At 42.0% G+C, this 281,196-nt stretch overlaps 1 protein-coding gene, 3 long non-coding RNA genes and 10 pseudogenes across 9 annotated transcripts, besides 1 other annotated feature; 9 read left to right on the top strand and 5 right to left on the bottom strand.

Moving 5' to 3' along the window:
- Positions 1-20,840: 20,840 nt before the first annotated feature.
- On the top strand, positions 20,841-52,696 carry POTEG (POTE ankyrin domain family member G). Of its 2 annotated transcripts, NR_027480.2 has the most exons (12): positions 20,841-21,413; positions 26,193-26,307; positions 26,467-26,640; positions 29,470-29,576; positions 30,880-31,017; positions 33,488-33,558; positions 38,824-38,894; positions 40,576-40,620; positions 41,662-41,828; positions 45,801-45,849; positions 50,447-50,565; positions 52,073-52,696. NR_027480.2 is itself a non-coding variant. In NM_001005356.3 (11 exons), exons 1-10 carry the CDS (start codon positions 20,893-20,895, stop codon positions 50,562-50,564), a joined length of 1,527 nt encoding a protein of 508 aa, NP_001005356.1. In that variant the 5' UTR covers positions 20,841-20,892; the 3' UTR covers position 50,565; positions 52,073-52,696. The 2 variants fall into 2 exon arrangements, 1 of the variants encoding a protein (NP_001005356.1); NM_001005356.3 differs by lacking the exon at positions 45,801-45,849.
- LOC101929572 (uncharacterized) lies at positions 30,598-34,156 on the bottom strand. Its single transcript, NR_110504.1, has 2 exons — positions 33,762-34,156; positions 30,598-32,284 (listed from the first exon to the last, which is right to left on the bottom strand). It is a non-coding gene; the product is annotated as an uncharacterized LOC101929572 (long non-coding RNA).
- On the top strand, positions 32,261-32,367 carry RNU6-1268P (RNA, U6 small nuclear 1268, pseudogene; annotated as a pseudogene).
- Positions 52,697-70,893: 18,197 nt separating the features above from the next.
- Positions 70,894-110,853, top strand: LINC01297 (long intergenic non-protein coding RNA 1297). The gene is made up of 4 exons (NR_164166.1): positions 70,894-74,005; positions 79,171-79,440; positions 86,924-86,989; positions 110,548-110,853. It is a non-coding gene; the product is annotated as a long intergenic non-protein coding RNA 1297 (long non-coding RNA).
- On the top strand, positions 70,894-186,379 carry LINC01297-DUXAP10-NBEAP6 (LINC01297-DUXAP10-NBEAP6 readthrough). 3 transcript variants are annotated; one of them, NR_164310.1, is made up of 10 exons: positions 70,894-74,005; positions 79,171-79,440; positions 86,924-86,989; positions 113,742-117,602; positions 121,134-121,248; positions 121,369-121,480; positions 123,210-123,347; positions 123,565-123,700; positions 148,071-148,161; positions 185,802-186,379. It is a non-coding gene; the product is annotated as an LINC01297-DUXAP10-NBEAP6 readthrough (long non-coding RNA). The 3 variants fall into 3 exon arrangements; NR_164309.1 differs by lacking the exons at positions 79,171-79,440; positions 86,924-86,989; positions 113,742-117,602; positions 185,802-186,379 and adding an exon at positions 158,831-160,397 and having other exon boundaries at positions 121,101-121,248; NR_164308.1 differs by lacking the exons at positions 79,171-79,440; positions 86,924-86,989; positions 121,134-121,248; positions 121,369-121,480.
- Positions 81,686-83,365, bottom strand: GRAMD4P3 (GRAM domain containing 4 pseudogene 3; annotated as a pseudogene).
- Positions 110,931-111,131: a silencer, noted in NCBI's record as "peak2108 fragment used in MPRA reporter construct". NCBI's record gives its function as "represses an SCP1 promoter by STARR-seq MPRAs in K562 erythroleukemia cells {active_cell/tissue: K562}" and the evidence as "EXISTENCE:reporter gene assay evidence [ECO:0000049][PMID:32103011]".
- Positions 117,508-160,397, top strand: DUXAP10 (double homeobox A pseudogene 10; annotated as a pseudogene). The gene is made up of 8 exons (NR_110526.1): positions 117,508-117,602; positions 119,720-119,830; positions 121,101-121,248; positions 121,369-121,480; positions 123,210-123,347; positions 123,565-123,700; positions 148,071-148,161; positions 158,831-160,397. The product of NR_110526.1 is annotated as a double homeobox A pseudogene 10 (transcript).
- Positions 138,268-148,492, bottom strand: BMS1P17 (BMS1 pseudogene 17; annotated as a pseudogene). The gene is made up of 3 exons (NR_073460.1): positions 148,170-148,492; positions 145,989-146,076; positions 138,268-138,581 (listed from the first exon to the last, which is right to left on the bottom strand). The product of NR_073460.1 is annotated as a BMS1 pseudogene 17 (transcript).
- NBEAP6 (neurobeachin pseudogene 6) lies at positions 185,801-209,518 on the top strand (annotated as a pseudogene).
- On the bottom strand, positions 186,522-188,134 carry TOMM40P1 (TOMM40 pseudogene 1; annotated as a pseudogene).
- LOC100420097 (uncharacterized) lies at positions 216,141-216,659 on the top strand (annotated as a pseudogene).
- CDRT15P13 (CDRT15 pseudogene 13) lies at positions 225,679-226,457 on the top strand (annotated as a pseudogene).
- LOC100421684 (tetratricopeptide repeat domain 34 pseudogene) lies at positions 254,903-255,419 on the top strand (annotated as a pseudogene).
- Positions 273,911-274,891, bottom strand: OR11H13P (olfactory receptor family 11 subfamily H member 13 pseudogene; annotated as a pseudogene).

Genomic DNA, 281,196 nt, shown 5'->3' with positions numbered 1-281,196 from the left:
AGTGTAGGAATTAACGTAATTTTTCCTACTAAAAGTATTGGATTTGTTTTGAGAGACCACAGTTGAAAATCATTGACATACAAAGTTTAAAAATTGTTAGGTTAAAAAATTTTAAATGCATTTGAAGTGGTTTTATAGAAAAATAATTATCTAACTTGGTTTATATTGACAGGTTGTTTTCTTGGATAAGAACTAGACGAAGAGAAAGGGAGATTAGTGATAAATGTCCAGGTTTTCAAGTTGAAAAGTAACAATCAGTGTATTACAACAGATGGATGTGATGTCAAATTACAAATGCTGAAAATGTTATATGTAATCATGTAGCCAGAGTAATCATACAAGGCAAAGAACGGAAAGGCATCCAAATAGGAAAGAGGCTGGAATGCAGTGGCACCATCTCAGCTCACTGCAACCTCCGCCTCCGGGTTCAAGTGCTGCTCCTGCCTCAGTCTCCCAAGTAGCTGGGACTACAGATGCGTGCCACCACGCCCGGCTAATTTTTGTATTTTTTTAGTAGAGACAGGGTTTCACCATATTGGCCAGGCTAGTCTCAAACTCCCGATCTCGTGATCCACACACTTCGGCCTCCCAAAGTGCCGGGATTACAGGCATGAGCCACCGTGCCCAGCCAATATAGAGATAATCTTAAAGACTCCATAAAAAAGAAAAAAAGTGTTAAAGCTGATAAACGCATTGAAAGTTGAGAGTTACAAAATTAACATACAAATAGTATTCTTGTTTCTATACACCAATGACAAACTGTTAACTGAAAAACAAATGAATAAAGTAATTCATTTGATAATAGCATCATAACATATATAAGTAAATAAAAGACTAAGGAGTAATTTTAATGAAGGATGTGAAATATTTGTATACTGAAAATTTATAGCATTGTTGAAAGAAATTGAAAGTTACATAAGTAGAAAAACATCCCATATTTATGGATTTGAAAAATTAATATCATCAAAATTTCAATGCTACCGAAAGCAATCTACAGATTAATGCAATCACTGTCAAAATCCCATGCCATTCTTCACAGAAATAGAAAAATTAGTCCTAAAATCTGAGTGGAACCACAAAAGACTCTGAAAAACCAAAGCAATCTTGAGCAAAAAGAACAAAGCCAGAGGCATCAGGCTACTTGATTTTAAACAATATTAAAAAGTTATAGTACTTAAAACAGCATAGCACTGGCATAAAAACAGACACCTAGACCAGTGTGAAGGAATGTAGAACCTGTAAATAAATCCATGTGTCTGTGGTCCGTTGATTTTTGATAAAAGGACAAAGAATACACAATGTGGAAAGAAAATTCTCTTCAATAAATAATGTAGAGAAAAACTGACTATTCACATACAGAAGAATAAAATTGGATTGTTATTTCACTCTTTATACCAACATCAAGTAGCAATGCATGAAAGACTTAAATATAAACCTGAAACCATAAAACCGCTACAAGCAAAGACAGGAGAAAACCATATGACAGTGGCCTCAGCTATGATTTTCTACAGATGACCCCAAAAAGTACAGGCAACAAAAGCAAAAATACACGAACGAGATGCCGTAAAACTAAGAAGCTTCTCTGCACAGCAAAAGAAACAGTAATAGATTGAAGAGACAACCCACAAATGGGAAGAGAATGTCTTTAAACCATATCTCAGGTAAGGGGTTCATACCAATAATATGTAAGGAACTCAACCCAGAAATGAGAAAACAAGCTTACTAAAAAATAAGTAAAGGAGTTGAATAGACATTTTCTAAAAACAGACATACAAAAGGCCAGATTTTTATCAAAAATGTTGATAAAAAACATCAACATTCCTAATTATCAGAGAAATAGATGTCAAAACCATGAAGATATTATCTCACAGATGTTACTGAGGTTATTATAAAAAAGATGTGGCGGGGCACGGTGGCTCACACCTGAAATCTCAGCACTTTGGGAGTCCAAGGCAGGTGGATTGCCTGAGGTCAGGAGTTTTAGACCAGCCTGGCCAACATGGTGAATCCCCGTCTCTACTAAAAATACAAAAAATTAGTTGGGCGTGGTGGCATGCACCTGTAATTCCAGCTACTTGGGAGGGTGAGGCAGAAGAATTGCTTGAACCTGGGAGGTAGAGGTTGCAGTGAGCCAAGATTGCGCCACTGCACTCCAGCCTGGGTGACAGAGCAAGACTTCATCTCAGTAAATAAATAAATAAATAATTAAAAAATGATGGAAGATAACTATTGATTAGAATGTGGAGAAAACGGTTGTACACTGTTGGTCGGAATTGAAATTATTACCACCATCTTGGAAAATAGTATGAAGCTTTCTCAAGAAATTATAAATATATTTACATTATGATTCATCAATGCCTCTTCTGGATATACGTCTAAAGAACTTAAAATCAGTATGTCAAAGAGACATCTGCAATTTCATGTTCATTGCAGAGTTATTGATAATAGCTGTGATTTAGAAACAACCTAAGTGTTTATCAACTGAAGAACGGATTAAAAATATGTGAAAATTTGAAACCCTTATACACTGCTGATGAGAGTTTAAAACAGTCTGGCAGTTCTTCAAAAGGATAAGTATAGAATTACCATATGACTCAGTAAATTAACTCCTATGTATACACCAAAAAGAAATGAAAACAAATGTCTACTCAAAAGGTAGCATACAAGTACTTACAGCAACAAAAAGTGGGAAGCAACAGAAATGTCCATGAATTGCAGAGTGGATTAATAAAATGTGGTCTGTCCATGAAATACAATAGTATTTGGCAATAAAAAAGAAAAAGGTATTAATATACATGCTTCAAAAAGGATGAACGTTAAAAACATAAGTGAAAGCAGTGGGTCACACGTAACTATGTATTATTATGATTCCATTTACATGAAATGTCCAGAACAAGCAAATCCTTCCAGAGTAGGCAAATCCTTAGTTAGGAAGTGGGTGGATGGTTGCCTAGGGCTGAGAGGGGTTTCAAGGAAGTGGAGAAAATGGGAAAAGATTGCTAATGAGTGCAAGGTTTCTTTTAAGGAGCATAAAAATGTTCTAAAATTATATTGTGATTGTTTATCCACCCAGTTAATACACTAACAAATTGAAATGTACACTTTAAATGAGTGAATTAAATAATGTATAAATTACATCTCAATGAACTTGTGAAGAAAGTTAAAAAATATGTGATGCATACACAGATACACAAAAACTTATCGTATTTTTTTATTTCCATAGGTTTTTGGGGAACAGGTGGTGTTTGATTATATGAGTAACTCCTTTAGAGGTGATTAGTGAGATTGTGGTGCACCCAACACCTGAGCGGAATACGCTGTATCCAATTTGTAGTCTTTTATTCCTCACCCACCTCCCACCGTTTCCCCCAAGTCCCCAAAGTCCACTGTAGTATTCTAATGCCTTTGCATCCTCATAGCTTCGCTCCCACTTGCGAGTGAGAGCAAACTGTGTTTGGTTTTCCATTCTTAAGTTACTTGACTTAGAATAGTAATCTCCGATCTCATCCAGGTTGCTGTGAATGCCATTATTTTTTTCCTTTTTATGGCTGTGTGTGTGTGTATATATTATATCGATAATATATATATATAATAATTTCTTAATCTACTCATTGATGGGCATCTGGGCTGGTTACATATTTCTGCAGTTGTGAATTGTGCTGCTATAAACATGCGTGTACAAGTATCTTTTTCACATAATGACTTCTTTTCCTCTGGTAGATACCCAGTAATGGAATTGCTGGATTAAATGGTAGTTCTACTTTTAGTTCTTTAAGAAATTTCCACACAGTTTACTGTAGTGGTTGTACTAGTTTACATTCCCACCAGCGGTGTAAAAGTGTTCTTTTTTCACCATATCCCCACCCACATTTATTATTTTTTGATGTTTTGATTATGGCCATTCTTGCCAGGAGTAAGGTGGCATGGCATTGTGGTTTTGATTTGCATTTCCCTGATCATTAGTGATGATGAGCATTTTTTCATGTTTGTTGCCCATTTTTATATTTTCTTTTGAGAATGGTGTATTCAAGTCCTTAGCCCATTATTCGAAGGGATTGGTTTTTTTCCTGCTGAGTTCTTTGTGGATTCTGGATATTAGTCCTTTCTTAGATGTATAGATTGTGAAGATTTTCTCCCATTCTGTGGGTTGTCTGTTTACTCTGCCAATTGTTTCTTTTGCTGTGCAGAAACTTTGTGGATTAATTAAGTCTCACCTGTTTATCTTCATTTTGTTGTCGTGCTTGCTTTTGGGTTCTTGGTCATGAAGTCTTTGCCCAAGCCAATGTGTAGAAGGGTTTTTCCAATGTTATCTTATAGAATTTTTATGGTTTCAGGTCTCAGATTTAAGTTGACTTTTGTATAAGGTAAGAGATGGGGATCCAGTTTCATTTTTTGGCATGTGGTTTGCCAGTTTTCCAAGCACCATATGTTGAATAGGGTGTCCTTTCCCCACTTTGTTTTTGTTTGCTTTGTCAAAGACCAGTTGGCTGTAAGTATTTGGGTTTATTTCTGGGTTCTCTATTCTGTTTCATTGGTCTGTGTCCTTATTTTTATACCAGTATTATGCTGTTTTGCTAACTATGGCCTTGTAGTATAGATTGAAGCCAGGTAATGTAATGCCTCCAGATCTGTTCTTTCTGCTTAGGCTTGCTTTGGCTATGCGGGCTCTTTTTTGGTTCCATATGAATTTTCGAATTATCTTTTCTAGTTCTGTGAAGAATGATGGTGATATTTTGATGGAAATTGCTTTCAAATTGTAAACTGCTTTTGGCGTTATGGTCGTTTTTACAATATTGATTTTACCCATCTATGAGCATGAGAGGTGTTTCCATTTGTTTGTGTCATCTGTGATTTCTTTCAGCAGTGTTTTGTAGTTTTCTTTGTAGAGGTCTTTTATACTTCCTTGTTAGGTATATTCCTAAGTGTTTTGTTTTATTTTTTTGCAGCTATTGTAAAAGGGATTGAATTCTTGATCTGATTCTCAGCTTGCACATCGTTGGTGTATAGCAGATCTATTGATTTGGGTACATTAATTTTGTATCCTGAATTTTTGCTGAAATGATTTATCAGTTTTAGGAGCTTTTTGGAGGAGTCTCTAGGTATATAATCATGTCATCAGCAAACAGTGACAATTTGACTTCCTCTTTACCGATCTGGATGCCCTTTATTTCTTTCTCTCATTTGATTGCTCTGGCTGGGCCTGTCAGTGCTATGTTGAATAGAAGTGGTGAGAGTGGGCATCCTTGTATTTATTGTTCCAGTTCTCAGAGGAAATGCTTCTAACCTTTCCCCATTTAGTATTATGTTGGCTGTGGGTTTGTCACAGATGGTTTTTATTACCTGAAGTTTGTCCCTTCTGTGCATTTTTTGCTGAGGGTTTTAATTATAAATGGATGCTGGATTTTGTCAAATGCCTTTTCTGTGTTTATTGAGATGATTATGTGACTTTGCTTTTAATTCTGTTTATGTGATTATCACACTTATTGACTTGCCTGTGTTAAACCGGAAGAGCCAAGGTGTTCTCAGGAGCCACCGTGTGCCACGGCAGCTTCGGGATAACTTGAGGCTGCATCCTGGGGAAGAAACACCTCCTGTCCGTGGCGCTGACGGCTGAGGACAGAGCTTTGGTGTGGCTTCTCTGCGGCTGGCTTCTTCGGGGAGTTCTTCCATCATGGTGAGTACAGAAGCTTTCGTTTTCTGGAATGTTCTATGTATTCCTGATGGGTCTTCCTTTTTTCTTTCTTTCCATCTTAGTATGAATTTTATAGTAGTACTCAGTCCCTGAGGGCTTTTGAGGTTGGAAAGAGTAGGAGGCTTTAGGGCTGTTTCTGAGGGAGACTCCCCATGTAGATGGAGAGAGAGGAAAGCTCTGGCTGTGGGAGGAAGAGGAAGCCCGGCCTAGGTGGGGTTTTGGGACCAGGCCCCAGTTTGGCTGCCTTGCATCCAAGCCTCAGGTGGAAGGAAAGGATCCCAGCCACCTCCAGGGTTTGCTGATTTTTTAATTGGTTTTATTTTTTTGGAGATAGGGTCTGGCCCTGTTGTGCATCCTGGAGTGCAGTGGCAGATCTCAGCTCACTGCAGCCTCCACTTTCTGGGCTCAAGGGATTCTCCAGCCTCAGTCTCCCCATTAGCTGGGCTTGTGCCACCATGCCCAGCTATTTTTTTTTTTTTTTCATATTTTTGCTGGCCACGGGGTTTCGCCATGTTACCCAGGCTTATCTTGAACTTCTGAACTCAAAGCAATCCTTCCACTTCGGCTTCCCTAAGTGCTGGGATTACAGGTGTGAACTACTGTGCCTGGTCTGCTGAATTTTGTTTTTCTTGTATTTTTGGTAGAGGCAGGGTTTCGCCATGTTGCCCAGGCTGGTCTCAAACTTCTGAGCTCAAAGCAATCCTCTCGCCTCAGCTTCCCAAAGTGCCGGGATTACAGGCATGAACTACTGCAGGTGGTCTACTGAACTTTTACATTTGTTTCCCAGCCGTCGGGACATAGGGGTCACTTTTCTCAACACCCCCCGCCCCCCACAGCATCTGCCTAACTCTGTCCATCTAGTCACGGCCACCTGACTGTGGAGGAAGCGCCCTTCCATGTGGTTTAATGTCTTCTTTGCAGAAATGCCTATTCAGGTTCCCTGCTCAGTTTTGGATGGATCATTTGTTTGTTGTTGCTACTTAGTACTATTAATGTGTTGCATATTTTCCATAACAACCCCCATTAGCCGATATGTGATTTGTTCTCCCAGCCTTCCTCTTTGGGCTCATTGTTTCCTTTTCCTTGCAAAAAGTTTTCACTTTGATGTAGCCATGCATGTTTTTTTATGGCCAGGCATGATGGTTCATGCCTGTAATCCAAGCACTTTGGGAGGCCAAGGTGGGCAGATCACTTGAGCCAAACAATTTGAGACCAGCCTAGGCAACGTGGCAAAACTTCATTTCTACAAAAAAATACAAAAAAATTAGCCAGGCGTGGTGGTGTGTGCCTGTAGTTCCAGCTATTCAGGAGGCAGAGGTGGGAGGATCACTTGTGCCGGAGAGGTCAAGGCTGCAGTGAGCCATGATCATGCCACTGCACTCCAGCCTGAGTGACAGAGTCCCTGTCTCAAAAAAATTTTTTTGATCTTTTTAGTAACATTCATTTCAATAAGAGTGAAATGACATCTGAGTGTGGTTTTGAAGTACTTTTTTTTGATGAACAGTGATGTTGAGGACCTTTTCTCTTACCTGTTAGTTTTATGTCATCTTTGCAGATAACTCTATTCAAGTTTTTTGCTCAATATGAGTTCAGATATGTATTTTTATGCTACTTAGTATTGCTTTTTTCTGTGTACATGTTTGGTAACAACAATTTATCACTTCTATGATTCCCTCAAATTTTCTAACAATTTTTTTTTGACACAGAGTCTCATTCTCTTACCCAGGCTGGAGCACTGCGGCATATCAGGGATTGTGAGTCCTCCAACTTAGTTTCTATTTCTCAGGATTCCTTAGACATTCAGGGCCATTTCCATGTGATCATTAGCATTGCGTATTCACATTTCTTAAATTTCTGTGCGTAATAAAGTATATAATTAGAGAGTATGCTGGGACTGTTTTTCCTCTGGGACATTTTGGTACATGTATATTTTTAGTAATGATCAAATCAGGGTACTTGCTGTATCTGTTCTCATACAGGTATTATTTCTCTGTTGTGATAACACTCAAATTGCTCCCTTCTAGCTTTATTGAAAAATGTACTATTTTGTTAACCAGAGTCACCCAGCTGTGGTATAGAATGCAAGAATGTGTTTGTCCCAACTAACTGCAACTTTGTTTCCATAACCAATCCTTCCATCTCCTCCTTCCCCTGTCTTCGGAAAACCACTACTGTACCTTGTACTTATTGAAGGCAAAGTTTTTTGGATTCCATATAAGTGAGATGAATTTGCTTGTTTTTCTATGCCAGGCTTATTTTATTTAACAATATATTTTCCAGGTTCATCCATATGGCTCCAAATGAAAATTACATTATTTTGTTAAGGATGAAGAGTATTATTGCATTGTGCAGATACACTGCAGTGTCTTCATCTCTTGATGTGTGGTTGGATAGGTAGGTTCATTCCATATCTTCTATATTGTGAATAGCGCTTCATAAAACATGGGAAGGCAGATAATTTTTTATGGTACCAGTTGCCTTTGCTTTAAATGCATACCCAGTATGAGAAGCTCCCAAGTTTTTTTCACAGTATGTTCACCAATTTACATCGACATCAATAGCATATATGAGTTTCCCTTTCTGTAAGCCTACACTGGTTGCTGCCGTCCAAAATTTTTATTGCTGTTTGGGTAATATTCATTCTCAGTGGAGTTTGATGGTATCTGATATCGGAGTGTGATTCTGACTTACATGTTTGGAGTGATTAGTGATGTGGAGAAACTTCTGTTTCACCTGTGAATCAGTTTCATGTCCTTTGCAGAGGTGGTTGTGTATATCCTTTGCATATTTTTAGCTCGTGTATTTTTTTTTTAATCTTTTCCCCACTTAGTAGCTTTAGTGCTTGAATATGTTAGATAACAACCCCTTCCAAAATTATGATTTTCCACAGTTTTCCCCCAATCATCCTTTCCGCCAAGGTAGGATGCTTTCTCTTTGGGGTCATTGTTTTCTCCCACATGCGGAAGCTCTAAAGTGTTGGTCTCACAGGTTTATATTTGCTTTTGTCAGCATGGATTTCTGTGTCTCATGAGAGAGAGAGAGAGAGAGAGAGAAAGTGAGAGAGAAAGAGATGGCAAAGTCATTGTATTTTCTATGGGTATTTTCCCCCTAAGTGAGAACATGTGGTATTTGGTTTTCTGTTCTTTCCTTAGTTTGCTTAGCATAGTGGCCTGCAGGTTCATCCTTCTTGCTGCCGAGAGCATGAATTTGTTTAAGCTGTGTAGGATTTTGCAGTATCTATATACAACACTTTAAAACATCGAATCAACTGTTAAAGGGAACATAGGTCAATTTTATTTTATTTTTTCTTGTGAATAGCACTACCAAGAACATACCCATGTCTGTGTCATTTTGAAAGAAGGGTTTATGATTTAGTTTCCTCTGTCTAGATACCCAGTTATGCGATTGCTCATTTGGATGGTAGTTGTTAAGTTTTTTGAGGAACCTCCAAACCGCTTCTCATAGTGTGAGCACTAGTTTTTATTCCCTCCAGGAGTGTAGCAGTGTTTGCTTTCCTCCGCTGCCTTGTCAGCATGTAAATGTTGGACTTTGGACAAATGGCCATTCTGACCGACGGGAGATGGTATCTCAGTGTGTGTGTGAGTTGCATTTCTCTGATGATGAGTGATGTTGAGGGTTTTTTTTGTCTATTGGTCACTTGTACATCTTATTTTTACAAGAACGTCTTCATGTCTTGTACCCATTGTTTGATTGGGTTATTTGTTTTTCTGCCTCTTGATTTTTTTAAGGTCATGTTAGAGTCTGGCTATTAGGTCTTGGTCAGAAGCATAGTTTGGGAACATTTTCTCCCATCCTGTAGGCTATGTTTTTACTGTGCTGGTGATTTATTTTGCTGTCTGGCAGTGTTTTAGTTTCTTAGGCCCAACTTGTCCATTTTGGTTTTTCTTGCCGTTGCTCTTAGGGACTAAGTTATTTAAATTCTTTACCAAAGCCCGTGTTGAGAAAGGTCTTTCCTAGTTTTTCTTGTAGGACTTGTATAGTTTGTAGTCTTCTGCTGAAATCTTTCATTCACCTTGAGTTAGTTTTTGCATCTTGTGAGAGGTAAGGCTGTAGTGCTGTTCATCTGCAAGTGGCTAGACACTATCCCAGTGCCATTCATTGCACAGTGAGCCCTTTCCACATCTGAATTTTGGTGTTTCAAAGGTCAGATGGTTGTGGGTATGTGGGGTTGCTTCTGGGTTTCCTATTCTGTCTAGGTGGAGGTGGGTCTGTAGCTTTTCTGTGAAATTTGAAATTGGAGAGTGTGGTCCATCTGACATCGTCTGAATCTCCCAGCCTGGCTTTGGAGTTTCAGAGCATTTTGTGGTCCCATGGGAATTTTAGCATTCATTGTTTCTTCACATTGCTTTCAAAAAACAAAATCGACCCCATCCTAAAGGTGTACAGGTAGGGGGTAGAGTGGAATATTTGGATCCATGCATGCATCACATAGTGATGAAATCAGGGTATATAGTGTCGTTTTTTGCCTTGTAGAGTGTTCCTGTCTTTGAGTTGAGGAGAGCCAGAACCCTTCTTTCTGGCTGTCTTGAAAACTATCCTCTGGTAAAGTTTTCTCTAGTCACCCTGCTGAGGAATAGAACAGCAGGTTTCATTTCTCTTATGCAATGTGTCACTTTGTACCTGTTTCCTGTCCCCACCCATGCCCAGCCTTCTGTTCCAACCCTGGCAAGCACTATGGTGCTTTGTAGGTCTATGTGAGATTAAAGGGTCTTAGATTCCCCATGACTGAGGTAATGTGAGGTTTGTCTTTCTCTGCCTAGTGACAGACATTTAACATAATGTCCTCCAGGTTCCACAGTGTTGCCACAGATGACGTGATTTCAGTACCTGTGTATGGCTGAAAAGTGTTTGTTTGTGAATGGATATTGCGGTTTCTGGATCTCATCCTCTGCAGGTGGACAGGTAGGTTGATTCCTTATCTTGGCTATTGCGACTGGTTCCAGAGTCAGCATGGGAAGGCAGATGTGTCTTCTGTGTACTGGTGACATATGATTCCAGTGCACACCCTGCGGTAGCGTGGCTCGGTGAAATGGTCGTTGTATTTTTAGTTTTCAGAGGAGCCTCCAGGTGGCCTCTGTAGTGTGCGTACTAATTTACCTTGCCAACAGTTGTGGATAAGAGAGCTCCCCTCTCTGGAAATTCACAGCAGCATTTGTGGTTTCCCTTCTTTTAATATATATGAAGTTCTTTGTAATACTCTTTCCTTTGAGAGGGACACGATATCTGAGTCTTGTTCTGATTTTCATTTTTCTTATGATTAGTGATACTAACTAGGTGTTAACAAGTACATTTGTTTTCAGTGTTGTGTGTTCTTTGCAGAAAAGACTCTTTGGTTTCTTTGCCCAATTTTGGTTTGCTAATTACCTTCTCTTTTCTGCTGTTTTCTGCTAGTTAGTAGTGTTAGTTACTTACACCTTTTCCAAAAGTCTCCTTAGCTGTGTTTTCCCTGATATCTTTCTTATCATCCTTTGGATGTTTGTTTCTTTTCATTCATTGTTTTCGTTCTTTCTTGCCCCCAAGCCATATAGTCTGATGAGTCTGATGCGTATTCAGGGGTGTGCAGTGTTGTGGTTTTCCACTACGTTGGTTACTGATGAAATAAAGGAAATTCACTAGCATACGAATCTGTTGTGAGTTTTGCTTGTTTGTTGTTTGTATTCTTTTCTTTCCCCCATATTTTTTCGTTTTCGTTTTTGCAAACTGTAAGCATAGATCCAGGTTGACCCAGGTATCTGCACACCATATACTTTCTTCTCAGAGAGTGATAGTTTCAAGTTTTGGGTATAGGTCTTTCATTCATGTTGAATAGATGGTTGTGAATTTCACACAATAAGGACCCTATGTTGTTATTTTGCCTAGGGATATCCAGTTCTCAGAACGCTGTATTGGACAGACTCTCCATTCCTGTGGTGACTTTTGCGGTTCTTTCTAAACATGTGCTTACGCTATATCAATTTGAATTTACTCCTGGGCATCCTCATTGTGTCCGTTGGCCTGTGTTTCTCTGCTAATGCCTATCACAAATCATCTGGGTAACTAAAGTTTTGGGAAGTAGTTTAAAGTGGAAGAGTGTGATGGCTCCACCGACTTTGTGTGTGTAGGAATCTGGGTAACTAAAGCTTTGGGAAGTAGGTTAAAGTGGAAGAGTGTGATGGTCCACTGACTTTGTATGTGTAAGAATCTGGGTAACTAAAGCTTTGGGAAGTAGTTTAAAGTGGAAGAGTGTGATGGCGCTCCACTGACTTTATGTGTGTAGGAATCTGGGTAACTAAAGCTTTGGGAAGTAGTTTAAAGTGGAAGAGTGTGATGGTCCACTGACTTTGTGTGTGTAGGAATCTGGGTAACTAAAGCTTTGGGAAGTAGTTTAAAGTGGAAGAGTGTAATGGCGCTCCACCGACTTTATGTGTGTAGGAGCTGCTTTGGGAGTGCGGGGCACTTCGTTGTCCCACAGGACTTTCAGAAATGTGATGTGATCCTATTTGAAAACAAAAATTTCACATGGTCTATGCTTTTACTTTAAGGGTGCAAGGGACCGTTTGACATATGGATCAGTGCTGTTGTGATCAGATTACAGGAACTCGCGTCTTTGTTTCAGGCTACAGTGAGGATTTCTTGGTGGAGAGCATACCCCGATCACCCCTTCACGCTATATCGAATATCATGCTAGGGTATTGTTAAGCCTAGTCACCCTGCTAAGCCGTAGAACACCAGAATTCTTGCCATTCATCTGAGTGTCACTTTGTAGCTGTTTCCAAGCCTCCCCTCAGCCTCTGGTACGCACTGCTGACATTGCTCCTCTATGAGATTCACTTCGTTAGATTCCACGTGCATGAGATTGTGCTGTGTTTGTGTTTGTCCTCCTGTGCCTGGCTCATTTCCTTTAACTTAATGTCCTTCAGGTTTCTCCACCTTGCTGGAAGTGACCTGATATCCAGAAGTTTGATGGCTGAGGAGTATACCATTGTGCTTGCGTCCTTCATTTCCTGCATTTCTTCCTCCATGGATGGACAGGTAGATTACCTCTATACCCTGGTTATTGTCCAGAGTACTTCATCAAACATGGGAAGGCAAATATCTCCTTAAGTTTCAAGTTTCCTTGGCTTTGCCGGTATACCCAATGTTGGGATGGCTAGAGGAACTGGTAGTTGTATTGTCGTTTCAGAAACCTCCTGCTGTCTCTCCCAGTGGATATACAAATTTGCATTCCTACCAATAGTGTGTGAGAGTTTCTCTGTCTGCAAATCTACACTGCCCTTATCTTCAAAAAGTTTTATTGCTGTTCCTGGTCATACTCGTTCTCTGGGGAGTTTGGCAGTATCTGAGTGTGGTCGGGATTTACATTTAGGGGATGATTACTGATGTGGAGAAACTTCTGTTACCTGCAAGTCTGTTTCAGGTCTTTTCAGAAATGCCTATGCCAGTCCTTTGGGCATTTTTAGTGTATGTATTGTTTTTTATGATTTTTTCCACTTAGGACCATTAGTTTCTTGAATATGTTAGATAAGAAGCCCTTCCAGATCCACAGTTTTCCATAATTTTCTCCCAGTCTGTGGGATGTCTTCTGTTGGGTTCACTGTTTTCTCTCCAGTGTTGAAGCTGTGTGAAGCTCTGAAGTTGTCCTTAGTCTCACGTGGTCACATGAGCTTTTGTTAGCGGTGATTTCTGTGTCCCTTTGAGAAGTAGAGCGAGATGGCAAAGCCATTGTATGGTCTACGGGTAGTTGATTCCTATGTGTTTTCTGTTTGTAGCTTAGGTTCACAGGTTCAAGTTTCCCCACAGTAGACACACACCCTATGTGTTTTCCTTGGAGGTTTTGGTTTCACAATTGCTCTTTGGTGTTCAGTGGATTTTGTGTCATTTTTTGTGTCTTGTGTAAGAGAAGGGTTTATTTCAGTCCTTTGCACATGAACCCCCCAGTTTGTTCAACCATTGTGCCTTTGGTGTGCTTTTGGGGGAAAGCAAGAATCCCATGGGTTCAGTGTTTATAATTGTGGGTTGATTATTTGGCTCCTTTGTTGTGTCCATTCGGTTATCTTTCTGTGTTCATGCCACTAATGGATGGATTGGGCCACTGTAGGCTTTTTCTTTTGTTTTGTGTGTTTTCTTGTATTTTTTTCCTTTTTTTCCATTTCCATTTCCAAAGCTGGGTTTTCTAAAATGATAGCTACTTTTATTGTGATGGAGGGGTGTATGCCTGCAGGTTCATTTCACTACATGGCTATACAGCAGACTTTTGATGCTTGAGGTCCCAACTTACCCGTCACCCAGGCAGTGAACACAGCACCAGTTGGATCATTCTTCCTCCAAGGCTTCCTGTCTCCCTCCTTTTTCTGTCTGGTAGTACCCAACGTCTGTTGATTTCATCTTTATGTTCGTGTGTGTTCAGTGTTGAGTTTCTGCCTGTAAGTGAAAATCTGTGGTGTTTGGTCTTTTGTTCTTGCCTGAGTTCGCTTAGCAGAGTGGCCTGCAGTTCTATCTATGTTGCTGCTGAGGGCATGATTTTGTTTCTGTGTTTGATTTTCCTTGGTGGCTTGTTAGTATTCTGTGGTGTATAGGTATCACATTTAAAAACACCTGATTTTCTGTTGGTGGGCATCTAGGTCAGGTCCACGTCTTTATTCCTGTGAGTAGCACTCCCATGAACATGCAAATGTGTGTGTCTTTTTGATAGACACATGTATTTTTCCCTGGGGTAGATACACAGGGTTGGATTGCTGGGTAGAAGGGTAGCTCTGCTTCCTTTCCCTCTTTGTTGTTGTTGTTGAGGAATCTTGAAACTGCTCTCCGCAGTGTGAGACCTAGTTTGCATTACCCCAAGAGTGTAGCTGTTTTCGCTTTTATGTACTGCTACACAAATATGTTTTGTGTTTGGACAAATGGCCATTCTGACTGGTATGTGATGGCACTGGTACCTCATCTCTGATGATTAGTGATGTTGAGCATTTTCTCGTGTCTGTTGGTCTTTTTTAGGTCTTGTTTTGACTAGTGTGTTTGTATCATTTGCCCATTTTTTACTTGTGTTATTTTTCTGCTTCTTGATTTAGGTAAGGTCCTCTAGATTCTGGCTGTTAGAACTTGGTCAGATGCTTGGTTTGGGAACATTTTCTCCCATCATGTAGTCTATGTGTTTACTGTGTTGGCAATTGCTTTGCTGTGCAGCAGGTCCGTAGTTTCTTAGGCCAGACTTGTACTTTTTGTTTTTTCTTGCATTTCTTTTGGGTACTAAATTGTCTTAAGTGGTTTGCAAAAGCCTATGTTGAGAAAGGTGTTTAATAGGTTGTCTGTTAGGACTTTTATATTTGAAGTCTTCTATTTCAGTCTTTGGTTCATCTTGAGTTAATTTTCCATATGATGACAAGCAGGGCTGCAGTGTTAATTGTCCTGCACATGGCTAGTCATGTATCCCAGCGCCATTCATCGCATAGTGAGCCTTTTCTTTCTTATTTCTGTGGTTTTGTCAAAGGTCAGATGGTTGTACTTCTGCCAGGCTACTTCTGCATTTTCTAACTTGTCTAGGTGAAAGCTAGGTCATTTTTTTTCTGTTACGATCTATTCTGATTTCTTGGGTTCAAGAACAGATAAATAAATTTTAGAAACTGAAGAACCCACTTAGACATTCTCAAGGTTAGAAACCATCACCATCATCCTATTCTGTGATGCTATGGACTTTATTGAGTTACATCTTTGCCCTTTTCCCTCAAGTCTCTCCTCTGGATTTATTTTGTGAAATTAGATTCTGAATCACATTTTGTTGCATAAACTGTGCTTGAGCAAAAAAAAAATTTTTTTTTCTAAAAACATCCTTAGTATACATGGGGTGAAGAACAACAAACGTGTCTCCTCTTTCCACTAGTCACACCATTACACTCCTTTCCAGCCTCTTTGCTGCTGCATATGGCCATTCAAATGAGCCCTAGCTAAGTACATGTCGATAGAAGTTAATGTTTGCTTCTTGCAAGCCTGGCCCGTGATTCTATGTTCTGATTTAGAACATTCTGATTTAGAACATAAAAAGGAAGTGAGACTTGCTGAATGAGACAGAGAAAGCACTCTTGAACGCTTCCTCTGACAAGCTCCGAGGCACACTAGTTGTTTTGCAGTGCTTTGGACAGCTACTCATTTGTTGGACAATAATTTCCCAACATGGGGACAACCCAGAACATTTTCCACGTTCATATTCTGCTTCAGTTGCTCATGGTTTTGGTCAAAGCTAGACAGTGACTAATGCAGGAGACTCAGACCCCAGGCCAGCGTGGAGTCCTGTGGTTGAAGACAGGCTGGACCGTCAGAGGAAGAAAACAGCCATTTTTTCTGGATTTTCACTTTCTCTGTTTTCAGGAAACCTGAAGCCGGTTATGTTATTCAGGCATGACTGAAAAGAGATTATTTTGAGTTGTTTTGGTGGCACCAAGAAATGTGCCAATGTGACGGCCAAAAAAGCAGAAAGACCAAGGCATTGAGTGTGGGAGAGCCACTGATGATGCTGGGTTTGGTAGGCTTTTCGAGATCTCCCAGCCCCAAAACAGCCAAGCAACTTTGTCCTGGGTTGTGAGTGGGCTCAGCCCCTGTGTACACCCATGCTTGGATTCTGGCACACATGGCACCCACAGGAGGCAACGCCCCCTCCAGGAGACCGGTTGGCAGGACCCTGTCTCCACACGTGAAGACAGCAGGCAGAACCCACACGTCCTCTACTTCTCCCAGTGCCAGTCACCCATGGGGGTTCACGATGAGACTCACAGGTCCAACCTGCAGGCAGAGTTACCACCCCAGCCTGAGTCAAAGTGGACCTTTTTCTGCCAGAGGGGTCTGCTTTCCCATTGGCCAAAATGGCCTCAAATGACAGGGACAGAACAAGGCACAAGTGCCCATTAGAGTGTCTGAGCCCACCTGCTGTCTGCTCCCACACATCTCCTGGGAGGTCCCAGCAGGCACCCAGGCCTGGGCCACAGCTTACCCCACATTCAGAAGTGGATAGCACAGCTGCCCTGTGCAGGCCTCAGGGAGGAGAGGGAGAAAGAGAGATGACAAAAGCAAGACAGAAGAAATGCAGCAAAAGCACACACACACACACACACACACACACACACACACACACGCACACTGACACTCATCTGGGGCAGGCCATCCTGTCACCATGACGAGCAGTACAGGCAGCCGAGAGCCGGGCAGGAGGCGGTGCCGCTGTCCCCTGAGTTAGGGTCTGGATCCAGGGAAGAATATAGAGTCCATAGAGTCAAGGGCCACTGACCTCAGGACCTGCAGTTTGCAGGGAGGGGATGCTGTGAGAAGAACTGTTCCACGTCACAGCTAAATATGTCTGACTTCAAGAAAATATTTCAAACCAAAGTACATTTATGGAAGATTCTCGATGATATAAAAAAAAGCACAGTTTAGAAAATGGGAAAGCAATCACTGGACAGATTCATATATTTTCATCTAAATTTAGTTACAGAGTTTTTCTAAAACTGGGATCAGGCCAGGTATGGTGGCTCAGGCCTGTAATCCTAGCACTTTGGGAGCCTGAGGCAGGAGGATCACTTGAGACTGGGAGTGGGAGACCAGCCTGGGCAACATGGTGAGACCCCTTATCTCTACCAAAAATACAGAACTTGGCCAGTCATGGTAGCACGCCCCTGTAGTCCCAGCTACTCAGAAGGCTGAGGTGGGAGGATTGCTTGAACCTGGGAGGTTGAGGCTGCAGTTAGACAAGATTGCACCACTGCATTCCAGCCTGGGTGACAGCCCGTCTCAAAAAATAATAACAATAATTCCTGATTTTAATAACGATTCTGGAGTTGTGTAGGTTCTCACTCACGTGGGAGCTAAAGAAACTTGATCCCATGGACAAAGAGAATACAATGGCAGTACCAGAGGCCGGGAAGACTGGGTATGTGGAAGGGAGAATGAAGAGAAGTTGGCTATTGGGTACAAACCTACATTTAGAAGAAATAGGCTGTAATGTTTGACAGCAGGCTGTGGTGGCTAAGTAATATTATTATGTGTAAATATTCAAAGTAACCAGAATACACATTTTATGCATGTAACAAGTATTTGTATGTACCCTACAAAGAGGTAAAATATTATGTGTCAGTAAGATGGAGAGGTTATGCCCAAGCCTCCAGAGAGGGGCTCCTTGGATCCACACAGCACATCTTGCCCACCTGCATCCATTGCTGCACTATGCTCGTCATATCTGGGCCTTCATGTTCTGGTCCCCAAGGCAGGTGATGCTGAGTCAGGTGGCCACACTGTGGACCTGGGTGTTGGTGGCCCAGAGGGTGGGTGCTAGAGGCTTCCTGCCCTTCTTGTTCCACTGGGACCAGATGGAGCCAGGCAGTGACAGGCTACCACCTTCTTGACCAGATCCTGGAACACAGGAGTGTCTCACCTGGCCCCTCATCATCCCAACTTAGCACCCAAAGTACCTTCGGGCCTGGACCATGGCTGGGCCGGAACTCAGGATGGTTAGGATGCAGCTCAAGCCTTGTGGCATCTCTGGGTTCTCTGTCCACTGAGGGTGCCCTGGGACACAAAGCTGGTGGGAAGAGGTTGGCATTTCCCCAGCCTATCCTTACTCATGCCAAGCACCCCAGACTGTCCTTCCTGGTGCATTGCCCTGGTCACATTCCCCAGGGCAGCTCAGGGCTTTGTTTAGGGATTTCCCATAGTCAGGTGCCTGATAAGTGTTGAGATGTGCAAGGCCACGTGGGCAGATGGGTAGGTACTCTTTGGTGAGCACCCCCAGCAGGGCAGTCCCCCACCCAGGTGTCTACCTGCTCCTGCTTGTGTTTGACTGTTACAGCACCTCATGCCAGGGCCACCAGCTCCCATCCCTCCTGTCAGGAAGGACACAGACAGCAAGCGTCTGGGGGTAAGGCATTTGCCAGGTGACACAGGTGGCGAGTGCCGGAGCTGGGATTTGAACCCGGATCATGGTACTCTGTATGGGGCAATGGAAGGTTTGAGGATGCCCATGTAGGAAGGAAGGGCAACGTGGCCCCACTGAGCCCAGCTGCTCCCTGTGAGCCTGGAGGAAATTGCTCAGCCCCCCAGCTGGGGAGAGAGTCCAGGAGGCCAGGCTTTCTCTTGCTTCCTGGCTCAGGGGATCACAGAGGAACAAGGAAATTTAGTGTGTGTGTCTTCTTTTTGTTTCATTCAAAATTTAATTTAGTATCAAGCAAGAGGAGCTTTAGCTTAACCCTGCATATCAGGCAAGATTTCAGTTACAAAATAGTACCTTTTTTTTTTTTTGCACTTGTGATTGGCTTTTCCTCTACTTCTTTTGGTAAGAGCAGGTTGGTGTCCAGGCTCAGAATCCATTTTTCCTCCCACACCAAAGCACCTGTGGTGTGGGTGAAGCAGACTGGAGCCTGGCTGCATAAAGCTTTGCAGCAGGAGAGTCCTGGCAGGAGCATTGAGGTGCCACTGCCCTGGTCCAGCTCAGAGGCCAGCACCAGGGAGGCTCAGTGTCTTGTTCTCAGGATCTGCACGTGGGGTTGCCTTTCTGCATCTCCCCATCAGTGGTAGGTGCTCCTCCAAGCCCCCTCTTGCTGGCCTGGACACAGCGGCCTGCACCTTGACCCTATTGCATGCCAGTGGAGCAGAGCCCCCCAGGCCAGAAGCCCCACAGATGTTGGCCCTGGCTTGGACAGGCAGGGGGCACCGGGGCAGGAGCTGGCTGCGATCCTGTGGCCCCAAATGCCCCCTCGCTGATGGCCTCGTGTTCTGGGTGTGGAGCAAAGAGGAGCAGGTATCGAAGGCACCTCAGGCAGGTGCTGGGCTCAGTGGGCGTCTTGTGCTCCATGATTTTTTTTTTCAAATTTTATTATTATTATACTTTAAGTTTTAGGGTACATGTGCATAACGTGCAGGTTTGTTACATATGTATACATGTGCCATGTTGGTGTGCTGCACCCATTAACTCGTCATTTAGCATTAGGTATATCTCCTAATGCTATCCCTCCCCCCTCCCCCCACACAACAGTCCCTGGTGTGTGATGTTCCCCTTCCTGTGTCCGTGTGTTCTCGTTCCATTCCCACCTGTGAGTGAGAACATGCTCCGTGATTTTGAGGCCATTTGCAGCCAGCTCCGCCAGCCGGTGCTCTGAGCTGCAGCAGCGGCCATGCACAACAGCACCACCAGGAGTGTCCTGGGGGCTTTCTTCAGAGGAGGCTGTCAGCATCCTCAAGTTCCAGCCCCTTAGCCCCAGTCCTGCTTCAAGAAGCTTTTTCTTTCACCAGAGGCTTCTCAATGGCCTGAAAGCTCGGCTGACTCCCAGGAAGTTTGCCGGGAAACACCAGGCTGTCAGTGACATTCGTGGTTCCAAGGCTTATGCAGGTTGCACGCATCGGCCACTGTCTGTGCCACGTGTACTGACACCACCAGAGATGCGCACGCCGCACGCCGCACGCGCACGCCGCACGCGCACGCCGCACGCGCACGCCGCACGCGCACGCCGCACGCGCACGCCGCACGCGCACGCCGCACGCGCACGCCGCACGCGCACGCCGCACGCGCACGCCGCACGCGCGGCAGTGGCTTGGCTGGCTTGTAACGGCTTGCACGTGCATGCCGTGCGCGCACACCGGACGCGTATAACGGTTTGGCTGGCCTGTAACTGCTTGCACGCGCATGCCGCACGTGCGTAATGGCTTGGCTGGCCTGTAATGGCTTGCACGCGCATGCTGCACGCGCGTTAACGGCTTGGCTGGTCTGTAACAGTCGGCATGCGCACACTGCACGTGCGTGACGGCTTGGCTGGCCTGTAGCGCTTGGCTTGGCTTTGCGTTCTTTGCTTGGCTTGGCGTTTGTCGCTTGGATTGACATTTCTTCCTTGGACTGACGTTTTTTCTGTCACGTTACTTTGCTGGACTTGACCTTTTCTCTTCTGGGTTTGGCATTCCCTTGGGTGGGCCGGGTGTTTTCTTGGGGGGTGGGGTTGGCCCTTCCTGGGGTGGGCGTGGGGTCGCCCAGCGTGGGTGTGGGCTTTCCCCAGGTGGGTGTGGGTTTTCCCTGGGTGGGGTGGGCTGGGCTCCCCTGCTGGGGTTGGCAGGTTTTGGTCGGGACTTTTCTCTTCAAACAGATTAGAAACCCGGAGTTATCTGCTAGTTGGTGAAACTGGTTGGTAGACGCGATCTGCTGGCTACTACCGGCCTCCCCTGGCTGTTAAAAGCAGATGGTGGCTGAGGCTGGTTCAATGCCGGCTGCCTCCTCTGTGAAGAAGCCATTTGGTCTCAGAAGCAAGATGGGCAAGTGGTGCCGCCACTGCTTCCCCTGGTGCAGGGGGAGCGGCAAGAGCAACGTGGGCACTTCTGGAGACCACGACGATTCTGCTATGAAGACACTCAGGAGCAAGATGGGCAAGTGGTGCCGCCACTGCTTCCCCTGGTGCAGGGGGAGCAGCAAGAGCAACGTGGGCACTTCTGGAGACCACGACGACTCTGCTATGAAGACACTCAGGAGCAAGATGGGCAAGTGGTGCTGCCACTGCTTCCCCTGCTGCAGGGGGAGCGGCAAGAGCAAAGTGGGCCCTTGGGGAGACTACGACGACAGCGCTTTCATGGAGCCGAGGTACCACGTCCGTCGAGAAGATCTGGACAAGCTCCACAGAGCTGCCTGGTGGGGTAAAGTCCCCAGAAAGGATCTCATCGTCATGCTCAAGGACACTGACATGAACAAGAAGGACAAGCAAAAGAGGTAACCAGGCCTGGGCTGGGAGGAGGTGGGATGTGGGAGGATGATGGGGACATACCCTCCTGGCGGGGGAGGAGGGGAGCCTGGTTTTCTCGCCTCCGCAGGCCTCACACCACCCTGGATGTGGAAACCTCAGAGAGTTCAGGGCACAGGCCCCTTTATGAGCAGCAACACAAAAACAAAACTTTAGCTGATTTCCAATCAAATTATAATTTCCCTCCTAGAACACTAATAGACTGTTTTGAAGTGATTTAACTCGCAACATTGTCGATGCAGCAGATTATTTTTAATGTACAGATTTTAAAACAATGTTCTGTACGTTAAAAAAGTGTATATTGAGAACTAAGAATGAAGCCCCATAACACATCAACTTCAGGGCTAAATATTCTTCAAATAAAATCCAGTATGGATTTTATATCAATGTACACTATGTAAATATGTTCTTTACTGAGTAATCTTAGAAGATTACTTAGAAGAACTGAAATGGGAAGATGGTTCTTGTGCTTGAATAGGAAGATTGAATTTTCTGAAGATGTGAGCTTTTTGGCTGGGCGTGGTGGCTCACACCTGTAATCCCAGCACTTTGGGAGGCTGAGGAGGGCAGATCATGGGGTCAGGAGATCGAGACCATCCTGGCTAACACGGTGAAACCCCGTCTCTACTAAAAAATATAAAAAAAATTAGCTGGACGCGGTGGCAGGCACCTGTAGTCCCAGCTACTCAGGAGGCTGAGGCAGGAGAATGGCGTGAACCCGGGAGGCGGAGCTTGCAGTGAGCCGAGATCACGCCACTGTACTCCAACCTGGGAGACAGAGCAAGACTCCATCTCAAAAAAAAAAAAAAAGTGAGCTTTTTCTATTTATCACTTTTACTTAAGCCAAATAAAAATAGCAGTTTTAGAGTTTTTAAATTACACATGCTGTCTTTTATTATTGTGCTAAGTTAATTTTTTTGTAGCAGAATGGACAAAGGCTTGCTTTTCCAGATGTCAAAATGTGCATGTTATTTATTTCCACAAATTGTTTACTAACAGCTGAAAAGACATCAATGAATAAAACAGAACAGGAAATTTAGAAATACCGAAATATATGTAGGAATTTAGCGCTTGATAATGGTGACGTTTTGTATTATTTAAAAAAGATGGATTGTTCATAATTCATTTTTGGAGAAAACTAGCTAGATGTTTATATCACAAAAATCAGAGTATAGATTAAAAATTTTAAATATACAAAAAGAGAAACATACCAGAAGAAAACACAAGTGCCTATTTACATATGCAGATATATATACACATGTATATATATGTATATATGTATATATATATGTATATATATATATACGTATATACATATATATACATGTGTGTGTATATATATATATATATATATATATATATATATATATACAAAATTTCTTTTTTTTTTTTGATGGAGTCTCACTCTGTTGCCCAGGCTGGAGTGCAGTGGTGCGATCTCGGCTCACTGCAACCTCTGCCTCATAGGTTCAAGCAATTCTCTGCTTCAGCCTACTGAGTAGCTGGGATTACAGGCGCCTGCCACCACGCCTGGCTAATTGTTTTGTATTTTTAGTAGAGATGGGGTTTCACCATCTTGGCCAGGCTGGTCTTGAACTCCTGTCCTCGTGATCCACCCACCTTGGCCTCCCAAAGTGCTGTGGTTACAGGCGTGAGCCACCATGCCTGGCCTATATATGCAATAAAATAAGCACATTTTAAAATTGGGCAAAGTACTTTTTTGCATATCTACCAGTGACCTATGTGCATAGGAAAAGATAGCATTCCTGGTAGAAGAAGGAATTTAAATTAGAAGAGGAATGAAATACTGTTTTCTATTTAAGTTAGAGGAGGAATGAAAGGCCAGGTGCAGTGGCTTACGCCTGTTACCCCAGCACTTTAGGAGGCTGAGGCAGGTGGATCATGAAGTCAGGAGTTTGAGACCAGCCTGGCCAGTGTGGTGAAATCCTATCTCTACTGAAAATACAAAGAATTAGCTGGGCATGGTAGCATGCACCTGTAATCCCAGCTACTCAGGAGGCTGAAGCAAGAGAATTGCTTGAACCAGGGAGGTGGAGGTTGCAGTGAGCCGAGATCGTGCCACTACATTCCGGCATGGGTGACAGAGTGAGACCCCATCTAAAAAACAAACAAACAAAAGGAATGAAATACTGTTTTCTATCCACAAAGTTTGTGAGGATGAATAACAGTGGTACTTATATAGTTGTTTAAAGTTTAAGTTGCTGCAGCTTTTCAAACAGGCACTTTAGTGGTAAGAACCACATTTTAAAAATGTTATGCTTTTTCCTCATCAGTTCCATTATACTGAAATATCTTCACCAAATAGATGTCTGTTTTTCTTAGTATTGCTTAAAATAGCAGTGTATTTAGAAAAGCCCATATAAAGATTTCATGAACAAATTTCAGTGCATCCATAGGACGGAATAATATGTAACTATTGAGGGTGTCAGTACATAGAGATATGTCGACATGCAAAGATGTACTTTGCTATAGCAAGTGAGAAAAAAATCAGTTTGTTACACATATACACGAACAGAATCTGCTCTTGTGTTAGCTGAAAATATGTAGAAAATATAATCAAACTTGTTTCTGGGGATTTGTAAATGAAGTTTTTCCTTTTATCTGTGATTTCTGCAATGAACATCTGAACTTTTAGTTTAGGTTCATTAGTAATGACATAATCCTTGGGAAGAGAAGGAATATGCTTCTTGCATAGATGCAAATAATTTCTCACATTCTATTATTTATTTTTATTTCTGTGGTTGGCTATCTACTGTGAACTTTTACCCTCTTCAGAAGTAGAGGGATTGTGTTTACCTGTTCCTGTAGATTTTATTGTATATAGATTTTATCACATAATTACCTTTTCATTATATATAGATTAACATGTAAAAAGTATGAATTAATCATTTTAGTTGAGTTATATATTTATGAAAATTAAAATAGCAAATATAAATGATATTACTATTGCAAATGTATTGCCCTACTCTACAGGAGTTTTCTTTAAAAATATTGAACTCCCAAGCTGTGTTCATCCATTGTTTTCAATCCGTTTAGTCATCAGACATAAGCCAGACGCCTATTATGGGGCAGGCATATTCTACTATCTCTCAGGATCCTTCCATCTTTGAAAACATTTATGTTTGCCTGCTGGGCTTGAGCAAGCTGAGAGATTTAAAATTGGGGCATTAGGACTTAATCTCAATTGAAGCTTCTCCTCCCTCCTTTCAAACAGAAGCATTTCTGAAGGTAGAAAATAGTAAAAGACAACCCTTAACTGCCCTTTTGAAAATGTATAAGTCTTGGATAAAGACTGTTTTAGTTGTTTTAAGAACTAAAATGTGGTACATAAACAGCATGGAATACTATGCAGCCATAAAAGAAGGAACGAGAGCCTGTCCTTTGCAGGAACATGGATGGTGTTGAAAGCCATTATCCTTAGCAAACTAACATAGGAAGAGAAAACCAAATACTGTATGTTCTCACTTATAGGTGGGAGCTAAATGATGTCAACACACAGATACCTAGAGGGAAGCAACACACACTGGGGCCTATCAGAGGGTGGAGGGTGGGAGGAGGGAAAGAAGCAGGAAATAGAATGAACGGGTACTGGGCTTAACACCTGGGTAATGAAATAATCTGTACAACCAACCCCGTTGGTGCACGTTTACCTATGTAACAAACCTGCACATCCCGCACATGTACCCCTGAATGTAAAAGTTGAAAAAAGCTCCACAAATAGTTTCATAAATCCATTTTAAAAAGAGAAAATTTATAACAGTCTTAAATCCTAATATGAATGATTGGAAATATCTGATGTACATACATTGTATAAATCTAAGTATTGAAAAAAATGAGCCCATGCTATTCATTTCAATTCCAAGTTTTGTTTGGCTTAAAGTTTATTGAAAACCAAAGTAAGAATTGGTTTATTTTAGAAATTTGTTTTTGTTTTCACTTCAGCTCTCTTATTCCATAGTACTTTTAAGAACTAAAATTTAAATGCTGGTCATCTGACTGGAACCGCCCCAGACCTGTTACATTATAACATATTCTACTTAATGTAAGGCACCAGAGATTGTACGATGCCCCATTATTTTATGTCTCAATAAGAGAATTATTTAAATGCCACCAATTATAGTAAATCATGAATTGTAAGTGGTATTTCAGTGGAGACAACATGGAGACAATGATCATCTCAGAATCACTAAAATACAATGTTAGCTGTAATATTTAAAACACACCTGAAAGTGTAGGTATAATTGTATCATCTCACTTAATTCAAATGTTGTCTTTAGTGGTATTAGTAAAAATCATAATATCTAACAATTATTGAGCTGTTATTTGTGTTAGGAACTATTCTGTATCTTTTGTGCCGAGTCTCATTTAAGCATTACAGTGGTTTCCTGTGAGAAAGCTACTATTTTCATTCCTATTTTATTGATGAGGAAACTGAGACCCCAAAAGGCTAAGCAACAGCCAGAAAGTGACAGAGCTTCAAGTAGGATTCCAGCCCAAGTTGAATGTCATCCAAGGGCTATGCTCTTTGTATTCATATAGGCTGCTCTTTCATTAATACAGCGAGTAATGAGAGATAATAAATCGTGTGCTTTTTTCATGGGAAAGTTAAATGTTTGTTTTGAAGGCACAGTAATAGCAGGCTATTCAGTGTTTGTGATTATGTGTGTCATTGATATGGCTGTAGCTAGTGCACTACAATTTCCTAAAAAGTCTTCTCACCCTCATAGGACTGCTCTACATCTGGCCTCTGCCAATGGAAATTCAGAAGTAGTAAAACTCCTGCTGGACAGACGATGTCAACTTAATATCCTTGACAACAAAAAGAGGACAGCTCTGACAAAGGTATGCAGTAGCCAACTATGTCAGCGTGAAGTGGGTTTGATTTCAATACATAGCATAAAAATGAGTTTTCTCCTTTAAATATAACTAGTTGGTGAAAGCTGTGGAATGTTATTTTGAAATCCTAGGATTTGTAATTTGTTTATGGTGTAATACTGACAGGCCGTACAATGCCGGGAAGATGAATGTGCGTTAATGTTGCTGGAACATGGCACTGATCCGAATATTCCAGATGAGTATGGAAATACCGCTCTACACTATGCTATCTACAATGAAGATAAATTAATGGCCAAAGCACTGCTCTTATACGGTGCTGATATCGAATCAAAAAACAAGGTATAGATCTACCAATTTTATCTTCAAAATACTGAAATGCATTCGTGTTAACATTGACCTGTGTAAGGGCCAGTTTTCCATATTTGGAAGCTCAAGCATAACCTGAATGAAAATATTTTGAAATGACCTAATTATCTAAGATTTTATTTTAAATATTGTTACTTTCAAAGAAGCATTAGAGGGTACAGTTTTTTTTTTTAATGCACTTGCGGTAAATACTTTTTTTTGAAAACACTGAATTTGTAAAAGGTAATACTTACTATTTTTCAGTTTTTCCCTCCTAGGATTCTTTTCCCCTAATGAATGTAAAATGGCAAAATTTGCCCTGAAATAGGTTTTACATGAAAACTCCAAGAAAACTTAAACATGTCTCAGTGAATAGAGATCCTGCTTCTTTGGCAAGTTCCTAAAAAACAGTAATAGATACGAGGTGATGCACCTCTCAGTGGCAAGGCTTAAGATATTTCTGATTGCTCATGAGGCAGAAGTGGAAAGGGAAAAAGAGAGCAGTCAGAAATATCAGGGCCAATTTGGAAATTAGGCAATAGAGGGAAAAGACCATGAAGAGGTTGTGTGTGTGTGGTGTTGTTGTTGTTGTTCATTTATTTATTTCCTTTGTATGGTGAGACAAAGTTCTCTTTGATTTTAGAGAATGACAGTTTTCAGTTTGGGAGAGGGAGTTAGTGGGTTGTAAACTGCCTAGAGATGAATTTTAGGAGGCCTCTGAGGAACCAGATTGGCAGTGAATAGGTGGGTAATGTAAGGGGAAACCCTTGAGCAGGGGGAATATCAAGTAATTAACTGACTTAGTATCCTCTTCTGGTAGAAGTGGCCAATTAGAGCCTCAGCTCTGCTTTCAAATCTAGAGTGTCTGGATGGGAAGGTGGAAGATAAATGAGTAACAAGATCAAGTTGGATTTTGAGTTGACTAGATCCTGTTGTGTTACCGGGAAAAATTATGTGGTGTTTTCAGCAAATGGGTCTCTCTCCTACTCTTTACTCTTTTTGGCCAAATCTTCAAATAAGAAAGGGAATTGGTTATGTGGGTGGTGAGAAATGAGACTGAAGTAATTGTCTATTGTACTAGCTTTCAGCTAGAATTGTGCATCCCAGTAACCTGAGGAAAATTTTTAAATAATCAACAAGTCTAGGCTTATTCCTGAAGATTTTGATACAGTAAGTCTAATAAAGCTTGGATATGTATATTTAAAAATGTTTCCTTGAAGCCAGGCATGTTGGTGCATGGCTGTAGTCCCAACTGTTAGGGAGGCTGAGGTGGGAGGATTGCTTGAGCTCAGGAGTTCGAGTCTAGCCTTGTCAACATAATGAGCCCCTGTCTCTAACAACGACAGCAACAATAACAACAGCAACAATTTTCTCAAAATCTGGATACACTCCTGCTTAAGAACCACTGAATACATAAATGTAATATATAAATTCTTATATCTCAGAAACTTAAGGTATCTCTAGAAGAGTTGGAGTTGGATATGTGCTGATTTCTTTAAATCTTTCCTTTCCAATAACATTAATCTGACTTTTTTTTTTTTTTTTAGATTGAGTCTCACTCTGTTTCCCAGGCTGGAGTGCAGTGGTGTGATCACAGCTCACTGCAACCTCGACCTCCCGAAGCTCAGATGGTCCTCCAACCTCAACCTCAGTTGTTTTTTTCTTTCTTTCTTTTTATTTTTATTTTTATTTTTATTTTTTTTTAGTAGAGATGAGGTTTTTGCCATGTTTCTCAGGCTGGTCTTGAACTCCTGGGCTCAAGCAATTCATCCCCCTCAGCCTCCCAAAGTGCTAGGATTACAGGTGTGAGCCACCATTCCTGGCCTAGTCTGACTTTTATCTCTGTGGTTGAGACATTAAAATGAATATTATTGGTAGTATCTATCAGGTTACAGAATAATATATTTTCCTTTCTACCATCAGTTATTCACTGCCATTCAGAAGGTCTTTAGTAGTTTGCTGTGAGCAGTCTTTCAATAAGTAGAGGATGGCCCTCTCAGGATTTTGTGTCTCTTTGTTCAGTCATTCAAGTGCTTAGGTCAGTAAGTCATTAAGAGCAGAGTTTTCTCAATTGGAATTAAGCAAATTCTAAACTGTTTTTTATCAATTGAAGCTGTATTGTGGACTGTCCAGTGTGTCTCTTTAAGTATGTAGAGCTTTGGCATAATCAGCATGGCAGTTTTACACACTTAAAACCATGGAGTTATTAAGAATACAGATAGAAATTCTGTTAATTTAGTTTCAGTAGTCCTATGAACTGATTATTTAGTAACAATCTGGGAAAATTAAATATAAATAGATTTTAAATAAATAAATGTTGGAAAATTTTTTCAGATGGGCAGTGTGAGTTTTAATAGCAATTTTTGTTGCATGTTGGAGGTTGAACTTTCAGTAAAACATGAAACTAAAGAAATATTTTACATGCAAATTCTTGCTTTATACGCAATTTATCTTAGGGTTGAGGATATAGAAACAAAAGATACAGCCCCTGCCCTCAAGGAGCTCTTTGTTTAGATGGGAAAAATATTACCATCCAATAATACCATATCAAATGCTGGGTTAGAAGCAAAGAGCCTTGGAAGCAGTAAATGTTTAAAGTGAGTTTTTGAGATGAGTAGAGTTACTGTGGTGAGGCAGAGAAGGGGTGTTTCCAAGGGAAGGAGCAGCGTGTGGGAAAGCACAGAAGAGTGAGAAGGAAGCGACTACATTTTATTTACTTTCTATGCATGTAAGTCCATAAGATCTTATATAAAGTTTCCACTTCGGTTGAGGAATATGTACTTTTTTGAATTACATACGTTTTTGCTTTATATTGTTTTACAGCATGGCCTCACACCACTGTTACTTGGTGTACATGAGCAAAAACAGCAAGTGGTGAAATTCTTAATCAAGAAAAAAGCAAATTTAAATGCACTGGATAGATATGGAAGGTATAGTTCTTTCTTTTAATCTGTGTGTTCCAGATGGATAGCAGTCACTCAAGTCATAAATATTAAATAAGATTAATGTATACTTATTGGGATATAGTGATCAGTATGAACACAAATCAGTTCGGTAGAAAAACAATTATTTGGACTGGGCAACATAAAAGTTTTAGTAGGATTCATCTTTTATTATATTGACTGATGTTATTTGCTATGTAATGTTTTTGGTTACATGATCTTATGTTAGCTAAAGGGATTTCATATTTTATGAAGTTTGAACTTTAATTTTAGTTTACTTTATGACTCAGTATTGAACTTCTTAACCCTTTCTAATAGTTTTTAACCTGTGTCTTACATGCTTTTCCACTAAATACGCTGTATTAACCATAAATAGGGGTTGAAAATCCTTTTGTCTTTTCAATGATTCTGCCTTAAGTTGCTTTCTTTGAAGAATATTAATGTTAGCTTATCCCTGCATGACAATTAATTGCTGTTCCCACGTACTGTGGGTTCAACAGCTTTTTTCCTTTTTTATTTCCAGTGTATTTTGATGTTTTTATTTTTAATTGGTATGGAGAGAGGGAGTGAAGATAGTTTTAAGTGGATACACTTTTCCTTTAATGAAGACAAGCCGTAGGTGGGTGATAAAGAGAAAAAAGTTAGGCTTTAGATTCACACAATACTGGGTTTAATTCCTAACTTTCTTACTTGCTAGGTGTGTGACCTTGGGAACGTTATTTACCACCAAATATGTTGTCATATATGAAAATTAGGAGAATACATTCCTTCAAAGTTTGCTGTGCATAAGAAAGATATATGTGGCATTTAATTCAGTGCCTAGCACATGCTTATTGGCATCATTAACTGAAACTCCTGTGACTACTATTCTTACCATTATTATTAATCTTACTTGCTTTCAGCACGCAGAGAGGTCTTATTTATTTTACCCCCTAGCTGATTTTCTATTACAGCATATCAGTCTAGGGAAGCTGTGATGAAATCTTCACTTAAATCTTTGTTCATTTCAGATAAGTGGCCCTAATATTGTTTCTTGTCCATCAAAGGACTTTAAATTAGTAGCTTCTGCTATGCAATACCCCACTGAGATAAGAGGGTTTTTTTTTTGTCCCTTCCTTTTAACCTTGGTGGTATTTTACAAATATGAACACTTGAGCACTGAAGATGCTTATGTCTTTTAGTGCATGTAAATGTTTGATTCTGCACGGACAGGCAAGATGTTAAATTGGTAAAGTATATCAAATTAGCTTTTAAAATAACTTTATTACTGTTCCTATCTCTGTCATTTTAGAACTGCTCTCATACTTGCTGTATGTTGTGGATCGGCAAGTATAGTCAGCCTTCTACTTGAGCAAAACATTGATGTATCTTCTCAAGATCTATCTGGACAGACGGCCAGAGAGTATGCTGTTTCTAGTCATCATAATGTGTAAGTGTTTACATTAAAAGGCTAGTTAATGCTAAATTGAGGTTTAAAATAATTATAACAGTTACATCTTACATATCAGGTGAGATGTCATAGTTCAGTTCAGGTAGTTTTCGCGTGGCAGTGAGTTAGTCCCCTGCATCAGCCAGAAATCAGACAAAAAACAAGACAAGTTAGAAGTACCAGTGGGTGCAGGATTCTTTATCTCAGGACTTTTAAGACCTTTATCCATAGAGATCCCAACATTGTTCATTTGATCCAAGTGTAGCACCTATGCATGGGATAAAAAATAGTATCACATCTTTGATTTTTCTGATTAGTTATTTGGGTCTTGAAATGTCCAGTTTATCAGAAAGTCTTGTACTGTCTTCTGGGGACTATGTCCTAGATACTCCTTGAATTTTTCAGGAACCAAAGGGGTTCACTAAATCCAAGGAAGACGGTCCCTTTTATCAAGTCAGAAGGAGGAGAAAAAAAAGGACATTGCAATCATTCTGTTGTTTCCATTGATTCTGCTGCTGCATTGTTGCCACTCAAACTGGTCCTGCTGCCTTAAGATGAATCGGTAGATTCAGGTCCCTCAAGTCTTCATGGCAATTGATACAGTGACTTTGATGTTTTTTGTTCCCATACCTATGGTTATATGCTCAGCCATTGTTCCCAAAGCAGCAGCCCCCTGCTCTGGCCCCTGGGCATCCTGACTTTATCCACACACAAAATGAGCAAATTGACCCTTCCCCCCATATTCAGAACCTAATGTGGAACCCACATCTTAGCCAAGAATTAGCTGAGACCTTCATGGTAAGAGATCCTTTGAGGCCGTTGTTGGTCTTTTCTCTAGCAGATATTAGGTAGGCTTGTTCTAAAGGGTCAGAGGAGTTCCAAAGGGTCAGAGGGGTGGCAGAAAGAGATCAGTGTTTGTTTCTTCTTCTTTGCTACCAGATCTATACTGTGAGGCACCTTTATATCCTGTATAGAACCTTGGGCAGTAGAAAGTCCCATATGAACCTTCCCCTGAGCAGTGGCTCCCAGCTGTGGTTGGCCCCTTGAGTGACCCGATTTACATGATAATGAAAATCGTCCAAGCTACTTCCATCTCTAGCTCAAGATTTTAAGATATTTTCAAACTCTAGCTCACAGGAAGCCATTGAAGAGAAATCTCAGAATCTCAGGTAGGTTAGTTGGACTCAACAGAGCCAAGCCTTGTCCATGAAGCATCACTAGGCATGTGTAAAAGTAGGGCTTTGTGCTTGCTTCGGCGGCACATATCCTAAAATTAGAACAATACGGAGAAAGTTAGCGTGGCTTCTGCATAAGGAGGCAGCACAGATCTTTGAAGCATTCCATATTTTGTGCAGTCACTGGAAGGTCATTTGACTATTTGCTGACTAGCTCTAAGGAAACAGTGTGAATCAAAGCGAAATGGGTGCCACCCAAATATTGAAATTGTGATTTGCGCTGCAAAAATAGTCATGTAAGATGGTCTATGAGATGACTTAGAGCTGAATAACATGTTTGGTGCAAAATATATTGTTAGTATGTATGTCGAAAATGACAGAATGTCAGCTTGCTACTTCTTCATGGAAACTAAAAAAAATAAAAGTAGACTTTTGGTCTCCCATGTCAGCCGGAATTGAACATCAATATAAAGCATCATTGTAACCAACATCTGCGGGCTCAGAGTTTGAGTCTGTAGAGAAGGCTCATTGGTCCAAACCAGGTCTTAACATCCATTGGTTTTTCTGCCCTTGGTGTGATTGATCAACTCCGTAATAGTGGACAATCACATTATCTACTTTAATGAGATATTTAGGAATACATTTAGTTACAAACTATGACATAGTTGAGATGCCCTGAAATATAAGCCATAAAGAGTAGGACAACTAAGAGGCAAAATTAGGACTTAATAACATTTTCTGAAAACTACAACATTTGCATATTAGAACCTATGAACAAAATACGCATTGGGTTTTATTTGTGATTCCAAGATAATTTTAGTCATAAAGTTTAGGAAGAGATTATTCCATTGCTTTACTATTTCTCTCAGCATTTAAAAAATGTGATCTCATTAAATTTTTATCGGAACCTAGGGAAATAAGGCAGCAAAGTCCTCACTTTGTTGAAGAAGACATTGAGCCTAAGAGAAGCAAGTTGTCCAAGAACAAATAGCTGTTCATTATGGAGCTAGGACTTATGCAGAGTTGGGACACTTTCTATTATGTCAGGTTAATGCAACCTAATTTACTGGGTCACATGCCCTCGATTTATGAGTATTTCACCCTACATTTTTTTCTTCTTTAATTAGAAGCTTAAAGAGAAGTTTGCAGAATGTACTCATAAGTGGATAGGATAATACTGTTAAGTTCTGATATTCTGATATTGTTTGAAATACTGTTAAGAATTTCACATTTGGTAAGTATTTTTTATATCAGTATTAAAATAGTAATTTGGTTTATTACAATTTTATACATAGAATTTGCCAGTTACTTTCTGACTACAAAGAAAAACAGATGCTAAAAGTCTCTTCTGAAAACAGCAATCCAGGTAAGACTTATAACAGTGAATTACTTTAGGTTAGTTTTCCCCAACCTTTTTGGCACCAGGGACCGGTTTTGTGGAAGACAATCTTTCCATGGGCTGGGGAAAGGTGGGGATGGTTTCAGAATTATTCAATCATGTTACATTTATTGTGCTATTTTATATTATTATTACATTGTAATATATAATGAAATAATTATACAACTTACCATAATGTAGAATCAGTGGAAGCTCTGAGCTTATTTTTCTGCAACTAGATGGTCTTATCTGGGGGCAAAGTGAGACAATGATAGATCATCTGGCATTAGATTCTCATACGAAGCACACAACCTAGATCCTTCGGATAGGCAGTTCACAACAGGGTTCGTGCTCCAATGAGTTTCTAATGTTATCACTGATCTGAGTGGAGGCAGAGTTCAGGCTGTAATATGAGCCATGGGGTGTGGCTGTAAGTACAGGTGAAGCTTCCTTGGCTTGCCTAGTGCTCACCTCCTCCTGTGTGGTGTGGTTCATAATAGTCCGTGGACTGGTATGAGTCTGTGGCCTGGGAGTTGAGGACCCCTGCTCTGGGTGGTTCTACCATAGATAAAAAACTAAAAGTAAGGAATTTTTGATCACAAAAGAACACTGAAGCACAGGTCATGTTACATATGCTTGTCCCAATAAGGTCTCACTATTACTGACTTCATTCCTCCTCATTTGAAGTTGGAAAGAGATATATTGACTTTTTTGGAACAAGATGTGTTCTTCTACCTGCTGGTTAATTGTCATGATAACAGTAATTTTGTTAGAACAAGATGCTCTGCTACCATTTGCCAAAAGAGTGTCATAATAAATATGCAAATTGCCCAACTCTAGGCTCAGCAGATTATCATAAAAGTAGAAAAATGTTTCACACTAACAAAAATGCTAGTATGCTACCTGATTGTAGACACCTAATACATTGTATAGTCCAAACTGTATGAGGACACCTTTAATTTAGCCATCTATTTATCAAAGAGCTTCTGTAAGTTAGGTTTTATAAGTTGCAGGAGACAAAAATGGAATAGATGTAGTTTTCATCTTTAAGGTGCTCATAATAGAGCTGTCTCCATTTCATTGCTGTGCTTTTTCAACAGAATTTACAAAGAAAACATTTCTATTTTCACTTGTCCACTTAACAGATAACTATCAAATGTCTTTTAGATACTAGCCATTTTTTCTAATGCTACAGAGCACAAACAATTAAAAGTAGAGACAGGAGCTTGTTATTATCATTGTCATTTTCATTATTTGACTACTTTATTCAGTGCTTACTGTGTGCTAGATGCCCACTGGAAGCTTATAATTATGATTTATTATATATTGATTATGTGCCAGACATATGTGATGAGGAATGAAAATTTTGGAAAAAAGTAGGTATGATTTAAGGTAAGCATGCAGAGAGAGAAGAATTTTTCTAGGTAAAGAAGCAGAAGAATAATGTTTGGCAGAAGGAACATGCAACGAGGTTGTGTGTTTGCCAGAAGGAACATCTAATGAGATTGTCTGTTTGGCAGAAAGAGCAGCAAGTGCAAAAGACAAGATGCTTGAGTGAACTTTGCAGGGATTCTGAGCAATTCACTTTTGCTAATACCAAAAGTGTGAGATACGAGAGGTTGGGAATGAGGTGAATACTCAGCTAAGGCAAGTTCATGATAGACTTTTTAATACTATAGAAATGAGTAGGTTTTACCCCATGGGCCATGGGAAGTTTACCAGGTAGAATGCTTTGGACTGCAAATACTAGATGAGCGGTGGCTAAAACAGTAGGAACCAGAGTTGTTTTGTTTGTTCATTGATATCCTAGGATCCCACTTGTCCCTCTTTCAGCTGTGCTGTTGGCAGTGTTTTATTCACGTAACTGGGAGAAAACTTAGAAGCATGCAAGGGCTTCCTGTAATATTTCATTGGCTAGGTCAGAGTACCTGCTCATTCCCAAACCAGGCACTGGGAAGGAAAATACATGATTAGCTTAGAATAAACATTTCTCTTTCTGAGGCTGAGGAGGGGGATTGGGATAATAAATATCCCAATAGACTTGTGTTTCTTCTGCAAGAAAGAATAAGGAATGGCTATTGATAGGGAGCCAACAATGTGTGCTGCAGGGGCTCATTGGAGAAATTTGAGCAGGGGAGTCACAAGATTAAATTTGAGTATTAAGGCTTCTGGTTATGGTGTAAAATGGGTTAGAAAGCTTTTTCTGTAAAGGACTAGGTGGGAAATATTTTAGACTATGTGGTCTCTGTCATGTCTTCTTAACCCTGCTGTTGTCTGCTGTTGTAGTGTGAAAGCCACCAGAATTATATGTAAGCAAACAGGCATGACTGAGCTCCTATAAAACTTTACTCACAATGCCATAATGCAGATTGGATTTAGTCTGTAGCCTATAGTTTGCTGGGATTGATGGAAGGTTCTTTACTATGTAAAGAAACCAGGAGACAAAGGAAGCTTTTGCAGTAGTCAGCTATGGTTTCCTTGTCATACATCCTTGGAGTAGCATCAATGTATTACAAGGTTTTCACCTGTCCATAGTGAAATAAATAAAGTTAGGAATCTCAATTACTCGTTTTAATATGTTGGCCTTTGTTTTTGTTTTTTTTTTTTTTGGTGTTATGCTTTTTTCATTTGTTTAGCTTAATTTTTTTCCCGTAAGAAATAACATTAATTGTTGGCAGTTTTTTTTTTAATAAAAGCCATTTTGTAAATGTTCATGTTCCCAGTGGCAGTGGGAATACAAAATGGAGGCAGAAGAGAGGTATCGTCAATATGATTTAGTGATAATTGAATGAGAAAGGCTTGGGGGACAGAGAGAAATCTCAGATGATGTACAGGTTTCCAGGTTGTACACTAGTATTTAACCTAGACGTGAGGAAGGAGTAGGAAATTTTCTGGTGAATACAGAAGAGCAAAGAACAGCAGGTCAGCAGGAATGACTAATGTTTTTCTATGCATGTTTAATGGAATATTCGTGTAGGATATTTTGAGTAGGTAATTGGATAATCAGCATTTGTAACTTGCATCCTAGTAGTCTGACTCTCACTAATAAGACTTGTCAAAGTTCCAAGAATCTGAAAGTGGATGATAAATGTCCATGTGTATCACCATCCATGACCGAAAGTCAGCATCCACAGAACACAGAATTGGGACAGATGAACTTAATAGATAAAGATGAATATCGGAGTTGTTCCTCTTAGGGAATGATACTCTCCATGAGCTGTGTGAGTCACGGCTGCCAGAAAAGAAAGAGCAAGGAGCGTATGAAGGCAGCACAGCAAATTCAGTCCTAGAGTGCCCTGCTTGGCTTCGTGTCATAGTTCTGACTTCTAATAAATCATTTTCTGCAAAATATGCTCTGTGTTTTTCCCTCTTGCTGCCTGCAGCCAAACAGAATCCCTTTAGCAGGGCATTTTTGTGTTCTTCCTTTAAACAAGGCAACATATAAATAATGAAAACAAGAGAAAGAGTGGTTTTTGTATGGGATAGTATTTAACGTAAACTTGAGAGTGAGTACCAGGATTATACTTAGAATTTATGGACTGGATGGGAAGACTGGATAGAAATCTAAAGATTGCTGACTCAAACACAATGTAATTTCTTTGCTTTATTGTCACAGCTCTGAATTCACGACTCTTAGTTGTATTCATATGCACTATAACTTTACAAAGCATCTTCCCAAACCAAATCTTTACTGATTTATTATAATTTGTATGACTTTATTATAGAATTGACTTTCCAAGTGTTCATGAGAATTATTGAGAATTCGCTACATAGTATCATTTCAGTTGTGTCCACATGAATTATCAGTCACCTTGTCTTAATGAATAATGGTTCACTACAAATATTGGTTTTGGCATTTAAAGTGATCTATATCTAAATGCAGATAGGACCAGGGACCACTCTTGAACATTAATGTCCAAGCATCTTAAAATTACACATGAGGCTTTCATAATCTGACTTCTGCCCCACTCTCCATCTTTAGCCCTTTTCCCTGTGTGCCCTTTCTCTGGCATTACTGAGCTGCTGGTAGTGCCCTACTCACTCATCCTTCTGTTGTAGGCAAATACTTTCATTCTTTCAGGCCTCGCTCCCGCTCTTGCTGCTGCCGGGCATGCTGTCACCCTTTCCTGCCCTCTACCCCTTTTAATCTGGCCAGCCTCAATATTTAAGTCTCTGCTTGGGCATGTGTTCTAGAAAAGCCATCCCTGAGATGCTTTATTTTCATTCTTTTTAGACCCTAATGCCTAGCATGTATGTAGCAGGACTCAATACAAATTTTCTGAGTAAAACAAAGACTGTTTTTACAAAGATGATGTGCAAGACTCTCCCCTGCAGTTTTGGAGCAGAGGGGACAGACATATGGAGAAATAATGTACAGCTTAGGGGGTAAAGATGCCGTAGAAAAATCAGTAAAATACTAAGGCAGCCTCAAGGAAGGAGATACCTGTTTATTTGGGGAAAGACATGCAGAATCAAGGAAGACTTCACATAGAATTGTTTCAAAAGATGAAAATAAGGCTGGGTGTGGTGGCTCATGCCTGTAATCCCAGCACTTTGGAGGCTGAGGTGGGCGGATAATGAGGTCAGGAGATTGAGACCATCCTGTCCAATGGTGAAACCCCATCTCTACTAAAAATACAAAAATTAGCTGGGTGTGGTGGTGCTTGCCTGTAATCACAGCTACTCAGGAGACTGAGGCAGGAGAATCGCTTGAACCAGGGAGTCAGAGGTTGCAGTGAGCTGATCGCACCACTTCATTCCAGCCTGGTGACAGAGCAAGACCCTGGCTCATTAAAAAAAAAAAAAAAAATTAAAATAAATTTGTCAGAATTATGGAGGGAAACATTTTAGATATTAGGAAAATGTTGTACAGTAATAAAGGTGTCAGCAGTGATTTTGGAAATCATTTATAAGGTACTATTAGGAAGTGGAGAACAATATACTGTGTCACTTTATTGTTTCTACTGTATTTTAAAGCTGTGTTTATGGTGGTTTTGTTCATTTATGTTGGGTGGATGAATTTATGAGGGAATTTTTAACATGTGTGTATGTCTTCAATCTGGTGACATCTGATGTCTCCCCAAGTGGTTTTTTGAAGTTTTTGAGAATTATTTCGTAAATGACAATTTCATGAAAGATTAAACACTCAATTTATGAAATAAAATGAAATGTCTTAAATCTGTTTTTAAAAGGCAATAGTTTTTAACTGTTGTAAGTGGTTGATTTTAACTGAATATATGGATTTTTCAACAGAACAAGACTTAAAGCTGACATCAGAGGAAGAGTCACAAAGGCTTAAAGGAAGTGAAAATAGCCAGCCAGAGGCATGGAAACTCTTAAATTTAAACTTTTGGTTTAACGTTTTTTTTGTTTTTTTTTTTTTGCTTTAATAATATTAGATAGTCCAAATGAAATTACCTTTGAGACTAGGCTTTGAGAATCAATAGATTCTTTTTTTAAGAATCTTTTGGCTGGGGGGGTGGCTCATGCCTGTAATCTCAGCACTTTGAGAGGCTGAGGTGGGCGGATCATGAGGTCAGGAGATCGAGACCATCCTGGCTAAGATGATGAAACCCCGTCTCTACTAAAAATACAAAATCTTAGCCGGGTGTGGTGGTGGGCACCTGTAGTCTCAGCTACTCAGGAGGCTGAGGCAGGAGAATGCCATGAACCTGGGGGGTGGAGCTTGCAGTGAGCCGAGATCTGCCACTACACTCCAGCCTGGGTGACAGAGCAAGACTCTGTGTCAAAAAAAAAAAAAAAAAAAAAAAAAAAAAAAAAATTTTAATAGATTCTTAAAATTTATTGTAATAAATTCAGCAACCTTATTAAAAGAAGAATCAATAGATTCTAATTTAATATTTGATATTTAACTTCAACATAACCCACTATGAAATTTAAAATACTCTTATTTTAAAATATTCTTATCTGCCTTCTTGATTAGCTTATAGCTAATCTTTCCTTTTGGAATAGAGGCAAAAACAAATTTCAGAACTTTGTTCTTTTATTTTTACAACACCCTAACATGATGAAGAATGTAACATCAATTATTGGATTATATTATTAAGCAATAGAATTATGAACAATGTAACACTGATGGTCCCTGAGCTGGATTCATGGTTAAAGAGTAATCATGGCCAGTGATTGAAAATCTGCAGTTTTATATTGTCAGTCACTGATACTAAGGTTGTGGTCTCTCATTGACCTCAGTGTTTCTGTTCAGGGAGGGAACCAGGTCAAAAAAGCAACCCAACTGCCTATTAAAGGAATCATATCTTGCAGAATGGGACCTTTGGTGTTAGTGCACAAACACAATAACATTCTAATTTATTTCAGTTGCAGAAAATCAGGACAGATTAAAATTTTTATCTACTGTCATTAGTACATATTAGAATATATTAGAACTGGACTTAAGCAGATAATCTAGATACATAACACTATCATATTACAGTATATAATTTCAATTAAAATTTAAGAATTTGCATCTCTTTCTGTTTGGTGTTGATTTCGGCTCCTAATAATTTAAAGTGTGCCTACAATCCAGTTAGGAATCTTTTAAAAAAGCACTTCAGTGCACTGTGGGGGCTCACTAGTTAGGGTTTCATGAGGTAAACTCTTTTCAAGTGAGGAAGGTTTTGCAACACTACAAATGATCTGCTGATTCATTTTTGGTAGATTTAACACATAACAAGTTAAGTTTAGTCCGAACAAATAGTGACCAAGTTAAGTTTGCTGGTTCATGTTTTTCTTCTCCCTTTGGCTAAGGTGAATTATTTTTCACATGTTAGAAGCCAGTGATGTGGCAGTAGCTAAACATAGATTAAAAAGTTAATCTTAATTTTAATTATTATTTATTTTTTTAAGTTTAATTTTAATTATTTTCTAATTTTTATTGTCCATACTTGATTACTTAAGAATAAAATTATTTTAAAAACATGTGCTCCAAAAGAGGAGACATCACAGAAATACAACAAGCAAATTAACCTTCTGTTTTTGCATCTGCAGGAAATGTCTCAAGAACCAGAAATAAATAAGGGTGGTGATAGAAAGGTATACTTTTATATTCAAATGTTTGTGTTGAATTAGATTTTTACATTATGTTGTTTAACAAAGTGTAGTAAGTGTAGGCATACGTGATCCTATCATGTAAGTAGCATAAATCATCAGTGAAAAATTTAATACTTAACTCAGAATTCTATACATTGAATTTTAAAGAGATGCAAACCCTAGAGATATTCTTTCATTATTATGGAATAGTCCCGAATGGTGCCATAAAATGCTAAGTAATGCCACTTTAGGAGCTTTGGATCAATAATTTTATCTTTCTTGGTTTTAGTCTGATTATCAATAGAAAATGTGGCTAAAGTAGATAATTTTTTATTCTGTGTATTTTCCAGCTAGAAAATTTTATGGCTATCGAATGTGAAATTTGGGGAGCAACTCATTTTCTGGAATTCCATGATTGTACCTCTGCAGTTTCACTCTGCTCCTTATGTTGTGGGAAACTTTGGTTCCCATGTTTCAGTGAGCACCTTCGTGTTTTTGATATCCTAGGAACCTAATGAAAAAAGAATGCTCAAAGGCAGTGGGGGAGAAGAATATCTTAGTGCAGAAAAGGGTCATCTTCCGTTCTATTCCTGAAGCCCCACGGTGTCTCATCCTCTAAAATGACTGTTTAATGTAAAATCTAGGTGGTAAAGAGGGATGAAGACACATTTTTCATCTTTGTCTTTTTATTTATGTGTTCCCACCAGTCAAATGGGGGTAAATACATATATAAGATTCTGAAGAGTGATTGAGAATAAAAGCACAAAATAAAGGAGGGCCCTTTTTGAATTTTGGAAAATTCTGTTTTACTCATTGAAACAGAAATGAAGCAAACTTTACAAAAATTTCTGTGATATATTAGTGATATGATAAGTACATCTTAAAATTATATGGTAATAGTTCTGTGTATATGATCCAATTTAAGAGTGAAATGTTTTTAATGACTAAAATAATGATAAACTGGTCAAGTGATAAAATCAATTAAAAATATTCTTTCTATTCAATAAAGGGATAACTATCCTTAATATCAAACTTTCATTCAAGGTTGAAGAAGAAATGAAGAAGCACGGAAGTACTCATATGGGATTCCCAGAAAACCTGCCTAACGGTGCCACTGCTGACAATGGTGATGATGGATTAATTCCACCAAGGAAAAGCAGAACACCTGAAAGCCAGCAATTTCCTGACACTGAGAATGAACAGTATCACAGGTAAGTCTGTGGCAACATTGAACAGGAGATAACTCTATGCTGTGAATCTAATTCATGATGAACAAATTTTATACTTTTACTAGGATATTCAGCCTTGCCTGTTAATCAGAAAAATGAAAATCAGTAAACAATGAGTTACCATTTTTTCCAGTCATTAATTTATTTGAAAAATAGCCAGTATTGGCAAATGTGAGGGAAAAGGCATTTTCTTTTCTTTTCAGTGACCTTTTATTTTAGCTTCAGGGTACATGTGCAGGTTTATTATATAGGTAAACTGTATCATGGAGGTTTGGGGTACAGATTATTTCATCAGCCACATAATAAGCAAAATACTCGAATGGTAGTTTTTTGGTCGTCTCCCTCCTGCCACTCTCCACCCTCAAGTAGGCCCCAGTGTCTGTTATTCTCCTCTTTGTGTCCATGAGTTCTCATGTTTAGTTCCCACTAATGAGTAAGAATATGTGGCATTTGATTTTCTGTTCCTGCATTAGTTTGCTTAGGATAATGGCCTCCAGCTCCATCTGTGTTGCTGCAAGGGAAATGGTTTCACTGAAAAAGACATTTCATACACTGTTGGTAAATACATTTTGAACATTAATTTAGTAGCATATTCACACACACACAGATATATAACAGAGTAAGGATGTATAATACATGTAAAGGATATTTGTGTAGATATGTTACATACATACTTACATATAAGGACATTTATTATAGCATTATTATACTAAAAATTTGGAGCTAGTCTACTCCCTTATCAATAGGAAATAGCTCAATGTCCATACCCCCAAAATAATGTATTATGCAACCGTTTTTGAAAAATGAGGTTAGATCTAGGGTATACTGATTATTTCACAATTAAAATGTATTTAAAGCATTTAGTTTAATGACACATCTTAGGAGTTCTTGTTAAAATTCTTGTAATATCTGCTGTGTTGGAAATGGAAGCTACATGCTACATTGACACTGTACCTTGTTAGCAACAAGATTGCTAATTATTAAATTTTTGTTGTCAGTGCCTGAGTGCTGAAATATTGGACCCTCAGTCTGAATATTGCCAAGGGATTGTACATGGGGATCTATATTTAATATAAACATTTCAGTGTATTGGGTAAAACTTTTATTAAAATACATCAAAGATCTTTGATCTACTAAACCAAGAGTTGGCCAGCTTTTTCTGCAAAGAACCAATTAGTAAATATTTTAGGCTTTGTGGACTACATATATTTATTTTCTTGAGACAGGGTCTGGCTCTGTTTCCCAGGCTGGAGTGCAGTTGTGTGATCATGGTTGTGTGATCACTGCAGCCTCGACTTTCTGGGCTCTAGTGATCCTCCCACCTCAGCCTCTCTACTAGCTGGGACCACAGGTGTGCAACATCACACCCAGCTAATTGTCACTATGGACTGTAAAGTGAATAAGCATGGCTGTGTTCCAGGATACTTGACTTACAAAAACAGTCAGTGGGCTGGATTTGGCCCACAGGTGCTTATTTGCTGACCTTTGTGCTAAAAGGAAGGTGCTGCTAATGCATTGACTCTTATATGTAAAAGTGTCCTGCATGGGTGACATTATCTTTCCTTTGAGAAAAGGATATATTTGAGTATTCACCTCACCATATTTTTCCACAGTGACTTCATATAATTTTAAAAACTTCATTTATAAAATAAGATTATTTTCTGCATTTCTCTCTCTTTATTCCTGTTAATAGAACTCAGTATTTTACTGTGATCAATTACTTTGTATATTTGATGAGTGTCAACTGTCCTAGAATTGGCTGATTTTTATCAAGCAAGAAATATTCTCGTTGAGACCTTTAGTATTTCTTGGTCTTTATGTATAAGCATGAACAAAATGATAATCAGCTTATGTAATCTAGAAATGTTCTAGGGGCCTTTAAAACCTTGGTCTGGCATTTAATGCCACATGTGTATAATTTTTATAACCTTTGAAATATATAATTGTTACATAGCATTTGAAACCTCCACCTGTTATGTAAAATTTGGAAACTATTTCTTGTCTATCACTTTTCCATGACTGTGGATGAAAATTACATCATTCTCAGTCGTGAGTGTTAAGTATGTTGTCCTTTAAGTAACTGTCTACACTCACGAACTCAAATTTTCTTTCCATTCACTCTTGATCTCAATGCCAGTAAGTCTTCAATTTCAGCACTCCTCCAGAGTTGTTTTTCTCAAGGTTATCACTACTTTTTTCTGTAAATAAATCTATGCATTTTTTTCTTACACCTCATTTTATTTAATCTGTCAGCAATATTTGAGCCAATGGAGGGCATCTTCTCCCTAACGGCGTCTTCACTTGGCTTTCAGGACCTCACTCCCTCAGGCTTTTACTCCTGCCTTTCTAGTCCATTCATCACGGTCTGTTTTGCTTGCTCCTCCTCATGTTTCTCCTTTTGGACATTGCTGTTTCTCATGGCTCAGTCCTCAATCTTCTTTCTCATGACATTTTTTTTTTTTAAGATGAAGTCTGGCTTTGTCCCCTAGGCTGGTGTTCATTGGCACGATCTTGGCTCATTGCAACCTCTGCCTCCTGGCTTCCAGCGCTTCTCCTGCCTCAGCCTCCTGAGTAGCTGGGATTACAGGTGTGTGACACCATACCTGGCTAATTTTTGTATTTTTAGTAGTGACAGGGTTTCCCCATGTTGGCCAGGCTGGTCTCAAACTCCTGATGTCAGGTGATCTGCCTGCCTTGGCCTCACGAAGTGTTGGATTACAGGCATGAGCCACAGTGCCTGGCCCTTCCTGACTTTTTCTACTGTATATATGCTAGTGATTTCCAAATGCATGTCTCCAACTCAGATCTCACTCCTTAATTCCAGATCTCTGTATCAGCCTGGCTACTTGACAGGCCTAGCCTATCAGACGTAGCTACCTAATAAATAGTTATTTGATTAGCTGTTGAGTATCACACACTTGTCAGATCCAAAATTGGGCTACTGATGGCCTTCCTGAAATCTACACCTCATGTAGTCTTTCCTACTTTGGTTAATGGCAACTCTTCCAGTTGCTCTGCCAAAAACCTCGGTGTCATTCTAGACTCATCTTTCTCTCTCTCTTGACACTTCACATCTAATCTCTCAGTAAATCTCGTCAGGTCTACCTGAAGAATATGTCCAGAAGCCAGTCATATCTTGTACATGTGAGCCACCATCATCTGCCATCTAGATGAGTGTCATAGACTGGGAATTGATAGTCCTGGTTTTTAAAAATTTCCCCTTTCATCAATTCTTAACTCAGTGGATGTATTTAAAACATAAGTCAAATTGTGTCATTCCCCTGCCCCAGCCCTTCTGATTGCCTCCCATTTCACGCTGAGTATGTGTCAGAGTTCCTCCTAATAACTAAAAGGCAGTCAACCATCTGGCATGTTATCTCTCCTGCTTAAACTTCTGTTTCTTATCTCTTTTGCTCTGTTTCAGCCACACTGAACTTCTTGCTATTCCTTACCTATCTCTAGTGCTTAAAAACTCCAGTCACACCTCTGCACTTAGCAGTTCCCCGTGTCTGGAATGCTTTTTCCCCAGATATTCTTCTAGCTTACTGTTTCCATTACTTCAGTTTTTTACTTAAAATCCCCTTTCTAAGAAGAAGAAAAAGGGTAAAAAGAAACACATTAAGGAATAACCACTTTCGGAGGAAGAACCATGTACCAGCACAATTCCTAGTCCAGAGAAAAATGAAGAAAAAGAAAAAGAGATAACGAGGACTAACAGAAAGGAATTACGATTGTATCACCAGGACGCATCAGGCTTAAGATTCAATTGGGAGCATACCAGGGATTCTCTCTAACGTAATTGAGGGAAGGTTCAATGAAACAGTGATTTATCATCTCTAACTTCAAACCTATTTGTGTCTTGACATCAACTCTGTTAACATCATCATTTTTTAGAGTCTTTGATGTACAAATAAAAGTTTCTTTGTGTTAAAGAAAAATCCTCTTTCTCATCAGGGACTTTTCTGGCCATCCCAACTTTCCCACGACCCTTCCCATCAAACAGGTAAACATTTCATTTTCCTGCTTTAGTTTTTCTCCTCTAATGTACTGTATATTTTGCCTTATCTGTCTGTTGTTATTGTGTGTTTATCTCACTCTCATGAATAGGGTTTTTATTGTTCATTACCATATCCTTACTTCTTAGAAAAAGGCCTAGCCTATCAGACGTAGCTACCTAATAAATAAGTATTAAATGAATGAATGGAGTTTATCCTGGCTATATTGTTTGATTGATTCTCACTTAAAAAGTGTTTGACAGAGTTCATTTTAACAATTTTGCCTGGTAATTATATGTATTTTTAAAATTCTTTTGGCTTTTTATAATCTACATTCTTTATGTTAATATTTTTTCACTTAGGGAGAAAAGTCCAATATTGTGGTTATTCACTATTCTTTTACTGGTAATCATGATAATTGCAATTATGGTAAAATGAGTCAGAGGAATTGCAAACTTTACTGGTATTTTATTTATTTAGAGATAGAGTCTCGCTCTGTCACCCAGGCTGCAGTGCAGTGGCGTGACCTCGGCTCACTGCAACCTCCGCCTCCTGGGTTCAAGTGATTCTCCTGCCTCAGCCACCTGAGGAGATGGGATTACAGGCGCGTGCCATGATGCCCGGCTAATTTTCGTATTTTTAGTAGAGACGGGGTTTCACCCTGTTGGTCAGGCTGGTCTCGAACTCCTGACCTCAGGCAATCCACCCGCCTTATCCTCACAAAGTGCTGGGTGGATTACAGGCGTAAGCCACCATGTCCGGCCACTAGTATTTTATTTAAAAAAATATTAGGGTGGTAAATGTAATGGACTCACAAATTGTTTCCAAGGGATTATAGACCTTTGGTATTTGAAATAAAAAGACAGTTGGAATCTTTTGCTTCGGATAGTAAGACTATACTGGTCAGGCACTGTCTATTCTGATGAAGCAGCTGTTGCTGCTTGGCTGTCTTTCAGAAGCAAGCTGCTCACATTGATATTGGTTGGTGAGCAAAGCCAGTGGTCATTGATCGATTGACTAGATTTTGAACTGGCTCTGGGTGGCTTCTTGTTACCATGGCTACAGGTCAATTCTTTCCTAAGTTTGAGTCAACTTTAAACAGAAATTTTCTGTTCAAAAGTTGCCTTCCATTAACTATGTTCAAAATGAAACTTTTTAATATTTCAGAATTGTGGATTTAAAGTTTTGGTTATGATGACTTGGTTAATAATAGCTCTCACGGAGATTTTTTTTTGATACATCGTCTTAACCAGAAGAGTTCTCTGTATAATTTATTTCTTAAAAATAATTGTTTTGTGTTTGTTTTGGGTATTTTTAGAAGCTTTTGCTCAAGTCCTAACATAATCTCCAGTAGGAGATTTTAGTCTGTCAGTTCATGTATGTATATGATAGTCATATTGTCATATTGTCTTTTTAAATTCCTTTTTATGTTCACTTTTTTCTCTGTACAATAATAGTGATGTTGTTATACATTTTTATCTCATTAAAAAGTAGTTACAATATTCTGCTGGCAAATCTAGCTTTTTATATATTTTGACTGAATAGGTTAAAAGTGAAAAAAATTTATCAGATCATTCTATTTTCAAACAAAATCATCACTAATAAAAATTATTATTTTGAATTATAAATAATGACATTTAGATATTTTAAAAATAAGGATACCCCCCCACAATAGTTTGGCTTTGTGTTTCTATGCAAATCTCATGTCAAATTGTAATTCCCAGGTGTTGAGGAAAGACCAGCTGGGAGGTGATTGGCTCATGGGGTCGGTTTCCTCCGTGCTGTTCTTGTGATAGTGAGTGAGTTCTCACAAGAGCTGACGGTTTCATAAGGGGCTCTTTCCCCTTCCATTCTCTCTCTCCTGCCGCCTTATGAAGAAGGTTCCTGGTTCCCCTTCACGTTCTACCATGGTTGTTAAGTTTCCTGAGGCCTCCCCAGCCATGCATAACTGTGAATCAATTAATCCTCTTTCCTTTATGAATTATCCAGTCTCAGGTATGTATGTGTATGAATTACCCAGTCTCGGGTATGTACATACGTATATGTGTGAGTGTATATACACACATACGTATATGTGATATATATATGTGATGTGAGATATATATATTTTTATATATCTCCATTTTCTTTATTCCATTCATCAGTTCATGGACACTGGCTGATTCCATATCTTTGCATATTGTGAATTGTGCTGCAGTAAACATATGTGTGCGGGTGTCTTTGTGAGAGTACGATTTCTTTTATTTTGTGTAGCTATCCAGAAATGAGAATGCTGGATAAAATGGTAGGATCTATTTTTAGTTCTTTGAGAACTCTCCATACTGTTGTCCATAGATTTGTATGAATTTGCATTCCCACCAGCAGTGTATCACTGTTCTCCTTTCACCACATCCACACCAACATCTGTTGTTTTTTGTTTTCTAATAGTGGCCATTCTGGCTGCAGCGAGGTGATATCTCACTGTCATTTTATTGTGCATTTTCCTGATGATTCGAGATATTTCGCATGTTTTTATATGCTTGTTTACCGTTTGTACATCTTCTTTTGAGAAATGGCTATTCATGTAATTTGGCCACATTCTAATGGAAATATTTGTGTTTTTCCTGTTGATTTGTTTGAGTTTCTTGTAGGTTATAGATACTAGTCCTTTGTTAGATTCATAATTTTCAAATTTTCTTCCCATTGTATAGGTTGTTGGTTTACTCTGATGATTATTTCTTTTGTTGTGCTGAAGGTTTTTAGTTTAATTAGGTCTTATTTATTTTCATTTTTGTTGCATTGGCTTTAAGGTCTTCATCATAAATTCTTTGCCTAGGCCAATGTTTTCAGGTCTTAGGTTTGGGCCTTTCATCCATCTTGAATTAATTTTTGTATATGTTGAGAGATAGAGATCCAGTTTCATTCCTCCACATGTGGCTCTCTTTTTTTCCCAGCACTATTTACTGAATAACCTGTACTTTCTCCAGTGTATGTTTTTGTATGCTTGCTCAGAGATCACTTGGTTGTAGCGGCTTTATTTCTGAGTTGTCTGTTCTGTTCCGTTGATCTATGTATCTGTTTTTATACCAGTACCACGCTGTTTCTGTTACTGTGGCCTTAGAGTATAATTTGAAGTCAGGTAACGTGATGCCAACATATTTGTTCCTTTTGCTTGGTATGTCTGTTGCTATTCAGGCTCTTTTGTGGTCCTACATGAATGTCAGCATTTTAAAATAATTCTGTGAAGAATGACATTGGTACTTTGGTAGGAATTGTATCGACTATGTAGACTGCTTTGGGCACTGTGGTCATTTTCACTATATCAGTTCTTTCAGTCCATGAACATAGGATGTATTTTCATTTGTTTGTGTCATCTGTTATTTTCTTTGGTGGTGTTTTCCAGTTATCTTTATATAGATCACTCACCTTTTTCATTGAGCATATTCCTAGGTATTTCACACTTTTTTGCAGCCACTGTAAAAGGGATTGGATTGTTGATATGAACTCTCAGCTTGGTCGTAGTTGGTGTGTAGTGGTGCTACTGATTGGTATTCATTCATTTTGTAACCTCTGAGACTTTACTGAATTCATTTATCAAATCTAGGAGTGTTTTGTAGGAGTCTTCAGGGTTTTCTAGGTATAAGGTAATATCATTGGTGAAGAGATAGTTTGACTTCCTCTTTTCCAATTTGGATGCCCTTTATTTCTCTTGCCCAACTGCTTTGCCTAGGACTTCCCAGTTTTATTCTTAATATGCATGAAATAAAAGTAAAATGGAAAATGCTTAATGATGAGTTTATTTCACATCTCTCTCTCATACACAGATAAAATTAATTCAAAGTCCTATGTTAAAAACATAATATTAGACCCTGTCTTGTTCTAAAAGGAATTTCTAAGTTGTTTATAAAATACATAGGAATCAAGAATATAAGTGGAAAATGTTTCCAAAAAATAAACACAAAAAGTATGAGTTATAGGCCATAGACCAGTACCAGTCCCTGGCCTGTTAGGACCTGGGCCACACAGCAGGAAGTTAGAGGCAGGTGAGCAAGCAAAGCTTCATCTGTTTGCAGCCACTCTCTGTCGCTCGCATTACCACCCGAGCTGCTCCTCCTGTCAGATCAGCGGTGGCATTAGATCGTCCTAAGAGTGTGACCTGAACCCTGTTGTAAGTTGCTCATGCAGGGGATATAGGTTGTTCACTCCTTATGTGAATCAAATGCCTTTATGATCTGTCACCATCTCCCATCACCCCCAGATGGGACCATCTAGTCGCAGGAAAGCAAGCTCAGGGCTCCCACGGATTCTACATTTTGGTGAGTTATATAATTATTTCATTATATATTAATAATAATAGAAATAAAGTGCACAATGAATGTAATGTACTTGAATCATCCTGGAACCATCCCAAACCTCAGGTTCCTGGAAAAATTATCTTCCGCAAAACCAGTCCCTGGTGCCAGCATGGTTGGGGATACTTGGTTAACAGATGTGAGACCCCTTTGCCTTGTCTTGGAATAATGTGCAGATATACATTGTGTGAATGACATCTGATGGCGCCATCTTGCCCTGTAGATCATTTTGGGGACACCTCCAGTATTTCATGAAAATTAATTTTTTTTCTAGTGATGAACAAAATGATACTCAGAAGCAACTTTCTGAAGAACAGAACACTGGAATATTACAAGATGAGATTCTGATTCATGAAGAAAAGCAGATAGAAGTGGCTGAAAATGAATTCTGAGGTATTTAGTTATTTTCAAATGTTTTTATATGTGTATATATTTTTTAAAAACTATGTATTTTGGATATACAAAGGATTTTTAAGTCATATATATGTGTGTATATATTCTATATATCCTTTGTCATGTATCTATATCTGTACATATAGGAGAAAGCCATGTTCTTAATTCAACTCCATTTGCCTGCAACAGTCGAGTAGTGACCTTCACAATGGCCTCAATCCAAAGGAGAAGCATTTGATATTTTTCATAAGAATTGATGATCTTTCCATATCAAAACTAAGTTTTGCTACTAAAAACAAATTTTCTAGTTTTTGGACATTAGTTTTGTTAAAAAATGTTAATAGAGAAGTCAATTGATGGTTTTCACTGATAGGAAAGTAGGAAATGTATAGTTGGGTCAGAGGCCACATTGTGGATGTCATCATCCTTACTTTTGTGGAGAGGAACACTTTGCTCCAAGTAATTTCTCATTTCAATGTAAAGAGGTTTGAAAACAATGACATGCCATGATATACATTTAGTGATAATTTATTGATAAGTATTTTGTTCCTAGAGAAATAGTTGAGTATATTTCCCCTATTTCACAGTTACTACTGTTTCAAACATTATAAAGAGGAAATAAAAGTTATCACAATGACAAATAATCTCATGATTTCTAAGAAAATCTCTATAAGTTGCATCTTACTTACCATTCATATTTTGAAACAAAAGGCTTCTTTTGTATTTATATATTTACACCACAGAAGTAACTGTGGTTTTGTGGAGGATCACTAGAAGTAGCATCAGCAGACCTGGGGAAAATCCTGCATCTTGTATATATTTTTTGACTTCTCCTTTTAAGAATCACGATCTTAAATGAGTTCAGTGTTGTATGTAGGAGTGCAATGCTTAGATACAGATGTGTACAGTGTAGAAGGGTACAGTGCTTAGATTTAAGTTATGAATAAATATAATTCTTATAACTGAGTATAAAAATATTAGAAATGTAGAATATCGGTAAAACGTTCTTCAGTAAAAGAAACTTAAAGAACTTTGAGAAATTGCTTCTGTCCAAATATATGCATAGCTAAGGCTCTTAGGATGGTGTGGTTGATAGGTTAGATATCAGAGTATAAACCTAATCTTAAAAATATAGTCAAATGTATTAATCTTATATTTTATGCCTCTGGGTTTTTTGTAACTCAGAGAAAGGCTTTTTTAATTCTGAGATTCTTAAAAATCCTCTAGTGATTTATTTTTCATAGTCTTTAAATAAATATTTAAACTTTTAGGAATTCAGGAGCAGATTCCTAAAAGTTTAAATCTTTATTTAAAGACTATGAAAAATAAATCACTAGAGGAATTTACACTCTGCTAGGTTTGGAGTTTTGTCCAGTTTTTTCCAGTTAAATATCCACTATGGGGATTCTTTCATTATACAAATACAGATGTTATTTTTTAATTTCAGAAGAAATCATGGTATATCAATCTATTGAGTGCTAACTAAAAGTTCCCTTTGTTTACTTAGCTTTCTCTTAGTTATAAGAAAGAAAAAGACCTCTTGCATGAAAATAGTACGTTGCAGGAAGAAATTGTCATGCTAAGACTGGAACTAGACGTAATGAAACATCAGAGCCAGCTAAGAGAAAAGAAATATTTGGAGGAAATTGAAAGTGTGGAAAAAAAGAATGATAATCTTTTAAAGGGTCTACAACTGAATGAGCTCACCATGGATGATGATACTGCCGTGCTCGTCATTGACAACGGCTCTGGCATGTGCAAGGCCGGCTTTGCAGGTGACGATGCCCCCCGGGCTGTCTTCCCTTCCATCGTGGGGTGCCCCAGGCACCAGAACATGATGGGGGGCATGCGTCAGATGGAGTCCTATGTGGGCAATGAGGCCCAGAGCAAGAGAGGCATCCTGACCCTGAAGTACCCCATGGAGCACGGCATCATCACCAACTGGGACGACATGGAGAAGATCTGGCACCACACCTTCTACAATGAGCTGCGTGTGGCTCCCGAGGAGCACCCCATCCTGCTGACCGAGGCACCCCTGAACCCCAAGGCCAACCGTGAGAAGATGACCCGGATCATGTTTGAGACCTTCAACACCCCAGCCATGTACGTGGCCATCCAAGCCGTGCTGTCCTTGTACACCTCTGGCCGTACTACTGGCATTGTGATGGACTCTGGTGACGGGGTCACCCACACTGTGCCCATCTATGAGGGGAATGCCCTCCCCCATGCCACCCTGCGCCTAGACCTGGCTGGCCGGGAACTGACTGACTACCTCATGAAGATCCTCACCGAGCGTGGCTATAGGTTCACCACCATGGCCGAGCGGGAAATCGTGCGTGACATCACAGAGAAGCTGTGCTATGTTGCCCTGGACTTCGAGCAGGAGATGGCCACAGCGGCCTCCAGCTCCTCCCTAGAGAACAGCTATGAGCTGCCCAACGGCCAGGTCATCACCATTAGCAACGAGCGGTTCCGCTGCCCCGAGGTGCTCTTCCAGCCTTGCTTCCTGGGCATGGAATCCTGTGGCATCCACGAAACTACCTTCAACTCTATCATGAAGTCTGATGTGGACATCCACAAAGACCTGTACACCAACACAGTGCTATCTGGTGGCACCACCATGTACCCTGGCATTGCCCACAGGATGCAGAAGGAGATCGCTGCCCTGGCGCCTAGCACGATGAAGATCAAGATTGTTGCTCCTCCCAAGCGCAAGTACTCCGTGTGGGTCGGTGGCTCCATCCTGGCCTCGCTGTCCACCTTCCAGCAGATGTGGATCAGCAAGCAGGAGTATGATGAGTCAGGCCCCTCCATTGTCCACCGCAAATGCTTCTAGGTGGACGCTGACTTAGTTGCATTACACCCTTTCTTGACAAAACCAAACTTCGCAGAAAGCCACATGAGATTGGTATGGCTTTAATTGTTTTCTTATTTCATTTTTTGTTTTGTTTTTTATTGGCTTGACTCAGGATTTAAAAACTGGAATGGTGAAGGCGAGAGCAGTTGGTTGGAGTGAGCTTCCCCCAAAGTTCTACAATGTGGCTGAGGACTTTGATCGTACATTGTTTTTCTTTTCAATAGTCATTCCAAATATTGTGAGATGCATTGTTTCAGGAAGCCCCTTGCCCTTCTAAAAGCCACCCCACTTCTCTCTAAGGAGAATGGCCCAGTCCTCTCCCTAATTCACACAGGGGAGGTGATGGCATTGCTTTCATGCAAATTACGTAATGCAAAATTTTTTGAATCTTTGCCTAAATACTTTTTAATTTTGTTTTATTTAGAATGATCAGCCTTCGCGGCCCCCCTTTTTTGTACCCCAACTTGGGGTGTATGAAGGCTTTTGGTCTCCCTGAGAGTGGCTGGAGGCAGCCAGGGCTTACCTGTACTCTGACTTAAGGAGAGTTGGAAAAAAGTGCACACCTTAAAAAAAATTCAATGAGGAAGCATTAACAAAAACAGTATTTCTGTACAGTGGACAGCTTAGCATGTTGACAACTGAGAATAAAATGCTCAGTTCTGAACTGGACAATGTAAGACACAACGACGAAACACTGGAAATGGAAATTCAATTACATCATTGTAGACTGGCTACTGCTCTACATGATTGTGACCAAAGTCAGAGAGCTGAAAGAGACTTCTTTCCAGAGAACAAGACATGAACAGGTTTATTTACAGAAGACAATGAATTCTCATTTGTCTAACCTAAAAGATTACAGAATCTTTCTCAACAAGTCTAATGTAGACAGTAAAATCAACAGGCTAAAAATTAAGTTCCATGAAACAAGATAAAACTCTGAGAGAAAAGATGGGGCAGGCCGCCATCTTTCCCGTTCGGGCAACTTAGTCATTCCAGCCTGAGGGCTTTGGAGAGTACAAACTGACCAGGGAAAGAAGAGATCCCAGAGCACAGCATAGCTGCTTTACCAAATCATGGCCAGACTGCTTCTGTAAGCAGGCCCCTGATCCTGTTCCACCTCACTGGACAGGACCTCCCAACTGGGGCCTCCAGCTACCCCCACCAGCATCCCTTGGCCAATGGAAATTTGAAATGTTCCTGGGACAGAGCTCCTGGAGAGAGGGGCAGGCCACCACCTTTGCTGTTTGGGTGACTAGCCGTTCTGGCCTGCAGGCTTTGGAGAGCCCAAGCTGACAAGGGGTAGAAGAGGTGCCTCAGCACAGCACAGCCACGCTACGAAAACATGGCCAGACTCTTGTTTAAGTCAGTCCCCGAACACATTTCTAGTCAGTGGGTGAAGTCTTTCAACCAGGGTCTCTGGCTACCTTGACTGCTGTTCTCTGGCCGACAGAGGTCTCAGGCCTCCCTGAGTCAGAGCTCCCGGGGGGAGGACCAGATTGTCATCTTTGCTGTTTGGGTGACCCAGCCATTTCAGCCTTAGGGCTTCAGAGTGTCTGAGGTAGCCAGGGGCTGAAGTGAACCCCCAGCACAGCACAGCTGCTCTATAAAAACGTGGCCAGACTTTTTCTTTAAGCAAGTCCCTGTTCTTATTCCTCCTGACTAGGTAAGACTTCTTAACTTGCCTCCAGCCACATCTTATTGGTGTGTTCAGATTGGCAACGGGTTCGTACCTCAGTGGTACAGAGCTCCCAGAGGAAGGGGTAGGCTATCATCTTCCCTGGAAAATACGAGTCAATTAGGGACTTGAGGGGACCCCCAGCATTCCACAGCAGCCCTTCAGAAAAGTGGCCAGACTCTGTACTTGATGGGCAGATCCTCCTGGCCTGTGTCTCTAGCCAGCCCACCACTGGAGCTATCAAGCCAGTAGCAACTCAGCAGTTCCTTGGACAGAGCTTCCAGGAGCAAATGAAATCCTTTCTGCCACTGCCTTTGCAGTGAACTGCCCTTGCTATCCTCAGAAGATATATCACGGGAGCAAAGACCCTAAGTGCCATATCAACACCTCCAATAAGCTGCAGTTGACCCGAAGAACAAGGCAATCCATCTCCCACAGGTACCACACACACTCCACTACTCATCACCAGACAGGGAACCCTGGCTTGGGCCCACAGCACAGACCCTCCATCCTGGGCCGATTACACTGAGTGATTGCTAACTCACATGTCTCTGGGATGGAGCACCCAGGAGACAAGCAAAGTGGTGGAGCAGCAAGTCAGGTGATGTGGAGCCCAGAGGGCAGGGACAGCTATCTCTCTAGGCTCCACTTGCCCTTGTGAGACACTTTGTCCCAGCACTTTAGGAATGCTGAGGTCAGACCAGCCACATCTCATGTGCAAGATTGCCCAGCAGACATCAGGTCTGAGAGTTCCCCTTTTAAAAAAGGGGACTTGCTTAAAAAAGAAGTCTAGCCACGATTGTGTAGAGCAGCTGTGCTGTGCTGGAGATTCACTTTTGAGAGAGTTCTCCTCTGAGACCTGATCTTTAGAGGCTGGGCAGTCTTGCACATGAGATGGGGCTGGTCTGATCTCAGCACTCCTTAGTCTGCTTGCCTCTCCCAGGGCCCCAGCCTGGCCACACCTGCTTACAGGGCACTCTCAGGTGCCCATACCATAGTTTCTGTGCTAGTGGACCGTACCATATCAGTGGAGAGCTGCAGCAAGGTGGCCCCTACGGCCACGCACCAGCCTGCACATTACTTCTCCATACTGCAGCCCTTTATATGGAAACTTCCTACATCACTTTGCTGTGTGTGTTTACACAGGTGGATTTTGCTTTACTTGCACTGACAGCACACAGGAGTGCAGCACACACCCCAACCCACATCAACTGCCATTAAAGAAAAGAAATTTCAGCCCATAATTTCATGTCCAGCAAAATTAGGCATCATAAGTGAAGGAGAAATAAGATCCTTTTCAGACAAGCAAATGCTGAGGGAATTCAATATCACCAGATCTACCTTACAAGAGCTCCTGAAGGAAGCACTAAATATGGAAAGAAAAAACCATCACCAGCCACTACAAAAATGCAGTGAAGAACGCAGTGAATTACGCAGTCCAGTGATGCTAAAAACCAACCACATACGTTAAGTCTGCAAAATAACCAGCTGACAGCATGACGACAGGATAAAATCCACACATACCATTACTAACCTTAAATGAAAATGGGCTAAATGCTCCCATTGAAAGACACGGGGCAAGCTGGATAAAGAACCAAGACCCACTGGAGTATGCTGTCTTCAAGAAACCCATCTCACATGCGGTGGCATACATAGGCTCAAAATAAAGGAATGGAGAAAAATATTTCAAGCAAATGGAAAACAGAAAAAAGCAGGTGTTGCACTCCTACTTTCTGACAAAACAGACTATGCGAATAAAGATAAAAAAGAGAAGGACATTACAAAGGTGGTCCTGACCTTTGATAAATCTCATTGCTTGATACCAACCTGGGCTGTTTTAATTGCCCAAACCAAAAGGATAATTTGCTGAGGTTGTGGAGCTTCTCCCCTGCAGAGAGTCCCTGATCTCCCAAAATTTGGTTGAGATGTAAGGTTGATTTTGCTGTACAACTCCTTTTCTGAAGTTTTACTCATTTCCAAAAAGGAAGGCAAGTTTTCCTGCTTCCATGACGATGGAGAGCAGGCATCTCCTTTCCTGAGTTTCAGCTTGCTTCTGACAGGGAAGGTGAGTGTAAGTTTTTTCCAGCTTCTAAGATGGCAGAGAACGATCACCAGCCTGAGCCTTATTTCCAGGTAAGTAGCTGAATTAGAGTTTTGTCTTAAAATTTTTCCTTAATGATTAAAATGTAAGATTACCCACCAGCTGCTTTTAATTTCTCCTTAGCATTAGAACACTCAGTAATCATATGAATTGTGCATTTGTTTGTTTTGCTTAACTCTTTCTGTTTGTTTATGTTTGGGGTTTTATTGTTGTTGTTTCACTTTTCTCCCATCTCTTCCTGACTTGGTCAAATCCAAAGGAATGTTCCAAATTGTGGGGAGCAAGGCATCTGAAATGGCTAAAACTCCTGTGGCTGCAAAAAATAAAAATAAAAAAAAAATATAAAAAAATAAACACACACAAAAAATGAAAAACAAAAACAAAAAACACAAAAAAGCCAAAAGAAAAAACCCCAAAAAAAACAAAAAAAGGCAAAACAACAACAACAACAACAACAACAACAACAAAAAACCCAAAAAACAAACAAACAAAAAAAAAACACAGAAAATCCAGTTGGAAATTTTTTAAAACTTTTTTTTTATATAAGTGGTCTCATCTACATAACAAGGCCATCTTTTGCTAGCAAAGGCCAAACTGAAGGAGTAATGGTGGGGACCGAATGTTAAGATTCTGCCCTGTTCACTACAGAAACCTGAGTTTGGTTCCTAAGTCTAGTTCTTTCTGTTTGATATTTGTGTTGCTTTTAAAATATCAGCAGTTTGTCCCAGCTATGATGTGGTAGTAAGAGACTCAAAACGATTTTCTTTACAAGTTCTATGATAAAAGCTTAATTAAAAGAAAATTTGTTTTTTTAAAATTATACTTTAAGTTCTGGGGTACATGTGCAGAACATACAGGTTTGTTACGTAGGTATAATATACACATGCCATGGTGGCTTGCTGCATCCATCAACCCATGATCTGCATTAGGTATTTCTCCTAATGCCATCCCTCTCCTAGCCCCCCACGCTGACAGGCCCTGGTGTGTGATATTCCCCTTCCTGTGTCTATGTGTTCTCATTTTTCAACTCCCACTTATGAGTGAGAACATGTGTTTCTGTTCTTGTGTTAGTTTGCTGAGAATGATGGTTTCCAGCTTCATCCATGTCCCTGCAAAGGACATGAACTCATCCTTTTTTATAGCTTCATAGTATTCCGTAGTATATATATACCACATTATCCAGTCTGTCACTGATGGGCATTTGGGTTGGTTCCAAGTCTTTGCTGTTGTGAACTGTGCCGCAGTAAACATACGTGTGCATGTGTCTTTATATTAGAATGATTTATTATTTTTTCAGTATATACCCAGTAATGGGATTGCTGGGTCAAATGTATTTCTAGTTGTAGATCCTTGAGGAATCAGCACACTGTCTTCCACAATGGTTGAAATAATTTATACTCCCAGCAAGAGTGTAAAAGCATTCTTATTTCTCCACGTCCTCTCCAGCATGTGTTGTTTCCTGATCTTTTAATGATGGCCATTCTAAGTGGTGTGAGATTGTATCTCATTGTGGTTTTGATTTCCATTTCTCTAATGACCAGTGATGATGTGCTTTGCTTCACGTGTTCTTTGGCTGCATAAATGTCTTCTTTGGGAAGTGTCTGTTCATATCATTTGCCCGCTTTTTCATGGGGTTGTTTATTTTCTTGTAAATTTGTTTAAGTGCTTTGTAGATTCTGCATATTAGCCCTTTGTCAGATGGATAGATTGCAAAAATTTTCTCCCATTCTGTGTGTTGCCTGTTCACTCTGATGATAGTTTGTTTTGCTCTGCAGACACTCTTTAGCTTAATTAGATCCCATTTGTCAATTTTGGCTTTTGTTGCCATTGCTTTTGGTGTTCTAGTGATGAGGTCTCTGCCCATGCCTGTGTCCTGAATGGTATTGCCTAACACAAGGACATTTCTGTGCCTGAATGCCATACCACCCAAAGTCATTTATAGATTCAGTGCTATCCCCATCAAGATACCACTGACTTTTTTCAAAAAATTAGAAAAACTACCTTAAATTTCATATGGAATCAAAAAAGAGTCCGCATAGCCAAGACAATCCTAAGCAAAAAGAACAAAGCTGGAGGCATCACAGTACCTGACTTCAAACTACTCTACAAGGCCACAGTAACGTAAACAGCATGGTACTGGTACAAAACCAAGTATATAGACCAATGGAACAGAACAGAGGCCTCAGAAATGACACCACACTTGTAAAACCACAAGATCTTTGACAAAACTGACAAAAGTAAGCACTGGGGAAAGGATTCCCCATTTTATAAATAAATGGTGTTAGAAAAACTGGCTAGCCATATGCAGAAAACCGAAACTGGGCCACTTCCTTACACTTTATATACAAAAATTAACTTAAGAAGGATAAAAGAGTTAAATGTAAGACCTAAAAGCAAAAAACCTAGAAGAAAACATAGGCCACCAACCTCAGGGGAAATATACTTGTAGTGAAATGCATGGTACAAACCCGCATTCCCTGCTTCCTTGAGTGGGTGAGGTTGGTGGCTGGTCCATCTGCTCCAAGCGTACCCTTACAGAGGTGGCTGGTTGCTCTTTGAGGCAGCTTGGCCTTGCCTGGCATGCACAAGCTTCAGTGCAACAACTGTGCTATAAATGGAGCCACATAGGGGAAATGAGCAGCAGGCTTAGGACCAGGGTGTACACTGCCTTTGGGGCTCCAGTCCGTGCCTCAGGGATGGTATGGCACTGCGAGCTTCTTGGTTGCCAAGAGGCAGATCACAGGCCGTTTTGAGAAGGACTTCATGTTCAACTGCAGAAAGCAGCCAGGATTACCATCTAGGGTACTTGTCCTTCTGTGGCCCTGGCCAGACTTAGAATTTGGGCCAATGCAGGACAAGCTCACTCGGAGCTGTGTGGCAGTCGCTCGGGCGTGTGCATGCCAGGCAAGGGCAAGCTGGCTCAAAAAGCAACAAGCCACCTATTCGAGGGTGGACCTGCAGCAGGTAGACCAACCACAAACCTCACTTAACCAAGGAAATACATGGCCTGGTTCCCACAGCCCGAGTGGCTGCCACGTGATGGCTGATAGAGCAGAGGACTTCAGAAAAGCAGATGGCCCTTTGGTCCTACCTTTAGGGTAGAAGAACTGATGTGCCATTTGCGGGAGCGAGTGAGGTTGGTGGCTGGAGAACCGGTGCCTGGCACACCGTGGCAGAGTTGACTGGTTGCTCTTTGAGCCAGCTTGGCCTTGCTCGGCCTGCACAAGCCTCAGTGCAACAACTGTGCTATGAATGGAGCCACAGAGAGGAAACAAGCAGCAAGATCAGGAGCAGGGTGTACGCTGCCTTTCAGGCTCCAGTCCATGACTCAGGGGTCATATGGCACTGCAGGCTTCTTGGTTGCCAAGAGGCAGACCACAGGCCGTCTTGAGGAGGACTTTACATTCAAGTGCAGAAAGCAGCCAAGATTACCGTCCGGGGGACTCGGCCTTCTGTGGCCCTGGCCAGACTGAGAATTTGTGCCAAGGCAGGACAAGCTCACTCGGAGCAGCGTGCCAGTCGCTGGGGCCTATGCATGCTAGGCAAGGCCAAGCTGGCTCAAAGAGCAACCAGCCACCTGTTCAAGGGTGCGCCTAGAGCAGGCAGAGCATCCACCACCTCACCCACTGAAGGAAGTGGGGATGGCCAGCTTCCCACAGCTTGATTGGCTGCCACCTAATTGCTGATGGAGCAGAGGCCTTAGGAAAAGCAGATGGCACTGTGGCCCTACCTTTAGGGTAGAAGAAGTGAAGCACATGTCTGGCTGCTAGTTGGTGACTGGTGCACCTGCTCAAGGCACACCCTTGCAGAGGCGGCTGGTTGCTCTTTGAGGCAGCTTGGCCTTGGCCGGCATGCCCAAGCTTCAGTGCAACAACTGTGCTACAAATGGCGCCATATAAAAACGAGCAGCAGGCTCAGGAGCAGGGTGTGCACTGCCTTTGGGGCTCCAGTCCATGCCTCAGGCGTCATATGGCACTGTGGGCTTCTTGGTTGCCAAGAGGCAGACCACAGGCTGTCTAGAGGAGGACTTTATGTTCAAGTGTAGAAAGCAGCCAGGATTGCCACCCAGGGCACTCGGCCTTCTGTGGCCCTGGCCAGACTTAGAATTTGTTCCAAGGCAGGACAAACTCACTTGGACCAGCGTGTTAGTACCTGGGGCCTGTGCATGGCAGGCAAGGCCAAGCTGGCTCAAAGAGCCACCAGCCACCTGTGCAAGGGTGTGCCTGGACCAGTTGGACCAGCCACCAAGCTCACCCACTCAAGGAAGCAGGGATGGCGAGATTACAACAGCCTGAGTGGCTGCCACCTGATGGCTGATGGAGCAGAGGCCTGAGGTAAATCAGATGGCACGTTTAACTCTTTAATGGATCTTAAGTTAATATTTCTATAAAGCACATGGCACCAGTCCATGCCTCAGAGTTCGTACGGCACTGGGGACCACAGCAGGCCGAGTACCCTGGGTGGCAATCCTGCCTGCTTTCTGCACTTGAACATAAAGTCCTGCTCAAGACGGCCTGTGGTCTGCCTCTTGGCCCTACATTTAGGGTAGAGGAAAGGATGTACCATGTCTGGCAGGGAGTGAGGTTGGTGGCTGGTCCGCCTGCTCCTGGCCCAGCCTTGCAGAGGTGGCTGGTTGCTCTTTGAGCCAGCCTGGCTTTGCCTGGCGTGCACACAGCTCAGTGCAACTACTCTGCTACAAATGTAGCCACAGAGAAGAAATGAGCAGCAGGCTCAGGAGCAGGTTGTGCATTGCCTTTGGGGCTCTAGTCCATGCCTCAGGGGTCGTGTAGCACTGCGGGCTTCTTGGTTGCCTAGAGGCAGACCACAGGTCATCTTGAGGAGGACTTTATGTTCAGGTGCAGAACGCAGCCAGGATTACCATCCAGGGGGGCCTTCTGTAGCCCTGGCCAGACCTTGCAGAGGTGGCTGGTTGCTCTTTGAGCGAGCTCGGCCTCCCTGGCATGCACAGGCCCCAGGTACTAACACGCTGCTCTGAGTGAGCTTGTCCTGCCTTGGCTGCCACCTAACTGCTGATGGAGCAGTGGCCTTAGGAAAAGCAGATGGTGCTGTAGCCCACCTTTAGGGTAGAAGAAGTGATGTACCATGTCCGGCCGCTAGATGGTGACTGGTGCACCTGCTCCAGGCATACCCTTGCAGAGGTGGGTGGTTGCTCTTTGAGCCAGCTTGGCCTTGCCCGGCATGCACAAGCTTCAGTGCAACAACTGTCCTACAAATGGAGCCACAGAGAGGAAACAAGCAGCAAGCTCAGGAGCAGGGTGTGCACTGCCTTTGGGGCTCCAGTCCATGCCTCGGGTCGTATGGTACTGCAGGCTTCTTGGTTGCCAAGAGGCGGACCACAGGCCTTCTTGAGGAGGACTTTACGTTCAAGTGCAGAAAGCAGCCAAAATTACCATCCATGGGACTGAGCCTTCTGTGGCCCTGGCGAGACTTAAAATCTGTGCCAAGGCAGGACAAGCTCACTCGGAGCAGCGTGTCAGTAGCTGGGGCCTATGCATGCCAGGCAAGGCCAAGCTGGCCCAAAGAGCAACCAGCCACCTCTGCAAGGGTGCGCCTAGTGCAGGCGGAGCATCCACCACCTCACCCGCTCGAGGAAGTGGGGATGGCCAGGTTCCCACAGCCTGAGTGTCTGCCACCTTATTGCTGATGGAGCAGAGGCCTTAAGAAAAGCAGATGGCACTGTGGCCCTACCTTTAGGGTAGGACGCTAATTGGTGACTGGTACACCGGCTCCTGCTACACCTTTGCAGAGGTGGCTGCTTGCTCTTTGAGCCAGCTTGTCCTTGCCCGGCATGCACAAGTTTCAGTGCAACAACTTTGCCACAAATGGAGCCATATAGAGGAAACAAGAAGCAGGTTCAGGAGAAGCGTGTACCCTGCCTTTGGGGCTCCAGTCCATGCCTCAGGTGTCACATGGCACTGCGGGCTTCTTGGTTGCCAAGAGGCAGACCACAGGCCATCTTGGGGAGGACTTTATATTCAAGTGCAGAAAGCAGCCAGGATTACCATCCAGGGGGACCTTCTATAGCCCTGGCCAGACCTTGCAGAGGTGTCTGGTTGCTCTTTGAGCCAGCTTGGCCTCCCTGGCATGCACAGGCCCCAGGTGCTAACACACTGCTCCGAGTGTGCTTGTCCTGCCTTGGCTGCCACCTAATTCCTGATGGAGCAGTGGCCTTAGGAAAAGCAGATGGCACTGTGGCCCACCTTTAGGGTAGAAGTGATGTAACCATGTCTGGCCGTTAGTTGGTGACTGGTGCACCTGCTCCTGGCACACCCTTGCAGAGGTGGCTGGTTGCTCTTTGAGCCAGCTTGGCCTTGCCCAGCATGCACAAGCTTCAGTGCAACAACTGTGCTACAAATGGAGCCACAGAGAGGAAACAAGCAGCAGGCTCAGGAACCAGGTGTGCGCTGCCTTTGGGGCTCCAGTCCATGCCTCAGGGGTCGTATGGCACTGCAGGCTTCTTGGTTGCCAAGAGGCAGACCACAGGCCGTCTTGATGAGGACTTTACGTTCAAGTACAGAAAGCAGCCAGGATTACCATCCAGGGGACTCGGCTTTCTGTGGCCCTGGCCAGACATAGAATTTGTGCCAAGGCAGGACAAGCTCACTCGGAGCAGCGTGTCAGTCGCTGGGGCCTATGCATGCCAGGCAAGGCCGAGCTGGCTCAAAGAGCAACCAGCCACCTCTGCAAGGGTGCGCCTAGAGCAGGCAGAGCATCCAGCACCTCAGCCACACAAGGAAGTGGGGATGGCCAGCTTCCCACAGCTTGATTGGCTGCCACCTAATTGCTGATGGAACAGAGGCCTTAGGAAAAGCAGATGGCACTGTGGCCCTACCTTTAGGGTAGAAGAAGTGATGTACATGTCCGGCTGCTAGTTGGTAGCTCGTGCCCTTGCTCCTGGCACACCCTTGCAGAGGTGACCGGTTGCTTTTTGAGCCAGCTTGGCCTTGGCCGGCATGCCCAAGCTTCAGTGCAACAACTGTGCTACAAATGGAGCCATATAGAAACGAGCAGCAGGCTCAGGAGCAGGGTGTGCACTGCCTTTGGGGCTCCAGTCCATGCCTCGGGTCGTACGGTACTGCAGGCTTCTTGGTTGCCAAGAGGCAGACCACAGGCCTTCTTGAGGAGGACTTTACGTTCAAGTGCAGAAAGCAGCCAAAATTCCCATCCATGGGACTGAGCCTTCTGTGGCCCTGGCGAGACTTAAAATTTGTGCCAAGGCAGGACAAGCTCACTCGGAGCAGCGTGTCAGTAGCTGGGGCCTGTGCATGCCAGGCAAGTCCAAGCTGGCTCAAAGAGCAACCAGCCACCTCTGCAAGGGTGCGCCTAGTGCAGGCGGAGCATCCACCACCTGAACCGCTCGAGGAAGTGGGGATGGCCAGGTTCCCACAGCCTGAGTGTCTGCCACCTTATTGCTGATGGAGCAGAGGCCTTAAGAAAAGCAGATGGCACTGTGGCCCTACCTTTAGGGTGGAAGAAGTGATGTACATGTCCGGACGCTAATTGGTGACTGGTACACCGGCTCCTGCCACACCCTTGCAGAGGTGGCTGGTTGCTCTTTGAGCCAGCTTGTCCTTGCCCGGCATGCACAAGCATCAGCGCAACAACTTTGCCACAAATGGAGCCATATAGAGGAAACAAGAAGCAGGTTCAGGAGAAGCGTGTACCCTGCCTTTGGGGCTCCAGTCCATGCCTCAGGTGTCACATGGCACTGCGGGCTTCTTGGTTGCCAAGAGGCAGACCACAGGTCATCTTGGGGAGGACTTTATATTCAAGTGCAGAAAGCAGCCAGGATTACCATCCAGGGGGGCCTTCTGTAGCCCTGGCCAGACCTTGCAGAGGTGGCTGGTTGCTCTTTGAGCGAGCTCGGCCTCCCTGGCATGCACAGGCCCCAGGTACTAACACGCTGCTCTGAGTGAGCTTGTCCTGCCTTGGCTGCCACCTAACTGCTGATGGAGCAGTGGCCTTAGGAAAAGCAGATGGTGCTGTAGCCCACCTTTAGGGTAGAAGAAGTGATGTACCATGTCCGGCCGCTAGATGGTGACTGGTGCACCTGCTCCAGGCATACCCTTGCAGAGGTGGGTGGTTGCTCTTTGAGCCAGCTTGGCCTTGCCCGGCATGCACAAGCTTCAGTGCAACAACTGTCCTACAAATGGAGCCACAGAGAGGAAACAAGCAGCAAGCTCAGGAGCAGGGTGTGCACTGCCTTTGGGGCTCCAGTCCATGCCTCGGGTCGTATGGTACTGCAGGCTTCTTGGTTGCCAAGAGGCGGACCACAGGCCTTCTTGAGGAGGACTTTACGTTCAAGTGCAGAAAGCAGCCAAAATTACCATCCATGGGACTGAGCCTTCTGTGGCCCTGGCGAGACTTAAAATCTGTGCCAAGGCAGGACAAGCTCACTCGGAGCAGCGTGTCAGTAGCTGGGGCCTATGCATGCCAGGCAAGGCCAAGCTGGCTCAAAGAGCAACCAGCCACCTCTGCAAGGGTGCGCCTAGTGCAGGGGGAGCATCCACCACCTCACCCGCTCGAGGAAGTGGGGATGGCCAGGTTCCCACAGCCTGAGTGTCTGCCACCTTATTGCTGATGGAGCAGAGGCCTTAAGAAAAGCAGATGGCACTGTGGCCCTACCTTTAGGGTAGGACGCTAATTGGTGACTGGTACACCGGCTCCTGCTACACCTTTGCAGAGGTGGCTGGTTGCTCTTTGAGCCAGCTTGTCCTTGCCCGGCATGCACAAGTTTCAGTGCAACAACTTTGCCACAAATGGAGCCATATAGAGGAAACAAGAAGCAGGTTCAGGAGAAGCGTGTACCCTGCCTTTGGGGCTCCAGTCCATGCCTCAGGTGTCACATGGCACTGCGGGCTTCTTGGTTGCCAAGAGGCAGACCACAGGCCATCTTGGGGAGGACTTTATATTCAAGTGCAGAAAGCAGCCAGGATTACCATCCAGGGGAACCTTCTATAGCCCTGGCCAGACCTTGCAGAGGTGTCTGGTTGCTCTTTGAGCCAGCTTGGCCTCCCTGGCATGCACAGGCGCCAGGTGCTAACACACTGCTCCGAGTGTGCTTGTCCTGCCTTGGCTGCCACCTAATTCCTGATGGAGCAGAGGCCTTAGGAAAAGCAGATGGCACTGTGGCCCACCTTTAGGGTAGAAGTGATGTACCATGTCTGGCCGTTAGTTGGTGACTGGTGCACCTGCTCCTGGCACACCCTTGCAGAGGTGGCTGGTTGCTCTTTGAGCCAGCTTGGCCTTGCCCAGCATGCACAAGCTTCAGTGCAACAACTGTGCTACAAATGGAGCCACAGAGAGGAAACAAGCAGCAGGCTCAGGAACCAGGTGTGCGCTGCCTTTGGGGCTCCAGTCCATGCCTCAGGGGTCGTATGGCACTGCAGGCTTCTTGGTTGCCAAGAGGCAGACCACAGGCCGTCTTGATGAGGACTTTACGTTCAAGTACAGAAAGCAGCCAGGATTACCATCCAGGGGACTCGGCCTTCTGTGGCCCTGGCCAGACATAGAATTTGTGCCAAGGCAGGACAAGCTCACTCGGAGCAGCGTGTCAGTCACTGGGGCCTATGCATGCCAGGCAAGGCCGAGCTGGCTCAAAGAGCAACCAGCCACCTCTGCAAGGGTGCGCCTAGAGCAGGCAGAGCATCCAGCACCTCAGCCACACAAGGAAGTGGGGATGGCCAGCTTCCCACAGCTTGATTGGCTGCCACCTAATTGCTGATGGAACAGAGGCCTTAGGAAAAGCAGATGGCACTGTGGCCCTACCTTTAGGGTAGAAAAAGTGATGTACATGTCCGGCTGCTAGTTGGTAGCTCGTGCCCTTGCTCCTGGCACACCCTTGCAGAGGTGACTGGTTGCTTTTTGAGCCAGCTTGGCCTTGGCCGGCATGCCCAAGCTTCAGTGCAACAACTGTGCTACAAATGGAGCCATATAGAAACGAGCAACAGGCTCAGGAGCAGGGTGTGCACTGCCTTTGGGGCTCCAGTCCATGCCTCGGGTCGTACGGTACTGCAGGCTTCTTGGTTGCCAAGAGGCAGACCACAGGCCTTCTTGAGGAGGACTTTACGTTCAAGTGCAGAAAGCAGCCAAAATTACCATCCATGGGACTGAGCCTTCTGTGGCCCTGGCGAGACTTAAAATTTGTGCCAAGGCAGGACAAGCTCACTCGGAGCAGCGTGTCAGTCACTGGGGCCTATGCATGCCAGGCAAGGCCGAGCTGGCTCAAAGAGCAACCAGCCACCTCTGCAAGGGTGCGCCTAGAGCAGGCAGAGCATCCAGCACCTCAGCCACACAAGGAAGTGGGGATGGCCAGCTTCCCACAGCTTGATTGGCTGCCACCTAATTGCTGATGGAACAGAGGCCTTAGGAAAAGCAGATGGCACTGTGGCCCTACCTTTAGGGTAGAAGAAGTGATGTACATGTCCGGCTGCTAGTTGGTAGCTCGTGCCCTTGCTCCTGGCACACCCTTGCAGAGGTGACTGGTTGCTTTTTGAGCCAGCTTGGCCTTGGCCGGCATGCCCAAGCTTCAGTGCAACAACTGTGCTACAAATGGAGCCATATAGAAACGAGCAACAGGCTCAGGAGCAGGGTGTGCACTGCCTTTGGGGCTCCAGTCCATGCCTCAGGCATCATATGTCACTGCGGGCTTCTTTGTTGCCACGAGGCAGATCACAGGTCCTCTTGTGGAGGACTTTACGTTCAGGTGCAGAAAGCAGCCAGGATTGCCACCCAGGGCACTCGGCCTTCTGTGGCCCTGGCCAGACTTAGAATTTGTGCCAAGGCAGGACAAACTCACTGGGAGCAGCGTGTTATTACCTGAGGCGTGCGCATGCCACGGAAGCCCAAGCTGGCTCAAAGAGCCACCAGCCACCTGTGCAAGGGTGGGCCTGGACCAGTTGGACCAGCCACCAAGCTCACCTACTCAAGGAAGCAGGGATGGCCAGGTTGCAACAGCCTGAGTGGCTGCCACCTGATAGCTGATGGAGCAGAGGCCTGAGGAAAATCAGATGGCACATTTAGCTCTTTAATGGATCTTAAGTTAATTTTTCTATAAAGCACATGGCACCAGTCCATGCCTCAGAGCTCGTATGGCACTGCGGACCACAGCAGGCCGAGTTCCCAGGGTGGCAATCCTGGCTGCTTTCTGCACTTGAACATAAAGTCCTCCTCAAGATGACCTGTGGTCTGCCTCTTGGACCTACCTTTAGAGTAGAAGAACGGATGTACCATGTCCTGAAGCAAGTGAGGTTGGTGACTGGTCCACCTTCTCCTGGCCCAGCCTTGCAGAGGTGGCTGGTTGCTCTTTGAGCCAGCTTGGCCTTGCCCAGCATGCGCAAAGCTCAGTGCAACTACTCTGCTACAAATGTAGCCACAGAGAGGAAACGAGCAGCAGGCTCAGGAGCAGGTTGTGCATTGCCTTTGGGGCTCTAGTCCATGCCTCAGGGGTCGGGTAGCACTGCGGGCTTCTTGGTTGCCTAGAGGCAGCCCACAGGCCATCTTGAGGAGGACTTTATGTTCAAGTGCAGAAAGCAGCCAGGATTACCATCCAGGGGGGCCTTCTGTAGCCCTGGCCAGACCTTGCAGAGGTGGCTGGGTGCTCTTTGAGCGAGCTCGGCCTCCCTGGCATGCACAGGCCCCAGGTACTAACACGCTGCTCTGAGTGAGCTTGTCCTGCCTTGGCTGCCACCTAACTGCTGTTGGAGCAGCGGCCTTAGGAAAAGCAAATGGCGCTGTAGCCCAACTTTAGGGTAGAAGAAGATGTACCATGTCCGGCCGCTAGTTGGTGACTGGTGCACCTGCTCCTGGCATACCCTTGCAGAGGTGGGTGGTTGCTCTTTGAGCCAGCTTGGCCTTGCCCGGCATGCACAAGCCTCAGTGCAACAACTGTCCTACAAATGGAGACACAGGAAACAAGCAGCAGGCTCAGGAGCAGGGTGTGCGCTGCCTTTGGGGCTCCAGTCCATGCCTCGGGTCGTATGGTACTGCAGGCTTCTTGGTTGCCAAGAGGCGGACCACAGGCCTTCTTGAGGAGGACTTTACGTTCAAGTGCAGAAAGCAGCCAAAATTACCATCCATGGGACTAAGCCTTCTGTGGCCCTGGCGAGACTTAAAATTTGTGCCAAGGCAGGACATGAGCTCACTCGGAGCAGCGTGTCAGTAGCTGGGGCCTATGCATGCCAGGCAAGGCCAAGCTGGCTCAAAGAGCAACCAGCCACCTCTGCAAGGGTGCGCCTAGTGCAGGCGGAGCATCCACCACCTCACCCGCTCGAGGAAGTGGGGATGGCCAGGTTCCCACAGCCTGAGTGTCTGCCACCTTATTGCTGATGGAGCAGAGGCCTTAAGAAAAGCAGATGGCACTGTGGCCCTACCTTTAGGGTGGAAGAAGTGATGTACATGTCCGGACGCTAATTGGTGACTGGTACACCGGCTGCTGCTTACACCTTTGCAGAGGTGGCTGGTTGCTGTTTGAGCCAGCTTGTCCTTGCCCGGCATGCACAAGCTTCAGTGCAACAACTTTGCCACAAATGGAGCCATATAGAGGAAACAAGAAGCAGGTTCAGGAGAAGGGTGTACCCTGCCTTTGGGGCTCCAGTCCATGCCTCAGGTGTCACATGGCACTGCGGGCTTCTTGGTTGCCAAGAGGCAGACCACAGGCCATCTTGGGGAGGACTTTATATTCAAGTGCAGAAAGCAGCCAGGATTACCATCCAGGGGGACCTTCTATAGCCCTGGCCAAACCTTGCAGAGGTGTCTGGTTGCTCTTTGAGCCAGCTTGGCCTCCCTGGCATGCACAGGCCCCAGGTACTAACACACTGCTCCGAGTGTGCTTGTCCTGCCTTGGCTGCCACCTAATTCCTGATGGAGCAGTGGCCTTAGGAAAAGCAGATGGCACTGTGGCCCAACTTTAGGGTTGAAGAACTGATGTACCATGTCCGACCTGTAGTTCGTAACTGGTGCACCTGCTCTTCCTTGCAGAGGTGGCTGGTTGCTCTTTGAGCCAGCTTGGCCTTGCCGGGCATGTACAAGCTTCAGTGCAACAACTGTGCTACAAATGGAGCCACAGAGAGGAAACAAGCAGCAGGCTCAGGAGCAGGGTATGCGCTGCCTTCGGCTCTCCAATCCATACCTCAGGGCTCCTATGCCACTGCACGATTCTTGGTTGCCAAGAGGCCAACCACAGGCCATCTTGAGAAGGAGTTTATGTTCCACTGCAGAAAGCAGCCAGGATCACCATCCAGGGGACTTGGTCTTCTGTGGCCCTGGCCAGACATAGAATTTGTGCCAAGGCAGGACAAGCTCACTCAGAGCAGCGTGTTAGTACCTCAAATCTGTGCATGCCAGACAAGGCCAAACTGGCTCAATGAGCAACCAGCCACCTCTGCAGGGGTGCGTCTGGAGGAGGTGGACCAGCCACCAACCTTACCCAGTCAAGGAAGTGGATGGCCATGTTCCCACAGCCTGAGTGGCTGCCACCTGATGGCTGATGGAGCAAAGGCCTTAGGAAAAGCAGATGGCCCTTGGCCCTACCTTTTTGTTAGAAGAACTGATGTTCCATGTCCTGCAGCGAGTGAGGTTGGTGGCTGTGCCCCCAGCTCCTGGCACACCCTCGCAGAGGTGACTGGTTGCTCTTTGAGCCCTCTTAGCCTTGCCCAGCATGCACAAGCCTCAGTGCTACTACTGTGCTACAAGTGGAGCCATATAGGGGAAACGAGCAGCCATCTCAGGAGCAAGGTGTATGCTGCCTTTGGGGGCTCCAGTCCTTGCCTCAAGGGTCTTATGTCACTGTGGGCTTCTTGGTTGCCAAGAGGCAGACCATAGGCCGTCTTGAGAAGGACTTTATGTTCAAGTGCAGAAAGCAGCCAGGATTACCACCCTCGGGACTCTGCCTTCTGTGGCCCTGGCCAAACTTAGAATTTGGCCGTAGACAGGACAAGCTCACTTGGAGTAGCGTGTCTGTAGCTGGGGTCTGTGCATGCCAGGCAAGGCCAAGCTGGCTCAAAGAGCAACCAGCCACCTCTGCAAGGGTGCACCTAGAGCAGGTGGAGCAGCCACCAGCTCACCCACTCCAGGAAGCCGGGGTAGCCAGGTTCCCAAAGCCTGAGTGGGTGCCACCTAATGGCTGAAGAAACAGAGGCCTTAGGAAAACCAGATGGCACTGTGGCCCTACCTTTATGGTAGAAGAGCTGATTTAGCCTGACTGGCAGCGTGTGAGGTTGATGGCTGGTCTGCCTGCTGCTGGCACATCCGTGCAAAGATAGCTGGTTGCCCTTTGAGCCAGCTTGCCCTTGCCCAGCATGCACAAGCCTCAGTGCAACAACTGTGCTGCAAATGGGGCCATATAGAGGAAAGGAGCAGCTGGCTCTGGAACATGGTGTGCACTCCCTTTGGGCCTTCAGTCCATGTCTCATGGGTCGTATGACACTGCGGGCTTGTTGGTTGCCAAGAGGCAGACCACAGGTCATCTTGAGGAGGACTTTATGTTCCAGTCCAGAAAGCAGCCAGTGGTACCACCCAGGGGACTTGTGCTTCTGTGGCCCAGGCCAGACGTAGAATTTGACAAAGTCAGGACGGTCTCAGTCAGAGCAGCATGTCGGTCCCCGGGGCCTGTGCATGCCAGGCAAGGCCAAGCTGGCTTAAAGAGCAAGCAGCCACCTCTGTTAAGGGTGTGCCTGGAGCAGGTGGAGCAGCCACCAACCTCACCCACTGAAAGAAGCAGGGATGGCCAGGTTCCAACATCCTGGGTGGCTGCCAGCTGATGGAGCAGAGGCCTGAGGAAAAGCAGATGGCACTGCTTTGTGGTGCTCTTCTTTGTCTCTCTTGATCTTTTTCAGTTAATGTCTGTTTTATCAGAGACTAGGATTGCAAACCCTGCTCTTTTTTGCTTTCCATTTGCTTGGTAAATATTCCTCCATCCCTTTATTTTAAGCCTATGTGTGTCTTTGCACATGAGATGGGTCTCCTGAATACAGGACAACAATGGGTCTTTACTCTTTATCCAACTTGCCAGTCTGTGTCTTTTAACTGGGGCATTTAGCCCATTTACATTTAAGTTTAGTATTGCTACAGGTGAAATTTATCCTGTCATGATGTTGCTAGCTTTTTATTTTTCCCATTAGTTTGCAGTTTCTTTATAGTGTCAATGGTCTTTACAATTCGATATGTTTTTGTAGTGGCTGGTACTGGTTTTTCCTTTCTACGTTTAGTGTCTCCTTCAGGAGCTCTTGTAACACAAGAATGTGGATTTATTTCTTGTAAGGTAAATATGTGGATTTATTTCTTGGGACTGTATTCTATGGCCTTTACCCCAAGAATCATTACTTTTTAAAATGCAATTCAAATTAGCATAAAACATTTACAGCCTATGGAAAGGCTTGTGGCATTAGAATCCTTATTTATAGGATTATTTTGTGTTTTTTTGAGATATGGTCTTTGTCATCGAGGCAGAAGTGCCGTGGTTTGATCATAATTCACCACAGCCCTGAACTCTTGAGTGCAAGCCATCCTTTTGCCTTAATCTCCCAACCAGTTGGATCTACAAGCATAAGGCATCATGCGTGGCTAATTTTTTCACGTTTTTTTTTTTTTTTTTTTTTTTTTGTCGAGATTATGGTATCACTATGTTGCTCTGGCTGATCTCAAATGTTTGACCTCAAGGGATCTTTCTGCCACAGCCTCCTTAAGTGCTAGGATTATATGCATGATACACCATGCCTATTGTAGAGTATTACATTATTTTCAAAGTCTTATTGTAAGAGCCATTTATTGCCTTTGGCCTAAATAACTCAATATAATATCTCTGAAACTTTTTTTTGACAAATTTTGGGGCATGATGATGAGAGAAGGGGGTTTGAAACTTTCTAATAAGAGTTAACTTAGAGCCATTTAAGAAAGGAAAAAACACAAATTATCAGAAAAACAAAAGTAAGATCAAGTGCAAAAGTTCTGTGGCAAAGATGATGAGAGTAAAGAATATATGTTTGTGACTCATGGTGGCTTTTACTTTGTTCTTGCATTTCTGAGTACGGGTTAACATTTAAAGAATCTACATTATAGATAACATTTTATTGCAAGTAAATGTATTTCAAAATTTGTTATTGGTTTTGTATGAGATTATTCTCAGCCTACTTCATTATCAAGCTATATTATTTTATTAATGTAGTTCGATGATCTTACAGCAAAGCTGAAAGCTGTATCTTCAAAATATGTCTATTTGACTAAAAAGAAGTTATTCAACAGGAGTTATTATCTATGAAAAAAATACAACAGGAATATAAAAAACTTGAAGAGGATAAGAAGATGTTGGAAAAAGTAATATTAAATCTTAAAAAACATATGGAAAGTACACATTGGTGAAGACACATTGGTGAAGTACAAAAATATAAATTGGATCTAGAAGAAAGGGCAATTCAGGCAATAGAAAAATTAGTAGAAATCCCTTTAAAGGTTAGTTTGTAAAATCAGGTAAGTTTATTTATAATTTGCTTTCATTTATTTCACTGCAAATTATATTTTGGATATATATATATATTGTGCTTCCTCTGCCTGTCTTACAGCAATTTGCCTTGCAGAGTTCTAGGAAAAAGGTGGCATGTGTTTTTACTTTCAAATATTTAAATTTCCATCATTCTAACAAAATCAATTTTTCAGAGTAATGATTCTCACTGTGGAGTCATTTGATTATTAAGACCCGTTGGCATAAGATTACATCCTCTGACTATAAAAATCCTGGAAGAAAACCTAGGAAATATTCGTCTGGACTTTGCACTTGGCAATGAATTTATGGGTAAGTCCTCAAAAGCAATTGCCAGAAAAATGAAAATTGACAAGTGTGATTTAATTAAACTAAAGAGCTGCTTCTGCACAGCATGAGAAACTCTCAAGGGGGATTGAACAGACAGCCTACAGAGTGGAAGAAAATATTCACACACTATGCATACAGCAAAGGCCTATTATCCAGAATCTATAAGAGACTTAGACAAATCAAGAAGCAAAAAATAACCCCATTAAAAAATGGGCAAAGAACATGAACAGACAGTTTTCAAAAGAACACATACGTGGCCAACAAACATATTAACACATGCATACCATCACTAATCATTAGAGAATGCAAAACAAAACATCAATTAGATACCATCTCACACCAGTTAGAATGACTTCTGTTAAAAAGTAAAAATAATAAAAATATTTAAATATTCAATAATAAAATGTTATTTAGGTTGAGATAAATTAATTTGTCATTATTCTCAAAACGTGGATATTCAAGATTAACCTTACTTCACATGTAATAACACAACAACTACCTTAAAAAATAAAAGCTGGGGCCTAGCACAGTGTCTCAAGTCTGTAATCCCAGCACTTTGGGAAGCTGAGGTGGGCCTATCACGAGGTCAGGAGTTTGAAACAAGCCAGGCCAACGTGGTGAAACCCCATGTCCACTAAAAATACAAAAATTAACTAGGCATGGTGGTGGGCACCTGTAATCCCAGCTATTTGGGAGGCTGAGGCAGGAGAATCATTGGAACCTGGGAGGTGGAGGTTGCAGTGAGCTGAGATCAGGTCACTGCACTCCAGCCTGGGCAACAGGGCGAGACTCCATCTCAAAAATAAATAAATAAATAAATAAATAAATAAATAAATAAAATTAAATGAAGAAAAACAAAAGCTGGAAGTTCTATGAAAATATTAATGCACATACCATCTTTTGGAAATGTTCATGGTTTCTCTAGAGATTTCAATACCTAAATACCTATTCTAGCTTATTATAGTAACCTATAATTTGTATTATACCAACTATGGTATAAGAACCTTAAAATGTATATTTTTGTTTCCTCTCTCCTTTATACTATTTATATCATGCATTATAGTCTCAAATATTATGAATTCCATAATATAAAGTTACTCTTTTTTAAAAAAAATAAGACAATTATCTTTAGAGCAATGTAAAATAATTGGGCTATATATCTTTATATCTTCTCTGGCACTCTTTATTTCTTTGTGTAGTTTCAACTTTCATCTGCTTCCATATTCCTTTTGCCTCAAGAAATGATTTTGACATTTATTTTAGTGCAGACCTGTTAGCAAGGGACTCTTGCAGTGTTAATCTGAAAATGTCTTCATTTCATTGTTATTTTCACTATATAGTTAATGGATGTAAGATTGGGGGTTGACTTTTTTTAAGTTATTTAAAAATTTTGTATCATTGGTTTCTGACTTGTAGAGTTGCTGACACGCAGTTCACTGTAATGTCTATTTCTGTTTATCTCTCTACACAGTGTTCCTATTTTTCTGTGACTGAATTCAAGATTTTTGCTAATCGTTGGTTTTCAGCAGTTTGGCTAGTGTGATTATTCTAGCATTCTTTAAATTTTGTATTTATCTTTCTTGGATCTTTTTGAGTTTATTTGGTCTCCTTAGTCATCTTTTTCAAATTTTCCTTCCCTTACATTCTGTTTTTACTCTCCTGGAATTCCAATTAATTGTATTTTACTTAATTTCATGTTACCAGAGAATTCTTGGATTCACTGGAGTATTTTATTTGCTTGGCTCATTGGTTTATTTTGTTTTTCTCTTTCCTCCCTTTGTGCTACCATTCAAATAATTTGTATTGACCTAGCATAAAATTTACTGCTTCTTTCTTTAGCTCTGATGACCAGTCTGCTAATCAGCTTGCTGTTGTAATTCTTCATTTCTGTTCTCATGCTTTCACTTATTTCTAGCTTTTGCCTTTTACTGTTCCCATCTCTGCTGAAATTCCTCATTTTTCCATACATGTTGTCTTTTTTTAAGTAGATTCTTTAACATTTTGATCATTATTATTTTAAATTAGTTGCGTTTAGTTCCAACATCTGAATTATCTCTGAATTTGATTCTGTTGACTTTTTATCTTTTGAAAATATTATAACTCATAACCCAAATTTCTAACTTGATTTTATGTGTCTCCCAATTTCTAAAAAGTGCAGATCATCAGATGTAGAAAATCAGTAGATCATGAGATAATTGTTTATGTTGAGATTGTTTTATATTTATGTTTCATTTTGGTTTGTGTCATGCTATTAGTGTGGGCAGGAACAAAGGTTGGTTTTTGCCACGGTGTCTGAAACATTCAGTGAACCACGTAACTCAGATTTCTCCAGCAGCAGGCTGCTATATCATGTGCCTTGTGTGGGGCCTTAGGCTCTGGAGGGCATATTCCAGTGCTCCTGTTCCAGTTATCTTTCCGTAGTCCTTACCACATATGTCATAGGAGGGTCTCTCTCCACTTTCTTGTTCCTCTCTAACTGTAGAACATCATTTTGTATGTGTGTGTGTGTGTGTGTGTGTGTGTGTGTGTGTGTGTGTGTGTGTGTGTGTGTGACTAGGCAGAAAATTCAGGTTGGGGGCAGAGGGATGATTCATGTTATTTTTGAGCCAGTTTCATCATTGGACACTCAGAGAAGGGGTATTTTTAGCACTTCCTGACTCTTATTCTAGTGGGAATCAAACTGTCTCTTATCTGTGTTGTTTTTTGAGGAAGAAATGATACCTTGCCCTCCTCCCACCTCAGTGGTAGAAAACCTTTGATTTATATCATTGCAAGTTTTCAACCCCACACTAAGGACATACTATTTTATTTCTTCTTCCATAGGAACAATGTACCTTTGTCTGTGTCACTGGATGGAGATTTTCCAACCCTTTACCACAGTAGCACAACTCTGCATTAGTGCAAAATCCTGGGCCCCAAAACAATCCTTGTTCCTCTCCTGATGGAGAAGTATTTTTCTTGCATCCCTCCCCCAGAAGCAGTGATCCTTTGCCTGGTCTCAGGTGGGATAGGGTAGGGTATGAGAGGTTTCTTAACCTTCTCGGAAAGCTGATGTGTTTTGCTGCTTCTTATCTCCCAGAAACAGTAGACTTTTGCGTGGGTTCATGGACACAGATGCTTTTTTTGCCACAGAAAACGAAGGGTTTTGATTCTTAGGAGAGAAGCAAATGTTCATGTAGTCAATTTTTTTCTTATTTATTTTTTGCTTTGTTTTATTATTTCAGTAGTGATGAGTATGATCATTATTTTCCACTTATGCCACTTGCAACTCTAATATTTTGTTTTTATTAGCCCCCCTTTGACAGTTCAGCACTAAATCAAATGCAGATGATCATCAGTTGTGTGAATAAAGTGTTTTTATTGAGAACAAAATTGTTGATATAGACAGAAATTAGGATATTATCCTACTTAGCACAATATGTCACTGGCTCAAAATGTAAAATCCTCTTTAGGCTGAACAAAGAATGGTTCTTAAAACTATTGTCCCTTTTTGACAAATAAAAAAAAAACCCAATGCTTTTTATCTCATGGATAGATTATTAAAATAATTACATACCTGATCTTCATTTTATGTTCTCTCTCTTCAAAATATTTCCTTCAAAACTACTTTGACTGATTAGTCTCTTTTGAATTACGTTAGACTTTGTATTTTCTCCACAAGCTCATCAGGGTAAATCCTGCCTTTACATTTTTTATAAAAATTCTCTTTTTTTTTTTCAAATCTTAGTTGAGCTGAAAGATTTCCACCAAATGTCTCCTATGCCACAAAGCCTTATTTTACTTATCTCCCCATCCTCCTTGCTCAAGCTCATTTAGGAATGTTTTATTAAAACATTAATGCAATACTGTTTTTTAAAAAATCTGAACATATAGTATTTTCAATTTGAACACAAAATAGTGCTCTAACTTGAAAACAAGTTTTAGAAACAAATGTTTCTAGAAGGAGGATCAACAGTGTCATAAATATCATAATCCAATTCTCCTGTTTGTACTAAAACATTAGCAAATATTTATTGAGAAATTGCTGTCTGCCTGAAAGTATAATGCTTTTTGATACACATTATATCATATAAACTATGTACTATTATTTGTAGTATCTTAAGAGTAAAAATATCGAGTCTTAGAGATGTTAAGCAATGTGCTCAAATAGCATAGGGAAAGTTGGAATTCTGAAATTCCGACTATGCCATAGGTATGATAGGAGAATCAATGTTTGTCAAATGTAAGTGTCAAGTCATTGTGGGGATTCAGATGCCTCTGATTGCTAGGGTCAATAAACTTAAGTAGATCATGTCACTACTTAGTTAAATCTATTTCATTAAAGCAAAATTCCACAAAGATTATTGGCACCAAAACCATTATTTTTCTTCCTCCCTTCCTTCTTTCCTTCTTTGCTTCCTTCCTTCCTCGCTCTCTCGCCTGCCTTTCTTTCTTTCTTTCTTTCTTTCTTTCTTTCTTTCTTTCTTTCTTTCTTTCTCTTTTTCTTTCTCTTTCTTTCTTTCTTTTTCTTTCTTTTCTTTCTTTCTTTCTTCTTTCGAGACGGGGTCTCAGTCTGTTGCCCAAGCTGGAGTACAGTGGCACAATCATGGCTTACTGCAGCCCCAGCTTCCCCAGGCTCAGGTGATCCTCCCATCTCATCCTCCTGAGTAGCTGGGACTACAGGCAAGCCACTATGCCTGGCTAATTTTTTTTTTTTTTTTTGGTAAAGATTGGGTTTCACCATGTTGCCGAGCCTGGTCTGCAACTCCTCAGCTCAAGCAATCCACCTGCCTTTGCCTCCCAAACTATTGGGATTCCAGGTGTAAGCCTCACGCCTGGACAAAAATATTATTTAACAAGTTCAATTTAAGTATTAGATTTTGGACAATGAGGGATAGAATTTTCTACATCATAATTCATCTTGTGTTCTTTATTTAAAGTAATACATAAGGATTTCAATTCAATTCAAATATATTTATTAGCAAATTAAATGGCTTTTTCAGGATTCCAAACTTTTGTTGAAGACATAAATGTTAAATGATGTCACTAATTTTAATTAGATTAACAAAAAGGTATTCTGGTGTGTAATAACAGTGACAGAATGGGCTATTAATTTTATTTTCTTCCTCTTTCTCTCTTTCCCCTTTTTAAAATATTTTACTTTTTAGGCGCTTTGGAATCCTGCAGATATAATAATGATAATTAAACAAAACACTCAGAGAAACTGCCAACCCTAGGATGAAGTATATTGTTACTGTGCTTTGGGATTAAAATAAGTAACTACAGTTTATAGAACTTTTATACTGATACACAGACACTAAAAAGGGAAAGGGTTTAGATGAGAAGCTCTGCTGTGCAATCAAGAATCTCAGCCACTCATTTCTGTAGGGGCTGCAGGAGCTCCCTGTAAAGAGAGGTTATGGAGTCTGTAGCTTCAGGTAAGATACTTAAAACCCTTCAGAGTTTCCCCATTTTTTCCCATAGTTTCCCCAAAAAGGTTATGACACTTTATAAGAATGCTTCACTTGTGAAAAACAAATATCAAAGTCTTCTTGTAGATTATATTTAAGGACAAATCTTTATTCCATGTTTAATTTATTTAGCTTCCCCTGTAGCTAATATTTCATGCTGAACACATTTTAAATGCTGTAAATGTAGATAATATAATTTATGGATCATTAATGCCTCTTTAGTAGTTTAGAGAAAACGTCAAAAGAAATGGCCCCAGAATAAGCTTCTTGATTTGTAAAATTCTATGTCATTGGCTCAAATTTGTATAGTATCTCAAAATATAAATATATAGACATCTCAGATAATATATTTGAAATAGCAAATTCCTGTTAGAAAATAATAGTACTTAACTAGATGAGAATAACAGGTCGCCATTATTTGAATTGTCTCCTATTCGTTTTTCATTTGTTGTGTTACTCATGTTTTACTTATGAGGGATATATATAACTTCCGCTGTTTTCAGAATTATTGTATGCAGTCAGTATGAGAATGCAATTTAAGTTTCCTTGATGCTTTTTCACACTTCTATTACTAGAAATAAGAATACAGTAATATTGGCAAAGAAAATTGACCAGTTCAATAAAATTTTTTAGTAAATCTGATTGAAAATAAACATTGCTTATGGCTTTCTTACATCAATATTGTTATGTCCTAGACACCTTATCTGAAATTACGGCTTCAAAATTCTAATTATGTGCAAATGTGTAAAATATCAATACTTTATGTTCAAGCTGGGGCCTCTTCAGGCGTCCTGGGCTGAGAGAGAAAGATGCTAGCTCCGCAAGCCGGAGAGGGAACACCGCCACATTGTTACACGGACACACCGCCACGTGGACACATGACCAGACTCACATGTACAGACACACGGAGACATTACCACATGGAGACACCGTCACACAGTCACACGGACACACTGGCATAGTCACATGGACGGACACACAGACATATGGAGAAATCACATGGACACACCACCACACTATCACAGGGACACAGACACACGGAGACATCACCACATGGACACACTGTCACACTACCACAGGGACACGAGACATCACCACACTGTCACATGGACACACCATCACACACATGAACACACCGACACACTGCCATATGGACACTGGCACACACACTGCCACACTGTCACATGGACACACCTCCACACCATCACACCACCACACACACTGCCATGTGGACACAAGGACACACAGACACTGTCACACAGATACACAAAACACTGTCACACGGAGACATCACCATGCAGATACACCACCACATGGACATAGCACCAGACACTCTGCCACACAGATACACCACCACACAGAAATGCAGACACACTGCCACACAGACACCACCACATCGTTGCCACACTTTCATGTGTCAGCTGGCGGTGTGGGCCCCACGACTCTGGGCTCTAATCGAGAAATTACTTGGACATATAGTGAAGGCAAAATTTTTTTTTTTATTTTCTGAGACGTAGTGTCGCTCTGTTGCCCAGGCTGGAGTGCAGTGGCGTGATCTCCGCTCACTGCAAGCTCTGCCTCCCGGGTTCACGCCACTCTCCCGCCTCAGCCTCCCGAGTAGCTGGGACTACAGGCGCCCGCCAACTTTTTGTGTGTTCTTAGTAAAGACGGGGTTTCACCTTGCTAGCCAGGATGGTCTCGATCTCCTGACCTCGTGATCCGCCTGCCTTGGCCTCCCAAAGTGTTGTGACTACAGGCGTGAGCCAGCGCGCCAGGCCAAGAATTTCTTTCCATCTCCTGTGTCATTGCTTTGGCAGTGGAAACGCACGTGGCCTCTAAAGAGTGGGTCCCAAGGTCATGAAGGCCTGTGGGGTGGAGGGCATGGTCTCTCCTTCCAGGCTGGAATGGCGGAAGATGCGGCGGCAGAGGGGCTGCATGTCCTCCTCACAGCAGGCCCCTGAGGACCTTTATCCTCCTGAGCCATGAATGTCCCTCAGGAGTGTCTAAAGCACCCGGTGGGGCAGGGGGACCCCTATAGGCCTTAGGAGCTCTGGCCAATTAGTGGTCAGTAAAACGCAGAGGTGAACACCATAGAACCACAGGTCCAGGAGAATTTTGTAAAAGCTCTGAGGATGCCCTTTTTTGTTCTCCCACTGCAAAATTGTTTTAAAAAGGAAAAAAATCCAGCAATGTCTGGGGAAAGTCAATACTGAGTGTCAGGGCGGGATGCTGCCGCTGATAAGATCCCGGCGTCCTGGCCGAAAGTGGCCTCGGGGACCGCATCTCCGCGCACCATGGCAGCAAAGGCCAGCGGTTTGTGGGCGGATGGTGTCCCTGTGGCCATCCCCGCTCCTGAGTGCGGAAGGACAGACAGGAGCGGGGACTTCTGGGTGTTCCTGGTGTCAGCCAGCTTGACGCCGTTGCTGCTCCTTGAAGTCCGGGATTTGGAGAAGCACCTGGTTCTTGATGGAGGCCGTGGGCCTCTTGGTCCCCGCTTACCAGGCAGCGGCGCCAGCCTAGTTCTTAGCCCCGCCCTGGATGGGCGCCGCCTTCCATCACGCCAAAGACTTTCCAAAACAGCCCTTCTTGGGCCTGGGAAGCAGATCCTGGGCGTCCCTGGGGCCTGTGGCGCTGGCAGCAGCTCCACGTTGAGGTGGCCTGCAGCCCGCACTGCGGAGTGCTGGAGGTCCTTGAGCCGGGCGTGGGGAGGCCAATCCGCAGGTGCTGGGCGCCCGGTGCCGGTCGCAGTTTCAAAAGCGCCTGGAGGTGACATCCAGGAGCACCACCGCGCCGCCTGCAGGGAGACCCATGGCGAGGCGCGCCCCCTAAGGCGGCCAAGGAAAAAGCAGAAGGACGGGAAGGTGCCCCAGAGCTCGATCTCAGGCCGCAAGCACCGACCAAGTTCCTGGTCTCCGGGAGGTCTTTTTTTTTTTTATTTCTTCCATATTTCATCATTATTATTATTAACTTTTCAAGATGGATTAAAGACTTAAATGTTAGACCTAAAACCATAAAACCCTAGAAGAAAACCTAGGCAATACCACTCAGGACATAGGCATGGGCAAGGACTTCATGTCTAAAACACCAAAAGCAATGGCAACAAAAGCCAAAATTGACAAATGGGATCTAATTAAACTAAAGAGCTTCTGCACAGCAAAAAAAAAAAAAAAAAAAAACTACCATTAGAGTGAACAGGCAACTTACAGAATGGGAGAAAATTTTTGCAATCTACCCATCTGACAAAGGGCTAATATCCAGAATCTACAAAGAACTTAAACAAATGTACAAGAAAAAATCAAACAATCACATCAAAAAGTGGGCGAAGGATATGAACAGACACTTATCAAAAGAAGACATTTATGCAGCCAACAGACACATGAAAAAATGTTCATCATCACTGGTCATCAGAGAAATGCAAATCAAAACCACAATCCGGGAGGTCTTGCCAAAGACCACCTGGGCTTTCCGGGCAACGTGCTAGAGCTTCTGGGAAGCAGTCGTGGCCCTTTGGAGATTCCACGGCTTCGGATTCCTACTGCAGGATGCTCCACTGTGTCTGCCGGCCTCTGGCGTTTTGCTGAGGGGTAACCTCGGAATGGCTAGAAACAAGAACACTGAGATGGCCCAGTCGTGCCCCAGGCATTCCCGCACACGTGGTGGCAAAGAAAGGCGCGCAGACAGAGTGCCCAGTCAGCTTGGTCAGAGTTCTTTACAGGTTAGTGACAGACTTGGTCCCGCGCTTGTGTCCTCTCATGTTTTCAGTTAACCTGCGGACCCCCAGGGGCTCCTCCATCTCCACCGTGTTCTCCTCGGGCTGAAGCCCAAAGTCCCCCATTTTCTCCTCAAACAGCTCTCAGAGCCACTTCTGCAGGCAGGCGGACAGCGCGTGGACTCAGTGTCTGACTTGGGAAGCCACCTCTGAAGGAACTGCTGGGTGACTATGGTCGTAAGTCAATCAAAGCAGACTTTCCCTGGCTTGCTGCGCTACATTGATTTTGTTTTCGTATTTTAAAAGAAGCAGAAGGGAGGTCCTAGGAAATTTGCCCAGTGCAGATGCTGACAAGAGTGGTGACATGAAAAAGATTACCCAGAAGGAAAACAAGAGCTATTTTCTAAACATCTGAAATCTGTGTAGGCTTTTGGAAAAGTGAAACTAGATGCAAAGCACAATGATGTAATTCTGGCAATTTCCACTGACACAGAACTCAGTCAATCTGAATTAATCTAAGGGTTACAAGGAAAATGGCACTCCAAGAAGTACCTATTAACATCACTCAGCTGCTGTGAAATAGGCTTACAGGCAACATGGAGTGTCAATGATCCAGTGTTTAAAGTCAGTGATACAGATTGGACTAACATATCTAAGGCTCATAAAGTCTTCTTTAAAGGATTGACAGATGGTTTATCTGATATGTAGACCATGATTCTCAGCAGTTAACTAGCACAACTTGCTAATATCAATTGCTTGAGAAAATCAGATAATTGCTTGAGAAAATTAGGACATTGCTTTGAGGAAGTTAGGTAATTAAATAAATTACTTTTTTTAAGAATAGTTTAACATTTTGGCAAGTAGACTTTAAAGTAGATTGGTAATATTTTAAAGGCTACTTTTAAAGAAATAGCAATATAACATTTAATTATAAAAATAATGTTGGAAACAATTCAACTTTCTATCACAGATAATTTCACAAATATAGAAATACCATCTCAATAATTAGAAGAAGTAGCAGCAATTTCTGTCATTTTTATGCAAGTTACTCCTAGTCCATTTATTTGGTTTTAAATAGTGTTTTTAAAATTTGTTTTCCAACAGGGCTAATCATAAATAATAGAATATATTTTACAATAGTTGAAGGTAACAAAAAGTAAGTGCCATTTAAAAAATTGTATTAGATTGTTTAAAAATGTTGTGGGTACATAGTATGTGTATGTATCTGTGGGGTCCATGAGATGTTTTGATACAGGCATGCAATGTGAAATAAGCACATCATGGGGAATAGGGTATCCCTCCCCTCAAGCATTTATCCTTCAAGTTATAAAAAATTCAATTGCAGTCTTAGTTATTTCAAAATGTACAATTACATTATTATTGAATATAGTCACCCTATTGTGCTATCAAATAGTAGGTCTTATTAACTCTCTATTTTTATACCCATTAGCCATCCCCACCTTCCCACAACACCCCCTGCCGCTACCTTTCCCAGCCTCTGATAACCATCCTTATACTCTCTGTGTCCATGAGTTTGTTTTGATTTTAGATTCCACAAATTAGTGAGAACATGTGACATTTGTCTTTCTGTGCCTGGTTTATTTCACTTAACATAATGATCCATAATGTTCCATCAATGTTACTGACCATGACTGGATCTTATTCTTTGTTATGGCTGAATAGTCGTCCGTTGTGTATATGTACCACATTTTCTTTATCCATTCATCTGTTGATGGACACTAAGGTTTCTTCCAAATCTTAGCGTTGTAAACAGTGCTGCAACAAATACGGGAGTGCAGATATGTATTTGACATACTGATTTCCTTTATTTTTGGTATACACCCAGCAGTAAGATTGCTAGATCATATGGTAGCTCCACTTTTAGTTTATTGAGAAACATCCAAACTGTTCACCTTAGTGGTTTTACTAATTTGCATTCCCAGGAGCAGTGTACAAGAGTTCCCTTTTCTCTGCATCCCTGCTAGCATTTGTTATTGCCTGTCTTTTGCATACAAGTCATATAAACTGTGGTGAGATGATATCTTGTTGTAGTTTTGATTTAAATTTCTCTGATGATCGGTGATATTGAGCACTTTTCTTATACCTGTTTGCCATTTGTAGGTCTTCTTTTGAGAAATACCTATTCAAATCTTTTGCCCCCCTTTTTTTAGCTAGGTTATTAGATTGTTTCCTAAAGAGTTGTTTGAGTTTTCTATATATTCTGATTATTAATCCTTGTCAGATGAGTAGTTTGCAAATATTTTCTCCCATTCTGTGGATTGTCTCTTAACTTTGTTGATTGTATCATTTTCTGTGCAGAAGCTTTTTAACTTAATGTGATCCATTTGTCCATTTTTGCTTTGGTTGCCTGTGCTTGTGGGGTATTGCTCAAGATATTTTTGCCCAGACCAATGTCCTGGAGGTGTTCCCCAAAGTTTTTCTGTACTAGTTTTATAGTTCGAGGTCTTGGCTTTACATCTTTAAACAACTTTGATTTTACTTTTGTATTTGGTGATAGATACTAGTCTGTTTTCATTCTTCTGCATATGGATATCCAGTTTTTTCAATACCATTTCCCACCAGTGTATGTTCTTGGCACCTTTGTCAAAAATGAGTTCACTGTAGGTACATTTGTACATTTGTTACTGGGTTCTCTATTCTGTTCCATTGATCTATGAGTCTATTTTTATGCCAGTACCATACTCTTTTGGTTGCTATAATTCTGTGGTATAATATGAAGTCAGAAAATATAATTCCTCCAGTTTTATTTATTTATTTTTGCTTAGGATAGTATTATTTCTTATAGTGAAAGCATTCTATGTTATTTATTATTAGTCTAATTTTGTAGTTTTACAATGCTATCCTCTTTTACAAAGCTATGATCAACTCAGTGTGTCCAGATCAGGATCATTTGTAGCTATTTGCAAAAGTAGCAATATTCTGGCTGGGCATGGTGGCTCATGCTTATATTCCCAGCACTTTGGGAGGCCAAGACAGGCAGATCACCTGAGGTCAGAGGTTCAAGACCAGCCTGGTCAACATGGTGAAACCCTGTCTCCAATAAAAATACAAAAATTAGCCGGGGATGATGGCAGATGCCTGTAATCCCAGCTACTCAGGAGGCTGAGGCAGGAAACTCACTTGAACCCGGGAGGTGGAGGTTGCAGTGAGCCCAGAATGTGTCATTGCATTCCAGCCTGGGTAACCAAGCGCGACTCTGTCTCAAAAAAGAAAAAAAAAGCAATATACTGTGTAATCGTTGACAGCATAATTCACTATTATGTAGATCGGAGAGCAGAGGATTCTGAATGCATGAACATATCATTAACATTTCAACACATTACTCATAATTACTGATGAACTAAAGAGAAACCAAGAAATCATGGTGATAGTTATATTGACCTGGAGAAATGTAGACACAAAAGAACCGTAAGATGAGAAATGTGTTAACACAGTCTATAAGGGCATGCAAGAATAAAAATAGGGGAGAAAACAGGAGAGTTTTTCAAGAGCTTTCTGGTCATGTAAGTCAACTTGTATCGGTTAATTTTTAAAAGGTTTATTTACATGCAATAAACTGCACATACTTCAATTGTACATTTTGGTAATTCTTGGCATTTGTAGCTCTATAAAACCAGCAACATATTAAAATAGCAAACATATCCATTACCTTTACCACCAAAGTTTTCTTGTGTTTTTTCTACTCACTTTTTCCTGCCTATCCCCCCATCTCTTCCACAGGTAACCACTGATCCACTTCCAGTCACTATCCATGAGTTTTTATTTCCAAATACATGAAATCATATGGTATGTATACTTTCTGATCACTCAGCATCACTATTTTTGTGATTAATTCATGTTGCTACATCTATCAGTTGTTCTGTTCTTACTAGGGAGTGTTATTTCATTATATACGTATACCATAGTAAGTTTATAAGTCACAAATTCACCTGCCATGGACATTTGGAATGTTTTCAGGTTTTGGCTGTTGCAAGTAAAGCTGCTATGAAGATTCATGTAAAATCCTCTGAATGGGCATATGCTCTTAGTTTTCATCTCTAATAGAAGTGGAATAGACAGCTATCATGTCTGTAATATGCAAACACAAAGGCTGACAAAACTGATTTCTAAAGTGGAAACTCCACTGGATAACCTTGACTCCAGCCTGGCTTTTGAGATTATCTCCTATGTTTGTGCAATGATTGGTCCTGGGGTAGCCACATGACCCAAGGAGGACCATGTTTAAACTTCTGAGTTTTCATCGAGATTAACATGCATTTGTTGAAAGAGAAAGCCCTTTTCTTCTAATCCCCCAACTGCAAATGCTTTCAGGGATCACATCATGTTGGCACATTTGGTTACAGTGTTTCCTAAACTTCGAGGGTAAAAATTGTTCAAGTAGGTAAAAATGGAGCAAATACAGAGAAAAAAGGAGTCCAGAAACATCAAATAAAAAAGAAAGGGCCTCCATAAAATCATTTGAACTTATGATTAATTCATTAGTCATTAAAACAAGTTTAATGTACAAAGAGTCATCCCCCCAACCACCCTTTATTCCTTCACCAAGTTTAAGTTACATTTTTTTAACTTGCAAACAAAAGATTTGTCATTAACTTAGACATCAAAACTCCTTGTCTCCAAGAGCAGTCATTCAACTCTGTCCCTCTCATTGTTACAATAATATGTTCACTTCATTCTGCATACACCTGCTCTTTGCCCTTGTCTCCCTATTCTATTCTATTAAAGTTACATCCAGACATTTATTTCATTTTGTATCAAAGAAACTGTATACATGTTTTTAATCTTAGAAAAATTTCTGAGTAATTTTTTGTCTCATATTTGATTTTAAGCCACCCAAGAAGCATTATTTTTTCATTTAGTATTTTAACTTTTCTAACCCAGGACTTTTATAGTAGATATTATGTCTTTTTCTAAATGCTCTGCTTCAATTTACATTTTAAATCTAAATTTTAAAAAGTGTACGTTTTCAATATTTGCATCATGTATCTCAGGCCTAAATATCCCTTGATAACCAATCCTGCCTTTTTTTCTCTGCATTTTTCACATATTTCAATAGGGAGCTATATCGCCTGACACAATAAAAGTTTTTGCCAATATAACATAACACATAGGCAAAATTTTGTTTCCAAGTGATTGATGATGTGGTGCCTTCAGTCTAGTCCCAATCCCTCAATGTAATCATCATCCCTATCTAATGAAATATGAAATAAATATTTCACTTTGTTTCTAAAATTCAGCAGACAAATATATAGCCTGTCACATACAGCCTGTAACACCAACATATAAAAATGAAAGCAGTTCCTTCTCCACTCCCACTGCTTCACTTGACTAGCCTTGAAAAATAATAACAATAATAAAAAATGAAAGCAAAATTGTTCCTTTATTTATCTTTGCAATTTAATGGATATACTGTCAGAAAAGCTCTTCTATATATATGGAGGGCCTCTATAAAATATAGACTCTTAACTAGAAAAGTAGACTTACATGATGGTTAAATTAAAAACACAATTATATATAGTACCTTCACAAATGCACCAGTACTTATTTCAGAATGCATGATGTAATTGACTAAACCATTTAGGGCTAGACCTCTGAAATAAAAGGCATTCACACTTTGTGATTCTAAGGGGAAAATATTATTCAAAATAGAAGCATGCAGAACCTTTACCTGATCATGATAAAAAAATTTTCCTACTTGTTGTGAATATGCCACAGCTTTTCAAGGTCAGCAAAAAGAGATTATCCCACAATATAAGCTGATGGCCAAAATTATCTGCCTTACTTTAGTTACCATAATATCTATTAAGTGTAAATTTCTTCTGAAAGAAAACAGATACATTTTTCTCAGAAATGTCTTTAGATGAAGATCTAGCACATCTGTTTTTCTAACTTTTGAAAATTTTGTTTTTATCGATAAATATATATGGGGTACAATGTGGTACAATACATGTAAATATTGTGAAGTGGACAAATTAGGCTAAATAACATATCCTTCACCTCAGATATTTATTACATTATGGTGAAACATTTAAAATGTACTATTTTAGCGCTTTTAAGATATGCACTATATTATGAGTAACTGCAGTCACTTTGCTGTGTACCATATCACCAGAATGTATTTCTCCTAACTGAAGCATTATCCCATTGAATATTTCCCCTTTTTCCACCCCCGCCACCCGACCTGCTCAGCCTCTGATAAACCACCATTCTACTCTTAACTTCTATGAGTGCACATTTTTGGATTTCACATGTAAGTGGTATCATGAGATATTTGTCTTTCTGTGTCTGGCTTATTTTACTTAGTATAATGTCCTCTAAATTCATCCACGTTTTTGCAAATGACAGAATTTCATTCATTTATAAAGATAAGTAGTATTTTTGTATGCATCCTACATATGCTTTTAATTTTCCACAGCTTTATTGAGATATAATTCATACATTATGTAATTCACTCATTTAAAGTACAAACTTCAAATTCTTTTAGTATATTAACTGGGTGGACAAATAATCTTCATAAGATAATTTTAGAACATTTTAATGCCCTTAAAAGAGACTTGCACCCATTAGCAATCTTTCCCTATTTTTTCCAGCCTTTTTAAAACCCCTCCTAGTCTAGGTGACCACTCATCTAATTTCTGACTATGAATTTGCCTATTCTGGACATTTCACATAAACGGAATCATAATAACACATAGTCATTTCTTACTCACTTCTTTCGCTTAACATATTTTTAATGTTCATCCATTTTGGAGCATGCATTAACACTTTTTTCCCTTTTGTTAAGAAATAAGATTCTATTTTATAGACACACCACATTTTATTCATCCACTCCTCAGTTGATGAACATTTCTGTTCTTTTCTACTTTTTGTTGCTATAAACATTTGTGTACTACTTTTTGTGTAGCATTTGTTTTCTTTTCTTTTTGGTAAATACATAGGAGTGGAATTGCTGGGTCATATGATAACTCTATGTTTAACCATTTGAAGAACTGCCAGACTGTTTTACATTTTAAGGTCTCACCAGTGGTGTAGAAGGGTTCCAATTTTTCCACATATTTTTATCCATTCTTCAGTTGATAGGCACTTAGGTTGTTTGTAATTCACGGCTATTATGAATATTGCTGCAATGAACATGAAATTGCAGATGTCTCTTTTTGACATATTGATTGAAATTCCTTTGGACACATATCCAGAAGTGGGATTGATGGATCATAGGGTAAATATATTTATAATTTCTTGAGAAAGCTTCGTACTGTTTTCCAAGATGGCTGTACTAATTTCCATTCCTACCAACAGTGTACAGGGTTTCTTTTTCTCCACATCCTCACCAACACTTATCTTCCATCTTTTTTTATAATAGCCCTAGTAAAATGTGTGAGGTGATATCTCATTGTGGCTTTGATTTGCACTTCTCTGATAATTAGGAATGTTTATGATTTTTTCATGTACCTGGTTGGCCTTTTGTATGACGTAGGAAATGTCTATTCTGATTCTTTGCTTATTTTTTAATAAGCATAGTTTTTTTCTTATTTTTGAGTAGGTTGAGTTGCTTATATATTATTATATGAGCCCCTTATCTGATGTATGGTTTAAAAATATTATCCCATTTGTGGGTTCTCTTAATTCTATCATTGCTTCTTTTCCTGTGGAAAAGTTTTAAGTTTTATGCAGTCTCATTTGTGTGTTTTGCTTTTGTTGCCTTTTGGAATAATCTACAGAAAATCATAGCTCAGGCCAATGTCATACAGTCTCCTTCTATATTTCCTTGTAGTAGTTTTACATTTAAACTTTAATTTTGATTTGATGCTTGTATAAAGAGCAAAATAAAAGTGAAATTTTATTCTTCTGTATGTGGATAGTCAGTTTTGTCTACACCATTTATTGAAAATAATTTTCTTTCTTCACTGTGTATTTTTAGTTATTTTATCAAAAAATCAATTGACCACAGACACACGGATTTATTTACAGGTTCTATATCCCTTTGTACTGTTTTACGTGTCTGTTTTTATGCCATTGCTATGCTGTTTTAATTCCTATAGCTTTGTAATAGAGTTTGGAGTCAGGTAGTCTGATGCCTCCAGCTTTGTTCTTTTTGTTCAAGATTGCTTTGGTTGGTCCAGGTCTTTTGTGGTTCCATACAAATTTTAGCAGTAATTTTTCTATTTCTGTGAAGAATGACATTGGAATTTGATAGTGGTTGCATTTAATCTGTAGATTGCTTTGGGTAGCATTGACACTTTTACAATACTAATTTTTGAATCCATCAATAAAGGATGTTTCTCCATTTATTTATGCCATTTTAATTTTTTTCATCAATGTGCTATAGTTTTCAGTATGTAAATCTCTTATGGTTTTGATTAAATTTACTCCTGTCTTTTATATGTTTATATATCTGTTTTGATTCTATTATAAATTGAATTGCCTTTATTTTTCAGGTAATAGTTTGTCATTAGTTAATAGAAACAATAATGATATTTGTATGTTGATTTTGTAACTATTAACTTTATTGAATTTCTTCATCAGCTATAACCATTTATTTTGGTGGAGTCTTTAAGATTTTCTCTATCTTAAGATTATATTTTCAAAAAACAGAAACAATCTTACCTCTTCCTTCCCTATGTGGATTTCTTTTACGTCTTTGTCTTGTGTAACTGTTCTGGCTAGGCAATTACACATAATGTTTTCATCATTTATAATTTTACATCGCATCCATCTATTGTGGCACATTGATTGCTACTTTTCAAGTTGTAAACCTGGACATTTATCACTACTCTTCCTCCAATACAGGAGTCCATGGCGTGGTGTGGGCCCTACTGTGCCACAGTCCAGGGCACGGCTGGGCTGAGGTTCTCTTGTGCAAGAGTCCGTGGCTCTGCGGAGCAAGAGTTCTCCAGTGCCTTAGTCCAGGGTTAGGCAGGGGTGGGGCTCCTTCAGTAGCTTAGTCCAGTGCGCCGCCCTGCGAGGGTCCTCCTGAGCAGGAGTACACGATGAGGCAGGGTCCTACTGTGCCTTAGCCCAGGAAGCGGGGGGCTGGGTCCTCTGGTGCCATAGTCCAGGCTGCCGGGAGCTGGGTCCTCTGGTGCCATAGCTCAGGCCGGCGGGAGCTGGGTCCTCTGGTGCCGTAGTCCAGGGTGCAGCAGAACAGGAGTCCTGCGGAGCAGTAGTCCAGGGCGCGCTGGGGCGTGGATCCTCAGGTGCCACAGTCCAGAGCGCGACAGGGCAGGATTCCTGCCTTGCTATATCCAGGGTGCAGCGGGGCGGGGGTTCTCTTCTGCAGGAGTCCAGGACGTGGCAGAACGGGAGTCCTCCGTGTAGGAGTCCTCCGGTGCTGGAGTCCAGAGCACAGTGAGGCTGGGTCCTCCCGTGCCATAGTGTAGGGCATGGCGGGACAGGGATCCTGCCCTGCGATAGTCCAGTGCCTGAGTCCGCAGTAAGGCAGTGGTCCTCCAATGCTGGAGTTCACGGCGTGGTGGGGTCACGGTCCTTCAGTGTCTTAGTCCATGGGTACCAGGGCGGGGGTCCACAGTTGCCATAGTGAGGACCTGGGAGGAGTGTGGTTCCTGCCTCGCTGTAGTCCGGGGAGCAGGGGGCAGGGGTCCTCTCTTGTCAGAGTCTCTGGCGCGGGGTGGGGGTGGGGTGGGGGTTTTCCTATGCGATAGCCCACGGGGCGGTGAGGCCAGGTCCTCGCTTGCCTTTGTCGTGGGCGCAGGGGGACGAGGGTCTTCGGTGGTGGGGTCCTCGGAGCGGCAGGGCAGGGGTCCTCCAGTGCCATATTCCAGGGTGCGGCGGAGTGGGCGACCTGTCCTGCAGTGGTCCAGGGCATGCGGGAGTGGTGGTCCTCCTGTGCCATAGTCCAACGCGCGGCGGGGAGGGGGTCACCTCGGCCTGCAGTCCACCACGCACGAGACCCCGGTCCTGCTGTGCCCCAGTCCAGTGCGCGGAGGGACGGCAGTCCTTCTGTGCTGTAGTGCAGGACGCGGTGGGGCAGCCGTAACCCAGAGAGCGCCGTGGCAGGGGGTCCTCCAGTGCTGGAATCCAGTTCATGGCGGGTCAGGGGCCTTATTGTTCCGAAGTCGGTGGCAAGGATCCTCCCGGGCCATAGTCTAGGGGGCGACGGGGCAGGGTTCTCTAGTGCAGGTGTCCAGGGTGCGGTGGGGCAGGAGTCCTCTGGTGCAGAAGTCCAGGACGTAATGGAGTGGGAGTACTCCAACGCCAGAGTCCAGGGCTCTGCGGGGCGGGGTTCCCCCATGCCAGAGGGTAGGGCGCTTTCAGGCGAGGGTCTTGGCGTGCAGTAGTTCAGGGTGCGGTGGGGCAAGGATAGTCCAGATCTCCATGGCGGGGGTTCCTCTGTGCAGGAGCCCAGTGCCCGGCGGATCGGGGTCCCTCCGTGCTGTAGTCCAGGGCACGGCAAGATGTGGGTCCTCTGGTGCCCTATCCAGGGGGCGGTGGGTCAGAGGTTCTCCCCTGTCTTGGTCTAGGGCCCGGCGGGACTGAGGTCCTGGAGTCCACGCGGTAGCCCAAGTTGCCTCAGGACCAGGTCCTCTGGATCCACAGTCCAGAGCACAGAGGGGCAGGAATAGCTCAGGGCGAGCCAGGGCCGAGGTCCTCGGGAGCCACAGTCCAGGGTGTGGAGGGGTGGGGGTTCTGCAGTGGCACAGCCAGGACACAGCGGGGCGGGGCGGGGATCCTCTGGTACCTTAGTCCAGGGCGGAGCCGGGGGAGAGGTCCTTCAGTAGCATAGTCTAGCGCATGGCGTTGCAGGGGTCCTCCAGTGCCTGAGGCCAGGGCGGGTCGCGGGTCCCACTGTACTCTCGTTCAGGGCGGAGCAGGTCTGGGGTCTTCTGCTTCAGTCTAGGGCGCTGGAGAGTGGGGGTCCTCTGGTGCCAGAGTCCATGGAGCCATGGGTCGGCGTCCTGCCATGTCTTAGCCCAGAACGGGGAGAGGCGGAGATCCTCCTTTGCCCTAGTCCAAGGCATTGTGAGGCCCCGCTCCTGCACAGAGGCGGTCTGTTCCTCTACCGCCGTGGGGAAAAACTGCACCATCTCTGGCAAGCCTAACCCAGCAGCTGTCCTTAAAAGATTCCCAGTTGAGTGTGGTTCAGAGCAGCCCTGAGAAGTGTGCCCTTAGATGGCTTCAAGGGCTCTGGGCAGTGTTTAAGGAATCCAGCTGACCTCAGTTACTCCAAGCCCTTTTCCACTCAGCAGAACTTCTGGCCACCCGGGTCCTCTATCTGTGGAGCCCTTCTATCATCCCAGATCCCCACAGGGTGGACTCCCTCTCATCCTCACAATCTCAGCTCAGGCCTTATTCATCACCGCATTCCTGGCACCAGGCCTGGCCCATGAGAAATGGGTCAGATTAAGAGCTAAATGTGTTTTCATGGTCACTTGTTTTCTTCAGGCCTCCTTTCTTTGTGCCAACATCTTTGGGTTTCTGGTTAAAGTTTTCAGCAGCTGCATGCGGTTCCATTTTTCTTACCAGGTAAGAGACATAGCTTCATGAAAACAAAGGCAGAACGCTTGTGACCAGAGAACTCCCAGTCCTCTCCCTGCATAGGAAAACTGGACTTCTCCGGAAGGCTCCAGCTCCTGGGCAAATCTCTAGGGCCACTTAATTGGGCTATCCCCCACCTTTGTTTCTGGTTTTGAAGGGACCAAAGTTGGGAATCCTTTTTCAGTCTCTACACACGGAGCCCTTCTTTGGTGGGAAAGTCTTAACATATACCAGGATTCTCACTGACCTTTCAGAGCCTTCAAGAATCCTGAGCTGCTTTGGCTTCTGTTCCTGGAAGAGAGGCCACTGAACTGCTCTGGAGCTGGATTTCAAGTTCAGATATTCATCACTGTTACTAAGCCTTTACATAGCATGTGATTTCTTTCTGGCAGGCTCATGGTCACCTAGGTTTGCTTATATGTAGATGGAGGGTCTGCATCCTCATTCAGGTAACACCCTCAGTCTTTCATGCTGAGATTGGCCATTTTATTTGTAACTCACTGTACAATCCATTTGCTCTTCGAGTGTCCCTTAGAAGGATGCAGAGTGTTCTGTAGAATGCCATAGAGACCTGGGTTTAGGGAAAATATTTGACCAAATGTCCACCAACTCACATGAGTATCTCCCCACAACTTGTACAGTGCTAGTCTCTGGGTATATAGTAAATGAAACCGTGCCTGAGCAGATGTTACAAACACCCTCCACTGTGAGACTGCAGGGCTGCTTTATTCAAGCAACAGTGTGCTCTAATAAGGTCAGAGTTGAGAGAAACAAGTTTTCATTCCAGCTTTCTCAAAAACTCCCTTTGTGACTTTAGACATCATAATAACACTACCTAAGTAGTGAACACCTCTGTGCCAAGAAATATCATGGTCATTGCCTGAGTTGTAATTCTCACAGTAGTCCTACAGGATAGCTGCTATTACTGCTTATTACGCAGATGGACAACCTGAGGCTCAGATGGAGTTAAGTGGCTTAATTGGTAGCAATCGAGCCAGGATTTGAACCCAGGGCTGCCTGATCACCAAATAAAATTGTATTCAACATGATGCACTTAACTTTTCTGGCCTCATTTCTCTCACCTGTAAAAATGCAGGTTTCAGATGTTTGTAATATTTTACCTGTGGTTTAAAGAGTTACCAGCCCTTCCTCGATGACCCATGGTAAGACCCATGAGCCTTTGAATATAATTATAGAAAACATTTGAAGAGGGATAGAGAAAGACGAGATCATGGCTCCTTTGATAACGTCAAATTTTCAGTGCACTAAGCCATACATAGTGCAGTTTTCTAGCTTCCCTTTCACAAACGGTGTTGAAGAAAGTAAATTAAGCAACTCAGCTATCACTGGGAATGCAGTAGAAGTAATCAAGTCCAGTGCTGGGAGATAGTTGCCATGATATTCCAACATGGACACCAGGATCACAGTCGATGACTATGCCCTCCCTTGAAGATGGTGGCTTGCCTCTCTTTCTGTAAGCAAATGTCATGTCATAACAGTATTAAACAATTACAAGTAATGTCCCCATCTGCTTCTGCACTGCCTTTGAAATACTATTTCAGATCTGCCAAAATAAATGGCAAACTCGTTAACAAGAAAGCAGGGTGGGGGGTGCATTCATCCCTGCCTTCCTGAGTAGTCTATTCACCCAAAGACAAAAGGATGACCAGCTTCCATCAGGGATATTCAAAGACACAGTCAACCTGCCATGCAGCCAGAGGCTGGCAAAGGTCCAATCCCCTTTTTAAGAAGCTTGTTGGATGAGCTCTTTAAACATACAACCACAAAGGAAAGGCACAGCCAGTGTGAGGGAGGCTGATAAGATGGGCATTTTGTTTGCTTCAAGGTTAGAATGCAACTTGTCTATCAAAATGTGGTTATCTGACCTCCACAATGCTGCAGTCCAGTTAAATACTGCAAATATTCATCCACCATTTACTATGGATAAAACAATAATGTGCTGTGGGGAATCCAATTACACAGACACACACACACCCAAGAAAGTGCACACACACGTGGGCACACACACTGCTCCTGCTGCCTCAGAGCTTCCAGGCCGGCAAGGAGTAAGTGCAAACATTAGTAGGTAAGTCTGCTACCAGGAAGAATATGATAAGTAGATCCAACAGGGTACAACGCAGTATGATAGAAGCAAACGAGGTTGAGATGAGTTCTGACTCCCTTTCACTTATAAAACTGATTATGGAATAGTTTATGAAAGACTCGCCTGGATGAATCTCATATTTTCCAAGTGTTTTCTATCCCAGTGATTGGAACTTTTATTCCTCTATACCATTGTCCAAAAAGAAAGAACAGGAGATTTTCCTAAGACCATCCTCTGTCTTATCCCTCATATCCCAAACATCACCAAGCCCTGTCCACTTTTACCTACTCAGTTTCTCTCCACTTGCTCTATTTTCTCCATAAGCACTAGCAATACCTTGGTTACATGACATTCTGAGAAACTTCTTTGTGATGTGTGCTTTCATCTCACAGAGTTGAATATTTCTTTTCATTGAGCAGTTTGTAAACAGTCGTTTAGTAGAATCTGCAAAGGGACATTTGTGAGACCATTGTGGCCAATGGGGCAATAGGAAATATCTTCACATAAAAACTAGACAGAAACTTTCTGGGAAACTTCTTTGTGATATGTGCTTTCATCTCACAGAGTTGAACCTTTCTTTTGATTGAGCAGTTTGGAAACAGTCTTTTTGTAGTATCTGCAAATGGATATTTGGAGCACTTTGAGGCCTATGGTGAAAAAGGAAATATCTTTACTTAAAAACTAGACAGAAGCATTCTGAGAAACTTCGTTGTGATGTGTGCATTCATCTCACAGAGTTGAAGCTTTCTTTTGATTGAGCAGTTTTGAAACACTCTTTTTGTAGAATCTGCAAGTGGATAATTGGAGTGCTTTGAGGCCTATGGTGGAAAAGGAAATAACTTCACGTAAAAACTAGACAGAAGCATTCTGAGAAACTTCTTTGTGATGTGTGCATTCATCTCACAGAGTTGAACCTTTCTTTTGATTGAGAAGTTTTGAAACACTCTTTTTGCAGAAACCGCGAGTGGATATTTGGAGCGCTTTGAGGCCTGTGGTGGAAAAGGGAATATCTTCACATAAAAACTAGACAGAAGCATTCTGAGAAACTTCTTTGTGATGTGTGCATTCATCTCACAGAATTGAACATTTCTTTTGATTGAGCAGTTTGGAAACCGTCGTTTTGTAGAATCTGCAAAGGGATATTTGTTAGCCCATTGAGGCCTAAGGGGAAAGAGGAAATATCTTCACATGAAAACTAGACAGAAACTTTCTGAGAAACTTCTTTGTGATGTGTGCTTTCTTCTCACAGAGTTGAAACTTTCTTTTGATTGAGCAGTTTGGAAACCGTCTTTTTGTAGAATCTGCAAGTGGATATTTGGAACCCTTTGAGGCCTATGCTGAAAAAAGAAATATCTTCACTACATGATGACCACCAGCAGCAGCTGGGGAAACCAGCACCCTGTGGAATTCCATACGGTGCATAGAATACATCCTCCCTTCAGTCGGCTTGGGTCAACTTAGGTCATGGGCCACCTGGCTGATAGCAGTTTCCACAGAAATGCTTCAAGATGGTATAATAATCCAAATCTCTTTGCATGGGGCATGGTGTGGCTATCTGAGAAAAACCTGGCTTTTATAGGAAGGAGAAAGAAGAATGCTTCTTGAGGGGAAGAAACCAACAGCAATGTGCCTCAGGGAAATGTCACCAGAGGAGAGTGAGCTGTAATGACTATTTTGGCAGATTATTTCTTGTGGTTCTTGGGTTCCTTGGCCCTGCACAGAGCTACCATTTACTCATTTGACAAATATTTGAGTGGTAGACTCCAGGGTTCAATAGTGATCAAAAATGCACAGAATTTCTTCCCTAGTGGAGCTTAGAATCTAACAGAAAGAGCTGACATTAGTCACAAAATTATGTAATAAGGGAAAGTGCAGCAGACCCAGGTGTGCTGCAAGAGCCTGCGAAGGCAGACTGACCCCAAGACAGAGGCAGGAAAGGATGCCTCCAGGAAGCAGCAATTGAGCCAAAATCAGGGAGAAAACTAGGCAAAGACACAGTATTCAGGAGGAGGTAGAAGCTGGCCCATGAGGACGGTGGTGTGGAGAGGTGAACCAATACCCAGGTCCTTGGATTTATTGTTGAGCTGCTGAATGAACCAGGGCTGGCTCTTGCCCAACCTCTGCACTTCTTGTTTTGCAAGGTTATAAATTTTTTTATTTAAAAGCTAGTATGAGTTGGGATCTGTTGCTTTTCTGAGACCCCGTCCTGTGAGGTAGACAGGGGGCCTCACTGTACTCTGGGGAACTAAAGATGGAGAAGGGTTTTAGAGTGCCTGGAGAAGAGGCCCTTTAACGGATCATTTTAGAAGAGGGTGCTACTGCTAGACTGCCCAGATTCCCTTTCTGTCTTTGTGACCTTGGACTCTCTGTGTCTGTTTTCCAATCTGAAAAACAGAATAATGATAGTATCTGCCTCTGCCTGCAAGACCCTGACCTATCAGACCAACTACCTTTTCACTAGAACTCTCTTCTTGCACTGTACCCCAACTGGACCACTCATTAAAACTTAAAATGGGCATATTTTCCTTTTCTAGATTTTGCTCAAGACATTTCCCTCATCAAAATTAAATTTGGTCCATCTCCCCCTATTGGAATTAAACCCATTCTCCAGAAATCAGTTCAAATTTTATCAGCAGAAAGCCTCTCTCAATTACCCCCACCTTCTTTTATTCTTTGGGCCATTTCTGCTATCATTTCTGTTTTTCTTTTTTGCTACATATTGGTGTAGGTACATACGATCTCCACTTCCACTCAAATGTGAGGTTACTGCGGGCAGTCCCTATGGATATAGTCATATCCCAAGAGTCCTGGGCAGAGGGTTTCCCTCTTTCACCCAGGCTGGAGTGCAGTGGTGCAACCAGAGCTTACTGCAGCCTCAACCTCCTGGGGTCAAATGATCGTCTCAGCCTTTCCAGTAGCTGGTACTAAAAGCGGGCACCACCATGCTTGGCTAATTTTCATATTTTTCATAGAGACGGGGTTCCACCATGTGGCCTTGCTTGGTCTGAAAGTTCTGAGCTCAAGCAACCCACCTGCCTTAGCCTCTCAACGTCCTGGAATGACAGCATGAGTTGCCACACCTGGCTGCATGCCGAATACTTTAGAGTTGTTTATGCCTGACACTTCCAGGGCATGCAGAACTATGGTGGCATTAACCGACACATTAACCAACTGCCTCACTTACTTTTCTTTTGACTCAGTTTATAAATTTTCTTAATTTAAATTTTAATTTCAACATGTATATATCTTTGAAATAAATAAAATAAGCTCTTTGAATGTTTGACATAACGTAGAAGAAATTGACAAATGGACATCTTTACTTCATTTTCTGTCTCAAAATGTGGTACAAATAGCCTCCCCTAAAGTGATCCCAATTATTACATAGCCATCTTGCTGTGGCTAATGTAGAATGTTTTTGCAGTATCACATGCACGAAGGGCATATCCAAAAAACATTTGAGTGAAGATAATACTAGATTCTAGAAAGTATCTAGACACTTAAGAGCAGGTGGTGATGATGTTAATTAATAATAACAATGTTGAGGGGCTGGCTTCTGCCCTTCCCTAATAAGCATAAAGAGCATATAAACTCAGCAAATTTGCTCTTATTTTCTTCATTATTTGGTTTTTGAATCAGTAAATGCTTTCCACAGGGGTCATCTTGTTAGTCATCTTGTCATTTTGCTGTGTCCCATCTTCGTCCTTGCAATTTTTCCTTTTTCCCATTTTGGCATGTATTGAGAGGAGTGTTATGCTGATGAAATGCCCTGTCCTGAATTGCTATCTGATTAGAACTTCCCTCAATTTTTAAAATGCTTCTTGACATGGTTTGGATTTGTGCACCCCCCACCCCCAATCTCATATGGAATTGTAATTGTCAGTGTTGGAGGAGGGGCTTGCTGGAAGGTGACTGGATCATAGAGGTGGTTTCTAATGGTTTAGCCTCATCCACCTCGTGCTGTCTGATGATAAAGTTCTCCTGAGATCTGCTTGTTTAAAAAGTGTGTAGCACCTCCCCTGACTCTTTTCAGCCATGTGAATATGTGCTTGCCTCCTTTTCACCTTCTGCCATGATTGTAAGTTTCCTGAGGCCTCCCTATAAGCATAAGTCTGTACAGCCCACAGAACTGTGAGCCAATTCAATCCCTTTTCTTTTTCAATTACCCACTCTCATGTATATCTTTATAGCAGTGTGAGAACAGATTAATACACTCCTCCTCAGAAAGCATTCAATTTAGCTGTGTCTAAAGTATGCCAGGTGTTCTAGGGTGTTATCTTAGCCAATAATTCTTCCTCTTCAGCAAGATCTATTTGCCTATGACAGCTTGACCTACATTTCCTACCATACTTGTCAGTAACAAGTAGCCCATAACATCTGAATGGACTTCATTGAAATCACAGAGGTTCTTTAGTTCTCTACTTTATTAGCAGGCATTCGGGAAACACATCAACTTTCTAATTTAATAAGGTGCCTGTTGCTTTGAAAAACTGCTCAAAAGAAGATAGGAGAGGCTTACTTAAAGATATCACTATAGGCATGGCATGCTGGTTCACACCTGTAATCCTAGCACTTTGGGAGGCTGAGGAGAGAGGATCACTTGAGTCCAGAAGGTCAATACCAGCCTAGGTGACATGGCAAAGCCCCATCTCTACAAAAGAAAACAAAATCCAAAAAATATTTAGGCATGGTGGCATGTGTTGCATTCCCAGTTACTCAGGAGACTGAGGTGGGAGAATCACTGAGCCCAGGGAGGTTGAGGCTGCAGTGAGCCATGATCATGCTGCTGCATTCCAATCTGGGGACAGAGCAAGAGCCTGTCTCAAAAAAAATGTTATCACTGTACTATCTATAACTATTCTTAATTAGAATAACTAGGTTTTTTTCAACAGTGGAAACTCAAAACAGACAAAATTGTTGTACCTCAAGGTGTGTTGTCGTAGTCATATAATTCCTTTGCTTGTAACTGCCCAATAAATGGATGAGGACTCACTTCACCCATAAATAAGAAAGGTGAACAGCACATGGGGCCTGTAGATGCCTTTTGCAGGGCCCTCTTTTTCTCTTCCTAAAGTTGCAATTTGAGTATTTCTCTAGATGGGCACATCATAGAAACTGTCGTCCTAGATCAGAGCCTGGGGAGAGAGATACAGGTGTCATGCTTACATCTGCAGAGTGGGAACAAGCCCAGAAAAATCAAGATGATTAAGCAGAGAGCTTCCATACTGGAGATAAACCAGCTGTGTAAAAAATCATTGCACCAAAAAAGCATTGCACCATCGACATAACTGCTTTAACTAAGAAGTAAAGGAACTGATGCCCCAGCAGAGCACAGAGAGCCACAGAGACAGGAGCTGCATTTCAAACAAGGTCATTGCTGTTGTCCCCACCCTGAGTTAAGTATCTCTGCTTCACCCTTCCTTACCAAAGTTCTGCTTGATCATCCTTTTGTTTTGTTTTCTTTTTTCTGTACTTCACTTCTTTGAGAAAATATAAACCAAAACCTTACATAAAACAGGAATTGAGCTTTTGACAATGTTAGCTCTTGAAACAACCGAACAAAAAGGTTTCTATTATTTCTCATCTCTGTGCTACCCAGTACAGTATCCAATAGCCACAGATGACTATTAAAATTAAAATTAATTCAAAGAAAACAAAATTTACAATTTAGTTGGTCAGTTGTACTAGCCACATTTCAGTTACTCAATAGCCACATGTGGCTAGTGGCTACTGAACTGGCCAGCACAAATGTAGAACATTTTCATCATCATAGTTCTCTAGGCCATGGAAAAATTACTGAACTCAATTTCCAGTGTGCACATTTATTTGCGTACCTAGGAGCTTTTTGACCCTGTGTTGAGATGCCTAAACAGCTTCCTGATTGACCTCCTGATATTTCTGCAAATGTGGACTAAGAGGCCAGGATTCCTCAAGGCCCAGGTGACTCAGGTTATTCCAAAATTATATTTGGACTACCAGTCCTCTGCTTGATTTGGGATGCAAAAGGGGACTTCTCTCCCTAATCACTAAAGTAGCTTTTCAATGTCCCCCTCTCATCATGGTAAGAGTCTCATTTCTTGAGACTCATTTCTTTCCATGACTTATGTTATGTTTTGGAGAGAGTGGATTCAGACAGAAGAGCTGGCTCTGTGCTGGTTTTCCAGGGGTCAGCCCTTTTGTCAGCGACGAGTCTGCCTCTCTACATGATGTACATTGTGTCCCACTACTGGTAATAGAATCTCAGCAATTGATTGACTGTTAGGTTATTTTCAAAGCTCAATATTCACAATAATCTAAAAGACATCCACATAACCACGAGGACAGACAGGGCTCTCATAACCTGCAAAGGACAAGGTGCAAATTTCTTCTTTCCATCCCAGCAACAAATCGACAACTCAGCCAGCACTAAAAGTTGGGGTAAAAATTAATTAAAAGAAAAATGTATCAAGGATAGATAAAAGAACAAAAAAGCTATTGCAGCTGTCTTCTCCATGACAGAGGGCTGTGATCTGAATTTTAATGTTTTCATCTACTTTCTACTTTTGTGTTTCTTTTATTATTTTTTTCACTGTCTCTTATTTGTAGATACAAATTTTTAATATTTGAAAGCTATTTTAAATATAATCTTTAAAAGGAGAAACATTCTTTTTTTTTGCACAAAATACTGAAGGTGAGATCCACTGATTGCAATGCAACGGGACAATATATCTGGAAGCAATTTTATCCAGAAAAATCAATAGCTTTAAAACAATTCACAACCTTGGACCTAATACCTCTACTTCTAGGAAGCTAGCCTATGAAGGTTTCTGCTGAAGGATGTTTATCACAGTATTATTTATAATGTGAAAAAGCCAAAGAGGAGACCTAAAATGTTTCAAAGATGAAAATGGTTTGATAAAATTATTTTTTTTTTGAGACAAGGTCTCACTCTTGCCCAGGCTGGGGTGCAGTGGTGCAATCTCGGCTTACCACAACCTCCACCTTCCAGATTCAAGCACTTCTCCTGCCTCAGCCTCCCAAGTAGCTGGGAATACAGGCACACCCCACCATGCCTGGCTATTTTTTTGTATTTTAGTAGAGATGGGGTTTCACCGTGTTGGCTAGGCTGGTGTCAAACTCCTGAGCTCAGGCAATCCACCTTCCTCAGATTCCCAAAATGCTGGGATTACAGGTGTGAGACACCGTGCCTGGCGATAAACAACATATTTAAACTCTAAAATGTTATGCAAGCATTCCAGGCATGCTTTGGAAAAACTATTAATCCCACAAAAGATGCTTATGTAATTATATAGACTAACAGACCAAGATTCTCCAGGACACTTACTTTGTTAAGTGTCTGAAGTAAAATGCAATGCTGTATATAAAATGTGACCTGAAGTCAGGTCCCAGTCTTTTCATCTGGAAAATTCTGTTAATTATACTGCCCTTCCCCTTTATAGGTTTTCTGTAGGAGTTAAAATACACTTTTTCAATTGCTTGACATAATGCTCAACACTGGTAGGGGAGCTAAAAATGTCAGCTATTGTCCTATGTGCCAAAAAAAAAACCACACAGACAGACACACACACACACACAAAGACACACATGGAGGGAGAGGAAGTAAAGATTAGAAAGCAGCACATAGTGTATCGGTAGGCAATGGGACCACTAGTGATTTTCATATTCTTTTTTATTTTCTTCTTTATACTGCTTACATTTTCAGTGTTATATAATGAGCATGTATTACTTCTGTAATCAGAAGAAGGTGGTATAAACCTGACCTTAATATAATAAAACAAAATTACTGGCCAGGCACAGTGTCTCATGCCTGTAATCCTAGCACTTTGGAAGGCTGAGACTGGTAAATCTCTTGAGCTCAAGAATTTGAGACCAGCCTGAGCTCAGTGAGACAGTGAGACCTCGTCTCTGGAAAAAATACAAAAATTAGCCAATGATAGTGGTATACACCTGTAGTCCTAAGTTACCTGGGAAGCTGAGGTGGGAGGGTGGCTTGAGCCCAGGAAGTGGCTGCAGTGAGCTGTGACTGCACCACTGCACTTCAGCCTGGGTGAAAAAGCCAGACCCAGTCTCATACAAAAATAAAAACAAACAAACAAACAAAAAAGTTATTACTTAAATCTCACATGCTATCTTGGAGCCGTCTCAGTGTTGAGGGAGTCAAGAGACTGGAGAGACCAATGGGTGAGACAGGAGGATTTTATTAAAGTGACCACTTGCCCAGTGGATTTGCATCCAAAAGGCTGAGCCCGGAAAAAAGATGGGGCCTGTTTTTTAAGCATGCAGCTTTGCAAAACTTACAGGGCAGGCTTAGCAAGCTTACAGAAGCAGAACAAAGGCAGTTAATCAAACAGTGACAAGTGTATGACTCAAACATGTCTGGTGACCTCTGCTGGGCCACCCAGCAGGCTCTCAGCAGATGGCAACTGTTTTAGGCTTGCACAGGCATGTCTTGTGACCTTCTCAGGGTCACACCGATGGAAAACAGGAACTTAAAAAATCCTTACAAACTTACAGAAATAGTTACAAAAATAGTTATGAGAGCAGAGCAAAGAAATATTGGCCTGGGAAAGAATCTCAAAGGGGGAAGCTGATAAGAACTTGTTTTTCTCATCCCTGTTCCTGGAGTCCATTCCTTCTGGGCTCTTCTGGCCTTGTATATAAAGTTATCTTAGTCCTAGCAGGGCCTTGGACTGAGTCAGCCTGGAACAGGCCAGAACTTAGGTTTTTCTCTTTTTAATTTCTGCTTTAGTAGGCCAAGGTTCTGATTGTCACTGCTGAGAAAGTAAGGTGTGTTCAGGCTGCCCATGGTTCTGGGCTCCCCCACGTCTCTGAGGAGGGCTGTCCCCTCCATCACAGAGAATATCAGGACACTAGCCTGTTCCTAGTTATACTTATACACTCCTCTCATGTTGTCTGTGGAGTGGATGCTGCAGGGAGGGTGACATCCCAGTTAGTCCTAAGAGCCAGACTGCCTGAAGCTCACTGTAACAAGTCCTGCCTTGAGGAAGAAGGAAGTTTGCCTCTGTGAACCTCCCACCTGGGCCGAAGGGAAGCCACTCTCTCTGCTGCCTCTCCCCAACCTTTTCCTTCTGTGGTCCTAGTGAACCTCTCACCCCCTGCCTACAGGCCTGGAATCTCAAGACCATGATGACCTCTCATCACTCCTGAATCCAGAGCTTTCCCTTTACAAAGGGGAAACTGAGACCTGGAGCAGGGCTGATGTTCAGCCAGCGCACAAGGGAATGGCTGAATTGGTGGTAAAATACTGAAATAGTTCCAGTGTGGATGGAAAGGGGCCACTGCCCTGAGCATCTCTACTGCCCACCTCATCCCTTCCTCCAGGACCCTGGGTCAGCACCAGGAGTGTCAAAGTGGCCAGGATTGGCCGGAGCCCATGCTAATGGCTCTGCCAGCCCTTCTCCCCACCAGAGAGGGCAGGGGGATTCAGGCCCTCTAGAGGTAGCATTGTGACCGTGTCTGCAGTAGTCAATCCTTGTGTGCCACAGTCCCTGACTTTGTTGATAAGGGCATCAGCCTACATCCCTCTGGTACTCAGTGATAAGCATCTAAAATCTTCTTAAAGAAAAAATTTAAAAAGCTTTCAAAATATACGACTTAACATATGAGGCTGCATAAATATCTTTTTAGCAGTTGTCCAACTGGTGCTTCTGGTTCTGCCTCCCCAGAAAGTGGATGACCGGGCCACCCTCCACCACTGCCCTGTAAGACCATGGGACACACAGGCCACCAGTTCTTTTCATGTGGTCATCCCCTGTTAGATGGGAGAAAATACACCTGCCTCATTTTTGTACCTTCTGTGTGAACATTCCACGGCAGAGCTTCACTAAATGTGTGATGAAGAATTGAATGAATGAATGAATATGAGAGAAAATGAATAAATGGTTCAGATCCTGGGCTGGAAGGCTGTGTATGAGGATGGTGGGTAGAGGAGGGTCTGTTTTTCTTGCCTTTAAGTCACTAATTGTCACTTTGGGGCAGGAGCACAGGCTTTGAATGCAGACCGACTGGACTTTAATTCTGGCTTTACTAGTTGTGATTGTGTGACCTTGTGCAAGTTACTTAAACCCTCTGTGCCTGTTTCTTTATCTGTAAAATGGAGATAATAAGATGTCAAAGGACTGTGGTAAGAATTAAATGCTTTAAAAAAATCGCAGTTTGTATTAAGTCCTCAATAGATTGGGTTTAGCATCATGAGTGCATGTGTTTCTGGAGCAATGCTCATCTTGGGCTGCATGGTGCCTACACAGAGAAAGACTCTGGCCTCTTCTCATCCACATGTATCTGTCTTATGCCTGGTTCCCATTCCCAGATCCTTGGAAGATCCATATTGCTGAAACGGTGAAGGGTGATGGGCACCTCAGGACAACTAAGCTGCTCCCCAAACATCTTCCCCCTCCCAAACTCTCCTGTGGTCTTTCGCATTTAACAGGAATCTCTGGACACTCCAAGGGTTGATCCTCTCATGGAAGACCAGTGGGGAGGAGGCTGCGGGAAAGGTCAGGCACTGTGCACTTCCCTGACAGCTGCAAATGGTTGTTTCCAAGCCCACTGGTCACTACAAATAAGGCAAGTTATATGACATCATAATGTGATTCTTTGGTGCCTCAGTCCACACTGGCACTTTAATATTCCTAGAGTGGATTGCATGGTGGTCTATCAAAAGATATGTCTACCTGGAACATGTGAATGTGCCTTTATTTGGAAAACAATCTGCAGATGTAATTAAATCCAGCACCTTGAGATGATTAGGATGGGCCCTAAATCCAATGACAAGTATCCTTATAAGAAAAGCGGCAGGTAGGGCACAGTGGCTCACACATATAATCCCACCACTGAGAGAGGTCAAGGTGAGAGGATCATTTGAACTGCAGGCTTTCAAGATCTGCCTGGGCAACATGGTGAGACCCTGTCTCTCCAAAATGTATGTAAAATATAATAGCCAGGCATGATGGCACCCGCCTGTAGTCCCAGCTACCAGCTACTTGGGAGGCTGAGATGAGAGGGTAGCTTGAATCTGGGAGGTTGAGGCTTCAGTAAGCTGTGTTCATGACGCTGCTCTCCAGCCTGGGGGAGCCTCTCCAGCCTGGGGGGCCCCTGGCCCCTCCACAACCTGCGCTAGAAGAGCTGGGCCCTGGCTCTGGCACCATGCAGCCTCTGAGGTGAGGCTGAGAGCCAGTTTCTGCCCTCCTGCGGCTGGGGACCAACACCCCTGACTTAGGCGTCGTGGAGGCTTCTGGCCCAAGGGTCCGCGCTGCTGGTGGCGCTGGCAGGGTCAGAATTTGCCACAGCTGCTGCTGCGCGCCTTGTGCAGGTTACCACTGCAGCTGAATCTACAGCAGAGGCAGGCAGGGCTGGTCCCAGACAGCCTGGGGGTCGCTGAGTGGACGGCCCTTTCACCCTAGAGTCAGCTCTTTCTTGTAGGTGCCCAGATCAGGGTGTGCAGGGGCTGGGCACAGGGCAGCCGCCAGGAAATGGCTGAGCTGCCGGTTCCCGCCCTCCTGAAGCTGGGGCCGGACCACCTGAATTGGCCGCTGGGCGGCGCCTGGCCCTGGAGTCCGCCTGGCTGGCGTGAAAGCGTGGTCTGGGTTTGCCATCAAGGCTGCTCCCCCGCCATGTGCAGGTGGCTGCTGCAGCTGAGCCCATGACGGAGGCTGGCAAGGCGTTTCCCAGGCAGCCTCAGGGTCATTGAGTGGACCACTATCCCACCCTAGGGTTCTCTGTTCCTTTGCCTGAGCCCAGAGTTCCGGGTCGCGGGCACTGGGAACTGTGCAGCCAAGGAGACTGGGCCGAGGGCAAAGGTTTCTGCCCTGCTGCAGCTGCGGGGCTGACTGCCTGAATTAGGCGCTGAGGCTGCGTTGTCCCCGGTGTCAGGGCTCTGGTGCAGGCAAAGTGCCGGGTTGCTCTGCTGCTGTCGTGCCCTTGTACAGGTGGCAGCTGCAGCTGAGCTCTCAGTAGAGGTCGGCAGGGTTTGTCCCAGAAAGCCTGAGGATCGCGGTGTGCACCACCCTCCCAGCCTAGGGTGCACTCTTCCTTGGCACGCGCCCAGAGCTCGGGGTTTCGGGCGCTGGGCCCTGTGCAGCTGTCCAGAATAGGCTGTGCGGCTGGTTCCCGCCCTGGCAAGGCATCCAGCCATGGAATCTGCACTGCTGTTGGGGGCAGGCAAGGTCGGGGGATGGGGGTGTGGTTTCCACCATTGCTAACGGGCGCCACCTGGCGATGGTAGCTGCAGCTGAGAGCATGGCAGAGGCTGGCAGGGCTGGTCCCAGACACCCTGAGGGTCGCTGAGTGCACCGCCCTACCACCCTAGAGTCTCCTGTTCCTTAGACTGCTCCCAGGACGTGGTGTGCGAGCGCTAGACACTGAGCAGCCTCCAGGATGGGGCTGAGCGGCCGATTCCCGCCTTGCCGCAGCTACAGTCTGAATTAGGCGCCACCGCATTATCTGGCCCTGGGGTTCGTGCTACTGGTGGCATGGACAGAGATGGGGGCTGCCACAGCTGCTATGGGGCTGAGCAGCCGATTCCCGCCCTCTTGCAGCTATGGGACCGGCCACCTGACTTAGGTGCCTTGGAGGCGTCCGGCCCTGGGGTCTTTGCTGCTTGTGTCTGAGGGCAGGGTCAGGGCTGCCACTGCTACTGCCGTGCACCATGCACAGGCGCCAGCTGCAGCTGAGCCCAAGGCAGATGCTGGCAGGGCTGGCCTGAGGCTGCCCAAGGGTGGGTGAGTGCACCGCCTTTCCACCCTAGGGTCCGTTATTCCTAGACCAGCGCCCAGATTGCGGGGTCGTGGGCGTTGGACACTGTGCAGCCATGAGGATCTGGTTGGGCGGAGATTCCTGCCCTCCTGCTGCTGAGAGGCCAACCTCCTAACACGCGCTGCAGTGACTTCTGGCTCTACAGTCTGCGCTCCTGCTGGAGCTGGCAGAGACCAGAGCTGCCACCGCTGCTGCTTCCAGGAGTGTGCAGGTGGCAGCTGCCGCTGAGCCCGCGGCGGAGGATGGCAGGGCTTGTTCCAGAAGGCTTGAGGGTCCCCGAGTGCACCGCCCTCCCACCGTAAGGTCCAGTCTTCCTCGTCCGCGCCCAGAGAGTGGGATTACAGGCGCTGAGCACAGTGCAAGCGCTGGGATGGGGCTGAGCTGCAGGTTTCCTCCCTCTGGCTGCTGGGGGGCCGACCGTCTGAGTTAGGGGACGCGGCGGCTTTTGGTCATGGGGTCTGCACTGCCGGTGGCTTGCACAGGGTCGGGGGCTGCCACAGCTGCTATAGTTCACCGTGTGCACGTGGCAGCCGTCTCTGAGCCCACCGCTGAGGCTGCAGGGCTGGCCCGGTCCCAGACGGCCTGAGGGTCATTTGCCCGCGCCCAGAGCACCGGGTGGCGGGAGCTGGGCACTGTGCAGCCTCCAGGAATCCGCTGAAGGGCGGGTTGCAGCTCTCCTGCAGCTGTGGGCCGACTGCCTGACTTTGGCCACTAGGTGGCCTCTGGCTCTAGGGTTTCGGGGCCGCTGGTGTCGGCGGGCAGAGTCCGGGTTTGCCACCGCTGCCCACAGGCTCACCATGGCCTGACTAAATGCTCGCACTGCTCATACATCCACTTTTAAAAATTGGGTTGAACATGAGAACATAATCATTCATATTTTATCCATTTGCATGTATTCAATAACATCCTTTCGCTGTTCTTGTCTCTGCAGCCTTTTTCTTTAAAGAATGAATGTTTCCATGTTTTACATCCACAGAATTTCTGGTTTTTCCTGTTGGAGCCCAAGGAGCAAGGGCAGAATGAGGAACATGATGTTTCTTACCGACAGTTACTCATGACGTCTCCATCCAGGACTGAGGGGGGCATCCTTCTCCATCTAGGACTGGGGGCATCCTTCTCCATCCAGTATTGGGGGTCTTCCTCCTCCATCCAGGACTTGGGGGTCATCCTCCTCCATCCAGGACCTGAGGGGTGTCCTTTTCTGCGCTTCCTTGGATGGCAGTCTTTCCCTTCATGTTTATAGTGACTTACCATTAAATCACTGTGCCGTTTTTTCCTAAAATATATGGGGTGTGTTTTTTGTTCTCACTTCTGTTAGTCCTTTGGTCCCTAGCTCCAGTTTTTTTGTAATTTCTTTTGCAACCTAATATGAGTCCCATTTAGTAAGTATTACATATACTAGGAAATGATGTATATTCAGCATTTGTTGTGATTTTAAAATCTTTTATAAACACATAACATTTTTGTCTATTTCCCATTTAAATTCAGAAGTATGAGTTCCCGCGTCCCTCTCTAGACCTGCTCTTCCTGTTAGTTTCTTTGTATGTCCTGGAGGCGAGGCCAGCATTGGACTTGACGTTGCTTCACCTACTCGGTTCTATGGTCCCTCCATGTGCAGTGTCTATCCTGTTGTTCATTATTTCTTCCTTAAATTTTACTTGAACTAAAATTAATTTTGTGGTAGCAGCTTGCTTTCTGTGAATATTTACTTAAAATTTTTATTCCCATTATTTTTCTTTCTTGAATTTGAAAGTGCTGCTTTGTTACTGATATTTTGTATTTTAATATATGAGGTTAATCCTTCTATGTTTGGTAGGAAAAAGTGATATATTTGAACTTATTTCTAGCATTTGATTTTGGATTTTGTATCCCAAAGCTTTATCCTCAATTCTCTTTTCCTTTCTTCAGATTTCTTTTCTTTTCTTTTTTTGGGGGGGTGGGGGATGGAGTTTTGCTCTTATTGCCTAGGCTGGAGTGCAATGGGGTGATCTCGGCTCACCACAACCTCTGCCTCTCAGGTTCACGCGATTCTTCTGCCATAGCCTCCGAGTAGCTGGGATTACAAGCATGTGCCGCCACACCTGGCTAATTTTGTATTTTTGGTACAGACAGAATTTCTCGAACTCCCGACCTCAGGTGATCCACCCACCTTGGTCTCCCAAAGTGCTGGGATTACAGGCATAAGCCACCGCGCCCGGACTTCCAGATTTATTTTCAATCAGCATTTCATTTTCCACTTCCTTCCTATGCTGGCTTTTAGGTTTTCCAGGCTATTTACCTTTAGTGTCAAAAATTATTTTGGGAACTTTTGAGTTGTCAACCAATATTGTAAGCATATTGGATATTGCTGTTTTTCTCCCAGTGCTCTGGTTATAATCTCTCCTATTAATACCTTGTAGCCTTATTGTCGTAGTTATTTTTTTCTATTAATTTCTGAGATATAAGAATTAGAATTGTCAAATTGTGGATTTATGCATTTATCCTTTTAATTCAATAACTTTTGCTTCGTGTATTTTGTTATTTTTCTTAGGTGCATACATGCTTATGCTTATTAGGTTTTCTAAGCAAATGGACTTATTGCATAAAACATCCTTCTTTATCCCTGTTGATGCTTGTCTTTCTTGTAGTCTGTCTTATCTGCCATTAATACACTGGCTGCAGTTTTTGATAACAAAGATTTGCATGGTGTATATTTGTCCATCTTTTCAGTTTGAATCTATTTGTATCTTTACCTCATAAGTGTATATCGTTTTAAAAGCTGATATTGAGGTTTCCTTTTTACCTACTTTGACAGTCTCTGTTCTGCCTTCCTGGTCTTCTTCTGGATTATTGTAGTTTTCATTTGTTTGTTTGTTTGTTTTATGGGGTTTTCTTTTTTTTTTTAGTATGGATTTTGTATCTTGTGTTTTTCTTAACTATGACTCTTTGTTTCATTTATTTATTTTTAGTGAGTTCTTTAGAAATTAAAATAAAAATACTTAAAGTATATTAAATATCATAACACTGTATATAAAATATAAAAACCTTACCTTACCCTCCTCCCTTCTCTCATCTTTTGTGCCATGTTGTCATAGATTTTTCTTCTGCACATGTTGTAATTCCTGGAGGATGTCATTAAAACAGCAGTTTCCCCTCCACATGTTTACTATTTTTGGCACACTTTCATCTTTTCTGAGAACTAGAATTTCCAATTGTTATCATTTTTCTTCAAGCTGAACAGCTTTCTTTTGCATTTATTGTGGTTTGGGTGTGATGGCAACACATTCTCTCAGACTTTCTTTAATTGAAAATGTACTTTTCTCAACTTCAGTTCTGAATGCTGCTTCAGCAGGTTCAGAATTCTAGGGACACCTTCGACTTTGAACAGCATGAAGTCTCTGCTCAGCAGTGCTCTAGTCACCATCTAACATATTATTATATCCAGTTGTGTCAAATCTGTCATCGGCCATAGAACCCTTTAACAGGTGCTTCTTGTTGCTTCAGTTCTAAGTATTTCATAGTCTTCAGAGATATGGAGAAGTAGCAGTGCTAGTAACACTACCAGTAAAACCAGGATAAGCCCTAAAATAATTAAGCCATCGCATGCACACACATGAACGTTTGACTTCAGCTAAAATGCTTTCAAGTGTACTATTTTATCTTTACACAAGGTTATAATACAAATTAAAATTTTAAAAATATTTCCACTTTATATATGTGAAAACTGCAGCTCAAAGAATTTAAAAGACATGATTGAAATCCCATAACTAGGTAAAGATGGTCAAGTCTGGAGCCCACATGTCGCGGTCCCCCCACACCCTGTTACGGAGAGTGCGAGGCTTCACCAGGAAGCTCTTTTGGCTCAAGGATTAGCTCTGGGGAAGTGCAGCAGGCAGGCCTGCTTTGCATCCTTTTACCAGCAGAAATCCTACGTTTGTTTCAAGTTTCTAGTTCTTTTTGTTTTGTTTTGTTTCTTACCAGCATGGCTCTGGGAGTTATTTACACAATTTAATTTTAAAAGAGACAGTCCCCATCACTAAGGTTCCTTGGAAACTTATCATGCAAAAAAAATAATAATAATAAATGCTGGTAGATGGGAAACTTCTGCAAAATTGTTTTTTATATATATAATTGTAACTAAATAAATATGTGTATTATAGTAATAATTTATTACTGTAATTTTCTTGCCAGATTTGAAGGCAATTTTTTAAAGCTCTCCACATGTGGTTTACTGTGGACCAAACACTGGCAGCTTCAGGCTTACAATCTGCTGACAAACTCTTCTTAGTTCCTTCAATTGAAGAATGTGAGCATGCACTGCTCATGTGCCTGGCAAGCAGGCAAACCACTCAGGAGAAGGACAGTGGCCACTCAGGTCATCAGGTGAACTTGTGACGGGGCCATCAAGAGGCTGCACGTGAGCTCCAGAAAATGAAATTCCCACTATCAACCTATTTTCCATTTCCGCCCAATGCCCCGCCCCTGCTCCAAATCAAGGTCTCCGCCTCTTAGAAATGCTTGATTTTCAGTATTGCTAAACAGGGATCGAAGAAAACAAACTGAACAAAGAAACAAATAAAGCCTTTAACACAGTGAGCAAAGACACAGCACCTACGCCTTCCCCGGGCCCCGCAACAGCTCCAGAGCTGCACAGCTGCTCCCAGAGCCTGAGCATGGACCTGAGCTCTGGCTCATGGATCTCACCAATGCATTTCTTCCCTCTGTGTCAAAAAAGCATCCAGAAATTGGATTCATTTACTTGGGACATAAAATAATGTATACCTACAGTTTTGTCCCAGAACTGTGTAAACCAGCATGCTGTCTGCCATAATACAGTCCTCCCCCTGCATCAGGAGCACAGATGGGGGAAACCGGCGGGGCTGGAGGGGAGAGAAAAGCACCACAGAGAGCCAGGCCCTGCCTACAAATCCCATTTTTAGGGGTCTAGTGGTCTGTGCAGGCTGGGAGATGATCTCTAAAGGAAAGGCAAGAAATATTGCCCCACATCTCCCACCACCAAACAGAAAGTGCAGGTGGTCAGCCCCAGGGCTCACCTGCCCTTTGCCAGGGTCATGAGCTAGGCCCAGGCTGCGCACTCCACAAAACCATCAAGGGGACGACTGCCTGCCAGGCTGGGACAACTGCACCAGGCCCTGACATCCTGGGAAGAACAGGGTTGCATTTAACAGAAACAACTAAACCTGCAGGGATGAGCTTGCCTTTCCCCGGGGCCACGGGATGGTTTATAGAAAGTTCTGCCCATCAGGACGAGACCTCACATGACACCATCAGAGGAACTGATACCATGCCACAGAGGGAGGAAGACGGCACATGCCATAGGTCCGCTGGTCACAGCACACACACGCTCCTGGGAACTTCAGAGCCAGCAGTGTGGCTCAGGTGCCAGGTCAGGATGTGGGAGGACACAGTGTCTGGGTGAATCTGTCACCTTTGCTAGCTGCCTGGTCCCACCAGGTAGAAGATGTGGCAATGGGAGCACAGCAGTAGGAAGCCCAGTGTCCCCCAACCTTCCACCTCACACCCAGGACCTCTGAGGTGCATCTATGTCCTGCACATCTAGGCTCTGAAAAGCAGGAGGTCCTGGTTTCCACAGCTGTGGGGCTTCTAGACAGGACAGAGCCAGGTTCTCTAAAAAAAACAAGCTCTGGGTGCTGCTTTGTTCTCAGGCTGCTCCTCCATGGGACCTGCGGGCAGAAAGATGTGTACCACCTGGACCATGGTGTCAGCAGGAGCAGGGCTGTGCTGCCTGGGGAAGAAGGGGCTCTACGCAAGCGCCTCTCAGTACACAGCATTTGATGGTACCTGGACAAGTGCGGGAGCCCTAGACCAAGGACTCAGTGGTGAGCAAGACTCAGGACCCCTTAGGGGCGAGGGCCTGGGTTACACCACCAGGGGGTCACCTGGACCCTCAGCAGAAGGTGAAGGGGTGATCATTACCTTTGCGACCCTGAAATGGGTGGCAGCCACAGGACACAGGGTTCATTGAACCCACCTTGTGTAACTATTGCCCAGGAAAAGGCCCAGAATTTAATAAAGACAAGGCCCCTGGCAGTGCAGTGTTGGATGGGGCGCACCCCCTGGGGCACCCCTGACCCTCCCCCAGGGCCTTGGCTCTGAGCTTTGATTATAGACACACGTATGCCATGGCCCCTTCAGACTGCTCCCTTCACCTTTGAAAAACCAGACAGGATGCTTCTGTTCCTGGAAACACGAATGCCCTTCATGTGTTTTTTTCTTTGACTAGAAACTCAACTTCAACCAAAATATAGACTCCCACACAATAATAATGGGAGTCTTTAACATCCCACTGTGAACATTAGGCAGATCAATGAGTCAGAAAGTTAACAAGGATATCCAGGAATTGAACTCAGCTCTGCACCAAGCAGACCTAATAGACATCTACAGAACTCTCCACCAAAATCAACAGAATATACATTTTTTTCAGCACCACACCACACCTATTCCAAAACTGACCACATAGTTGGAAGTAAAGCACTCCTCAGCAAATGTAAAAGAACAGAAATTATAACAAACTGTCTCTCAGACCACAGTGCACTCAAATTAGAACTCAGGATTAAGAAACTCACTCAAAACCGCTCAACTACATGGAAACCGAACAACCTGCTCCTCAATGACTACTGGGTACATAACGAAACGAAGACAGAAATAAAGATGTTCTTTGAAACCAATGAGAACAAAGACACAACATACCAGAATCTCTGGGACACATTTAAAGCAGTGTGGAGAGGGAAATTTATAGCACTAGATGCCCACAAGAGAAAGCAGGAAAGATCTAAAATTGACACCCTAACATCACAATTAAAAGAACTAGAGAAGCAAGAGCAAACACATTCAAAAGCTAGCAGAAGGCAAGAAATAAGTAAGATCAGAGCAGAACTGAAGGAAATAGAGACACAAAAAACCCTTCAAAAAAATCAATGAATCCAGGAGCTGGTTTTTTGAAAAGGTCAACAATATTGATAGACCGCTAGCAAGACTAATAAAGAAGAAAAGAGAGAAGAATCAAATAGATGCAATAAAAATAGATAAAGGGGATATCACCACCGATCCCACAGAAATACCAGCTATCATCAGAGAATACTATAAGCACCTCTACGCAAATAAACTAGAAAATCTGGAAGAAATGGATAAATTCCTTGACACATACACCCTCCCAAGACTAAACCAGGAAGAAGCTGAATCTCTGAAGAGACCGATAACAGGCTCTGAAATTGAGGCAATAATTAATAGCCTCTCCCTGGGAATGGGCGGGCCTGGGTCCAGTCCACAGGGCCCCTCGCGGGCCCTGACGCAGGATGGAGTTGAGGTGGGGGCAGCGCTGGACCCCAGGGCCCCTGCCTGCCTCCTGGGGAGCCCGGTGACCCAGGCAGCCCTGGTGAGGCTGTGGGTGTCTGGGCCATAGCGAGGCCCCCGGGCTCCCACAGGACAGATGCGGACAGTGAGGCCGGGGAGGCCCTGCTGCCCTCCGGACTGTCCCTCCAGCCCCCAGCTTTCTGTGGTTCTCTGGACCCCCTCTGCAGAGGGGCAGGGGAGCACACCCTGGATCCTGAGACGCCAAGCTTGAGGAACCCCAGAGCTCTAGCGAGGCTGCTTGCTTTGCGGATGGTGGAACTGAGGTCCAGAGGAGGGCAGGGGCAGGTCCCGGGTGCTCCCTAGGCAAAGGGAGCCGATCTCGGGGAGGGGGTCACAGGGAGCGTCCCTGCGACTTCTAGGGCCCGAAAGCTGGGGAGGATGAGAGACCAGGGGTCTTTCGTCGCCCCCTGGGGCTGGGCAGAGGCTCAGCCTGTGTTGCCACCCAAAGCTGCTTCTGGCAAGTCCGAGCCGCGTCCCTTTAAGAGGGGGTGGAGCTTCAACCTGGCACGAGGGATGCTGCCAGCGTGCGTGTCCCTACGGAAGCTGAGACTGCACTTCCTGCGAGGCCCCTGCAGCAGCAGCGGCGTGGTCAGAGCGAGCTTCGGAGAAGCAGTGGTGGGTTCCATGTGATGGTGGAGTAGGAGGCAGGTCTCCGCGGTAAGTGGCGGGGGCGTGGACCCCACCGGGAACCCTCCCGGCTCCTTCCCTGCCTCTCCCTGTTTTCGTGCTTTCACTTCTTCGTGGGCATCTGGGCCCGAGTCCTCCGCGTGGGGGCGGTTGTGGGGTCCTGGCTACTGCAGCGTCCGCACCCCGGCCGGGAAGGCTATGCCAATGTCCGACCCGCGTCCAGCGTATAGGAGCGCCCTGGCCCAGAGCTGGCGGTGAAACGCCGGACCTGGGTCCCTCCGAGCCTCAGGGGCCTCTGAGCTGGAGTCTAGGATTATTTTTGATGCCTCAGCACCTTTAAAAAGAGACCTCGCTAGAGCAGGGGACATCTGTAGTTTCAGTTCTTTGAGGAGTCTCCAGCTATTTAGCTGTTTTCCATGGTGTGTATCCTAATTTTCATTTCCACCTACAGTGTATGAGTTTCCCTTTCTCCAAAACCATACCCGCATTCCTATTATTTTTGGTTTGGGGTTTGTTTTGTTTTTGTTTTGAGATGGAGTCTTGCTCTGTCTTCCAGGCTGGAGTGCAGTGGCGCCATCTCGGCAGACTGCAGCCTCTGCCTGGTTTTAAACAAGTCTCCTGTCTCGGCCTCCGGAGTAGCTGGGACTACAGGGGCCGCCACCATGCCCAGCTAATTTTTGTATTTTTAGTAGAGATGGGGTTTCACGATATTGGTCAGGCTGGTCTCAAACTCCTGACCTCAGGTGATCCACCTGCCTCGGCCTCGCAAAGTGCAGAGATTACAGGCATGAGACACCATTCCCAGCCCCTCTTATTTTTTAAATAAAAAATCTAGGAATATTCAATAAGTGTGAGATTATCTGTGTGTGGTTTTGAATTACAGTTTTCTAATGAATAGTTTATTTTGAGGACCTTATCTCTTATTTGTTGTTCGATTTTATGGCTGTGCAGAATTGTCTGTTCAGGTTCTTTGCAAAATATTAGATTGGATGCTTTTGCTACTTTGTAGTGTTTTTTGTGTACATGTTAGATGACAACTCCTCGTGAATTACATGATTGCCTGAAATTTTTGCCTAATCTATAGGATGCTTTTTAATTTGGAAAGTAGTTTTCTTTGATGTGCAGAAACTTTTCATGTTGACATAGTCCCATATATTTATTTTTGCGTTTCATGCATGTAATTTTTGTCACCCATATAAGAAAATATATATCAGTGACAAAGCATTTAATTGTCAATGAGGTTTTTCTTCTAGGGTGTTTGTTTATTTTCCTCTTTGCAAAGGTGAGCAGAGATTCAAGTGACCCAAAATATATGCTCATCCTGTGTTTTAGTTAAAAACATTTTGTGGTTTATGGTCTTTTGTTTTGCCTTCAATTTGGGGGAGGGGGTGTTCATTTTCATACATCGTGTAAAATAAGGTCCTATTTCTCACTTCTGCATCTGAATATCATTTTTCTCAAAGGTACTCATTCTCTGCCTTCCACATTGCAGTGTTCTTTATCAAAGTCAGTTGACTGTGTCCATATTTGTGTTGATCATGTTTTTGTTCTCCCTGTTTTTGTCCATAGTTTATGCAAGTATCATATATCAGCTGTATAACTACAACTTGGCAGTGTAATTTGATATTGAGGATTGTGGGTCTTCACTTTGTATTTCTGAGGATTCCTTTAGATATTCATTGCTTTTGTGGTTCCCTGTGATTTTTAGCAATACCTATTTATTTCTATTAACTTTTTTTCACAACATAAAGGTCCATAATTAGGGGTACATTTTCATACATATAGGTTGGGTAATGATCAAATCAGGGTACTTAGGATCTCTATTTGCTCGTCCAGGCATTTTTTTTTTTTTTTTTTTTTGTGGGGAGAACATTCAAAATTCTCCCTTCTTGCTCTAGAAAAATATGATATTGTTTACTCCAGTCACCAGGCTGAGGAGGAGAACTTCAGATTTATTCCTTTAATGTTAAGATAACTTTGTTTCCATAATCAATCCTTCCCCATTCCCCCTCTATCTCCCAAACTCTGGTAACCAATATTGTGCTTTCTACTTCATTAAGATAAACATCTTAAGATTTCACGAGTGGTATCATGCAGTGTTTGTCTTTCTAGGCCTAGCTCATTACATTTAACATAATGTGTTCCAGGTTCATCTGTGTTGCTCTAAATGACACTGTTTCATTATTTTGATGGCTGGAGAATATTTCCTAGTGTATGTATATGAGAGTTTCTTGATCTCTTTATCTGTGGATGAACAGGTAGGTTGAATTTATACCCAGTAATGGGACTGCTAGATGATATGGTATTTCTTTTTTTCCTATTCTTTGCAAGACCTCCAACTGTTTTTTATAGTGTTAATACTAATTTATGTTTCCACAAACAGTTCCCCTTTCTGGAAATTCATACCAGGAATTGTCTTTTTAAATATTTTGATCTTTTTGTAATGTTCATTCTATTGGAGTGAGATAAGATCTGAGTGTGGTTTTGATCTGCATTTTTCTCGTGAGTAGTAATGTTAACCACGTTTTTGTAGACATTGGGTCAGTTTCCTGTCTTCTTTAGAAAAATATCTAATCCGGTTATTTGCCCAGTTTTTGTCTGGCAATTGTTCTGTTTTTTTTTTTTTTTTTTTTTTTTTTTTTTTTTGCCAGCTGGTAGTATGACTCGCTTGTACCTTTTCAAAAATAATCCCTTATCCCAAACTTGTAATTTTTAGTGTGACTTTTTATTTTCTTTATTGTTTCCTTTGTTGGGCACAAACGCTTCAGCTTGACGTGGTCCCACATGTGCATAATTTCTTGGTGGCTGTGCTGTTGGTTACTAATCAAGAAAAAACAAAATCACAAATCACTACCAAAGCAGTTCATTGTCAATAATTTTTTTCCCTTGTATTTTTGTTTACTTTTTGCGAACCCTAAGCATACATCCAAGTTGCCCTAAATATACGCACACCTGAGGTTGTCTTTATAGGAGCTTTATGGTTGCAAGTTTTGTGTATAATCTTTAATCATTTTGAGTTGATTATTGTGTATCTAGTACCATAAGAGTCCTGTATTATTCTTTTGCATATGGATATCTAGTTTTGGAAATCTTCCCCGTTGTGTCATTTTGGTGGTGTTTTGAAAAATGTGTTCATTCCATATAAATTTTTGTTTATTATCGAGCACATTCATTTTGCTCACTGGTCTGTGTTTCTCTGTGTATGCCAGTAACGTATGGGTTTGTTAACTACAGATTTTCATTTAATTAGAACTCAGGGAATGTGACACATCCCATATGGTTTGTATTTCTCAGAATAACTTTGGAAATTCAGGGTGTTTCACATTTCCACATAAATTTTGGCATTGTTTCTTTATATTTCTTAAAACACTATTTGTCATATACTAAATGTATACAATTAAAAGGTACAAGGAAGATTTTGATACGTGTATATGTTGAGTAATGATAAAATCAGGTTATTTAGCATCTCTTCATCTCATATAGTTATTATTTTTGAGTGGTAACAACATTCAGAATCTTTCCTTCTAGCTACTTTGAAACATATGGTACATTTGTGTTAAGGCTAGTCACCCTGCTGTGGAATAGAAGGCCAGAATTGATCAGTCTCATCTGAGAGTAACTTTGTACCCATCACTGATTCCTTCTGAGACTGCCTCCACTTCCCCAGCAGCCTCTGGTAAGCCTTATTGAACTTTCCACTTCTAGAAGATAAAGCTTTCTTCAGTCTGCATGCCTGAGATCACGTGGCATGGGACTTTCTCTACCAGCCTTATTCTTTGAACCTCATGTTCTTCAGGTTTCTTCATGTGGCTGCAGATGGCAGGATTTCCCAAAGGTTTCTGGCTGAAACATATTCCGTGGTGTATCTGTACAGCAGTTTCCTCATCCCTGCAGCTGTGTTTGAACAGGTAGGTTGGTTCTCTACCTTGGCCACAGTTAAGAGTGCTTTAGTACCCGTGGGAAGGCAGATAGCTCTCTTCAACCTAGGGACTTCAACTGCTTTAAATGTGGAACCAGTGGTGGGGCTGTTAGCTGACATGGTAGTTGTACTGTGAATTTTTTCAGAAACCTCTAGCTGTTTTTTATAGTGTGTATACTAATTTACATCCTCACCAATAGTGTTTAAGAGGTTACCTTTCTGTAAGTCTACACTGGATGTCACCTTCAAAAATTTGTGTTTTGTTTTTGGTAGTACTCATTCTGAGTGGAATGAGACGGAATCTTAGTGTGGTTTTCATGGACATTTTTTTGTGAGGTTTAGTGATGTCGAGAAAGTTATTTGAGAAATCCCCACATTGCTTTCCATGGTGTCCGAACTAGTTTGCATTTCCACCAACAGCAGACCAGCATCCCTCCTCCTCTGCCTTGCTGGTGTTCATTCTTGTGGACTGTGTCATAATTGTCATTCATCAGAATGTGTGAAATACTATCTCATGGGCCTTTAGCTTTGCATTTCTCTGATGATTCCTGAGGTAAAGCAATGATATCTTGTCTGTTGGTTGCTGTAAACCTTCTTTTGAGATGCATGTTTTCATGCCCCTTACCCTTTCTTCATTGAGTTTTTGTTTTTCTGATTTATTTGCTTAATGTATTTGAGGTAGATCCTGGATATTAGACTTCATCAGATGCGTATGTGGGAACATTTTCTCCCATTGTGTAGGCTGTCTGTTTACTGTGTTGGTAATTGCTTCTGCTGTGCAGCAGCTCTTTTGTATATTAGGCCCCACTTGTCAATAATTGTTTTAGTTGCACTTGCTTTTGGGGACTTAGGCATAGCCATGCTCTGCCAAATCCTCTGTCAAGAAGGGTATTTCCAAGTTCTCTTGCAGGCTTTTCATAGTTTGAGGTCTTGTGTTTACATCTTTCATTCATCTTGAGTTAATTTCTGTGCAGGGTGAGACACAGGGGCCCACTGTTTTTCTTCTGCAACTGGCTAGCACTTTATCCTGGCACCATCTATTGAGAGGAGGGAGTCCTTTCTCCAAAGCTTATTTTTGTGGATTTTTTTGAAGATCAGATGGTGTTAGGGGTGTGGGTTTACATCTGGGTCCTCTAATCTGTTCCACTGCTCTGTGTGAAATGGGGTCCCTAGCTTTTCAATGAAAATTAAAATCGGGAAGTGTGACACAACCAATGTAGTGTGGACTTCTCAGGATTGCTTTAGAAATTCAGGGTGTTTTGTGGTCTGCATGAATTTTAGCATTGCATATTTACATATTTTTTAAAAGGTTGGCCATATAGTAAAGGTATACAATGGGGGGAGTTAGAGTGGGGCATTTTGGTTAATGCAGACACAGAGGAATGTTAAAATCAGGATATTTAGAGTCTCTGTTATCACAAACAGTTGTTAATTTATTTGTGGTGAAAACATTTGGAATCTTCTTTTCCAGATTTTGTGAAAAAGCTGTGATGTTTTGTTAACCTCTGGTCACAGTGCTGTGGAACAGAGAGGAACAATTCATTGCTCTCATCTAAGTGTAATTTTGTACCTATTTCTGATCCCTGCCCATGCCCCTGCTTCCTTCCAATCTCTGGAAACCACTGTTGTGCTCTCTAGATCTATTGCAATAAAGCCTTTTATTTTGGGTTCTACATGAGTGAGATGTGGCAATGTTTTTCTTTCTCTACCTGGTTCAGGTCATTTACCATGCTGTCCTCCAGGTTCAACAGTATGGCTCCAAAGGATGAAATTTCATTCTGATTTTCTGGCTGAAGACTATTCTCTTTGTGTATGTCCACCACAGTTACTTTATCCCTTCATCTGTGGATGGGCAGGTAAGTTTATTCCTTATCTTGGCGATTGTGAATAGTGCTGCAGTCCACATAGGATGGCTGATACCTCTTGCATAAACTGATTTCTTTGGCACTGAAAGTATACTTAGTAGTAGAATTGTTAGATGAAGTGGTAGTTGTAGGTTTAATTTTTGGAGGAACCTCCCACTGGTTTCTGTAGTATGTATACTAATTAACATTCTTTTTTTTTTGGATGGAGTCTCGCTGTATTGCCCAGGCTGGAGTGCAGTGGCATGATCTCAGCTCACTGCAAGCTCTGCTTCCTGGGTTCACGCCATTCTCCTGCCTCAGCCTCCTGAGTAGCTGGGATTACAGGCACCCGCCACCACGCCCAGGTAATTTTTTATACTTTTAGTAGAGACGGGGTTTCACCGTGTTAGCCGGGGTGGTCTCGATCTCCTGAACTCGTGATCTGCCGGCCTCGGCCTCCCAAAGTGCTGGGATTACAGGCGTGAGCCACCGTGCCCGGCTGTATACTAATTAACATTCTTACCAAATGAGTTTTTCTCTGGAAATTTCCACCAGCATTTGTGTCTCTTTTAATATATTGTATCACTTTGATAACATCCATTTGAATTATAGTGAGATATGTGTGTTGTTTTGATTTATATCTTTCTCATGGTTTGTGATGTTATTCAAGTTTTTAAAACTTGTTTTCAATGTTATGTCTTTTTTGTAGAAATGTCTATTCAGGTTTTGTTTGGTTATTAGTTTCTCTTTTGTGTTTTTGCTAGTGAGTAGTGTTAGTTGCTTAGACATTTTGAAGACAGCCTTTTATCAGATGTATGTTTGTCGAAACGTTTCTTGTAGAATGAAACATATATGGAAATGTTCTGTGCAATCAAAACAGCAGTGGTAACAGAGGAGATGTAGGCTCTGAGTGTCTCACTGGAGACTGAAGTCCACAGATATGCAACAAAGCCTTTGTCTCCCTGATGTTTTTGCCTCCTGCTGGTCATGTGCTTTCACACATCAAGAGAGGACATTTAACATTTGAGCCACAGTGTCATTTGCTGTTGTCTGATGGGTGAGATTTTTGCTGGCGTAGTCCATATTGTCATATGTTCTTGGGGCCCACAGGATTATTCTTGGTCATCTAAGATGTTACTGACATCTTATCACCTTAAGATGTTGCTGACTTAATCACCTTCAACTGACTCCTATTCATTCTTTGAAATAAGCAGACACATGTTGTTTCAGTGATTCTTTCAGTTGGTGATTTGCCTGGTGCATTGCTGTGTGAGGTCACCTCCCGTCAAATGACCCACAGGTGGTAACAGTCTGTGAACAAACAGTTTACAGGAGGGACCAACCATGTGCGGACGGACATGGGGTGGGTCATTTCAAAGTGAGGTAGTCAACCTGGGCCCTAGACTGGCACAGACAGAAGAAGCCACAATCCTTTAGAGAGAAAAAAATTACAAAGTATAAATATCCTTTGTTAAGATTAACAGAGACCATTTTCAGAGGGCGTAATAGTATTAAAATGTGTTCTCATTGTTCAGCTCCCACTTACGAGCGAGAACATGCAGTGTTTGGTTTTCTGTTCCTGTGTTAGCTTGCTGAGGATGATGGCTTCCAGCTTCATCCCTGTCCCTGCAGAGGACTTGATCTCATACCTTTTTATGGCTGTGTAGTATTCCATGATGTATATGTAGTACATTTTATTTTTCCAGTCTATCATTGATGGGCATATGGGTTGGTTCCAAGTCTTTACCATTGTGAATAGTGCTGCTATAACCATACATGGAGCAGATGGTTCGCAAAGCAAGATGGACCTCTGAGCAAGATGAGCTCCAAGCTTGATGGAGCTCAGAGCAGATGGAGCTCCAGGTGAGATGGAGCTCCGATTAATATGAAGCTCGGAGCAGATGTTTCTGAGTATGATGGAGCACCAAGCCTGTGGTCTCAGAGCAAGATGGAGCTCCGAGCAGATGGTACTCAGAGCCAGATGGAGCTAGGAGTGACTGGGGCTCTGAGCAAGGTGGAGCTCAGAACAGATGGTGCTCAGAGCAAGATGGAGCTTGGAGTGATTGGAGCTCCAAGCAAGATGGAGCTTGGAGCAGATGGAGCTCTTAGCAGATGGAACTCAGAGCACCATGGAGCATGGAGTGTCCAGCTCAGAGCAAATATAGCTCAGACAAGAAGGAGCTCCAAGCAAGATGGAGCTTGGAGCCGATGTTCCTCTGTGTAAGATGGAGCCCAGAGCAAGATAAAGCTTGGAGTCGTTGGAACTCTCAACAGTTCTCTGAGCAGTTGGAACTCTGAGCAAGATGGAGCTCTGAACAAGATGGTGCTCAGAGCAGATGAAACTCTGAGCAATAAGGAGATCTAAGCAAGATGGAGCTTGGTGCAGATGTTGCTCAGTTTCAGATGGAGCTCAGAGCAGATGGTGCTCAGAGCATGATGGAGCTCAGAATGATTAGAGCTCCAAGCAAGATGGAGCTCAGAGAAGATTGAGCTTGGAGCAGATAGGGCTCTGAACAAAAAGGAGCTCCAAGCAAGATGGAACTTGGAGCAGATGTTGCTCGGTGTAAGATGGAGCTCAGAGCAGATGCTCGTAACAACATGGAGCTTGAAATGATTGGAACTTAAAAACTTTACTCTGGAGGATTGGAACTCTGAGCAGATAGTGATCAGAGCAAGATCAGCCTCGGAGTGATTAGAGCTTCGAGCACAATGGGGCTTGGAGCAGATGCAGCTCTGAGCAAGATGTAGCTCAGAAAACATGTTGCTCACAGTAAGATGTAGCTTGAGCAGATGGTGTTCAGAGCAAAATGATGCTGGAAGTAATTGGAGCTCTCAGCAAGCTGGAGCTCGGAGCAGATGGAGCTTGGAGCAAACGAAGTTCGGAGCAAGAAGGAGCTCTAAGCAAGATGGAGCTTGGGGCAAATGTTCCTCAGTTTCAGATGGAGTTCAGAACAGATGGTGCTCAGAGCAAGATGGAGCTCAGAGAACATGCTGCTTACAGTAAGATGGAGCTTCGAGCACATGATGCTCAGAACAAAATGGAGCTGGAAGTGATTGGAGATATCAGCAAGATGGAGCTAGAAGATGCAGCTCCGAGAATATGGAGCTCTGAGCAGAGGGTACTCAGAGCAAGATGGAGTTTGGAGGGATTGGAGCTCTGAGAAAGATGGAGCTTGGAGCAAATGGAGCTCTGAGTAAATGGAGCTCTGAGCAAAGTGGAGCTCAGAGTGATGGAAGCTCTAAAGCAAGATGGAGCTGGGAGTAGATGGAGCTTCAAGAAGATGGTGCTCAGAGCAAGATGGAGCTTGGAGTGATTGGATCTCCGAACCAGATGGAGCTCAGATCAGATAGACCTCTGAGCAAGAAGGAGCTCCAAACAGAATGGAACTTGGAGCAGATGTTGCTGGTGTAAGATGGAGCTCAGAGCAGATGGTACTCAGAGCAAGAGGGAGCTCAGAATGATTGGCACTCTGAACATTGCTCTGAGCAATTGGAGCTCTGAGCAAGATGCAGCTCAGAGCAGACAGAGCTCTGAGCAAAAAAGGAGCTCTAAGCAAGATGGAGTTTGGAGGAGACGTTGCTTGGTTTTAGTTGGGGCTCAGAACAAAACGGAGCCCACAGTGATTACAGCTCCAAGCAAGGTAGAGCTCAGAGCACATGTAGCTCAGAGTAAGATGAGCTCTGTCCACATGGTGCTCAGAGCAAAATGGAGCTAGAAGTGATTGGAGCTCCCAGCAAGATGGGGCTTGGAGTGATTGGAACTCCTAGCAAGATGGAGCTCAAAGTGGATGGATCTCTGACTAGATGGAGCTCTGAGTAAGATGAATGTCTATGCAGATGTTGCTCACAGCAAGATAGTGCTTGGAGCGATTGGCACTTCGAGCAAGATGGAGCTTGGAGCAGATGGAGCTCTGAGCAAGATGGAGCTTGGAGTAGATAGAGCTTGGAGCAAGAAGGAGCTCCAAGCAAGATGGAGCTTGCAGCAGGTGCTTCTCAGTGTAAGATGGAGCTCAGAGAAGATGATGCTCAGAGCAAGGTTGAGCTCAGGGTGATTGGCACTCCAAACATTGCTCTGAGCCCATTGGAGCTCTGAGCAAGAAGGTGGGAAGTGAGCAAGAAGGTGAAGAAGTGATACATTCCCACAGAACATTACAAGTTTAGCGGAAGCTATTATTGAATGTAAAGAGAAGAATGCCCCAGAATTCTATGTGGATTGTCGGGACAATACTCATTTCTGTAATCAGGCCTACTTTCTTTTAAAAAGTTTATCATATCAAACCTCACAAGGACAACCAGAACTCTGCGATATCCACTCTACAAACCTCAGACCCCTACAGTGTAGTAAAGGTGGCAGCCAAGATAGAAAGACAGAAACACACTGTTGGATGACCAGTCTTTGGAAGTTGAGACAGCAAATGTGGATTTACTCAGATTATTTTCCTGTTAGCACCTCCAGGTGTTATTTTGATGGTACTTTGCATTGGGCTGATGACACAATGGGGAAACATAAACTGCTGACGCTGGACTTCAGCAGTACAGTAACAGCCATGTGCAAGGCCATTGAAAAAGTAAAGACTGGTGGTTACATTGCCACGTGTTTTTCTGCATGGCATCATCATCTTAACTATGGACTTTATGTGCTTTCACAGCAAGATGTTTCTAGTATTTAGAAATGGACCTTATGCATTGTATACTTCCTAAGAGCTTGGAAAGCTCTCACCCAGGTACTACCAAATGCCAGACATCTCTCTATGTGGGCCATTTTCTGCCACAGCCAGAATTCATTCTGGGTGACATGCTGTTCTTGGCTGCTAAGGAAGTGATGTGGGGGAGCCAGGTGTCTCTCGCTGTCTGTGAGTCTATGGGAAAAAGGAGAATACTGAAAGGCACTAAGTTTACTGCCACGTTTAGAGGAGCTTTGTCAAGGCAACACAAGAGTGTTGTAGTCCTTTGTGGCCAACACCAACCTGAGTTTTTACAGCAGTTGTTGCGTAATGATCACAGTCACATTCAAGTTCACTTTCTAAATCTTAGGTTCTACAAAAACTCTGTCTGATAATGTCCTATAGACCTTTCGGTAGCTAAAATCAATGAGTTTGAAAAATAATTTGAATTTGGCTTGCTCACCTTTTCAGCAGAATGCACTTGTGAGTCCTGCTCTGTCATTGTATTTTACATGTGTGGCTGTCCCTCTTGCTGTGTTGGAAGTCAGTGTTCCAGAATGTTAACTTCTACAAATACCTATGTATAGAGCAAAGAGAAAACTCTTCAAGTCAAAAGAGTGTATATTATTTCAGGGCAGCTCTCTAGCCTTGGATTTGAAACTATAGTATTTGTTACACAGAGAGAAGATGGTTCTTTTTTGTATTTTATTTTTAATGTTTGTGGGTACATAGTATTTATGGAGTACATGAGATGTTTTGACACGGGCATTCAATGTGAAAAAAAGCACATCCTAGAGAATGGGGTATCCCCTCAGTGATTCTTTGAGTTACAAATATTCCAATTACACTCTTTATGTTATTTTCAAATATATGATTAAGTTATTATTGACTATAGTCACCTGGGTTTGCTATCAAATAGTAGGTTTTTATTATATATTATTTCTTTTTTGTTTTTTGTATCCATTAACAATTCCTGCCTCCCCCTCACTCTCTCACTACCCTTCCCAAGCTCTGGTAATCATCCTTCTACTCTCTATGTCCATGAGTTTAATTGTTTTTATTTTTAGATCCCGGAAATAAGCGAGAACACATGATGTTTGTATTTCTGTGCCTGGCTTATTTTTCTTGACATAATCATCTTCAGTTCCATCCATGTTGTTGCAAATGACAGGCTTTCATTTTTATGGCTGAATAGTACTCCACTGTGTATATGTACCACATTTTCTTCATTCATCTGTTGATGGACACTTAGGTTGCTTTCAAATATTAGTAATTGTAAACAGTGCTGCAGCAAACCTAGGAGTGCAGAAATCTCTTTGATATACTCATTTCCTTTCTTTTGGGTATATACCAAGCAGTGGGATTTTTGGATCATATGGTAGTATATCTGTTTTTTTTCAGGAAACTCCAAACTGTCCAAGGAGATAGTTCTGTTGTGATTACTTCATTGAGAAATTTAACTTATGAGCCGTTGAAAGGAATGCAAGTTGCTGCAAAATCCGAATGAAGAGTGCAAAACGACTAAGCTACAATGTTTTGTCATTATTCACTCTGATGTGAAAAAGGCAGTGAATTTAATAGAAAATAACTTCGTAGAGCAAAATCTCAGGTGTGTTTTTTTAGTGCCGCAGTCTTGGATGATGGGTTCCTAGAAGCTCTCAACATCTCTTCTTAATTGGAGAAAGTGTTAAGCCCCAAAGTAGCTGGAGCAGTACATCTTCAATTTTTGACAAGAAAGCAGGAACTTGATTACTTTGAGTGCTATTCATTAGTTTCTGCTTTCATTGAGAATGCAACAAAAGCCAACTAGGCTGCTGCTAACTCCTTGCTGGACTTCTTCTGCCACTGTCACAGGAACTGTAATCTCACTGGACAATTAACTAGGGAGTCTTTCATCTTGAGTGACTGCTGCACAAATGATCTTCAAAGCATTTTAGCCACCAGAGGAATTCTCTTGAAATACCCAAAATCCATCAGTATCTTGAATCATGCTGGATTTTGAAGAATTCTTAACAAGCCATGTAAAGGGGGCTCTCTGGCCTTGAAATAGTGATGTTTTTTATACAGAAAGGAGAATGCAGAATGGTCAGACTACCATGCACTGTTAAATTTGATTTCAAGAAATTACAGGAAAACTTTCCAAAGTTCCATCTCACAGAAATTATTTTTACAAAGAATTCCAAGATAAGTTTAGTTTTATGGAAGACTTTTATGTGGTTTTTACTCACTCTTCATCTCAGACATCAACAGATGATTACATCACTTATTTAGCTAGTAAATTTATTAATATAAAAACTCAGAGACATTCCAATATCCACATTGCTTACACCATTAGGCATAGATTCAGTGTCAGCTATGACAATTGAAAATAAGCTGTTTTGTGATTTAAAGGTTTAAATTTCTCTAACCAAACTGCTTGATCCAGATGCAGGACTGCAAATGTTAATATTTGTTCTGGAAGAACAATCAAATAAGACTTAAGAGGAAAAGGAATGGCCACAATCCACCTGAAATTTTTTTTTAAAAAGTGTGCAGCCTACTAAATCAGAATGAAAATAGAAGTACAAGATTATAAACAAAATGCAATCAAACTTTTCTTAAGCTTACCTAAAGTTATTTCATCTGAAAATTTCAAGCAACTTTGTTCAACATTAAATTGACAATCTAAACTAACAAGTCTTTTGAATTTATGCATGGTAGTAAACATTCTCTCTATTAACTGTATTACCTAAGGCTAAACCTAAAATTTTTAAGCAAAATTAGAAAAATAGTCTTCACTCATCAAAAAATAAAGTTTGTTACATTTAGTATTTTCCCAATAAAATTGGTCGTTCTTGGTTTTTTATTTGGAGAGTCTGTGCAAAATGTCACTAAAAATAAATTAGCACTAGAAATTATTTCTAAATACCAAAAAAAAAAAAATGAAGAATGGTTTCACAAAGAAAAAAAGAAAACTTTCTTAATTAGCAGAGTATCATCTCTGTGATTTTTGTGATTATTTGATCAGTGTGCTGAGATGGATACAATGGCAAGTAATGACAAAATTAAAATAAGCATGCAGATTTTTTTAAATTAAGTGCCAAAAAATAATGGGTCGTGCAAAGCCCTTAAAAACACTGTGGCCTAATTCTAAAGTTTTTTGCTACTATGCTACATCACACCCAACATCAGTTAAGTGCTCATTCTGTGACAGGTAGTACATTACATTTTAGCAAACTACACAAGACCCCTATGTGATAATATGCTTCGGGGTTGTAAGGTTGGGTGCGTTTAGTAGTCTTGAATTTTCTGGGAGTATACAAACCCAATATTAGTCTAGATGCCCAAAGATCTATTTAGACGTCAAAGTAGAATGGAGAGAAATCTTGACCACAGGAAGCTGTGTTGTGGCATTTATTTTGAAATTATTTTTTCTTGATTTTTTTGCCTTTTAATTCTTTTGTGAGTTTTATAATGCACAGAATATTTTAAAATTATTATATATATAAACTGATTAGTCTTCAATTTAAACTTACACCTCTGGGGTCTTACTTGGGTTTCTCCTAACAATATTATACACATATTTGCAATAATTTCTCTCATACTGCTTTTAACTCATTTAATTTTTCAACTTTTCAAGAATAACAAAAGTGATATTAACTGTAAAAATGCTGAAGTGACATATGAATTTATGAAGTGCATATGTATTTTTTATTTTACCAATGAGATGGGAGAAATGCTGTCTTATATTTTAACATACATTTTGGCCATTACACAGATGAAGCAACTTTTCATTTGTTAATACATAGCATACGTTTTCTTCTGTGTAATTCCTCTTTATATTCTTTGCTCATTTTCCCACTGGGATTTGCAAGTTCTTTATTATTTGATAATCTCTATACATTCTGAATATCCATTTTTTTGTTATGTATACCATGTAAATATTTTCTTCTAATTTGTTATTTGTCTCAATGGTATTTATCAAGTGTTTGCTAAAAATGAGTTTGTTTAGTTAGTAAAATTTGTCTGTCTTTTACTTCATGATATTTATATTTCATGTCATGAGGAAAAGGCATGAATATTTTAAAAACTTCCTTGTAGTATTAATTTTATTTTTTATTTCATTCTTTAAGTTATTTGAAATTTATTGTTTATTTCTTCAAATTCCAAATAATAACCAACTTTCTCAAAGTAATACTTCTTTCTACTGATTTCAAATGTTACATTTGTCTTCTCTGAAGTTCTTGTCTATTTGATACCTGACGGTCACACTACTGCTGTGGATGTGCTTCGTACCACCACAGTACTGCAGGGTTATAAGATTATCTGATAGCCAATAGAAGCAGACCTCTACTCACTGTCATTCTTTTTTCTTTTGGAGAAGAAAGTTAGCTATTTTTATCTGGGTTCTCAATTTTTTTTTTTTTCTTTTTGAGATGAAGCCTTGCTCTCTCACCCAGGCTAGAGTGCAGTGGCATAATCTTGGCTCTCTGCAACCTCTGCCTCCCTGGTTCAATTGATTCTCCTGCCTCAGGCTCCTGAGTAGCCAGGATTACAGGCATCCATCACCACGCCTGGCTAATTTTTTTATTTTTAGTAGAGACAGGGTTTCACCATCTTGGCCAGGCTGGTCTTGAACTCCTGACCTCGTGTTGCACCCACCTCTGATTCCCAAAGTCCTGGGATTACAGGCGTGAGCCACCGCACCTAACCGGGTTCTCAGTTTCGTATAAACTTTAAAGTAGATTATCAAATCACATACCAATTGCCATCTGATTGAAATTTCAATGTTTTTATATGTAAGTTTCGAGACTAAAGCCATCTCTATTCTTTCAGCACTTCAGATGTTTATCTTTCAATTCAAAATGTATTCTAAGTTTTATTTTGATGTTTCTTTGTGAATTATTCAGAAGTTTGTTGTTTGATTTCCAAACACTTGTGTGTTTACTAAGTATCTTATTGATATTCATTTTTTTCTTTTTTAATTTATATTTTAGGTTCAGGGGGTACACGTGCAGCTTTGTTATGTAGGCAAATTGCATGTTGCTGGGGTTTCATGGAAAAAATAATTTAGTCACTGAGGTAGTGAGCATAGTACCTGATAGGCATAAGTAATCTTTCAATCTTCACCGATTTTTCACCCTCTACCCTCACACAGGCCCTAGTATCTATTGGTCCTTGTTTTGGACCATGTGGAGCCAATGTTTATCTCTCATTTATAGGTGATAATATATGCTGTCTTTTTCTGTTTTTGTGTTAATCTGCTTAATTTGTGGGATGTAGCCTCCAGCTACATCCATTTTGTTGCAAAAGCCATAAATTTATTGTTTTTTTGTTGCTACACAGTATTTCATGGTGTATATGTACCAATTTTTTTTCTTTTTGAGATAGAGTCTCACTCTGACACCCAGGCTGGAGTGCTGTGGCATAATCTGGGCCCACTGCAACCTTCGCCTCCCAGGTTCAAGCTATTCTGCCACCTCAGTTTCCCAAGTAGCTGGGTCTACAGGCATGTACCACCATGCCTGGCTAATTTTTGTATTTTTAGTAGAGATGGTGTTTCACCATGTTGGCCAGGCTTTTCTCAAACTCCTGATATCAAATGATCCACCCATCTCGGCCTCCCAAAGTGCTGGGAATACAGGCGTGAGCAACCACGTCAGGCGGTACACATTTTTTTTTTTCTAGTCCACCACTGATGAGCCTCTAGGTTGGTTCCATGTTTTTGCTACTGTTAATAGTGCTGTGATAATCATACAAGTACATGTGTCATTTGGTAGAACAATTCATATTTCTTTGTGTATGTGCCCAGTAATGAGACTGCTGCGCCAAATGGTAGTTCTGTTTGAGTTTTTTGAGAAATCTTCACACTGCTTTATACAATGGCTGAATTAATTTACATTCCCAACGGAAGTGTATAAGATTTCCCTTTTCTCTGCAACCTCAGCAACATCTGTTATTTTCTGACTTTTTATTAGTAGCCATTGTGATTGGTATGAAATGGTATCTCATTGTGGTTTTCATTTGCATTTCTCTAATGATTAGTGATTTTTAAAATGGAGCATTTTTTCATATTCTTGTTAACAGCATGTATGTCTTTTTTGAGAAGTGTCTGTTCTTGTCCTTTGCCCATTTTTCAATGAGGTTGTTTAGTTTTTGCTTAAAAATTTTTTTAAGTTCCTTACAGGTTCTGGATATGAGACCTTTGTCAGATCCATAGTTTGCAAATATTTTCTCCCATTTTGTCGGTTGTCTGTTTACTCTGCTGATAGTTTCTTTTGTTGAACATAATCTCCTTAGTATACTTAGGTCCCACTTGTCTATTTATGTTTTTGTTGCAATAGCTATTGGAAACTTGATCATAAAATCCTTGTTATTGCCTATGTCCAGAATATTATGTTCTGGGCTTTTGTCTAGGGTTTTTATACTTTTAGGTTTTACATTTAGGTCTTTAATCCATCTTAAGTTGATTTTTTTAATATGTTGGAAGGAAGTTGTCCATTTTAAATCTTCTGAATATGGCTAAACAGTCATCCTAGTACCATTCATTGAATAGGGAGTCTGTTCCCATTGCTTCTAATTATAGACTTTGTCAAAGATCAGATGGTTGTAGGAGTGCAGCCTACAACCTTCTCTAATCTGTTCCATTGGCTTTTGTGTCATGGTTTTTTTACCAGACCTATGATGTTTTGGTTACTATATCCTTGGAGTATAGTTTGTGAACCCTCAAAATCTGAGACAGTTCTCAGTTAATTTACAAAGTTGACATTGCCCAGCTAGCCATATGTAGAAAGCTGAAACTGGATCCCTTCCTTACACCTTATACAAAAATTAATTCAAGATGGATTAAAGACTTAAATGTTAGACCCAAAACCATAAAAATCCTAGAAGAAAACCTAGGCAATACCATTCAGGACATAGGCATGGGCAAGGACTTCATGTTTAAAAACACCAAAAACAATGGCAACAAAAGCCAATATTGACAAATGGGATCTAATTAAACTAAAGAGCTTCTGCACAGCAAAAGAAGCTACCATCAGAGTGAACAGGCAACCTACAGAATGGGAGGAAATTTTTGCAATCTACTCATCTGACAAAGGGCTAATATCCAGAATCTACAATGAACTCAAATTTACCAGAAAAAAACAAACAACCCCATCAACAAGTGGGTGAAGGATATGAACAGACACTTCTCAAAAGAAGACATTTATGCAGCCAAAAGACACATGAAAAAATGTTCATCATCACTGGTCATCAGAGAAATGCAAATCAAAACCACAATGAGATACCATCTCACACCAGTTAGAATGGCGATCTTTACAAAGTCAGGAAACAACAGGTGCTGGAGAGGATGTGGAGAAATAGTAGAACTTTTACACTGTTGGTGGTACTGTAAACTAGTTCAACCATTGTGGAAGTCAGTGTTGCGATTCCTCAGGGATCTAGAACTAGAAATACCATTTGACCCAGCCATCCCATTACTGGGTATATACCCAAAGGATTATAAATCATGCTGCTATGAAGACACATACACACATATGTTTATTGCGGCACTATTCACAATAGCAAAGACTTGGAACCAATCCAGATGTCCAACAATGATAGACCGGATTAAGAAAATGTGGCACATATACACCATGGAATACTATGCAGCCATAAAATTTATGAGTTCATGTCCTTTGTAGGGACATGGATGAAGCTGGAAACTGTCATTCTCAGCAAACTATCACAAGGACAAAAGACCAAACACCACATGTTCTAACTCATAGGTGGGAATTGAACAAAGAGAACACTTGGACACAGGAAGGGGAACATCACACATTGGGTCTGTTGTGGGGTGGGGTGAGGGGGGAGGGATAGCATTATGAGATATACTTACTGTAAATGATGAGTTAATGGGTGCAGCACACCAACATGGCACATGTATACATATGTAACAAACCTGCACATTGTGCACATGTACCCTAGAACTTAAAGTGTAATAAAATATATATATGTATATAAAAATAAATGGCTGATCAGGAAAAAAAAATTTAGGAAGTAGAATTCAACAACACATCAAAAAGATTATACATCATGATTAAGTGGGAATTATCTCTGGCATGCAAGGCTGGTTTAACATATGTAAATCAATGTGATATATCACATTAACAAAATGAAAGATAAAACAACATGGTCACCTGAATTGATGCAGACAAAGCATTTAACAAAGTTTAGCAACCTTTCTTGATAAAACCTTTTAATAGTTTATGTATAGAAGGAAAGTTCCTCAACATAATAAAGACCGTTTATGAGAAACCCATGGCCTACATCATAGTCAGTGGGGAATAACTAAAAGCTTTTCTACTAAGATTGAGTACAAGATAGGGATGCCCAGTCTCATCACTTTTATTGAACATAGTACTTGCAAGAGCAATCTGATGAGGAAAAAAAAGCAACTAAATTAAAGAAGTAAAATTATCTCTATCTGCAGATGACAAGACCCTTTATGTAAGAAACTCCAAACATTCCACAAAAAACTCTGAGAACTACTAAATCAATTCAGTTAAGCTGCAAAGTATAAACTCAACATATAAAAATCAGTTGCATTTCTATATACAAATAACCTAGCTGACAAAGAAATCAAGAAAACAATCTCATTTACAATAACATCAAAGAAAAACATATACGTAGGAATGAATTTAACCAATAAGACGGAAGATGTGTACACTTGAAAACCATAAAACATTGATGAAAGAAATTTAGATATGAACAAATGAAAAGATATCCTATGTTTATGGATCAGAAGAATTAATATTGTTAAAATGTTCACACTACCCAAAGCAAATATATAGATTTAACGCAATCCTCATCAAAGTTCTGGTGGCATTCTTCACAGAACAGAAAAAAACAATCCTGACCAGGTGTTGTGGTTCATGCCTGTAATCCCAGCACTTTGGGAGGCCGAGGCAGGTGGATCACGAGGTCAGGACTTGGAGACCAGCCTGGCCAATATAGTGAAACCCTGTCTCTACTAAAACTACAAAAATTAGCCGGATATAGCGGCATGTGCCTGTAGTCCCAGCTACTCGGGAGGCTGAGGCAGGAGAATTGCTTGAATCCGGGAAGCAGAGGTTGCAGTGAGCCAAGGTTGTGCCACTGCACTCCAACTTGGGCAACAGAGTGAGACTTCATCTCAAGAAAAAAACAAACAAACAAACAAACAAAAAAAAAAACAGAAAAAACAATCCTGAAACTTGTATGGAACCACAAAAAACCCCAAACAGCCAACAGATTACTGTGAAAGAAAAAGTTGGAGGCATCACACCTCTTGATTTAAAATTGTATTACGAAGCTATAGTAATCAAAACAGTATGATACTGGCATAGAAACAAAAAGTATAAACCAATGGAACAGAACAGAGACCTTTGAAATAAATCCAAACATATACTGTCAACTAATTTTTGACAAGGGCAAACAAGACAACACAATGGAAAGAAAAATAGTCTCTTCAATAATAGTGCTGGGAAAACTGGATTTTCACATTCAAAAGAATAAAAATGGACCCTGATCATACACCATACACAAAAATCAACTCAAAACAGATACAAGACCCAAGACCCAAATAAGACCTGAAACCTTAAAACTCCTAGAAGAGAACATAGGGGGAAAGCCTCTTGACATTGGCCTTAGCAATTATTTTTTGGATATCACACCACAAGCCAGGCTACAAATGGAAACATAAACAAGGAGGACTGCATCAAACTAAAAAGCTTCTGCACAGCAAAGGAAAAAACCAACAAAATGAAAAGAGAACCTACAGACTGGAGGAAATATTTGCAGATCATATACCTGTTAAAGAGTTAGTGTCCAAAAATCAGTAAAGAACTCTTTTAATAACAGGAAAAACAACCCAGTTGAAAAATGAGCCAAATAGGAAATGACCAATAGCAAATGGGGAGACGTACATTAAGAAAATACAAAGTAGCAGACATATAGGATGATCAAGTTAGAGATCTAATGTACATCATGAGGGCTATAGTTAATAAAAATGTATTGTCTTTAGGATTTTTGTTAAATACGTAGATTTTAGCTGTTCCTGTCACACAAAAAAATGTAACTATGTAAGATGGTAGATATGTTAATTTGCTTCACTGTAGTAACCAGTTTACTGTCTATATGTATCCTTAAGGTCATGTGGTCAACCTCAAATATATAAGATAAAATTTAAAAAGAAAAGTTTGTCTTCCATCCAGAAAGAACCACTATTGCCATTTTTTGGTATTCCGTTCCAAAATATTCCATGAATATACAATTGTTCAATCAAATTTAATGTTAGACTTTCTACTTGAACATTCAAAGCACTTAAGAAATTATAGAAAAGTGTCTGTGTGACTCCCTGTCTGCAGAGCACAGGCTGCATCTCCACTAATACACATGCCACCGGTACTTTATACAGAGTCCTTGTTTGCCTTTAGTCTGATGCCGTGGGTGAGCCTGAGTTGTCCTGTGGTCCGCGTTCCTGACCAGGTGTCTTTCTCACCCACTGGTTTCAAAAAAGATGTTACTGGGTTATAGAAGGCTGGGATGGAAACAGGATACCAAGTTCGCATGAAGACAGTATCTGAAAAGAGAGGTAATTTACTTTAACATTTTCAAAAGAAGATGCATATCCATATTGTGAAGAAACAAAGAACAAAACCTTCACTCCAAACTTCTCTACCTGGTTGCAAAGTATTTGAAGGGAAAGCTCACTAAGGAAGCTACTCCCATAGATCCCAGAACTGTTACTGGGTGTGGCCAGGGGACTGCAGACACAAAGCGAATGGGCACACCGCATAAGACTGGGAGATCTAAGGCTGGAGCTGCTCAACTCTCTAGAGACCTGACTCCAGCCTCTCGTCACACTGGCTAGAAGTCAAGCATGAATGGTAACATGCTGCCCTGAACACTACTCAAGACACTCACTGCTCATCAGCAGCTTATGCTCAAAGCTGGCCTGGAAGGCTCCTTCTGGAGCCCGGAGTGCTTTCTTGATCTGCTGCCTTATCTCGCTGACAGTTTGAATCACAGCACCTTCAAATATGGCCACTTCCAAGGCAGAATTAAACATTCCCTATGGGTATAGCAAGATAAAAATACACACAAAAAATCATATACTTTCTGCTTTACTTCTTACCTCAAACATACATCCTTGGTTAAAGAACAAAAACAACTCACTGAAAGGTGATAAAATAATCAAAATGTATTTGCCCCTGGAAGTGGAATTACTACCACAAAAAGAATACAACTCTTTCATTTTTCCCAAAATAATCATGTGGGTTCGTGGGCATGCTCATCACTGCTGTCTGTGTGGAAGAGAAGATTAAAGAGGGATTTACTGGACTGCACTGTCCTAGGCAGCCTTTGCTGGCATCTCTCAGCCTAGACTGCAGCCCAGATCCTTTTACTCAGGTGCATGCATTTAGAACATGAAAACAGTAAGATAAACACTGGTGGTATTATTACTTTATATTGCAAGAACACTTAATGATCTTACTATGTGTTTTTAATAGAAACATCCCCACTAATGAAATTGTCAATAAATACTGCTCAAACCACCTTCCCCAAATACTGAAAAACAGTACATCCATTTCTCTACCCTTGCCAAGTTGTCTGCAAATGCTCTGTTTTTCTACTGAATGGTTAGACAAACTTGTGATTTTTTTCCCCTTTCTTAACACAAATCAAAAAAGTAGGAAACAAAACCCAGTGGATAAAACGACATTTTTTTTTTTTCTTGAGACAGAGTCTTGCGCTGTCACCAGGCTGGAGTGCAGTGGTGCAATCTCAGCTCACTGCAACCTCTGCCTCGCAGGCTCAAGCAATTCTCCCCCATTAGCCTCCCAAGTAGCTGGCCCCACAGGTGCGTACCACCACACCTGCTAATTTTTTGTATTTTTGGTAGAGATTAGGTTTCACCATGTTGACCAGGCTGGTCTCAAACTCCTGAGCTGTAGCGATCTGCCTCCCTCAGCTCCCTACAGCTACACCTGTACTGGGATTACAGGTGTGAGCCACTGCACCTACACTTAGCTGTATCTAAAAATACATCACCAAACCCAAGGTCACCTGGATATTCTTGATCTAGAAGTTTTGTGATTCTGCATTCTACATTTAGATCTTTGATCCATTTTGAGTTTTAATTTTTGAGAAGGGTGTAAAGTCTGAACTTAGATTCTTTTTTTTTGTACATGGACATCCAATTTTTAAGCACCATTTGTTGAAGAGACTGCATTCTTTCATTTAATTGCCTTTGCTTCTTTGTCAAAGCTCAGCTAACTATATTTGCATAGGTCAATTTCCGGGCTCTCTCTTCTGAACCATTGATCAATCTGCATATTCTTTCACTAATGCCATGCTATCTCAATTATTTAGCTGGAGAGTAAGTCTTAAAGTTGGGTAGTGTCAGTCTTCTGAGTTGTTATTCTTCAGCATTTTGACTATGAGTCTTTTGCGTCTTCATATAAGCTTTAGAATAAATGTGTTTATATCTACAAAATAACCTGCTAGAATTTTAATTGGAGTAGAGTTGAATCTATAGATCAAGAAGGGGAGTATTAACATCTTAACAATACTGAGTCTTGCTATCCTTGCACATGAAATATATATCAATTTATTTAGGTTTCCTTTGATTTCTTTCATTAAAGTTTTGAAGTTTTCCTCATATAGATCCTGTACATATTTTGTTTACTGTATGCCTACATATTTCATTTTTGGGGTACTCATGTAAATAGCATTGTATTTGAAATTTCAAATTCCAGTTTTTTTCATTGCTAGTATATAGGAAAGCAATTAACTTTTAATACTAACCTTATGGTTTGGATTTGTGTCCCCACTCAAATCTCATGTCTAATTGTAATCCCCAGTGTAGGAGGAGGGGTCTGGGCAGAGGTAATTGGATCATGGGGGAGGATTTCTCCCTTGCCATTCTTGTATAGTGAGTTCTCACCAGATCTGATTGTTTAAAAGTACGTAGCATCTTCCCTTTTGCTCTCTCTTCCTCCTGCTTCAGCCATGTAAGGCGTGTCACCTCCCTCTTCACCTCCTGCCATGATTGTAAATTTCTTGAGGCTTCCTCAGCCATGCTTCTTGTTCAGCCTGCAGAATCGTGATCCAATTAAACCACTTTTCTTTATAAAATTACCCAGTCTCAGGTAGTTCTTCATAGCAGTGCAAGAACAGACTAATACAGAAAATTGGTACTGGGAAGTAGAGCATTGCTATGAAGATACCTGAAAATGTGGAAGCAGCTTTGGAAGTGGGTAATGGGCAGAGGTTGGAACAGTTTGGAGAGCTTAGAAGAAGACAGGAAGGCCTGGGCCCAGTGGCTCATGCCTGTAATCCCAGCACTTTGGGAGTCTGAGGTGGGCAGATCTCAAGGTCAGGAGATTGAGACCATGCTGGCTAACACGGTGAAACCCCATCTCTACTAAAAATACAAAAAAAAAAAAAAAAAAAAAAAAAAAGAAAGAAAAGAAAAGAATTAGCCAGGTGTGGTGGCATGCACCTATAGTCCTAGCTACTAGGGAGGCTTGGGCAGGAGAATTGCTTGAACTCAGGAGGCAGAGTGGTGAAAATGAGCATCTCTTGTTCCAGAGCTTAGAGGAGAGGCTTTCAGTTTTTCTGCCATTCAGTAAGATACTATACTTGTGGGAGTGTCTTATATGGCTTTTATTGTGTTGAGGTATGTTTCTTCTATACCCTGTTTTTTGAAGGGTTTTTACAATAAAATGTTGAATTTTATCAAATGCTTTACCGCATCAATTGACATTATTATATAAGTTTTGTCCTTCATTCTGTTGATATGATGATCACATTGATTTGCGTATTTTGAACCATCCTTCCATTCCTGGCATAAATTCCACTTAGTCATTATGAATAATTCTCAATATGTTGTGGATTTGTTTTGTTTGTAAATTTCCTTGAGGATTTTTGCATCAATTTTTCATAGGGATATTGGCCTGTAGTTTTCTCTTTTAATTTGTCTTTGGTTTAAGTATCAGGCATTGAAATATTCCTCCCTCCTCTATTTTTTGGGATAGTTTGAGTAGGATTGGTGTTAGTTATTCTGTACGTGTTTGGTAAAATACAGCAGTGAAGCTATTGCTTCCAGGATTTTCTTTGTTGGTAGTTTTTATTAAGGCTTTGATTTCATTATTTGTTATTGGTCGGTTCAGGTTTTGAATTTCTTCATGGTTCAATCTTGGTAGGTTAAACTACTACAAGAAGACATTGGGGAAATTCTCCAGGCTATTAGACTATGGAAAGATTTCTTAAGCAATACCCCACAAGCACAGGCAACCAAAGCAAAAGTGGACAATTGGGATTGCATTAAGTTAAAAAGCTTCTGCATAGCAAAAGAGACAGTCAACAAAGAGAAAATCCAAAAAATGGGGAAACGTATTTGCAAACTATCCATTTGACAAGGGATTAATAACCAGAATATATAAAAAGCTCAAACAACTGTATAGAGAAAAATCTAATAATCTGATTTGAAAATGGGCAAGAGATCTTAATAGATATTTCTCAAAAAAAGAAATACAAAAGACTAACAGACTTAGGAAAAGGTGGCCAACATCACTGATTATCAGAGAAATGCAAATCAGAACTATGAAGAGATATCATCTCACCTCAGTTAAAATGGCTTTTTTTTCAAAAGACAGGTGATAACACATGCTGGTGAGGATATGGAAAAAAAGCCAACCCTTGCATACTGTTGGTGGGAATGTAAATTAGTGCAACCACTATGGAGAACAATTTGGAGGTTCCTCAAAAAACTAAAATTAGAGCTATCATATGATCCAGCAATCTCATTGCTAGATATATATACAAAAAAAGAAAATCAATATATCGAAGAGATAACTGCACTCCTATGTTTATTGCATTACTATTCACAATATCCAAGATGTAGAAGCAACCTCAGTGTCCATCAACAGATGAATGGATAAAGAAAATGTGCCTATATATGATGGAGTACTTTTCAGCCATAACAAAGAATGAGATTCTGTCATTAGTGACAACATGGAATGGTGCTGTAGGATATTATTTTAAGTAAAATAAGCCAGCCACAGAAAGATAAACTTTGTACATTCACATTGATTTGGGGGAGCTGAATATTAAAACAAACTCATGAAGATAGAGTAGAATGGTTGTTACTTGAGGCTGGGAAGTGTAGCCAGTGGGGGGAAGTGGGGATGGTTAATAGGTACAAAATGTAGTTACAATGAATAAGATCTTTTATTTGATAGCACAACGGGGTAGCTATAGTCAGCAATAGTTTTTTGTACATTTTAAGATAACTGCATATAACTGAATTGTTCATAATACAAGGAAATGATAAATGTTTGAGATGATGGATAACGCATTTACCCTGATGTGATTATTATGCATTATATGTTTGTATCAAAATATCTCATATACCCCATAAATACATATATGCCTACTGTGTACCCATAAAAACTACAAAAGACCCATAGATGGTGACACCTGGGGATTTCCTGATACAATAGTGGGTTCTGGCTGATCATCCCACAGGGAAGCCACTCAGCAGCCACACAGTTCCCCCTACACACCCCCACCTAGTAATCGGCTTTGTTAGTATATAAACCTTAAAATATGTGCAGAAAATATCACAAGTCATACGGGAGATGTAAAGCAAGATCACAAAGAGGTACAACTTCATACCCATTAAAATGGCGATTATAATGCAAACAAACAAAAGATGGAAAATTAAAAGTGTTGACAAGGACATGGAGAAAATGAAACCCTTGTGCATTACTAATAGTAGTGTAAAGTGGTGGACTGCTCTACAGAGCAGCACAGTGGTTCCTCAAAAAGTTGAACATAGAATTACTATATGACCCAGTAATTCCACTTTGAGGTATATAGCCCCAATAATTAAATGCAGGGACCCAAAAAGATATTTCCATAGCAATGTTTACAGCAGCAGTACTCACAGTAGCCAGAAGGTGGAAGCAACATCATGCCCACTGGTGGATGAATGGATAAACAAATGTGATATATGCACGCAATGGAATATTATTGGAATATTATTCCTTTTTAAAGGAAGGAGATTCTGACACATTTCACAATGGGGATGAACAATGAAACCTTGAATACATTATGCTAATGGAAATAAGCCAAACACAAAAAGACAAATACTGTATGATTCCACTTATATGAGGTACCTAAGATAGGCAAAGTCATAGAGGCAGAAAGTAGAATGGTGGTTAATAGGGACTGGAAGATGACAGGAGTTAGGAATTACTGTTTTACAGGTACAGAGCTTCACATGAAAAAGTTCTAGAGAGGAATGGTGGGAATCATTACAAAACATTATGAATATAGTTAAAGCAACTGAACTGTACACTTAAAATAGTTAATGTGATGCATTTTATGTTACATGTATTTTGCCCACTGAAAAAATAAAAATATATAAACACACAGCAAATGATGACCAGGCCTTTGAAGAAAGCTTATAAAACAAAATTAAGAAGCCAAGGCTGGGAGCGGTGGCTAACGCCTGTAATCCTAGCACTTTGGGTGGCTGAGATGGGCGGACCACGAGGTAAAGACATCGAGACCATCCTGGCCAACATGGTGAAATGTATGTTTAGTCTCTACTAAAAATACAAAATTTAGCTGGGTGTGGTGGCATGTGCCTGTAGTCCCAGCTACTGAACCCGGGAGGTGGAGGTTGCAGTGAGCTGAGATCGCGCCACAGCACTCCAGCCTGGCTACAGAGCGAGACTCTGTCTCAAAAAAAAAAAAAAGAAAAAAAGAAAAAGAAAAAGAAAAAGAAACCAAAACACCAGGTAGCAATGGGGAGAATCGAAGAGGTGGGCAGAGTAAACAGAACACAAGGGCAAGGTCAGGAGAAGGCATTTGACAACTGTAAGAGTGACAGCATATGAAAATATCACCAGAAAGATAGAAAATCAAGGTGAATTAGATACCAGAAAATTAAACACAAAATACAAAAAATGAGAGAGGGAGATGACAAAAATTAGAAAATCAACTCAAGAGGTTCAATACCTAACGAGATCCAGAAGAAAAAGGGAAGCTAGAGGGGAAGAAAATTATTATAGAAACAATAGAAAGACATTTCCAAGAATTAACAAGAAAAACAGACATGTACCACTAGGGGTTTATTAAATGCACAAATTAAAAAAAAAATAAGCCTACCCCAAGATTCATGATTGGAATGGTATATGCTAAGGATACTCAAGAAATTTTAAATATTCTGAAGGGGGTAAAGCCAGAGTAGGTCAGGATGGGTGAGAGACAGGTCACATAAACATGTTATTTTGAAATATAAAAATACATTTTTTAAGTAAAAAATGTTGAAGTTGGCTGTGTCTGGGGAGTAAATAGGAAGTACTGAATGAAGAGCAGTCTGTTTCTTTGTGAAATCTTATACTACCATTGGACTTCTAGAACCATGTTTCTTTAAATTTTATCCTGGCTCTCTTTCAAAGTAATGCATTCACAGCTTATATTTACATGTAAAAATATGCAGGTGAAAAATGCTAATATAAAATTATTCCAAAGCCTTTTCTAAAGTGTCAAGAAGTGCTAGGATTTACTTAGCAGAAATCATCTCAGGATGAATTCCTTGTCAATTCTGGGAAATGACTGCCAGAGAGAGAGGAATAACAGAGTGGTCACAAAACTGTGATCAAAAGACAGCCTGATCAAAACATACACTAAGAAATTCATGATTGTTAGATAGAAAACACAAATGTGCAGATTCCCTGGGATTTCTCACTAAGTTAATATTTGCAGAAATAAACCATGTTTTAACTGTTCAGTTTCCTTTGGGATGCATTTAGTTTTAAATACATTCAATATTAATGAAATAACTAAATCTATTATAAATACTCTTTAAAAACATCAGAAAGTCAAGATAATTTGACTAAGTATCTAAAAATAAACTCATTTTCTTGAAAGAATGCAAGTAAAATGTTCAGTAAGTGATTAATACACGTACCACAGGTTACTCTGGCAATGTTGTGCTTCTTTTAGTTCATGGTAGTCTATGTAAGAGTCCTAGTCTTGTCAGAAAAGAGGTATTTTACCTAAATCAGAGAAACAAAAATATAGTATTCTGTTGTTTTTGACTCCACCTCTAGCTGAATTCAGAAGGCATATTCTGAAATAGCACAGAAAAACATGTAAAGTTTCTCAATCACTGTCACTACCACAATGAAGATGCATCTAAAAACAGCATGGGTCTGCTACAGATTATGTCACTTTCCACGATGCAAAGTTTTACAGATTTAATACACAAAGCTCTCAACTCACAAAGGTGAAAAGATAACTGACTGAGTAGGTCAGCAAGCAAACCATCTCAACAAGATTAAATGAATGCAAAACAGATGCACTCCAAATGCAAATGTGGTACGCAGATTACGTTACCTGTGGCCATATGTACTAAAGAAGAGGGAGAGAACTCAAGGCCCCAGAACAAGAGAGAAGTCCAGGCCAGGCTCTGGACACTAACTAGCCATGTGGATTGTGAACAGTCACCTCATCCTTCATGGCCTCAGTTTCCACATCTATGAAATAAGGGGTCTGGTCAGGAGACACATAACAGCATTCTACATGTAACTGGAGAAATTGTGTCATGGATAGGGAAGGGAGGGTAATTAACCCAATTGCCTCTAGAGGGCAAATAATTAACAGAATTGCCTCCAGTTTCTCCATGGCTTTCTAAAGAGGGGTCAAGACTTGCTGGATGCCAGATGTTTTCCAGGGATCCCAGAGAATTGGTCTATGGAGGCAGTGCTTTACTGTATTATAGAAGAGGAATTAATCACACTAATTGCTTACTCTGTACTTTTGCTTAATGATACAATATAAACAAATACAATGAGAAATCATTTTAAAGCAATCAAACGGGCTTCAAGTTATTAAAGCTCCTGAAGAATCAAACATTACCTCCATATATAGAATTATTATACTAGGTGCAATTAATGATTTGATTTATAGATGTTTTTACACAGGTTTGATATGCAACAAGTCTAGGGGTATAAAATCAATAAAATCTGCCTTCTAATAAGCAGTGGTTTCTGCCTTTTTCTTTAAAAATTATATCAAAATAGTAAAACATGAATATTTTAAAATAAAAAATTATTGACATTTATTTTCATTCTGCCTGCTGAATTTTAACTTTTCCTCAAAAAGAAAAACTTCTTTCTCATGCAAACTATCCCCATATCCCTAATTAGGATGAATTATTGAAGCATCCTGGGTGATTTCTGAACACTTTCAATCCTTCAATTATTCAGGTCTAGTTTAATGGCACCTGAGAACAATTACATACTGAGAACTGTCCTAAACTGACAAAGGCGACCAAAGAGCTTCTACAGGAGCATACCTGTACCCTCACATTGGCTCCAAAGTCTCCAGAGGGAAACGGACAGGACATGATGCATCAGCTCTTTTTTTACTGTATTATGCTTGGAGAGATTGTTATGGAAACATAGAATAAATAGATAGATAAATCAACCTTGCCTGGAAAACTGGAAAAAGGTTCAAAGAGGAGGCAAATTTAGACCAATATGTACCAAGAACTCATTGATTCTTACGGGAGTAGGTTATTACCAGACAGACAAGTGAAATTCAGTAGGCAGAATGATAATAAATGTCATTTATTAAATATTAAAAAGACAAATACCTTCCCTATTTTAGAAATAAGGTAGGCAAAGGAACTGAGGAGTGGAAATTGAAGGCCAGCTCTGGGTGCTTTGTGAACAGAGCCCAGTTGACAGTGGGAAGATCTGTGCTCTATGCTAAGGACATGCTCTGTAATGACAATCCACTCGGTTGCACTAAGAATTTAAGAGCATTTATATGAATATATACAATTTAAGGAAAGATAAAGAGAAAAATTTGCTATCAACTCTGTGTAGATTTGGAAAATGGTGTCAAAGGAACAGTTTCACCTGCATTTCTTTGTCTAGAAAGTTTTATTTTATTAAAAAATGTAGTCTACAAACGAGCCTCAATTTTTGGCAATAAACTCAAAAATGCTACACAAACCATCACAGAATTCGGTTTGTCCTTGCAGGAAAGAAAAAAGAAGAAAACAAACCTCCATACGAGAATGGGTCTAAAGGAACTTCCCAAACCTCCATGATTTTGCAGGAAACAAGATAAAGGTAATCACCTGCAGCACCTGGACCCATCTAGATTAACTACTCAGCCTCCAGAGGAAGGTCTTCAGGACTCAGACCTTAGTTATAGATTAGAAGTTAATCACTTATGTCTTCAGACAGGCCCTGTTCCATGTTTAGAGAGAGATCTTTGAGCACCCATCTTCATACATTTGAGAACAGGGTCACTGAGAGGGAGTCTCTGAGGTCACAGAGTTTATTAGTTCATTTTCACACTCCAGGAAAGAAGTTTAATTCACAGTTCCACATGGCTGGGGAGGCCTCAGGAAACTTACAATCATGGTGGAAGGGGAAGCAAACACATCCTTCACGTGGCAGCAGGAGAGAGAAGTGCAGAAGAGGGGAAAGTCCCCTTATAAAACCATCAGATCTCGTGGGAACTCACTCAGTATCACGAGAACAGCATGTGGGAACCACTCCCATGATGTAATGCCCTCTCACAAGGCCCCTCCCCCAACACGTGGGGATTACAGTTCAAAATGACATTTGGGTGCAGACACAGAGCCACACCATATTACAGAGCCAGAAGAGCTGAGCAGTGGGCGCTAAGTAAATGTTCATTAAACCAAACCCCTGCACAAGGCTGGCTTCATAGAGGTGCCACCTGTGCAGTGGCAAAAGCCCCACTGTCAGAGGGGACCTGAACTTGGTTTAGTGCTATGTTGTCACTGCCTTCAAATTCTTAACAATTTTTGAACAGACTCCACATTTTCAGTTAGCACCGGGTCCTGCAAATTATGTACCCAGTCCTGTCCCTGAAACAAAGATAAGGTTTGTTCATGAAGGGACTCACTCGACCCCTCCCTGCCCATCTCACTCCAAGATGCCCTAAGTAAAGGGGAACACAGAGCTAGGAGAAGGCAGTATTTGAGGATGATCTTGGAGGTCCCACCTGATCATGGCTGGTGATGCATGTGTGTGGGTGGGAGAATTTGGCTGCTCTCTTCTGGCACCTTCCATCCCATGTACAAGGCCTGCACTTTGCCTGTCTGTCCCAAGTCCTCCTACCTGACTCAGACCAGGAGTGTGGATGGGGGTGGGGGGTGGTGGCGGGCACTGGGGCCCAGTACTCCTGGTCCCAGCTGGAGTTCCCTGTTGACTGGGGAGATTTGGCCCCTCTGACTACTCCTACCCCATCCCCACTAGGACAGGAGTTGGTGAAGGGGACAGGGTGGGAGGCTTAACTAGTAGCCAGGGGCAGGCGGCAGGCAGTGGGGCGAAGATCAGGCTGAATTTTCCTGCTACTGATCTGCTCTCTGGAAGAGGCATTCATGAACTGGCTTAGGCTGTGGCTTGGCTATTTTAGGAATATTCTTAACCCTTCCTGAGTCACTGCCGCCATCAGACTTCTCTCCCAGAGCACAGAGCACCAGACTATTCCCTCTCCTTGTCCCCTCCTCCCCAGTCCCTGCTTTCCTCCCTGGCAGCTGAGGTCAGAGTTTTCTCAGGGGCGGGGCAAGTTGACTTCTGCCAAGGAAAACTCCGGGGTCCCTGAGCCCCCTTCTTTGTCCTGTGACTTCTCCCTCTTCATCACAGCTCTGGACTCAGCAAAGTGGCAGAATGGGCATCACCTCAGCCCTTCTTCTCATCTTATAAAATTGGAACTTCAGCATCTCTCATCTGAGGGAAAATAGTTGACCTGCATCCCCAGAGTAAGGTGGGAAGCTGCAGTCCTGATTTCCAGCCTCTGGCAGAGCAGGAGCCCCTGCCTGCCTGGCTTTGATGCCCTGTTAGGGGCACGTTTCCAGCAGGGAGTCACATGCCAGAGCCCCTCATGGGGTTACCTCTGCCTGGTTTTTTCCTCCACTCCAGGTTCTTCCCAGAGTCTGGCTTTTTGGAAAAACCTAGGCCATGATATAGGCATTACCTCTGTAAGGCTAAGGGGGGGTCCCACTGCGGGCCAGGAGGGCTCAACATCAATATATCTGAATTTCAAGCCAAGACAGGGGGAAAAGATCTTGGCTCAGTGTCAGGGGTTTCTGTGTCCCTGACAGCTGGGCTTGCCTGAGCTGGGAGGCCCAGCATATCTGGGCCTTGTGATGCCTTCTGACAGTAGGAGTTGGAGTTTGCCACCAACTGCTATTGGGAAAGCTTGACATGGTGATCCAGGAATAAGGCTGATGATGCCACAAAAATGCCCAAGGGCCTGTGGTGTGCCTGACAGTGTCCTGGGAAGTGGATATAGAGGATCAATAATCAATAATCATTATTTCCCTGAGAAAGGAAGCTCTCTTGGGGTGGTTAACCAGGTGTCTGGCCACAAGCCTAGGCCAGGGTTGATGGGCTGGGGCAAGTGAGTCATCCCAACTCATTCCCCCTCCTCCAGGTTATCACAACCAGCCCAGCTCCAGAAGTGAAAGAGCTGGCTGCAGCTGGGCATGAGGCCAAATGAAAATGCTTTCACTCCCCTCAAGGGCTGCAGAGGGGGCCCTTGCAAAGGGAGGGTCACCGAGCTGCAATTTCTTCTGCCTCCAATCCAGAAAGAGCCTGAAGGATTGCTCAAGGTGTCCTGGGAAAGATTTTGATTTCAAAGAGACAATCTCCCCCAGGAACTCCAGGAGAATTTTGTGTGGCGTTTAAAGGGTAAGAAGCTGCTGGGTGTGGCAGCTCACACCTGTAATTGCTGTGCTTTCAGAGCTACAGGCAGGAGGATCACTTGAGGCCAGGAGTTAGAGAACAGTCCGGGCAACACAGTGAGACACCCCCCACTACAAAAAACAAGAAGACCCCTCTTTTTACCCCTAATTGAGAGGCGTGACTAGAAGGCAGAAAGCTGGCTGTTGAGGTGGGAGTCTCTCTCTTCAGGCAGAGGTAGGGCCGCTTCCTGGGGCAGAGGCGTGGGTGGTGTGTCTGGCTCTGCAGTTCCTGATGAAGACATACTGGGGTGCCCAGGCTAACCTTTGGCAAAACTAGGAGCTGAACTCAGGAGTCCCTGATGCCAGCCTTTCTGATGCGGTCCCCCTCCCCTCCCCCATGTGTCTCGCTCCATAGCTCCAGGCCAGGAGCCCCAACTGGCTGGTGGAGGATGTCTTGCTCCTCAGCAGCTGGGATTTGTAAGTATTTGTAGGAACATGGAACAGATCAGTGGCTGACAGGCCCAGGAAGCAGACAGTCCCCTTCCCATAGGTCACCAGCTTCACTTCCCCTTCCTGCACCCCATCCTGATTTGAGGGAGCCCAGGATGACAAAGAGGGAGTAGTTGAGCAAGGTATGGAGTGGCAGCCTCTACAGGAGCTCAAAGGATGCATTTGTCCATCTGCCCTGGGCTCAGCTTCCACACTCAGAGTCACTCACATCCCTCCACCGTCGCCACAGCTCACCTGTGTGCCCACACGGCCAAGGTCACACTGACCCCAAACGCACACTGTTTCAACTCTCAGCACTTCACTGTCACACTCGCGTGTGTACACACATGCTTTCTAATTTCCACAGCCACATGGATGCTCACACACTCACACCTTTGCACACACACACAAGCTGGCTCACAGACACACTGGGGGCCCAGATCCTGGTCATTCCCCACAGGTCTTAATAAAGGTTCATGGAAGGAAACCTGTTTCCTAAGGTAGGGTGGGAGTGTGTGTGAGTGTGTGGGGGGGAGAGGGTGAGAGTGAGTGTGTGCGTGTGTTAGTGTGTGTGTGTATGTAAGGAGCAGGAGTGACTGGGTCCTGAGTTTAGGGAGTTGGGAAGAGGAAGGAGAGATGGAGACAAGCCTGGACCAAGAGCCACTCAGAGCTGCCTGGAAGGGAAGCCAGGCTGAGATAAAGGCAAGGCAAAGAAATAAGACACTGACAAGGATCAAGCCAGGGTTGGGTAGGGACTGGGAACAGAGTCTGCCTCCATGAGAAGCTGTCACATTGCTGCTCTGGTGCCCTGTGACAGCGGCACCATCTCCAGCTGGAGACTCCCCTCTCTGGATCTTGTCATTGTGACTTTGCTTTGTTGGACAACCAGGAGTGGTGACAGGCAGGGAATATGGTGCCCAGGGCAGCTAGCCATGCCACGCCAGTCCAGCTGCCAACCCACCCGTCACTGGCCATCTCATCACCTGCCAGAGGGAGTGGGGTGGTGCAGATGAAACCAGCGATCAGCTTGGCTGCCCTTGCTTCGTAGTGCCACAGTAGAGGCTAGGGGAGCAACTGGCTTTCCTCCCCAAAAGGCGGGCAGGGTTATCCACACTTTGCCCAGGTCCCTGAAGCCTGCGGCTGAGCTCGGGGATAACAGGGGCCAAGTCACCGGTCCCAGACACCTAGGAACTATTAGAGACAGGAACCAGCATATGAGACAGGGGCTGTTAAGTAGGAGGTTGGAGAACACACGTTTTTGGTCTAAACCGGGGGCCCCTCTCTTTGCCCACTGAGCCCGCGGCCTGCGTGGTGCTGAGACTGCCTCTGGCCGCGTCCGCTTGGGACAAGGCCTGAGCGGTGGCTGATCCCACCTGGATGTCCCGGGCCGGCTCCCACCCGAAGCCCGCCATCCCGGGACGCGGTGGGGAGAAGCTGGCACTGCTCCTTGCCATGCTTGGCGGCCGCTGCTGCCCGGCTGGGGGTCCCGAGTCGCACACGCCCCGCAAGCCCTGGCCACCGATCCGGAGGGAACGCCCTGGGCTGCGGTCCCCGAAGCCAAGAGAAGAAGCAGGTCCCAGGGCCGACTCCAAAGCCGCATCTCCAGCTTTGTTCATGGGTCCGGGAAGCAGAGGCCGCCGCCGGCCACCGTCGTGGGCGAGAAGAAGGGCACGAGGCGGCCGGGGCTCCTGCCCGGAACCACATGTGCGCGCCGGGCCCCGCTTCTTCATCGCACTTGCGGCCCCGGCTGCCCGGGGCCTGCGAGTTTCCAGCCAGGGCCCGGGACTCTGGCGCGGTCCGGCCGCGAGGAAGGAAGGCGTGGCCCGGGTGGGGGTAGCGGCAGGCCTGCGGCTCCGGCCACGGGGCAGGGGCAGAAAAACGACCCCGGCGCTGTCCGGGCATCCAGCTCGGTTCCCGCTGCAGCCAGGAGACTCCCGGGAGCGCTCTAGGAACCACAGAGCCCTGGAACTCACCTGGCAGCCTCGCGGCGCTAAAGCCGGCGGAGCCTGAGACAGCGCGCGGCGAGGCGGTCACGCTCCACCCCCGCGTGGCGGCAGGACTCGGATTTCGCCCCTGGTTTTAAAATTGTGCCGGTGGAGCCCGGGACGCTGGGAAGAGCGTTCTGCGCCCCTCCAGTCGCGGTCTCCGCCCTAAACCGACTTCCAGAGCCGCCTCTGCTCCCTGGAGGGGCGCAGTGGCGGACACCGGCGTCCCACGAAGTCGCAGGTCCTCAGTCTGAGGGCTGCCCCGCACGCTCGGAATGCAGGAGGGTCTCCGCCTCGCTGCGCTGCCCCTGGGGGCGGAGGCGTGCGCTGCAGGCGAGAGAGGCGGCCCGGTATCGATGGAGAAGCACAGAGGGCTTTGAGGTCGCAACGTCCCGGTTGCTGAGCGGAGTCAGGAGTCAGGTTCCAAAGGGACAGCGCTCAGGGTTGTAATCACCACCCGGCCCACCGCTTCCGCAGCTGCGAGTCTAGGGCGGAGCTGTTGGGTGGACCGAGCAGGCGAGGCGCAGGCAGGCAGCGGCTCCGCCTCGGAATCCGCCTCGACCGGGGCCCAGGTGCCCGCCCCACCTGTCCCTCGGTCACCCCAACCCTGTTTCCTCGACCCCCAGCACTCCTCCAGGCCTAGTTCGCTTCAGAGGCGCGAGACCCGGAAAACAAGGAAGAAGCGAGCTCAGCCTCAATCCCCGTCCCCACCCCACTTTCGGGACCGCTAAGCTGGAGAATTGAAGGGGGCGGACCCCGGATTAAAGCCGCTCCCTTCCCAGCCTCGCCCCGCTTTCCTAATGTCCGTGATGATTTCGTTATTGGCAGGGAAGAGCCAGACTCCCTGCGCTCCCAAGACGGGGCGATTGGGAGGGGGTTCTGGAGCTCATGCCTGGGGTCGGCCCGGCGGGGGTGACCCCGCGCCCTCGCCGGTGCAAGGAGAACAGCTGGTTCCCGCCGGGGCAGGGAAGCGTGGACGGTGTGGGCTCAGGCGCCTGGCAGGCACACGGGGCCTCTAAAGCTTGGTCACTGTCACAGATCGTGTGGTTGTTTCTTCCGTCCCCGCCACGCCTTCCTCCTGGGATGGGGATTCATTCCCTAGCAGGTGTCGGAGAACTGGCGCCCTTGCAGGGTAGGCGCCCCGGAGCCTGAGGCGGGAACTTTAAAATCAGACGCTTGGGGGCCGGGCTGGGAAAAACTGGCGGAAAATATTATAACTGAACTCTCAATGCCAGCTGTTGTAGAAGCTCCTGGGACAAGCCGTGGAAGTCCCCTCAGGAGGCTTCCGCGATGTCCTAGGTGGCTGCTCCGCCCGCCACGGTCATTTCCATTGACTCACACGCGCCGCCTGGAGGAGGAGGCTGCGCTGGACACGCCGGTGGCGCCTTTGCCTGGGGGAGCGCAGCCTGGAGCTCTGGCGGCAGCGCTGGGAGCGGGGCCTCGGAGGCTGGGCCTGGGGACCCAAGGTTGGGCGGGGCGCAGGAGGTGGGCTCAGGGTTCTCCAGAGAATCCCCATGAGCTGACCCGCAGGGCGGCCGGGCCAGTAGGCACCGGGCCCCCGCGGTGACCTGCGGCCCCGAAGCTGGAGCAGCCACTGCAAATGCTGCGCTGACCCCAAATGCTGTGTCCTTTAAATGTTTTAATTAAGAATAATTAATAGGTCCGGGTGTGGAGGCTCAAGCCTTAATCCCCAGCACCTGGCGAGGCCGAGGAGGGAGGATCCCTTGAGCCCAGAGGTTCGAGACTAGCCTGGGCAACACAGTCAGACTCCATCCTTCCAAAACAAACAAACGAAAATAAAACAAACAGAAAACGAAATTAGCCGGGTGTGGTGGTGCGGGCCTGTGGTCCCAGCTCCTCGGGAGGCTGAGGCAGGAAGATGGCTTGCGACTGCACCACTGCATTCCAGCCTTCGCGACAGAGCAAGACCCTGTCTCGAAAAATGTGTATGTCTGGGTAAGTGTATAGATTTTACAACTATTTTGAAGGCGACCTTTTTAACTTTAAACAGACCACTCTGGAGGAGACGCCTGACCCAGAGCGCTTTACCTAAAGTTCGGTGCCTAAAATGCACCCTTCCTCTGGCTGGTGTCTCCCTTCTGCCAAGCTATGCCTCCTGCAGAGGTAGGCTCCGTGGTGTCTCCCACTCCGCCCCAACTGGAGAACGGTGTAAAGAACTGTCAGCCGGGTGCAGTGGCTCACGCCTGTAATCTCAGCACTTTGTGAGGCCGAGAGGGGCGGATCACTTGAGGTCAGAAGTTCAAAACCAGCCTGGCCAACATGGTGAAACCCCGTCTCTGCTACAAAAATTAGCCAGGCGTGATGGTGGATGCCTGTAATCCCAGCTACTCAGGAGGCTGAGGCAGGAGAGTTGCTTGAACCCGGGAGGCGGAGGTTGCAGTGAGCAGAGATGGCGCCACTGCACTCCAGCCTGGGTGACAAGAGCAACTCCGTCTCCCAAAAAAAAAAAAAGAAGAATTGTCAACAAGAGGGAGTGGCAATTCAGAAGCATATTTAAGCCAAGTCCTCAAGACTAGAAAGCATGAAGCAGGGGAGGCGTTTTGAAAGCGTAAGAACAATAGACCATGGGCATGGATGGCCGAGTCTGGGGATCAGCATCGTAATTTGTTGAGAAGGAGGCCGTGCTGTGCTGCCAGTTATTAATTGGTTTAATCGGTTGATACACAGCCCTACTGGCCTAACCAGTAGCCCAGGGCCCTGGAGGATTTGCAGTTCGTGTCAGAATTTGATTGCAGTTCCTTCCACTTGGCATAAGGAGACACTATCAGCCTGATTGGGAGGGTGATGGTGGGATGGAGCCTGCCGAGGTGGCGGCGCTGAGCTGACCACACCACCGGCCATAGAGTGGGAGCCTTTCCTGCCCGCTTAACTGCAGCTAATATCAAAAGCACTGGTATGGGCTGTCTATCTGTGCTGGAACCTGAGTTTATCTTTGTCTGCAATTACGATTCTTCTGGGTTTATTTTGCCAGCTCATTATCCAGCCCCCTGGAATCAGGCCTCCCAAATTTAGCAGGTGCTGGGGAGGACCCTAGGGAGTGGTTTATGGGGGCTAGCTGGTGAAACTGCCCTTTCCTTTCTGTTCTATGAGTGTGATGGTGTTTGAGAAAATGTGGGGCTATGGTTCAGGCGCACTTCACATGTGCAAAGATGGAGAAAGCACTCACCTACACGTTTAGGCTCAGAATATTGATTGAAACATTTTGAATGATCAAAAATAAAATGTTATTTTTAAAGTTTCTCTCTGAGATTTTGCTTAAGTTTTGGTAGATATTCTTAAGTTTTAGTGACCTCAGTTTGGGAATTAAGTAAGCTAAACATTGTGTCCTTATTATTAGTTATATAAAACTATGCTTTAGACTTTGTTAGAAACTTCTGCCCCACCTTGACTGACTCCTTTTCCATTTCTGGTTGTACAAAATGAATTCACACTTTAATGCTATGGCCACCTTTAAATAAAGTACAGCGTGACTAAAAAAAAAAAAAAAAAAAAAAAGAACCAGTACAAATGTTTTCAGAGACAAATGCATTCTCTGACATCTGAGGTTACAAGCAAATCTCTTCTTCACCTGTTTGCTTGTTTGGAGTTGTAATATTTGCTTTGGTGTAGAGCTGAAGACATAAATTGGTAACCAATGGAATTATCTGGCCTCAGACTTTATTTATTTTCATCATTTATTTCACTGATGTGCAAATTTATTCCGTACCAGCAAATGTCAATTTAATTATATTCTACAGTACACAGTGAATCATGTATACTTAGTTAAGTTGTAAATACACTAAACCATATAAACTCACAACAGTATATCAGCTCATGATGGGTAAATGACTTTTCCCTGAGAAAGAGTATCTGTTTAACCTGCATGATCTCACTCTTTAGTATTTGCTTCTTTAGTCTACGTTTGTTTCCTAGTTTTGAATATAATCATGATATGGAGAGACAAGTGAAATCACCACAATTTTGTTTTCCAAAATGTGAGACTATGCAAATGCTGAAATGAGAATTAATACATCCAAAATATCGAACCACAATTATGGCTTTGCTTTACTTTTTGCCCGTAAGAGACATGTGGCCTAGAATAGGTGGCAGGTATTCCTACCACAACCTTGCTTAGCATAGTGGTTGACTAAATATAAATTTTAGAGATGAAGGTTGTTCTATACCCAGATTTCAATGTGATTGCTATGCCCACTTCACTTTCTCTAAAATACATATTTTTCTTACTTCTCACTTTCTTTTTCTTCTTGGTTGACATTTTTTGGCTCAGGGATTTTTTTTTTCCTTATGATCTCAATAAATTTTTCTCATATAAAAAGACATAATCGTGCTGGGAGCGGTGGCTCATGCTTGTAATCCCAGCACTTTGGGAGGCTGAGGCTGGTGGATCACCTGAGGTCAGCAGTTAAAGATGAGCCCGGCCAAAATGGTGAAACCTCATCTCTACTAAAAATACAAAAATTTGCCAGGTGTGGTGGCAGGCACTTGTAATCCCAGCCACTCGGGAGGCTGAGGCAGGAGAATCGCTTGAACCCAGGAGGCAGAGGTTGCAGTGAGCCAAGATCATGCCATTGGACTCTAGCAGGGTGACAAGAGCAAAACTCCATCTCAGGAAAAAAAAAATCATAAATTTTCCCATATTAAAAAAATAACACAAGATCCGGAATACAGAGAGGAGCATAATGCTTTGCAGGTCATAGATGTAATCTTTCTTCCAGGAAAAATGTATTTCAGATGAGACCAGAATTGGAAACATATTCTGTGCCGTCAGATAGCACTGGCTTAGGAGATGAATGAGGAGGAGCCTGCAGGCTACCTCAAGGATAAGAAGCAGGCAAAAGGCAAGCACAGGGGTGGCATGCACTCACACTGGGGCTGCTCCTTCCTGGGCAAGTTTCAGAAACTCACTGACAGTTAGAGCTAGCAGCTCCCGTAGAGATGAATGCCCATGTTTTCCCGAAGGGAGAACTGATGTTTAGAAAGGCTGAATGACTTGTCTAAGACTCTGGGGCCAGAACAGGGATCTTATTCCAGTATTTCTTGCATGAAGCCATTCTACTTCCACGTTTCTAATTTATAACTTTTAAAAGGTCATTTTAAAAACGAAATAGCATAAACATCAAGTCTGGAGGCTAGTGGTGGGATTATTCACATTTATTTTTCCACTTGACATTTGAGGGCAATAGTGATGCTTAAGTAAAACCAAAATTATCCTGGGAGTATAGAAAATAATATATCTGTTTACATTTTGGTGTGGGATGAGTAGAATCTTGTTTTCAAATTCCTTGCTTGAAAGGCTATTAAGAAGAATAAATCCTCACTTAACAGTTTTCTAAATCCTTGGTGGTGTCCTCTGTCCTTTGGTAACACGTGAAAGTAGAGCACACTTTTCTACTTTTGTTCCTTCTGCACCCCTCATAAGGTGAAGCATGCATAGAGCACTCCCAGGGTCAGTGTGAGCCCAGCAGCAGCTCAGGCTGCCGATGCTCCAGAGTCGGATTCCACCTTCCACTTAAATGGCAGCCACAGGTAGACGTGCCCATCACAACCAACTCTGTGCGTTCATAATTTCTGTTTATTCTACAGGTGGTTTCCACAAGAAAAATGGCACAATGTTTCTCAGAAGACAATTACATAAGAATCAGCATACTTCAAATTCACAGCAAATAATCAGACAATTGATGAAAATACTTACCCAAACACTAATTGTAGACTATGCCTTCTGAATATGTTTGTCATAAACTTGGAGTAAGGAATCCTCACAGGCACTGGACAATTCAAAAAACGTAAAGTTGTTTGTTAGAATACTGGTGCTTTTGGGTAGAAACCCTCATCCATATCCTGGTAAGGCTTGAAGTTGCACAGGAGTTTTCATTTGTCAAAACCCAGAAAACCATAAGCTTTAGATTTGTGAATTTTATATTGTATTATATGTGACCTTTCTTTTTAAAAAATGAGCTGTAAGCAGTCTCCCAGACAGTAGCTCAGCCTCCAGAACTCTCTTTCTGCATAGTTGAAGACCCCTCTTCACACAAGATGGTAGCAACAAATCATAGGTGCAATTGCACCAAATTCACAGAAGATCAATTGAAAATCCTCATCAATACCTTCACTCAAAAACCTTACCCAGGTTATGCTACCAAACAAAAACTTGCTTTAGCAATCAATGCAGAAGAGTCCAGAATCCAGATTTGGTTTCAGAATCAAAGAGCTAGGCATGGATTCCAGAAAACACCAGAACCTGACTTTAGATTTAAGCCACAGCCATGGACAAGATTAACCTGGTGTGGAGTTTCAAAATAGAGAAGCCAGATGGTGTTGTACCACCTATAGCACCTTTCAATTACACACAGTCATCCATGCATTTATGAAAAACCCATACCCTGGGATTGATTCCAGAGAACAACTTGCTGAAGAAATTGGTGCTTCAGAGTCAAGAGTCCAAATTTGGTTCCAAAATCGAAGATCTAGATTTCATCTCCAGAGAAAAAGAGAACCTGTTATGTCCTTAGAATGAGAAGACCAGAGAAGACCAGGGGCAAGGTTTCTGAGGGACTTCAAGGTACAGAAGATACACAAAGTGGCACCAGCCTCACTAGCACTCTCATTTCTCAAGAGCCAGAACATGGTGAATACAATCAAGTTCAGTGTATTTGATAATATCAATTTGGGCCCCAAATCTCTCTCACAGTCTTCCTGGGAGTCTATTCTTCTTCCAAAAGTGCAAGCTAAGCCTTCTGAAGATGGTAAAGAACTTGGCCGGGTGTGGTGGCTCATGCCTGTAATCCCAGCACTTTAGGAGGCTGAGGCTGGAAGATTGCTTGAGCCTAGGAGTTTGAAACCAGTCTGAGCAACATAGTAAGACCCTGTCTCTATTCTAAAAAACAAAATAAGTAAAAAGGACTGTAGGAGGCCAAGACAGGTACAGGAGGCACCACACTACCCTGTTGACACAGCCTGGATCCAGAGTTCAGCAGACCTTGAGACAATGAAAACAAACTTAGTAATAATCATTTTTCAATCATTGCAGTAATTATTGATTTGGACAAAAATCAATTGACGTCAAAACCTTAAAGTGACGTTTCTCTGCCTATGGAGTGGTCATTCTTTTATTCCTTTAGTTTCATAATAAATTTTCTTTTACTTAAAAAAACTTATAGTTTGATGAAGAGTGAGATATATACCTCATCTCAAAGAATCTTCACACACACACTTATTAATTACAAAAGGAAAATCAGTAATTTTGCAGTGGAGACATATGGCCAACTCCACCTTACCCAAGTGGCTGAAAGTCACTGCACCAGTAATGGCACAAACCAATGTGAGATGATTCCTGATATGATACACTAAAAAGGGCACTGTCTCTTCTGCATGTTGCAGACAAAAAGTGGGTAAGCTGAAACTGAAACTAATAATTAGGCAATGTCAAGCAAATACAAATTCAGGTTGACAGTCTGCGAAGTAACATCCATGTACTCTTCAACAGTGGATCGACCCTAGCTACTCAGGAGGCTGAGGTGGAATAATTGTTTGAGGCCAGGAGTTCCAGATCAGCCTGGGCAACATCATGCGACCCCATCTCTAAAAACATCTTTTTAAAAATGAGCCAGGTGTGGTAGCATGCACCCGTAGTCTCAGCTACTCAGGAGCCTGAGACAGGAGGATGGTTTCAACATAGGAGATCGAGGCTGCTGTGAGCTATGATCGTGCTACTGCACTCCAGCCTGGGTGACACAGCAAGTTCCTGTTTCCAAACAACAACAAGAAAACAAAACAAAACAAAACAAAAAATAGATAGAATAGTGGCAATAAAAATGGAGAAAAAGTAGGCTGACTCAGGAAATGCTTAGAAAGTACAGCCATACCTCAAAGATATTGTAGATTTGATTCGAGACCACCACAATAAAGCAGATATTGCTACAAAGTGAGTCACACAAATTGTTTTGTTTCCTTGTGAATATGAAGTTATATTGGCTGGGTGTGATGGCTCATGCCTATAATCCCAGTACTTTAGGAGACGGAGGCGGGAGGGTCACTTGAGCCCAGGAATTGTGAGATCAACCTGGGCATATAGGGAGATCCTGTCTCTATTTAAAAAAAGAAGCTATGTTTACACTACACTATAGTCTATTTAAAGTGTGAAATGGCGTTATGTCCTTAATTTTAAAACTCTTGATGCTGGCTGGGTTCGGTGGCTCATGCCTGTAATCCCATCACTTTGGGAGGCCAAGACAGGTTGATTACTTGAATTCAGGAGTTCAAGACCAGCCTGGACAACATGGCAAAACACGTCTTTAAAAAAAGAAAAGAAAAAAGAAAAACAGAAAGAAAAAGAAGAAAAACTACTTGCTGCCCTTACTTGAAGCTCTATTATTTAAAACAAAGAAAAAATAGAAAAATCTTTTATTGCTGAAAATGCTAATGATCACCTGAGCCTTCAGAGAGTCTTAGTCTTTTTGCTGGTGAAGGGTCTTGCCTTGATGTTGTTGGCTGCTGCCTGATAAGGGCGATGGTTGCTGAATATTGAAGTGGTTGTCACAATTTCTTAAAAGAAAACAATGAAATTTGCCACATTAACTGACTCTTCCTTCCACGAAAGATTTCAGTGTACCATGCGATACTGTATGATAAGCATTTTACCCATAGTAGAACTTCTTTCAAAATTGGAGTCAGTCTTCTCACACCCTGCCACTGTTTTACTATGTTTATCAATATTCTAAATCCTTTGTTGTAGGCTAAACAATATTCACAGCATTTTCACCAGGAGTAAATTTCATCTCACAAAACCACTTTCCAGGCTCTTTCTGGACTGTAGAGTTCTTTCCAGGCTACGTTGTGGCAGTTTAAGAGTCTGGCATCATTTTCCGCTGGGACCTAAGGATCGAGGAGGTGCTTGTGACTAGACTGCCAATGGACCCATCACAAAGTTTAACCCAACCTTGATCCCCGAGTCTTCACAAATGCTCACTGAAGAAAATTCCTAGAACAATTCAGGGTCCTTTCATAACCTCTACTCTGAGGTGTTAATAAAAAACCTTAGTAACTTAAAAAAAATGAGCTGTACACAAATACTGAACAATAATGCTACATATGTTAAGTATGTAAGAAAAATATATACTTTGACATAAATAAGAAACGGTGAGTTGATAATTGGATAGAATGGTGGATAGAGTGAGAGATATGTAGTAAAGCAAATATAACAAAATGATAATTGTACAATCTAAGTGGTTGGACTATAAATATGCACTTCCCACAACATTTTTATATGTTTAAACAGTTTTATAATACCATATTAGGGAAACTGTTTGTCTCAAGGAAATAGAGATTGTGATATATTCTAGTACAATGAAGTGTAATCATGTAAAATAAAAGCTTTTACTTCTGGCAATTAAAGTTAGTCATGTTAGAACACTGTCTAGGAATGGTTGGAAAATAACATTTTATTTTCTAATCAATATATTTATGTCATCTGTCAATCAGAATTACACTGACTTTAAAAAGCAATAATATGACTGTATATTCATGATGAAATATAGCCTAAGAACAAAATAATGCACAAAAATAATCTCAGATTGCTTATTATTTTTCAGAAGGCTGTATTTTTAGTCTTAGGCTATTGGTTTGTCTTATATTGCAGGATTTTAAAAAAATGATTAGTTCCCAGCACTTTGGGAGGCTGAGATGGGCAGATCACAAGGTGAAGAGATTGAGACCATCCTGGCCAACATGGTGAAACCCCCTCTCTACTAAAAATACAAAAATTAGCTGGGCGTGGTGGCATGTGCCTGTAGTCCCAGCTACTCAGGGGGCTGAGGCAGGAGAATTGCTTAAACTCCAGAGGTGGAGGTTGCAGTGAGCCGAGGTGGTGCCATTGCACTCCAGCCTGCTGACAGAGTGAGACTCCGTCTCAAAAAAAAAAAAAAAAAAAAAGAAAAAGAAAAAAAAAAGAGAGTAGTTATGGGGCTGGGCACGGTGGCTCATGCTTGTAATCCCAGCACTTTGGGAGGCCGAGGTGGGTGGATCACGAGATCAGGAGTTCAAGACCAGCCTAGCCAAGATGATGAAACCCCCATCTTTACTAAAAATACAAAAAAATCGGTTGGGCACAGTGGCTCACGCTTATAATCCCAGCACTTTGGGAGGCTGAGGCGGGTGGATCACGAAGTCAGGAGATCAAGACCTACCTGGCTAACACGGTGAAACCCTGTCTCCACTAAAAATACAAAAAATTAGCCAGGCATGGTGGCACGTGCCTATAGTCCCAGCTGCTCGGTAGGCTGAGGCAGGAGAATGATTGCACCACTGCACTCCAGCCTGGGCAACAGAGCGAGACTCCGTCTCAGAAAAAAAAAAAAAAAAAAAAAAAAAAAAAAAAAAAAAAAAAAAGCGCCGGGCGCGGTGGCTTGTGCCTGTAATCCCAGAACTTTGGGGGACCGAGGTGGGTGGATCACGAGGTCAGTGGTTCAAGACCAGCCTGGCCAACATGGTGAAACCACGTCTCTACTAAAAATACAAAAATTAGCCAGGTGTGGTGGAGTTTGCCTGTAATCCCAGCTACTCTGGAGGCTGAGGTAGGGAACTGCTTGAACTCCGGAAGTGGAGGTTGCAGTGAGCCTAGATCACACCACTGCGCTCCAGCCAGGGTGACAGAGCTAGACTCCATCTCATTATGGGTGTGACATTGAAAACTGGTACTTTCCTAATGAAATAGAAGAAGATACAGATGTAATATCTCTGAGCATAATTAAAATCCTCTAATCAAGACTGTTAACCGAAAGGTTTGTTTAAAAGTTATAAATTTTTATTAAAAAATACACTTATCTTTTAGACTTATCCACTGAAAAGTCCTGGAAGCATTAAATAAAACAGAAGCAGAAAGCACCTTGGTGCCATAACTTTGGATTCTCCATGTCATCATTCACTAAAAGGAACCAAAGCTTCTCGGAGAAATGGCTGCTTTCTGGCTGCAGGCAGGCAATGTGCAAAATCAATCTAGAGCATCTCGTCATACTGGAATGCAAGGACACTTTTATACCCCCTAGGATCGTGTCCATAGGATCCAAGAGGCAACTTGAAGGAAGTCCCACTCTCCAAACATGAACTAATATAAGCATCAATAATATTGATGACCACAAGCCAGGCACGGTGGTTCACACCTGTAAGCCCAACACTTTGGGAAGCCAAGGCAGGTGGATTGCTTTAGCCCAGGTGTTCAAGACAAGCCTGGGCAACATAGTAAAACCTTCTGTCTACCAAAAATAGAAAACAAAAAATTAGCCAGGCATGGTAGCTTGTGTCTGTAGTCCCAGCTACTTGAGAGGCTGAGGTGGCAGGGTCACCTAAGCCCAGGAGTCTGAGGATGCGGTGAGCTGTGATTATGCCACTGCACTCCAGCATGGGCCATAAAGCAAGATCTGTCTCAAAAACAAACAAACCAAAATAATGATGATGATGATGATGATGATGACTGCAATGAGCAGGTGCACACCTTATATGTTTAAATCATTGAGCTTATAATGATGTTAAAGCATGCAGTCAATAGAATAAATACATTATGCAGGTATTGGAATTAGCATAAAAAGACTACAGTATTCCCTCTTTATCTGTGGGGCATACTTTGGAAGGCCTCCAGTGGATGTCTTAAACCATGGATAATACCGAACCCTACATTAGCACTTACTACACACTGTGTCTGTGACTTTTGAAGTTTGAGGTACAAAAGCGAAACTAGCAAGAATTTATTTTTCCTTTTCCACAATTGTACCAATAAAGGAATAGTTCTTACCCTAGATGTTGGCAATCTCAGCATATCTTTTTCCTCATTAAGTGCAAAACTTTCTGCTTTTCAGTTACTGAAAGCACTTTCAGGTTTCTCTTTTGCATATCTGAATTGCCAGCATCAATACTATTGCATATTGAGACCATTACTAAGTAAAATAAGGGTTACTTGAACACAAACACTGCGATACTGAGATAGGTCCATCTGATAACTTAGACAGCTGCCAATGTCTAATGAGCAGGAAGCAGGAATTGTGTATCTGCTGAGCAAAGGGGTATGTCACATCCTGAACTGGATACAGCAGAATGGCGGGAGGTTGCATCACATTCCTCGGAACAAGGTGTGACTTAAAATTTATAAACTGTTTACTTCTGGAGTTTTATATTTCATATTTTTTGACTGTGGGTGACTGAAAGTGAGGAAAGTAAAGCCACAATAAGGGGATACTACTATATTATAAACATGCTCAAGGATTGAAATAAAAATAAAATTGAGCAAACAGATGTGAAGCCTCAGCAGAGATAAAAACTTTAAAAAAAATTCTAGTACTTAAAAATACAACATCTTACAGAAAAATTTCATCAGACTGAGAAGAGTCAGGAGAATAATTCCCAAAATTAATTTTTAAAAAGTCAATCCATTTTTAATTTCTTCAAGTACTTTCTAGGATTTTAGGAAACCATATTGCTACTTAGAAAACTGGCAAATAAAAGAGTAACTGATAAATAGAAAATGGTAAATAAAGGGAAAGAATCACGTATTTATTCTACCTTTTCACTACAAGCAGTACCTCATGGTAACCAAAGAGACAGCGAAGAAAATCTATCTACAAAAATTTTCTATTTAATCTATGAAAGAAGAATAATAGAATTAAAACAGCTCCATTTATTGATCTCTAATTTAATCAGTTTTGAAGGTTATCATCCCTTATGCTCTTGGTTTGGTTCAGCCAGGAAAACAGCCAATTAAGTATTATAGAAATAAACAGTTTAATATAAGAATTAGCGCTTACATTTATGTGCATGTAAGCAAAAAAAATGAAAGTTTTTTTCTGCCTACAGAAAGTCAGAAACACAATCACAAATGACATCAGCTGAAAACACTGATATAGGAGCGAAAGCAGTAGCTCATCAAGGAGTCCAGGAAACTTCTGTATTCACCAGGATTATGAAGTACACGCTTGTGTGATGTCTATGATGGGCCTATATCTGGATACTAGAATTGCTGAGAAGAACCTTGTTAAAAAAAACTCTGGGCTGGGTGCAGTGGCTCACGCCTGTAATCGCAGCACTTTGGGAGGCCAAAGCAGGAAGATCATGAGGTCAGGAGATCGAGACCATCCTGGCTAACATGGTGAAACCCTGTCTCTACTAAAAAAAAAAAAAAAGAAAAAAAAAATTAGCCGAACATGGTGGCATGTGCCTGTAGTCCTAGCTACTCGGGAGGCTGAGGCAGGAGAATTGCTTGAACTTGGGATGTGGAGGTTGCAGTGAGTCGAGATAACACCACTGCACTCCAGCCTGGGCAACAGAGAGAGACTCTGTCTCAAAAAAAAAAAAAAGTCATTAGAATGATGGGGCCCGGAAAAAACCAATCTTGGGTCACGAATACACATTCAAAAGTAGATTAGAACATTTATAAGCTTAAATTTGAAATTTTGAAAATATTTTCTTTTAACCTGTATGAGTCTAAATATTTGCCTTTCCTTAATAATTTTGAAATTAGTACTCATCAAAGGGGTTGGCAATCATGGCGAGTGGCTATTAATGACTGATTTAAAAAATAATACTAATTGCATTCATTAATTCCTTTATACATTTTTAAAAGTCCTCCAACATTTTTTCTTATTCTCGTTTGCTCATATTCTTCAATATCCATATTCTGTGATCTGTATTTTGATCTTTTAAAATACCTGTTGAGTATCCCTTGTCCAAAATGCAGGGAACCAGAAGTATTTTGGATTTGGGATTTTTTTCAGATATTGGAATATTTGCATTATACTTACCAGTAGAGCATACCTATTCTCCTTTGCAACAAAGTGCTAATATTCTCTTCTGTCTTTTTGTTTTGCATGGTAGTCTATTTCCATCTTCTTCTGGAAGTTAACATCTATGCCAGCAACATTTCTCTAAATTTGTCCTCATTTTTCATGTTTCCTTCTTCAAAGATCTCTTGAGATTTTTGGTTTCTATGCCCCACTTAATTTTTCTTTAGAATCTTTAACTAGTTATCCAGTCCCAAGAAACCCATCAAACTTCAGATGTCTTTACTGACAAATGGACATTGCATTTCTCATTGATTTTACTGATCTCTGGGGAGGCGTGCTCCCTGAAGGCAGCACTTTTTTTCCAGTGAAAAAGGCACAGTTAGGCAATATGGGAAAGGCATTTCTGAATTTCAGGACCAGTCCTAAAATTGAGTTTGGGTCAGTTCTCTCTAGAAAATATTCTATTTTATTTACAAAGCAAAATTATTTTATTCCTTACAATAATATCAGAGACAGTTTCGCTACTATTTACATTCGGTCTTTTGCCCTAAGTCAAATAATCAACTCTGGGAGGAGGAGATCTTTGAAATAAATTTATTCTGTACCTTATGGACAGACACAAATTCTTTGGAGGCCTTCAGTTATATCTCCCTAAGAACTGTGAGGGAAGCTAATAGGCAACTAACTTCAAAAAATTTTGTTCTATTTTTTTGAAAACTCGACTCATTTATGCTCTCCAGTGTCATATCTCCATACTGCTCTGTGTTTTACTTCTGAATCAATCTTCCCTCCCTCCCAAATATTTTCAATGTGACTTCTGGAAACCTCATTAGAGGACATTGACTCCATTTCTTTGCTTTAATTAAAATTCAGCTATCTATATGAGGACAATGCTTCCCTCGACATGTGCTCCACTGAAGGCTAGTCATTTTCCCAAAGGCTAAGGTGTCATAGAATTTATTTAATAGAAGTGGGTTGGCATAATTTTAGCTCCATATTTCCTATTCCCAACCACTATTCCTCTATTTTAATACAAAAGCCCCTTCTTTACTGTCTATCCATCTAACTATAATGCCTTCTAACTATAATGTCTTCTAACAACTGCCACATTTATTCCAGAACTTCCTCTACACCCAAGCAACATCATTTTCTCATTTGGCCTCCCTTTCACACTCATGTGGTTGGCTCATTTAACACCTTAACCTCATAGGTTCTTTGTTTCCTCAGCTCTGAGACTTTTTCTTGAATTCAGCCTTCCACTGCCTATGTCTTAGACATTTTTTAATGGCCTCAACTGTTCCATGTAAGTAACCATAAGCTTAAATATCCATATTCTCTTACCCTTATTTTGATCTTTTAAAATACTTGTTGAGTATCCCTTATCGAAAATGCGTGGGACCAGAAGTATTTTGGATTTTGGATATTTTTCAGATTTTGGAATATTTGCGTTATACTTACCAGTTGAGTATCCTTAATTTGAAAATCTGAAATCTGAAATGCTCCAATGAACATTTCCTTTGAGCATCATGTAAGTGCTCAAAACTTTCAGATTTTGAAGCATTTCAGATTCAGTAACAGTGTGCAGTTGTGATAAACAAATTATATATGGAACTGACGTGATCCTACAACATAAACTCTTTGAGAACTGAGGCTGTGCATTTTTTAGATTAGTAGATACTTTGCAATTTTTTTGAATGGAGTTTCACTCTTCTGCCCAGGTTGGAGTGCAGTGGCATCATCTCAGCTCATTGCAACCTCTGCCTCCTGGGTTCAAGTGATTCTCCTGCCTCAGTCTCCCGAGTACCTGGATCACAGGCATGCGCTACCACGCCCGAATATTTTTTTGTATTTTTAGTAGAGATGGGGTTTCACCATGTTGGCGAGGCTGGTCTCGAAATCCTGACCTCAAGTGATCTGCCTGCCTCAGTCTCCCAAAGTGCTGGGATTACAGGCGTGAGCCACCTCGCCTGGCAATCTTCTTTCAACTTAATCAGCCCTTATACACTCAAAGAGTTACTTGGATGCATGCTTTCTCATTATCTATTTTCATCACTGCATATATCTGAGGAAGGATAATGAGACTCTACTATCAGTAGAAGGATGCTTGGATTATCACGTGCAACACTTTATAGCCTATCTTGACTTTTCTCCCAAACTTCATAGAAGAAAAGATGGGATTTTCTGACTCTTTTTAACTTCCTAGGACTAGAGAGCCAGGAAGACAGAAAAAAGGGGCAAAAGGGGCCCTACTTTTAACTTGGTACAAAGTTTATAATGGGAACATAATAGTTCCAGAAAGCGGAATAGAAAATCTTATTAAAGAAACCAAGGCAGGGAGCTTCATTAACATTCTGCTCTTGAACTCATGCTTTTATTAGATACTTATGTGTAGGGCTATTCTGAGGACCTGCTATTCATTTTTTCAAATAATTCATATTTTAATGTATTTAGATAGGTAATTTACATGACATTATTTTTAGAAATCATGACCTATTTCAACCTGTCATTGTTATCTATGGCTTAATTTCTGTGAAAAGCAATGAAGTCTGTCTGCAATATAGCTATGATGATCTCTAATTTTGTAGTTCTCTAATTTGTTCACACATTTAGAATGACCTTTTATGCCTTTCCAACTATGGCATCTTCTATTGTTATATGATTCGGGTTCAAATGTTCACCAATATATAGTGCTTAAAATGCGTGTTAAAAAAGTATGAACAAGGGAGAATAGAAGTTGATACAGAAGCAGTAATACACAGTGTTCTCAAACAATCCACCTAAGTTGCCATTTCTAGTTTCATATCTCATAATTCAAAATCCTGGGGAGCTGCCACTGAATCATTTCTTCTCCTAATCATAAATACCTAGACCCAATACACCAGGGAATACCAGGATCTTGAAAAAGATGAAAGAATGGAATAAAAAATTAGCCTCAGGAAAGCAGCCTAAATATATTTGAAGATGACAGATTGGTAGGTAAGTAGGTAGGTAGGTAGATAGATAGATAGATACCTAGATAGATAGACAGACAGACAGACAGACAGATAGATAGATATTCCAAGACTATAAAACTATGAACCAATTTTTAAAATCATATAATCTTCTAATATTATGCTGAGCTGTGATCATCTGCTTATATAAAATTCAAGACACATTCAAAGAGATCCTTCAGTGATAATTTTTTAATCAGAGGGAAAAAGTTTTAGATGCTACTTGAGAAAAGGACAAAGTATAGGTTGAGTTTCTCTTTTTTGCCAGTTGTTATTACTTAATTACACTATCTTTCTGGCCATAAAATGAACAAAAGGATTCATTCACTTGTCTCATTAGGTATTAAGCATCAGTTGTCGATTCATTCATTTCACACATTTCACTAGTGACACTGAATACTGCAGAGCCAAAGATGAAAGGGGAAGCAATTCCAGGCCGATGAGAAGATGCACGATTGCCATTCAGGTACTGAGGGCTGCAATGGGGGAAGGGTGGTGAGAGCACTAATGAATTCTTGCTATGTTCTGGTCGTTGTCTCATCCTAATAACAGCTCCCTGGAAAAGGTACTATTAATCCCTAAAGAAACTAAAATTCGGAGAGATTAAATGACTTTCCCAAAATCACAAAACCAATATGAAATAGAGCCATAAATCCAATTCAGGCCTGTCTCATATCACAATTATTTTCTATCTGCTATGCCAAGTGGCATCCTTGAGTTTTGCAAGATGCCCTCAGTGCCAAGGCATGAGCCCTTACCAGGGAAAGTTACTTACTTTCTTCCTTTCTTTCTTTTCTTTCTTTCTTTCTTTCTTTCTTTCTTTCTTTCTTTCTTTCTTTCTTTCTTTCTTTCTTTTTCTTCCTTCCTTCCTTCCTTCCTTCCTCCCTTCCTTCCTTTCTTTCTTCTTTCTTTCTTTTTTTTTTTTTTGACGGAATCTCACTCTGTAGCCCAAGGTGGAGTGCAGTGGTGCAATCTTGGCTCACTGCAACCTCTGCCTCCCAGGCTCAAGTAATTCTCCTGCCTCAGCCTCCAGAGCAGCTGGAATTACAGGCGTGTGCCACCATACCTGGTGAGTTTTTTGTATTTTAGTAAAGACGGGGTTTCACCATGTTGCCCAGGGCAATCTCGAACTCCTGAGCTCAGGCGATCCACCTGCCTCAGCCTCCCAAAGTGCTGAGATTCAAAGAAATTTTCATGGAGAGGGGACAGATGGAGTCAATTCTTGTGGGGTGAACATGAGTACCACAGTTAGACTGAGGTTGGGAAAGATTTTCCAGACAATTGGAAGAGCATGTGAAAGACACAGATTTTGAGAAATGTTAAGTCTAGGGAACTGCAAGGCTTTTGGCACAAGAAAGCCACTGTAGACTATAGAAGCAGGATGCCTAGATTCAAATCCCAACTGCTACACTTCTAAGCTTTGTAATTTTGGCAAGTTTTTACCCTCTATTTTCTTATCTATAAAATATAGATTTTATATATATAGATATAGATATATAGATAGATAATAATTGTGCATGCCTAATAAAGTTGTCAAAGATTAAATGTTATATGTGAAGTATTTTGTACGGTGATAGGAACCCAGGAAGGGCTCTATGAATATTATATATTATTATTATTCTAAAGTAGCTGGAATACAATGTTCAAAGGAGATAGTGGCAGGAGATAAGTTTGAATTGAAAGATTGAGGCCAGAACATAAAGTGCCTCCTATATTATATTTTACATAATTGGAACATCATTGAAAAATTTAAGTATTATTTATGTGTGTATGTGTGTTTTATATAATTAATTCTAGTTCATTATTTTAAAATATCTTTCTGATGTCACTGTGAACAACAGATGAGAAGAAGTGAATCCTGAGTTAAGGAGACCAGCTCTCTGATTACTGCCATAATCCAGGGAGGGTACCATAAGGATTTCAACTGGAAGTGAATCCATCATGATGGAGAGGAAGGACAGGGCTGAAAAATACTTAGGAAGTAGTATCAGTAGGACTGGTTAAGAGAGAGCAGAGGCAGGCTACAGGGGTTGGAGGTGTCAATCACAGAGATAGGGAAAATGGGAGGAGAAGCAGGCTTTGAAAAAGTGGCTTGTCTTGTAAAATTATGTGCTGTTAAAACAGTACAAGAAATTAATATATTCAATCCCAAAATACAGGTACAATTCTTTTTGAAAGAGTTACCCAGATAATCTTCCTTGAAGTTTTCAGTTAAAGAAATTTCTTGTTAACAAGTAATGTAGTCATAGAAGAAAACACTTAAAACTTTATTGAATAAAGCTAATAAATCATTTAATATAATTTATAGGAAATTGTTACATAACACACACATTCAATACTTTTTGCTAAAGTATAAATTAATGGAAGGAGAGCACACACACAGAGGTTGAATTATGTTTATGACTTTATTAGTCAGGAATACAAAATTGAGTAGCTACATCAAGCAGAAGCACATGCTTTACAATCCAGCACAGAATCCCTTGACATCCAAACTCCCGAAACAGACATGTAAATACAGATGACATTGTCAGAACAAAATAGGGTCTCACCAGACCTATAATGTTCTTTTCTTGATATAAATATGCACATGAATTGCATACGGTCATATGGTTCCAATTACCATTATTTCCTCTGGGCTTAGCTATCCATCTAAGGGGAATTTACACCAACACTGTACTTCTACTTGCAAGAATATATGAAAGCATAGTTAACTTCTGGCTTAGGACCCCAACTCAGGATCAACAAAGCAGTGCTCTTGGGGGAAGCCCATTTTGCTACAATTTAAAGTCATTAGAAGCATTAAATAAAAGCTAAGAACTTGAAATCAAGTGTGTTATAATGTAGTTAGGGAATTAGATTTCAGGTGTTTATTTTTAACACAAATCCATTAATTCTGACACCTAAGGCAAATGCTAGTCAACATGAATGGAGAAACTTTTGATTAGTGGTATATGTTTTCAGATTTCTGGAACAGTCATAGACTCTTCAATGTCTTATGACTGAAATTTTTTAAACCACTGTTTTCTCTAGAAACTAATGAAACTCATCATAAACTCATTTTTCAATATTAAAACATAGTCATAAGTAGAATATTAATCTTATATTAATTAAGATGTTAACATATGTGAAATTTAATACTTCCTTTAAGGTATGAACACTTATCCAATTCATAATTTCAATGAAAGGAAATGTCTAAAAGAGACTTTTAATTCTTCAACCGCAAGGACTACACAGAGCAGTTTCAGCACCAGGGATAGTTTTCTTCCTGGATAACAGCGAATGCTCTAATACTGATGAGTAAATCCTGTGTGTCTAACTTCAAATTAATTGTTAGGTTTATATGAATGAGTATAACATGATAGTTAGGAGCATAGGCACAAAGGAAACATTCAAATTTGTTGTTGTTGTCCTTGCTATTATTCTTGTTGTATGTGAGGCTGATATGACAAAAGATACTGATTTAGGTCAAGTACACATATTACTTGTGGAAAATTAATAACTCTAATTAAATATTTCTTGTTTCATACACATTAATTTTAAATACAGCCCAACAGTGGGCCACTATTTCTCAATACAAGAAAATAATACACAAGAATCATGAAGTTCTTCAATCAAACTTAAATAATCCTTATTGCAAACATAAAACATAAAGAAACCACATTTTTAAAGAAATATTATCTTTCCAAACATAGCCATATAATTCCTCTGTATTAGAATTTTTCACAGGAATTCTAACTAGTATATTTTTTGTACATGCTTTAAAGAATAAAAAAATTTGAACTGTTGACCAAATGTGATATATTATATACTATTGTGTGTATTTTAAAGTGAGGGTAAAAAAAGACACCAAAGCCTCTGGGAAGGTAAACTATAAATTGACTTACAGAATTAATTAGTTAGGAAGTTAAACTATAATTAACTTACAGAACTTACCAAGAAGTGTTAATGCCTACCCTAGGAATGACTATAAACCTATTAGTTAGAATTTCCGTATATCTCAGTTTTTAATATGTAATTGTTTTAAAAAATTTGGCCAATTTGAAAAAAACAATTAATATGTAAATGAATATATCTACATTAATTCATATTCTTTATTAATTCTTTATTAGCTACTAATCTGGGTTCTGTACAATTTTGTATCTGGCCATTCATTTGTTTTATATGCCAGTAACAAATATACAATTTTTTGAAACCACCAATATCAATATATTTTTAATGGATGGAGCCATCTCTATGCCGATATATCACGGTTACTACACCAATTTATAGTTAAGAGATATCTAAATGTGGTGTTGGACCCAGGAAACTAATACTTATAAACCCAGTCACCAGGAATGCATGGTTGAATGGCGAAAATTCAGGAAATGTACAGGTGGATAAACCAATGATCCATTAACCTAACAGTATAATGGTTCCCAACAACCAAGGGGAACAAAATTGGTTGGAGAAGAAATAGAAGATACTTGCAGAAAAAAAACCAACTTGCTGCTAAGGCCAGGTTCCTTACTGGCATGCCACCCCTCCATCCTGGGGGTAGCCAGTCCTGAGTGAGCCTCCCTGAGGTTCGCTGGTAGTCACTACACATGTCTAGCTAGTGGCATTCCGTGGTCAGTTTTGAATGTAGAGATAGAAAGCAAACAAACAGTTACCCAAAGACAGTAATTCTCTCCCATCCACAGGAGGGTTTTGCCTAGCATTCACATGCATGTTGCTACAGTACAATTGATTCATTAATTAACTTTAGCCAATTACTTAGTAAACTCAGGTCAACAAGAAAGGAGGCAATGCTTTCATTCATAGCTGAAACCATACATACTGAGGATCTAATAATGAGTGCATACATCGACGGTTGAGTTTTTTTACTTTCAAAATATTTTGTGGTATCATGAAAACATGGCATAAGTCCCAAGGGAAATTTGTCTAGAGATTTGATGAAGCTTTATCTTGCTGTCCAATTAGAAAATGAATGACTGGAAAGATTCTTCTAAAAACTGGCTAAGATATTTATTGCCAGAATTTTCTTGAGGAGAAAGTGTTGGTTCGGCTCCACCTACATTCCCTTACCTCAATCATGTAATCCTGAGCACCTGCTCCTCAAGAGTGAATGCTTTCCTTCAAAGGATCCTTATACATACACTGGAGCTGATGCACAAAACTGCCTTGCTGCATTTTTGAAGATCTCCAATTTGGCCTCTCATTTACATTATCCTTCTTTTTGTTCATCACATTTCCAGATTCCTGACTGTTTACCAAACTTTATATTGCCTTCCTATTCTGTTCTTGAGGATCCATGGTCACTGCAACTGTCTTTTCAGGTTTGACCCGACTGTGGCTTGTATGACTAGATTTGATTCCTTGCCATTTGATTCCTGACCACTAGCTCTGGGTGTGGAACCTGCCTAGCTCCGATTTTTTTTTTTTTTTTTTTTTTTTTGAGACAGAGTCTTGCTCTGTTGTCCAGGCTGGAGTGGTGCAGTGGCCACTGCAACCTCTGCCTCCCGGGTTCAAGCGATTCACCTGCCTCAGCCTCCCGAGTAGCGGGGATTGCAGGCATGCACCACCACGCTCGGCTGATTTTTGTATTTTTAGTAGAGACGGGATTTCCCCATGTTGGCCAGGCTGGTCTCGAACTTCCTACCTCAGGTGATCCGCCCGCCTCGGCCTCCCAAACTGCTGGGATTACAGGCGTGAGCCACCATGCCTGACCCTGCCTAGCTCCTTTTAATATCCCCCACAACTTGTCACACACTTTATCCAAACCAGTTCCCTGCTCTGAGTCTGTAGCCATGACTCACTACTGCCTGTATTTCCAGATGACTGGAATTACTGCTCCATTCCAGACTGCTGCCAGAATTAATGCTATTGCTTTCTCTGTAATACTTTGTACTTTTCAAAGGATCATAATTTATCTCATTTGTGCTTACAACCCCTTTCTATAATGAGAGCTGTTCATTCCTATGCTCTCATTCCTATTTCATTGGTAAGAAAATCAAGACTCCAAGAGGCCAAATAATTTACTTAACACAACAATGATGGTTTAATACTTTGAATGCTAGTTTTGAGGACCTTATTATTCCCCCAAAATCATGTTTTAGGGAATTTAACAGTCCTTTAGAGGAATGATTTTATTCTGACTTTAAAACCTTTTGTTTTTCTTCCTTTAATATGTGACATTGCCTTGTAATGTAAGTAATCTGTATCAAACTACTGAATGTATTGAATTTTTACCTTTAAGTTATTTCCTCCTTTCTTTCCTTAATTGAGACATTTATCAAGTATTTACCATGTATCAATCAATGAGCATAGCTTATTGCTGCAGAGTTTATTTATAAGCTATAGTCCCTGCCTTCAAGTAGTGCTAAGGTAGTCAGGAAAAAATTGTATAACAAATTACTACAAGACTATATTTTTTTCATAAAAATAAATACCATAAAAAAGTATCATTTTCTGAAATCATATTATTTATATACATTTTACTAGTTTATTGTCTGTGACCTGTATTAGAACATAAGCTATATGAGGACAGGGACTTTGTTTCATTTACCGCTACATTTCCTGTACCTTGAAACTACACATGGCTTGCAAAATACATTCAATAGATAGGTGTAGTAAGGAATAAAATGTTAGTTCTCCTTTAGGCTTTTAAGGGCGCCTGTAGTCCCAGCTACTCGGGAGGCTGAGGCAGGAGAATGGCGTGAACCCCGGGGAGCGGAGCCTGCAGCGAGCCGAGATCGCGCCACTGCACTCCAGCCTGGGTGACAGAGCGAGACTCCGTCTCAAAAAAAAAAAAAAAAATCTCTTACGTTTCTAGTGAATGAAGACTGTTTATTAGATACCACATGAGTGGCACTCATTGCATAATCGGTTAGTAGATTTACTTTTACATCTATCTTTTGAGTGGTCCCAGCAATAATTAGTGAAACATAGTGTAAGAACCAACCATTACCCTTGTTTTATAAATGACGAAACATACTCCAAGATTATGTGAATGGAAAAGGAAACATGGGAAAATCATATTTCTGAACATGATTTGTCCAATTATAGGTTTTGCTTTAGGAAGACTCACTATTAAATGTGTGTGAATGTGTGTGTGCATGTGTGTGTATGTTTTTATTATAATAGTATATGTGCTCATTGCAAATCATTTAAAAATACATGTGAAGAAGAAATGGAAAGTCGCCAGTAATCTCATTGCTCCATGGTCACTATTGTAAACATTTGACATTTGTTAAATCTATTATTTATGTCCTGTATTCAAAGTAGTGTGGAGGTAGGCAAGATCACTGGACTAGTCAGGAAATTTGATATTCTACCTGTCTGTTACCTTAGTTTTTGACCTTGGTGTAGGGATTCCATGATTACCAACATTTAATTTTTAAAATTATTTCTTACCTTACCTTCTTCTCCAGTTTCTACTGTTATTTCTATTAAATAAATATGACTTTGTTTTCCAGTGAGATATGATACGTGATACTTTTTGAAATATTAAAAGTCACTTAAACAGTATCCATTTGTCTCTATAAAAGCCTAGCTAGGCTCTCCATGAAGGGAGCAATTCAAATAGATGGTTTGTAACATCTTTTTCAGTTTTAAAATGTGGATACTCTGATTCCATTGCACATTGATATATGAACTCATTCTTCCTTACGATTATTCCCCAAGTGGTAATTATTTTGCTTCTAGACCAGCAAGCTAATATCTCAAAAACTCTTACATGTAAATGTAGTTGTTTAAAAATATTTATGCTGTGTAATGTCAGTAATTTATGAGTTACAGACATGATATCCATTATATTTTTGCCTAATAATTCATTTTTAGGAAAAACTAAGAATAAAGTTATTCTTTGTATTTTTACTAATCTTTTCCCAACCAAGTGTTACTGAAACTGTCATCCCAAAGTCTTTTTACCTTTTAAGGTTCTCACTTTTGAGGCTGAGAACTATGAAGCTAGTATTCAAATTTGCATTCATTGTTGTAATTTCTGGCAGTATGTCCAATTTAATTCTACTGTTAGGTGCTTGTTTGTTGTACTTATGAAGAACTAAGGATTTTCTAGTAGCCCAGAGTTATGTTATTTTTTGCTTAGTGACAATTTTTACAAGAGACCTTATTATAATGAAACCAATGAAATGCATCACAGTACCTTTTTCAGAGTGCCAGTGGCTTATGAGATATTTTTTGATGTAAACTTGTTAAAGCCATGTAACTAACCAAGCTTATATCCTTACTGTAGAACTAGAGACATATTATAAATATTTATAACGAACAAAATTGGGGTAAGAATTCCTCATTTGTTCTATTTTTTGGTCAGTCAATAAATATATTTTTAAAAATTTGTGTCTGTGACTGGTTTTGGTAACAGGGTAATACTGGCCTCATAGAATGAGTTTGGAAGTATTCCTTCCTCCTCTATTTGGAAGGATGCCCTTCTCTTCTATTTTTCAGAATAGTTTGAGTGGGATTAATATTAGTTCTTTAAATGTTTGGTTAGAATTCAACAGTGAAGCTATCATTTCCCAGACTTTTCTTTACTGGGAGACTTTTATTACAACTTCAGTCTTGTAACTTGTTATTAGTCTGTTCAGGTTTTGGATTTCTTCCTGGTTCAATCTTGGTAGTTTTATGTGTGTAGCAATTCATAAATTTCTTCTAGATTTCCCAACTAATTTGCATGTAGTTGCCCACAGTAGCTGATAATGATCCTTTGAACTTTTGCAGTATCAGATGTAATGTCTCCTTTTTTATTTCTGTTTTGCTTTATTTGGATCTTCTCTCTTAGTCTGGCTAAAGATTTGTCAATTTTCGTTAGCTTTCCAAAAAATAAACTTTTCATTTCTTTGATCTTTTGTATTTTTTTATTTCAATTTTATGTATTTCTGCTCTGATCTTTATTATTTCTTTTCTTCTGTTAATTTTGGATTTGGTGTGCTCTTGATACTTCAGTCCTTTAAGATGCAGCATTTGATTGTCTATTTGATATTTTTCCTCTTTTTTGATATTGGCACTTATAAACATCCCTCTTAGTACAACTTTTCTTGTATCCCTTAGATTTTGGTATGTTGTGTTCCTATTATTATTTGTTTCAAGAAATTTTTCAATTTCCTTCTTAATTTCTTCATTGACCCACTTGTCATTCAGGAGCGTATTGTTTGATTTCCATGTATCTGTATAGTTTCTGAAACTTCTCTTGGTAGTTCTAGTTTTATTCCATTGTTGTCAGAGAAGATGCTTTATATTATTTCATTTTTTTGGAATATTTCAAGATTTGTTTTGTGACCTAACATATGGTCTGTCTTTTCAACTGATCCATGTGCTAAGGAAAATAATGTGTATTCTGCAGCTTCTGGATGAAATGTTCTGTAAATATCTATTAGCTCAATTTGGTCTGTAGTGAAGATTAATTCTGATGTTTCTTTGTTTTCTTTCTGGAAGATGTGTCCAATGCTGAAAGTGAGGTTTTGAAGTCTGCAGATATTATGGAGCCTATAGCTGTCTTTAGCTGTAGTAATATTTCCTTTATATATCTGGGTGCTCCAGTGATGGGTGAATATATATTGAAATTATTATATCATCTTGCTTAACTGACCCCCTTATCTTTATATAGTGACCTTCTTTGTCTCTTTTTATAGTTAGTTTTTGTCTTGAAATTTCTTTTGTCTGATATAAGTGTAGTGACTTTTGCTCTTTTTTTGTTTTTCTTTGGCATGGGATATCTTTTTCCATCTGTTTGTTTTCAGTCTTTGTGTGTCTCTATAGGTGAAGTGTGTTTCTTTTAGGCAACAGATCAATTGGTCTTGTCTTTTCATCCTTTTAGTCTGTGTCTTTTGAGTGGAGAGTTTAGTGTATTTACATTCACTGTTATTATTAAGTAAGGATCTACTCTTGCCATTTTGTTTTTGGTTTTCTGGTTGTTTTGTGGTCTTCTTTCTTGCATTCTTGTCTTCCTCTAGTGAAGATGATTTTCTCTGGTGATTTAGTTTCTTGATTTTTATTTTTTTGTGTGTCCATTGTATGTTTTTTGGTTTGAGGTTACCATGAGCCTTGCAAATGCTATCTTATCACTCATTATTTTAACCTGATAACATGACACTATTTGCATAAGCAAACAAACAAGCAAAAAGAAAACTAGTAGAAACTTGCCTTAACTTCATTTCCTTGCTTTTTAACTTTTTGTCGTTTCTGTTTATATCTTCTACTGCCTATGTCTTGAAAAGTTGTTGTAGTTATTATTGTTGTTTAATTCATCATTTAGTCTTTCTACCTAGGATAAGAGTAGTTTGCAAACCACAGTAACAGTGTTTATAATATTCTGTATTTTTCTGTGTACTTATATTACCAGTAAGTTTTGTATTTTCAGGTGATCATTTATTGCTCATTAATGCCCTTTTCTTTCTGATTGGAGTACCCCCTTTAGCATTTCTTGTAGGACAGGTCTGCTGTTGTTGAAATCCCTTAGCTTTTATTTGTTTGGGAAAGTCTTTATTTCCTCTTCATGGTCAAATGATATTTTCACTGGATATGTTATTCTAGGGTAAAAGTTTTTTTCCCTCAGCAATGTAAATATGTCATGCCACTGTCTCCTGGCATATAAGGTTTTCACTGAAAAGTCTGCTGCCAGATGTATTGGGGCTCCTTTGTATGTTATTGTTTCTTTTCTCTTGCAGCTTTTAGGATTCTTATTTTATTCTTGACCTTTGGGCGTTTGATTATTAAATGTCTTGAGGTAGACTTCTTTGGGTTAAATCTGCTTGGTATTCTATAACTTTCTTGTATTTGGATATTTTCTCTAGATTTGGGTAGTTCTCTGTTATTTGAAGGTTTACTCAAAATAAACTTTCTCACCCTGTTCTCTACCTCTTTTTCAAGGCCAATACCTCTTAGATTTGCCCTTTTGAGGCTATTCCCTAGATCATGTAAGCATGTGTCATTGGTTTTTATTCTTTTTTCTCCTCTGTGTGTTTTCAAATAGCCTTTCTTCAGAAGCTCATTAATTCTTTCCTCTGCTTGATCCAATTTGCTCTTGAAGGACTTGATGAATTCTTAAGTATGCCAATTGCATTTTTGAGCTCCAGCATTTCTGCTCGATTTTTTAAAATTATTTCAATATCTTTGTTAAATTTATCTGATAGAATTCTGAATCCCTTCTCTGTGTTATCTTGAATTTCTTTGAGTTTCCTCAACGCAGCTATTTTGAATTCTCCATGTGAAAGGTCACATATCTTTGTTTCTCGAGGATTGATTCTTGGTGCCTTATTTAGTTCGTTTGGTGAGGTCATGTTTTTCTGGATGGTGTTAATGCTAGTAGATGTTCCTCGGGGCCCGAGCATTGAAGAGTTAGGTATTTATTGTACTCTTCATTGCCTGAGCTTATTTGTAGCCATCCTTCTTGGGAAGGCTTTCCAGTGACACTGGTTCTTGCAGACTTGTAGAGGTACTGCCTTGATGGCCTTGGATAAGATCTGGGGTGATTCTCTGGATTACCAGGCAGAGTCTCTTTTTCTCTTCCCTTACTTTCTCCCAAGAACACAGAGTCTCTCTCTCTCTCTGTTCTGAGACACCTAAAGCTGGGGCTGGTATGATGTATGATACAAGCACCCCTATGACCACCACCACCACCACTTCAGGTACTGGGTCACACCTGAAGCAAGCACAGTGCTGGGTCTTGCCCAAGGCCTGCCTTAATCACTCCTTGGCTATAGCCTATATTCACTCAAGGCCCTGGGGCTCTACAATTGGCAGGTAGAAAAGTCGGCTGGGCCTGTGTCCTTCTCTTCAGGGTGGCAAAGTCCCCCTGGCCACCAGTGGGTCCACAGATGCCATAGAGGAGTCAGGGACTAGAGTCAAAAAACTTAGAAATCTACTTGGCATTCTGTTGTACTGTGGCTGAGCTGGCACTCAAACCACAAGACACAATCCTTCCCACTCTTTCCACTTTTTCCCCTTTCCAAAAGCTGAGGAGCCTTACCCCGTAGCCACCGCCACACCTGGCCATGAGGAGTACTGCCAAAGTACCACCGATGTTCCCTTAAGGACCAAAGGCTCTTATATCAGCTTGTGGTGAATGCTGCCTGGCCTGGGACTCACCCGTCAGGGCAGTGGGCTCCCCTTTGGCCAAGGGCAGGTCTAGAAATGCTGTCCAAGAGTCAAGTCCTAGAATTGGGAACCCAAAAGCCCACTTGGTGCTCTACCCCACAGTGGTGGTGTTGGTACCTAAGATGCAAAACAAAGTCCCCTTTACTCTTCCTTCTGTTTTTATCAAGTGGAAGGAGTTTTGCCCCATAGCCACCACAGCTGGTAATGTGCATAGTCTCACCTGAAGCCAACAAGTCTCAGAAGCTCACCAAGGTCCTCAACGTAGTACCCGGGTATCACTGCTGGTTATTCAGGACCCAAGGGCTCTTCAGTTAGCAGATGATGAATGCTGCCAGGACTGGGTCCTTTCCTTCAAGGCAGTGGGTTTCCTTCTGGCTCAGGGTGTATCTAGAAATGTCATCCCAGAGCTAGAGCCTGGAACAAGGGCCTCATGACCTCAAGGTGCCCTGTCCTTCTGTGGCAGAGCTGATAAGCAAGATGCAAGACAAACTCCTCCCAACTCTTCCCTCTCCTCTTCTCAAGTGGAAGGAAGGGGTTTCTTTTGGATCCACAAGCTGTGCAGTCTCAGGTTAGGGGAGAGGTGATGCCAACATTCCCTTAGCTGCCCCAGCTGGTATCTCAGTATGTCCCATGCCACTTCAGTCCATTGTCTTTGGGCCTAGTTCAGCACTAGGACTCACCTATGAGGTGCAGTCCTTATGGCCTAGACTACCTTTCCAATTTACTTAGACAACAAGAGCACTGTGGCCTTTGGTACTGAGGTTTGCGGGCAGTCAGGTTTGGACTGCTGGTATCAGTGATTGCCCTCTGGCTAAGGCTGGTTGACATGCCTTCTTTTGTGTGGACTTCAGCTTAGTTTGGTCAGGTTTTCCTTTTTGCTGCAACAAAATGGCACTGAGTTCAGTGCCTCACAATTGCTCTGTTCTCCCTTCACCAGCACCCAGAGGTGCTCTTGGCACCAAGCCACACTGCTGGGGTCAGGGAGGGGTGGCATCGGAGACTCGGAACTGTTTTTCTGTCTTTTCAGTGTCTCTTTCAGTGATACGAGGTTAAAACGAGGTACTGTGAGTGCTCACCTGATTTTTAGCTCTTAGGAAGATGCTTTTTCCTGTGTAGTTGTTTGTTAACTTAGTATCCTTGTGGTAGGGGTAGGAGGATGATCTGTGGAGTTTTCTGTTCTGCCGTCTTGTCTCACCTCCCTCCTAAAAAAATATTCTTAAATGAGATTGTAATGTTTATATGAACTTGCACGAAGACAGACGTCTTGTGCTTGGATCCTGGGTCTCTTACCGGTTTTGTAACATTCTTCAACATACTTATAACTCTGTGCCTATGATGCCTTCTCTGTAAAATGAAGATAAGAATAGTGTCATAATGGATGTAAAACCTTTAAAACAGGACTAAACGCCATGTAAGGTTAGGTGGTGGTATTGTTACTATTTATCTTATTTATATCATATTCTGTGGTGACCTGTCCGTATTTGCGAATACCTTTCAGTGATAGGAAATTAATTCTACTTCTTGATCCTAATTCTACTCCCTGTCTGTTCCTAATCTTGTTTTCCTTTGCTTCCTCTTTTCTCATCTACTCATATTTTATGCCTTCCTTCATGCTTTACATAACTTGTAGCCACCTTCAGTGTTTTTTTGGAATAAAGTAGTGTATGCATACATACATATAAATCTTTGTTCCTAGAATTTAGCACTGTTAGTGCATGGTCTTTATCTTGGATGTTCATATATTCTAGTTCCCAGAACAGTAACTTCTAGACCTTAATAAATTATTTATTGAATGAACAAAGGAATTAATTACTTTGAATTTGTGAGGTGTTGTATATGATTATTATTTTATTCCTAAATCTTATCATTCTTTAGACCAAAAGGATATCCAGTTTGACAGTGTTCTTTTTTAAGAATGATGCTTATAACTGAATATAATAGTTCTTATGGGATTCGATCAACAGAGAGTAACAGAGTATTATTATGTTATTTTATTCTGTGTGTATTTGTCTATTACTGTACTTAAAATACCAAACGGGAGGGGCAGTATGACTTTGGACTCATTTGCCATAATATTGAAGTCAAATGTGTTGCTGTTAAATCAGCTTTCTTTACCCAATTCACATTTGTGCTTAAAAAAAAAAGCATTACAAGACCTTGCATATTTCTGTTCAACTTATTTTTAACATTCATTTCATTATTACAACATTTATTGTAAGTTGTATCAGTTTCATGTTTCTTCATCTTCTATATATGGAGATTATGCCCCAGTTACATCTCTTTATCTGTAAGACTAGTAATATCAAAAAGGAAAATGAATTTCATGTCTTAAAATTTATCCTTAGTAAATTCTATATTTTCTGTTGATTATCACTTTTAAAGGCCAAACCCTCTTTTTAGGAATTTTTCCTGAATCCCATCCAGGAATCACATGCTGTAGTTTGCTCTGATTTACTAGATTTGAAATCACCCTTTCCCATTTATGTGAAAATTAGATTTCTGTTTGTAGGGAAAAGAAAGAGAGCTCAGACTGTTACTGTGTCTATGTAGAAAGAGAAGACATAAGAAATTCCATTTTGACCTGTACCTTGAACAATTGCTTCACTGAGATGCTGTTAATTTGTAACTTTGCCCCAGCCACTTTGCCCCAACATTGAGCTCACAAAAACATGTGTTGTATGGAATCAAGGTTTAAGAGATCTAGGGCTGTGCAGGACGTGCCTTGTTAACAAAATGTTTATAAGCAGTATGCTTGGTAAAAGTCATCGCCATTCTCTAGTCTCGATAAACCAGGGGCACAGTGCACTGTGTGGAAAGCCACAGGGACCTCTGCCCTGGAAAGCCAGGTATTGTCCAAGGTTTCTCCCCATGTGATAGTCTGAAATATGGCCTCATGGGATGAGAAAGACTTGACCGTCCCCCAGCCTGACACCCGTGTAGGGTCTGTGCTGAGTTGGATTAGTAAAAGAGGAAAGCCTCTTGCAGTTGAGATAGAGGAAGGCCACTGTCTCCTGCCTGTCCCTGGGAACTGAATGTCTCGGTATAAAACCCGATTGTACATTTGTTCAGTTCTGAGAAAGGAGAAAAACTGCCCTATGGCGGGAGGCGAGACATGTTGGCAGCAATGCTGCCTTGTTATTCTTTACTGCACTGAGATATTTGGGCAGAGAGAAACATAATCTGGCCTACGTGCACATCCAGGCATAGTACCTCCCCTTGAACTTAATTATGACATAGATTCTTCTGCTCACATGTTTTTTTGCTGACCTTCTCCTTATTATCACCCTGCTCTCTTACCGCATTCCTCTTGCTGAGATAATGAAAATAATAATCAATAAAAACTGAGGGAACTCAGAGACTGGTGCCGGTGCAGATCCTTGGTATGCTGAGTGCTGGTCTCCTGGGCCCACTGTTGTTTCTCTATGCTTTGTCTCTGTGTCTTATTTCTTTTCTCAGTCTCTCATCCCACCCGATGAGATATCCCACAGGTGTGGAGCGGCAGGCCACGCCTTCAGTGTTCGCTAGTTTCAATGCTTACAATGCCTGTCATTTATCTGTAGCTCTTATACTTTTTATAAAAAGTAATTTTACACCAAAAGCCTTGAAACTTTTTTAGAGTAGTAGATTTGAACTCTTGTTATTATTTTATTCTACTGTTATCAGTAACCTCCCATGTTAACACTATTGTTTCTTTCTGTTTACTTTCAGCTGGTTGGTGGAGAATTTGAACTGGAGATGAACTCTATTATCCAGGATGCTGAGAGTATAATACGCATGACAGAGCTTTTAGAGCACTGTGATGTAACATGTCAAGCAGAAATAGGGAGCATGTTTACAGCCATTCTATGAAAAAGTGTTTGGAATGTACAGACTAGCACAGAAGTTGGGCTAATTAAACAAGTATTGCTGAAAATGAGTGCTGTAGATGACATGAGAGCAGGTATGGGGTTGATTGTTAGGGAAGTATAACTTAAAAGTTTATAAAGTTTCACATACTTCTCTTTATATTCTATAGGTAATGTAGATTTGTTGACACTACTTTGATTTAAAATAAATGGAAATGTATGGAAATTTTACTTTTTATATTAATGGAAAACCTGAAGAGTGAAAGAAGAAAAATATACTTACTATAGTAGACAAATATAATTACTAATGTTGTTTTCTAAATTTTAGAAAATCTCAGTACCACGGAGTGCTATGAAATCTATCAGAAAAATAAACAGTATCTTTTTATGTAGTATTTCATTAAGCTTTTACATAATTAAAATGCCACAATAGGTATTACAGTTCTGTATAATGAGCATTTTATCAAATTCCCCTAGTTCTGTGCCCCTCAATCTGGCATATATGCAACTATGACAGGAGGTACTAAAAGCCTTAGATAAGCATGGTGTATCTTTTTTTTTTCCCACGTATATTTTTTGTTTTTTTTTTTTTTTTTTTTTTTTTTTTCTGTTATATGTCCTGGTTCTTCCATAACTGATAAACTTGATTTATACCGAGGAGGTGGGAAAGTGGGCGGGGCAGGGTGGACTGACCCGGGATGGGGAAGCTCCTCTCGCTGCCCCCTCGGGGCGGGCCTAGGCCCTTTGGAGGATGGGGACGCCAGGACACTCCTCCCTGAGGTTGTCTGGCCGCCTCTGCCCCTAGTGCTCAGAATCCTGCGTGCCCCTCAATTCCGGAATCCCTCCTGGGACCCCATGCCCACTGGGCACACTGCCCCTGGTACTCAGAATCCCGAAGCACCATTCGGTTCCAGAATCCCCTCCTCAGCTGCTGGGGTGGCGGGGTCCCTCCTTTCCGATGTCCCCCCCAACCCCTGAGGGGGGAGGGAAGGGAGGGGGGTCAGGTCTCCCCTCTGTGGCAGGGGGAGGTGGAGGTGGAGGTGGAATCGGAAGGGCGTGGAAGGCGGGGGCCAGGAGGGCTCAGCCGATGGTGAGTCCAGAGCCACACTGGAACTTGTTCTTGCGGTGATTCAGGAAGGCCCCAAGGGCCAGCGTCAGGGGCAGGAGCTGGAGCTTCTTCTCCAGCGTGGCACCCACGATCCAGTTGCTATCCACAGAGCCTTTGAAGAGGAGGTTGGCCTTGGGCAGGTCCAGCTGGTACCTGAAGGAGACGCTGGTATCCTGCATCCTTGTGCTGGCCTGAAAATCCACACCCACCTGCAACTGGTCACTGGCTTTGTGGTAGTATGTTGCGTGCATGCCCGCCTGGCTCAACGTTACCGTTGCCAACCAGTTGTTCAATGTGTATTTCCCAGCTAGAGACGTGACAGTGCCCTCGTCCCCAGGCCGCCGGTTGTAGACCAGCTCTCCGCCCAGGGCCAGGCAAGGCCTGATGCTCTGGAGGTAGTGGGCTTCGAGAATTCTTGAACCCACGAGGACGTCTGGGATCCCCAGGGTGACGGCTGCTGTGAGTCAGAGCCCCGATACTCCCCGTCCACCTGCCAGTTCACAAACTTCGACTGCTGGGTCTGGATGGCCATCTTGGACCTGAGACCGGGGCCCAGCTGGTGAATGACCTGAGCGTGGAGACTGCCGCTGTTGTCCATGTCACCTACCAGTACAGGGAACGCCTCTGTGGGACTCAGCTGCTTTGTCCCCACATACGTGACCCCGAAGTGGTAGTTGGACTCCCCGATTGCGCTGAGGGCTACTGTGTGGTTCACCTGGAAACGGTTACTCAACCCTTTGTTGACTGTGAGCTTGACACCCTCCATCTGAATGGGAAACAGCTCCTTACACCTCCGGTGGCACTCCTGGAATGTGCCCGGGTTGGGCAGGCAGCCGCAGGCCCCATCCTCGGCGGCCCCTGAGGCGCTGGCGGTTGCAGCCCCGGGGGTCCGTTCCGAACCTCGACTCCTAGTGGTGCCGGCGCCCAGGCCGCCTCTCAGCGGCGGCAGCGTGAAGCCCGGCGGCGAGGGCGGAGGTGGCGGCCCTGCGGGCGGCGAGCTGGCGGCCAACATGTTCCCCATGGTCGCTGGCGGTGGCGCCTGCTCCCGGCCTGGTCTCCGCTCCCACCCGGTGCGCCACGCGCAACCGAACTCGCTGCCGCCGCCGCCACCCCCGTCGCCAGCATGGTGTATCTTTTGGACATGTCCATTTTGGAAGAAACTTTTGTGTTAAAATAAACTAATATATTATGGGCTAGAACATAAAATTCACCAAGAATTTCAAGATAAAAATACTAATGTTTTGCTTGTTTGGGTTATTTCAAACAATAACTTTGAAATCTATAATTTTTTCACCACCGACCCTCTACCTCCTTGCATGCTCATTCTCCTGTGTGGCTAGATGCATTTCGGAAAAGTGTTTTGAATATTATTTCAGAGCAAGTATCATTCCAGAAAATAAGTTTAAAGTTTGAAATGTTTATTTTTTGTAACCCATGAATCTTCAGCTTAAGTATCTTCTGACATAAAAGCATTTTCATAATTATAAAAGTGCTGATATTACTCTCCACAGTATTATATCTGATCCTGCAAAGTAGTTCAGATACCAGAGAATACTCTTAAACATTTTGACTCACGCAATTAATTATGTTTAAAATTTATGTAACAAGACATTAAATGAGAAAGAATGGAATGAAAAATGGGTTAAAAGAATGCAAAATCGCAAAAAGAATGCTTTGAATTTAAATATTTCCAAAAATTTGATTTTCTGAGAAAATATATTAAAAATCATACGTAATTACCTTCAGGGTGGCAAGTATCTTTTTTTATAATGACTTAGCACCCCTGTATTGGGGACCGATGGCTAACTTGGTGAAAAATGAGATTCACACATCTGTTTCTTAAAATACCTTTTTAATACAGATATATTAATAGTAGCATTTCTATAAATTCTAGAGTTACTTAATAGGAATTTATTAATATAGACTTATGTGTACACATGTTTTATAGAACATCATATGATCCTTCAATTCTTATATCTGAGTTTAAGCTCTTAATTTTTTTTTTTTTTTGTAAATTGCCTGCTACTCTATGGAGTGCAGTTTAGAGAATGAGCCAAAATTACATGCATAGTAGTTTACTAGTACATAATTCATCAACACTGAAATGTAAAAGTGACAGTGAGGGTGATCGTACCATAGAAGTTCATATTTTGACATTGCCATTATATAAAGCTTCTTCATTCTCCTATCTTTTTCTCAGTAATAATATTAATAACACAAAATTTTTCACTTTTTGTAATTTCTAGTATTTCCTTTCAAAAGAGCTTGATGATGGAAGGATATGAGAAAAGAGAATAAATGTCAGAAAAATACCTCTGTCTTGCTTTTTAACAGAGAAATTAAACTTTAAATATTATACTAAGGAAGAACCAGTAGCCACCAAAACACTTCTAACTGTTCACATCTGAATGTATTGTAGTATGTTAAGTTCAATGGGGTACTTTTTGTTTAATAATGTAGTAAAAGTGTCACTAGAAGGTGGCTAAATTAAACATTTATAGCAAATTGATAAGAAAAGCTATCTTGTTTGATAATAAAATGCTAGTTATATTGTATGATAATAAAACTGCCTGAAATAGTTGCTTACACACTAAAATCTGAAAGGTTAGTATAGGGTTTAACTCATTTGAAATAGTGTGTATGTGTGCATGCATGTGTATGTGTGTGTATGTGTACTTTTTTTCATGGCAAGCACTTAGAATTCTTTGACTACTTTGAAATTATTTATTGGCCACCTACAGAGTATTTTCTATATCTTCAGCCATTATGTTTGGAGTAGATTACATTCCTTATTCTTGAAGAACTCTGATGGCTAGACATGCAAATACAGCTTGTTTTATAACTGATACTGTAGATTTAGGTACTCAAAACTATGGGGACACAATTGAAAAGAGAAACCAAGCTAAGTTGAAGTCCAGAAAAGCTTCACAGATGAGGAACATATTAGTCTGCTATTAAAGAATAATCGAGATTTTGTCGGAAGGAAGAATGATTTGGATAGAAGCAACGTGATGTATAGGAAGAGGAACTGTAAAAGAACAAGTGCAACAGCTGGTATATTTAGATGTACTTTGGAATGTGGGGTTGGGTACTAGAGGAGGATAAAATCGAAAGGGTTTGTTGGAGCCATAGCATGTGGGAAGTCTTGTATAACCTGAAGAAATTACAATTTTATTCTGAATGCAGAAGATTTTTGACATGGAAGGTCCATGTTGTATTTGAGAAAGGCCATTATCAGCAACGTGAAGGATCTTTTTGGGGAACAGATTAATTTTAAAGTCATAATGGGTAATTATCTTTTATGTAGAATTTGAATAAAGTCTAGGAAAATAAATAAATCCATTCGGATGTTTCTTGAAGTCAGGTGAAATAATCAGCTACTTTCTCACTTATTCCTTAGAATGGCTACATTTTATTTGATTGCTATTTTCAAAGGAGTCCTACATTATTCCTTTTCTGCTTATGAATGGACCTAAATCCTTTTTGGTTATAAATATCAGTGGTTATGTTTCTGAGTAATAAATGTCATGCTTTGCCTTTCTTGGTTTCAATGTTGTTAACATTATGAACATTATCTCTTAATGCTTGCATTTCTTCAATATTGATTCCATTAACATTCTCTAGCTCAGTCATTTTTGGCTTTAAGGATTCAATCTCCTTTAACCAAATGGATTGCTACTGAAAACCACTAGAATGAGTTGATCAACTTAACAATGTGTTGATCTGTAAGGATTGAAACCTCTGTAATTTTAGTATGCCAGTAATGCACAGTACAGCATACTTACCTATAAGAACATCAAACATTCATTGATTGCCATTCTATATGTTAGGCATTGTAAGTGTTTATATATATGTACTCATTTACTACTTGCAATACACTGAAATAAGACTGCCTGTGTTCAAGTTCTGGCTTCACCACCTACTATTCACCTTGTACTTTTGGTGTCTTCAACTATAAAATGAGGATAGGAATAGTGCCTATCCCATAGGATTTAATGAGAGAATCATATTTAAAGCCCTTTTGTAATGGCTGGGTCAGAAATGTGAGCACAGAAATATGTGCGCTATTACTATCTTTTAAGCTCTATTATAAAATACTATATATGGATAACATGAGAGCGAGTTTTAAATAAGCATCTGAACTTCCAAACATAAATGGGGTTGAACTTCAAAGTGGTCATTTTGGGAGATTATATATTAATTTCAGTGGTACCTTCATTTTTCAATGATTACACATTTTTCTACTTCATGATTAAATTTACAGCTAAGGGAATGCTTCTGTAGAAGAAAACAACCATATTTCATAGTTACATCTTTTTAATTTTTTAAACTAAAAATGTACTGCTTTGCTCGATCAACTGCAGTATTTATCAAACTTGACTATGACCAAGTTTTTTTTTTCCTTTTTCTTTTTAATTTGTATGCTATTTTCAAAGGTATACCAGAATTAGAGAGCAGGTTGTTATTTAAAATGTGAACTTTGTATAAATGTGTTCTGTATTTGCTGATTGCAAATGGTCCTTAAAGGTAGATAAAGTCTACTTGGTGGTAGGGTTTTGTTGGCAGTTAATTTGTTTTTATGTATTTCTGAGATTTTAGATTGAAATACTAAAAGCTTCCATAGTCTTTTATTTCCTAGTTTAAATTTCTTATATTTACTTATAACTCAACCTTTTATATTTTTGTTTAGTTTTTATTTGACACATATTAAACTCCTTCTACCATACAGGGAAATAAGTTTTATTTTTATAGGAATGTTTAATAGCCATTAGGTGTTTAGTTCTTTTTATCAGAGGATATTATACTATTCTCAGTTGTCTTTACAGTTTTCATGCTAGCAAAGGAGTTGGTTACTCTGCTCATTTTGTTGGCAACTGTTTTATAGTCACATCATCGAAGTCCAAAGGAAAATGTTTTCAGCATTGTGTGAAATATGATTTTCAACCACGTAAGGTAGGTAAAAGTAAATATTTTTATAACTCACTTGTTATGACAGAATTCTTAACTATCCTTTTATGACCTCTGTAGCATTCTCTTTCACTGGATTTCCTATGCTTTTAATGGTTTTCTCTTATCCTTGTTTGCATTTTCTTTTTACTTTTATGTCTAATTTTTGTCTTCTGTAAGGTCAGTGCTTTGATCTCTTGCGTGTATTTCTCTTACATTCTCTCATTATCTCAGTCTCATCTGTTCTATGGCATTCTTTCAATAGATACTTATTATTTACTGAGTATTGGACACCATTGTAGGCACTAGGGAGTTATAAATCTTTGCCTCTTTTTTAAAAAAGTTAAATGTTAAACCCCCAGATTAAGCAATGCACAGATAGTTTTCTTGGGGAGATTCACCTAATCCTAGTAGTTCTGAATCTTGTTTCCTAAGAGTGGAGGTTTTGTTAATTTCTGATGCTTTAATAATGCTGGCTTCAAGGAGTTGAATGTTGCTGTACTGTTAGTTTTGGCTCATAAAATATGTCTTTACTTAATATCCCAAATAATAGCAAAAACAAGGTCAAAACACATTTTAAAAACTGCTGTAAAGAGAAAATGCAGAGAAATGTGCAACTGTATAATTAGAATTATAAGAGATAATTCATTCATAATCGGGTGGCATTTTCTAGAGAGATTTTCCTGCCTGTGTACCGGACTCCATCTTTGTGTCAGAGTAACAAACCATCTGAAAGTCCAGATGAAAGAAAACAAGGACAGAGTGCATAGCAGTTCCCATCTCACATGTTTAAGGCTTTTTTGCCCTTCCAGGTTCAGGGTTCTTTCTTGGGTATATGACAGTGAGATTGTCAACGTTTTATAGGGCACACTGCCTCCTCCTAACAGAAATATCGCCTTACCCTTTGTGATTAATGGTACAATCATAATAGATATGATGAATCCAAACGTGGTGAGGGGGAGGTCTTTATATCTTTTTCATATCTTTTTTGTTTGTTTTCTTGTAGCTTATGATCTGATGTGTGTCTTGTCATATACAGAAAAAAAAATATTTTGGGTGGTATTTTCAAAAATTTGTTTAGATTTTATATGATTCTAATGAAAATATTTGTTTTATATTTAATGTCAGTAATTGTGGTTTCTATTAAAGAATATCAATTTAACAATAATTCATCAATATATACTTAGAAAATAGTTTAAAAAGCAATGATCTGAATAAATATATTCGTTCGTTATAATGGTGTATTCTTTCTTTTTTAATACAAATTGATTACTTTAATACCAATCACATTGCCTTTGCTCTGGACATTCTGTTTTATTAAAACTAAGATAAGACCAAGATTGTTTGCTAAAATTGCCAAATTATTTTGAATTTCAGTGGAATTGATTAGAAGTACAGATTGTTGGTATTATAATTTTTCATGTTAGGATTGTGTGTTTTTAATGAATATTCTAGGTAACTTTCTCATCAGACAGTTTTAGGAAACAGTGGTTTAAAGAATATACATGCAAACAATTAGAGTGAAGTTATAACCAAATGAAATTGTCATTAGCCAATAAAAAGCACTTTAACCCATTTGTTCTCACGTTTTCTATTTTGTGTTTTCTTCACTGTTTACTTGTGGAAAACACATTCTCCTTTGTAAAGCTCTCAATATGCAATGATACTAAGGGTCTAGTTAGGAGCAGGGCCAGAGAATGATGTGGATTTTAAAAAGTCTTCTGTGAAGATTCTCAAAAACCTTGAAAAGTCATAAGTATTTGCTTTTATTGTGTTTCATTATTCACAATAAATTTATTCTCTTATTTCTTCCTTTCTTTAATTTCCCACAGATGCCCTAGCTAAGTTGTTGTTATCCTTCCTAATAAGAGATTTACTGGCCTTTCAAAAAGAAATCTTTACATTAAAACTTTTGCTTTCCCAGCTGCACCGCTTACCAGCTGTTAGAACTTGTGAAAATGGGTATAAACCATTAGCATGTTACCTAATGGTAATATGTGCTCTAGACATATTAGCTATTATTGATATCATCTGTACTTTTTTGTCTTCAATTTATTTCCATATCTTCAACTTGTAATATATATCTTGTGGATTCTTAATATGGATCTTTTTTTCCCCTTATTCCTGGTTGTGTCCTTCTTCTATAAATTTCTTTTTGAGTCTCAAACTAAATGCAGACTTCACTATATATACATAATATCAGTATGCACAGCTAGTTTCCAAGTTTATTTTTATTTTCTTTAGTCGACATATATAAGGTCAAAAGTTAGGCTTTTTTTAACCATTGAAAAACTCACTTGTGTCTGTTATCTGTAGAGTACAGTTTGATGTACCAAGGAAAGAGAAAAGTTACTTTTCTTATAAATAAGTACTCTGGTCTTAACTGAGATCAGTTCATTAATTCATCAGTGCATTCATTTATTTATTCATTTAATTTTATCATATATCATTGTTACAACCAAAAGCAAACCTTGATAAACTCCAAATCTGATTAATTTTTCTGTATTAATGATCTTAAGTTAATGGTACCCTTACCCCTCTAAGTGAAAATTGGAAGCCATCTTAGACTCCCCTGTTGTATGTTAACACTTCCTATCAGTTCTGTTAGTTAATTCCCATCCTCATTTTAAAATTACTAATGACTTTGTCTTAGTTCAGCGGCTTATGGTGTCTTACCTCAACCTTTGCAGTGGTTTTTCAGTTTTATCTTTGTCCACACTTGCCTACCTATCTCACCTCCACATTGCTGCCAGGTATTTTCCTTCACTATGAAGCTGATCGTTTAACTTTCCTGCTCAAAATTATTTAGTTATACCACATTATGCAAAAAACAAAGGCCAGTTTCCTAAAGGTCTGTTTATAATCTGGTCTTTGCCTGTTTTTGTTTTTGTTTTTGTTTTTCCTTCTAAACCTACACACTGAAGAAAGTTTTATCAAGCATCTGTGCTGTATCATATTAAGATTCCACCTGGAATGTTTTTTTTACCCCTGTCTACTGAACAATTCCTTTTCATCCTTCAAGCATAGTCTTATGGTTCATTTTATGCTTTTAGTGAATACTTCTATGATAGTCTTTCTTCTCTATTTGTCTTTCCTTCCCTGTTACTTATAGTAATTACTTTTATTACTCTCAAATCTGTATTTTAGATATTCTCGATTGTTCTCATAACTGTTTCTCTAGTGAAACTTCCTTGAGTGTGCGTATGTTGTCTGTCTTTATATATCCATGATCCAAGGTTGGGACAGGGTACTTGGCATAAAGTAGGCTCTTAGTACATTTTTTGAATGAATGAATGACTCTGAAAGGTAAATAATAATCAACTTTAGCATAAATGAACCTCATCATGAGGACATAGTAGATAAAATTAAAATAGTAGTTTAGTGAATGGTATGTTATGTATGGGTGCCAAATACATTGGGAACTTTTCTTCATAGTTTTCATACATTATCTGTTTATAATATTCTCAAGGAATCCACAAAGTAGGCATTATTATTCCCCTTTTTCAGAGATGAAAATAGGTTCAGAGATACTAAGTAATTTGCCAAAAGCCATAGAGCTAGTAATTTGGGAACCCAATTCATGTCTTTAGGAAGTAAAATTTATCCTGCCCAGTACATTAAGTTATCTGAAGTAGTAAGAACTCAGTAAGTATTGTTTGAATGAGTACTTTTTTAATTGTAAGTACACCAATAAGTATGATAATACATCTAGTATTTATCTTAAAATTGTCTTTGGGCAGGAAATCTTTGCCTATATATAGGTATTTATTTGTGTCTCTTCTCTTTAGAAATGTAGGAAGAGAAACGAAGTGGAATAGGGCAACTTTACTACCAGGCTGCAGTTGGACAGCGCCTGTGTTCTTTTTTTTTTTTTTTTTTTTATTATTATACTTTAAGTTTTAGGGTACATGTGCACGTTGTGCAGGTTAGCTCCATGCTAGACAAACATTTACAATTACAAGCTAAATATCTTTTAGTATGTTCAGAAGCCATTGTATTTCTTTTTCGTTGTAAATTTGCTGTTTAGGCCACCTGTTCATGTTTCTAATGAATAGCTTTCCTTTTCTTGTTGATTTATAAGAGTTCCTAATAATTAAGGCAGGTTAACTTTGTCTATTATAAAAGTGGCATATCTTTCTCTGAAAAAAAAAAAGAAATGTAAAGTTTTCTTTACATTTTACTTTACTCTACTTTATCTTTTACTCTAGAATATAAAGATTGTGTCTTCTGTGTTATTTAGATAGCATTCTGGTTGGATAGTTTCAAACTCAGTGAAGGTAATATGTGCAAACTTTAATTCTTATACATGTAAAATTCTATAAGATTTTCCTTAAATTTATTTGAAGCTCTTTTTTTATGGTTTCTTCTTGATAATTTTGTAATATTTAGAAACAATGGTTAAATGACTACTTTAAAGATTTTCTCTTCTAATTTTAATCAGGGCTAACATATATGTCAGTTTCGAATCAAGTAAAAGACTTAGTTTGCAATAAATTAACGATTACCTGGAATGAAAAACCTGAAAAAAGGGTGGGCATTTTAGACAGTTAAATGTCTGGACCTGACCTTGCTTTTATAGAAGCACACTGTTGTTTTGTATTACTGACTTTTTTGAGTTCTTTAACACACTATTTTTTTTTCTTTTTCTTTTTCCTTGTTTTTTTTTTTTTTTTTTTTTTTGAGACAGAGTCTTGCTCTGTCACCCAGGCTGGAGTGCAGTGGTGCAGTCTTGGCTCACTGCAACCTCTGCCTCCCAGGTTCAAGTGATTCTTGTGCCTCAGCCTCCCGAGTAGCTGGGATTACAGGCAGATGCCACCACGCCTGGCTAATTTTTGTATTTTTAGTAGAGACGGGATTTCACCATGTTGGCCAGGCTGGTCTCAAACTTCTGACATCAGTTGATCTGCGCACCTTGGCCTCCCAAAGTGCTGGCATTACAGGCATGAGCCACCGTGCCCAGCCTATTTTTATTTTCTAAATTGAAATGGACAAAATTGAATTTTTCTCAAAGTATTTTAGATACCTTGAAATGACTAATATTTTAGTGATTAAGGATTATTATAACTTTTTATTTCTCAAAATATATATGAAATAATTGAATAGTGCATTCAAGTAATCTGTAGAACAAAGTTTGTATTTTATATTTTGGTGGGAGGGAGAAACCAGTTAATTTTCCCCTCTTAACTTCAGAAAGCATACTTGTTCAAATGTTTATAGATCATTTGTATTTTTCTATACTTTAGAAAAAAATAGTTCTATATTCTCTATTTTAGGGTATTAACTCTCAAGAGAATAAAGGTTGTTTCAGAAATCAAACCATCCATATTAAAACAGATACTTAAAATGCTATTTGACAGCAGTAACTATAAAATGGGCACTTAATATGAACTCATTCATTGATTCTTAAGAACAAAGACTCTAGGTAAGATATAGCATGCACATATATGAGTTAGTTTTAAATGTGCAGTACACCTGGCTAGGGAAATATATAAAGGTTCTGTTTAAATCACATTGGGAATTGTGAAGTCTCAAACTACTTGGAGCTGAAAGAGAATTACACATTATACTCAAAGTGTTTATAATTCTGAAGGAGTACTTGTCTTGTATGGAAGCTTGGTTTATTTATTGAACTCAATTTAAATAATTAATGTGAAGATTGTGTTATGGAAAGGAAAAACATTTAAAAAAGTCCCTCTTTGGCCTTTGTATTTTTGCATTGGTATTTCTCTTTTTATTTTTATGTCATATATATATATACGCACACACACACACATATGTATATATATATATAGAGAGAGAGAGAGAGGAAAGTTTGAATTTACCTATATTAAAAGATCTTTTTTTCTCAGTGACTTTAATAACCATAATAATATTGAAGAATAATAATGCTATTATTTTTATGTCAAGGTAATAATACTTGCTATCATATATTTTCCATATCATTTTTGTTTTTGTCTTACTAGCTCTAGAAATGAATTTGTGCTTGTCCAGCTACTTCTTCTTTCATGGGTCTTTTTGTTGGGTTTGCATCCTGGTTCTTCCATTGTTGATCTTGCATAGGAATATTTTTGTAATTCACATTTTTTATTAATATGCTGCCTGCTTTTCTTTCCTACTTCTTTGAGTTGTTTCATAAAATACTTGTAGTGTCTTTTTAAGCTCTAGTAGAATGATATTAAATACAGTGACAAGCAAACAAATGAAATATAAAAAGGTAGAATATCAAGAAAATACAAATCCAATATGATTGCTAATGTGAAATTTCAGAATTGATGGGAGCTTCCTGGCAACATCAAGGAAAAAGGCTGAATATAAGCAATTTTGTAATTCTATTCACAAAGAAGCAAACTGTGTCCTGAACAGTTTTGCAAACTCTGTAGTTGGTAGTATTCTTTTCACACGTCTTTCTTGTCATTCTTTTTAACAACAGTCATCTTGTCATTCTTTTTAACCCGGTCATCATGTGTGCACAGCTCATGTGACATAGTATAGTATCCTTAGTATCCTAACACACAGTAGAGTACCTAAAGTCAGAACTTTTAAGAGAGATACCTGTAAATTTGGGCATTACATCAGATAGTATTTTATTACGTTTTGAAAGTTCTCAGCTTACTGCACCCTTGTTGTAAGTGGGGATGGATGATAAATCCACAGGTACATGCATTTTCTCAATTTGTAAATATTGTAAGTACAATTGCACCATGACAGGCATCAGCAAATTTTTTTTATATTAAAAAGCTTTTTTTTTCTTTTTAGAAATTCAGAGAACATAGAGAAGGAGGAACGCAAATGATCAGACTGTGTTTTGACGGAAAAGCTGAGTAGTTCACACATTATAGTCACAATTATCTTGGTAAAGTCACTCTCTGTGAGAGAAGGGGTGGAGGTCTACAGTGGAATTTTTAAGGTGTAGATAATATAATAACTAATGGACATTTGGATAAATCACAAATGGAGTTTAAATTACGTAGTGTTGTATAATAACATAGTATTTATATTTATTGCCTTAAGTTATATGGAACTTTCTTTCATTGTAATGGTCAGACAAAATTTATGATTCTGAGCTTAGTGTGGATAGCATGTCAACATATGGGCTTCGAAGTTAATAAAATAAGTTAATTCTACCTTCAAATAATGTCATCAAACTAAATATTCAATAGAGTCTGTCACAAATGATTTTGACTTGTTGGTCACTGTAGTGCTAGGTAAATTTTTTTCTGTCGAATATTTGGTTTTGAGCATTGCATCTTATCAGTAAATATTCTGTACTTGGTTATTTTCTGGAAACGGTAAATAAGTTAGGGTATGACTTATTAACTAAATAAACCATTCAGTTTGGAAAATACAGAAATACAGAAAATATTTAAAATACAGAAAATCTCACTGTAGATTTGTCTAGTATAGTAAAATTTACTACCAGATAGGTTTACTGTGGATCTCTATTTGGGGTTATTTAATGTCTTCAAGATTCTGTATGAGGTGGCCCTTTGACAAAAGCTTGCAAATCAGATTTTAACAAAGTTTTTATATTTCATAATTATTACTAGACATTTTCTCATTGTTCTCTTAATCCCGTGTAGCAAGCAGTTAGTCTTCATGGCCAGATATTTGAAAATTTAGCTTTGAGTTCTCTCTTTCATTTATGAATATGATAGCATAATGGTTTTTATAATTTGCTATATCATAATAAAGTTCTAACTGATAAGAGAAAAAGTATAACACAACCTCCAAAATTAAAAATCACTTCAGAGGATTTCCAATACTTGTGTGGAGGGGTGAGCTCCTAACAAACTGATCTTCTCACAAATAACCATTTGTAAACTCTGCACATAATATAGATAACATCTATCTGAGGGTTGTGGAGATTGAATAAAAGCAGGCAAGCTTTGGAGGGGAATCAAAATATGGAACAGTCAGTCTACATGGACTGATATCCCCATTTTTTGCTTTTATAGGAAATTTTCTGGCCAGAAAGTTTCTCCATAATATTGTACAGAGTTATAGTCACACTATTTAGCATATAATCCAAAAGTACTTATTCTAAAAATGGTCAGGAAAATGTGACTTATTCTCAAGGGAAGAGAAAATCATCATATACCAACTCTAAGATAACCCACATGTTGGAAATATCACATGAGGTCTATTGTAACTAGCGAGGTAGAGAAAAGTTTACTTATAATGAATTAAAAGATAGGAAGTACCAGCCGTGAAATAAAACAAAATCAGATGGCAATTCTAGAGCTGAAAAATATATCAGAATTAAAAATAGGCTCTATGGGCTTATTAGCAGAATTAATATTATAGAGAAGTAAATGAACTTGAATATAGATTGATAGAAAATCTGAAGAGACTTATGAAAGATTGGGGTGAAAAAATAGAACCATAGAGATGTATGGGGGCAGTTTTGAAAGGTCTAATAGGCACAGTATAAGAGAAAGAGCCAGAAAAAATATTTGACTAAATGATGATAGAAAACTTCTCAGATTTGGTAAAAGGATTACGTTTATAGATTGAAGAAACTCTGAAAATTCCAACCAAAATAAACGCAAAGAGAACCAAAGTAGGCATTTACAGTCAAAGTGTGGAAAACCGAAGATAAAGAGAAAATCTTGAAAGCAGGCAGAGGAAAACTAGATACTGATAAGGGAACAATAATTTGAATTTCTGTACACATCTCATCAGAAAGCAGGGAAGCCATAGAGGTGGAACAAAATCTTTAAAGTTCTGAAAGGAAGAAAAAAATCTGTCAACCTAGAATTTTTTATCCAGTGAAAATATTCTTTAGGTCTTTTGAAAGAAAATTTTAAAAATTTGTTGTTATTTGACTCTCATTACTGACTAAAGAAGAAAACCTGGATGATTCAGTGTATATACATGTAATACGTATGATAACTCACAGAAAGATTTGGGGAGAGGCTATAAATGCACCTATGTAGTTGAAAAGTTATGTATTTTGCAATGTGTCTTGATAGAATGTTGACGACAATTCAATGGCTAAAACAAAATTATCAAAGTCAAAATTGCATGTCTTTTCTTGAATGATAGGTATGTATCTGGTATTTCATTTACCCACAGCATATGCTGTAGACCCCTCTTTCAAATTAAAGATAACAAAAGCCCAATTGAAAGGAAAACAAAATACATCAATGCTAACTAAATACAAATAATTAGCCTTCACTAATTCATCCATTCATTCTTTTATTAAACAGTTGGGCACTGTTCTAGATGCTAGGGACATAACAATCAAACAAAACCAACAAAAACCCCTTGCCTGTATTTTGGAGAAGTAGGGTTTGCAGTATCATGGGAGAAGACATAACAAAACAAAAGAAAAATATATAGTGTGTATATGGTGATAAGAGCTATGAGACACACAAAGCAGGTAAAAAAGATGGAAGTTGATGCTAGCCAAGTGGATATCTGGGGAAGAGCTTTAAGGGTAAATGCCAGAGCAAGAATGAAGGCCATTAGCAGAAGCTTACTTCACAGATTAAAGAACACTGTGACTATGTTTTCCTGTGACTGTCACAGAAGGAGCAAGGGGGAGAGTCAAAGAAGATTAATTCAGAGAACAACTATATGCTTTCAGAGGATTGTTATGACTTTATTTTTGCTCTTGAGTGAGAGCGACAGCCATTGAAAAGTTTTGGGTGTACTGGCCTGATACCAATTTGAAAGGGATCACTCTGGTTACTATGGTAAATAGGGAGAAAAGGTGGAAATAGGGAGACTAGTTAGGGGGCTGCTGCAGTTATTTAGTGAAAGAGCTCTGGAAAGTATTGAGACTTGATTAGATTTTTGATAAAGCATATCTAAAATATCTAAGACTCTCAAAGGTCAGCTTTTGGATATACTTTGGAGGTAGTGCCAGTAGGATTTTCTGTCACTGTGAACATGGGGTAAGGGAGCAAGAGAGGACTGACAGGAGCAAGTAACCCCATGAATTTCAGCCTGAACAACTGAGCTGATGGAGTTGTCATTTGCTGAGATGGGAGGACTATGAAGAAATAAGTTTTGGCAGAGAAGATCAAATATTAGGTTGTGGACATAGGTTATGGGCATAGTTGTTTGAGATGCCCAATAAACATCTAAATGGAAAAATGAAGTAAGTCTGGAGTTTAGAGGTGACATCTAGGTTGGAGATAGAAATTTGGCATTGGCAGGATATGGACAGGATTTAAAGGTAAAGGACTGGATTTACGTGCCAATGAAGTGAGTTCAGAGAAAAAGATAACTGAGAAATGAGTCCTTGGGAAAGCCACTGTTTGTAGGTTGAGGAGATGCAGAGGAAGCAGCAAAGGAGAAAGAGGAGAGCAAGGGAATAAGGAGAAAAAGCAGGAGAGTGTGGTGTTTTAACTTGACCTACTTGAAGTTAAATCTCCTTTCTTCATTGAGGATACTGTCAAATACACACAGGATAATAGATTAGAAAATCCCATAATTATACATAAAGAACAGCCTCAGAATAATAATATCAATAATGCCCAATTGTTATAATTACTGAAAATACAGTTAATTTGTTTTTGCATGCGTTCTCTTCATTCTCCCTCTTGCCATTTTTAAAATAGTTGAGGTAGGTTACAAGGTGAATTATGTTCCCCTAAAATTCATTGAAATTCTCACCCTCAGTAGCCTGAAATGTGACTGTTTTTGGAGACGGGTCTTTAAAGAGGTAATTAAGATTAAGTGAGGTCATTTTGGTTATTGGGTCCTAATCCAGTATAACTGTATCCTTATAAAGAGGAGGAAATTAGGACTCAGACACATGCAAAAGAAAGACCATGTGAAGACACAGGGAAGAAAAGGTAGTTAGGTTGTCTTCAAACCAAGGAGAGAGTCTTCAGAAGAAAACCCTGCTTACACGCATATGTTAGACTTACAGCCTCCAGAACTATGAGAAAATAAACAACTTTTATTTAAGCCATCCAGACTCCGGTACTTTGTCATAGCAGATCCAGCAAGCTCATACAAGGTCTTATCTACATTGTGAGCACACACAGTTATTACATACCATTCTCTCTTAACTCTTATTTAATCATAGTCCTATAAGTACCTGTGTGTTTAGGGCTCATATTATTTCCTTATATTGATGTGTTTTGGCTGTGTTTTAGCTCTTTCTGTAGTAGATTCCTCAGGAAGAGTTCATGGAAACAGTATTTCTTGAGAAATGCATTTTGATACTAGTTTGTAAGGTGCTTTATATTTTTTACTTGAAAGTCATTTTGCCTGGCTATAAAATCCTTGACTTTTCTTTCTCTCTTTGGATGTCTTAAATATGCTACTAATTTTTCCCTGGCATGAGGTATTAGTATTGAAAGTCTGTTGACAATGTAATATCTTCTCCATTACAAGACACTCAGTCTTGTTAGATGTTCAAAGGACTTTTTTTTCTTTTTCCTTAAATCTAATAATTTTGGTAGATATGTCTTGGTGTTGGTCGTTCTGAGTTAATTTCTCAGGTATATGGTGTGCACTTTCATATGTAGTTTGCATCTTTTCATATTTTAAGAAATTGTTCTTATACTATACTTTTAGAATTTCTTCTGTTTCCTTGCTTTGGTTTTCTTCTCCAGAGACTTGACTATGCATGTTTATTTACTTTGCTTATCTTTAATATTCCTCTTAAATCACTTATTTTATTTCACTTTCTCTTAAATCTTTATCTCCTTCTTTATTTCTCTCTCATTTTTAAATTTAAAAGTAAAATAAAAATTACAGAAAAGCTACAAGCACTATGCCAGTTTTTTTCCTGAACTATGAGAGTAACTACTGACATGATGCTCCATCATTCCTGAATGTTATGTTGCTACAAACAAGAACATTCTTTCACATAATTATTCTGTAACATAAAATCAAGAGATTAGCAATGATTTGTTACTACCATTTAATTCTCAGACCCCGTTAAAATTTTGCTATTTGTTGTATATTTTATAGTAAAAAGATCCAGTTTACTGCGTTTACATTATAATGCATCAAACAGCTTCTCAGTCTTTCCTTCATTTTCCATATGGATGCCCTCTTAACCTGAGGCAGGTGTTGGCTTCTTTTCTGGTTACCTTCCATCATGGATGCCCTCTTAACCCTTCCTCAGTTCTAGCACAATACACTTAGCTAGGCTGTTGAGCTGATGCCTTCCCTATATCCTTCTGGAGCCCCGGGTTTCTTTACCTCCTGCTGGGCAGCCCTCTTATTCAGATGCTACCTTCTCTCTAGAACTCTTGACACCCCACCCTGGCTTACTCCTTTAGGCAATGTGCTCCCTGCCCTGCTGGTGTTGTGCCTTCCCTTGCCTGGTTGCTTCCCTTTGTGCGTATTTCTCATCTTCCTCAGGCTACAACAAACTGAGCCAGGCAACCCTCTGTGAGGATGCCCTTCTCTGGCTGCCCAGGCTCCAACATGTCAAGCCACACACCAAATGAATGAGTTTCAACCCCCACTCTAGGTCCAGCTGCCTCCGATGGTTTGCCCTCTCCTCCAGGCGGAAGCCTTCTCACCCTTTTCAGGCTCTGAATCTCTACACAGAGAAGCCTTTAGTGTACCTAACCTTCCTTACCTTGCACATACTCAGAAACTTTATGTCAAAGCACAACCCACTTGCCTCTTCCTTGTTGTTTCAGGTAGACGCCTTATCACTTTTTTGGAATTCTGACTTCATGAACTGGGCAGCTCTCCTACCTACCCTTCCTACCCTTCTTATGCTCTGACGTCCTGCAACAAATTGCACTATGTTGTTGGCTGTAGGTTTTTTATAGATGCTTTTTTCTTGCTAGTTAGAAGTTCCATTCTATTCCTAGTTTGTTCAATGCTTCTTATAAAAAGTGTTAGTTTCTGTCAAAGACATTTTGTGTATCTGTTGAGATAATAATATTAATATGCTAATCAGTCTAGGTACAGGCTTGTTAGTAGTGTTGACCTTTTCAAAGAACTGGCTTTTGATTTTATTGTGTTTTCACAGTTGTTTTCTTATTGTCTATTTCATTAAGTTCTTCTATAATTCTTTTTATTTTTTTCTTTCTGCTTGTTTTATGTTTAGTTTGCTTTTTTGCTTCCAGGGTCATAAGGTGGGAGGTTTAGTTGTTGATTTGAAGTCCTCTTTTTAAATACAAACATTTACACGTATAAGTTTCTAAGTGCCTTAACTGCATATATTTTGGTATTTGTGCCTTTATTCATCTCAAAATATTTTGTAATTTCCCTTTTGATTATTTCTTCTTTGACACATCAGTTATTTAGGAATGTGTTTATTTCCACATATTTGTGAATTCCTCAAATTCCCATATATTATTGGTTTCTAACATTCCAGTTTGGACAGATCATATACTTTGTATTATATCTGTCTTCATAAATTTATTGAGGTTTATTTTATGACCTGAGTTTGGTCTATCCAGGAGAATGTTTTGTGTGTACGTATTTTTTGGAAACAGGGTCTCTCCTTCTGTCACCTAAGCTGGAGTGCAGTGGTGCAGTCCTAGCACACTGGAGCCTTAGACTCCTGGGCTCAAGTGATCCTCCTGCCTCAGCCTCCTGAGTATCTGGGACTATAGGCACAAGCTACTGTGTCTGACTAATTTTTCAGTTTTTTACAGAGACAGGGTCTTGCTAGCTCAGGCTAGTTTTGAACTCCTGGCCTCAAGTGATCCTCCTACCTCAGCCTCCCAAAGTCTTGGGATTACAGGCATAAGCCACTGAGCCAAGCTATGTGTACTTTAGAAGAATGTGTATTCTGCTGCTTTGGGATGGTGTGTTCTAGAGTTGTCTGTTAGTTCTGTTTGGTTTTTGTTCAAGTCTTCAGTTTCCTTCTTGATTTTATGAATGGAAAGTTGAGTATTGAAGTGCCCAACTATTATTGTTAACTTGTCTATTTCTCCCTTCATTTCTTCAGATGTTGCTTCACGTATTTTGACACTCTGCTGTTAGGTGCATATATGTTTACAATTGCTATATCCTCCTCATGATTGGCCCTTTTATCATTATCCAATGTCTTTTTAATATCTAGTAATATATCTTGTTTTAAAGTCTGTTTTGTGTGATATTAGCACAGCCATTCCAGCTTTCTTGTGATTTATTGATATTTTTCCCATTTAATTTACTTTAAATATGTTTTTATCTTTGAATATTCTATAAACAGTATGTTATTGAATCTTACTTTATTATCCAGTCTGACAATCTCTGCCTTTTGATTGGATTGGTTATTTCATTGATCTTTAATGTGATTATTGATAGGTTTCCATGTGTCATTTTACTTTTTGTTAGCTATGTGTCTCATGTTCTTTTTATTTCTTTATTTCTTCTTTACCACTTTCTTTGGATTATGTGCTTATTTTCTTATACAGCATTTTCAATTTTTAAATAATTTTTTTTCACTGAAAAAAACATTTCCTTAGTGATTGCACTAGGGCTTACCATATACATCTTAACTCACTGGAATCAGCCTCAGATTTATACTAATTTTATCCTAGTGAGTTATATAAATGTTACTTCTATATAGCTCTATTTGTTTTCTCCGTTTTTTGTGACATTGTTACACATATAGTATCTGTATATGTTATGAACCCAACATGACATAATTATTACTTCATATAATTGTGTATTTTAAAGAAGCTGAGAGAAGAAAGGCGATACAGTATATGTTTGTAGATTTTATTATATTGATCTTCTGATTTATCATTTATGAATCTCTTCATTTGTTTCTGCAGATTCAATTACCACTTGGAGTCATTTCCTTAGCTCAGTATAACTTTGCTTCCATCCACCTTCTTTGTTATGCTGAAGTGGTCCGTATTGAAAAGCATGCATAATACTCTACTCATTTGAGTATAATTGGTACAAAATATATTCATACCTTCTTTTCTTCTTTTGAAATAATTATAACAGTTTTAATGAAGTGTAATTTACATGCCATACAACTCATTAATATTAAGTGTACAAGTCAATTATTTTTTATAAACTTACAAAGTTGTGCAGACATCACTACAATTTAATTTTAGAACATTTCTATCACCCCAGAAGGATCCTACCTGCCTATTTGCAATCACTCTTCATTCTCATCCGTGTCCTATTCATACAGTTTTAGATAACAATTCTTCCTCTGAAAACCCTTTTGAAAGAAATAATACAATAAATATTGATATTTATATAAAGGCTTATATTTTTATGTAAAATTTTTTCTTTTTAAATGTTTTTTAAAGTCAGGGTCTCACTGTGTCACCCAGGGTGGAGTGCAGTGGTATGATCATGACTCATTGTGGCCTCAAAATCCTGGGCTCAGTGATCCTTCCACTTCACCTCCTGAAGAGCTGGGACTACAGGCATGTGACACCACACTCGGCTAATTTTTAATTTTTTGGTAGAGATGGGGTCTCTCTCTGTGTTGCCCAGGTTGATCTCAAACTCCTGGCCTCAAGTGGTCCCCCACCTTGGCCTCTCAAAGTGCTAAGATTACAGGTGTGTGCCATTGTGCACATCTGCCTTTATATATAAATTTAAAGACATAGAAATAACCTAATACTACAAAGAAGGGGAGATAAGAAAATTAGTTTTATTTAATGGATTCCATGTTTATATTTAAATTACATTATACACTTTTTTAACCTGAAAGTGTTAGATTTCATTACATAAACTTGTTTTCCTCCTACAAACCAAAATAGGGTATGGTATGTATCATGGACTCAGAAAAACTAAGACCAATGTATTTCCAAATAAGAATAGGTTTTATTAAACATCTTACATTTCCACAAAGGTATTTTAAATCCTTTAAGATAATATATTAAAACTTGTTAATTCCAGTGTAAGCAAGATGAACAAAATGAAAGCAGGAGTTTTGTTCTAGACAATGGGATGTACAAATGTTTCAGCATTTGTAAAATGCAGACACGGAAAGCTGATTTAGTGTTTAACAACATATCTTGTGTGTTTTAATTCAGTCATTGTTTTTTTGAATGCAGATATGCTGAGTTCTTAAGCATTCTAGTGATAACACTACCCTCCTCATTCAAAAAAAAAGTATTATCAATGAAATACTTCAGACTACAGCATACACAAATTTTTAATTATTCATGTTGCTCTTGTCTTGGCACATGCCTAATAATTAATAGTTTGCATCCAGTTTTGTATTAGTCTCTACACACTAGTCCAGAAGTAAAAACTGACATGATTGGTCTTCACAGTGTTAAAATGTTTTAATTAAATTGTAAAATATAGTGCTTTTAGATAAAAATTCGGATTTCATGTTTCTCTTGAAAAATATGGAAGAACTAGCAACATTGAACAACTGACTTGAACTGAGGAGTAGGGGCCACTTTTAGAAAGGACAAACATTCTCTAGTTTGAGGAAGTCCCCATCTGGCCAAATTCGCTTACATGCATATCTGTGTGCCTCCTGTGAGAACTTGAGTTTGGGACATTTGATTTAACCCTATTATAACATTGAGTGAGAAAATTGGAGCCACATCAGCTAAAAGACTTCCTAAGCTGAAAAAGATTAGTGGCAGAGTCAGGATTTTAAGATGATTTCACTAGTGATACATTGAATATGGACTATAAATCAAAAGACTTAGAATTACATGCTGGCCCCTTCCCTTCTAAATCTTAATTTCTTAACATTAAGCTTTCATAGTTGTAAGTTGAAAGTAATAGTAATATTGATATGTGATGATTGCAAAGGTTAAATATCATTTATCATTATTAGACTCATATCTGCAGAGCAATTTTAACCACGTCTAACAATACCTTTCTTGTTATAGATGGCATATGTTTAGTTGTCTTTCATAAAAAGTAATAACATGTTTTAACAAACTTATCTTCTGAGTTTAGTATGTATATTGTGATATTATTGTTGAGTAGCATTGGTATTTCATAGGTTGATTTTATTTTTAGTAAAGATATGAATATTTTTGCATATTAACTTTTTATAGCCTCAAATGATAGTCTTTTTTGTAAGTAATTCATGTGTCAGGCACTGTTTATTTACATAAATACTTTTTAAAGTATTAACAAGAAAAATTAAACTTATGCTATGATGTAGTCAAGTACAATCCTATTATATATAAAATCAGGTTTGATATTTTTTTCTAATGAAATGATTTTGCCAGTAATCAAAAACTTTAAATTAGAAAATGAAGATCTGAGCATCTTTATTGGCATAATAAAACTTAACTCTCATTGAATTGAAGTGACTATAACGAAGTAAGTAACACCACTGAATAGTCCCTGACACATGAAAGGTACACAAGTACTTTCTTATTGCAAATGTTTCTCTGCTTTAAAACTTTGGCTTTTTAATTGTTGCTTTTAAAAACAGTGTTTAACTTAGTTTTATTTTTTCAGAGTACCTTCAAGTTTAAATCTAAGAGTGATATTCATTTGGCAGAACATCATAAACAGGTTTTATATGATGGGAAACTTGCAAGTAGCATTGCCTTTACATATAATTGCTAAGGCCACTGATACTCAACTCTGCCTGGAATCATCACCAAAAGAGGATGCATCAATTTTTGTGCATTCCCAACATGCTCTAATGCTTCCGGTGGGTGAATCATGGCTTTGTTTTCATGTTCTTGTCAGAATTTAACAATATTTTTATTTTATATATCAAACATTGCTCATCTATAAATCTGTGACTTTTTGTTTCTTTTTGGCTTTTGCAGATCTTTTAAGTGAAACTTTAAAGAATGTCTATCTTTTCTGTAGCAATATGCTCTACCCTGGCCTTGTCTCCTTAGTAGGAAATCTGTCATACCTATTATCTTATATATTATACAGCCTTTCAAATTAAATCAATTAACTGAATCAGTTAGTTGTTAGATATAAAAACATACTTTGCTTTAAGATTGTATTACTAATATTCTGTAACATTAAAATTACTTGTCTTTAAATCCATCAATAGTATTTCTGATTTTAAAATAACATTTGATTTTAACTTCATATTTTTAGTGTAAAAAAAAATCTTAGGTTGACCTAAGATTTGAAATTTAAAAGTGATTAGCAAAGGTACTCACTTTTTTGTCTTACATGTGTATAAAAATTATAATTGAAGGCTTAAAAAATTTCCAACTATGTTATTTAATTCCCTTATAAACGTATTTGGACCAAGGAAATAGTGATGAAAATCATTCTATAGAAGTTTAATAAACATTTTTGTTTTTAGACATAGGATGTGAAAGGGATAGTAACACATTCAATTCATAGTGCAATTCATTCAATTGGACAGATTCAAGTGCTTTTTCCACTGTTTCCCCAGTTGGATAATTGGCAGCTCAATGACAGTCAAGTGGAAACAACTGTCTGGTAAGTTTTCTTTACATGTACAATTGCTGGTATTTTATACACACTTAGACTATACATGATGTACTCAGTGCTGTGTAAATGTATTACAGTATTTGGGTTCTGCCCTTAAAGTGCTAATACATTTTTTAGAACTAATGCAGATAGATATTTATACAATAAATAAAGAAAACCCTGACATTTAGGTTGTTATACCATAAAGGAATGCCTTTTGTGACAATAAATAGAAAATCCTTAACAAAGATAGCATAGTGATTATAATATGTAGTTGAGGTAAAATATGAATCCTGACCTTATCATTTGCATATACTCATGGTTCGAATTGTCCATGAAACCCTGTCAGGTTGAAGAAAATTACTAGGGTAAAATTATTCAGAAGAATAATATTTATTAGCAATTACATAATTTATATCATAAAGACTGGTATTATTTTATGATGCTTTTGTCGTGGCATAAGTCTAGCATAATATTAATTGACATCAACCCTTATTTATATATAGTTTATGTTTGAGGACTCAAATCTAACTAGTGGCAAATCCAAATTTATGTAAAAATTAAATCTCTTCTAATGAGTGTAATTTCATGTGCATTTTTATAGCTTCTCTTTTATTTAAAAAAACCTTATGTGCCAGACTCTAATTTACTGTTATATCTTAGAATTATATATACAAGAATTTAAAAATGAACTCTAGTAGCTATTTTGACTATACACATTGCCATGCTTGGGGATTTTAATGGGCAAGTTATATAGATAAGCATTAATTTTTATTCCAAAAGTAACATAGTAGTGCTTCATCAGTATATATACATATACATGAGCTCCTTCATGGGTTATCTAATTTTGAATTGATGGTGAATCTAGTGAATGAAGGTATGGGAAAAATTTAAGGTACAATGAAGTGTAATACATGCTTTTTCTCATAATTATTATCTAAATTAGGTATTAATGAAATTCAATTTTAGTATTTCTAATAATATTATTTCTGTTTTGGGAACATCTTTATGTAAAGTATAAATCTAAATATAGATAAGAAATTTGTACATTTATAACATTACCTCCCGTCTACGGGTCTTGCCGCCGTTTATATCAATATTGTGTAAAGGTTGGAGTTTTGAAAGTAAAAAACTTTGATGTGAAAAGGAATCCTGAGGTTATGTCCTGCTGTGATACTATTTTGTTTGTGAGATCTCAAATAATCTAATTGGAAGGTAGCTCAGCTTAGTGGAAAAATCAAACTTAAAATTTCTTTCCTTTATTTAAATTCGAAATGTTTTGCTATTTATCATCTCAGTGAACTAAGACACATTATGATCAGTAATTTAAAATCTAGTCAGTACTATGAAAAGAAGTGGGAGATGAAGTAGCCACTAGAAAAATCCATGTATAATTTAAATATTTCTTATGAAATAATATGAAATACATATATTATCAAATCTTACTGCTAAAACCATATGTAATAGGTTATCTGGTTCATTAATACAAGATGCATGGTTACTTTTTACTGTCCTTCCTCAAAACTCATTTAATAGGTATATCATATCTTGGTATTTAAATTGTATTTATTTCATCATGGAGATAAAAGAGAGTGTGAGGAGTCAGCATACTTATTTTCATTTTGATTTTAGTTCTTTTATATCATTCATCCTAATGTTTCCCTGTATTAACTAATTCCAACTTTTTCAGTGATGCCTATTACGTCTTTAGTTTCTTTATTTATTTATTTAAGATGGACTCTTACTCTTTTGTCCAGGCTGGAGTGCAGTGCTGTGATCTCTTGACTCACTGCAACCTCGGTTTCCCAGACTCAAGCAATTCTCCTGACTCAGCCTCCCAAGTAGCTGGTGAGGCATCTGGGGCAGAGAAAAAAAAAAAAAAAAAAAAAAAAAAACCTCGCGTGCAGAGGAGTGGGGCCTGGGTCCCTCACAGACGAAAGTGCCTTCCCATCAGCCCCTTCGCTGGGCCCAGTGGACCCTGGCGTCCCTGGTTCCACCCCAGGATGCGCCTCAGGCCGCTAGGGGTACCTCAAGGCGGACAAAAGGCCCATGAGGGGAAGGTGAGGTTTGAGGGAGGATAGGTGAGGCACCTGTGGCAGGAAAAAAAAAAAAAAAAAAAAAAGCGCCACGGAGAAGGGGGGGCCTGTGTCCCCCATGCACGAAAATGCCTTCCCATCAGCCCCTGCGCTGGGCCCCGTGGACACTGGCAACACTGTTTCGAGCACAGGGTGTGTCTCGGGCCTGATAGGGGTACCCCAAGGAGGGCAGAAGGCCAATGAGGGGAAGGTGAGGGACCTGGGGCAGAGAGAAAAAAAAAAACGCACCTTAGAGAAGCGGGGCCTGGGTACCCACGGACGAAGGTACCTTCCCATCAGCCCCTGCGCTGGGCCCCGGCGACCCTGGCGTCCATGGTTCGAGTCAAGGGAGCGCCTTGGGCCGCTAGGAATACCCCAAGTCGGACAGAAAGCCCATGATGGGAAGTTAACGTTTGAGAGAGGAGAGGTGAGGCATCTGTGGCAGAAAAGAAAAGAAAAGAAAGCAAAACAACAACAACAAAAAAAGCCGCGCCTAGGAGAAGCTGGGCCTGGGTCCCCCACGGAAGAAAATGCCTTCCCATCAACCCCTGCGCTGGGCCCTGTGGACCCTGGTTCGAGCCCCGGGTGCGCCTTGGGCCCGCTAGGGGTACCCCAAGACGGGCAGAAATCCCATGAGGGGCAGTTGAGGTTTGAGGAAGGTGAGGTGAGGCACCCGGGGCAGAAAAAAAAAAAAAAAAACCGCACCACGGAGAAGCGGAGCCTGGGTCCCCAACGGACGAAAGTGTCTTCCCATTAGCCCTTGCGCTGGGCCCAGGGGACCCTGGCGTTCCTGGTTCGAGACCAGGGTGCGCTTCAGGCGCCGCTAGGGGTACCGAAAAGCGGACAGAAGGCCCATGAGGGGAAGGTGATGCACCTGGGGCAGAGAAAAACCCAACAACCGCGCCGCAGATAAGCGGGGCCTGGGTCCCCTACAGAAGAAACTGTCTTCCCATCAGCGCTTGCGCTGCACCCCGGGGACCCTGGTATCCCTGGCTCAAGCCCAGGGTGCGCCTCGGCCTGCTAGGGGTACCCCAAGGCAGACGGAAGGCCCATGAGGGAAAGGTGAGACACCTGGGGCAGAGAAAAAAAATAAAAAACTGCGGCGCCCAGAAGTGGCGCCTGGGTCCCCCACAGACCAACGTCCCTACCCATCAGCCCTACACTGGGCCCCGGAGACCCTAGCGTCCCTGGCTCGAAACCAGGGTGCGCCTCTGGACCGCTAGGGGTATCTCAAGGCGGGCAGAAAGCCCATGAGGGAAAGGTGAGGCACCTGGGGAAAAGCAAAAAACAAAACAAAAGAACAACAACAAAAAATCACCGCAGAGAAGCAGAGCCTGGGTCCCCAAGGAAGAAAGTGTCTTCCCATCAGCCCTTGCGCTGGGCCCCAGGGAACCTGGTGTCCCAGTTTCGAACCCAGGGTGTGCGTCTGGCCACTAGGGGTACCCCAAGTCTGACAGAACGCCCATGAGGGGAAGGTGAGGTTTGAGGGAGGAGAGGTGAAGCAACTGTGGCAGAAAAAAAAAAAAAAAAAAACACCACGCCGCGGAGAAGCGGGGCCTGGGTCCCCAAGGGACGAAAGTGCCTTCCCAGCAGCCCCTGCGCTAGGTCCCGTGGACCCTGGCGACCCTGGGTAGAGCCCAGGGTGCGCCTCGTGACCAATAGGGGTATCCCAAAGCGGGCAGAATGCTCATTAGGGGAAGGTGAGGCCCCTGGGGCAGAGAAAAAAAAAAAACAAACCCTGCCGCGGAGAAGCGGGGCCTGTGTCCCCCACGGACGAAAGTGTCTTCCCATCAGCCCCTGAGCTGGGCCCAGGGGACCCTGGCATCCCTGGTTCAAGACCAGGGTGCACTTCAGGCCTCTTGGGGTACCCCATGGTGGGCAGAAAGCCTATGAGGGGAAGGTGAGGTTTGAGGGAGGAGAGGTAAGGCACCTGTGGCAGAAAAGAAAAAAAAAAAAACCGCGCCACAGAGAAGCAGGGCCAGGGTCCCCCACGGACGAAAGTGCCTTCTCATCAGCCCCTGCGCTGGGCCCCGGGGACACTGTCATCCCTGGCTCGAATCCAGGGTGCGCCTCTGGCCTGCTAGGGGTTACCCAAAGCGGGCAGAAGGCCCATGAGGGAAAGGTGAATCACCTGGGGCAGAAAAAAAAAAAAAAAAAAAAAAAAAAAACCGCGCTGCGGAGAAGCGGGACCTTGGTCCCCCACCAGTGAAAGTGTCTTCCCATCGACCCTTGCGCTGGGCCCCGGGGTCCCCGGCGACCCTTATTCGAGCCCAACACCTGCCTGGGGCCGCTAGGTGTTCCCCAAAGCGGGCAGAAGGCCCATGAGGGGAAGGTGACCCACCTGGGGCAGAGGAAAAAAAAAAAAACACGCCTCGGAGAAGCGGGGCCTGGGTCCCCCACGGAAGAAAGTGTCTCCCCATCAGCCCTTGCGCTGTGCCCCGGGGACCCTGGCATCCCTGGTTCGAGCCCAGGGTGTGCCTCGGGCCGCTAGGGGTACCCCAAGGTGGACAGAAGGCCCATGAGGGGAAGGTGAGGCACCTGGGGCAGAGAAAAAAAAAAAGAACTGCACCGCCGAGAACCGGGGACTGGGTCCCCCACGGACGAAAGTGTATTCCCATGAACCCTTGCGTTGAGCCCCAGGGACCCTGGCGTCCCTGTTTCGAGTCCAGTGTGCGCCTAGGGCGGCTAGGGATACCCCAAGTCGGACAGAAGGCCCATGAGGGGAAGTGAGGTTTCAGGGAGTAGAGGTGAGGCACCTGTGGCAGGTGTCCATCTGTAAACTGTTTATCCATGTGAGCCCTGATGTCCACCAGGGGCTGGATGTCACCCTGGGGCTAGATGTTCGCCTGGAGCCTGGTGCCCACCTGGGGCCTGATATCCAGGAGAGGCTTAGTTATCCACCTATGGCCATCTGGAGCCAGATGCCCACCTGAGGTTTGGTGTAAACCTAAGGCCTGATATCTACCTGGGGCTTGGGTGTTCATGTGGGGCCTGATGTCCACCTAAGACTATGTGTTCACCTGGAGCCTGGGTGACCATCTGGGTTATGACGTTCAGCTGGGGCCCAGAGTTCAGCTGGGGACTGGGTCAACCTTCTGCCTGATGCACACCTGGGGACTAGGTACCCACCTGGGCTCCCGTGTTCACTGCAGCCTGATGTCTTACCTGGGGCCATGTGTTTACCTAGGACCAATGCATCCACCTGGGGTCTGAGTGCCCTCATGGAGCCTGGAGTTTTCCTGGGGCCTGGGGTCTGCCTTAGGCTTAAGTGTACATCTGTGGCCTGATGTTCCCCTTGGGATGGATGTCCACCTGGGGACAGATATTCAGTAGGGGCCTGAGTGTCCACCTGGTTTGTGATGTCTACCTGGGGCCTGGTGTTCATCTGAGGTTTGATATCCACCTGGGGCCTGGACATTTGTCTGGAACCTGATGTACAGCTGGTGCCTGAAGTTCATGAATGCCTGGTGTCCCCCTGGGGCCAGGTAGTCAACACAGGGCCTGAAGACTTTCTAGAGTTCAGTGTTCACCTGGGGCCTGAAGTCCACCTAGGGCTTGGGTGTCCAAATAGGGCCTGGTGTCAGCTTGAGATTTGTGTATTTACCTAGGGACTGGTTTTCCACTTGGGGTTTGATTTTTTACTTGGTTTTTGTGTTAATCTGGGGTCTAGTGTCCACCTGGGGCCTAGGTATCCACCTAGGGACTATTGTCCAGCTGGAGACTAATGACTACCTATGGCCTGGTAATCACCTAAGGCTTTGTTTCACTTAGGTACTTGGTGCCAAACTGTTGCCTGCTGTTCACCTGGGCTATGGTGTCCACCTGGGGTCTGGATGTCAGCCTGGGGCTTGTTGTATACCTGTATCTTAGATATCCAGATAGGGGTCTGTTTTCTACTTAGGTGCAGCAGTCCATCTGGTGCTTGAGTGTCGACCTAAGGCCTGATGTCTGTGTTGGACCTAGGGTTCACCTGAGGCCTGATATCCACCTGGGGCCTCAATGTCCAAATGTGGCCTGATGCCCATCTGGGCACTGGGTGTCCACCTGCAACATGGATGTCCACTGGTACTTTATGTCCACCAGGGGCCTAATGTCCACCTAAGACCTGGTGTTCACCTGGGGTCTAATGTTCAGCTGAAGACAGGATGTCCACCTGGAGCCGAGGAATCCACCCAGGGACTGGTGTTGAACTGGGGCCTGATGACTACCCGGGGACAAGGTACACACCAAGCTTGATGTCCACCTGTCACCAGATGTCCACCTGAGTCCTGATGTCCATCTTGATCCTGGGTGTCCACTTTAGGCCTGATGTCCAGCTGGGGCCTAGGTGCCCACTGGGGGCTTCCTGTTAACCTGGGGACTGGTGTCATTCTGGGGCCTAATGACCACGTGGGTTGTGTTATTCACCTAGGGCCTGGTGTCCACTTGGGGCTTGAGTGTAACCCTGGACCTGGCACCCACATAGGACTTGGGTATCAAACTGGCCCCTTGGTGTCCAGTTAAGACATCATGTGAACCTGGCGCCTGAGTGTCCACTTGGGGCCAAATGACTACTGGGGGCCTGAATGTCAACCTAGAATCTGAGGTTTACTAGGGGCCTAGGTATCCACCTGGGGCCCAATGTCCACCTGAGCCTGGGTGTCAACCTGGGGCCTGGTGTAAACCTCTAGTTCAGTGTCCACCTTGGGCTTGATGTCAACCTGGAGCCTGATGTCCACCTGAGTACTGATGTTCACCTTTGACCTGATGTCCACCTGTGGACTGTTTATCCACCCATGGCCTGATGTTCACCTGGGGCTGAATGTCCAACTGTGACCTGTTGTGCACCTGGAACCTAGGCATCCGCCTGCAGCCTGATGTTCAGCTGGGCTGGGACCCGGAGTTCACCTGAGGCATGATGTCCACCTGAAGCTTGATGTTCACCTGGGGGCTGGGTGTCCACTTGGGGCCCAATATCCACCTGGAGACTAGGTGCCCACCTGGGATCTGGTGTTCCCTCAAGATTGGTGTTCAGCTGTGGCCTAATGACCACCTGGGTCATGGTGTGTACCTTGGACTGGGTGCTCACCTGGAGCCAGTGTTCACTGGGGGCCTAGTGTGCACCTGAGACTGGGGGATGCACCTGGGGTCTGATGTCTACCTGGTGCCTAGGTATCCATTTGGGGCCTAATGTTCATCTGGAATCTGATATCCACCTGGGGCCTTGTAATTACCTGGGGTCTGGGCATCCACCTAGGGCTTGAGTATCCTTCTGGGGCCTTGAGTTTTACTGGGGACTCGTGTCTGCCTTGGACCTGGGTGTACATCTGTTGCCTAATGTACACCTTGAGAGTGATGTCAACCTGGGGACAGTTGTCCTCTTGGGGTCTGAGTGTGTACCTGGTGCCTGATGTCTGCCTGGGGACTTGTGTTCACTTGAGACCTGATATCCACCTGGGGCCTGGGTGTCCACGAAGGGCTGATGTTCAGCTGGAGACTGGATATCCACCTGGGGCTTAGGGATCTATCCAGAAACTGATGTCAAACTGGGACCTGATGTCTACTACCTGGGGACTAGGTATCCATGTGAGGCTTGATGTTCATCCGCGGCCAGACGTCCATCTGATGCTTGATGTCCGCCTCAGTCCTGGGTGTCTACTGGAGACCTCATGTCCAACTAGAGCTTAGGAACCTACTGGGGGCCTCGTGTAAACCTGGGGACTGGTATGCAGCTGGGTCCTAATGATCCCCTGGGTCATATTATTCACCTAGTGCCTGGTGACACTTAGGGCTTGAGTGTCAACCTTAGGTCTTGTTTTCATCTTTGACCTGGTGTCCACCTGGGACTTGGGTATCGACCTGAGGACTTGGTGTCCAATTGAGGTGTCATGACCACCTGGGGACTGAATGTCAATCTGGAGTCTGATGTAAACCTCTAGTTCAGTATACACCTGGGCATGGTCTTCACTTGGGGCCTGCTGTCTACCTGGGCCTTGCTGTCAACCTGGGGCCCGATGTAAACCTCTAGTTCAGTATCCACCTGGGGCCAGATGTCTTCCTAGAGACTTATATTCACTTTTGACCTGATGTCCACCTGGGGACTTGCTATGCATCCATGGTCTGATATTCACCTGGGGACAGATGTTCAACTGTGGCCAGAAGTGCACCTGGGGTCTGGGCTTCCACCTAGAGCCTGATGTTTAGCAGGGGCTAGAGTTTACATGGAGAATGATGTCCACCTGAAGTTTGATGTTTACCCGGGACCTGATACCTGCCTGGTGCCCAAGTATTCTCATGTGCCTAATGTCCACTAGTTGGCCTGGTGTTCATCTGAGGGCTTGGTGTCAACCAGTGGCTTTACGTACACCTGGATTCTAGTGTCTTCGTTGGGCCTTATGCCTACCAGGAGTCTGGTGTACCCCTGGGGTCTAGTATCCACCTGGAGTCTGGGTGTCCACCTGGAGCCTAATGTTGAGGTTAGACTGAGTGTCAGCCTGAGGCCTGATGTCTACTTAGGGTATAGGTATTCACCTGGGGCTTGTTGTTTACCTGGGGACTAATGTCAACCTTGAGCCTAGGTATCCACCTGGGGAATAGTATCCAGTTGCAGCCAGATGTCCACCTATGGCCTGAAGCATGTTTGTTATCCTAAGACCTTGTATTAGTCCATTTTCACACTGTTATAAAAAACTACCTGATATTGGGCAACCTATGAGGAAAAGAGGTTTAACTGACCCACAGTTCTTCAGGCTTAATAGGGAGCATGACTGGGCATGCTCGGGACACTTACAATCATGATGTAAAGCCAAGAGAAAGCAAGCCCTTTTTACCATGGGGGAGGAGGAGGGAGAGAGAAGGGGGATGTGCTACACACTTTCAAACAAACAGATCTCATAAGAACTCTATCACGAGAACAGCAAGTGGGAAGTCTGCCCCCATGATTCAATCACCTCTCACCAGGCCCCTTCTTCAACCCATGTGGATTACAATTCAACATGAGATTTGGGTGGAGACATAGAGCCAATATCAGGCCTGATGCCCACCTGGAGTCGTGTCTACCTGAGGCCTAATGTAGACATGAGGCCTGGGCATCCACCTAGGACCTCATGTTAAGATAGGGGCTGGAGTTCTTTTGGTGTCTAGTGTATACCTGGGGCCCAGATGTAAAACTAGAGCCTGATGTTTCGGATGGAAACCTGGGCCCCAGGTGCTCATCAGATCCTAGGTGAAAACTCAGGCTTCAGGTGCACGTCAGACTCCAAGTGGACACATAGGCCCCAGGTTGACACTAAGATTTCAGGTAGACTCTGGGTCCCAGAAAAACACCCCGCCCTAGGTGGACAGCTGAACCTGAGTAGACTTCAGGCCCCAGATTGACATCTGGCCCCAGGTAGATTCCTAGGCCCAAGGTGAATACTCAGTCTCCAGCCCTAGGGGAATTCAGTCTTAGGTGACTAAGGACTGGTGTTCCTCTGGGGCCTCATGTCTACCTGGGCCCTGGGAGTGCACATGGAGCCAGATGTCTATAAAGGGCCTGAGTGTCCACTAGGGCCTGAGGTTCACCAGAAGCATAGACACCCACCTAGGACCTCGTGTTCACCTAAAACCTGGTGTTCACCTGGGGCCTGGGTGACAACCTGGGATCTGATGTTCACCTGAGGCCCAGAGTTCAGCTGCTGCCTATGTCAGCCTGGCACCTGATGCACACGAGAGGACTAGGTGCCCACCTGAGGACTGGTGTTCTTGGGGAACTGGTGTTCAGCTGTGGATTGATGACCAACTGGGTCCTGGTGTCCTCCTGGAACCTGATGTCCACCTGGGACTGCATGCTTACCTAGGGTCTGGTGTTCCTCTGGGACCTGGTGTACCCCTCAGACCTGGGGTCCACCTGGGCCTAGTATCCACTTGGGGCCTCATATCCATCTGGAACATCATGTCCATTTGAGGCCTTGTAGTTACCTAGGGACTGGGTGTCCTTCTGACCCTTGAGTGTCCTCCTGGGGCCTGGGGTTCTCCTGGGGCCTGGGTGTACATCTCTGGCCTGATGTCCACCTTGGGATGGATGTCCACCTGGGGACAGATGTTCACTTGTGGCCTGAGTGTCCATCTCGTGACTAATGTCTACCTGGGGCCTGGTGTTTGCCTGAGGCCTGATATCCACCTGGGGCCTGGGCATCCATTTGAGGCCTGATGTCTACCTAAGACCCGGTGTTTAAGTGGGGCACAGACTTCTTCCTGGAGCCCGACATTCATCTGGAGCCTGAAGTTCACCTATGCCTGTTGTCTACCTGAGGCCTATGTGTCAACCTAGGGCCTGAAGACCACCCTGAGTTCAGTGTTCACCTGGGGCCTGACATCTGCCTGGAGTCTGGGTGTCCACATAGGGCCTGATGATGGCTTGGGACCAAAGTATTTACCTAGGGCCTGGGTGTCTACTTAGAGCCTGACTTCTACATGGTTCATTGTGTCAACCTGGGACCTGATGTCCACTTAGGGCCTAGGTAAGCTCCTTATGACTAAAGCCCACATGGGGGCTGAAGCCAGCTCACACCTTGTGTTAACCTAGGGCTTAGTGTCCACCTGAGGCCTGCCTGGGACCTGGTGACCCCCTGGGGTCAAGGTATCCACCTTGGGCCTGATGACCAATTGGGGCTTAAGGATCTACCTAGAGACTGGTGTCAACCTGGAACCTGATGTCCACTTGGGGTCTGGTGTACACCTTGGGCCTGATGCCCACCTGGGCATGGGTGTACACTTTGGGCCTAGTGTGCACCTGAAGCCTGGGTGTCAACCTGGGTCTTGATGCACACCTTTAGTCAGGTGTTTAATTGGGGCCTGATGAAATACTGGAGCCTGATTTACACCTGTGTACTGGGTCTCCACCTGGGGCCTGATGTCCACCTGCAGCCAGATATCCACCTGGCACCAGAGGTCTACCAGGAATCTGGGTGTCCACCTTGAAAATGATGTATTCCAAGAGACTAGGCATGCACATTGGGCCTGGGGTCCACCTGGGTCCTGATGTCTACCTGAGGCTGGTATTGAACTGGGGCCTGTGTGTTCACTTGGAGCCTGATGTTCATTTGGAACCTGGTGTTCACCTAGGACATGGGTATCCACCTGGATCCTGATTTTCAGGTGGGGAGTGGCTATAGACCTGGGACCTGATGGCCACCTATGCTATAAGTAACCCAACCACCTGGGGCCTGGTGTTCACCTGTGGCCTGATATCCACCTGGTACCTGTGTGTCAATCTAGTGCCTGGTGTTCACTTGAGGACTAGGTAGACACCTGAGGCTTGGCGTTCACCAGAGACCTGGTGTTCATCTTGCACCCAGTGTCCACCTGGACCCTGTGTATCAACCTGTGGCCTAGGTGGCCACTTGGAGCTTTATGTGCACCTGGGTCCTGAGAGTTTCCTAGGATCTGATGACAACTGGGGCCCAGCGATCCACCTGGGACATCAGGCTCCAAGTGTACGCCCAGGCTCCATATGGGAACCAGGCCAGGAGAATGCCAGCCCTTATGTGAACATCAGGTCCTAGATGGATGCCCAGGTCCCATATGTACATCAGGTCCCAGGTATACACTGGACTCCAGGTGGACACCAGCACTCAGTTGGATACACACACTCAAGGTGGACACCAGGCCCCACGTGAATTCCTACACTCCAGGTGAACATCAGGTCCCAAGTGGATACCTGGACCCCAGGTGGATACCAGTCTCTAAATTAATACCAGGCCTCAGATGGTCCTTCGGAGCCATGTGGGCATTAGTCGTCAGGAAGTTACCTAGGCCCAAAGTGGACATCAGGCCCCATGTTGACACAAGATCCAGTTGGAAGTCAGGCCCCAGGTGGACACCCAGGCCCTAGGTAAATACTTAGGTTCCAAGTTGACAGCAGGCCCTATGTGAACACTCAGAACTCAGGTGGACATGAGGCCTCAGGTGGACATCTGAGTTCATCTGGAACCTCGTGTTACAGGCCCCATGTAAACACCGGGCCTTAGGTGGATACCCAATCTCTAGGTGGACATCAGAGCTCAGATTGACACAAAGACCCCAGTAGACATAATGTACCAATGAATATCCAGGCCCCTGGTAAATACCCAGGCCCCACATTGACACCAGGGTCTATGTGGACACACAGGCCCTGGGTAGAAAACAGTCCCAAGGCGGACACTGGACTGGACATCAGGTCCCAGGTTGACAACCATGCTTCAAGTTGACACCAGGCCCCAAGTGAACATCTGGCCCCAGCTGGACACTAGTCCTCTTGTGAATACCTAAGCTCAAGGTTGACATCAGGCCCCATGTGAACACTAGACCCCAGCTAAACACTTATGCCCTAAGTGGACATCAGGCCTCAGGTGGTTACCCAGTCCCAAGGTGAACATCAGGACCCCGATGGGCACCAGTTATCAAGTGGATTCCTAGGCCCCAGGTGAATATCAAGTCCTAGGTGGATACCAGGCCCCAGGTGGATACCAGGATCCTGGTAGACATCAGGTCCCAAGAGGACCCTAGAACCCAGGAGTACATTAGGCCACATTAACACGAAGGCCCCAGATGAATACCAGGCCAATTGTGGACATCAGGCCTGAGAAGGGTCCTCAGGCTCCAGGTGGACATCGGGTGCCAGGTGAACATCCAGCACTCAGATGAACGTTAAGCTTCAGGTAGACATCATGCCTCAGGTGAACTCCAGGCCCCAGCTAAACATCAGGCCCCAGGTGGATGCCCAGGTTCCGGGTGCACATCTGGCCACAGTTGGACATTCAACCCCAGGTGACCATCAGGCCATGGGTGAATACACGGTTTCCAGGTGGACATCAGATCAAAGGGGAACATCAGTCCTCCAGTGGACATCAGGCCCAAGGTGAACACTGAACTAGAGGTTTACATCAGGCCACACGTTGACACCTAGTCCCAGGTGGACATCAGGCCCCAGGTGGATACCTAGGCTCCCAGTGAATTTGACACCAGGTTGACATTCAGGCCCCCAGTGGTCATCTGGCCTCATGTGAACACTCAGACCCCAGGTGCACATGATGTCTCAACTGGACACCAAATCCCTAGTTTGATACCCAAGGCCCAGGTGGACACCAGGTCCAAGGCTGACACTCAAGCCCTAAATGAATACCAAAGTCTAGGTGAATAATTCAACCCAGGTGTTCATTAGGACCGAGCTGGATACCAGTCCCCAGGTTAACACAAGGCCCCCGGTGGGCACCTAGGCACCAGCTGGACATCACGTCCTATGTAAACACCCGGGTCTCAGGTGAAAACCATGCCCCAGGTGGACATCAGGCACTAGGTGGACACGGGGCCACAGGTGGACATCTAGCCATTGGGCGACATCCAGCCCCAGGTGGACATAACCGTTTCCATGGATAAACCATTCCCAGGTGGATATCAGGCCTCAAGAGGATGGCAGTCACCAGGTAGCCATCAGGACTCAGATAGACACCAAGGTCCCACATGTACAGCAGGCCCCAACTGAACCCCAGACTCATGTGGACATCAGGCCACAGGTAGACACCAAGCCTTAGGTAGATACCTAACTTCAGGTGGACATCAGACCCCAGGTGGACACCCAGTCCCCGGGTGGGCAATCAGGCCCCAGGCCCACATCAGGCCTTAAGTGGACACCCAGGCCCCAAGTTGATATCTGGCTCCCAGGTGATCACCAAGCCCCAGGTAGACACTAGCCCATAGGTGAGCAACAGGATGCGGTAGATCATCAGGCCACAGCTGGATACCAGTCCCCGGTGAACACAAGGCCCCAGTGGGACACAGATCTAAGGCAGACATCAGGCCCCAGGTGGACATACAGGCCTGAGGTGGAATTCACCCTGAGGGGGACATTCGGCCCCAGGTGCGCATCAGGCCTCAGGTGAATAACCAGTCCCCAGGTGGACATTAGCCTGCAGGTCAACCACAGTCCCCAGGTTGATACCTGATCTCCAAGTGGCTACCCAATCTGCAGGGTAACATTAGGCCCCTGTAGGATCCCAGGCTGCAAGTGGATTCCTAGGCCCCTGGTGAACATCAGGTGCAGGTGTCCAAGCAGGTCCTGGGTGGACATAACTGTGTACAGGTAAGGAGTTGACCTGTGGGGAGGGTGAGCAGTCAGCAGCCCACTGGGGTCCTGAGAAGGTTTTCTGGAAGGAGGAGGCCGAGGGGATGGAAACTTAAAGAAGCGACCTCACTTCCTTGCCAACAGACCCTAACAGAAATAAGAATTCTGGTAACCAGGCCAGGCACATTGGCTCACACCTGTAATCCCAGCACTTTGGGAGGCTGAGGCAGGAGGATCATGAAATCAGGAGATCAAGACCAGCCTGACCAACATGGTAAAACCACATGTCTGCTAAAAATACAAAAAACAAACAAGGTCAGCAAATCGAGACCATCCTGGCTAACACAGTGAAACCCCGTCTCTACTAAAAATACAAAAAGTATCCGGGCGTAGTGGTGGGTGCCAGTAGTCCCAGCTACTCGGGAGGCTGAGGCAGGAGAATGGCATGAACCCGGGACGCGGAGCTTGCAGTGAGCCAAGATCTCGCCACTGCACTCCATCCAGCCTGGGCGACAGAGCGAGACTCTGTCTCAGAAAAAGAAAAAACGAAAACAAACAAACACAAAAAAACTAGTCAGGTGTGGTGCTGTGTGTCTCATGTCTGTAATCCCAGCTACTCAGCAGACGGAGGCAGGAGAAGTGATTGAACCCAGTAGGCAGATGTTGCACTGAGCCGAGATCATGCCACTGCACTCCAGCCTGGCCAACAGAATGAGACTATGTCTCAAAAAAAAAAAAAAAAAAAAAAAAGAATTCTGATAACCAGGCACCCACATCCTAGAGTTAGCCCCGTAGCCAGCTCACTTGGTGGGAGACGCTCAAGAGAGCAAGATGTTCTTGTGCTGCATCCCCACATCTCCAGGCTCTGGCTTCAGGAATAGCAGGAGTGAGAGCCTTTCTTTGCTGATGACGCCCTTGTAGGCTCATCCCTCACCCCAGATGCCTCTGGCCATTTGGCAGAAGCCCCCCCCGACCCCCCCCACCAGGTACCACAGGACAGGAGTCACCAGGTAGACATCAGGCCCCAGATGGAGCTAGCAGGCCAGGCCTCACCAGTGATCCCACCAGGGCCACATCTGCACATTGTCCTTTTCCAGCCGGAGCCTCTGGAGCTCATTGAGACACAGGCACATGGTGAGGTCACCTGCAGTCTGGAAGTCTTTCCAGGGACAATGTTTTCAGGCTGAAATTCCTTTAAATTCAATGAGGTTGTTTTCATGTTTGTAAATTCCAGTGGAAAGCGAGTGATATTGGTGACCTCTCTCCTTTTTCAGCTGCTGCTTCAGGTGCAGAAATACAGCTATTTCCAGTGCCAGCTGTTGAGCCAGTGCCAGCACCAGGGGCAGATTCCCCTCCAGGGACAGCGCTGGAGCTAGAGGAAGCTCCAGAGCCCTCCTTCTGCTGCCCTGGGACTGCCCAGGACCAGCCCAGTGAGGAGCTGCCTGACTTCATGGCACCTCCTGTAGAGCCACGGGCCTCAGCCCTGGAGCTGAAAGTGTGGCTGGAGCTAGAGGTGGTAGAGAGGGGTGACCAGCACAGCTCCAGCCAGAAGCTCCCACACTGCTCCCAGTCCTGGGCACAGTGGAAGCTATGGAGGCAGAGACCAGGATGTGCAACCTGGGCTCCTCTGCCTCACTGAAGAGGGACTTCTCTCATTCAGCAGAGCAGCAGCCCTGCTGCTGAAGAGCCTGCTGCTACTGCTGCTGGGGGTATTTGCATGCCTGCAGGAGGTGCTGGAGAGCAAGAAAAGGAGCCTGTGAGCAGGGGTTCCAGCAGGTCCTCCTGCTCCCAGAGGTGACCTCCTCCTCCAGGCATGGAGGTTTGCCCTCAGCTAGGCATCTGGGCCATTTGCCTCTACTGTGCTGCCCAGGATGGCCTCTTCTTGACAGGCAGATAGGATGGCCTCTTCTTGACAGGTGGAGGGGGCCAGGGGCATCTCCAAAGGAAGCTTTTAAACTCAGCAGATTCACCCCAGAATCTCCATGCCTGCACCTGCCCAAGGATTTATTCATAGCTTAACTAAGAATTTCAAATTTCTCCCATTAACACTGAAATAAAGTTTGACTTTTTGAAACTTCCATGACTTCTTTCCCTCCCTAATATTGTAGATGGTGTTTTTGAGGCGATGTTGAAAACCTCTGATAGTTGCATGTTTTGTTGTGTTTTTTTCTGTGATTAAATTGCCATCTGATCAAGTGATATTGAAAACCCTTCAGGTATGGCTTTTAGAAGACTTTGACCTATTTTTGCTTTTGTTGACTCTCCCTCCAGCTTTGCGGAAAGAGGGATCATGTAGGTTCATTTCTCAGGCAGATCAGTCACCTTTTGCCATCAAAGTTTTAGCATCCATTTCCAAAATTTGGTGTACAAGTTGGTATTTTGGTGTTTTTAGCTAATCTGGGGTCAAAACAGAATGCCATAGATGAGGAAGCTTGTAAACAAATTTGTTTCTCTCAGTTCTGGAGATGGCAAAATTCAAGATCAAGTGGTTAGCAGATTCCAAGTCTGGTGTGGGCTTGCTTTGTGGTTCATAGACAGCCATGTTTCTACCATGTCCTCACATGACAGAAGGGATGAGGGAGCTCTCTATGGTGCCTTCAATAGGGGCTACTAATCCCACTCATGTGGTCCCTACCTTCATGATCTAATCATTCCCCAAGGCCCTACCTCCAAATATCATCACATAGGGAATTAGATTTCAACCCTTGAATTTGAGGGGGACAATAACATTTGGTCTATAGCATCAGGTTACCCAGAGCCTTATGCAATCAGAGGAAATCCAAAATCACCTATAAGTATTCGCTGCTCCCCTCTGGGCTTAGGGAAATCTTTAATTGCAGCTCTTGATTCAGCTTGGTCCAAGCTTAACTTCTACATTTGCCTGCATAACTTGTTCATGGGACAGAAGGAAGTATAGAGAAAACTGACCATTTGGAGTTTTAGGACAATTGATGGAAGAGGGCTTGGCATCTGGATGAGAAGTGGAGGGAGAATAGAACAAAGGCACAGAAGGAGAGAGCACAATGAGAAAGGGAAAGAGGGACATCTGGACATAAGGGCCAACTGGAGGGCAGGGAAGGTAATTTTCCTTACATTTTAAACTCAGACCACATATCACATCAGAATCACCTGAGGGAGACATTTTCAATGCATATTCCTGAGTTTCTTCTCTTGGAAATTTTTATTTCTTAAATCTTGAGTTGTGCTGATTTATCCATATTTATCATAAGAATTTTAGATAATTCTTACTTTAGGAGGCCCAGGCAGTGGATCACTTGAGGTCAGGAATTCAAAACCAGCCTGGCCAATATGGTGAAACCTCATCTCTACTAAAAATACAAAAATTAGCCAGGCATGGTGGTGCACGCGTGTAGTCCCAGCTACTTGGGAGGCTGAGGCAGGAGAATCACTTGAGTCAGGGAGGCAGAGACGACAGTGAGCTGAAATCATGCCACTGCACTCCAGCCTGGGCAACAGTGAGACTCCATCTCAAAAAAAAAATTGTGGATAATTCTGATGCAGTTAGAAAACAAAGCAGAGCTTGACAGCCACTGGGCTGGGACGTATATCAAGAAGACATTTGATTATGTAAAATAACTGCAAAACAAACTGAAGGGGAATTATTTTAAAATGCTTGAATATAATTATATAATTCAACTCTTCCTATGTACATAGTTTGACCACATATTTCATGTCTGCTATACTAAGATTGGAAATGTGTAGAGGTTTTTTTAAAAATCAGGTAGAAGCACAGAAAAAAGGAGTTGGAGAGAAAAGAAAACTAGCTATTGTCTGGTAACAAGAGAAGAGAAGGGAAACGAAGTAGTATATTTTTGTTCATTGTTTGATGGCATCTAAATTATGATCCCAAATATTTTTTTCTAAGAAATCCAATAATACAAGTATTCAGAGTGGAGTACCAACATTGATTTACTGGGAAAGAGAAGTGTACTCTGTTTTGCTGCATAATGTTGAGGGAGAAGGAAAGGAAAATTAGTTGAGTAAACAAGTAAGAGACTGGTTCTCAGGGAAGCTGTCTGCCTGAAAAATCACAACTACTGCACCTACAGGTAAGCCCTGCACAGATGAGCATGCAGGGTCCAGCACAGAAGCCTTCTGTTCTTTGTGTAATTGGCAAGCTCCCAGGAAAAATTTTCCTCTCTTTTTCAGGCATAAACATGGTGGCCTCTGTGGGAACATGCACAGGGAGGAGGGGAGCTTACCTAAAACAAACCCACAGTTATATAAACAAGAGAAGCCCACTTTGTGCTTGACTAGAGACATACCCACAGCTGGTTATATAAAGGGAATTGTGCAGACAGTTTTTTATACATAGCTGAGAGGAGTTTCTTATAAAAGCTTTTTGATTCAACTGTAAAAACGGCAATCCACTTGGACGCCCTTGTCTGCTGCAGAGAGCTTCCTCCTTTTGCTTATTAAACTTTCACTCCCACCTCACCCGTGTATCCCCGTTCCTTAATCATCTCGGTGGTGAGATGAAGAACTCCAGGTGATACCTCACAAGAGAGACTGCTACATTGTGTTGCCTTGGCGAGACTGCAACTTTAAGAAGTGTGACTTTTATTGCTGCTGAATTATTTTATCTCCTACCCAATTGAAAATAAAGGATATAAAGTGCTTAGGTTGAACCCAAAGTCCTCTGCTCTAGGTAACATCTTCAGCAGCCACATTAGTAGAGGGATGGCTGGTAATGGTGGAGTAGATGTCTGTTTGCTTCTGACAGGGTGTCTGCTTATGTGTTAAACAAAAGAGTATGGTATATATTTCATTAAGAAATCTGCTAAAAAATGAAGTAAAACAGGTTCATCTTCTTGAAAGGCACAGTATTTGCTATGGCAGCAAGACCAAAAGGCTTAAGTAGCAAAAATGCGCGTAGTAGTTACAAACATTTTCATATAAACAAAACAATGTGAGCATCTGTATATGACAATAACTCATGCAAAAAATATTTTTTAACTGAGACAGAAATCATTTTATACATAACAAAAGTTATCACTGTATTCTGAGGTAACATATTGTTTGTATATAGATGTTGTAAATAATAACTTATTTAAGTTATTCATCATTTATACAACAAATAATTCTTTGGAATCTACAAAATGCTGGTTTTGTTCTAGGTACTGAATGTACAAATTGATTTAAAATATGTGTTCTTAGAGTGCGGTAGATTAAAAAATACAAAATAGACTGAACACAGTGGCTCATGCCTGTAGTCCCAGCAGTTTGGGAGGCCGAGGCAGGTGGATCACTTGAGGTCAGGAGTTCGAGACCAGCCTGACCAACATGGTGAAACCCTGTCTCTACTAAAAATACACAAGTAGCCGAGGGTGGTGGCACATGCCTGTAGTCCCAGCTACTCAGGAGACAGAGGCAGGACAATCGCTTGAACCCGGGAGGTGGAGGCGGCAGTGGGCCGAGATTCCACCATTGCACTCCAGCCTAGGCAACAAGAGCAAAACTCTGTCTAATATATATACATACATTTTGTATATATACATATGTGTGTGTATATATATACATATATGTATATATGTATATGTATTATATACATATATATCTGTCTAATAAATATACACATATACATATATATACACACATATATATTAGAGGTTGTACTGCTGAAAACAAGAGCTATTAATAAAAAAATTTCAGGAAACTGTGATTATTTTCAATAGAAGTGGATATTTTAATACAGGTCTCTTGTTTTTTCTTGTGGAAATAAATGACAAGATGGAATTTCTGGGTGTTTGGTATCTGAATATTTAAGTATAGCAGGTATGGTCAGTTTTTCAAAGGCATTTTACCATCTTACTTGTCCATCAGCAACTCATAAGATATTATGTGGAACAACGTCCTCTCCAACAACCTCTAGTATCAGTCTTTGTAAAGTTTTTCAATTAAATGTGTGTTTTTTTGTTTTTGTTTTTGTTTTTTGAGACAGTCTCACCCTGTCACCCAGGCTGTAGTGCTGTGGTGTTATCTTGGCCCACTGCAGTCTCTGCCTTCCAGATTCAAGTGATTCTCCTGCCTTGGCCTCTCAAGTAGCTGGGACTACAGATGCCCCCCACCACACCCAGCTAATTTTTGTATTTTTAGTAAAGACAGGGTTTCACCATGTTGGCCAGGCTGCTCTCAATCCTGACCTCAGATGGTCCACCTGTCTCAGCCTCCCAAAGTGCTGCGATTACAGTCATGAGCCACCGCACTTGGCTGGGTTTTCGTTTTCTTTCTTTTATATATATATATATACACACACACACACACACACACACACACATATATGTATATATACACGTATATGTATGTATATATGTATATATACACGTATATGTATGTATATATGTATATATACGTATATATATATATATACACACACACATACTTTAAGTTCTGGGATAAATGTACAGAATGTGCAGGTTTGTTACACAGGTATACATGTGTCATGCTGGTTTGCTGCAAAATGGGTGTCAGTTTTGCAGGTAATTGTTATATTATTAAAAGATAACGGAATACCTAGCTAAAAAAAATGCGAGGAGGCATTGATGGGCCCATGTTTACTGAGCACATCCTGACTCCAGAATTAGAAATCCAATTTATGCCTCTGCAGTCCAATAAAATTTTTCCTTAAGAATCCAAAGATCAGACTTTCATTTCAGCAAACACTCCAATATGGTTTCTCACCTACTCACTCCAACGAAGCTGCTCGTATCAAAACATAAGTGCTATCCATATTGTTAAATTATAAATTGAACCATAACTCCTCGGATTTCATCTTAATTTATGTATCAGCAGCATTTCACATGGTTGATCTCTACCTCCCCTTTGTAAAACTTTTTTTATAGAATTCCAGAAAACTTAACCTACTTTCCCTCCACCATGTTTTTGATAATTACCCCTAGTCCTTTTTTGCAGGTTTCATCTTTAGTATTTTTTAAATGTTAGAGGATGATTAGGCTCACGACTTTGACTGCTTATCTTTCTTTGCTTTCTTACTGATTTTTGTGTCATTAATTTCCTGATATTTCATATTACACCTAAACACTGGACACTACACACAACACTCCCTGACTTATCCATGTGGATGTCAGTTAGGAATCTCAAAATTAATATGTCTATGTGGAGCCACTGAAACTCCCCAAATTTGCTCTTCCCCATTCTGTTTAATGGCAACTCCCATTGTATAGTTTCTCAGCTCAGTATTCTTGGTGCCCCCTTTTAATTCTGTCTCTGTAGCCCTGTCACTCTCTTTCTGTATCTGTCTGATTCTCTCCTTCTCTCTCCTCTCTCTCTGCTCGCTGTCATTCTTGCTCTCTCTCCCTGCTTCACACACACACAAACACACACAGACAGACACATGTACACACACACACACACACACACACACACACACACACACACATATTTTCAGATCTGATGTGTATGGAATTCCTGCCAGCTTTACCTTTAAAGTGTAGTAATTCCAAATGTTGTTTCCAAATTCACCTTCCCACCCCCACCACTTGGTAACTATAGTGCTTCCCTCACAAGGCCAAGTGCAGAGTTTTCTTGGGGAAATAATGAGAACTATTATACATTCTTGTTTCAAGGACCCTTAAAATTATAAGATTACCATATTTGATACTAATTTAAGCTTCTGTCATTGCCCCTTTTTCAATCCAGTCTCCACACAGCTACCACAGTGTGCAAGTAGAAGTCTCAGCCATATCACCACACTCCTGCTTTAATGTCCCTACTCCATTGCTTCTTTTCTCCTTCAGAAGAGTTTAAGCTTAATGAAGCTGGGCAACTTCACATATTTTTCCACGAGCTGGAGATCACTTGGTGTAAGGTAAGCGATCAGTAAATATTTTTAAATAACAGAATCCAGGAATAATAGTTTTGTTTCTTTGAGAGTACATTTACTTTTAAAAATCAAGAAAATAGATTGGTCAAGAGAATTCTGCTTGTTTTGATTTTGTTATCACTCGATTAGATTAACTGTGTTAGTATAAATGTCAGTTTGGAAAGCTATAAGCATTTCCTAAACTTTAAAATGAAAGGCATGGAATTTAAATATCTGCTCCTTTTATTTGAGCAACCAAAAACACAACTTTTTAAATATATTTTATGTATGTATGAAATCTAAATTTATTTTTCTCTCTTTATCCCTGAATACGTTTTAAAGTTATTCATGTCCTCATTTTTTATAATCCACTTTAGTAACATTTTAAAATATTTTTTCAACTTCATCAAGAATATCTTTGTGTTCCACTGAATAGCTTGCCAAATAATAAAACATTAGCAGTATAATTTCCTCATAAACATTATTTAATTTGTTTGGTTAACCATAGATTTCCTACTCTCAACTCATAATTTCATTCAAGCATAATATATTCTACTTGAGCTTTGCGGGGTTTTCATACCATGTATTTGTCATTGAAATTGGTTTTTGATATTTGAACCACTAGTTTTGAACCAACTGTATTGTTGGTTAGTCTGGTCTGTAGAATCTTTCTTTGTTTTGATTCTGTGGTTTATTCAATACAGAGTAGCTGTGCTACTGTAAATTTTGAGGTCAAAAGCTGAAAACATTTTATGTATTTTAAAACAAAGTGGATGGCATTTAAATATCTATTCCTTAAAATTTGGAAGAAAGGTTAACACCATATAAACCCAGAGCCTGTATTTTTAGATTAGTAGCATGTAGAACTTTTCAATTTCTTCTAAAGTTGAAAAAAATAAACATTTTGTATTCATAGAATGCTTGATAACAGAAGGTAAATACTTAATTTTCACTTAAAAGAAATTTGGTTACATTGAAAGGAAATTTGGCTAATATAAGTAAGTTAGATACATTTCTAATTAAAACAGTAATTTAAGATAAATAATGCTCAAAGAACCGTGGTCGTTGCATTTATTCCAGAGAGAGGACATTGATCCTGATCTGGCTGTAATAACATAGTAGGTAGAACTGCTTGCATGGACACCCAAGCAAGGAAGGGAAGCTGGTGTCTCAAGGGGTCCCCGCTGAGATGGAAAGGGGTCAGGGCCCAGACTGTTGATGTCACCTGGACCCAACCACCATGTCTCAGAAGAAGAAATGACCCTCCCGTCCTGGTGCCGCCCCAAACAAGGAGCTTAGCAGTGTTGCACACAGGATAGTCCTTGCAGGAGACATGTTTGACAAGCTGCTGAGGTGCCTGATGGGGCCAGGCTCTTGTCATGAAATGAGTTTGCATCCTGAGGAAGACTTTTTATTGGAAACCTGGCAGGGATCCAATTTCCCCTTTGTCTTAACCCCGTAGGATCACAGTAGACAGGGAGGAGGTCACCCAGCTGGCTGTTCCTGCTTGGCCCCCACTTCCCAGACCCTTCCAGGCAGGGAGAGCCGCTGAGCTCACTCCATGGGCTGCCCACATGGGGTCTGGACCCAGCCGCCCTCCTGTGCCTGGCAGGCAGCTCCTGGGCCATCAGAGGACCCATTGTGTGGTGATCAGTGGCCCATCGCCTGCCCTCGTGGTGGGTGCAGTTCACAGGTGCTGCCCCAGGCCTGGCACAGTGGCCTTTTCAGCCTGTCCCAGGATAGGGGACATGAATGATCCTTGCCTGTGCCCCTTCGGACTACGTGAGTTTGGACACTCACTGCAGAAGTCCCTCCAGGTCCCTTTTCAACTGAGTTGTGGGGGACTTGCTTAGTCCTCACGCCCAGGGTCAGGAGAGGGGTGCAGAGTCTGCACCCTAAATCCCCTAGGGCTAGAGGGAGCTCTCCCAGGTGACCTCTGTCCTGTTCAGTGACATGAGTCCTCCCAGATGACCTCAGCCCTCTCAGGTGACATGCTTCCATGGTGACTCTGGCTCTTGCAGGAAGTGGGCTACCACAGGGACATGAGCTGCCTAACTGCCATCCTCCTCCTGTATCTGCCAGAGGAAGACACCTTCTGGGCACTGGATCAGCTGATGGCCGAGGAGAGGCACTCCCTGCAGGGTAGGCGGACAGCTTCCCCCAGGGCCTCACGCAGCCAGGCCATGGGACGGCCACCCTGGCTGGGCGATCCTGACTTCTGGGCAAGGCAGCTTCCTTGCTTTCCAGCTTGTTAGGAGCCTTCAAGACATCCCTGCTGAGGGTCCCACGGGAGCCCAGAGCTGAACAGGGACCCTTTCACTTCAAGGCAGACACCTTTCATCCCCAACAGCAGAGGGTGCTGCAGCCTCCCCCTGGCCACCCTGTGTGTCCCAGAGCCACAGCTCTCTAGCCCTGAGTTCATGCAGGTGACTGTCACTTCCCCAAGAGTCCTCCTACCTCCCAGCTGGCCACACTCCCAGCTGCTCCCCCAGCCCACAGATGGGCCAATGAAGTCAAGATGGCAGTGTCTGCCCATCCCATGTCCCCCAGCCGGACCCCATGTCCGGGAGATGGCCATGTAGCCCCTCGGCACCCACCCCGTTCCCTCCACTGGCCACTGCCTGCCGCAGCCCTGCCTCACAGCCTCAAAGGCAGGCCTGCCCTCCGGGCACCTCTACCCAGGATGCTGCTGTGCAGTGCCTCCAGCTAGGGCCCATCTCCCTAGAGCTGAGGCCACATGGTAGGGTCACCTGATGGAAGGGAGGAAGGCCTCAGGGTCCGGGGTCCCCTGCCACTGCCCAGCTCTTCCAGCTGACGGCTCCACATCTTGGGAGTGGGCTCTGATGCATGATGGGTCAGGGGCTTCTCAGTTTTCTACAGCCCAAATACTGCCCAGCTCCGGAGGCTCCTATCCCACCAGGAGCAGGTATAACACAAATCCTCCCCAAAGATCATGCGGTACCTGCTGAGTGGAAGACACCCTCAACTCTTTCCTAGAGGCCCAGGGTTCCATGGGGCAGGGAAACAGGGAAAGATGGAGCTACTGGAGGGTCTGACAAGAGGCTGAGTCCCAGCCAGGGCCTCGCCCAAGGTGAGGATTCTCCATGGGTTTGGGGTTGGGTTTTCTTTTCCTGCCCTGGAGGAGGAGGCAGAGGTACTAGGATGGGGGCTGAGCTCCAGCTGAGCAGGGTTAAAGGAAGTGTGTCCACCAGGCATCTGTGCATGGGGGAGTTGTTGGGGAAGCACTGGCCACTGCCCAGTGTTCTGCCCCCGGGCAGCTCAGGGGGCCCTGAGCACCTATGGTCCAGGAAGGGCCGTGCATTGAGGTTTATTGAGTTGGCTCCTCTGGTGCTTCGTTGATGGGGGTAAGGAGGCAAATGGAGACCCCAGGCCAGGGACCCTCCTGTCCCACAGTGCCCAGTTCCCCCAGGAGGACCTGGCTCACCCCAAGCCCACAGGAAGCACAGGGAAGTTTCTGCATGCCACAGAAACCAGGCTCTCCCCAAGAGGGGGCATCACACAGCAGGGGCCAGGCCTCAGGCCCAGTGCTATTTTCACATTATTCATTTTATAAGGTGATATGGTTTGGCTGTGTTGCCACCCAAATGTCATCTTGAACTGTAATTTCCATAAGCCTCATGTGTCACGGGAGGGACCCAGTGAGAGGTAACTGAATCATGGCGGCAGTTTCCCCCATGCTGTTCTCATGATAGTCAGTGAGTTCTCATGTGATCTGATGGTTTTATAAGCATCTGGCATTTCCCTTTCTTGAGGTGATGAATGCCCCATTTATACCCTGATGTGATTATTACACATTGCATGCCTGTGTCAAACTATCTCATGTACCCCATAAATATATACACCTACTATGTACTCATAGAAATTAAAAATAAAAATAAATTTAAAATAAACAGTGGGAGCTTTTAAAGGTGAGGTTTGCCCTCCAGCACTGGTCCCTGACAGGTGTGACCTTCACGTCATCTTTCCACATGATCCAGGCCCCCATCTGCAGAGGCCAACAGTTCCCAGAGTGACCTTCCTCAGAAAACAGGGTCTTGGAGGAGACAGAGGAGGGGGCCTTGTCCTCCCCACTGCACAGCCCCTCGTGGGGATTGGAAAGTGAGGGTCTCTGCCCACAAGTTGGCAGCCACCCTAAGCTCTTTTGTGGGAGGAATCATAGGGAATATAGGTCAGCGCTGGGACAGCATTTCCTGATCCTGACTTGGAGAAGGTGTTAAAATCTTGACATTCCCGACTCCTCCTTTGTGAGAGCCCCTGCTCTGCAGGTCTCACAGGGTTGTTGTGAGGGTCACCTGTGGTGATGGGTTTGGAAGTGCTTTGTGAATGACACAGTGGGCCTTCCCATTCCTGTCATTGGCCATTCGACCTTCAATACTAATTGCCTGGGGATCTCCAGGCCCCAAGGTCTAATCCTGGAAGGGTATGAGGTGTCCCTAGTGGAATATTCTACACCTCCTGGGAGGTCCCTCACTTCCACTTTCACCCAACATAACCCCTGCTCCTGTTCCCTCAGCCTGGAGAGCTTGCCCAGGAGCACAGGGTAGTACTGGACTGACCTCTTTGGAAAGGGTGATTACATCCTCATTTCAGCTCTCCCTCTTCCTAGCTTTCCACATAGAATTCCAGGGCTCCATGCAGCATTTGCTGGACATAAGAGGGAAAACTTTTAGGGCAGGGATCTGCCCTGGGTGGGGACAGAGGAGTATCGTGGAGTCTGGGTGTCAGGAATGTGAGCCCTGCCCAGCTGGCCAGCCCCTGTCCCCATGCTGCTCCATGCATGATGTTTCCTGCACAAGCTTCCTTTAGAGGGAAGCTTCCAGAGTGACTGCAGTGAGGTCCATGCTGTTGGGGGTGACAGAGCAGCCCTGGAGGTGGCCAAAGAGAAGCAGGCAGAGGAAGCTTCTCCAAGCAGGCTTGGAAAGAAATTTCCGCATATCACTTACGTCACTCTTGCCACTAGAAGGACAATTTTTACGGTGGAGTGGAAGAAAATGAATATGCTGTGGGAGAGAATGGATCCATCCAGAAGAGCAAGGCGGGAGGGGAAATGAGCCCATTGCCAGAATTTTGCGTCTTTTGAAGACATTTGCCAGAATTCTACTTTTGAAGGCTGCCCCTTTTGACAGTCAGTTACTGAAGAAGCTGTGGGACATTTTCAAAGCCTTTTATATTAAAAAAAGACACAACATACTGCTGTGGGTCTGTGTGCAGGGACCAGGAAGGGCACAGCTGCCACGGTTCTGTGTCGCAGATGCTGTGGGAAGTGCCTTAACACACACAGATGTGCTTCATGCAACCGGGTGAGGAACATCTCTAAAACAGTTTACAGTCAAGAAAATTCAGTGCCAAGTAGGTTGAATTCGTTATCCAAGATCACACATATGTCCTGACAGATTCGGGGTTCAATGAAGAATTATGTATCATGAATTATAGGGCTGTATTTTAATTTTGCATTTTAAATTCCTGCAGTTTTCTTCCATCACTTTTCACCATGCATTGTATACTTGGAATTGCTTTTTGTGGCTTCTTGATCTTCTTTACTTGTATGTTATTGATTTTCTACAAGTTTAAACATATATGATTAAAGAGTATTTCTTAATGTTTTAATAATTACCCTAGAATAAAATATATTTACTTTGATAGGTGTATGTGTTGGATATTACAGTGTATTGTGTACATTTTCAAACACATTGTGTTATACCGGAAGCATTATTCAACAGTGGTCTTTTTTTTTTTTTTTACCTGAACTATGTCCAGAAAATCTTTACACCACAGTACAAAAAGATCGATTTCATTTTGTTAACAGATGGATGTGCCATAGTGCAATTAACTGTTTAATTATCCTGTTATCCTGTTGTGGACATTTAAGTTCAAACAATGCAGTAATAAACATGCAAGAGTGCTTTCAGACATTAAAGAATATGGCTCTAATTTAGGGACCTAGTGCCTGTAATCCCAGCACTTTGGGAGGTCGAGGTGGGTGGATCACCTGAGGTCAGAAGTTTGAGACCAGCCTGGCCAACATGGCAAAACCCCGTTTCTACAAAAAATACAAAAATTAGCTGGGTATGGTGATGCGCACTTGTAGCCCCAGCTACTCGGGAGGCTGAGGTAGGGCAATTGCCTGAACCCACGAGGCGGAGGTTGCAGTGAGCTGAGATCATGTCACTGGACTCCAGTCTGGGGGACAGAGTCTCACTCTGTCCCAATAATAAATAAATAAATAAATAAATAAATAAATAAATAAATAATCTAGAAGTACAATTGCTTAGCCAAATTGCTTATGCATTTTGAATGACGAGAGTTGCTGCCTAATTTCTGTTACAAAGGCTATGGTAATTTACACTCAAAACGCAGAATTGGTTGGTTGTTGTTACATACGGAGTCTTACTGTTGCTGAGACTGGAGTGCAGTGGTGTAATCCTAGATCGTTGTAGTCTCCAACGCCTAGGCTCAAGCAATCCTCCCACCTCAGCCTCCCTCCCAAGTAACTAGGATTACAGGTGCATGCCATCACACCCGGCTAATTTTATTTTTAGATATGGGATCTTGCTATGTTGCCCAGGTTGGTCTTGAAATCCTGGCCTCAAGGTGACCTCAGCCTCCAGTGTAGCTGACATTACAGGCATGAGACACTGTACCTGGCTGAAGAAGTGCCTCTATCCTGACACTTGTGTCCCCACGGGATCCTGCAGAATTCAGAACCCTGTCCACACAGGGGAAAACTCTCTGTTGCGGTCCTGATGACTGAGGAGGGAGCTTACCCATGGCTCTCCTGGTCATTCTTATTTAATAGTGAGCGCAGAACCTCACATCTTCTGGAATGTTCCCATATGATTTTGTGAGAGAAAAGAGAATAGAGACCCCAACCCCAAGCTCACTGTGTCAAAGGGAAAATTAAGCTTGGGAACTGAGTTACGCAATACTGCCTTCCTTGTTCTCAAACACATAGCTATAACTTCACAACCCTGTGTCATAGCCTCATCCATAAGCCAGGTTCCCACAGTGACAGAAGGCTGCATGTCTCCTCAGATGTCCTCCCTCACAATTTGCTGTGAGCCCCTAAATCTTTCAGAATGCACATCCCACCTATAAACTAGCCCTAAAAGTGAGTGGGCTCAATTTCACCCTGACGGTCTCAATTACCAGGTTATTTTCATAGTTCTGGGACAAGGTCAGGACCAGAAATCATCCCTCTGCCTGTCCTGAGATGAATGAATCGTTGGCTTTTCCTCTACTCCACTCCCTCTATTCACATGCTTACTTTATCTTATGTAAAATGAAGATTTACTGAATGTGAGATGAACGCATAATTAACTGTTTCCTCTGCTCCCTCCTTTCCCATGTAAAATGTAGATATCCTGATGCTAATCAGAGCCACACAAGAATGCAAACATTTGCTTCACTGCCTACCTTCAGTCTCACGGGAGTTCTCTGGATTTCTTGTATCAGCTGGTGGAACTCTCTAGCAAGATTGAGGACACTTTCCTGAATTATATCCTCAAAAATGTTTTCCAAGTTGCTTACTTTCACTTCTTCTCTGTTAGAAATGCCAATAAGTCAGCCAGGCACAGTGGCTCATGCCAGTCATCCCAGCACTTTGGGAGGCCAAAGTGGGAGTATCACCCGAGACCAGAAGTTTGAGACCTACCTGGCCAGCATGGCAAAACCTCATCTCTACTAAAAATACAAAAATTAGCCAGGCATGGTGGCATACGCCTGTAATCTCAGATACTTGGGAGGCTGAGGCACAAGAATTGCTTGAACCCAGGAGGTGGAGGTTTCAGTGAGCCAAGATCATGCCACTTCACTACAGACTGGGTAACAGTGTGAGATTCTGTCTCAAAAAAAAATGCCAATAGTAAGTCATAGATTTTGTTCCTTTACATAATCCTATATTTCTCAAAAGTGTGGTTCATTATTTTTAAATTCCTTTTTTATTTTTGTCTGACTGGGTTGATTCAAAGGTCTGGTCTTTGAGCTCTTAAATTAGTTCTTCTATTTGGCCTAGTCTGTTGCTAAGGCTGCCAACTCTTTTTGAAATTCCTATAGTAAATTTTTCAATTCAAGAAGCTCTGCTTGGTTCTTTTTCAATATAGCTATCTTGTCATTCAAATCCAGGATCGTTGTTATGGGGTTGTTGTTGGATTCCAACTTTCTGTTGGATTTTGGTGAATTTTTTTGCCACTTATATCCTGAATACTATACAAGTCATTTCAGACATTTCATTCTGGTTAGGACTCATTGCTAGTTTGCTGGTGTAATCCTTTGGAGGTGATGGAAAATTCTGGCTTTTTGTATTGCCAGAGTGCTTGTGCTGGTTTCTTCTCATCTGAGAGACTTGATGCTTCTTTTGTTGAATTTGATATCATTTGGAAGGAGTTTTTTTTTTTTTAATTTTTCATTCTGTCTTTCTCTTAAGGGTGTGACTGTGGTGTATGTTGTATAGGATCAATTTGCTTCATTTCTGGGTACTTTCAGAGGACCAATGCTCTGTACAAGTTCCTTGGTTGTAGATAGGCTCCTGTGGTGGCTTGGTGTGGTGATGTATCTTTGTTTGGTGGTGTAATTCAGGCTTCAGTCCAGTAGACAGTGCTTAAGAGTAACAGCTGGCTGCAGGGTCTTCTCCTCTGTGTACTTGTCCTCGACAGGTGCAGAAGTGACAAAGTGCCAAAAGCACCCTGTCCCCATGTGTACTAGTCTTCAGCAGGGGCAGAGCTGCTGGAGAAACCTAAGAAGCAGCCTCTTTCAGCCCACGTTCCTTGGGCCCCAACAGGATGACCACTGCTGGGTCTGCAGCAGTGCACTAGGAAGGTGACAGAGGGCAAGAGATGACCACCTCTCTACATCTGTTCCCAGGCTTTGGTGTGCCCCTTTCAGCAGCTGATGTCATGATCATGTTTCCTTTGACTCAAGGGCTGTGTTCGGCAAGCTGTATTCCTCCTTCCCTTAGGACTGGTCCTCACCAAAGTTTAGGTCTCCTGGGGAAACGGGTTCACCTCCCTCCTGTTTCTTGGAGCTGATGAGGTACTCTCTCAACTGACCAAGGGAGCAGGCTGGGACACCCAGCAATGACACACACAGACCAGTCCCAGGTTGCGAAACTGTTCTTGGCTGCAAGTCTCACCATCCCTGAGAAACCTCTGCTTTAGCAACTCTCTTCCCACTACAGTCCTGCAAGAGGAGAGAGCCTAATTCCAACACCTACTGCTGGGGCACTTTCCACACTCAACACTCAATTCTGGCTGTGGAGGCTGCTCCCCTGCTCCAGAGCAAGCACTTCAATTCCTAGCCCAAGATTAAAGTGTCTGCAGTGGCCACCATTGCCAGGCACCAAAGAATGATTGACTTTGTACGAGCCCAGATTAAAAATGGCATCCTTCTCTCAGTCCCAGGTCTGCGGAAATGCCTGCAGCTTTTCTGAGTGTCTTTCCTCTTTCCCCATCTCTCAGCCACTTTTGTGCCAGCTCTAAGCACATAAGTGCTTTCTTGGGAGAAACAGACTGCTCTCCCTTAATCTGGGTTGCACAGATCCCCAGTGGAAAGGTGAGTCACAGAGGGAGACTGGATGTTCTTCTCTCGTACTGCAGTTTCACTCCCTTTTATGAACAAAATGCTATCGCAGAGGCTGCTTTCCCACCTCCCCCTCCACAGGGTCTGGAGTGTTCTTCTCTATTCCTGTGAATTCCTATTTTTCTTCTTGAATTGAAGCTCACAAAGTTTATCTTTATGCTTATTTTTCTACTTCCAAGTGGCTGAGGCACACCGAAAGCCCCTAATCCATCATTCTAGGAAAAAAGGATGGTTTGAATAAAAGAATGCTCATATAAAATATATATTAATTAACCCAAACATATTTTGTTTGACATGAGTTAGGCGAATCTTTGATACATTAATTAAGTTTAAATTTGTTAAATAAAATTAGAAATATCTTCGAATTTGCCAAGGTATGTTTCTCTCCTGGGATTACTGGTCAGTTTTATTTTTTTCCTCGGATAGATGTTTTAAGCCATAAATCTTGACATAGACCTGATGTAGACCTCCATACCTTTCCCAGATGTGGGACGGAGCAACTGGGACAGGTCCATCCTAGCACTAAGGGATGATTAAGCCTAACTTGTAGTCGTTGTACAACTATAAACATGGTTGATGCTTTAAGAGAAAGATCTTGATGGAAAGGGGTAAATGTAAAAATTGATCATATGAATTGGGTCATTCTTGTCACACCAAATAAAACCATCAAGAAGCCAGGGGGAGGAGGCATTCAGGGCAAAAACACCACTCCAAGCACGTAATTCTCTGCATGCCTGGCTGCTGAAATTACCTGCTTTAAGCTGAAACCAGTTTTATCGAATGGTTACTGAAACAACCTCTTGCAACACTAAGACTAGTTTTACCCACCACTGTCCCTCACCTATCAGAGCCTGCCAGCTCTCAAAAACCTTACTGGTGCCAGTGAACTTTCTCAAAGAGAAATACATACCGTTTTTCTCTCTGTCTCCCTTTTTATAAAACCTCTAACTTTCTCTTTATGTTTCGGACATACTAAAGACACCCATTCTGCATGTATCTGTCAAATTGTAATACTTGTATCTCAAATAAAACATTTTAATTTCAGATGTTTGTCTCTACATTTATTTGGCTTTGACAATCTGATATTATGTAGCATTATTTCCAGTCTCCCAAATAATGTCAAAATTTTGTTATGTTAGATAGGAATATCTTGTTATTCAACTTGAAGGTAAACTGCTTGATTAATGCATGTAATTCCTTGACAGATTGTCAGCACCTCTAAGACAACATGTAGATATTGCTCATTATTAACTCATTTCATCTTTTCATGATAAATTACATAAATCTAATTTTCATTTTTAAAATGCAAGCCATTATGCCTTGTATTATGACATTCTTGCATTACTATAGAGGAATACCTAAGCACTACATAATTTATACAGAAAAGAAAGGTTGACTTGGCTCACAGTTCTGCAGGCTGTACAGGAAGCTTTGCATTGGCAGTTGCTTGGCTTCAAGAAGGGTCCTCAGGGAGGTTTTACACATGGCAGAAGGTGAAGCAAAAGAAGGTATGTCACATGGCCAGAGCAGGAGCAAGCAGGGAGAGGTGCCACACACTTTTAAACAGCCAGATGTCATGAGAACTCACTCACTCTTGCAAGGACAGTGCCAAGAGGATGGTACTAAACATGAGAAATCAGCCCTCATGACCCCATCACCTCCCACCAGACCCCAACTCCAACACTGGGAATTACAATTCAACATGTGACTTAAAGGGTACAACATCCAAACTATTTCATTCCATCCCTGGCCCTTCAAATCTCATGTCCTTCTCACATTGCAAAATACAATCATCCCTTCTCAATAGTCCCCCAAAAGTCTCAACCTGTTTCGGCATCACTCGAAAGTGCAGTTTCTTCTGAGACAAGGCAAGTCCCTTCCACTGATGCGCCTGTAAAATCAAAACAAGTTATTTACTTCTAAGATAAAATTTGGGTACAGGCATTGGGTAAACATTCCCACTACAAAAGAGAGAAATTGGCCAAAAGAAAGGGGCTACAGGCCCCACACAAGTTCAAATCCCAGCAAGGCAGTCATTAAATCTCGAAGTTCCAAAATAATCTCCTTTGAAACCATGTCCCACATCCTGGGAACATAGAGCATTCCCAGGATGCACAGGGTGGGCTCCCAAGGCCTTGGGCAGCTCTGCTCCCACAGCTTTTCTACACTGAAGACATGAGCTGCTGGTGGCTCTATCATTCTGGGATCTGGAGGGCAGCAGCCCCCCTCCCACAGCTCCACTAGGCAGCCCCCGCCCCCCCAGTCAGGACCCCGTGTGGGGCCTCCAACCCCACATTTCCACTTGGCACTGTCCTAGAAGAGGTCCTCTTTGAGGGCTCCAGCCGGGCATAGGCTTCTCCCTGGGCATCCAGCCTTTCTCATACATCCTCTGAAATTTAGGCAGAGAATGACAAGCCTCCTTCACTCTTGCACTTTGCTCACCTGCAGGCTTAACACCACATGGAAGCCACCAAGGCTTATAGTTTGCACCCTCTGAGGCCATGGCCTGAGCTCATCTGGAGCCCTTTGAACCAAGGCTGGAGCTAGAAGGGCCAGGATGCAAGGAACTCCCTCCTGGGGGTGGTACAGGGCAGTGGTGCCCTGGCCCTGGTCCAAGCGGAACAGGAATTAAAAGAAATTAAAGAATGTGTAAGCAGAAACTCAGTTGTATGTAAGAAAACCCAAATCCCCCCTGAGAAAGAGAAAGAGCTGGAGCCCTTTAAAAATTAACTGCCTGTTTTTCTGTGGCTAGTGAGCCTCATCTCTCTTCCTTTCCCAGGCATTGTGAAGACTCTATTTCTCTAGCTGTGCAGCTGCAAGGTCACTAGACAGATAAACTCAAGTCGTAAAACATGTTTTTCCTTGAAAAGTAAGAAATGATATAATGCATGTCTCAATTAATTGAATAACTGTCTTTGTTTCTCGCTTCTGTAATATGCTTCCCCCTGCACAGATCTCCCCACTCCCCACCACCCCACAAAATGCTTAAAAGGTAACTTAAGTCTTTGTTCAGGACTCAGTCCTTTGGATGTTAATCTGACTGGGCTGGTGCACCTAAATAATAAATACCCTCCTCAACCCCATCGGTCTCTCTGATTCCTTAAAAAATCCCGCTACAGCCTGGGCATGGTTGCTCACGCCTCTAATCCCAGCACTTTGGGAGGTCAAGGCGGGCAGATCACAAGGTCAGGAGACTGAGACCATCCTAGCTAAGACAGTGAAAACCCGTCTCTACTAAAAATACAAAAAATTAGCCAGGCATGGTGGCAGGCGCCTGTAGTCCCAACTACTTGGGGGGCTGAGGCAGGAGAATGGCATGAACCTGGGAGGCAGAGCTTGCAGTGAGCTGAGATTGTGCCACTGCACTCCAGCCTGGGTGACAGAGTGAGACTCCATCTCAGAATAAATAAGTAAATAAATTAATTAATTTTTAAAATCCCACTACACAGGAAACCATTCTTTCATCCTGGACCTCTAGGTCTCTGCTGGGATGAGCTGCTGCAAAGATTTCTGAAATGCCTTCAAGGCCTTTTTTTAATTGTCTTGGCTATCAGCACCTAGCTTTTTTTCAGTTATGCAAATGTCTCTAATAAGTGGTTGCCTGTTTAGTGCCACAGCCTGTTTAGATTCTTCCCCTGAAAATGCTTTACCTTCCTTTGCCAAATGGGCAGGCTGCAAATTTTCTATACTTGTATGGTCTGCTCTTCCCATTTAATTGTAAATTCCAACTTTAAGTCATTTTTTGCTCCTGCATCTGAGTGTTCAAACTTCCTCAGATCCCTAGTACATGAACAGACTGCAGCCAAGTTCTTTGCAAAGGCATAACAGGCATGACCTTTTTTCGAAGTCCCAGTAAGTTCCTCATTTCCATCTGAGACCGCATCAGCCTATCCTTCACTGTCCATATCACTATCAGCATTTTGGTCACAACCATTTAACTAGTCTCTAAGACATTCAGAACTTTCCTTCATCTTCCTGTATTCTGAGCCTTACAAACTCTTCCAACTCCTGCCCGTTGCCTAGTTCCAAAGTCACTTCCACATTTTCAAGTATCTTTATAGCAATGCCCCATGTCTCAGTACCAATTTTCTTGCATTGCTATAAAGAAATACCTGAGACTGGGTAATTTATAAAGAAAAGAGGTTTGAAAAGAAGTTTGTATAGCTGCAGGCTGTACAAGCATGGTTCTGGCATCTGCCTAGCTTCTGGTGAGGCCTCAGGAGGCTTTTATTCATGGCAGAAGATGAAGAAGGAGCAGGCAGGCACATCACCTGGCAAGGCAGGGGAAACACCACACACTTTTAAACAAATAGATCTTGCAAGAATTCACTCACCATCACAAGGACAGCACCAGGGAGATGATGCTAGACCATTCCTGAGAAATCCATCCCCATGATCCAATCACCTGCCTCCAGACCTACCACCAACGTTGGGGATAACACAATGCAACATGAGATTTAGAGGGAACAACATCTGAGGTATCTCATGCCTCATGTTGTGACTTTTATATGACTTCCGTAAGATTACACTGACTTTACACATCATATTGCAGTTTTTGCTAGCTCTCCTGTAATAAGAAAATGGGATTCATCAGCAATGCCTTCTAAGTCTGGCTCTGTTTTCCCATGCAGACTTTTCCCTGAGCTCTGCTTGTAAGTCTTGCTAGAACCCCACCCTAGGCAGCAACCCCCAGTCTGAGATTGCCCTTGACAGTGGCTGAGGTTTGCATTGTTGGGATTAGAAAAAACAAAGGGAAGATAGACCAAAACAGATTTAAATGCAGATCCCATTTGTTGAAGTTTTAAGTAATTTTAAATGTTTATTTTCACCAGCTTCCCACTCCCTTTGTACTCTCCTCACCCAAAAAAGGTGACTTGATATTCTAGTAAAAAGCCAAACTGTGCTTTAGAGAAACCCACTTGTTACTTCTTCAAATCCATATAATTCTGCCAAAGTGAATTTTTCTTAATATGCTCTGGCAGGATCAGAAAACTAATTATTTACACTAGAGTCACTTAACCTTTCCTCTTGGTCATTTGCATGTAAATTATTTTTATATGTATAAAATTTGCTTACTCATGAAAGCTCTTAACTATGTATATTTTTTGTTTTTGTGGTATCTTAACATATTCTAGTCTTGTCTTGAATTCCATAAGATTTTGGGGTAAAGAACTCTATTGCAACAAGTTTCCAAATCAAAGTGGGAAAGAGGAACATTAGGTTAAGCATTAGGTCATCAGGTACGTAGGACAGCTAATACCATTATCAGAATGGTAGTGATAGCCAGTTTGCATTTTGCATATTAGTTGTAACAAAAATATTCAGCATATTAGTGACAAAACCAAAGTTATTGTGAATCAGTTTGTAATTTATTTTTTGAGATAGGGTCTTACTCTGTCACCCAAGCTCAAGTGCAGAGGCGTGATCTTGGCTCACTGCAGCCTCAACCACCTAGGCTCAAGAGATTCTCCCAGCCCAGCCTCCTTAGTACAGGTGAGTGCCACCACACCCAGCTATTTTTTCTCTAGTTTTTGTAGAGATTGGGTCTCACTTTGTTGCCCAGGCTGTTCTCAAACTCCTGGGCTCAAGCAATCCTTCTGCCTCAACCTCCCAAATGGTGCTGGGATTACAGGTTTGAGCCACCGCACCTGGCCAGTTTATAATGTTCATAATGGCTTTTGGAGCAGGAACCAGTGGGTGCTGCTTCTTGTCTGCAAGATGAGGAGCCTCCTCTCCCCAGAAGTGAGGCATCTTTTACCACAAGGGAGGCTTTGCCCAAACAGTCACCGAAAGGCTGAGATTGGGGAGAGAAGAAAACAGGAGTGAATATTTCCCTGGAACCTAACTGCTCCCCAGTTCAATTCTACTGCAGACATTCAGAATGAAGGGGACATTCAGCTGAGGAACAGGAGTGCACTGGCTGTTAAAATCTCAGATTGTAACAACAATTTTGCTTCATTTTCCCTAAATAACTTTTAAACAATTGTTCTTAGGTGGTTTTCTAAACTTCGGGTAATATCTGTGAATTAGTAAATATTCTTTAAAAGATGAGATAATATTTTTATTTTGTTTAATTATATGTGTTCTTAAACTAATTTTGTGGGAAAAATAATTTCTTTCCTTCCCTGTTATACCAAATACAGTCTTTAGCTCAAGACACAAGTAATTCCAGGAAAACTGGAATTTAAGTTCAATATGTTACACTAAGTATATTTGAAAGTGCATGCATTTTTATTTTAGTTTAAAAAATAAATTTGCTTTATGCCTAGAAAAATCAGCAGACCAGACCTCCCTGGATACGCCTTCTGCTGCACTCATCCTCTTGAATGCCCAGCTCCAGGGAGGTCCATCCCCAGGCCTGATGGCTATCCCCATCTCTTCATCTCTGATAACATTTTGGCTTGATTTGCAGCTCATACAGTGAAGGCTTTGTAGCCCTGGGAAATTTCTACTAAACAGAAAAGTGGTTTTGTGAAGGTCAAGTTTTTTCAGTTGTGGTGATGAAAAAACCAAATTCTGCCAAAGTATTTAGATAGCTTTATTCTAAGCCAATATGAGTGACCATGGCCTAGGGTTACACAGTCTTAAGAGCTTCTGAGAGAGAGAGCCCAAGGTGGTCAGCTTACAGTTTGATTTTGTACATTTCATGGAGACACAAGTTGCAAATTAAATTGTAAATCAATAAGTGGAAGGTATACATTGGTTCATCCTGAAAAGGCAAGACATCTCAACGAGGGGTCTTACAAGTCATAGGTGAGTTTTAGGAATTCTTTAGTTGACAGTTGGTCAAGGGAGTTAAACCATTGTGTAAAGACATGAAGTCAGTAGAAAGGAACACTTGAGTTAAGATAAGGGGGTCTGCCATGTGTTATGTGATGCTATCGCAGGGTCAGCTTGGAAAATAAGCCACATTATACCAGGTTAATTGAAAAAAAAATCACGAGATTTTATGGCTTGTGGAGTGTGAATCTCCAGGCCCCTTAGACAGGATTTTTGGCAAGAGAATAAAAGGTCAGAGTTGAGGCCTCAGTCCCCACTATTGGCCAAAGATCATTTTATGGAATGTATGTGAAGGCCAACAACCAGCAGGAAGTCCCACAATGCTAGGAAATCTCATTCCCAGGGTTGTTTATTTGGTCATCTGTCATTGGTGATGATAGTTTCAATATTAGTGAGTTCAGATCACAGAAGAAGGACACAATCTGACCTGATTTAATAGCCAATTGTTTAAGTGGTGAGAGGGAGTAAGGCCTAGGGTTCAATCTGAAAAGCCAACTGGATCAGATCTATCCTACAATTTATGATGATTTATGGGTATTTGATTGCATCCTTTTCTTTTCCTACAATAGGCATGGCATTGACAAGAGACATATAATGATAAAATAGCAATACATGTATAAAAATAGTGAAGATTGGGCATACAAGAAAGTTATAGATAGAATCAGAGGACAGTAAACAACACAACTAGCCAAAAAAGTCCCCACATGCATCATCATATTCTTTAATGAAACTTGCAACATGCATAGCTTCCTTGTCAATAGACTTTTGAAGTTTATGATCAATCTTATTTGAGGATTGTAGGACCAACACCAAATCAGAGTGCAGTAAATTTAATTTCTCTTCTGGCCAACTGGTCTCAATAAGGATAACATCCTGCGGGGGTGGAATAGGCCATCCTTGCCCTGCTATAAAGAAACTCCATGAGATTGGGTAATGTATAAGAAAAGAGGCTGTAATCCCAGCACTTTGGGAGGCCAAAGCCGGTGAATCATGAGGTCAGGAGTTCAAGACTAGCCTGGCTAACATGGTGAAACCCCATCTCTATTAAAAATACAAAAAATTAGCTGGGTGTAGTGGCAGGTGCCTGTAATCCCAAGCTACTTGGGAGGTGGAGGCAGGAGAATCACTTAAACCCGGGAGGCGGAGGTTTCAGTGAGCCAATATCGTACCACTTACTGCACTCCAGCCCAGGCAACAGAGTGAGACTCCATCAAAAAAGAAGAAGGAAAGATGAAAGAAAACAAAAAGAAAGAAAGAAAAAAAGAAAGAAAGAAAGAAAGAAAGAAGAAAGAAAGAAAGAGAAAGAAAGAAAGAAAGAAAGAAAGAAAGAAAGAAAGAAAGAAAGAAAGAAAGAAAGACAAAGAAAAAGAAAAAGAAAAAAGAGAGTTAATTGGCTCATGGTTCTGCAGGCTGTATAGGAAGCATAGTGCTGGCATCCATTTCTGGGGAGGTCTCAGAAAGTTCACAATTCTGGCAGAAGGCAAAGGAGGAGCAGGCATGTCACATGGTGAAAGCAGGAGCAAGTTTACTTTTTTGGCAGGGGCGGGGCTGCCACATACCTGTAAATGTCCAGATCTCATGAGAACTCAGAGCAAGAGCTCACTCATCACCAAGGGGATGGCCCAGGCCATTCATGAAGATTCACCCCCATGATCGAAACACCTCCCACTAGGCCCCACCTCCAAAACTAGAGATCACATTTCAACATGATATTTGGGCAGGGACAGATATTCAAACTCTATCGGGATGGTATGTGTTAGGCCAATCTTGCCTTGCTACAAAGAAATACCTTCAACTGGGTAAATATAAAGAAAATATGTTTAATGGGTTCACAAGCTTTAATGCAAGCTGTACAAGCATGGTGCTATCATCCATTCAGCTTCTGGGGAGGCCTCAGGGAGCCTTTACTCTTGGCAAAAGTTAAAAAGTGGGAGCTTCCACATCACATGGCAAAGCAGAAGCAAGAGAGAGAGTTGTGGGGGAGGTGCAACATCCTTAAACAGCAAGATCTCATGAGTACTCACTCACTATTGCAAGGATAGCACCAAGCCATGAGGTATCTGTCCCCCTGGCCCAAATGCCTCCCATTAGGTCCCACCACCAGCATTGGGAATTAAAATTGCATGAGATTTGGCAGGGACAAACATCCAAACTATATCATTCCACCCCAGGACAAGCCCCAAATCTCATGTTTTTCTCACATTGCAAAATACCATCATGCCTTCCCAATAGTCCTCCAAAGCCTTAACTCATTTCAGCATTAACTCAAAAGTCCCAAGTCCAAGTTCTCATCTGAGGCAAGGCAAGTCTTTTCCACCTATGAGCCTGTAAAATCAAAAACAAGTTATTTACTTCAAGACACAATTGGGGTACAGGCATTGTGGTACAGGCATTCCCATCCCCAAAGGGGTAACTTGGCCAAAAGAAAGAGGTTACATGCCCCACATGAGTTTGAAATCTACCAGGGCAGTCGTTAAATCTTAAACCTCAAAAATAATCCCCTTTGACTATGTGTCCCACATCCAGGGTACACTGGTGCAGGGGGTAGGCTCCCAAGGTCTTGGGCAAACTCTGTCCCTGCATCTCTGCAGGGTACAGCCCCCACAGCTGCTTTCAGGGGTTGGGGTTAAGTGCCTACAATTTTCCCAGGCACAGAGTGCAAGATGCCAGTGGATCCACTATTCTGGAATCTGGAAGATGATGGTCCCTTCTTACAGCTCCTCTAGAAAGTACCCCATTGAAGACTGTGTGGGGGTCCAACCCCACATTTCCACTTGGCACTGCCCCAGGAGAGGTTCTCTGTGATGGCTCCACCCGTGCAGCAGGCTTCTGCCTAAACACCCAGGCTTTCTCATACGTCCTCTGAAATATAGGCAGAGAATGCCAAGCCATCACTCTTGCACTCTGCATGCCCATAGGCTTAACACCACATGGAAGTTTCCGAGGCTTATAGCTTGCACCCTCTGAAGCAGTAGCCTGAGCTGTATCGGGGGTCTTCTGAGTTGAGACTGCTGCTGAAGTGGCCAGGATGTGGGGAGCAGTGTCCCGGGGCTGTGTGGAGCAGTAAAGTCCTGGCCCTCAAAAGCATTCTTTCCTCTTAGGCCTCAAGGTCTGTGATGTGATGGACTGCCATGGAGATCTCTGGAATGCATGTAAGGCCTTTTCCCCATTGTCTTGGCTATCAGCATCTGGCTTTCATTTTAATTATGCAACTCTCTAGCAAGTGTTTGCTCCACAGCCTGCTCAAATTCTTCTCCTGGAAAAAGCTTTTTTCTTTCTTTGTCACATGGCCAGACTGCAAATTTTCCAAATTTTTCTGGTCTGCTTCCTGTTTAAACATAAATTCCAGCTTTAAGTCATTTCTTTGCTCCTGGATCTGAGTATAGAAGCACTGAGGCCACACCTTGAATGCTTTCCTGCTTAAAAATGTCTTCCATCAGGCACCCTAAATCATCATTCTTAAGTTTGAACTTCCACAAATTCCTAGGGCATGAACAGAATGCAGCCATTTAACCAGTCTCTAAGAAATTTCAAACTTTTCCTCATCTTTCTGTCTTCTTCTGAGCCCCCCAAACTCTTCCAACCTCTGCCTGTTACTCACTTCCAAAGTCACTTCCACATTTTCATGTATCTTTATAGCAAAACACCACTCTTCAGTACCAATTTTCTGTGTTAGGCCATTCTTTCATTGCTATAAAGAAATACCTGAGGCTGGGTAATTTATAAAGAAAAAATGTTTAATTGGTTCACAATTCTACAGGCTGTACAAATGTGGTGCTGGTATCTGCTCGGCTTTCGGGGAGGCCTCAGGGAGCTTTTACTCATAACAGAAGGTGAGGCAGAAGCTTGCACATCACAAGGCAAAAGTGGGAGCAAAAGAGAGTGGGAGGGAGGTGCCACACCCTTAAACAACCAGATCTCACAAGTACTCATTCACTATTGCAAGGACAGGACCGATTCATGAGAGATCTGCCCCCATGACCAAAGCACCTCCCACAAGACCCCACCTCCAACACTGAGGATTATATTTCAACATGAGATTTGGACAAGGTCATTAAGTGCCTCTTTGCCACTGGGGAAATGCTGATCAAAATCAGTGCTGAGCAGTGGAGCTGACAAGTCCCCCTCGCAGACATTCTCGCTGCACTGGGTACGCATCTGCCCAGGAGTGGGGAACACAGGGGCTGGACACAAGTCCTCCTTCTGACACTGTGTATTCCTTTATGTAAAATGGGAGAAAGATACTTAGACCAGGACAGCTTCTCACGTCCCTTCCACTCCAAACTCCCTGACCTACGACCCGGTTTCCTGCATGAGGCCTGGTGTGTAAAAGGCTCCCCTCTGCTGTACCCATGTGGCTCTTTGCTTGCATAGAGGAGGAACAAAGGAGTGATTCTGGTTTCATAAAATAACTTATACAGTTGGCCTCCCTTAATTTGTGCGTGTCACTGGCAGCTGTTTATTGAGCACTGATGGGATGCCAGGCCCTGTTTCAGGCAGGATTGTCTTAGGTCCCCGTGTGCCAAAATCTACATTTTACAGGGCTTAACTACAGATTTCTACACCCTCCTAGTGATGTGATACCATTTCACCACTAATCTGAAAAGGGAGCTCCCTCTGTAGTCTGTGTTTGCCCACCTAGGACTTCGGGGGGCCCAGGGCTGCTTCCCCCCATGCTGCTCTGCTCCTCCAGGAGGCCCAGCCTCCCTGTAGGTGATTGGGAGAGAAAAGATTCCCTTGCGGTGACTCAGGTGAGAGGGCTCAGAGCCCTGCAGCCTGGTGCTGAACCCGGGTGTTAGTTCAGAAATCAAAGCCTGTGCTTTGAGTTCTTTGAGATTAAGCTCACGCAGGGTTACACAGCAAGGAGGGAGACTGGGGTTCAAGACCCAGTCCTGTCTTTTTGCTGCTCACAGGCTGGTGGGAAGAGACCATTACTGTTCCCCGCAGGAGCCCAGTAGCAAAGTGCCAGGACCCTGGACCTGTGTGGGGCCCTGGGATGCCCCCCCTCTCAGCAGGGAAAGCGGGCCTCAGTGGTGTGTGGTTTGCTCCCTACAGCAGCACCCCTGCAGAATCCTGGGGTGCGGTGTGCTTTCCTTGAGGGGAGGAGTGTTGAGGATTGCCTGGCTGCCTGGAGAAGAGGGTGAGAGGGGCAGCAAGAAAGGCAGGGTCTCCAATGGACCTTATTCCTCAGGCACTGGGAGCCCTTGTAGGTTCTTGACAAGAGGAAGAGCCATGTGAGGCAAGTGGACTTACCTGTGGGGTGTCTGGGTGATTTCTGCTCATAGTCGACTCTGAAGAAATGGTCAGAGATGAAAAGATAAGGTGTTTGGACAGCTGCCTGAACCCTGATGTAAAGAGTAGGATTCAAATATGACTCTGAAAAGGCAAGTGCCTGCAGGTCAGAGGGGAGGTGGGCAGGTCTGGCCAGCAACAGCCTTTGGAGCTGGGCCACCTGGACCCTCAGTCCAGCAGTCCCCAGGGAGAGAAAAGCTGGGGTGGATGGCACTTGCTGACTGCTTCCTTTGGCCCTGCCCCATGGGACACGCAAAGACTATGGGCTGATTCCAGCACAGCCCTTCAGGATGCACCCACTCTGCCAGTCCCCCTGAGGCAAATGCACTGACCCCTGACACCTGGGGCTGGTGCTGGCCACTCTGGACACAGTGCAGTGGGAGTGGGAGAAGGAGGCCCCCAGCAGCTCACTGGTTAGCAACTGACCTTGGTGTAAGAAGGGGCGCTCACAGACCGGGATGGCAGAGGCCATGTTTGCCACTGTCCTAAAGCCTAAAGCAGCCTGTGGAATGTGGGTGGGGTGAACTGGCTGAGTGGCTGTATCATAGGGCCTGTTGGAGAGAGTCCTTTGCTGAGGAGCAGAGGAAGGAGGCCATGGCAGTCACCCAGGCAAGGGAAGCTGGATCAAGTGGGTGGAGCAGTGGGGCAGCCAGGGCAGGAGCATGAGGAGGTAAATCCAGGTGCCTGATCTGAGGACCAGGCAGAGTAGCAGTGGACAAAGACACCAGGCCCTGAGTTGGCCACTTGCCCTCCAAGGGTCTGAGCTGGGCTTTTCAGCTTCCAGGGGTGTGGGAATTGCAGGGAGGGGTCTTCTACCCAGGGCCCTCACCCATGGCCAGGCCCTCTGGAAGAAGTGGGCAGCCCCTCTGCAGCCCAGGAGTCCACCCTCCCCAGGGAGCCAGCAGAGGCTGGTTGTAGAGAGGAGCTCTGGAAGTGAGGGAATGATGGACTTTCTGGGCTAACCCTATGTTCCCTCCCTCCTTCTGTGTCCTCTGTGCAGGCCACAGCCCAGGAAGCCAAGGCCCTCCTGGATGCAGGGCATCCTGGGAAGGGCACTGGGCTACTGACTACTGGCCATCCTGGCTGGTGGCAACAGTGCCTGTCACCTGCATCTGCTGGCTGCCTGATCAAACTGCATGAGTTTGGAGGCTTTGGGGGCCTGGACAATGTGCTGTAGGAAGGTTCAGGGGATGACAACCTCCCAAGATGGATAGAGACTTCTGCAATTGGGGTTGCCTGCTGCTGAGCCTGAAGGACAAGGTGAGGGCAAAGAGGCCTTTGCCCAGGCCCTTAAGCTGGGGCTCACTTTGGCCGAGAATAGCCTGTGCTGGGCCCCAACAGTACAGGTGTTTCTGTGTCATGGACAATGCTGCCTGGAGGAGCAGTGCTACACAGAGGCTTGGATGACAGCCGAGATCTTTCTCCTGGTGGACCCCGGTCACCATGGCCTGAAGAGGCTGAAGGCCAGAATCCAAAGAGAGGCATCGTCAGATTGCCAGCTCCACTGATGGGAGACAAACAACCTCTCAGGCCTAATCATAGGCCCACCCTAACATTTTCATCCAACGCCCAGGCTCAGGAATACACCTGGCTCCCTCAAACTGGGAATGTGCCAACCTGCCCTCCCAGCCTTTCCAGCCCCAGGGTGGGTCGGTGCTGGACAACCAGCCTCATACCTTTTTGTCTTGGGAAGCAAAGGGGCAGCTTCCTGCTTACATGGAGGGAATGTCCTAGGAGACTTACAGTTTCTTCTACCATGAATAACCTCATCCTTGAAGTTGGAGCCCTCTTGACCCATACCTGGGGTTCAGACCCAGAAGCAGCATCCCCGGGCCTTGTTCCTGACCTGGAATCCTGCAGGATGGAATTTAGGCCCCCACCCTGTGGCCCTTGAGGAGGTAGTGCCATGCCCTCCTTGGGCATGAAGCTGACTTTGATTTTGATCCTGGCCTGAGCCTAGGGCCAGCGTGCAACAGAGCCTAGGAAAGCATCCTTCCCCAAAGATAGAACTCCCAAATGGGCCCAGCCAGCTGAGACCCATGGAGCTGACCTTTCAAAGTGCATTCATGGGGTCCTCCATGGAGAATCCAGTGCCTGAGCCATCACCTACAGCCCCGGCGGTTGATCTTACAGTCCTCTGCAGCCCGGCTTCCAAGCAGAGACCACCAAGGGTTCCCCTAATGAGCAGGGTTCCCTGGTTTTCACTGGTCTCATCTCCCCACAAAACTGTCAGAATGTAAATTGGTGCTTCCAAAGAGCATGAGAACAACGTGTTCTTTGTGGATTCACCATCCTGTGCAGTCTCACTTGCTGCAAGTGCTTGGGAAACCTCTCTTGCATAGGGCAGAGGATGTCAGCCCCATTACTGTGGGTTTCACAGATGTGAGGGCCAAGCTGGAGGGTTTTCTCTCATGTCCATGAGGAGAGATGTGCTGGGTAGGCAGGCTTGGCATGAATCCTGTCTCTGAGCTCCTTCCTGGGTCTGCCTGCAGGGACAGGGCCACAGCCACCTGTCCTGGCTTCTCTCTCCTTCTGCCAGCCACTGTAATTCGCCTCCTCACTTGTTGGCCTCCTTCTCTACCCCTTCCTTCCATGGTCTTGAACCCAGGAACAAACCCCCTGCCCTTACCTCCAACTCAGCTCTAGAATCATCTGACAGACCCCTGAGCCAGTCCATGGGCTCAGGCAGGGAGATGGCCCTGGTCCTCGACCTGCAACATGCCTCACCCCATGCCTCTGGTACCTGCCTACTCCAGGCAGCAGGTTAGGGGCCGGGTAGGGTTGGTGGCCCTCTTCCTCCTGAGGCCCCACCCACTATACATCATCCCTTCATGGTGAGGGAGCCTTCAGCCCTCAATGCCACCTTCATCTTGGCTGGTGCCACCTGGGACCTGCTGGGCTGTAGCCACAAGAGGCTGAGCAAAAGGTGAGTGCCTCCCACAAGGACGACCAAGGGGATGTGGACACCACAGAGTGGGAGAAGGCTCTGAGGGAGGCCCTTCAGCCCTGCTTCACCTCCTCACTTTCCCCACTTGGAATTTTCAAACAGTTTCTGCTCTTCCGTGATTTCCTAATGCACATTCCTCACCAAGTTACTCCTTTGTCTGGCCACCCACCATCTCTCCATCTGTCCTTATGTCTGTGTTTCCATCCATGCACTCATTGGCCCAACAAACACCTGCTGACAACCCAGGAGCCAGGTGTAGGACCAGGTGCAGGGGTACAGGCAAGTCCCTTTTGTCAGCTGGGTGTCGTGGAACCAAGGGAATGAGGCCAGGGCTGGTACAGAGGGGCTGAGTTGCAGCAGAAGACCCAGCCCCTGAGCTGCAGCACAGAGTGGAGGTAGTGGGGAGCTGTCACCTGGGTATGCCACACTTTCCCCTGTGCCATCACTCCTGCCATCCTCCTCAGCTGGGGTGTCCTGCCCAATCCGTCCATGCAAGGCCATGTCAGAGCTCATCACGCTAATTGCACACATGGCCAGCCAAACCAAAACTCCTTCAGAGCCTTCTGGGCCTCTCCCAGCCCCTGGTGTTTCTCCCTCACCAGGGAGCAGCACCTTTTGCCAGTGACTCATCTGGCAGGTATCTCAAGTCAGCCCTTGCCTGGCCTGGCACCTTGCTGTGGTCTGAATGGGCTCAACTGGCTGAAAGTATTATCAATAGAAAGGAATGTTCAGGTTCTTCAATTTTAGAGTGCCCTGGCCTAGAAGAAAGCCCATTCAGATGGTTCTGGGACCTTAGAATTTAATTTTTTGTTTACAGGCTGATGTATTTTCTCCCTAAAATATATAAAAGCAAGCTGGATCCTGACCACCTTGGGCACATGCTGTCAGGACCTCCTGAGGCAGTGTCATGGGCATGTCCTTAAACTAGGCAGAACAAACTTTCTTAATTAACTGAGACCTGTCTCAGGTGTTTTTGGAAGTGGAGGTCAGATATGCCTCATTTTACGTCTCCACAGAACTTAAGTCTGATAAGAACTATTTACAACCTGTTATCTTGGAAGCCTGCTACCTGAAGGCTTCATCTGCATGACATAAACTTGGTCTCCACAACCTCTTGTCACAATGCAGACATTCCTTTCTATTGACAACTCTTTCAACCAATTGTCAATCAGAAAAATTTTAAATCTACTTATAACCTGGAAACCCCTGCTTTGAGTGGTTCTGGCTTTCTGGACAAAACCAATGTATTTTTTAAAAATGTATTTGACTGAAGTCTCATATCTCCCTAAAATGTACAAAACTAAGATGCACTGTGACCACCTTGGGCACATGTTCTCAGGGTCTTCTGAGGGCTGTGTCATGGACCATGGTCACTCATATTTGGCTCAGAACAAATCTCTTCACATACTGTACAGATTTTGACAGTTTGTTTGTTTGTTTGTTTGTTTTTTGAGATAGAGTCTTGCTCTGTTGCCCAGGCTGGAGTGCAATGGCAAAATCTCAGGTCACTGCAACCTCAGCCTCCTGGGTTCAAGCGATTCTCCTGCCTCAGTCTCTGCAGTAGCTAAGATTACAGGTGCCCACCACCAAGCTGGGCTAATTTTTGTATTTTAGTAGGGACGGGGTTTCACCATGTTGGCCAGGCTGGTGTCGAACTCCTGACCTCAGGTGATCTACCCGCCTCAGCCTCCCAAAGTGCTGGGATTACAGGCATGAGCCACTGTGCCTGACTGACTTTGACTGTTTTCATTGACAAATCAATACATATAAGATTTGCACTGGTTTGATCTCAGGGTGCAAAGTGGGGGCTTCCAGGTCATAGGTAGATTTAAACATACCCTGATTGGCAATTGGTTGAAAGAGTTATTATCAATAGAAAGGAATGTCTGGGGTAAGATAAGGGGTTGTGGAGACTAAAGTTTTATTATGCAGATGAAGCCTCCAGGTAGCAGGGTTCAGAGAGAATAGATCGGAAAGAAACCTAAGATCTGAAAATCTGTGTTGATGTTAATGCTGGTTGGCTTTTCCTGAATTCTGAAAGGGAAGAGGGCATAATGAGGCATATCCAAACCTCCCTTCCCATCATGGCCCAAACCAATTTTCAGGTTAACTTTGGAATGCCCTGGTCCAGAGGAGGGGTCCATTCAGATGATCAGGACATCTTCAGAATTTTATTTTTGGTTTACATAACTTAGGAATGAGGATTAAACTCTGACCTTTTTTTCTTCTCTTGCCCAGATTTCTATCTAATGTGTCCGGGGAATCATGCTCTATAAACCATAAAATCTTGTTAGACAGTTTTTTGTTTTTTTAGGTTAACCCTGTATAATGTGGCTTACTTTCCAACCTGACTCTGGTATAGCATCATACGACAACAGACTCTGAAGGAAAATGAAAGTATTTTACCCCAAAATATATTTTTTGACATATTTTGAAATGGCTGTCACAGGGCCAACACATTAAAATGGCCCTGCAAGGATTTCTTTTGTGGAGGAAATTTTGCACATGTAGAGAATCTCCATTAATGCAGTCAGGCCTTCCTTTTCTAGGCCTTTCCTGGATCTAGGAGAGATTAACTGAGAGTCTGACACCTTTAATGTCTGAAAAGAGACATTCACCATCTATTCTCTTGGAGGGCTACCACCTAACAGCCTTCATCCCCATAACAAGGGCCTTGGCCCCCACAAGTCACTAGACATTCCTTTCTAGTGATTTCAGGTTTTACAAATAGCTGAAATGTGCCCCTGGGTGACAAGGGGCCAATTGGGAGTGTCTGGGGGTGACTCCCCATGACGTGCAGTGGCCCTAGAGGAAATCCCTTAACAAAATTAATTAAAAGAAGGCTCATCCAGGAAACACATATAAAAGAGCTGTTTACTCAGTGTTTTATGCCCTCTTGGAGATAATAGACCGCTGAAGAGAGACACGTAAGGGGGCAGAAATAACTCAATGGTGAAATGCTATGGAGTCCTGACCACAATCGGCACACTCTGTTCTGACACACTAAACCCTAGGGCACAGTTTGTTCTTCCTTTTTAAGAAAAATGGGAAATAAATCCTCTAAAAAGGAGGAAAAGCAAGGAGAGTGGCCCCCTTTGGGCATCTCAGTTGGCTTTATGTTTGGTAATTATGGCACTACTACTTGCAAGTATTTATATAAATGGGAAGATCTTACTAAGGATGACCTAGGTCTAAGGTTTCCAAAACGGTTGATATTTCCAAATTGGTTTTCTTGCATACCAAATTAAAGAAATTAGGCTCCCAAATCAAGGAAAATGAATGATAGCTGTATTTTAGCTGGTACTTAGAATCATCCAAAAGAGAGAATGATAAGCCTCCCTCCAGGAAGTTAATAAGAAAATATTTGAGACTGTCTTGGAATTAAAGAAATTAGCAGAAACCGGCCTGCGACCCTTTAGTTTCTTGCTACTGGGAACCCACGTGCATGTCACAAAAGATCAATAAACTTTTAAAGGTGAATGTTGTCCAGATTGCATGACCGTCCCCATACCAGTCCCGAGAGGAGGCACTTAGGCCCACTGCAATGTTCCTGAAGGAGGAAGTGACTTGGCCAAGGTCGCACAGCTCTTCTGAAGTCCTGGGACTTATCAGATCTCTTTCCAGAGGCTGCATGGCAACAGCTTGGGAACCCGCCACAAGTGAGATTTCTCGAACGTGCTGCGTGGGCTGCCAGGAGATTGGCCTTCTGGACCAAGACCCCAGACGGAGAGGACTTGAATATCATGTTCCCCTCAGCCGCTGGCATGTCTGCCTTCGAGGTGCCCAGACCCGCTCTGCTTGGTGAATTGTGAATTATTACAAGTAAGCACTGTACCAACTATGTCAGAAAAAAAGATCACTGTGTGTGCTCCAGTACTCCAGTAGTTAAAACCAGCCTTGTGCTCCAGATTCCCACCCATCAGGAGGGTCCACTGATGAGCAAACCTAGAATATGTGGAACGCTTTTTAGGGGATGGAGACAAGCTAATTCACTGAGCACCTGCTTTGTGCCCAGTCCGACACCATGACTGGAGTGAGATGTGGAGCCAAGCTAGGCTGAAGGGTGCTTATCATCTGGCTGGAGGCATCTACAAAGGAGAATAGTAAAGAATATTTTCCTGGGAAGTAATGCACACATTCTGAAATCTACCCCTGGGGTTTTATGGTTCTAAATGTCTCCTTTTTGCTACATCCAGAAAAGACCTTGCAGATCATTGATTCTAACTCTTGAATTTATAAAGAAGAAAAAACTGGTGCCCAACTAAGGGAAGGATCTTGCCAAAAGTCACACAGTAGGTAAGTGGCAAAGCTCATACTGCCTCACCTACTGAGAAGGTTCGGCCTTTAGGACAGAGCTACTGTGCACCCAATGAGAGAAAATTGTATCCAGTGGTCCAGGGTGGGTACGTTTGAGGCTGTGGGTTAAAAGGAACATTCCAGAGCCCCAGATATTTTCTTCCTAAGAAATGTGATGAGAGGGGCTCAAAAATGTCCACTGGAAAGATTTTTATTTTATTTTTTTCAATAATAACTTTCATATTAGAAAAGCTGCCAGACATGCCTGTAATCTCAGTGTTCTGGGAGGCTGAGGCGGGAGGATTGCTTGAGCTCAGGAGTTCCAGATGAGCCTGGGCAACCTAGTGGGACCTCATCTCTACAAAAGATTTTAAAAATTAGCCAAGCATGGTGACACGTACCTGTGGTCCCAACTACTTGGGGGGCTGAGGTGGGAAGATAGCTTGAGCTTGGGTGGTTGAAACTGCAGTGAGGCGGGATGGCACCACTGCACCCCAGCTGAGGTGACAGAGCAAGATCCTGTCTTAAAAAAAAAGCAATAAGTATTTGTTGCTAGACTGGGCAAAGGTACAATAATGTAAAGTATGCCCAACTCAAACTGTACTTGATTTTTACATCATGTTTGAAAAAACATTCAAATATTTAGGGACCCTTCTGAAAACTTTGAGCATGGTGGAAGTGATGCGTTACTAAATTCTAGATTTGCACAAGGCTTAGATGATGAGTTAGTGACTTCAATAAAGTGAAATAATGTGGCTGGGGCTTCTTTGCCCACTAGTCATCAAGTCCCCACAGCTGACCAGTTGTCACAAATGATCACCGAGAAGGAAAAGGAAGCATCCTTTAAGGTCATGAGTTCACAGCAAAAACAACTTAGTAACAAAGTAGGAAAGTTGTAAGTGTTCCGTTTTCTATTCCTCACAGAGATCACAAAAAGACAAAAAAAGCAATGTGCCACTATTGCAAGAAGAAAGGACATCTTAGAAAGGATTGCATGAAACACAAACAGGTGCTTGCACAACGGGAGAAGACTCCAGAGTAAGGCACCAAAATAACTGAAAAATTAGAATGAAGATGCTCTGAGGGAATAGAGAGGGTTTTCCCTCTACTTTTAACAAACAAGGAGAAGTAGAAATATCCACAAATAGGGAGAATACTAGAGCCCTTATAGACAACGGCAGCTACACTGTCAGTCCTCAACCCTATCTTGTTTAAAAACCCTCTCCCTTGGGGTCACATAAAAGTGCAAATGGCAGAGATTTTGAACTCCCAGGTTATAGCTTTTCCATCTAATCTTCTTCTATTTCAACTAGAACTAATGGGGCATCTTTTTTTGTAGTAGAGAGTGTGCCCATATACCTGCTGGCACAGGATTTCCCAGATACCCAAAATGCCCACATGTCATTTTCGCAGAAGGGACATATGATTCTCAACTTGGAAAACACAGAAGACTTACAAAAGCTCATGTGTGATATTATGCTTGCCAAAGTCAATAAAGAATTTGAACAGGGGTAATTAGAGTCTTACCCAATTTACCAGATTCTTTATGGGCAATTTCTTCCATGGATATCAGGAGAATTAAGTCAGCAGTACCCATAGAGATAACCACAGATAAACTTAAACCTCTGCCAAACATTAAGCAATATCCCCTTAGACCTGAAGCCTTACTGGGAATCAAACCATTCATGTAGGACTATTTAGACAAAGGACTTGAAGCAGTCCTGGCAGTACACCAATCCTCCCAGTTAAAAAGCCAAATGGAAAAAGCTGGAGATTCATTCAGGAGTTAAGAGCTATACACTAATAATACACTAATAATTCCTAGAAATCCTGTTGTTCCTAACCCCCACACCTTGCGGTCTAATGTTCCTATCACTGCCAGCCACTTCTCTGCCACTGGCATATGTGATGCTTTCTCCAGCTTACCTGTAGAGCAGAACAGCCAATATCTTTTTGCCTTTGCTTGAGAAAATCACCAGTACACATGGACAATCTTGCTTCAGGATATTCCAAGTGTCCTACTTACTTTTCTCAAATATTAAAAAGACATTTACATGATATCAAATTTTCTAGCAGAACTATCCTGGTCAATATGTGGATGATTTGTCACTTTCATCCTCCTTGACAACAGGCAGAGAAGACATTGTCCACTTGTCACAACAGCTTGCTTTAAGGGACAAAGATTGTCCAGAGATAAATTGCAATTTTCTCTCTCTCAAGTTAAATATTTGGGACATGTGATTTCCAGTAGTGGGCTACCAGTAAGCCCTGATGGAGCCTCTGTTGTTATGACATTTCCTGTGCCCAAAACAAAAAGACAATCAAGAGGGTTCTTAGAGTTAACAACCCATTATGGAAGCTGGATTTGGGATTACTCATTCATGACTCAGCCCTTTCATAAAAAATGAAAACAGACCCACTGGACCAAATCTGCTGGGAAGAAAGGGGAACACAACACATAGAGGATCTAAGGAAGGCTCCCACCTGAGTGCCAGCATTAAGCTTCCCAGGCTTCTGTTTTCTATTTCTATTTCTGTACACACAATTAATAGAAATGTATTTCTATTTCTGTACACACAATTAATGGAAATGCTCTAGGAGTATTTTTTTTATTATTATTATACTTTAAGTTTTAGGGTACATGTGCACAATGTGCAGGTTAGTTACATATGTATACATGTGCCATGCTGGTGCGTTGCACCCACTAACTCATCATCTAGCATTAGGTATATTTTCCAATGCTATCCCTCCCCCCTCCCCCGACCCCACAACAGTCCCCAGAGTGTGATGTTCCCCTTCCTGTGTCCATGTGTTCTCATTGTTCAGTTCCCACCTATGAGTGAGAATATGTGGTGTTTGGTTTTTTGTTCTTGCGATAGTTTACTGAGAATGATGATTTCCAATTTCATCCATGTCCCTACAAAGGACATGAACTCATCATTTTTTATGGCTGCATAGTATTCCATGGTGTATATGTGCCACGTTTTCTTAATCCAGTCTATCATTGTTGGACATTTGGGTTGGTTCCAAGTCTTTGCTATTGTGAATAATGCCGCAATAAACATACGTGTGCATGTGTCTTTATAGCAGCATGATTTATAGTCCTTTGGGTATATACCCAGTAATGGGATGGCTGGGTCAAATGGTATTTCTAGTTCTAGATCCCTGAGGAATCGCCACACTGACTTCCACAATGGTTGAACTAGTTTACAGTCCCACCAACAGTGTCAAAGTGTTCCTATTTCTCCACATCCTCTCCAGCACCTGTTGTTTCCTGACTTTTTAATGATTGCCATTCTAACTGGTGTGAGATGATATCTCATTGTGGTTTTGATTTGCATTTCTCTGATGGCCAGTGATGATGAGCATTTTTTCATGTGTTTTTTGGCTGCATAAATGTCTTCTTTTGAGAAGTGTCTGTTCATGTCCTTCACCCACTTTTTGATGGGGTTTTTTGTTTTTTTCTTGTAAATTTGTTTGAGTTCATTGTAGATTCTGGATATTAGCCCTTAGTCAGATGAGTAGGTTGTGAAAATTTTCTCCCATTTTGTGGGTTGCCTGTTCACTCTGATGGTAGTTTCTTTTGCTGTGCAGAAGCTCTTTAGTTTAATTAGATCCCATTTGTCAATTTTGGCTTTTGTTGCCATTGCTTTTGATGTTTTAGACATGAAGTCCTTGCCCATGCTTATGTCCTGAATGGTAATGCTTAGGTTTTCTTCTAGGGTTTTTATGGTTTTAGGTCTAACGTTTAAGTCTTTAATCCATCTTGAATTAATTTTTGTATAAGGTGTAAGGAAGGGATCCAGTTTCAGCTTTCTACATATGGCTAGCCAGTTTTCCCAGCACCATTTATTAAATAGGGAATCCTTTCCCCATTGCTTGTTTTTCTCAGGTTTGTCAAAGATCAGATAGTTGTAGATATGTGGCGTTATTTCTGAGGGCTCTGTTCTGTTCCATTGATCTATATCTCTGTTTTGGTACCAGTACCATGGTGTTTTGGTTACTGTAGCCTTGTAGTATAGTTTGAAGTCAGGTAGTGTGATGCCTTCAGCTTTGTTCTTTTGGCTTAGGATTGACTTGGTGATGCAGGCTCTTTTTTGGTTCCATATGAACTTTAAAGTATTTTTTTCCAATTCTGTGAAGAAAGTCATTGGTAGCTTGATGGGGATGGCATTGAATCTATAAATTACCTTGGGCAGTATGGCCATTTTCACGATATTGATTCTTCCTACCCATGAGCATGGAATGTTCTTCCTTTTGTTTGTATCCTCTTTTATTTCCTTGAGCAGTGGTTTGTAGTTCTCCTTGAAGAGGTCCTTCACATCCCTTGTAAGTTGGATTCCTAGGTATTTTATTCTCTTTGAAGCAATTGTGAATGGGAGTTCACTCATGATTTGGCTCTCTGTTTGTCTATTGTTGGTGTATAAGAATGCTTGTGATTTTTGTACATTGATTTTGTATCCTGAGACTTTGCTGAAGTTGCTTATCAGCTTAAGGAGATTTTGGGCTGAGACAATGGGGTTTTCTAGATGTACAATCATGTCGTCTGCAAACAGGGACAATTTGACTTCCTCTTTTCCTAATTGAATACCCTTTATTTCCTTCTCCTGCCTGATTGCCCTGGCCAGAACTTCCAACACTCTGTTGAATAGGAGTGGTGAGAGAGGGCATCCCTCTCTTGTGCCAGCTTTCAAAGGGAATGCTTCCAGTTTTTGCCCATTCGGTATGATATTGGCTGTAGGTTTGTCATAGATAGCTCTTATTATTTTGAAATAAGTCCCATCAATACCTAATTTATTGAGTTTTTAGCATGAAGGGTTGTTGAATTTTGTCAAAGGCTTTTTCTGCATCTATTGAGATAATCATGTGGTTTTTGTCTTTGGTTCTGTTTATATGCTGGATTACATTTATTGATTTGCGTATATTGAACCAGCCTTGCATCCCAGGGATGAAGTCCACTTGATCATGGTGGATAAGCTTTTTGATGTGCTGCTGGATTTGTTTTGCCAGTATTTTATTGAGGATTTTTGCATTAATGTTCATCAAGGATATTGGTCTAAAATTCTCTTTTTTCTTGTGTTTCTGCCCGGCTTTGGTATCAGGATGACACTGGCATCATAAAATGAGTTACGGAGGATTCCCTCTTTTTCTATTGATTGGAATAGTTTCACAAGGAATGGTACCAGTTCCTCCTTGTACCTCTGGTAGAATTTGGCTGTGAATCCATCTGGTCCTGGACTCTTTTTGGTTGGTAAGCTATTGATTATTGCCACAATTTCAGAGCCTGTTATTGGTCTATTCAGAGTTTCAACTTCTTCCTGCTTTAGTCTTGGGAGGGTGTATGTGTCAAGGAATTTATCCATTTCTTCTAGATTTTCTAGTTTATTTGTGTAGAGGTGTTTGTAGTATTCTCTGATGGTAGTTTGTATTTCTGTGGGATTGGTGGTGATATCCCCTGGCCAGGTACTCCTCTGAGACAAAACTTCCAGAGGAACGATCAGACAGCAGCTTTTGTGGTTCATGAAAATCTGCTGTTCTACAGCCAACGCTGCTGGCACCCAGGCAAACAGGGTCTGGAGTGGACCTCTAGCAAACTCCAACAGACCTGCAGCTGAGGGTCTTGTCTGTTAGAAGGAAAACAAACAAACAGAAAGGACATCCACACCAAAAACCAATCTGTACATCACCATCATCAAAGACCAAAAGCAGATAAAACCACAAAGATGGGGAAAAAAAAGAGCAGAAAAACTGGAAACTCTAAAAAGTGAGCGACTCTCCTCCTCCAAAAGAACTCAGCTCCTCACCAGCAACAGAACAAAGCTGGATGGAGAATGACTTTGATGAGTTGAGAGAAGAAGGCTTCAGACGATCAAACTACTCCGAGCTACAGGAAGAAATTAAAACCAAAGGCAAAGAAGTTGAAAACTTTGAAAAAAAGTTAGATGAATGTATAACTAGAATAACCAATACAGAGAAATGCTTAAAGGAGCTGATGGAGCTGAAAGCCAAGGCTCGAGAACTACGGGAAGAATGCAGAAGCCTCAAGAGCTGATGTGATCAACTGGAAGAAAGGGTATCAGTGATGGAAGATGAAATGAATGAAATGAATGAGAGGGGAAGTCTAGAGAAAAAAGAATAAAAAGAAATGAACAAAGCCTCCAAGAAATATGGGACTATGTGAAAAGACCAAATCTACATCTGATTGGTGTGCCTGAAAGTGATGGAGAATGGAACCAAGTTGGAAAACACTCTGCAGTATATTATCCAGGAGAACTTCCCCAATCTAGCAAGGCAGGCCAACTTTCAGATTCAGGAAATACAGAGAACGCCACAAAGATACTCCTCGAGAAGAGCAACTCCAAGACACATAATTGTCAGATTCACCAAAGTTGAAATGAAGGAAAAAATGTTAAGGGCAGCCAGAGAGAAAGGTCAGGTTACTCACAAAGGGAAGCCCATCAGACTAACAGCGGATCTCTTGGCAGAAACTCTACAAGCTAGAAGAGAGTGGGGGCCAATATTCAACATTCTTAAAGAAAAGAATTTTCAACCCAGAATTTCACGTCCAGCCAAACTAAGCTTCATAAGTGAAGGAGAAATAAAATACTTTACAGACAAGCAAATGCTGAGAGATTTTGTCACCACCAGGCCTGCCCTAAAAGAGCTCCTGAAGGAAGCACTAAACATGGAAAGGAACAACCGGTAGCAGCCACTGCAAAACCATGCCAAATTGTAAAGACCATCAAGGCTAGGAAGAAACTGCATCAACTAATGAGCAAAATAACCAGCTAACATCATAATGACAGGATCAAATTCACACATAACAATATCAACTTTAAATGTAAAGGGACTAAATGCTCCAATTAAAAGACACAGACTGGCAAATTGGATAAAGAGTCAAGACCCAACAGTGTGCTGTATTCAGGAAACCCATCTCACGTGCAGAGTCACACATAGGCTCAAAATAAAAGGATGGAGGAAGATCTACCAAGCAAATGAAAAACAAAAAAAGGCAGGGGTTGCAATCCTAGTCTCTGATAAAACAGACTTTAAACCAACAAAGATCAAAAGAGACAAAGAAGGCCATTGCATAATGGTAAAGGGATCAATTCAACAAGAAGAGCTAACTATCCTAAATATATATGCACCCAATACAGGAGCACCCAGATTCATAAAGCAAGTCCTGAATGACCTACAAAGAGACTTAGCCTCCAACACAATAATAATGGGAGACTTTAACACCCCACTGTCAACATTAGACAGATCAACAAGACAGAAAGTTAACAAGGATACCCAGGAATTGAACTCAGCTCTGCACCAAGTGGACCTAATAGACATCTACAGAACTCTCCACCCCAAACCAACAGAATATACATTTTTTTCAGCACCACACCACACCTATTCCAAAATTGACCACATAGTTGGAAGTAAAGCTCTCCTCAGCAAATGTAAAAGAACAGACATTATAACAAACTGTCTCTCAGACCACAGTGCAATCAAACTAGACCTCAGGGTTAAGAAACTCACTCAAAATGGCTCAACTACATGGAAACTGAACAACCTGCTCCTGAATGACTACTGGGTACATAACGAAATGAAGGCAGAAATAAAGATGTTCTTTGAAACCAATGAGAACAAAGACACAACATACCAGAATATCTGGGACACATTCAAAGCAGTGTGTAGAGGGAAATTTATAGCACTAAATGCCCACAAGACAAAGCAGGAAAGATGCAAAATTGACACCCTAACATCACAATTAAAAGAACTAGAAAAGCAAGAGCAAACACATTCAAAAGCTAGCAGAAGGCAAGAAATAACGAAAATCAGAGCAGAACTGAAGGAAATAGAAACACAAAAAACCCTTCAAAAAATCAATAAATCCAGGAGCTGGTTTTTTGAAAGGATCAAAAAAATTGATAGACCACTAGCAAGACTAATAAAGAAGAAAAGAGAGAAGAATCAAATAGACACATTTTCTTAATTCAGTCTATCATTGTTGGACATTTGGGTTGGTTCCAAGTCTTTGTTATTGCGAATAGTGCTGCAATAAGCATACATGTGCGTGTGTCCTTATAGCAACATGATTTATAATCCTTTGAGTATATACCCAGTAATGGGATGGCTGGGTCAAATGGTACTTCTAGTTCTAGATCCCTGAGGAATCGCCACACTGACTTCCACAGTGGTTGAACTAGTTTGCAGTCCCACCAACAGTGTAAATGTGTTCCTATTTCTCCACATCCTCTCCAGCACCTGTTGTTTCCTGACTTTTTAATGATTGCCATTCTAACTGGTGTGAGATGGTATTTCACTGTGATTTTGATTTGCATTTCTCTGATGGCCAGTGATGATGAGCATTTTTTCATGTGTCTTTTGGCTGCATAAATGTCTTCTTTTGAGAAGTGTCTGTTCATATCCTTTGCCCACTTTTTGATGGGGTTGTTTGTATTTTTCTTGCAAATTTGTTTCAGTTCATGTGGCACATATACACCATGGAATACTATGCAGCCATAAAAAATGAGTTCATGTCCTTTGTAGGGACATGGATGAAGCTGGAAACCATCATTCTCAGCAAACTATCGCAAGGACAAAAAACCAAACACTGCATGTTCTCACTCATAGGTGGGAATTGAACAATGAGAACACATGGACACAGGAAGGGGAACATCACACGCCAGGGCCTGTTGTGGGGTGGGGGCAGGGGGGAGGGATAGCATTAGGAGATATACCTAATGCTAAATGACAAGTTAATGGGTGCAGCACCCCAACATGGCAGATGTATACATATGTAACACACCTGCATTTTGTGCACACATACCCTAAATCAAAGTATAATAAAAAAAAGGTAGGTATCAAAAACATCACAATTCAAACTCTCTTTTAATTAAAGTTGGTTCTTGTATTAGTAGTAAGCAGGGAGCTTGGCTGGAGAGATGTGTACAAGTGTAGATGGAAGTCCCCGGGTAAAGCTCTTGTTTGGGAAGATTCATTTGATTGTATGACATGTTCCTCCATTCTCTCTCTCTCTGTCTCTGTCTTTTGTTGTTGTTGATGTTGTTGTTGTTGTTGTTGTTGTTGTTCTAAGAATCTAGAATGAAAACCACAAGGCCAGGGTTTGCTACCATGGACCACTCTCTCCTTTGCAGAAAGAGCTGCTTCTGAGTGAAATAGAAGGACAAGGGTGCCAAATTAACTCCTCTCCACAAAGTGACCCCACGTGGAAAAGTACTTGAGAAGCTCTGTAAAGACGTGGTAAAAGCTTACCAAAGACAGTAGCATTATCCTTTCCTTACACACAAAGTGGAGGGAAAGCGTGGGTAAGTGGTGTGTCTAAAAGCATTGCTTTAAATTATACATCCATTTGTAAACATTCATTTTTTCTTAACTACATGTCGTTTGTAAATTGGACAAAAAATGCATATTTGTCATGGAAAAATTAGGAAGTAAAGATATTAGCATAAAAGAGGAAACAACGAATCTTAATTATCCATAATCCCATGACTTCATGTTTGTGTGAGATTATATAATAATATTGTTTCATGATCTGCCATTTTCACTCAGTGACATACTTTGCACGTGAAATACATTTTACATAAATATTTGTATAATTTGAGTAGTTATTACCTTAAGACTACTGGAAAGAAATCCCTTAGTTCTTCTACTGCACTCATTTCTTCTCTACAGCATTAATTTCTGGGGTAAATCCAGCTCTTTGGCTTGCATGGCCGTGTAGTTCTGAAGTTAGCTACGCAGGACTTAGCCACATTTCCCAGAATAGGATGTATGGTACAGCAGAATTCTTATTGAACTTGAAGTCAGAAGAACTTGCCCCTTCACTTACTATGGGTGACCTTGGACAGTATACTTGATTTCTTTGAATCTCATCAGTGAAATGAGTATGGGAATGTCTACCTTAACTGTGTGATGACAGAATTTGTGAGGATGAACTGAACAACTATATAAAAGTGGGAAATGCTGAAGAGCTCTACAAATGGAAGACATTAATAATATTAACTGAAATAGATTCCATAAATACTATGTGTAAGATCCTACCTTGATTTACCTCATTTATTCATCAAATCCACTGTCTGACAGAAGTATTATCATTAGTTATATTTTATAGTCTAAACAAATCTAGGCAGAAAGGTCAAATAATTTGCATAAGCTCACACAATCAGTGACTTAGATTTGATCCAATCTATTTCATTCTATAGTGTTGGTCCTTTCCCCCGATAGTAGTAAAAACTGTGGGCTCCATTGTTAGCCTGCCTGAGATCAGACGCCATCTCCAACTAGGCAAGTTACCTTTTCTGCCTGTTTCACTCTTCAAAAATTAGAGATACAATAATACCGACCTGATTTCTTTGGGTTTCATAAGTAGGAAATAAAATAATACATAGAAAAGACTTGGAATATTGCCTGACACAAAATAGTTGCCTTAAAACGTTAATTATTATTATTTTCAATGTTGCCAAGAGAACAAACCCTGTGGTGGTGAATTTGCATATGCAAACCTGTTAAACTAATACACAGTCTTTCTTTTCTCATAATATTGTCGCACTTGCACCTTATGTCCTAAGTTTTCTAGTAATCTTGAATGTACATAACGTTTGGTTGTACAAATAAATTTTCCTTTGTGAGGGAATTAGTTGTAATTGAGGGTAGAGTCAAAGTTTGTTCAGCTTAATGAGCATTTAAAGGGAGCTAATAAACACCATGACTTGTATTTGAAAGTAGAAAATACCGACTTTCAATTGTCATTTCCCCCAAGGAAACCATTAACCAGCACAATTATTTTTAAATATCAACCTGAAATAACACTGTATTTTTATTGCTATTCTTTCTCTCTCCTTCTCTCTCTTTGGGATACAGTTTGGCTTTGAAAAAATATGGTATATATGCAGTGTTTGGTCAAATAATTTAGCACTATGGAAAAGGTTGTGAACCAGTCATAGTATTTGAGGTTGTAAGAAGAAACCTTTGCAAAGGTAGTGGCTGCACAAATGTATTAACTTAGTAATACAAAGTAGGGAGTTCTGAAACTGTGGTGGAAATATTGCCTGCCTTGACTACCTGTTCTTCTTGAGTCCGTTTGCTGATCAGAACTCAGGTAACTTAAAAGTCATATACCCTGGAAAGGAGTAAAGAAACAGGAAAGATCCTCAGCGGCTATACAAGTGAGAGATATGGCAGAGTTCTAATAACATTGAGTAAAAGCTTGATACTGTCTTACATGAAAGGAGCAAATAATTGTTCTACCTGGAATGTCCGGGCCCCAATTCACAAATGCATTCTTACCTTTTGAACTGAATAATGATCTCTTTCCCAATAAACTGTTCTAAGACAAAAAATCTGAAAGGAAAATTGTTGCACACACATCATATTCTTATATTCTGTATTTTCTGGGACAGTCTGTTTCAGATTAGATGATGAGTCCTAATTTAGGTTTGCAAAATATTATCAAGGCAAATCTTTATGAAGATTTTATTGAGATATTATTTTATAACAAAAAATGGGATAACTGTAATGTTCAACAAAAAGATTGGTGGTAGAAGGAAGGAAGATGTTGGAGTGTTCAGTAACCTTACCCCAGAATGCTGCAGTACAAATTCTGTGAGAAGTCATTCTTGTGTAGTAGAGGCATTCGTTTTTCTCCTAACATCCCTTCTGAAAATTCCCTTTTACTAGTCAGCTCTTAGCTTCTTGGAAGGAAGGCCCTTCGTCTAGGACAATGTTCATCTCACCACATAAAAATTCACAATTCATGGCACGTTAGTTCAATAAAATATTATGCTTTCTATGAATGATAATTATAAAAACTTGCTATAAACAGGAGCGAGTTTAACATTAAATCACATGAAACAGACATATTAACAAAAATAGATACATTAGAGCAATTGAATTATAAATGCTTTTTTCCTTCAAAAATTTTCCTTCATGTTATTTTCACATTCTTTTAGCAGCAAATGACAATGGACTGCCATTGATTTTATTTTATTTTTTGAACTTAAGTAGTGTATCCACAAGTATACCATTGCCCTGTCCAATCTTTAGGGGAGATATTCTATTATCTAAAACTCGGTAAATTGACCTATCATGTTGTTGGTGATATCTTATTTAGGTAAAAATATTAGGTATTTAGAATAATGCATTTCTGAATATTTTGACTGATATTATTATAGATGGATTTAGAATCTGCCCTTTAGGGGTGCAGAAGGAGGTAATGTTTGGATATCATTAGGCTAGAATATTTTATTGTCCTACAAAAATGTTGATAAATTGCTTATAAGGGCTTATGTATTAGTAATGACCATGTCACCAAAATAATAAACCCAAATATGATAAGAATCACAATCAGAAAATATAGTTTTTCTTCTTTTATTTACAACCAACCAAACAAAATAACATAGCTATAATTTTGTCAATCTCAGAACAATAAATTTAAGTAAAATAGAACATAAAGAATTTTTATCACAGATGAATCAGATGGAAACTATCCAGAAAACACCCAAATATGTGTATTCCTCAGTTAATACTCAGTCTAGGTGCCAAAGGGAAACCACACGCTTCCATTTATCTATATGATTTGGCAACTTTAATTTGTAAGGGGTCCAACAGGTGTTTAATTTCATAGGCTGATATAGTCAATATCACTAGGTCCATATTTTTTAGATTTCAATAACTATATAATTCTGATTTCTCTTTGTTAGACTGTACTGATCTGATCATGGAGGAATAATCTAATATGCCTTAGATTATGTTGGAACTCCCCAGAACTTTCCTCAGGGCTGCCTTTATCTCCTTATTCTGGAGGCTATAGATAAGGGGATTGAAGAGTGGGGTCACCATAGCATAGAACAAAGTTACAATTTTCTGCATCCCCGTAGAATGTCCGAGTCCTGGGCTCACATACATGACCATAAGAGAGCCATAGCACAGTGATACCACAGCCAAATGAGACCCACAGGTAGAGAAGGCCTTATGTCTCCCAGTGCTTGAAGGCGTACCCAACACAACTTTCAGGACAATAGTATAGGATCCAATAATAAAGAGGAAGTTACCAAAAATAACTAATGAGCTTAGAGTGTAGCAAAACAGTTGGATTCTTGGGGCAGAAACACAATCCAATGCAAATAGTGGCCCTGGGTCACACACAACATGGTCAATAATGTTTGGGCCACAGAAGGGCATCTGAGAGATGAGAAAATGGGGATCAGGAACCACAGAAAGCCACAAACCCAGCACAGTATGACCAGTTTGGCACAGAGATGCCCAGTCATGATATTAGGATAGTGCAAGGGACGGCAGATAGCAAGGTACTGATCAAAGGCCATCACAGTCAAAAGCAAGCATTCTGATGTACCCAAAGAGAAGAAGAAATAAAACTGGAGAAAACAATCCAGCAAAGGAGATGTTTGTTTTCTCTGAAAGGAAGTTGACCAACATCTTGGGAACTGTAGAAAAGACATACCATATCTCTAAAAAGGAGAAATCTCCCAGGAACATGTACATGGGAGTGTGAAGTCGCCGGTCACACCACAGGGCAAAAGCAATGGCTCCATTCCCTGTTATAGTCAGTGCATATATTGTAGTAAAGAGTGAGAAGAGGAAGATCTGAATTGTCCACTCACAAGAGAAACCTTGGAGTATAAATTCATTTACAAAAGCAAAGCTGGAATTTGGCTCAGAGACATTCATTAGGCCAGTGACCTGCAAGGTCAAGGGACACATTATCAGTCAGGACTCTTTTATAAAATGTGTTCCTTTTTTAAGAATGAAGAGAAGATAATGAACATGAAGTCATTTTTCAAAAGAATAATTAGGAAGAGAATGTAGTTTACTTTTTCTCGGCTATACAGTATATGAGTTTTGGGCTTCGTAGGTAGCTGATTGAACAAAAACAAACTTCTGCCATCTTCTAAATCTCTCCTTAATATGCAATCGTGATAGAACTAGGTAAAGTTAAATTCCTTTTGTAAGGTCATTATTTTGAGACAGAAATGATTTAATATAGTTTCTGGATAGCATACAACTCAAAGTTAGTACTTTGAGAAGGCACAAATGTGTTAGTTTCTTATTGCAAACCCAACTTATGGTGCAATAGACTCAGTAAAGAAAGTTTTGACCATTTACATTTCAGCTAAACATATTACTTAACATTATTTACATATGCAAAAGAAATGCACATATTTTAAAATAAATTGGTAGCAATCACGTTAAAGCCATTATCTCTGAATTTCTATTGCTGCTGTTGTTAGCTTAAGTGATTATCTAATGTTACTCACCAATATTGATTTTTAATATTAATATTGTAAAGCTGCAATGTTTTCTGTAGAAAGCAAAGGCTTTAAGCTTCTGATTAATCTTTTACCTTAATTTCATAAACTGATATAGTGATTATTATATTGATAAAATCAATATAATATTGATTTAGTCATTATGTACAAAAGTTTGCAAAGATCTAGACATTAAACTTTACTTTTGAAGGCATTTCATAAAATTTTGAGATTGATTTTCCTTATATGCTTTTTTTAAAATTGAAAATTTTTACCAGATGACAGAAATCAAACACTTATTTTGTTATAGGTAAACTTCCTTCTTCCTACATTCTTATAAAAATATATTAGGGATTTGCGTTACCTGGAAAAAAACTTTTCTTTTCCTCAGAAATATGGAGGGATGTGAGTCCTAGATGTCAAGAGGACATTTTGAGCAGAAACACAAATTTTCAAAAGTTTTTCTTCCAACTTGCTCTCTACACCAGTGCTCTGGGAAGTCTTTTGGTATGACTAGTTAGAAGTTATGTTTGTGCTTCTTTTAGTAATATATGTCTCTTTAATAGGCTTCCAACCAGAATCATTAATAAACCAACATTAAGAAATTATGGAATGAAAAGGGATTGACACAGGAGTGTCATGATTCTCAGCAGTGCTCAAAAGGTGAAGCCATCAACGTTTTGACAGGAACCAAATCTCTAAATGATTTATTTTATAAATCATATTATGTCTCCAGCTAGACAGAGTTTTATGTGACCCCAAAATTAAAAATGCACTTTATGAAACTCACATTCTCCTGGGATGTAGCCTCTATAGCATTAGGAAAGTTATCTTCCAAGATGAATCTTTAAAAAGTTAATGATTACATATTCTCTGAAGAATCAGTAAAGAGTAATGACAACTATTCTAAGGCATCATTATTTACAAAGAGCTTGCCCACCAGACGGATTCCAGAAAATCTTCTGGAAGACAAAGTCTGAGGAGAAATAAGATACCAAATGTTACCAAAACTTTTGACATAATGTTTAGGAACATTTCAAGTGTTACTGTGCATATATTGGAGGATATACAGCCCAGTGAGGAAAATACTGAGGTTCCAACATTGTCACACATTGAACAAAAACTTACAGAATTTAGAAATAACTTTTAGAAGGATGGCACTTTTTTGCCAGAATCCTTTAGATATGAGAAGAAAGTATAAGAAGTAGCAACATTTAAGTTAATTAACAGAAATACTTCAGAGGAACATGTGACTTCCCAATTAATAGAGAGAAGTATTTACTTGTATTTATTAGTATCTCTTCTATTTTTACTTTATGACATTTAGGGGCCAACATAGCGTAACTAAACACTCATGTGTGAGTGAATGCTCATACCAAGTGCTGTGAAGTAGTTGAGGACATCAGGGATGTATGCCCTAGGACCACAGACATCTGTCTAAAAGCAAACTTCCACTTTGAGAGACTACAGAGGAAAATGTTTATTCAGACCTTTATTATCACTTAGTCATAATACTTAGAAACTTCTAAAACATAGCTTTGATATTCTCGTCTGCTCAAAAGCTGTCAATGATTTCAAGTTCCCAAGTTCTCCACAAATTGACTTCAAATGACTTTCTTGGTGTTATTTTTCCCTACTCTCTTTTGCAGATAAATTAGACAGTAGACAGCATTTCATTCTCTGAATAGCTTCAGTTTCTTATGTTCTCTTCTTTGTGATCATTTTCTGTATTTGGAATTCTATTTATCTCCATCTACATCTGTACAAACCCTCCTTCAAGGTCCAGTTCAAAAGACATTTTTTTTTCCCAAAATGTTTTCCTCTCTTCCCCTAACCAAAGCACATTTTCCATTGTTGCGTGTTTTTTTTTTGAGACAGAATCTCGCTCTGTCCCCAGGCTGAATGCAGTGTCATGATCTCAGCTCACTGCAACCTCTGCCTCCCAGGTTCAAACAATTCTTCTGCTTCAGCCTCCTGAGTAGCTGGGAATGCAGGCATGCGCCACCACACCCAGCTAATTTTTGTATTTTTAGTACAAACGGGGTTTCACCGTGTTGACCAGGATGGTCTCTATCTCTTGACCTTGTCATCCACCTGCCTTGGCCTCCTGAAGTGCTGGGATTACGGGCGTGAGCCACTGCGCCCAGCCCCATCCTTGCATTTTTATTTTACCATCTTTGTGTCTTTGTCATGATACTAATCACAAGCTGCCTTATATCAGTATTCATCCATGATATTGGCTTGAAGTTTTTTTTGTTGTTGTTGTGTCTCTACCAGGTTTTGGTATCAGGATGATGCTGGCCTCATAGAATGAGTTGGACAGGGGTCCCTCCTCCTCAGTTTTTTTGGAATCATTTCAGCAAAAATGGTACTGGCTCTTCTTTGCATATCTGGTAGAATTTGGCTGTGAATCCATCTAGTCTTGAGCTTTTTAAAATATATATATTTTTTGGTTGGTAGGCTATTTATTACAGATGCAATTTTGGAGCACGTTATTGGTGTGTCCAGGAAGTTCCCCATCTCTTACAGGTTTTCAAGTTTGTGTGCATAGAGGTGTTTGTAGTAGTTTCTGATGGTTATTTTTTATTTCTGTGGGGTCAGTGGTAATATGGTCTTTTTCATTTCTAACTGTGATGTTTCTTTCAAAAGATTAGAATAACTAGTAAAAATTATACTTATTCTGAATATGGCTTCTAGGTGTTATTAAATGTTTACACCTTTAATTTACTCTGGTCAACAATATAAGTTACCTTTGGGGCTTTTTTCTTAATCTTGTCACTAAACCACTATACTTAATAAACAGCCTAGTTAAATGAACATGCATTTGAACATTAGACTCTAGAGAGACAAGATTAATTAACCTTTGACACAAGAAGCTCACAGTGCAACAGGCCACTGTGATAGGACAAAAGTCCTAGGAAGTCGATGTCGGCAAAATCCCACCTAAGGGCTAAACTTTAAGCTCTATTCACGTTTAGCTAATTAAGTAAATATACCACCATCCCATGCTGATAGTGATGGGCAGTCTAGTGGGAGGTTGAGTTCTACAGGGAGGTGGGAGGAGGATGTGTTTCTGCACTTTGCTTCTTCAATCAGGCACTCTGTGACTTCTTCATTTCCTTCCTCTCCTCTTTAAGCCCTGGCACGTTGGCTCAGAAGCACAAGAGGGCAGGATAATCCTCATTGTCTCATTCACACTGACTGAAGCCCTGGGCTTTGAAATACACACTCACTCCTCCCAAGCTCTACTCACTGATGCTGGGAGCAATTTAGAGCAAATGTTATCCAAAGTGACATTACCTAGATCACTAGGTTCTTTCTTTCACCCACCTCCAATCCTGCTGTTCTTTCAGTTCTAAGTCAAGGATACTACAAGTTTACACTTTGCAGGAGCCCCTGGAATATTTGAGGTTTCATACTGCACATCAAAACTATTTCTCACTGACACAATCATCTATTAAAAATTTTGTTGAATTTCTGCCATTTTAATGGCTATCTATCTGCCTTCGTACGAACTTCTTGGTATTATAGTAGTCAGTGTGCTTCCAAATTAATCGCAATTCGTTTACTTTTATTTTAAGATGAAATGTAGGCCAAGCATGGTGGCTCACACCTGTAATCCCAGCACTTTGGGAGGCTGAGGCGGGCAGATCATGAAGTCAGGAGTTCGAGACCAGCCTGGCCAACATAGGGAAACCTGGTCTCTACTAAAAATACAAAACAAACTAGCCAGGCATGGTGGCGGGTGCCTGTAATCCCAGCTACTTGGGATGCTGAGGCAAGGAGAATCATTTGAACCTGGGAGGCGGAAGTTGCAGTGAGCCGAAGTCGCACCACTGCACTCCAGCCTGGGTGACAGTGCGAGACTCCGTCTAAAAAAAAAAAAAAAAAAAAAAAAAAAGATGAAATGTAGCTTAGAAACCATTCTTCCATAAAACCAAAACCATATCTCTTTAAGAGGATGTTGGAAAATCAGCCTTTCTCATAAAGTGGTTTCCCCCACAAATTTAAACACATTACTCCATTATAAGTTTAGAGACTATTTTAAAAAACTATTATGCTTCAGCTTTTCCTGCACCTTTCTCTTTCTTGTCTCTTACTTCCTTCTCTGTGATCTGGTCCAACAATTATTGCCATGGCAACAAAGGCTCTGTGACATCTCTAGTAAGCTCATTGTCTTCTGCCGTATTAAACTTTAATGGGTAGCTGGTAGACAGTAACACTCTGGGAGGGCTCAAACCACATAACCAAATGTGCCAAGATAATCCTGAGCTCACTCATTGTCAGGTAAGACAAAGTATTTTAGCGCAATAGCAAACAATTAATTAAACAAACAAAAACAGGAAGGCTTTCTTGGGCCAGGAAGCCATTAATTAGCTAAGCTCAGAGCCACTCATTGAAACTAGGTGCTGACTGGGTTTCTGGATTTGACCACTGGGCAGAAACTAGGACCCGAAACCAATTAGAATGAAATGGTCCCCAGATATTGTTTTCATGTAAGGATAGGTTTGGAAGTATCCAGACTTAGTGGTGGGCCAGGCCTCCCCTGTGAGCAGTACAGTTCAGGACACCTGGACTGCCCTTTCCCTCTGCCTTCCCTGGGGTAATGTGAATGGCTTAGTCTTTCGTGTTCCCATCTGTAACATGGAGGAGGAAGAGAAGAGCCTCATTGCACATATTGGGTCATTAAGATTGATCTTAGAACCATAATTTACAATATTTTGAAGTTAGGTTTGATTTTTACCATTCCACTACTCCTCTCTCCCAATATGTTGTGCCAAATTGTAAGTAATTTGCAATTAGAACACATTGAAGACATATATTTGAGCTGTTAGAGAGTCTCACCTACCTTTGAGGTAACTTTTTGTACTTTAGGTTTTCTCAACTCAGAGTGTTGAGTCCTTAAATCAGTGTTGGGTACTGATAAAATTTTGACACATAAAGTTAATTGCCTAAGCTTAGTAAATGGGGGACAGGCTTGCTTATCAACAGTCTTTGCGGTGTTGTATGCTGAAAAAGCCTTGAGGCTCAGACTCAGCCCGCAGCTCTCTGCATTCCCTCCACCTCCCTTCTATGTCTTTCGTGTGTATCCTTTACAGCAATTTATTTTTGTGTGTGTGAGTTCTTTTCCTTTTTGAGATCTCTCTTAAGGTTAATGGTGTACAGTAGATATCCAGAACTTATTCATCCTTTTTAGCTGAAACATTGTACCCTTTGACAAATGTCTCCCCATATCCCCTGGGCGCAATTTTCAATAGGTAGTTAGGGAAAGCCTCAATGAAAAGGTTGGGATTTTGGGATGCTGATAATATTCAGTTTCTTGAACTAGGTACCTTTACACAGGAGTATCAGTTGATAACAATTCATTGAGAAATATACTTATGAGCAGAGATATATTTGACTGTTTGGTGAGACATTCTGGAGTTTAAGCTGTCACTTAAACCAGTTACAATTTTCCATAGGGAGCTACTCTGTCACTTGGGTCTTTTCCCAATTAAGCAAGGCTACTTTCCATGGAATCATTATCCAGTATATGAGATTAACTTGGCACTTGTTCAATATGTGCTTGCTTTATAATAGGTGATTGAATATTTTTTATTTTATATTTTAAAAACTGTATGTATTTGTGGCATACAAGATGATTTTTTGATATGTATACATGGTGAAACGATTAATTCAAACTAACATATTTATCACTTCCACATACTTTCATTTTATTGTATGAGAACATTTAAAATCTCTTCTAAAAACTTCAAGTAT

The sequence above is a fragment of the Homo sapiens genome, chromosome 14, assembly GCF_000001405.40.
Source record: "Homo sapiens chromosome 14, GRCh38.p14 Primary Assembly".
NCBI classification, from domain to species: domain Eukaryota; kingdom Metazoa; phylum Chordata; class Mammalia; order Primates; family Hominidae; genus Homo; species Homo sapiens.
The sequence above is the reverse complement of the archived record's forward strand: the minus strand, read 5'-3'. Positions and strand labels throughout refer to the sequence as shown.

Bases quoted from the DNA above. Each gene is read 5' to 3' on its own strand.
- POTEG (NM_001005356.3), top strand. From the start codon at position 20,893: ATGGTGGCTGAGGCTGGTTCAATGCCGGCTGCCTCCTCTGTGAAGAAG. The intron at 26,308-26,466 runs GTATGCAGTAGC...TAATACTGACAG, and splicing joins AGAGGACAGCTCTGACAAAG to GCCGTACAATGCCGGGAAGA. The intron at 38,895-40,575 runs GCATGGAAACTC...TTGCATCTGCAG, and splicing joins GTGAAAATAGCCAGCCAGAG to GAAATGTCTCAAGAACCAGA.